The sequence below is a fragment of the Ranitomeya variabilis genome, chromosome 4 (assembly GCF_051348905.1).
Source record: "Ranitomeya variabilis isolate aRanVar5 chromosome 4, aRanVar5.hap1, whole genome shotgun sequence".
Taxonomy (NCBI): Eukaryota; Metazoa; Chordata; class Amphibia; order Anura; family Dendrobatidae; genus Ranitomeya; species Ranitomeya variabilis.
Window position 1 is genome coordinate 611253655 of NC_135235.1, and position 206055 is coordinate 611459709.

General features: G+C 44.3%; 3 protein-coding genes and 1 long non-coding RNA gene across 7 annotated transcripts; 2 read left to right on the top strand and 2 right to left on the bottom strand.

Moving 5' to 3' along the window:
- Positions 1-18934: 18934 nt before the first annotated feature.
- Positions 18935-34411, bottom strand: GPRC5C (G protein-coupled receptor class C group 5 member C). The gene is made up of 5 exons (XM_077253391.1): positions 34140-34411; positions 25449-26475; positions 23483-23577; positions 22763-22894; positions 18935-21757 (listed from the first exon to the last, which is right to left on the bottom strand). Exons 2-5 carry the CDS (start codon positions 26470-26472, stop codon positions 21728-21730), a joined length of 1281 nt encoding a protein of 426 aa, XP_077109506.1. The 5' UTR covers positions 26473-26475; positions 34140-34411; the 3' UTR covers positions 18935-21727.
- On the top strand, positions 34253-139854 carry LOC143766044 (uncharacterized). The gene is made up of 3 exons (XR_013213503.1): positions 34253-34384; positions 125620-125664; positions 139685-139854. It is a non-coding gene; the product is annotated as an uncharacterized LOC143766044 (long non-coding RNA).
- LOC143767023 (uncharacterized) lies at positions 72444-94229 on the top strand. The gene is made up of 8 exons (XM_077255042.1): positions 72444-72567; positions 74282-74377; positions 76583-76634; positions 92931-92996; positions 93092-93152; positions 93241-93309; positions 93616-93841; positions 94066-94229. Exons 1-8 carry the CDS (start codon positions 72444-72446, stop codon positions 94227-94229), a joined length of 858 nt encoding a protein of 285 aa, XP_077111157.1.
- GPR142 (G protein-coupled receptor 142) lies at positions 108456-153433 on the bottom strand. Of its 4 annotated transcripts, XM_077253395.1 has the most exons (7): positions 153391-153428; positions 152187-152304; positions 135841-135869; positions 135340-135399; positions 134642-134809; positions 109187-109814; positions 108456-109072 (listed from the first exon to the last, which is right to left on the bottom strand). In XM_077253395.1, the coding sequence occupies exons 5-7, from the start codon at positions 134784-134786 to the stop codon at positions 108937-108939; spliced, it is 909 nt and encodes a 302-aa protein (XP_077109510.1). In that variant the 5' UTR covers positions 134787-134809; positions 135340-135399; positions 135841-135869; positions 152187-152304; positions 153391-153428; the 3' UTR covers positions 108456-108936. The 4 variants fall into 4 exon arrangements, with proteins under 4 accessions (XP_077109510.1, XP_077109508.1, XP_077109507.1 ...); XM_077253393.1 differs by having other exon boundaries at positions 108456-109814; positions 152187-152301; positions 153391-153433; XM_077253392.1 differs by having other exon boundaries at positions 108456-109814.
- Positions 153434-206055: the final 52622 nt, after the last annotated feature.

A 206055-nucleotide genomic window follows, 5' to 3' on the forward strand; every position in this document is an offset into this window, starting at 1 on the left:
ATAGCACAGCCCACGGAGTATATAGCACAGCCCACGGAGTATATAGCACAGCCCACGGAGTATATAGCACAGCCCACGGAGTATATAGCACAGCCACGTGGTATATTGCACAGCCACGTAGTATATTGCACAGCCACGTAGTATATTGCACAGCCACGTAGTATATTGCACAGCCCACGTAGTATATAGCACAGCCCACGTAGTATATTGCACAGCCCACGTAGTATATTGCACAGCCCACGTAGTATATTGCACAGCCCACATAGTATATTGCACAGCCCACGTAGTATACTGCACTGCCCACGTAGTATACTGCACTGCCCACGTAGTATATTGCACAGCCCACATAGTATATTGCACAGCCCACGTAGTATACTGCACTACCCACGTAGTATATTGCACAGCCCACGTAGTATATTGCACAGCCCATGTAGTATATTGCACAGCCCACGTAGTATATTGCACAGCCCACGTAGTATATAGCAATGTGGGCACCATATCCCTGTTAAAAAAAAAAAGAATTAAAATAAAAAATAGTTATATACTCACCTTCCGTTGGCCCCGGATCCAGGCGAAGCGTTTACCGATGCTCCTCGCGCACTCCGGTCCCAAGAGTGCATTGCAATCTCGCGAAATGATGACGTAGCGGTCTCACGAGATCGCAATGCATGGAGCGGTCACCGGAGCATCGCGAAGAGCAGCAAAGGCCTGTTCCTGATCCGGGGGCCGACGGACGGTGAGTATATAACTATTTTTTATTTTTTTATTATTTTTAACATTAGATCTTTTTACTATTGATGCTGCATAGGCAGCATCAATAGTAAAAAGTTGGTCACACAGGGTTAATAGCAGCGATAATGGAGTGCGTTACCCGCGGCATAACGCGGTCCGTTACCGCTGCCATTAACCCTGTGTGAGCGATGACTGGAGGCGAGTATGGAGCGGGCACTGACTGCGGGGAGTAAGGAGCGGCCATTTTGCCACCGGACTGTGCCCGTCGCTGATTGGTCGTGGCTGTTTTGCCGCGACCAATCAGCGACTTGGGATTTCCGTGACAGACAGAGGCCGCGACCAATGAATATCCGTGACAGACAGACAGAAAGACAGACAGAAAGACAGAAGTGACCCTTAGACAATTATATAGTAGACTAGATGCTGGCCCGATTCTAACGCATCGGGTATTCTAGAATATGCATGTCCACGTAGTATATTGCCCAGCCACGTAGTATATTGCACAGCCCACGTAGTATATTGCCCAGCTACGTAGTATATTGCCCAGTGACATAGTATATTGCCCAGTCACGTAGTATATTGGCCAGTCACGTAGTATATTGCCCAGTCACATAGTATATTGCCCAGTCACGTAGTATATTGGCCAGCCACGTAGTATATTGCACAGCGACGGAGTATACAGCACAGAGCCACGTAGTATACAGAGTTAAAATAAAAAATAAACATATACTCACCCTCCGAAGGCCCGCTGAAGTCCTGGCCCTGTGCGCGGTGCAGGCGTCAGCTTCAGTCCCAGGGTGTGATGACGTCGCGGTCACATGACCGTGATGTCATGGCAGCTCCTTCTCGCGCAGGACCTGTGATGACGTCGCGGTCACATGACCGTGACGACCGCAGGCGGCAGCTTCCGGTCCCAGGATGGTATGCCAGAAGGACCTTCCATGACGTCACGGTCATGTGACCGCGACGTGATCACAGGCCCTGCAAGAAGGACCTTCCATGACGTCACGGTCATGTGACAGCGACGTCATGGAAGGTCCTTCTCGCAGGGCCTGTGATCACGTCGTGGTCACATGACCATGACGTCATGGAAGGTCCTTCGGACATACCGTCCTGGGACCGGAACCTGCCGCTTGCATGGAGCGGTCACCGTAGCGTCGCTAGGAGCGCAAAAGGCGGTGGATGGTGAGTATAGCAGGTTTTTGTTTTTTGTTTTTTTTTAAATAATTTTTAACATGACATTTTTACTATTGATTCTGCATAGGCAGCGTCAATAGTAAATAGTTGGGGACACACAGGGTTAATAGCAGCGGTAATGGAGTGCGTTACACCACGGCCCGTTACCGCTGCCATTAACCCTGTGTGAGCGGTGACTGGAGGGGAAGGGGATTATGGAGTGGGCGCCGGGCAGTGACTGCAGGGGAGTAGGGGAGGGACTAATCAGACTGTGGCCGTCACTGATTGGTCGCGGCATCCATGACAGGCAGCTAGCGCGACCAATCAGCGACTTGGATTCCATGACAGACAGAGGCCGCAACCAATGAATATCCGGGACAGACAGACGGAAGTACCCCTTAGACAATTATATATATAGATACATTCTTGGACATAGGGGCAGTATTATAGTGGTTGTATTCTTGTACATAGTGGCAGTATTATAGTGGATACATTCTTGTACATAGGGGGCAATATTATAGTAGTTATATTCTAGTACATAGGGGGCATTATTATAGTAGGTATATTTTTGTACATAGGGAAAGTATCATAGTAGTTATATTCTTGTACATAGGGGCAGTATTATAGTAGCACAATTTTCTCCGCCAGAGAGGGAAAGCCAGTGTCTGAGGGCAGATATTAATAGCCTAGAGAGGAACCATGTTATTGCCCCCCCCCCCCTTCCTGGCTAAAAGCATCTGCCCCCAGCCACCCCAGAAAAGGCACATCTGTAAGCACTTAGCCTCTCTCTTCCCACTGGCCTGTAGCATTGGCATATGGGGTAATAAGGGGTTAATGTCACCTTGCTATTGTAAGGTGACATTAAGCCTAGTTAATAATGGAGAGGTGTCAATAAGACACCTATCCATTATTAATCCAATAGTCTGAAAGGGTTAAAAATACACACACATATTAAGAATAAAGTCTTTTAATGAAATAATGAAACACACAGGTTTTAACATCTTTATTGTACTCTCAATCCAAGCGAAGCCCTCGTTCTCCCGTAAAAAAATCCTAAATAAAAAAGCAATAATATCCCATACCTGTCCACCGTACAGTCAAGTAATCCATATATGGGGGCATTTACATTTTACAACCAGGAGCGCTGCTAATGCGGCGGCTCCTGGCTGTAAATGACTGGGAAATGAATGAAATGCAGGGAATGGAGCTTCGGGGAATAGCGGTGCCGTCATCGAAGAGCTGCGCCCCGCCATATATACTCTTGATTGAAAAATCAGCTGGCTGGCATGCTGCGATTTCTCTCGCATGTATAATATGGCCGAGAAAACAACGGATGATAGGAGCTGTCCCATATATTAATATTGGTCCGAGTGCTATGCGATTTTTTTTTATCGCATAGCAGTCGTCCGTATTACGGTCTAGTGTATAGACTATTATAGTAGTTATATTCTTGAACATAGGGGGCAGTATTATAGTAGTTATATTCTTGTACATAGGGGCAGTATTATAGTAGTTATATTCCTGTACATAGGGACTGTATTATAGTAGTTATATTCTTGTACATAGGGACAGTATTATAGTAGTAATATTCTTTTACATAGAGGTAGTATCATAGTAGTTATATTCTTGTACATAGGGGCAGTATTATAGTAGTTATATTCTTGTACATAGGGGACAGTATTATAGTAGTTATATTCTTGTACATAGGGAGCAGTATTATAGTAGTTATATTCTTGCATATAGCGAACACTATTATAGTAGCTATATTCTTGGACATAGGGGGCAGTAATATAGCAGTTATATTATTGTACATAGGGGACAGTATTATAGTAGTTATATTCTTGCACATAGGGAACAGTATTATAGTGGTTATATCCTTGTACATATGGGGAAGTATTATAGTAGTTATATTCTTGTTCATAGGGGGCATTATTATAGTAGTTATATTTTTGTACATGGCGAAAGTATCATAGTAGTTATATTCTTATACATAGGGGCAGTATTATAGTAGCTATATCTTGTACATAGGGGGCATTATTATTGTAGCTATATTCTTGTACATAGGGACAGTATTATTGTAGTTATATTCTTGCACAAAGGGGCAGTATTATAGTAGCTATATTCTTGTACATAGGTGGCAGTAATATAGCAGTTATATTCTTGTACATAGCGGACAGTATTATAGTAGTTATATTGTTGCACATAGGGGGCAGTATTATAGTAGTTATATTCTTGTACATAGGGACAGTATTATAGTAGTTATATTCTTGCATATAGCGGACACTATTATAGTAGCTATATTCTTGGACATATGGGGCAGTAATATAGCAGTTATATTATTGTACATAGGGGACAGTATTATAGTAGTTATATTCTTGCACATAGGGGACAGTATTACAGTAATTATATTCTAGCACATAGGGGGCAGTATTATAGTAGTTATATTCTGGTACACAGGGGTAGTATTATAGTAGTTATATTCATGTAAATTGAGGCAGTATTATAGTAGTTATATTCTTGTACATAGGAGCAGTATTATAGTAGATATATTCTTGTAAATAGAGGCAGTATTATAGTAGTTATATTCTTGTACATAGGGGTAGTGATATAATAGTTACATTCCTGTACATAGGGAGTAGTACTAAAGTAGTTATATTTTATACATTAGCTCTGGGGCCTTTGGTAAATGATTAATATTAATAATCGGATGAGAAACCTTTCCTGGGATCTATTATGAATTGAACTTTGGACAAAATTTATAATGTACAAATGTCATATTACTGTAGACTGCACGGGCATGTACAGTGTATTTCAAGGTCTACTGCTCTTTGACATATCTTCAATTGGACCTTAAAATTAAGCTCTATAATTCCAACATCAACTAACGCAGTGTCTATCGCATTTTGGACTAGTTGATATCAGCTAATAGAGAGTTCTGGATTCTATATATTGGTCAGCATGATCACACCAATGTCTATGATGCTGAGTTGTTTCTTGTTCCCATGACTAGGGAACCTACTGTGATTATGCCACAGTCATGACCAAAAATGTTAGCACCCTTGAAATTGTTCCAGAAAATTATTTTTCCCAGAAAATGATTGAAGTTGCCCGTTTTGTTATACACGTATATTTCCTTTGTGTCTTGGAAAGACACAAAAAACAGAGAAAAAAAGGCAAATTGGACATAGTTTCACACAAAACCCCAAAAATGGGCTGAACAAAATTGTTGGCACCCTTAACTTAATATTTGGTTGCACACCCTTAGGAATAAATAACTGCAATCAATCGCTTCCTATAACCATCAACAAGATTCCAACACCTGTCATTTGGAATTTTGGACCACTGTTCTTTTGCAAACTGCTCCAGCTGTCTCATAATTGAAGGGTCCTTCTCCCAACAGCAATTGTAAGATCTCTCCACAGGTGTTCAATGGGATTTAGATCCGGACTCATTGGGGGCCACTTCAGAACTCTCCAGTGCTTTGTTTCCATCCATTTCTGGGTGTTTCTTGAAGTATGTTTGGGGTCATTGTCCTGCTGGAGGACCCAAGACCTAGGACGCAAATCCAGCTTTCTGACACTAGGCACTAAATTGCTGACCCAAAATCCTTTGGTAATATTCAGATTTTATGATGCCTGGCACACAGTCAAGGCAACCAGTGCCAAAGGCAGCAAGACCATGCCAAAACATATTTGAACCTCCACCATATTTGACTGTAGGTACTTTGTTCCTTTGTTTTTAAACCTCATTCCATTTTTGGTAAACAGTACAGTGATGTGCTTTACCAAAAAGCTCTATCTTTGTCTCATTGTCGACAAGACACTTTCCTAAAAGGATTTTTGCTTACTCTCGTACATTTTTGCAAACTGCAGTCTAGCTTTTTTATATCTCTGTGTCAGCAGTGGGTTCTCCTGCCATTGCGTTTAATTGCGTTTAATTTCATTCTAATGTCAACGGATAGTTTGTGCTGACACTGTTGCACCCTGAGTCTTCAGGACAGCTTGAATTTATTTGGACCTTGATTGGGGCTTCTTAGCCACCATCTCTATTATCCTGCATTGCAACCTTTCATCAAATTTCTCTGTTGTCCAGGGAGATTAGCTACCATGTGCCATGCCATGTAGTGCCATGGGTTGAAATCTTCTTGATTATGTTGCACACCGTGGACAAAGGAACATCAAGATCTCTGGAGATGGACTTGTATCCTTGAGATTGTTGATATTGTCCGACAATTTTGGTTCTCAAGTTCTCAGACAGTTCTCTTCACCTCTTTCCGTTCTCCATGCATAGTGTGGCTAACACAAACATACAATGCAAATACTGAGACAACTTCTCTCTTTTTTATCTGGTTTCAAATGTGATTTTCATGTTGCCCATGACTATTACTTGCCACAAGCGAATTGGAATAAGCAGCACATGCTTGGAACAGAGTTGTTTACCCACAATTTCGGAACGGTGCTAACAATTTTGTCTGGCCCATTTTGGGGGTTTTGTGCAAAATTATGTCCAGTTTGCCTTTTTTTTCTCCGTTTTTATGTACTGTTCCAATACATACAAAGAAATAAACATGTATAACACACAACAAGTGTAATTGCAATAAATTTCTGAGATACTGTAAATATTTCATTTTCTGGAACAGTTTCAAGGGTGCCAACACTTTCGGCTATTACTTTATCAGTGATGGCACCAGTTGCTCATTCCATTATCCCTCCTTATGTCTTACTTCACTTTTAAAGACTTCTTTCGTACTGCACCTATACTTAGGAATGCTTTCTTTCTTTGATACTTTGACACGCTTGATAACTAATCTTTTCTCTGAAGCTAATGTCCCATAATGGTATCACAGCTACACCCACAATTGTAAACACCGTATGTCAAGAAAAACTTTCACCTTCTACAAAGATTTGGTGTGGTCCTCTAACCACAAACTAAACCATAACAAGCTTTTGCGTCAATGCGCCCTGGCAGAATGCCAATTACATAGATTGGCTGATATTTTTCCTGCTTGTAAAGTTCCAGTAAACTCACGTTAACCAAATGTCAGTGCCTAAATGGTGGGATTCGCACTAGTTGTGCCTATACAGCTGTTCAAGAACCATAGTGTTTCCAACACAGTCTCCCAATCCAGCCCATAAAGTAAGTTTTTTTTCATCATGAGTAGTAAACCCTGCATCTCTAGCCTATAAATGCCTACCACCAAGAAATGAAATGTGCATTATACGAGGTATACCCCTCCCATTTTTGTGGGCCATGACTCCAATCCAAGACACTACATTACAAGTTGTTCAAAATTGCCCTAAAGTACATCCCAAAGAAAAGCAGACTAGACCCCATAAACACAGACCCCTAATTACAGACACATACTTTGACTCGTAAACTAATACAAACCATAGACCAGACCAGATGAGACCATTTTAACAAAACAGACTACAGATCAGACCCCCTAAGTAGAGACGCACACCATTCTCCCTATGCAAATACAGACCCACATTGGTCTGGAGCACAGGCGACCTTGCACTGATGAGTTTTGTAAAAAACTCACAGCAATAAGTCTTAGGCTACTTTCACACTTGTGTCGGTACGGGTACGTCGCTATGCGTCGGGCCGACATACCGACGCATGTTGTGAAATTTGTGCACGACGTGGGCAGCGGATGCAGTTTTTCAACGCATCCGCTGCCCATTCTGAAGTCCGGGGAGGAGGGGGCGGAGTTTCGGCCGCGACGAACAAAAAAAGTTAACGTGAACGTTTTTTCGTGCTGACCGTCCGCCAAAACACGACGCATCCAGTGCACGATGGACGCGACGTGTGGCCATCCATCGCGATCCGTCGCTAATACAAGTCTATGGGCAAAAAACGCATCCTGCAAGCACATTTGCAGGATCCATTTTTTTGCCCAAAACGACGGATTGCAACAGATTAAAAAAAACGCTAGTGTGAAAGTAGCCTAAGGCCTCTTTCACACTTCAGTCTTTTTGTTTCTGTCCAAATCCGTCGTTTTGTAAAAAAAACGGATCCAGCAAATCTTGCTTTTGGATCCGTTTTTTTCTCATAGACTTGTATTAGTGACGGATTGCCTTCCGTTTCATCCGTCGTAAATTCTGTGTCCGTCGGGCGGAGACAACGCACATAGAAACTTTTTGTGTACGTCGTAAAATAGCCCAGCGACGGATCCAGTGCAGTCCGTCGTTGGCTATAATGGAAGCCAATGGACGCAGGATCCATCGCTGACCGTCAAAAAATGGAATCCAGTGACGGATTGTGTTTTTTTAAAATTGAGCATCCATCTCTCTCGAATTCTGTTTCTTAAAATTCCGGCTGTAACTACTTCAACGGATCCGTTACAAAAAATGGATCCAGTGCATCCGTTTTTTACAATCGGCACAGGATCCGTCTTTTCAAGACTGACGGATTGTGACTGATTCTAAAAAACGGATGTGTGAAAGAGGGCTTACCGAACACAGATGTGCATTGCACTGCAGGTCTCCTCACAGTGGGAAATTCATGACGTATGGGGTACACTTGACTCATAATCGCCTTTTGAGGCCTAACACATTCCCCGAAATCCCTTCTTCTGAAACAAACCTCACCACAAGAGAAATTTAATTGTAGACACCAAAGAATGACATTAGACTAGATTTTGGATTAAATGGCCACAGCAGCCTTTTTATTAACAAACAATTACAAAAATTAACAATATCCCAACCTAGGAAGGGGTGGTCCTCGAAGCCACAAATTAAGCATTCCAATGTGCAAAGTTCTTTTCCTTTGGCCTCCAGGCTTAGTCTTACCTCCAGCCGCTAAGTACCAGCTCGGAGCTAGATAGTGACCAGCCCGGCCAAACCAACCAAATACCAATTCCCCTAATCATCCGTTCCACGGAATGATCGACCACATCCACTCAGAATCCACTCAGGGGGAGTCCAGGACAAATAGAGATCCCGCCCCCTACAATCCGCCGTCCCCATTTCCACCAACTTCGAGGACCTCCCTCCCTCGCCTTACTGCTATGACAATAATTAAACTTTCATCCCCTCCAGCGAGACATGAATTCCCGTGAACAACCCCAAAGAAAAAACAATGTCCTAACAAAGGCAGGGTGGGTGGGAGCTTCGTCCGCTCACAGACAGGTGAGTGATCGCTCTTCAGTTTACCAGAAAATTGGCGGTTTCTTGCTAACCACCCTAAACCCTACTTCCCCCCAACTCCTCCTACCCTTCCCCTTATTGTGATCCCGCCCCCCATTTCAAAAACTAACACCTCAGGTTTTAACCCTGTAAAGCCCCACTCATATTTAAGGCTCCTGCCTTCGCACGTGACCCCGTCATGTCGGCCTCCCTTGATAGCCAGGGGCCCAGTATGGCCTTTCTTCACTGCAGTATACATCACATAGGATATACTGGGACTCTGCTGTAAATACATCACAAAGGAGACGCCGAGACTGCTGTATATACATCACAGAAGACATGCGGCTGCGCTATATACATAACAGGAGACATGGGGCTGCAGGATATAGATCACAGGTCACATGGGGCTATGGCATAGACATCACAGCAGACACTTTGGAGCTGCGGTATAAACATCTCAGGAGATGCTGCCACTGTGGTCCCCAAGAATCTGCGGCCTGAGATTTCCCACCCCTGTCCAAACAAATACAGACCCCAGACCAGAGCTCTTAAATACATACAGACCTAGTGCCTTAAAGCAAATAAAGACCTCAGACCAGATACCATTAATAAAGACTCAGATCAGATCTCCAAAATACACTCAGATGAGACCCATAAACAAATAGACCCTAGACTATCCCACCTAAAAACAGACCCAGACCCCTATACAAACAGATCTTTTTAAGTAATACGGACCTCATACCAGACTCACAAAAACACATACCAGACCCTCTAAATACAGACCCAGATCCCTAAACAAATACAGATTCCAGACCAGACACACTAAATACAAACCCAGTCCTTTTCAACTAATACAGACCTCATACTAGAATCTTTAAATGAAAGCAGACCCCAGATCAGACCTCCCAAATACAGCCCCCACACCAGAACCCGTCATTTCAGACCAAGACCAAACACCTTAAGCAAATCTAGACTTCAGACCAAAACACTGCAGACTACATTGACTGAAGCATGATGGCATTGTGTGTGGCGGCACCTGAGATTTATTAGGACTACAGAAACAGGGCTTTATGGGGATCATGGTGCCTGGAAAACCTGCGAACCCCCTCCAGGAGTTTGGGAGTCTCTTTTATATTCTGAGACAGTAGCTGTTTTCTAAGCCAGAAGTGAGAATGTGCCCTTCCATCTCCAAATTGGGTCAGAATCTGAGAATGGTACCACCAGAGGTGAAGTTCCTTCCCAGATTCACTGGTGATAGAATTCCTATATGGTGTTGGAGCGCCCCCACACCGCCGCAGGGCCTAGGGGTACCCGGAGCCGGGCCTCTAGGTCTCAGTCCTGGGGTTGTCACGGTGGCTAGACCCGGTCCGTGGCCCTGTCTGTCAGTGGGGGACGTCCGGTGCAATAAGTGATGTTGTAGCGGTGCAGTTGTGGGGTGCAGGTCGCGGTAAATAACGAGGACACCAGGTTGCAGTCTCTTCACCTCTCCACTGAAGCTCTCTGGGTCCTCAGTCCGGAACACGGCTCACCAGGCTGCGCAAGTCCGGCCGGCCCAATGGCACCTCCAGAGCCCTCCCCGCAGGTGGAAATCGGCGCCCTCCCTCTAGCGCCATGTGTTGCAGTCCTTCCCTGCCGTGCCTACGGAAAGTACCCCACAACTGTTGTGTCTGTCTCTCGCGCTCCCCCACAACAACTTAATTCGCAATGATCTTCCTCGTCCCTCCAGATACTATGGTAGGAACGCACCCGTATGACGGGGAGGCTCGGAGATCTTCCGGGACTCTATCTGCGCCCCTCTCCTGTTGGTACCCCCCTTTGCCTTCCTGGGTGATGCGTGAGACAGTCCGCCTCAAGCTAACTGCCCTGCCGTAGGTCTGAGGTATGGCTTGAAACTCTTTACCTCCTCGGCGTTCCGGCCACCGGTAGTGCGCCTCAGTAAGGTGCTGCCTCTTTCAGCACAACCCTCACTGGTATCTCCTTTCGCTTGATTTCGTTTCTCACTCAGCACAATCTATCTCGCTTCTTAGTCCTTCCTTGGGCACCGCCGCTATGCTGAGCAGGCACGGTCCCTTTACGTTCTTTCCATGCCAAGCCTCTGCCAGGATCCCACCCCTGGCAGAGACCCTACAGTCTCTCCCTTCACAACACCCTCTGCCACCAGGTGTTGCTCCGTTCAATCCCGTCAGCGTTCTCTCTAACTTCCTGCCTGACCCCCAGTTTACCCACTATGGTGGGGAGTGGCCTAATGAATAGCACCCTTAGCTCCCCCCGGAGGCCCAGCTGTGAAATGTATTGGTGACTGTGATACCTGCTCAGAGAACTCCTTCCGTGCCATTGAACGCAGCATGGCCCCCCTTAGTGGCTGAACCATGCTACTGCAACGACCAGGACTCTGGGGCGCTGCACTCCCCCCTGGTTAAACACAGTACTCCGGGACTGGGAAGAAAAACAACAATACAGGTTAGCAAAAAGACATACAATTTTGTTGAGTGCAAATAACAATAAGTATACTTAAGTAGGCTTCCCTTTATGGGAGGTGAGGACACTTGTAACGTTACAAACATAATTAACCTTATAATTTACAGAGTATAAATAACTTCTGTTACCCAACCGGGTATTCTATTTAGTGCAATTTTTTTGAAATAATAACTTAACATTGCCTTTAAGAAACTCACACTCTTAGTCTATCAAAGGCCTTCCTATAATCACATTACAAGGCATTTCAACTTTACATTCTCCTTCTTGTGAACCTGCAGGACCGCCTGTCCCTACGGCACCAGACCTACTGCCTCTCCTTTCTTCTACAGGACCGCCCTGTTCAGCCAGGGCCTACTGCCTTTCGCTACTATACACAGTATAGACATAACATTCCTTTCGGTTGAAGAACTCTGAGCCAGCTCTACTCGGCCCCTTTAAGGACTCACTCTCTAACCCCTACGGGTTCACTCTCTGTCCTTAGCAATAAAGTAACTTTTCAATGGGGACGCAGGGTTTACCTTCTATCCTCACCCTCATTATTACTTCTCTTACTTTCAACTATGCAGACCTCTACTTCTACCCCTACGGGCTCTCTGCATCTTTCCTGTCTTCAAAACATTATTCAAATTTCACATTTTAACAAATTCAACACATATAACTCGGCATGTAAAACAGTTACATTTTCTTTTTAAGGCATCATTACCACATTACTGTTCTGTAACAGTATCGCTTTCAAGTACAATTCTTCACATCCCCTTTAAGAGGGGACCAGGTCTCTCTGAGGTAGCTCGTCTTCTCAGCCTACCAGTCTCATGCAAAGTTCCGGTCCGGTATCTTCACAAAGTGTCTTTAACTAGGACCAGTAGGAACGGTTTCTTCGCAAAGTGTCTTTTGACTAAAACCAGTAGGGAGCACCTTTAAGAAAGTGCAAACTATTTACAAGGGAAAGTTTGAATCATGCGCAGTTCATGATTTCTGCAGTTCTCTTTTTTAAAACTGTATAAACTTCAGGAAAACAACAGTGACCCCGGGTCAACAAAGGGGTCACCTTTAACCCTAGACGGGTTTAGCAAACAGGAACAGTTAAAGGAATGAACAGTTAACTATTTACATTTTCATGGTATCGAGGTTTATTCTCCTTCCGGTGGCTTTGGTTCCTGGACCCCGGTCACTACAGCGCCAGTGTCCTCGGTTCGAACATGCAGATGGACTCGACTGGCCAACTCCGGGGCTGCCACTAGGCGTACCGTCGCGATAGTGACAAGTTCAGGCGCTCCCGGGACCAGATCTGGGGCTGCAGGTGCCGCAGGCCCAGACATACACCGCCGAACATTTCGTGCATACCACCCGAGTGGGTTCAAGTGGCGGCTGTAGGTCACTGGATCCCCCTTTTGTAACGGTTCTCCACTTCGGCCACAACAGGGAGCCCTCACGTTACAGTGCGCAACGAAAACATCAGTATCCAGTCCCGGCTCGTGTATGAGGCCCCACCCCCTTTTTACATGGTAGGCCAACACAGTGCCCCGCCTTACCGCGTCTCTGTCATCCCATGCCGGGGGGGGTTGTTGTACTTTCGTTGGGCCCATCGACTCAGCTCCTTTCCGTCCTTTCCACTGCAGAATCAAGCACTGTCTATATTGTTCCCATGTAAGCACCGCAAGAGTGGACCCGTTCTCCCGGGATCCATCTGCTCTAAACCAGGGGGTGTCCCACCGAAGAACTACTCCATCTAAGCTCACATCCACAGGCTCCCCCACTCCAGTCGACAGCGGTGGCACCATCCTCCCCAGGTCATCGGGGGATAGCACCATTAGCCCTGCCGAGATAAGTCGCTCCCTACTGCGATAGAGGTGGGTCATGGAAGTGGGCTCGCGGAGGGGAGCAGGGACGTCGGCCATACCTGCGCCTAATATGGTTCCATCGGTGTCGCTCCGGTCCGTTAACGAGGACGCTGGAATTTGCTGCAGCCCGAACCGGGGCTCCTCCAATGGGATGCTCGGATTCGGCCCCGCTGGCCGTGGTTCCCCCTCCTCTAACTCCGAGGTCGGGATTGGTGGACGTAACTCCGCTGTCGGGTCCGCAGGCTTCCGGTCCATCTCCGGTGAAGAAGGGCAGGCCGGAACTGCTTCTTCCTCGCTCAGGCACTCGCCGTTCATCATCGCTGCCTGATAGTCGGTGGCAGTGCATGCACCTAGCTCCGCCATTTCTCCGAGGTCGGGCTTCTCCGTCACCCGCTTCCCGCCGTTGCATATCAAGGGGTGTTTCTCTTCTGCTTTGGGGCAGGTCATTCCTCTGCAGCCAGAAGTGCAGGGGGCGGTAGCCATTTCTCGCGCCACACTGGGAGTCTCCGCCCATAACACACCCTCCTTCTCCTGGGGTGTAGCAATGGCGGCGCCTTTTGGCGGGAACTTCTGGCGGCCAATGGCGCAGCACAATCTTGCAATAAAGTACAGTAAATCACAGTCTCTAGGCACACATGACCTGATTCTTCAGGCTTAAGTAGATCCTGTTCGTGACGCCAAGTTGGAGCGCCCCCACACCGCCGCAGGGCCTAGGGGTACCCGGAGCCGGGCCTCTAGGTCTCAGTCCTGGGGTTGTCACGGTGGCTAGACCCGGTCCGTGGCCCTGTCTGTCAGCGGGGGACGTCCGGTGCAATAAGTGATGTTGTAGCGGTGCAGTTGTGGGGTGCAGGTCGCGGTAAATAACGAGGACACCAGGTTGCAGTCTCTTCACCTCTCCACTGAAGCTCTCTGGGTCCTCAGTCCGGAACACGGCTCACCAGGCTGCGCAAGTCCGGCCGGCCCAATGGCACCTCCAGAGCCCTCCCCGCAGGTGGAAATCGGCGCCCTCCCTCTAGCGCCATGTGTTGCAGTCCTTCCCTGCCGTGCCTACGGAAAGTACCCCACAACTGTTGTGTCTGTCTCTCGCGCTCCCCCACAACAACTTAATTCGCAATGATCTTCCTCGTCCCTCCAGATACTATGGTAGGAACGCACCCGTATGACGGGGAGGCTCGGAGATCTTCCGGGACTCTATCTGCGCCCCTCTCCTGTTGGTACCCCCCTTTGCCTTCCTGGGTGATGCGTGAGACAGTCCGCCTCAAGCTAACTGCCCTGCCGTAGGTCTGAGGTATGGCTTGAAACTCTTTACCTCCTCGGCGTTCCGGCCACCGGTAGTGCGCCTCAGTAAGGTGCTGCCTCTTTCAGCACAACCCTCACTGGTATCTCCTTTCGCTTGATTTCGTTTCTCACTCAGCACAATCTATCTCGCTTCTTAGTCCTTCCTTGGGCACCGCCGCTATGCTGAGCAGGCACGGTCCCTTTACGTTCTTTCCATGCCAAGCCTCTGCCAGGATCCCACCCCTGGCAGAGACCCTACAGTCTCTCCCTTCACAACACCCTCTGCCACCAGGTGTTGCTCCGTTCAATCCCGTCAGCGTTCTCTCTAACTTCCTGCCTGACCCCCAGTTTACCCACTATGGTGGGGAGTGGCCTAATGAATAGCACCCTTAGCTCCCCCAGAGGCCCAGCTGTGAAATGTATTGGTGACTGTGATACCTGCTCAGAGAACTCCTTCCGTGCCATTGAACGCAGCATGGCCCCCCTTAGTGGCTGAACCATGCTACTGCAACGACCAGGACTCTGGGGCGCTGCAGTGTCATATATGGCATCACATGAAGTCACTGGAGATAACATGTAGGGACTGTCAGTGTCATGTTTGCAGAGAGACCCACAATACATGTTCTTCAAGTTTTAAAAACAAATTCTCCGTTGTACAGGCTGCCAAGTAGCGGCCTCCCTGGGGCAGTGCGCTTCCTCCATCGTAAACGCTGTTTGTACAACTGTAGGCTTTTAATAACCCATAAAGCTAAATTACTCACTGAAACGCAACTGTTTCCTTTGAAGTGCGGCCTCCTGGGCAATTCCTCCTCCTTGTGTAGACAGGTTTCTTCCATCATCCGGTTGCATTACTTTAATTCTTAGGTATTTAATAAGGTGAACTCTGGTTGGGAGCCAATTAATGTATTAGGGACTTGCATCTCAAGCAGTTTACCAAATGGATGTTTTATGGGTTATTATACCTCCTTCCTAGGAAGAAGTGATTCCAAATTTAACCTAAAGTTTTATAAAGAAGATCGATCTCGCCAATGATTGTACAATGGTTGCCGGCAGCAGTTCACGGGGTCAGTGTGTATGGCCTATTGATGGGTTTAGGTGGGGGTGCATTATATAAAGGAATTACTCCCGATACAATTCTCTACTTGCCAAAATTCTCAGAAAAGCTGGCAAACCTCCCAAGTACCACCTCTCTAAATTCCTGTAGTCCTTTTCACTCCTGGGTAAAGCTGCTAAAAATGTCCTGGTGCCAGGGGCAGTGCCCAGGAGTGGAGAGGATTACAAACTGTAGCAGCAATCTGAAGTGAGTGAATCCGGAGCTAGATCTGGAGTCTGTATACGTTTAGGGGGTCTGGTCTGCGGTCTGTATTAGTTTACGACATCTTGTTTTCAGTCTGTATTAGTTTAGAGTCTAGTCTGGAGACCAAATTAGTTTAGTGTTTCTGGTTTTGGTTCTGCATTTGTTTAGAGGGCCCGGTCTGGGGTCTGTAGAAGTTTATATGGTTTGGCCTAGGGGCTGCATTAGTTTATTGGGTCTGGTATGGGGTCTGTAGAAGTTTATATGGTCTGGCCTGGGGTAGGTAACATTTTAGGGGAGCTGATGGGGAGTGTATATTTCTTTAGAGGGTCTGTGGTCTTTATCTGTTTTGGGGTCTAGTCCATACTTACCAACTCTCCCAACACGCCCAGACGGGAGACATCCTGGACTTCCGGAACAGTCAGACCATGCCAAACCTTCCTGAAACTTGTGATTCTTTTCTGAGGCAGAAAACCACACATCTATAGATGGTGAGCGAGGCTAGGTTATGTGGCTTGGAGAGTTGCACTATAGAGCCATAATAGGGCACTTGGATGGTCTGTAAACACCGATGTACCATCTAGAAGCTTCATATCCTACTCACATAGGGGCATTGCTCTTTACAAGAGATGGCTGATACACGGCAACAAATATTTACTGCCATCAATCAGAGATCAAAAAAATGGTCCTATAAAAACAGTGACCCCAAAATATACCAATCTGAAAAATAATCACCAGCATGGAATCTGATGACTTCATCACTCTCTAAATGATGACCGATTGCGGGCCAGTGTCCCATTACTTGGAGGGTTGAAAAATTTATGACGGAGGCTAGGGAAGAACAAATAATTTGCTTCAATGAAAAAACACACAGAAGCGTATTTGCAAAATGGAAAATTGCCCCATGTCGTCCCAATCTGACGTCTGAACGGAAAATTCCTCTTCTCATGTTTGTCAAGCATTGTTTTTAATCAAATAAAGTAATAAATTTGGCCAAGTAAAAACATGTCTGCTTTCCTACAAAAAAAGCGATATCCCTATCCACAGGTTGTGTTTGGGATTTCAGCTAGGCTCTAGTGAAGTGAATGGGGCTGAGTTGCAGTACCAGGCGTAACCTGTGCACAGGGGGTAGCGCTGTTTTTCTAATTGTAACACAACCCTCTTTAAGGCTTTTAGGAAGTCGTTGATTTCTAGTGTTGCAACCCTATTGATCATTTACCATTCCATCTCAATAATCAATATAAGGGTGCTGTTACCCCTCTAAGCTTTGGGGCCCATGATAATGACTCACCCCATAGCTACATTACTGCTACATGTGATGTGACTAAACTCCTAGCATTGTACTCCAATGACATGTCCTGGAAGGAGATTAGGAGAATAAAAGGAATAATAGAAGTTTACAGAATAGCAAATTCTGCGGCTTATGTCTAACAATAACGTATTCCCTCTGCTGACCAATATAATATTGCACAAGGGCTATAAACCCCCCATATTGAATAACCTTAGGTCACAATTATTACCTATTGTATTGTGCAAGTGCCATAAAGATCTAGGAGGACTGGATTTATAGAAGGTTGGAGTCCACAATGGCTATATATTATGTTGAAACAAGATACTACATTGTGTCTCTTAAAGAAAACCTGTCACTTGCCATAAATATATTTTTTACATGGTGTAAATGCCGCTGTTCTCCTGAATCCGGCATTGGGTTTTTTTTTCTTTTCCTGTCCTCTCCAGTCCTGAGATATGGTCCTATCTTCTCTTTATTTAAACCAAGCCTTTTAAGTTACACCCTCTTGTCTAACAAGAATAGATTATTTTAAAAAGGTATAGAGGACTATATCTCAGGAACAGAGACGCATGGGAACAAAAGAAAAACCATCACTGGATTCAGTAGGACAGCGGCGTTTCCACGAGGTAACAGAAAAGTACATATTTATAGTAAGTGACATAAGTGAAATTTTTTAAAAAGCCATTTTATGTTCTTTTCTTAGAAAGAAATACCATTTTTGAAATTTTATTACAGTCCCAAAGTATGAAGCTGAATAAGATGCCGTGATGACAATCCGCCATCAATGTTCACACATATTCAAGTCATTTAGGATGTAGATATTGACAGACACTTAACTTTCAGAGATTTGCACCATGCCCCCTTAACCTACCATGTGCCTTCTATAGTAATGGCAGAGGGAAGGGCCGGTGTGACTGCTCCCAGCTCTGCACCCCTTCCAACCATAATTGCAACTGTCACAGGACATTCAGAAAAAGAGGACACCTCTCAAAGGAGATGGCATATATCCTGGGGAGTTGCAAAAATGTATTGTGCATGACATGGGGACCACTCCTAAAAGTGGGCATTGTAGGGTGGACCAGGGCATTCCTGGCAGGGGCTGATGTTCCCAGAATGGGGATTGCAACAGGACTTAAAATATCCCCAGAAATGTTGGCAAATTTGCATTCAGCGAGCAGGAAAAAGGGCATAGATAGGTAAGGCCTACATAAAAGGGGCCTGACTATTGGATAGCCTCCTCCAGGTAGGCTATTGTATGGCCTCCTCCTGATAGACCATCTTTCAAAGTTGGCGAACGTGCTCATCACAACACCTCTGGATCATTTTTACTAACATTTACAACCCAACATCTAGGACAATAAAGACTGGTGCCAAGGGCCATCTGGAAACTACACAACATATGCCCACTTTGGGTGTGGTTTTTATAAGCCCCAAACCCCTTTTAGGGGACGATCCCAGCAAAATAGGGACCATTAGAAGTATGTAGGTATACCCCCACCAACATGACGATACCATATCTGACAAACCGCAAGGGCTCGTTTTCAGAATCTCAGTGGTGCAGTCTTAGGCTTTAGGCCAGTAACATCAGAAAATAAAAAAAAAAAAAAACAGTATTAAAAACATAGTTTTCATTGTACAATAAACGATATAATGAAACCCCCAAGATAACAAACATCTAAAAAAAAAAAAAAAAAAAAAAAAAAATTCAACCACAAAATATTTTTAGTTAAATTTATTCACAAATAATTACAATATAACAAAATTAATTTAAATATTCACTTTGTTTTCATTTTTAATTAATCGGAAACATAACCTCGGCTATGAAGCCAAGAGAAGTCAGAGGTTTTTTTTCTTGGGCGATTTTAGTATAACAACATTGAAGGAAATGCGGTGACTGAAGATCACGTGATTGCCCCCATAGCGAAAACACTCACACCAACATCCATTCACTTATCACTTTCATACGCAAAAAAAAGTGTAAAAATAACACTCTATACAGAACGTCAGGTAAGTAAAATATACATAAAAAGATTTTTTTTTAAACTTTTCTTTCCCGTATCTACTCCAGAAATACGCAGTGAAATAAACGGACTTTCAGTTGTTTTCAAGGCACCGGTATATATTCAGTAGCAGTACGGCAGCAGACATTATTGCCACAGGGCTGAGAAGAGTACTAGGCCTCATGAACCAAAAGAACCGAAGAGGAAAAAGTCTTCTTGTTGTCTATAGCAACCAATCAATGACCCAATGACCGCCATTTTCCAGTGCAGTTTAGAAAATGAAAGTTAACTCTGGTTGCTATGAGCAACAAGACCTCTAGCAGTCCTGATATATGGGGCCTGTTGAAATGGTGGTCTCCAACCTAGGCCCTATAGTTGTTGCGAGGCTACAACTCTCAGCAGAGGCTTAACAATGGGGTCTCCAGCGCAGGTTTCTATCTACAGGGTCCTCTTAATCTCTGGGTGGCACCACACAAACGGTACCGAAGCCGACCAGCAGCAGCCAGACTTGAAGACCACCTGGGAGTCAGAAGCGGTAAGGGTGTGTGGACATTGTGGGGACAACATACTGTGTGTGGGGCTGTGGGGGCATCATACTGTATGTGGGGGCATCATACTATTCTGGGACCTTGATAGGAGAATATTTCTGTGTGGCCATACATAAAGGAATGGGTATGTATAGTATGTGTCCTTAGTTAATAACTTTCAAATTTGGAAAGTAAGGAACACCTACAGTAATACGTGTATGTTTTTCGCTACCACTATGTAATAAAATGCATTTGATATAAATGAAACTTTTTTTATGGGGAATTTTCTTTCTTGTTTTGCAGATGTTTTATACATGTTTATTTTTTATAGAACTGGTCTCCAAATAGACCATAAAAGATCTCTGGGGAACATTTTATTTCTTTTATTGTTGATGGTTTCCCACTGTAACTGGGGCATCCATAGGAGCCCCAGTTACAGGGATAATCTGCCCTCTGCCATGTCAGGTGTCACTGGTAGCACGGATCTGGGTGTGCTAGGATCATGGACCTCCAGGTCCTAGAGATGCATCAGAAATGTCAATGCTTCTGTTCACTACATAGCGCTCGCTGGGAGAAATGTAACTGGGGACAGAACATGCTCCCGCTAGATTGCAGGAGCTAAAACCTTGCAACATAAATCACTATAAATTTACAGCACTTGGTTGCTATGTAGTTAATTTCGAGGCCTGGGTTCTGGATTCCTTTGAGGGCATTGTCTGCACATTGTATTCCTAGAAGCATTTGTGATGACACTGTAAATCCCTGGGAACATTAGTGACCTCACTGTTAATCTCTAGGGGCACAAGTGGCAGCACCCTATATCTCTGTGGGCACGTGGCTGCAGCCTATATCTCTATGGGCTCATGTGGCAGTACCCTATATCTCTGTGGGCACATGTGGCAGTACCCTATATCTCTGTGGGCACGTGTGGCAGCACCCTATATCTCTATGGGCACATGTGGCAGCACCCTATATTTCTGGGCACACATGTGGCAGTACCCTATATCTCTGTGGGCACGTGTGGCGGCACCCTATATCTCTGTGTCGGCACGTGTGGCTGCAGCCTATATCTTTGGGCACACATGTGGCAGTACCCTATATCTCTGTGGGCACATGTGGCTGCAGCCTATATCAATGTGGGCACATGTGGCAGTAGCCTATATCTCTAGATGCACATGTAGCAGCACCTTATATCTATATGGGTACAGTGGTGGCACCCTATATATCTGTGGGCACATGTGGTGGCACCCTATATCTCTGGGTGCACATGTGGTGGCACCCTATATCTCTGGGTGCACATGGAGCGGCATCCTATATCTCTGTGGGCACATGTGGTGACAACCTATATCTCTGGGTGCACATGTGGTGGCACCCTATATCTCTGGGTACATTTGTGGAGGCACCCTATATCTCTGGGTGCACATGGAGCAGCATCCTATATCTCTGGGTACACATGTGGCAGCACCCTATAAATCTGTGGGCACATTTGGTGGCAAGGTATGTCTCTCGGGCACAGAAGTCTGATGATGCTCAATTGCAGACCATGCTGGGAATTGTAGTTTTACAACAACTGGAGAGCCACAAGATGGAGAGCACTGCATTATACGATCCACTTAGAGTACCTGTAGAAGCAGCCATTTTGCCAGCATGAGAACTGAGTCTATCAATACACTAGGAGACTAGTGACATCATTGTGACCTGAGCACAAAATGGCCGCCTCCATGATGAACCTTCCGTAGGACTGTGCAAACAAAGCATTGAACTGCACGTGGTTATCTTATGTAACACCACGTTCACCTGTAATTGATGAGTTTGACCTTTCAATGAACTTTAACCCCCTTTCCCATACATTAATTTCCAAAATTATGCTTTCCACCCACGATAGTGTCAGTGGTGTGACAAGTCTCCTCTTTAGTCACTATACTGGATGGTACATGAAGGCGGGGATGGGATTCCAGCTCGGGAGGCTGCAGAAATTGCACTTCACCACTGACTGTAGGGGGAAGAATTTGCCTAAAATAGAAGTAAAAAAAAATTACAATCAGTCTTAAGTGAGAATTGCAAGACATTTTAAACTCCATCCCCTTCTACTTGAGAATGCCCCTCCTCCAAACATTCTAGAGACTCAAAGTTCACACAGTGACCCCACCAGCAGAATAGTGAGTGCAGCTCTGGAATATAATACAGGATGTAACTCAGGATCAGTACAGGATAAGTAATGTAATGTATGTACACAGTGACTGCACCAGCAGAATAGTGAGTGCAGCTCTGGAGTATAATACAGGATGTAACTCAAGATCAGTACAGGATAAGTAATGTAATGTATGTACACAGTGACTGCACCAGCAGAATAGGGAGTGCAGCTCTGGAGTATAATACAGGATGTAACTCAAGATCAGTACAGGATAAGTAATGTAATGTATGTACACAGTGACTGCACCAGCAGAATAGTGAGTGCAGCTCTGGAGTATAATACAGGATGTAACTCAGGATCAGTACAGGATAAGTAATGTATGTACACAGTGACTGCACCAGCAGAATAGTGAGTGCAGCTCTGGAGTATAATACAGGATGTAACTCAGGATCAGTACAGGATAAGTAATGTATGTACACAGTGACTGCACCAGCAGAATAGTGAGTGCAGCTCTGGAATATAATACAGGATGTAACTCAGGATCAGTACAGGATAAGTAATGTAATGTATGTACACAGTGACTGCACCAGCAGAATAGTGAGTGCTGCTCTGGGGTATAATACAGGATGTAACTCAGGATCAGTACAGGATAAGTAATGTAATGTATGTACACAGTGACTGCACCAGCAGAATAGTGAGTGCAGCTCTGGAATATAATACAGGAGGTAACTCAGGATCAGTACAGGATCAGTAATGTAATGTACGTACACAGTGACTGCACCAGCAGAATAGTGAGTGCAGCTCTGGAGTATAACACAGGATGTAACTTAGGATTGTTAGGACATAAGTAACGCATGTAGAAGGTCACTGGAATGGGTAGTTACCTGTCCATTATTTGCAGTGTGCCGGTTCTGTGCAGCATATGCATCTTCGGCCCTCAGTGTGGAGTTTCCGCTGGCAGCAGGATGAGTGTTGGCAGTAGCTCTGGGAATGATTACATCATATGGAAGTTCTGTCTGTGGCAGAAAGAAAGAAGTAAAGCATGAGTCGTGTGATGGAGGCTTATCAGTTAATTACCTGAAAAATGGAAATTAAATGGCGCCATAAGATAGGGCCAGGAGGTGCACTGGCTCTCTATTATCCTACTTGGCTTGCAATATTTGCGAGATTCAGATAAATTTGAGTTGAATATTCATATTCTAACATGAACTTTAGGAAATACTTTCAGCTGTAAAAAAAGCGGGAGCCATTGCAAGAATTTCTTACTATGCTACTCTTTTTTTTTTTTTTTTTAAAGGTGCCAATTTCCCCCTTTACTTGGAGCATATAAGCAAAGCAATACATGCTTGGAGAGGTCTGCAGTGGGCAGGGTATACATGATGAAGGCAGCGCACACAACCGCTGCTTATGTACCACTTTCTTGGAAACCAGCCAACGAGAAGTCCAGAACGACTCGGGTTACAGCCCCTTTAATTGCGTGGTATGACTTTAAGAATCAGTGTCTGTTTTGGATGAGTACCCGGGATACTATGAATAGCTCCAGTGTAGCTGCTATCTGGGTGAAGGAGCTCCTGGGCAGCCGCAGGCTCACACTTGGCACTTACCGGATTTTTATTCATTAGTGCCATCTCCGTGGGCTGGTATACGCTGCTCCTGATCTGTCCATTGTACCCGCTGTATGGAGACACGGGCCGCTTGGCTGGCAACAGAAAAACACAGATAGGAGTTCAGCCTTGGTTAAAAAAAAAAAAAACTGAGCATATTCCAGTTATATACTAAGACTTATAAGGAAAAATATACGATTTTCTACATTTGCTAGTCTACGTGTGCCCCTATGACAACACTGTACTGTTGCAGTTCTACATTTTCATGACAGGATTACATCCTGATTCAGCCTTCTTTTTTTTTTTTTTAAGTACTGGTGAACTAAAGAAAAAAAAAATAATTTGGTTGCCAAGAGGGGACGGTGTCCCTCTGGCAACAATGAGATACCAGGATGCTAGGGAAATAAAATGAAGTTTTATACAGATTTTAGTAATGTATTGTTTTACTAGTGCTCTAAAATGTGGAATTCTTATACATGGTCCATGGATTAAGTAATCTGACTGGTAGGTAAGATGGGCAGGATAATCAATATATTCCTAATATTGCCCTAGATTACTGGCAGTTTTGTGTTGTAAGTGTTGTCATGGTGACGCAAGCATAAATATTTATCAAAAATACAATTTTTGACATCGCTTCTGTTAGAGACAGGTGCCAGATGTATAGCACAGCCGTCACCCACCATGTATGGAATGGTCTCAGCTCACTCCATATATAAGCACCCGATGTTTCGTCACATGTCAGGAAGGGTTTGACCTGACTTTATACGGGATAGTTGGTAACTTGTTGATCTCTGAGGATCCTACAACTGAGACCCCCCTAGAGATCTCTGAGGGTCCTACAACGGAGGCCCCCAGTGAATGGGACTCCGAAGTGCCCTCTCTGAATGGAGAGATGACCACTCAAGTGAGCCACCGGCTCCATTCATTGTATATGTGACTGCAGGAGATAGCTTATCATTGTGCTTAGCTAGCTAATCATTGTACTTCGTTATCTCCAGAAGTCTCAGACTATTAATGGAGGTCATAGCTCCTTTAAAACAGGCCCTTGAGTGTCCCCTTGTTGAAGTAGATGGGGGTTCCAGTAGTACTTTTGCACATACAGGATGACTGGACACACTGGTCCCCACAGTGGTGGAGGCTCCTTAGGAAGTTAGGTCCACAAGGTGGTAGAAGAATTTTAGGACCACAAAGTCGTGGAGGCCCTTTAGGCCCTTTAGATCCAACACGGTGGTGGAGGCACTTAAAAAGGGTTGTCCGGTGGAAATAAGGCAACACATGGCTGGAGGATAGATGATAACTTACTGATTGGCGGGGCTTTGACCACTGGGACCCATACGAACCTCTGCTCCATTCAGTCGCAGCATTTGGTAGCCCCATAGGGAATAGAGTGGCGGTCGTAAATACGCACTGCCACTCCATTCTAATGGGGATAAAAGTTGCCCGCACTGCAGATCATTATGGGTCCCAGCAGTCTGGCCCCCACTTTCAACATGTTGTCACCTATCCTGTGGATAGGTGATAACTTGTTTTCACCAGACAACACCTTTAAGGTCCATAAGGTGAAGAGGATCCTTTACACCTACAAAGTGTTAAAGGTCATTTAAGTCCACAAGATGGTGTAGGCCTTTTACAACCATACGGTGGTAGAAGTATTTAAGCTCCACGAGTTGAGGAATCGGGTAAAGGTCCTTTAGGCCCACAAGATAGTGGAGACTTTCTAGGCCCACATGTTGGAGTAGGTAATTTAGGTTCACTACAGGGTAGAGGCTGGTTCCCTACTATTCCCTCTGGGTGCCCAGTAAAAAAAATGTTATGGGATGCAAATGGAGCATATGAGAAGATATGGAGAACAGTTTAGCTCCCTCACAGACCTAGGAGGAGTGGTGCAACTAATCCTCTCTACCTCACATGACCTCTGAGGTGTAGATGAAATGTATACTATGGGAAATCAACCATTGGTGCTTACCGGACTGTGGTTCGTCCATAGAGAATGCTTTATTTTCCACATACATGCTCTGGGAAGTTTGCTCCTTAAGGATAGTTTCGTAACCAACCCCTCTTGACGGGTAAACTTCTTCTTCAAAGGTCTGCTCTAAACTTGGCTTGGTCAACTGTGAGATCTCAGGGATGATATAGAGGAACACAAAGGCCCATGCGTTTGATACCAGAGCAATGGCCAAGGTTGGGTCATCCCAATAGACCGGGTTTCCGACGATAGCATTTCCGTAGACGTACATAACAATCCACACAATCCAAATGCAAGCAGATAGGAAAAGCGTGAGTATAATGAAGACCGCGTGCTTCTTCCAGTGACCATATCGTCCACACAAGGCTGGCCAGGCGGTTGCAAATCCAGCAACAATGAGGAACATGACATATATCAATGCCATGACAAAGTCCTGGTTTTCAATAGCGCATGGTTGTCCCACAGTACTGCTGGTCCGTACGATGGTGATAATCAGCCACTCCGTGTTGATAATCACCTCTACCAGTGATAGAGCAACAGCTATGCCAAAAATCCACCAACCATTTGGCCCAGTGTTTTTCCTGACTAAGTAGTTGAGATTCCCTGCATGAACCCACAAGCAGGAGAAGCAGATAGCAAAGAAGAGACCAAAGAGGAACCTTCGAGATGCACAAGTGGAAAAGTCTTTCTTGACCACCATGTCGAACACAAGACAAAAAAGTCCAATTGTGCCAAGAAGGAAAAACACTTGAGTTCCCACCATGCTCTTCTTCCTCTTGTCCTGAATAAATGGGGTGCTAGCTACTAAGACAACGCTAAGGATGAAGGAAGACACAATGCCCGCACTTGTTATGGCTTGTAGAACAATACCCCATGCTACTGACAGGTCACATAAGTTATAGTAGAGCGAGTTCAATCCTTCTCCACAACCCGTAGGTACGGTTGTTTGAGCCTTGGCCATATTCAAGAAGGACAAAAGCCATGTAGATGCCAAGATGGTCCAGAAACCGAAGAGGAAGGCCATTTTCTAAAAAGAAACAAAAAGTTAAAAGAAGAAATAAATCTCAAAATACCATCTATACATATTTGGTTAGAAAATGTTCCAAAAACAGTGCCACACCTGACTACAGGTTGTGACTGGTATTGCAGTTTACCACTATTTATTTCAATGTAGATGAAGTGCAATACTAGATAGAACCTGTAGTCAGATGTGGCGCTGTTTTGGAAATAAAGTAGTCATATCTTTTCAATTATTGACAACCCATTTGATTATTTAGACTGGAGTTTCACCTTCAAAGACTATTTCTAGGAAATGTCGAAAATAGCGATTCTGAAAAACGATGGTGTAATCAGGACCGCTCCCTCTATCTAAATGGGAACCTGATGGTTTATGGGTCATGCCCTGGTTGTGGGGACTCCAAGGGACACTTTTTGTATTGCCCGCCTCGATCCTTAAAGAAACGCTCACTTTGGGGAACAATAACAAAAGCTACTACTGGCAGCTATAACATTTTATGGGGTGACTTATTGCATCACTAACACCTGTAGACCCTAGTGCATCTTAGAACAGAATGCTGAGCATAGTAGTCCCGCACGAGACAGCAATCACAAAATTCAGTGGAGCTGACGGTAACAGATGACTTATGTTTCCATCAAGATAACAAACTGTTCACACAACAACCACCATATCACAAGCTGATGATTGCAAACATATTGTTCCCCATCTGGCAGTCACGTTTCGCTCATGTAAGAAAAGTAACCCTTTAAGTCCTTAGAGCTTTTCAATGGTTGTCTGCAGGGTACAACAAGACATATCTGTGGCCGAGGCAGCCTGCAACACATGACTGCACATTACTGAGGTTGGTCAACAAATCTGTAACTAAGAACATACACAGTAACCAGCAAGTTAGTAAAGAACTACACATAAAGCGTGGATATCAATGGGTTCAATTGAGCCAACAGCTCCTGCAGAATGGAGTCCAGGTGCTTTGCCTGATAAGAGAGCCTGATAAACAAATCTTTTTAAAAATTTCCTTAAGGTGGACAGTTCCTTTAAGTCATGCTAGTAATATAGGTGGAGCAGTGACACCATTTGGATGGTTTGATTTGCTATTTGAATTTTCCACCCTTTAGATTAAAACTACCCAAAGCCCGTGGTACATAAATAAGCACCCAAACCTTTAGAGATGTGAAACCCACTTATTAAGGAGGGTGATGTTTTGCATGTTCACTATCACAAGGGTTTCTCAGGGTGTCCTCTGGGGGTCTATGGGGCAAGTTTTTTCTCCATTAAGTTCCTTGCACTCCTGCAACATGTCAAAATCTATAAGTCTGAGTGCTGGGGGATTCTTTGGCATCAGACTATAGGGTTCTCTGCCTGAAAGGTTTGGAGAAATAGTCATCCTGGAGGTCATCAGAGGTCTTCCAAAATTCGAAACATCATCATTGCACATTTAATCCCCACATAGGACCGACCAGGAAATGTCCACTTTATTTTGGGACTTGTTTATAGAAACTATACCCTCTTTCGAGCTTTGGACTGGTCAACCCAAAATTCGGCAAGTGCCAGCCACTTGTTTCTGACTCACCGATGCTCCTTCTTCTTCTTCCCTGGTACTAAATTCCATCTACATTTGAGTATTTTCTAAGTAGAGCTTCCCTTTTAGACTCCTATACAATCACCAAAACAATAATTATGGGAATTTTGTGGAGAGAGTTGCTGAGTGTTTTCCAGCGTATTTCAGGAAGCAGCAATAGGGGTCATGTAATGCAAGCGGTCGTCTGCGGAATGTGCAAGGACGCACCATTCCGGAGAAAGGGAAAAGAGAAGACGTAACAGCTTCCCGGAATAAAGGAGCATGGGAAATGCAAGGCATTGTCACCTCCAACAAATTCTGTGCGAGGAACTGTGAGCCATACACAAACTTTATTCTGTGCCAGATATAAACACACACCCACGATGACATCACACACCACCCACAATTATGTCATATGGGTGGTCACTATTGTGTTTGGGCATCTGCATATCTAGCTTTGAGCTTACAGGCCCCATTTATTACAGAATTCAATTACTTTGCTACTACTTTCTGGCTACATTTTTTTTGTGGCATTCCCCTTTAAGCCCCGCCCCAATTTTCTATTTTTTTATTTTTATTTAAGCTATTTACAAACACCTAATCATTTTTTATATAATGTTGTTACATTACAAATAGAATGAAAGCACATAAATAAAAATATTAGCACAAATCAGCCAGATGCCTCCTGGAAGAGTATGACATCAGGGCAATATTTAAAGGAAAAGTGGCCCCCGAGAGCCCATTATGTATCACGTGTTCAGGTAGCGGCAGCTAGGCAAACGTCTAATGATCAGGCATTTGTCAAAGTCGTGTTTACTGCAACCTGTTACCTAGGAGGCAGATTTTAACACAGGTGATACTTTTAGATGATCACAACTCCACCCATCTTCTATTTGCACCTGCCTCAATTGTCTAATGCCCCATAGAACTGTGCTGCCAGTGGCATAGCTGCCATTCTGGCCTTGCCCAGTGCTCTAACCATCGATTGCAAAGATTCAGAATGAGACAAAATACTAAGCAATAAGGTTTTATTTCCTTTTTAAGTCTACATACAGTGTATTGTTTGATAGGACCTGTCACTTCTCATAAAAATTTCAATTTTGTATACGGTGTAAATGTCTCTGTTCTCCTGAATCCGGCGATGTTTTTCTTTTGTCCCTACTCCTCTCAGGTCCTGAGATATGAACTCCTATAATCTAGTGGGTTTTTTTTTTTTATAGCCAAGTGGGTATGGTGATCAACTGTTTATGGGCGTCGTCTTGAGGACCACGCCCAGTTGGCTTCAACCCCTACCTAGATTTATATACAAGGAAGAAAGGGTCATATCTCAGGAATGCAGAGGAGCAGGAACAAACCAAAAACATCCCGTGATTCAGTAGAGCAAGGGCATTTATGACAGGTTAAAAAAAAACAACATTTATGGCAAGTGACAGGTTCCCCTTAAAGGGGAAATGCAGCTTTAAAAAAGGGTAGGGCAACTTTACAGTCTTGGCCATAGAGTCTAATTTTTCATACATATATTCCAAACTATGCCCCAGAGTCAGTGAACACTTCTTCACCAACATTCACACGGTACGGTTCATCTGATTCATTTGTTTTTATGAAGAGACCATGAATTAAACCTTTGTGATCATTGAATTTGTTCTGATGGGGTATGAGACTGACATTGGCACATGGAAAGTACATTAGAAGGTGATGTCCTGTGGACACAGTGATAAAGTCCTAGCGCTTGTACCCAGTAGATATCAGCTGCAATCTCACCAGTCACATCAAAAACTTTAGCTAGCACTTAGTGGTCACCTATTGCTTACTGCCAGTCTTGGCCCAGAGACTACATGTATGTAACCAGGTTCTGAGATTACTGTGAGGCTGCACTACTGAGAGATGTTGCCTTCTGGCTTCACACATTTGCAGTGTGGTTATAGAGACTGGATGCATCCAAATCCTCATCTACATGCATGTTCACCCATATTTGATAACAATTCTAACACCCAGCTTTTGTAAATATCACTCGATTAAAACCAGGTTAGATGTACATATTGATGTATATGGTGACTCCATGAAGAAGTCATGGAGTCACCATATACATCTATAACTACATCTAATCTGTATGTTTGGTGCGCTGTTCACAAAAGATGTAGATATTGATGGATGTGGTTGGTGACTCAATGAGTCTAGAAAACTGGGATAACATCTTCTAAATAAGTTTTAATGGCAGCTAATATGGTGGTCACCAAGGCTTTCTTGGAAACATATCAATCCTCATACATGTTAGTTGCACTATTCAAGACACGTTAGCTATTGATAGAGATGGGGACTATGAGAAATCTAGAAAACTGGGGTAACAACCTTGGCAAGAGTTATAATGGCAGCCATTCTAATGGCCACCCAAGCTTTTCAAGAGTATAAATGTTTGTGGCTTCATTCAAGTCTGGCAGGATGTAACTATTGATGGAGTTGGTGAATACTTGAGAAGTGTAGACTTTCCTGGTGACAACGACTACATGAGTTTTATTGACAGCTGTACTTATTGTCTTCCAGCTTCCCTAGAAATAGATCAATATTCCCACATATACTCAAATGTGGCAATATTCAAGCCAGGTAGGATGTAGATATTGACGGTAATGGTGAATCTTTAAGAAGTCAAAGAAAAAAATGAATTATCAACCTTCACAAAAGTTGTAAAGGCTGCTACACTGATTGACACCAACTTTACCATCAATGTTCATGTGTATACGACAATACTTAAGACAGGGAGAATGTACCGTAGATATTGATGTAGATGGTGAATCCTTGAGAAGTCTGGATAATTGGGGGATCAACCACTACAAGTGTTGTAATATCAACTTTACTAATTTGCAGATTTCACAGAAATAGAACAATGTTTTATAAATAAAAAAATAAATGTATATAGGACTATGGAAGACCGGGATGATGTAGATAGTGAATCATTGAGTCTAGATAAATGGGGGAACAACCACAAAAGTTGCAATAGTAATTTTACCAATTTGCATCCAGATTTTACAGAAACAGATAAATATGTTTTACATATAAAAAAAATATATAGTACTGTTGATACCGTATGGAGTTGTTTGTTTTCATGTAACTAAACAATTCTCTATTTCAGGAGTTACTATGCCATATGGTGTGTTCGTTTGAACCTGTTGATATGTTTGTTTTAATTGTGTATTGTAATATAAAACAATACAAATTTTGAATAAGAAAAAAAAAATGTATATAGGACTATGAAAGACAGGGAAAATGTAGATATTCAGGGAGATGGTGATTCCTACTCTAGATAAATCTGCATAAATACCACTACAAGTGGCTGCTATGCAGAAAGTTCACAAACTTTCCTAAAATTGAAGTCGGACAGGTTGTAAACAGTGACCTTTAAAAGGAAGCCACAAAAGATCAGCTGGAACCAGCCATAACTGAGGTGCTTCCATTAGGTGGGAAAAGCAAACAGGTTTAACTTGCTGACAGCCAGTAATTAGTATTGGTGCAAACCATAGAAACCAGGAAGGATGTGACGGTAAAAGTAAAGTCCCTGCGCGCCATTGTTTATCTATATAATTAGTGCACAAAGGAAGATTTACATACAATTGTGAGGATGATACTGCTCTGATCATCACCTTTTATCCATATTATATCCCCCAGGGGACCAATTTACACCAATTAGTAGCCTCTTGTTCTATTCCACATCCCCTGCAATGAAGAGAAGAGTCCCCAGATACATCAGATCATCTAAAGATCCAACAACATCAATCAATGGCTTCCACCATCTAAGGGCCTTCACCACCCTCCTCAAGATGTGTCGCAGCAGCTACAAGTGTCTGAAAAAAAAACAGAGAGAATACAGGATTCACAGGTATCAGACTACAGAGGTTTTGTTTTTGTAGTCTGTAACCATGGAAACACATAAGTCTACACAGGAGCTGTATCACAAAAATGGCAGTTGATTTTTTAAGTGATTTTTTTTTGTTTGGGAATCATTGGAACAATAAAAATAACATTGGCACAGATGGAAAAATAATGTTCTTTTCATCTGCCATCTGATAACATTTTATTTTTAGGATCGAATAAACTTTGTAAAGGCCATCTGATCATCCAGAATGTTGATAGACTAGCAAGGTCTCACAGCGCTGGATAACACCCACATATGAAGTCACCCAAGCACAAACCAACTTGCATATGTACAGCTGGTGCCTGGGGCCCATGTTCAGACTAGTAGGACGCGCACAGGGGTGGGGACTGTTGACTATAAACAACATAACCACAAACATAACCAAGGATCAAGTGAATTTAGAGGTTGCTGGGGTTTTTTACCCTAGAAAGTCAAATATGGATTAAAAGAAATTTTTTTTTTTTTTTTTTTTGCGGAAAGTAAATATAATCTGAATAGAAAAAAAATGACCACATTTGGTATTGCTGCGTGCACCACTGTCCAAACTAATGAAATATCATTGTATTTATTCCATACAGTGGATGTCAACACCGAATAAAGGACATTACATGGCAGAATCACTGGTTTATGGTCAGTTCACCTCCCAAAAAGAGATCAGTCCGGATTCTGTAATAATGATGATAAAAGCTACAGCAAAAAAACACGCATCGGAAAATGAAAAAAAAAAAAAAAGTTATAGGTCTTGGAAGACGAGGAGGATAAATCAAAAGCAAAGTGGGTCTCACTGGGACTTTGTCATCCCAGGGTCCGTATAGACCAGGAGCCGTAATACACATGTATCAGTGGGCACATGCAGGAATTAGAGTGGGCTCCTCCGCCCGCCCTCCTCCTAGGTGTAGGTCCTGCCTTATTCTTGCTCCACATTCGGGCTAAATACGTATCCCACCTCTGTGGAAAATTCTCCACTGGTAGCGGACCTCGCGTGCTTGTATAGGGGTCTGCTGGGAATATGGGATGTGCACCAAACACTATAGCTCTGTGCTTCCCAAGACATTATATTTACCTACTAAACCTACCTACTTAACCCCTTCCCAGCCACACATCCAACTATACTGCCTTCTTATCCCATTTATTAATGCGGTATATTACCTGCTTAACCCCTTCCCCTCCACACATCCGACTATATTGCCTGCTTATCCCCATATATGAATATACGGCCTGCTTAACTCCTTCCCCGCCACACAATACTGCCTGCCCAAATGATTCCCTCTAAAGTGCACCTCTGCCGCCTGCTTTACCCTCTTACCCTCTCATTACTGAAAATAATACATTTTTTTACCCGTCGCCCCTTAAACAAAAAAATAAAAAACGTATATTCAACTCTGAGTCAAACACAATGTTTAGGGTGAAGGGGCAAAAGGAAAAAAAAATAAAAGAGTAGTATAATTAAAAAACTTTCTAATCCACCATCTGCTACACTCTGGCATCATGTGCAAGACCTCCGCTGGCTGTCAGTGAATGGGAGCACTCTTGTTTACATCCAGCGACATCACATGAGGGAGATTAGCATACAGAAAAGAGGATTGCGGAGGCCGGAGACACTAGAAAAGGTGCCTGTTTTCAACAATTTTCTAACACGCCGTCAGCAAGCAGAAGTTTTGAAAGAAACGAGCAATTGTATAAAGCAGCAGAACTTCTTATTACAGATCCAGCAAACTCTACCTAAATCTGCGTACACAAATTGCAGGCGGGGGAGGTTTTTATTTTTTTGCAGCATTTGAGGCAAAAAAAACAAAACACACGTAATTTTTAAAATGATTTCTGCCATTGTTGAAGGTGAAGCCCACGTCCACCATTACTTTGGGGGGAGACAGGCAAAAATAATTAACCCTTTCCTGAACAATTACAAATGCATACATAACCCTTTCTTTTCCAATGCATACCCCGTAATGCATGCTTTGCCCTCCTTTATAAGGGTCCTGCATGCTGGCAAAAACAGGTATGATTAACCTATTGCTTCCTGCTGGATGAGACTTGCATAATATGTAGGTATAGTCATTGATTTTGCAATAATGCTTGCCTAGCCTATTCTTCATAATGGTCCAGCAAGCAGAGTTACAATGCACCACAGGCAAAAAAAAATGCTCATTTCCCTCAGTCCATAGTAATCCATAGGAGAGGGGTAATGATAGCAGACATTGCTCTTACCTGTCACTTGTGGGGGAGATCTCCTGCAGGTGTGGAGCAGAGCACAAGGAGGACTTTCTTCCAGAGTCAGGAGGGAGCAGAGCAGTCCTCTGCTGGGCACACACAGGGCTTCTGCTGCCTGCAGCTGCAGGACTGCTGTCTAATCTGCCAGTTCCTCTCACTTCTCCACTCCTCCTTCTCCTGAGGTTGCACAAGCTTCCTGACATCAGAGTGACATCATGATGACTCCCCTCAGGACCTTCCAGGTACACAGCCACTCCTTCCTCCCTACCATTAACCCCACATAGTGGAAGGCCAGCAGCACACACCCATGACAAGTTTCAGAAGGTTTTAACCCTTTGTTCTAACTTTTCTTCTATTAGGCTATGTGCACATGCTGTGGATTTTGCTGCGGATCCGCAGCAGTTTCCCATGAGTTTACAGTACAATGTAAACCTATGGGAAACAAAATCCTCAGTGCACATGCTGTGGAAAAATCCGCAGCATGTCAATTCTTTCTGCGGAATCCGCTGCGGGTTTACACCTGCTCCAATAGGAATCTGCAGGTGAAAACCCGCAGAGGAAACCGCAGAAGAAACCACGATAAATCCGCAGTAAAAACCGCAGCGGTTGGAATCCGCAGCGTGTGCACATGGCCTAAAGGTTACAAAGATAGTATTTGTTAGCTGTTTTCTTATTAGAACATTTTAACAATTTTGGGGGCTTAGAGACCCTGAATAAGTATTTGAATATGAAAACATTTATTATACATTATAGGCAACCCCTTTAAATACCTTTAAGACATAGAAGTAGGCTATATCATAACTTAAGTATAACCTCTGGGACCCCACTAATTCCTATAATGAAGGGGACCAAGAGCTATTGTAGTAGCCACTACTGACTGTGGCCCCTCTCTTCTAGGGATTGATCGGGTCCCAGATTTGCAATATATTACTAAGATGTCAACCTACACTGGTATCAACTTTTTCCCCCATGACAAACATGCAAGGCATGACACTAGAAACTTAAATTCTCCAGAAAGAATCCCAGGAGTCCACTCCTCACCAGAGGGCTCCTGGCTCCATTTTAGGGCTAGTTGGGGATCATTGACGTTTTGTTGTCTCTTTCTACTGATGGGTTGGGGTCCTATCAGTCAAGACACCACATGGTCCATGACCTCATTCTAATCACAGCTGGTGTCTCAAGCTGTTGGGTCACCAGTTGGTCTGCAGCCCCTTTCTAGCAATGGGTTGGTATCCTAGCAGTCAGGACATCACATGGTCCATGACCCCAATTTAGTCAGAGGTGGCGGTCCCACCAGTCGGGACACTAGATGATCTGCAGTCCCTCTCTAGTGACGGGTTGAAGTCCCAGCAGTCAGGACATTAGATGATTCATGACTCCATTCTAGCCAGAGATGGTGGTATCAGCTGTCAGGACAAGAGAGGATCTGTGCTATCTTTCTAGGGATAGTTGGGAGTCCCAGAAGTTAGGACACTAGAGGAAATGTAGCCCATTTTTTGGCATAGTTGGGAGTTCCAGTAGTTGAGACATTAGAGGATCCATGACAATTATTTAATTGTCCTAGCTGTCAGGCCACCAGATGGTCTAGTCAGAGCTGGGCATACCAACAGTTGTGATACCAGAAGGTCTTTAGCTCCTTTCTAATGATGGGTTGGGATCACAGTAGTAAGAACAACATATTCTTGATGCCTCCCTAAGGATAGGTGGGAGTCACGGCAGTCAAGACCACAGAAGAATCATGTCCCTATTCTAGAGCTAGATTAAGGTTGCAGCTGTTTGTGCATCAGGATTCGTCACCTCATTCTAGTGATAGTTGGGTGTCCTAGCAGTTGGGCCACAGGAGAATCTGTTGCCTTATTCTAGAGATCGGTGAGCGTCCCAGCAGACCACGCATCAGAGACTCTGCGACCCTATTTTATGGATGGATGGGGGTCCTAGCAGTCAGTATATCAGAGATTCAATGGTCCTAAGGATAGATGTTGGTCCTGCAGTCCAGACACCAGAGGGTTCCTTGACTAATTTTAGCAATAACCTAGGGTTCCAGCAGTTGGGACAGTAGACCGTGGCTTCATTCTAAAGAAGGTAGGGGGTCCCTATAGTCAGATCCCACACCACACGGTCAGTGGCCTTAATCTAGTTATAGGTGGGGACCCCAGCTGTTGGGGCTCATGTCCTCATTCTATGCATTCTTTTACTTCTTTGGTCAAAGCTAAATTCTGGACTTGAGGGTGCGGTGACAACCTGTCTGAGGAATTCTGAAGGTTGTGTATCTGTTTCATGGAGGCAGGCAGTGGTAATACAATACATAGTAAATAGCGGGAAGGTCCAGGAACCAAATTTTCCATTGCAAATTTTTTTATGACAACTTCTATGATAAGACACATAATACGGGGTTAATCACAGATGCTGAGGCAAAGCAGTGGAAGCCAGACTTTGCATTTGGTTTTGTTGTTATAATAGCACCTGTTCATGATTTGGTTATAATGTTTATTGTACCAAGTCCGACCTCATAGATCTGATATAATTGTATACATAGGGATATATAACGAGGAAGCGCTGCGCAGAAGATCATCAGCGCCACATAACCGCTGCTCAGCTATCCCCTCTGGTGGTCACTCTGCAACCAATACGTTAGGGAGTGTTACTGGACACTGAGGACTCAATTCATCATTGTGTTTCTCCATTTTTCTGGAGTAATTTGCTCCCTTTAATGGCTTTAGTGCTCGTGCGTTATTCTGTATATGTTTTACTCCACTTTACAAGTTGTCTTTCTTTTTTTTCATTTTTTTTCTTCATTTTTCCTTGACAACTGTACGCATTGATATTCCTGACAAATTCATGAAATGCTACTTTTACCAAATGTCACATTTTTTTTTGTTTAGCGCATCCCACTTCAGTCCCTGCCTGGAATAAGGTTTCAGCAGGAGTTTTTGAATTTAGCTCAGCCTTTTTTAAAGAATTTTCGGATAATGGTGCTAAAAAGTCGCAAAAAACTGGTTAAAGATAAAATAAGAGCCTTTTTTATCTTGTGCCAAATTCATGTCTTGCGTGAGCCATTTTTAAGAATTTGGCGCACAAACAACGTCAGCACATACAACAAGACAAATAAAGAAAAGTGACTTCAATAAATGATGTTGAATCGAGCCCTAAGTGTGAGATCAGAGGTGAAAGTTGTGTGACAGGGCAATGTCTGTTACTGTGCTCCTTCCTAGTAATAATTAAAAGTGTTTCAGTCCAAAATGAAATTTTTCTCAAGCTCGAGAAAGATTCCATGACGTGGGACTGAAGCATCAAGTTGTAACAAGGGTAAATAAAATACCCAAAAATTTAAAAAGTGTATATTCAGCTCACCACTCCTGTGTTAGAAGTACAGTACAGAGCAAAAGTTTAGACACACCTTCTCATTTAAAGATTTTTCTGTATTTTCATGACTATGAAAATTGTACATTCACAATGAAGGCATCAAAACTATGAATTAACACATGTGGAATTACTGTATATACTTAACAAAAAAGTGTGAAACAACTGAAAATATGTCTTATATTCTAGGTTCTTCAAAGTAGCCACCTTTTGCTTTGATGACTGCTTTGCACACTCTTGTTAGCCCTTTTGCCTTCACTCTGCGGTCCAGCTCACCCCAAACCTTCTCGATTGGGTTCAGGTCTGGTGCACTGTGGAGGCCAGGTCATCTGGCGTAGCACCCCATCACTCTCCTTCTTGGTCAAATAGCCCTTACACAGCCTGGAGGTGTGTTTGGGGTCATTGTCCTGTGGAAAAATAAATGATGGTCCAACTAAGGGCAAACCGGATGGAATAGCATGCCACTGCAAGATGCTGTGGTAGCCATGCTGGTTCAGTATACCTTCAATTTTGAATAAATCCCCAACAGTGTCACCAGCAAAGCACCCCCACACCATCACACCTCCTCCTCCATTCTTCACGGTGGGAACCAGGCATGTAGAGTCCATCCGTTCACCTTTTCTGCGTCGCACAAAGACACTGTGGTTGGAACCAAAGATCTCAAGACTTCTGCACAACACAACTGATGGTCCCAACCCCATTTATAAGGCAAGAAATCCCACTTATTAAACCTGACAGGGCACACCTGTGAAGTGAAAACCATTTCCAGTGACTACCTCTTGAAGTTCATCAAGAGAATGCCAAGAGTGTGCAAAGCAGTCATCAAAGCAAAAGGTGGCTACTTTGAAGAACCTAGAATATAAGACATATTTTCAGTTGTTTCACACTTTTTTGTTAAGTATATAATTCCACATGTGTTAATTCATAGTTTTGATGCCTTCCGTGTGAATTTACAATTTCCATAGTCATGAAAATACAGGAATTTTTTTAAATGAGAAGGTGTGTCCAAACTTTTGCTCTGTACTGTAAGTATCCCAGGAACCTTCCAGGGTAGACAGTCTGTGGTCTGGATGTGGAGTACGGAGTATGCACTGGTCTAGCTTCCAAGTCAAATAGCTTTCAATGGTCCAAAAGTGAATAATAATACTTACGCGTTTTGGGTTAACATCAGTAAAAAAAAATATTTCATAGTAATTAAACTTCTATGATAATATAATAAGTAGAAATAGAGTGAAAGGTAAGACTTGGGCCTATTCCTGCGTATTAGATTATTATGGAAGTTTAATTACTATGAAATATTTTTTTCCTGTTTTCTTCTGGCTAGGCCTGGGTGCGTCAGTGGGCTCATGCGTTTTGTAGTCTGAAAGATTCGGTATATATAATTATGGAACAAATGTTTACAGGTGTGGATACATTTGCCTTGTCAATCCCACTCACAACATTTACTACTTAAGGAAGTACCCAACACCAAGCTGTCAGGTATAGTTAAGTGGTTACTGCAAAAACATGAAAGCATTATGTTTTCTTTTAATATTTGCACATTCTGCCAATTTTGTGATCTAATCATATAGTATATGATTAAAGGCTAAGTTATAACTACTTTCTATCAGTGCTGGAGAACATCCCCTTTTGGACCATTGATTGCTAAATAAAATACCCCTTCCACTTTAGTTTTCAAGATTCCCACATCTTTGTTACAGTACTATTTATTATTTCCTGGATTGGATAGATAGATAAATAGTTAGATAGAGCGCATTGAAAAATTATTCATTCCCGGTGAATGTTTCCAGATTGTTTCACGTTACACCAACAAACAAATATACAGGTGCTTCTCACAAAATGAGACTATCATCAAAAAGTTAATCTATTTCAGTTCTTCAATACAAAAAGTGAAACTCATTATATAGAGTCCTTACAGAGTGATCTATTTCAAGTGTTTATCTCTTTTAATATTGATGATTATGGCTTACAGCCAATGAAAACCCAAAAGTAATTATCTCAGTAAATTAGAATAATTAACAAAACATACCTGCAAATACTTCCTAAGCATTTAAAAAGGTTCCTTAGTCTGTTTCAGCAGCTCCACAATCATGGGGAAGACTGCTGACTTGACATATGTCCAGAAGGCAGTCATTGACACACTCCACAAGGAGGGTAAGCCACAACAGGTCATTGGTAGAGAAGCTGGCTGCTCACAGAGTGCTATATCCAAGCATATTAATGGAAAGTTGAGTGGAAGGAAAAAGTGTGGTAGAAAAAGGTGCACAAGCAACCGGGATAACCGTAGTCTTGAAAGGATTATTAAGAAAAGGCCATTCAAAAATGAACGGGATATTCACAAGGAGTGGACTGCTGCTGGAGTCATTGCTTCAAGAGCCACCACACACACACACGCATCCAGGACATGGGCTACAAGTGTCGCATTCTTCGTGTCAAGCCACTCATGACCAATAGACAATGCCAGTAGCGTCTTACCGGGGCCAAGGAGAAAAAGAACTGGACTGTTGCTCAATGGTCCAAGGTGTTGTTTTCAGACTGGAGGAAGAGTGGAGAGGCACACAATCCAAGCTGCTTGAGGTCTAGTGTGAGGTTTCCACAATCAGTGATGGTTTGGGGAGCCATGTCAAGAGAAAGATGAGAGACACCAGACCCAACGATGCAGATGTGCTGAAGGCTGCTCTCAAAGCAACCTGGGCTTCCATAACACCTCATCAGTGCCACAGGCTGATCGCCTCCATGCCACACCGCAGTGATGCAGTAATTGATGCAAAAGGAGCCTCGACCAAGTATTGAGTGCATTTACTGAACATACATTTCAGTTGGTCAACATTTCGGATTTTAAAATCATTTTTCAAGCTGATGTTATAAAGTATTCTAATTTACTGAGATAATGACTTTTGGGTTTTCATTGGCTGTAAGCTATAATCATCAACATTAACAGAAATAAATACTTGAAATAGATCACTCTGTTTGTCATGACTCTATATAATATATGAGTTTCACTTTTTGTATTGAAGAACTGAAATAAATTCACGTTTTGATGATATTCTAGTTTTGTGAGAAACACCTATATTTTATGTGAATTACCAACACAAAGTAGCGTTTGTGAAATGTAAAGGAAATTATTTTATAAATATTTAAAAAATGTAAATCTGAAAACTATGACATGCGTTTGTATTTAGCCCCTGAGTCAGTGCTTTGTAGGACCACCTTTCGCTGCAATTACTGCAGCAAGTCTTTTGGAGTCTGTCTCTACCAGCTTTGGTGACATTTTTGCCCATTCTTCTTTGCACTCTCGCTCTCGCTCAGTTGGATTGGATGGAGGCATCTGTGAACAGCAATTTTCTAGTTTTGCCACAAATTCCCAAAGGGATACAGAACTGGACTGTGACTGGGCCATTCACAGACATGATTATTCTGTGATCGAAACTATACATTGTAGCTCTGGCAGCATGTTTAGGGTCATTGTCCTGCTGGAAGGTGAACCTACATCCCAGTCTCAATTTTTTTACAGCCTCTTTTTTTATTGTTATTATTATTATTATTTATTTATATAGCACTATTGATTCCATGGGTAACATACAAATAAAGGCCCCGTCTCACATAGCGAGATCGCTAGCGAGATCGCTGCTGAGTCACAAGTTTTGTGACGCAACAGCGACCTCAGTAGCGATCTCGCTATGTGTGACACGTACCAGCGATCAGGCCCCTGCTGCGAGATCGCTGGTCGTGTCGGAATGGCCTGGACCGTTTTTTGGTCGTTGAGGTCCCGCTGACATCGCTGAATCGGTGTGTGTGACACCGATCCAGCGATGTCTTCACTGGTAACCAGGGTAAACATCGGGTTACTAAGCGCAGGGCCGCGCTTAGTAACCCGATGTTTACCCTGGTTACCAGCGTAAATGAAAAAACAAACAAACAGTACATACTCACCATCTGATGTCTGTCAGGTCCCTTGCCGTCTGCTTCCTGCTCTGAGTGCTGCCGTACAGTGAGAGCACAGCAGTGACGTCACCGCTGCGCTCTGCTCTCACTGTACGGCCGGCACTGTCAGAGCAGGAAGCAGACGGCAAGGGACCTGACGGACATCAGATGGTGAGTATGTACTGTTTGTTTTTTTTGGTAACCAGGGTAAACATCGGGTTACTAAGCGCGGCCCTGCGCTTAGTAACCCGATGTTTACCCTGGTTACCCGGGTGCTGCAGGGGGACTTCGGCATCGTTGAAGACAGTTTCAACGATGCCGAAGTCGTTCCCCTGATCGTTGGTCGCTGGAGAGAGCTGTCTGTGTGACAGCTCCCTTACAGATATCACTTACAATAAGTAAAATAAAGGTACCTTCACACTGACCAACTTTCCAACGATAACGATAGCGATCCGTGACGTTGCAGCGTCCTGGATAGCGATATCGTTGTGTTTGACACGCAGCAGCAATCTGGATCCTGCTGTGATATCGCTGGTCGGAGCTAGAAGTCCAGAACTTTATTTCGTCGTCAGATCGGCGTGTATCGTTGTGTTTGACAGCAAAAGCAACGATGCCAGCAATGTTTTACAATGGTAACCAGGGTAAATATCGGGTTACTAAGCGCAGGGCCGCGCTTAGTAACCCGATATTTACCCTGGTTACCATTGTAAAAGTAAAAAAATAAACACTACATACTCACCTTCTGATGTCTGTCATGCCCCCCGGCATCCGCGCTGCTGCTCAGAGCTTCCTGCACTGAATGTATCAGTGCCGGCCGTAAAGCAAAGCACAGCGGTGACGTCACCGATGTGCTTTAGGGCCGGCGCTTACACAGTGCAGGGAAGCGGACGCCGGGGGACGCGACAGGCACCGAAATGTAAGTATGTACTGTTTGGTTTTTTTTACATTTACACTGGTAACCAGAGTAAACATCGGGTTACTAAGCGCGGCCCTGTGCTTAGTAACCCGATGTTTACCCTGGTTACCCGGGGACTTCGGCATCGTTGGTCGCTGGAGAGCTGTCTGTGTGACAGCTCTCCAGCGACCACACGATGAAACAGCGACGCTGCAGCGATCGGCATCGTTGTCTATATCGCTGCAGCGTCGCTTAATGTGACGGTACCTTAACAATGACAGACTGATACAGAGGGGAGAGGACCCTGACCTTGCGGGCTTATATTCTACAGGATGGTGGGGAAGGAGACAGTAGGTTGGGGGGTTGCAGCAGCTCCGGTGATGGTGAGGCGGTAGCTCCGGTAGTGGTGAGGAGGCAGCGGGGTCATTGCAGGCTGTAAGCTTTCTTGAAGAGGTGAGTTTCAGGTACTGTCTGAAGGATCCGAATGTGGTTGATAGTTAGGCGTGTTGGGGCACAGAATTCCAAAGGATGGGGTATATTCAGGAGAAGTCTTGGAAGCAATTAGGTGAGGAGCGAATAAGTGTGGAGGAGAAGGAGGACTTGGGAGGACCGGAGATTACATGAGGGAAGATATCGGGAGATTTGTTCAGAGATATATGGAGGAGGCAGGTTATGGATGGCTTTGTAGGTCAGTATTAGTAATTTGAACTGGATACGCTGAGGGAATGAGAGCCATTGAAGAGATTTGCAGAGGGGAGAAGCAGAGGAGTAGCGAGGAGAGAGATGAATTAGTCGGGCAGCAGAGTTAAGGATGGACTGGAGAGGTGCAAGGGTGTTAGCAGGGAAGCAGAAGAGGATGTTGCAGTAGTTGAGGCGGGAGATGATGAGGGCATGCACAAGAATTTTAGTAGATTGAAGGTTGAGGAAAGGACAGATTCTGGAAATATTTTTGAGCCAGAGGCGACAGGAGGTGGAAAGAGATTGGATGTGCGGTTTGAAGGACAGGGCAGAGTCAAGGGTTACTCCAAGGCAGCGAACTTCCAGTACGGGGAAAATGTAATGTCATTTATTGTGATAGATAAATCAGGTAAGGAAGATCTTTGAAATGGAGGAAAGATGATGAGTTCAGATTTGTCCACATTGAGTTTGAGTAAGCGAGAGGAGAAGAAGGAGGATATGGCCGATAGACACTCCAGGATTCTGGGTCAGAGAGGTAGATCTGAGTGTCATCAGCATAAAGGTGGTACTGGAATCCATGGGATTTTATGAGTTGTCCCAGGCCAAGTGTATATATTGAGAAGAGTAGGGGTCCTAGAACAGAACCTTGGGGGACTCCAGTAGAGACAGGATGGGATGAGGAGGTAGTGTGGGAGACACTGAATGTGCGGTTGGAAAGGTATGAGGAGATCCAGGATAAGGCGAGGTCTTTGATGCCAAACGAAGAGGGGATCTGTAGTAAGAGGCAGTGGTCAACTGTGTCGAAGGCAGAGGACAGGTCTAGAAGGAGGAGTATAGAGTATTGTCCGTTAGCTTTGCCTGTAAGTAGGTCTTTAGTAATTTTGGTTTTCTCCAGGATTGCCCTGTATTTAGCTCCATCCATCTTTCCATAAACTCCCTGTCTGCTGAAGAAAAGTATCCCCACAGCATGATGCTGACACCACCATGTGTGAGAGTGGGGATGGCGTTTTCGGGGTGATGTCCAATGTTATTTTCCACCACTCATAGCATTTTGTATTTAGCCCAAAATGACTAGATTGCTTTCTTCCACATGCTCGCCGTGTCCACTACGTGGTTTATGCAAAATGGAAATGAGACTTCTTCTGGTTTGCTTTTAAAAATTACTTTCTTATTTCCACTCTTTCATAAAGGCCAGATTTGTGGAGTACACAAATAATAGTTGGGCATCACGGTAGCTCAGTGGTTAGGACTGTTGTTTTGCAGCGCTGGGTTCCCATCAAGGACAACATCTGTAAGGAGTTTGTATGTTCTCCCCGTGTTTGCATGGGTTTCCTCCGGGTTCTCTGGTTTCCTTACACACTCCAAGACATACTGATAGGGAATTTAGATTGAGCCCCATTGGGGACAGCAGTAATAATGTATATAAAGCACTGTGAAATATAATAGTGCTATATAAGCAATGCATAATAAATAAATAATAATAATAAGATAATAGTTGTCCTGTGAACATATTCTCCCACCTGAGCTGTGGATTTCTGCAGCTCCTCCAGAGTGACCATGGGTTTCTTGGCTGCTTTTCTAATTAGTGTTTTCCTTGCTTGGAATGTCAGTTTAGGTGGACAGCCATGTCGTGGAAGGTTTTAAATTGTGCCATACTTCTTCCATTTTTGAATGCTGAATTGAACAGTGCTCCATGAGATGTTCAGAGCTTGGGCTATTTTTTGTAACCCAACCCTGCTTTATTCTTCTCCTCAATGTTATCCCTGACCTGTCTGGTGTGTTCCTTGGTTTTCATGATGCTGTTTGCTCCGTAATGTTCTTACACAAACCTCTGATGCCTTCACAGAACAGATGTAGTTATGCTGAGAATAAATTACGCACAGGTTGACTCATTTTACTAATTATGACTTCTGGAGGAATGGTTACTCAAGATTTTATTTAGGGGCATCAGACTACAGGGGGCTGAATACAAATGTACATCACAATTTTCAGATTTATATTTAAAAAAATGGAGTAAACCATGTATAGTTTGGAGCGCCTGCTAGGACCGTGGGGTACTCAGTACCGGGCCGGTTCTTAAAGGGGACGTGTCACTGCAGCAGTGACCCAGTCCGTGGCCCTGGGCGTCCAATAAAAGAAGAATAAAGTTTATGGGATTAAATGTTTGTGACGCCACCAGTGGTATTCGGCAAATGTGAGATGTTAGAAGACACTGCTTGAAGAGACCACTGGGGCTGATGGTGATGCAGCAGAGTTGGTACAGCTCTCCACAGGCAGAGCTTTAGTCCCAGGGCACTTAGGTTGTAAATGATGGTGATGCTGATGGTGGATGTGGTGCAGGATGGATGGCGCAGTAAATAAATGTGAGGATACAGCGTGGTGCAGTTTCCAATGCTTTACTCACAGTTCTTAGTTGCCCCAGCCAGGGTGCTGTGTCCTCCAGGTTTGTGGCCCAGCCAGCTCTCAAGCAATTTGGGTGCACTTTCCAGAACCCTCTTTCATATGTCCTTTCCTGGCCATCTCTCTGTGCTGGCTTTGACTCTCCTGCCCTGCGCCTGCCACACAGTGTCCCAAGCCAGCAGCCACGGATCTTGTCGGGCGGTGTGCACTGAATCCCCCTGGATCTTATATGGCTGCCTTTTCAGCGAATGTGTGCAGATGTGGCTGTGGCATATACAGATACCACAACCTCCAGTTAGCTAGCTGAGTCCTTAGTTTCTCCCATAGAATGGGGCTGGTCCCCTAACTGCGACCTGGTCCCTCCACCGACCACGCCGGTGGATATGGGCCCCAGGGCTGCCACTAGAAATTTCGGGACCCCATACTGGCAAAATTTTCGGGGCCCCCTTGAGACTCCGCCCAGGCTCCACCCCAGCCCCGCCTCCACCCCTTGAACTGTCCACAGTCAAAAGATTTTTAAAGCCACCACCATGACAGGGTTGGGCTCTACCCTACTCTAACCTATTAAACATTTGTTAAAGTATCCAATACAATTTAGGTATATTTTTATTTATTTTTCAATTTTTAAAATGACCAATACCACATACAGGGGACAAATACCACCGCCCGCACCATGACCAGACCACATATTACCACCACATATTACCACCACATAGTGACCAAATAATAGCACATTGTAATAATTATAGGGGATAACTCAGGAGACTCTTTGCATGGAACAAGACAACTACAGGACACAGTTTTATAAGTGGTAAAGTCTATATTATCACACGGTGATTCAAACAGGTGCAGAGAGAAACTCAAGTCCACAACACTTGGTGTAAATATTAAACGCAGCTTAGCAGTCTATAGGGAACTTCAGAAGAAAATGCAATCACGCAGAAAGTCTATGAAGCACAGTTATTTTTGAGGATACTTGACACGAATAAGTCCTTGTTTTAGTCCAAACACAGATAGATATGCTTATAAGGCAGTTCAAGCAATGTCTTATCTCAACCAGGAAGGCCTAGGTGATAATTTCAGGTTTAAGCAGAGCAGCAACAGCTTACATGTCCAGCAAATGCAGAGGGAAGTAAACACGAGCAGCAGATGAAGGATGATTACTGGAAACTGGTGTATGCAGCGGGAACTCAGAGCAGAGTAGCAGGATCACCCCACAGGTCCACAGGAGCAGGTATATAGCCTGGGAGTCACCAGAGTCAGGAGCTGGATGCAAGGCAGAATACTCTAGCACAGACTGAAGGCTGGGTTGGAGTTTTATAGCAGGAAGACACAGTGCACATGAGACCAAAGACGCCATCTCGGAAAAGGGCAGTAATGCACAAAAAGTAAGAAAAATATTCAGAGTCCTGACATTACTCCCTCCTTAGAAGCGGCCTCAGGACGATCCTGGACCTGGTTTCTCAGGGAATCTCTGATGAAAACAAGAAATCTTCTGTTGGGTATTGATGTTTTCCACGGGTTCCCAAGAGTCTTCCTCAGGGAATTATCCCTGCCATCTTATCATTTATTGGAGCCGATTCCTGCGAATCCTGGAATCAATAATTCCCTCCACCATAAATTGTTCTTGCCCATCAATCACCACAGGCTGCGGAGGTGGCACAACACGTCCCTGGAAGGTATTAGGAGATACAGGCTTTAGTAAAGATACATGAAAAACTGGGTGTACCTTCATAGTTCTAGGCAGCTTCAGCCGGCAGGCCACAGAGCTCACAATACCGTTGATCTTGAAAGGGCCAATGAATTTCTGTCCAAGTTTTTGTGAAGGAACGTTTAACTTCAGATTCTTAGTTGCTAACCACACGGAATATCCTACCTTGAACATGAGTGCAGGTTTACGGAATCTATCAGCCGATCTCTTATAACGTTCTTGAGCTGTGGTCAGGGATTCTTTCAGAACCTCCAGATTTTGCCTCATCGCAGTCAGCCTTTCCTCCACTGCCGGAACCGGAGAATTAATTGGAGACCTAGGTAAGATACACGTGTGATAACCCAGATTGGCAAAGAAAGGTGTAAATTTAGTGGAGGCGCTCTGAGAATTGTTATATGAAAATTCGGATAATGGCAGCAACTCCAACCAATCATCCTGGAGATGGCTGACATAGCATCTTAGATATTGTTCCAGCGTCTGGTTGGTACGCTCAGTCTGACCATTTGTCTGGGGATGGTAAGCGGAAGAGAGACAGACATTAATATTGAGTGCAAAGCAAAACCCCATCCAGAATCTTGAAGTGAACTGTACTCCACGGTCAGAGATAATCTCATCCGGGACCCCATGCAACCAAAAGACATTCTGTATAACCAAGTTCACTCTATCTTTAGCTGAGGAGAGGCCGGTGCACGGAACAAAATGAGCAGCATTAGTCAGGCAATCAACTACCACCGTGATTGTATTCATGCCCCCCGATGTAGGCAGCTCCACAATAAAGTCCATTGATATAGACCCCCAAGGGCGGGACGGAACAGGTAATGGTTGTAGAAGACCCGTAGGTGCCACATGAGGAGTCTTGTAATGAGCACATACCTCACAAGAGAGAACATAGTCCTTGGTATCCTTCAGGCAAGTTGGCCACCAGAAGAATGGGCTCAGGAACTCTTGTGTCTTCTGTACCCCCCTGTGACCAGCCAACTTGGAGTCATGTACCAACTTAAGGATCTGCAGACGGACAACCTCAGGGACGTAGATACGTCGATCTCTGAACCACATGCCACCCTTAAAGACAAGATTAACATCCACAGGTGGGTTGGCCAGAAATACATCACCGTCATAAGCCTCCCTGCAATCCTTCCACAAGTCCTGATCGTGGATAACTCCGATGAAATTGGCATCAGATAGAATGGTCTTGGACGGGGCTCCAGGTACGGAATCCGCAGCATGGATTCGGGATAAAGCATCAGCCTTCCCATTACGAGAACCTGGACTTTACGAGATAACAAAGTTAAATTGATTTATAAATAAGTTACAACGAGCCTGACGAGGAGAAAGACATCTAGCGGATCTAAGGAACTCTAAATTGCGATGGTCAGTTAGCACTATGATCTGTTGTGCAGCTCCTTGCAGATGATGCCTCCATTCTTTGAAAGCCACAATAATAGCCAGCAATTCCTTATCTCCCACATCGTAATTATTCTCTGCTGAGGTTAGTCTACGGGAAAAGAAAGCACAAGGATGTAGCAGACCCTTCTCTCCAGTTCTTTGGGAGAGAATAGCCCCCAAAGCATTATCAGAAGCGTCCACCTCCACAATGAAAGAAAGTGTTGGATCTGGGTGTATCAACAGCGGTGCTGATGTGAAACAGATCTTAAGCCGATCAAAAGCTTCTTGAGCCTGTGATGACCACTTAAAGGGCTTTTCCTTCTTTGTTAAGGAAGTAATGGGACGGACAATATCAGAAAAATTTCGAATGAAGCGTCTGTAAAAATTTGCAAAACCAATAAAACGTTGGACCTCTTTAAAGTTCTTGGGTACCGGCCAGTCAAGGATAGCCTGAATCTTACCAGATTCCATGTTCAGCCCCTGGGGAGAGATGATATAACCTAAGAACTGTATCTCAGAACGATGGAACTCGCATTTCTCCGGCTTAATATACAGATGGTTCTCTTTCAGACATCTTAAAACAGTTTTGACATGTTCTTCATGTTCCTGTAGAGAGTCAGAAAAGATTAGTATATCGTCCAAATAGATCACCACAAACTGGTCCAACAAATCTCTGAAAATGTCATTAGCAAGGTGTTGAAATGTTGCAGGGGCGTTACAAAGCCCAAAGGGCATCACAAGATATTCAAAGTGTCCATACCGGCATCTGAATGCTGTCTTCCACTCATCCCCTGGACGAATATGCACCAAATTATAAGCCCCACGAAGATCCAGTTTAGAGAACACCTTAGCATGGCGGACTCTTTCCAGTAATTCGGGAATCAGAGGCAAAGGGTAACGGTTTCGTATGCTAACCTTATTAAGTTCCCGATAGTCAACACAGGGTCTCAGGGTCCCATCCTTCTTTTTTACAAAAAATATAGTTGCCCCTGCTGGTGAGGAAGAAGGACGTATGAAGCCTTTGGCCAGATTTTCATCAATATACTCCTTTAAGGCTTGAAGCTCAGGTGCCGCCAAAGGGTATAAGTTACCAAAAGGAATAGCTGCTCCAGGAAGCAGCTCAATGGGACAGTCATAATGCCTGTGTGGAGGAAGCTGATCTGCATTCTTCTTGTCACAGATGTCAGAGAACTCTTTATATGCTGAAGGTAAAGTAAATACCTGTACATGTGGTTCCGTAGCCGTGGACTCAGGGACAGCTTCTGTTAACGCTGAGTTGCTCCTTGTTGGAAAGATAATCTCCTTGGTCTCCCAGTTGATAATTGGGTTCTGAGAACGCAACCAAGGAATGCCTAAAATCACAGGAAAATGAGGAGAAGAAATTAGCAAGAAAGAAAGTTGCTCCTGATGATTAGGTTCCAACAAAATTTCAAGGGGTACGGTCTCCTGATCCACAGGCCCAGAGATTAAAGGTGACCCATCCACTGTTTGCATGGTAATTGGAGAAGCTCTTTGCTGAATTTCAATACCATGTTTCATGGCAAATGCGATATCCATGAAATTGCCACCTGCACCAGAGTCAATCATAGCTGCACTGGAAATCCACTGTCCTGAACACAGGATCTTAATAGGGAGAGAACAGTGAGAGTTCTTCTCCTTCAGCTCCTTGGGGGGTGAAGTCATAGAAAGTGAATGGAATACAGCATTTAAAGGCGGGCTACATTCAGAGATGTCAGATTCATCATCACAGTTGTCATATTCTCCTGTTGTGAATTTACTTTTTGGCTCCCTCTAGTGGCTACTAGGGATTTGACTCTGGGTATGTCTGTCATTCCTTTTATGCTCACCTGGGTCGTTAGGTCAGGGGTGTTGCTATATAAGCTCCCTGGACCTTCAGTTCTATGCCTGGCAACGTTGATATCAGAGCTAATCTGTAGTGCTCTTGTCCACTGATCCTGGTTCCTGCTTCATTAAGCTAAGTCTTTTTTTTTGCTTTTTGCAATTTGTTTTTGTTTGCTATTTTTGTCCAGCTTGTATATAATCTGTATCCTGACCTTGCTGGAAGCTCTAGGGCGGCTGGTGTTCTCCCCCCGGGCCGTTAGATGGTTCGGGGGTTCTTGAATCTCCAGCGTGGATTTTTTGATAGGGTTTTTGTTGACCATATAAGTTATCTTACTATATTCTGCTATTAGTAAGTGGGCCTCTCTGTGCTAAACCTAGTTCATCTCTGTGTTTGTCATTTCCTCTTACCTCACCGTTATTATTTGTGGGGGGCTCGTATCCTACTTTTGGGGTCCTTTCTCTGGAGGCAAGAGAGGTCTTTGTTTTCCTCTTCTAGGGGTAGTTAGCTCTCCGGCTGGCGCGAGACATCTAGCGACCAACGTAGGCATGTTCCCCGGCTACTTCTAGGGTTGGCGTTAGGAGTAGATATATGGTCAACCCAGTTACCACTGCCCTATGAGCTGGATTTTTGTACTTCGCAGACTTGCTGATATCTCTGAGACCCTCGCCATTGGGGTCATAACAGTTTGCCAGGCCAGTATTAAATGTTAAATGCATTGCAGAAGTGGGATTATAAGAAAGAAAGCTCTGAGTTTTTTTTTCCTCTCTCTCATTTTTTTTTCTTTTCCCCTTTACCTCTGAGTGGCTTGTGATTGCTGCAGACATGAATGTCCAGACCTTGATTACAAGTGTGGACCAGCTTGCTGCTCGTGTGCAGGGCATACAAGATTATGTTACCAGAAATCCTATGTTAGAACCTAAGATACCGATTCCTGAACTGTTTTCCGGAGATCGATTTAAGTTTAGAAATTTCAGGAATAATTGTAAATTGTTTTTGTCCCTGAGACCCTGTTCCTCTGGAGATTCCGCTCAGCAAGTGAAAATTGTTATTTCTTTTTTACGGGGCGACCCTCAGGATTGGGCTTTCTCGCTGGCACCAGGAGATCCGGCATTGGCTGATATTGATGCGTTTTTTCTGGCGCTCGGTTTGCTTTATGAGGAGCCCAATCTTGAGATTCAGGCAGAAAAGGCCTTGCTGGCTATGTCTCAGGGCCAGGACGAGGCTGAGGTGTATTGCCAAAAATTTCGGAAATGGTCCGTGCTGACCCAGTGGAACGAGTGTGCATTGGCTGCAAATTTTAGAAATGGCCTTTCTGAAGCCATTAAGAATGTGATGGTGGGTTTTCCCATTCCCACAGGTCTGAATGATTCCATGGCCCTGGCAATTCAAATTGACCGGCGGTTGCGGGAGCGCAAAACCGCAAATTCCCTCATGGTGTTATCTGAACAGGCACCTGATTTAATGCAATGTGATAGAATCCTGACTAGAAATGAGCGGAAAATTCATAGACGCCAGAATGGCTTGTGTTACTACTGTGGTGATTCTGCACATGTTATCTCAGCATGCTCTAAGCGTCTTACTAAGGTTGTTAGTCCTGTCGCTATTGGTAATTTGCAACCTAAGTTCATTCTATCTGTAACTTTGATTTGCTCACTGTCATCGTATCCTGTCATGGCGTTTGTGGATTCAGGTGCTGCCCTGAGTCTTATGGATCTGTCATTTGCCAAGCGCTGTGGTTTTTTCTTGAGCCATTAGAAAATCCTATCCCTCTTAGGGGTATTGACGCTACGCCATTGGCAGAAAATAAACCGCAGTTTTGGACACAGGTTACCATGTGCATGACTCCTGAACATCGGGAGGTGATACGTTTTCTTGTTCTGCATAAAATGCATGATTTGGTTGTTTTGGGGTTGCCATGGTTACAGACCCATAATCCAGTCTTGGACTGGAAGGCAATGTCAGTGTCAAGTTGGGGCTGTCATGGAATTCATGGAGATTCCCTGCCCGTGTCTATTGCTACTTCTACGCCTTCGGAAGTTCCGGCGTATTTGTCTGATTATCAGGATGTCTTCAGCGAGTCTAGGTCAAGTGCATTGCCTCCTCATAGGGAATGTGACTGTGCAATAGATTTGATTCCAGGCAGTAAGTTTCCTAAGGGAAGACTGTTTAATCTGTCGGTACCTGAACATACCGCGATGCGTTCATATATCAAGGAGTCTCTGGAGAAGGGGCATATCCGTCCTTCTTCTTCCCCTCTTGGTGCGGGATTCTTTTTTGTGGCTAAAAAAGACGGATCTTTGAGGCCTTGTATTGACTATCGGCTTTTAAATAAGATCACTGTCAAATTTCAGTATCCTTTGCCGTTGTTGTCAGACTTGTTTGCCCGGATTAAAGGTGCCAAGTGGTTCACCAAGATAGACCTTCGCGGTGCGTACAACCTTGTGCGCATTAAGCAAGGAGATGAATGGAAAACCGCATTCAATACGCCCGAAGGTCATTTTGAGTACTTGGTGATGCCATTTGGGCTCTCTAATGCACCTTCAGTTTTTCAGTCCTTTATGCATGACATTTTCCGGAAGTATCTGGATAAATTTTTGATCGTTTATCTGGATGATATTCTGTTTTTTTCTGATGATTGGGACTCGCATGTGGAGCAGGTCAGGATGGTTTTCAAGATTTTGCGTGAAAATTCTTTGTTTGTTAAAGGCTCAAAGTGTCTCTTTGGTGTACAGAAGGTTCCCTTTTTAGGGTTCATTTTTTCCCCTTCTGCTGTGGAGATGGACCCAGTCAAGGTCCGAGCTATTCATGATTGGACTCAACCCTCGTCAGTTAAGAGTCTTCAGAAGTTCTTGGGTTTTGCTAACTTCTACCGTCGTTTTATCGCTAGTTTTTCTAGCGTTGTTAAACCGTTGACGGATATGACCAAGAAAGGCTCTGATGTGGCTAACTGGGCTCCTGCTGCCGTGGAGGCTTTCCAGGAGTTGAAGCGCCGGTTTACTTCAGCGCCTGTTTTGTGCCAGCCTGATGTCTCACTTCCCTTTCAGGTTGAAGTGGATGCTTCGGAGATTGGGGCAGGGGCCGTTTTGTCGCAGAGAAGCCCTGGTTGTGCTACTATGAGACCTTGTGCCTTTTTCTCTAGGAAGTTTTCGCCGGCTGAGCGAAATTATGATGTGGGCAATCGGGAGTTGTTGGCCATGAAGTGGGCATTTGAGGAGTGGCGTCATTGGCTCGAGGGTGCTAAGCATCGTGTGGTGGTCTTGACTGATCACAAAAATCTGATGTACCTCGAGTCTGCTAAACTCCTGAATCCTAGACAGGCCCGCTGGTCATTGTTTTTCTCCCGTTTTGACTTTGTGGTTTCATATTTACCAGGTTCTAAGAATGTGAAGGCCGATGCTCTGTCTAGGAGCTTTGTGCCTGATGCTCCTGGAGTCGCTGAACCTGTGGGTATTCTTAAGGAAGGAGTTATCCTGTCAGCTATTTCTCCAGATCTGCGACGTGTGTTGCAGAGATTTCAGGCTGGTAGGCCTGACTCTTGTCCACCTGACAGATTGTTTGTGCCTGCTAAATGGACCAGCAGAGTCATTTCTGAGGTTCATTCCTCTGTGTTGGCAGGGCACCCGGGAATTTTTGGCACTAGAGATCTGGTGGCCAGGTCCTTTTGGTGGCCTTCCTTGTCAAGAGATGTGCGGTCATTTGTGCAGTCCTGTGGTACTTGTGCTCGAGCTAAGCCTTGCTGTTCTCGTGCCAGCGGGTTGCTCTTGCCCTTGCCTGTCCCGAAGAGACCTTGGACACACATCTCTATGGATTTCATTTCGGATCTTCCGGTGTCTCAGGGCATGTCTGTCATCTGGGTGATATGTGATCGTTTCTCCAAGATGGTCCATCTGGTTCCTTTGCCCAAACTGCCTTCCTCTTCTGATCTGGTTCCTGTGTTCTTCCAGAACGTGGTTCGTTTGCACGGCATTCCTGAGAATATTGTGTCGGACAGAGGATCCCAGTTTGTTTCCAGGTTCTGGCGATCCTTTTGTGGTAGGATGGGCATAGATTTGTCGTTTTCGTCCGCTTTTCATCCACAGACTAACGGTCAAACGGAACGAACTAATCAGACTCTGGAGGCGTATTTGAGGTGTTTTGTCTCTTCTGATCAGGATGATTGGGTGACCTTCTTGCCGTTGGCTGAATTTGCCCTTAATAATCGGGCTAGTTCTGCCACCTTGGTTTCGCCATTTTTCTGCAACTCTGGTTTCCACCCTCGTTTTTCCTTGGGACATGTGGAGCCTTCTGACTGTCCTGGGGTGGATTCTGTGGTGGATAGGTTGCAGCGGATCTGGAATCATGTGGTTGACAACTTGAAGTTGTCACAGGAGAAGGCTCAGCGTTTTGCCAACCGCCGCCACGGTGTGGGTCCCCGACTTCGCGTTGGGGATTTGGTATGGCTGTCTTCTCGATTTGTTCCTATGAAGGTCTCCTCTCCCAAATTTAAGCCTCGATTTATTGGTCCTTACAAGATATTGGAGATCCTTAATCCTGTATCTTTTCGCCTGGATCTTCCGGTGTCGTTTGCCATTCACAACGTATTTCATAGGTCCTTGTTGCGGCGGTACGTTGTGCCTGTGGTTCCTTCTGCTGAGCCTCCTGCTCCGGTGTTGGTTGAGGGCGAGTTGGAGTACGTGGTGGAGAAGATCTTGCACTCTCGTCTCTCCAGGCGGAGGCTTCAGTACCTGGTCAAGTGGAAGGGCTATGGTCAGGAGGATAATTCCTGGGTGGTCGCCTCTGATGTGCATGCGGCCGATTTAGTTCGTGCCTTTCACGCCGCTCATCCTGATCGCCCTGGTGGTCTTGGTGAGGGTTCGGTGACCCCTCACTAAGGGGGGGGGTACTGTTGTGAATTTACTTTTTGGCTCCCTCTAGTGGCTACTAGGGATTTGACTCTGGGTATGTCTGTCATTCCTTTTATGCTCACCTGGGTCGTTAGGTCAGGGGTGTTGCTATATAAGCTCCCTGGACCTTCAGTTCTATGCCTGGCAACGTTGATATCAGAGCTAATCTGTAGTGCTCTTGTCCACTGATCCTGGTTCCTGCTTCATTAAGCTAAGTCTTTTTTTTTGCTTTTTGCAATTTGTTTTTGTTTGCTATTTTTGTCCAGCTTGTATATAATCTGTATCCTGACCTTGCTGGAAGCTCTAGGGCGGCTGGTGTTCTCCCCCCGGGCCGTTAGATGGTTCGGGGGTTCTTGAATCTCCAGCGTGGATTTTTTGATAGGGTTTTTGTTGACCATATAAGTTATCTTACTATATTCTGCTATTAGTAAGTGGGCCTCTCTGTGCTAAACCTAGTTCATCTCTGTGTTTGTCATTTCCTCTTACCTCACCGTTATTATTTGTGGGGGGCTCGTATCCTACTTTTGGGGTCCTTTCTCTGGAGGCAAGAGAGGTCTTTGTTTTCCTCTTCTAGGGGTAGTTAGCTCTCCGGCTGCCGCGAGACATCTAGCGACCAACGTAGGCATGTTCCCCGGCTACTTCTAGGGTTGGCGTTAGGAGTAGATATATGGTCAACCCAGTTACCACTGCCCTATGAGCTGGATTTTTGTACTTCGCAGACTTGCTGATATCTCTGAGACCCTCGCCATTGGGGTCATAACATTCTCCTACCGCTGCTAGCACCTTGTTAGGCCGCTTGGGGCACTTGGGACAGTTGATTAAAAAGTGGTCTGACTGACCACAGTAGAAACATAGACTTTCACGAAGGCGATGCTCCCGGCGCTCATTAATTTCGCGCCTCTGAACGGAAACAATTTGCATGGGCACCTCCTCCACCTCCCGAGAGGTTTTACCTGCAGGCTCTTTGGAAGGAAGAGAAAAGTTAGAAATACGGTTATATGCAGCAAACTTCTCCTGCCTACGCTCAGTAAGGCGAATGTCTATGTGCACACAATGCTGTATAAATGTCTCTAGCTCTTTGCGGTGACTCAGAGCGAGCAAGTTCATCTTTTACAATACTAGACAGACCCCTTTTAAAAATAGGCAATTGTGCATAACTGTCCCAATTGGTATCTACCGCTAATCTCCTGAATTCAGTGGCATACTCAATAACAACGTTTAGCGTGGTGTAAAGACAATAAAGCAGATTCAGCGGTTGCACGGCGATTAGGATCATCAAACATTAATGCCATAGCGGCCAAGAAATCTTCCAAGATATTTAACCGTGGGTCACGAGACTAAATCATCGGATTCGCCCAGGCGAGCGCTCGTGAGGTCAGCAGCATTTTTACACACAATACTTTGGATCTATCAGTAGGAAAACGGTCAGCATGCACATCAAAATATAGCATACATTGATTCACAAAGCCACGAAATTTGTCGCGATCACCATTAAATCTGAATGGGGGCAACTTAGGTGGGCTAGCTGGTGGCGGTTGCCCAGAGGGTAAAGTCGCTTGTGCAGCTATTTGCGTGCTTATGTCCTGAAAAGCCCGTCCATACTGGGACTCTATGCCAGCAAGTTTGTATGCCAGCAAGTTTGTTTTCCTGGGCTGCCATGCGGGTGCTCAAGTCCTGCAAAGTTTGTCCAAACACTTGTTGATTGTGTTCAATGCTTCCAAACTTCTTTTGCAGACCTTCCACATCTTTCTGCAGTGATCTAATTATGGAAAACACCTGCTCTAATCTGCTCTCTGCCGTCATTGTTCCAGCAGTCTCCTCTTTTCTGGTTAGAGTATCCTGTAATAATTATAGGGGATAACTCAGGAGACTCTTTGCGTGGAACAAGACAACTACAGGACACAGTTTTATAAGTGGTAAAGTCTATATTATCACACGATGATTCAAACAGGTGCAGAGAGAAACTCAAGTCCACAACACTTGGTGTAAATATTAAACGCAGCTTAGCAGTCTATAGGGAACTTCAGAGGAAAATGCAATCACGCAGAAAGTCTATGAAGCACAGTTATTTTTGAGGATACTTGACACGAATAAGTCCTTGTTTTAGTCCAAACACAGATAGATATGCTTACAAGGCAGTTCAAGCAATGTCTTATCTCAACCAGGAAGACCTGGGTGATAATCTCATGTTTAAGCAGAGCAGCAACAGCTTACATGTCCAGCAAATGCAGATGGAAGTAAACATGAGCAGCAGATGAAGGAGGATTACTGGAAACTGGTGTATGCAGCGGGAACTCAGAGCAGAGTAGCAGGATCACCACACAGGTTCACAGGAGCAGGTATATAGCCAGGGAGTCACCAGAGTCAGGAGCTGGATGCAAGGCAGAATACTCTAGCACAGACTGAAGGCTGGGTTGGAGTTTTATAGCAGGAAGACAGTGCACATGAGACCAAAGACGCCATCTTGGAAAAGGGCAGTAATGCACAAAAGGTAATAAAAATGTTCAGAGTCCTGACACACATGTAAGGAACAAATACCGCCACACCATGGCCGGACAACATATTACCACCACGTAGTGACTGAATACTACAATACTGATCAGTAATTAAAAAAAAAGCACAATAGTAATATCACCATAAGTGCCAGTATTCACAGGAGATCTGTACTTAGTATGCAGTGTCTGTGTACAGGTAATACAGTGATCACCGGTGACATTATACACTGGTGCTCTGTATATAGTGTATAATGTAAAGGTAATTCAGTGATCACTGGTGACATTATACACAGGACCACTGTATATAGTATTCAGTGTATAGCATCAGTGTACAGGTAACACACTGACTCACCAGTGACGTCTCTAGGTGAAGTCCTTCATCTTTGCTTTTAATCTTCATCCAGCACAGACCGCTGTCACTTCATCCAGCCAGGGCTTGTCTCTAGAGCTCCGATTGCAGAACACATTACTTATTTTTTCCCCAAATTCTAAACTACAACAGATGAAGAAAAAAAGCGACAGTGTTGGTCTGCACAGTAACAGGACCGCCCCACCCCCATTTAAAACAGTATCCTCAAAAAATAAAATAAATACATTACTGCAGTAATAATATCCCTTAATTAGCCTTTATGGTAACAATATTCCCCATCCTGGCCCCCGTGTATCTCATTTCTGGCTCCAGCCATATGTTCTCCTATCCTGCCCCCATGTGTTGTCCCATCCTGCCCCATATGATCTCCCCATCCCGCCCCATGTTCCTGCCCCATCTGTCCCATTATCCTGCCCCATCTGTCCCATGATCCTTTTCCATCTGTCTCCATCCTACACCATCTGTCTCCATCCTGCCCAATCTGTCCCATGATCCTGCCCCATCTGTCTCCATCCTGCCCCATGATCCTGATGATTTTGCCCCGTGTCTCCATTCTGCCCCAGTGTCTCCATTCTGCCCCCTGTGTCTCCATTCTGCCCACTGTCTCCATTCTGCCCCGTGTCTCCATTCTGCCCCCGTGTCTCCATTCTGCCCTAGTGTCTCCATTCTGCCCTAGTGTCTCCATTCTGCCCCAGTGTCTCCATTCTGCCTGTGTCTCCATTCTGCCCCACAGTCTCCATTCTGCCCCACAGTCTCCATTCTGCCCCACAGTCTCCATTCTTCCCCGTGTTTCCATTCTGCCCCAGTGTCTCCATTCTGCTCCCTTGTCTCCATTCTGCCTCCATGTCTGCATTTTGCCCCCGTGTCTCCAATCCTGCTCCAGTCCTTGTGTCTCCATCCTGAAACATTGCCGCTTTCAATTAAAATAACAAAAAAATAAAAAAAAACGTTCTTCTTACCTTGCCGCGCTCCTGCAGCGAAGAGAAGATCCCTCCCGACATTTCAGTGCGCACTCGCCGGCGAATGACAATGACGTCATATGCCGGTAATGCGCGCTGACGTCAGCTGCCAGCCTCCGATTGGCTGGCATCTTTAACCATTGCCTTGCGGGCACGCACGGGCCCGGAAGGCAAACTGAACCTGCATCACGGACGCAGGTTCACAATAGAAGCCGCCTGTCGCTGGGGCCCGGGCCCGGTGAGCAGAAGAGACGGGGCCTGATGCGGGCCCCCTCTGCCCACCGGGCCCCATACGCCAGTCAGGGCAGTAATGCCCTGATGGCTGCCCTGACGGGCCCAACGGATGGATCTCTCACTATCCGTGTGCAGCGCCCCAGAGTTCTGGTCGTTGCAGTGCTGTGGCTTCGCCGCTAAGGGGAGCCATGGTACGTTCGATGGCACCGAAGGAGTTCCTCCAATCAGGTATCACAGACACCAATATGTTTCACAGCTGGGCCTCTGGGGGGAGCTAAGGGTGCTATTCATTAGGCCACTCCCCACCATAGTGGGTAAACTGGGGGTCAGGCAGGAAGTTAGTAGAGAACGCTGACGGGATTGAACGGAGCAACACCCTGTGGCAGGGGGTGTTGTGAAGGGAGAGACTGTAGGGTCTCTGCCAGGGGTGGGATCCTGGCAGAGGCTTGGCATTGAAAGAACGTAACGGGTCCGCGCAGGCTCCTGGAAGCGGCGGGACTCAAGAAAGGACTAGAAGCGAGATAGATTGTGCTGAGTGAGAAACGAGATCAAGCAGAAGGAGAATACCAGCAGGGGTTTTGTTGAAAGAGGCAGCACCCTGCTGAGGCGCAATACCGGTGGCCGGAACGCCGAGGGAGTGGATTAGAATACAGCTTCAAGCCATACTCCAAACAGCGGCAGGACAGTCGGTCTCAGGCGGGCTGTCTACCACATATCACCTATGAAGTCTTGGGGGGCAATTGCGGGAGAGGGGCGTCTCTAGGGTCCCGGAAGAACTCCAGGCCTACCTGACAAACGGGTGCCATTCCAACCTGAATACAGGGAAGGGGTGGATTACAGAGGAACATCAAATCGAGTTGTGAGGGAACTTAAGAAACAGACACAACCGTTGTGGGGTTACTTTCCGTAAGCACAGCAGGGAAGGACTACAACACATAGCGCTAGAAGGAAGGCACAGATTTCCACCTGAGAGGAGAACTCTGGAGGTGCCATTGGACTGGCCGGACTTGCGTAGCCTGGTGAACCGTGTTCCGGACTGAGGACTCAGAGATCTCCAGTAAAGAGGTAAAGAGACTGCAACTTGGTGTCCTCGTTATTTACCGCGACTTACACCCCACAACCGCTCCATCGCTACCATTACTACCACCTATTACACCGGACGTCCCCCACTGACGGACAGGGCCACGGACCGGGTCTAGCCACCGTGACAACCCCGAGACTGAGACCCAGAGGCCCGGCTCCGGGTACCCCTCGGCCCTGCGGCGGTGTGGGGGCGCGCCGCAGACTTGGAGTCACGAACAGGATCTACTTAAGCCTGAAGAATCAGGTCATGTGTGCCTAGAGACTGTGATTTACTGTGCTTGGACTGTACTTTATTGCAAGACTGTGTGCTGCGTCATTTGCCGCCAAAATCCGCCGCCATTGCAGCGCTGAGGAGAGCGCAGGAAGAGAAGAGGGGCGTGGAGTGGGCGTAGACGAGCTGGAGAGCGCGAAGAATAATGGCCGCCCAGTCTAAATATTTCTGTGCAGTGAGGACGTGTCCGTCAGCAGCAGAGATCCGCCTCCTGATCCTTAATGGGGGGCGGAGGCAGAGAAAACGAAACTGCTCACGCAGGAGAGAGCGGGAAAAAGACCAGGAAGCGACCCACGTGGAGGACGCTATGGCCAGCAGCTCCGAACCCGACAGCGGGGTTGAAGTGGAAGTCTCCCCTGACTACCCGGATGAGCCCAGCAGCCTGTCCTCTGTGGATAACACCAAATTCCTGAGAGCCGAGATGGAGGATTTATATCACCGGCTCCTCCAACTGAATGTGAGAGTCCAGGCCCCGCATCAGGCGGTGCCGGCAGCGGGTTCTCGGATTTCGGAGGAACCAGCGGGACCTGTTGCGGAAGGTGGATTCGTACCAGTGGGTGAGTCCGCCGATCCTGCCCCACCAGCCGAGGGTGTGTTAGTGGGTCCCGTAGCAGCACCACCTCTCCCGGGGACCCATAGACTTCAGCGCCTGTTACCATGGGAGGAAGCCACGGGCATGGAACACCGTATGCGAGCCCCTATCACCCCTACTCCCTTGCCGTGTGAGGCCAGCGCGGAGCGCACGGTGTGCCGCTGGGTGAACCCTGGATCCAATCTCATGGGGTTCCCCGGGGTGGAGACCCAGAAGGGAGAAATGGTACAGGCCCTAAGCTGGGAAGAATATCAGACCCAGCTGGAACAGCGGTGGCGAGAGGAAGAGAAAGCACATCAGGCTAAACGGGAGGCCTACCATCAAAAAGATTTGGCGGTCAAGGACCGGGCCCGTAAGGACCCCACCACTCACCAGGCCCCGCGCAGGCAGGGCATCGTCACTGTCTTTAAACTCCAAGGAGGCTGGGGCTTCATTAAAGAACCGGGGCTATACGCGGAGGTCTTTGTTAACCGACGGGATGTCGAGTCACACCTTAGAGAGGGTCACCCCGATCGAGACCTCTACCCGGGAGACAGTGTTACTTACACTCGGCATTTTGGGGAAAAAGGGTGGTTCGCCCTGAACGTCTACAAGAAAGAGAAACCAGCCCCTGTAGCCAAAGTGCCACCGTGTGACCGACCTGTAACCACCCTGGTCGCCTCCACCTGCCCAACCACAGAACTTGCGATCTGCCGCCCGATCGCCGCAACCACCGTAGTGGCTAAATAAGTTCCTCTTCGGGGGATCAATGTCCCTGATGTACCAGCACAAAGAGAAGTGGGGACACAGACCTTTATCGCCGCGCACGACCTGGTCGTGCAACAGACCCGAACCCATGGGGTGTATCTGGCAGCGGGAGTGGACCTGAAACCTGAATTGCAGGGGTCCGCCCGCCAGGTGGCGCCTCATGGAAATTTCTGAAAGAAGAGTAAGATTTTAAGATACTCTGAAAAATGTAAATAGTTACTGTTTGTCTTTTATTCCTTTGAGTTGCTGCTAAACCCGCCCAGGGTTAATGGATCCCTCTGTTAACCCGGGATCCTCTTTGTTTGTTTTCCTTTCTGAAGTTGTTGCACAAAAGTTACACGAACTGCAGAAATCATGGACTGTGCATGATTCAAACTTTCTTTTGTAAATAGTTTGCACCTTCTTAAAGGTGCTCCCTACTGGTTTTAGCCAAAGACACTTTGCGAAGATATTTGCCCTATTGGTTTGAGCCAGAGACACTTTGTGAAGATACCTTTCCTACCGGTTCTAGTTAAAGACACTTTGCGAAGATACCATGCCGGAACCTTTGCATGGGCTGGTAGGCTGAGAAGACGAGCTACCTTAGAAAGACTTGGTCTCCTCTTAAAGGGGATGTGAGAAACTGAACTTGAGAGAGATACTGTTGCAGAACAGTAATGCCATAATGATGCCTTGAAAAGAAATGTAACTGTTTTACATGCTAAGTTATATGTGTTGAATTTGTTGAAATGTGAAATCTAAATAATGTTTTGCAGAAAGAAAAGATGCAGAGAGCCCGTAGGGGTAGATGTAGAGGTCTGCATAGTTGAAAGTAAGCGAAGTAATAATGAAGGTGAGGATAGAAGGTAAACCCCGCGTCCCCATTGAAAGTTACTTTGTTACTAAGGACAGAGAGTGAACCCGTAGGGGTTAGAGAGTGAGTCCTTAAAGGAGCCGAGTAGAGCTGGCTCAGAGTTCTTTAAACGAAAGGAATGTTATGTCTATACCATGTATAGTAGAGAAAGGCAGTAGGCCCTGGCTGAACGGGGCGGTCCTGTAAAAGAAAGGAGAGGCAGTAGGTCTGGTGCCATAGGGACAGGCGGTCCTGCAGGTTCAAAGTAGGAGAATGTGAAGTTACCTTACCCTGTAATGTGATTATAGGAAGGCCTTTGGTAAACTAAGAGTGTATGTTTCTTAAAGGCAATGTTAATTTATTGTTCCAGAATTTGCACTAAGTAGAATACCCGGTTGGGTAACAGGAGTTATGCATAGCCTGTAATTTATAATGTTGACCATGTTTGTAACGTTAAAAGTGTCCTCACCTCCCATAAAGGGAAGCCTGTTCAAGTATACTTATTGTTTTGCACTCAACAAAATTGTATGTCTTTTTGCTAATCTGTATTGTTGTTTTTCTTCCCAGTCCCGGAGTACTGTGTTTAACCAGGGGGGAGTGCAGCGCCCCAGAGTTCTGGTCGTTGCAGTGCTGTGGCTTCGCCGCTAAGGGGAGCCATGGTACGTTCGATGGCACCGAAGGAGTTCCTCCAATCAGGTATCACAGACACCAATATGTTTCACAGCTGGGCCTCCGGGGGGAGCTAAGGGTGCTATTCATTAGGCCACTCCCCACCATAGTGGGTAAACTGGGGGTCAGGCAGGAAGTTAGTAGAGAACGCTGACGGGATTGAACGGAGCAACACCCTGTGGCAGGGGGTGTTGTGAAGGGAGAGACTGTAGGGTCTCTGCCAGGGGTGGGATCCTGGCAGAGGCTTGGCATTGAAAGAACGTAACGGGTCCGCGCAGGCTCCTGGAAGCGGCGGGACTCAAGAAAGGACTAGAAGCGAGATAGATTGTGCTGAGTGAGAAACGAGATCAAGCAGAAGGAGAATACCAGCAGGGGTTTTGTTGAAAGAGGCAGCACCCTGCTGAGGCGCAATACCGGTGGCCGGAACGCCGAGGGAGTGGATTAGAATACAGCTTCAAGCCATACTCCAAACAGCGGCAGGACAGTCGGTCTCAGGCGGGCTGTCTACCACATATCACCTATGAAGTCTTGGGGGGCAATTGCGGGAGAGGGGCGTCTCTAGGGTCCCGGAAGAACTCCAGGCCTACCTGACAAACGGGTGCCATTCCAACCTGAATACAGGGAAGGGGTGGATTACAGAGGAACATCAAATCGAGTTGTGAGGGAACTTAAGAAACAGACACAACCGTTGTGGGGTTACTTTCCGTAAGCACAGCAGGGAAGGACTACAACACATAGCGCTAGAAGGAAGGCACAGATTTCCACCTGAGAGGAGAACTCTGGAGGTGCCATTGGACCGGCCGGACTTGCGTAGCCTGGTGAACCGTGTTCCGGACTGAGGACTCAGAGATCTCCAGTAAAGAGGTAAAGAGACTGCAACTTGGTGTCCTCGTTATTTACCGCGACTTACACCCCACAACCGCTCCATCGCTACCATTACTACCACCTATTACACCGGACGTCCCCCACTGACGGACAGGGCCACGGACCGGGTCTAGCCACCGTGACAACCCCGAGACTGAGACCCAGAGGCCCGGCTCCGGGTACCCCTCGGCCCTGCGGCGGTGTGGGGGCGCGCCGCACGTGCCTCTAGGACCCCTTCGTCCTTCTGGGAGCTTCTTTCTTTAGCTTCACTTTCCTTCAGCTCCCTCTCTCTGGGAGTGCCTTTCTGTCTGACAGGAGCTGCAGACCCTCACCTCTGCTCAGCTCCACTTCTCTCACAATCTGCCTGCACTAATCTTCCTAACAAGCTCCTCCTCTACTCTATCTACTCCACCCACTCATCCAACACCCTTTCCTATCCAGCCTGAGATGAGACCTTCCTCCCTTAGGGTACGTCCAGGTGCCCTGACTGAATTGTCTGGTGTTGGATGCAGGTGTAAGGTTCTGTGGGTGCCCCTCCTTACCTGAGAGTGGAATACTACACCTCTGGATGAGGTGCAGTACTCTGTGGCGACTGGACCCTCAGGGGTGCAACATATTTTCTTTACACTTCACAATTACTTGCTACTTTGTGTTGGTATATCCCATAGAATCCCAATAAAAATACATTTAAGTTTGTGGGTGTAACGTGAAAAGAAAGTGTAAAACTTCATGGGGTATGAATAGTTTTTTAAGGTACTGTAGATAGAAATGAGGCTTTTTGTTTTCAGAATTGAAATCCAATGGCTACTAAAATCCACTTTTTCTTTTGAAATTATCGTTGGAGTGCTGTCTAATTCCGAGAGTATGGATAAATTGTGAGCTGCTCTGCCTTATAAATATTGGGGGTGCCACATATTCTTTTCTGTTCTATCTTTTACACTTTGCATGAGTCTTTTTCTCCTCACCTTTTTACGGATCTCTTCTTTTCTGGAGACGCTTTCTATATGTGTTCAGATTTTTACTAGTTTCCTCTGAGGTGAGGAGGGCAGTTTATGAGGTGGATTAGGGAGTGGGGGCTGTGCCTTGGGGGCTTCTGAGTAACCGTAGAGCGTGCATCTTCCTTGGGAAAATATTTCTGTTTGACTGTAACGTAAAGTGTATGGATTGTGTGGAATGCTCCTTTCTTCATGCCCCCAGGTCCTCTCTACAGGTGGTGGCTGGTCAGAAGGGGCGTTGAATAACCGTCAAGCTCCTCTCCGAGGGCTCATGTCATAACCCAGTTTTACCGCAGCCTACAATTTCTGCTCTGATTATATACAGGAATATGAGATGATCCCTACATATTAATTGAAGACTAATATTCTGACTGTCTATCAAGATTGTAGTCCCTGAAACATAAAAGATGGTTCCTGCACCCTGGTGCACCTTGCCCATCTATGTATGACATGGTCAGTCTAGACCTGTGATGGGCACTTAATTTTCCCGTGGGGCCACATGAGAGACTCTGTCTGTTGTGGAGGGCCAAACAAATAGTCTGAAATTAATTCTGCTCATTATTAATTATAATTACTTATAATTATTTACATTAATATTAATTGTATCACTTATTATTTAGCAGAATTAAGTATGCTGACATCCCCCTATATTTATGAGCCTGAACACAGCTCCCTAAATACTGTATGAGCCCACACACAGACCCCTACATATAACATGAGCCCCACATTGCCCCCACATATAATATTTTTTCTATAGCACCAACAGAGACTTTTATATACAGCATGAGCCCCCACATAGCCTCTTATATCCAGTGTTAGCCCCCACATTATTATTATTATTATACATCTTTATAGCGCCATTTATTCCATGGCGCTTCACATGTGAAAAAGGGGGCAGATATTGACAAATACATTAAACATGAGCAAAAAACAAGGCACACAGGTACATAAAGAGGGAGGACCCTGCCCGCGAGGGCTCACAGTCTGCAGATAGCTTCCTATATACAGTATGAGCCCTCACATAGACTCCTATATACAGCATGAGCCCCACATAGCCCCCTTTATTCAGCCTGAGACCCCACATAGCTTCTGTTATGATAGTATAGCAACTCACTCTGGAAAATAGGTAACACACTAAAAACTAAAAACTGCAACTGACCCTGTCGTTTCCTATACAGGCTAGAGATCCTGACCCAGCAGTCACTATTGGTTCCTATGTAAGCGGAGATAGCCTTAACCACAGACTACATCATGACAACTTGGACCTGTGCTGCCTGAAAGGCTGTCGAGTGCTTCACGTTCCTTCTAAAGAACTGGAGGGAAGAGCAGAGTGTAAAATACCTACAGAAGGAAAATTGTGCTGAAATAGAAAGATATTCCAGAGAGAGTAAAATAAACCACAAAATACACAATAAAGGATTAAATACATACTGTTAGAGAATATGCTGCCTACTCCTAAAAAGAAACAGAAGATAGGTGCAGGGTAAAGGAACATAAACAGCACAGAGATAAACCCTAGCCGGTCTTTCACTGACTGGCTTAAACTACAGTATTATGGCTAGACATCCAAATGAGACGATCACCAGCAGGAAATACCAGCGGGGGAAGTATATAAAGCCGCACCAAAAAGGGAAGACAAATGAGAAAATGAAAACACCTGTTGTCCTAAAGAGACGGAAGCAAGGATAACAGAAACTAAGCACCCGGAGAAAAATTGTGTCTGCTGTGGCTCAGTGGACAGAGAAGCCAACCACAAAGCACAGGCTCAAGGGTTCAAACCCAGACGCATGACAGACTCCCTACAAACAGCGTAAGCCCCCACATAGCCTTTGATATATAACATGTGCCCCATATAGCCTCACTATATACAGTGTTAGCCTCCTACATTCAGGGTGAGCCTCACTATATGCAGTGTGAGCCCCACGTAGCCTCTGATATACAGCATGTGCACCAGATAGCCTCGCTATATACAGTGTGAGCTGCACCTAGCCTGACTATATACAGTGTGAACCCGCCACATACATTCGTATATTCAGTATGTGCCCTACATAGCCTCCAATATACAGTATGAGTGCCCCACATAGCCTCCTTTATACAGTATGAGCCCCCACATAGAATCCTATATACTGTATGAAGCCCCACATAGCTTCCTATATACATAGAAATATCTCATACAGATAAAAAAAAGCAACAACACATACTCACCTTACTTCCGTTTCCCCGGCGCTCTGTTCATGTCACCTGTGCACTGATTCTTAGCATCAGCGCAATTAAAATACATCATTGCCAATGGAATACTATCAATGGATGCTGATACAGTTGAAAACAATGATGGGAGAGCTCGCAGTGCAGTGGGTCAAGGGGAACAGGGAAAGGTGCATATTTGATTATTTAATTTTTATGTATACTGAATGGAGCAATGTATGACGTCCATTATACTGAATGGAGCAATATATGGGGCCTATTATACTGTATGGAGCAATATATTTAAATTGTGAGCCCCAGTGGGGACAGTGATGATCATATCTGTAAAGCGCTGTGAAAATTATTGGCGCTATATAAGTAAGCATAATAAATATATGGGGCCCATTAGACTGTATGGAGCAATATATGGGGCCTATTATACTGTATGGAGGACTATGTGGTGCCCATAATATTGTATAGAGGACTATGTGGTACCTATAATACTGTATGAAGGGCTGTGTGGTGCATAGAACTTCTGCTATTAGGTCCCATTATTTCTACGTACTCCCCTGGTCATCACAACTGCTGTCTCCCACCTGATTGGTGTAAGATGGAGCCTGCGGCTCCATCTTCCACCAATATATTCACCGCTGTCTGTATCCTGAGGCTTTTAAGCACTGTTTTGAAGCTGACAAGAATTGCTGGAGCACACTGTTACCTCCTAATCCCGGCCAGCTTCAGCACAGTGCTTACAAGCTAGACAGCATCGGTGGTCGGTTTCCTAGGCAATGAGTTGGGAACAAAAGAAAAGTGTTAGGGTATGTGCACACGTTGCGGATTTGCTGCGGATCCGCAGCGTTTTTTGAGGTGCAGAAACGCTGCAGATCCGCAATTGATTTACAGTACAATGTATATCAATGAGAAAAAAAAAATGCTGTGCACACTTTGCGGAAAATCCGCTGCGGAAACGCTGCGGTTTTAAAGAAGTAGCATGTCACTTCTTTTTTGTGAATCTGCAGCGTTTTTGTACCCACTCCATTACAGAAAACCGCAGGGGTAAAAAACGCAGCAAATCCGCAAGAAAGCCGCAGCAAAAACGCACAAAAAAACGCTGCGGAAACGCATAAAAAAACGCAGGTGCGTTTTCTGCCAGGAGAGGCAGAATCCGCACCAGAAATTCCTAAAGCCTAATCCGCAACGTGTGCACATAGCCTTAATATGTCAGGAATGGCTGCAACTTTTATTTGCAGTAAATTACAAAAGTTCTTGTTTTTACAAACACTATCCAACAATATCCTTCTATGAAGATGGCAGTAACCCTGGATGCAAATGAGGATGTTCTTTGTCTTGAAACATGGGGAGGCTGATAGTGAAGAATTGGGCTATACTTGTGATTGCCTCAAGTGGAAAAATTATTTGTGGAGCAAACTTTTTCTTGTCTTTTTCATCCTCAAAGTCAAATAATCCAGATCTCCAGGGCACTGAGCCGCTTCTTGGAGCAGCACGCAACGGCAATTAAAAGAACAAAATTAGCAATATAATGTAGTCAGCTGTGTCATCTCCTATGCAGAGCCTAGCAGCTGATTACAACCTTATCTCAGTTACTGCTTTCTGCATAGGCAGCAACAGTATTGAATCATGTGCACTACATTGGGCTCTTCCACAGCTCTTCTTCTCTCCTTTCACTTATAATTTTGTAAAATAAAAAACAGAGAATTGCCCCTGTAAAAAACAAAGAAACTAACATTATAAAAAAATCTTACCTTTCTACATACTTTTTCTAACCCTAACTATGGCTATGCTACGGTTCGTGTTAGATTTCGATCTAGGGTTAGAAATAGTGCTAGGCTAATAAATTATTTACACTGAAAAATGTAATAAAATATTAAAGTAGAAATAAAATGTAATGTATAACTTTTTATTTTTAAAATTTTTGCTGAATTTCAGCAAAAGCAGAATAAACTAGAGATTTAAATGACAAACTCCGATTACATCAGTATTTACTTAAAATACAATGCATGTGCTTGGGAGGATAAGAGGTTCAATAGTGGACTGGTGGAAGGGACAAAGGGAGTGCTAAGGACCTGGAGTCCAAACTGTTTAGGTTGCAACAAACTGTGTAGAGTGTAGCAAACCCTCAGCTGTGAGACATAGTAGGTCTTAAACAGCCCTAGTTGCATTGATCTACTATTAAATTTGGTGCTTATTTTTTGTTTAATTTTTCTTTGCCATATTTTTGTTTTGCCACAAACTTTTTTTTTTTAAGTTGCACTCATTTTCAAGCCTATTTTCTACTTTTTCGCTTCTTTTTTTAAAAATTTTTGTTATCCAGATGTTTGCAGAGGATCAATTACGACCTTTAAAAAAATTACAAAATTTTGGCACAAATATATGTCGGTTACCCCTTGCAGAAAATTTTTCCTTCCTCAGAAATTTTCTGCACACATCTTAGTGGTACGTGCAATATTTTAAAGGACCATGCAACTTTTTACTCTGCAAAAAAAAAAAACAAAGTAAAAGACAAAAAAAGAGCATCTTTGATTTTTTGCAAAATTCATCAAACCGCGTGCGCTATTTTCAAGACCATCAATGAATACTAAAAGAGTAAAAAGAATCACACAAAAAAGAAACACAAATGATGATTTGGGGACAAAATATATAGGAAAGTAGCTGAACTTTAGGAATTCTAGATCTGAAGTCAGAAAAGTCCTGTGGCTGTAATACAAGAATATCCGACAATCTCTGAAAATAGCTACATTCTTCTTGTAGACTTGAAATTTTGACAGCAGGTCGGGCATTAAATTGGCATTTCTATTCGGTGTACCCTCCTGCATGTTATCCATTAACTAGTTAATAACTCCAGAGTGAGTGTGGTTAATTAAAGTAGTGCCCCAGGGCAGGATAAAATATTTATAGAACAGCCTGGTAACCACTCCAGAGCCGCACCTCACCCCACGACTCTCGCTCACTCTCCCTCTTTAAATATTGACCTATCGTTCCTTACCTGACTGATTTGTTTACAACAGTCTGATTCATAGAGAATGGAACCGCCATAGTGGAACGGAAACTTCCTGGAACGGAGCTCTCCAGCCCCACCTTGATGCCACAACTTCTGGGGGTAAACTTAAAGGCCACATAGCAAAGGTTATAACACAAAAGGGATAATGTGTTACGTAGTTCTATGTGACTAAGGGGTATGGGTCCTGGGACAAAAATATCTAGAAAAAAAATAGCAAAACAAAAACCAGCTAAAAGGGGTTGTCCACTACTAGGACAACCCCTTATTAAACTAAATGTTTGGCCCAGATAAAATAATGAAGCCTATACTCAGAGGCGTAGCTAGGTTTTTGGGGGGCGAAGCTTCTGAGTGGGCCCCCAACCAGGTAACCTTGATTACAACTGGGTGACACACCCTAATAGTGGAGGAGAACCTCAGCAGATGACCGCGCTGTTACTGAAGATAATCTCCATATCAAGACCAACATGGATATTACCGCCATATGGTCAGTGGTAGACACCAGTCCTACAGAACATACAATTGATCACAGCACAGTTACAGATAATGACTTACCGCTGATGTTCTTTCTGATGGAATCGTTCACTTTTCCTATCTTTTCCATCTGGCCCAGACCGACACAACTTCTTCCAGCCAGGAATCGTCTGCAGATAATACAACAAAGACATATTTCACTTCTCCCTTTCCAGCCATCACCATCTATTCCCAACCTGCACAAACTCCTCATCCTGCTGATACCCAAAAACTGAGCTGCTGCCATATGTGACCCTACTACTGCACCTGCTGTGTGGTTCTCTGTGCCCTCTAAATTCTAAAGCACCCCTCTATAATATAGTAATGCCGGTGCAAGTGCCCTATAAAACAGTGGCCACATTTTGCCCCCTAGGAAGTAATAATGTCCTGTGTGTCCCTTTAATAGTCACATTAACCGGAGTTCGCCTATAACAATAAGTGCCCACTTTACATGTAATAATGTCCCGAGTATCCCCCCTGTACAGCTCCCCTATACACAGTATGATTCTCTCTTATACACAGTATAATGCCCCCTCGCTGTATAGTACCACCCACACCGTATACTGACCTCTTAGTATCCCACAAACTGTTTGAAGGCTCCAACACTGTATGATGGCCCCTTCACTGTAATCCACACACTGTACGATGGCCCCCTCACTGTAATCTCCACACTGTTTGATGCCCTCCTAGATAGCTTCCATATAGTATAATACACCAGATCATCCTAAATGTAGTGTAATGCACTCCCTATAAGCCTCCTTATAGTATAATGCACTCCCCATAAGCCTCCATATAGAATAATGCACTCTTATAGGCCTACTCTATATTGTATAATGCACCCCCATAGGCAGACTCTACAGCACAAGGCAGCCCCCATAGGCAGACTCTATATTGTATAATGCACCCCCATAGGCAGACTCTATAGCACAAGGCAGCCCCATAGGCAAACTCTATATTGTATAATGCACCCCCCATAGGCAGACTCTATAGCACAAGGCAGCACCCATAGGCAGACTCTGTAGTATAAAGCAGCACCCCATAGGCAGACCCTGCAGTATAAAGCAGCACCCCTATAGGCAGACCCTGTGGTATAAGGCAGCACCCCTATAGGCAGACCCTGTAATATAAGGCAGCACCCCATAGGCAGACCCTGTAGTATAAGGCAGCACCCATAGGCAGACTCTATAGCACAAGGCAGCACCCATAGTCAGACTGCGCAATCTGATACAGTTGCGGTAGCGTAGCTCCGAGTGGGCCCCCTCAAAGCGTGGGGCCCTGGGCGACCACCCCCTCTGCTCCCCCAGTAGCTATTCTATTGCTCACCTCCCATACTGGGTCCATTCCAGCGGTGTTGGCTCTTGCGGCCCCGGGGCTGTGATACGGTGGAATGACACGTGATGCCTGGCGCCCAATCATCACTGGCTTTACGGTCTCCAGCTTTGGATTATCTGAACATGAAGAGGAAGTCTGAGATGAGCTGCATCCTGGACTTCATGTACAGTTTGTCCAAAGGTGGAGACAGTGACACCAGCGCCACGTGTCACAACACCGCATCACAGCCCCGGGAAGAGCAAGTGCCGACACCATGGGAACGGCACTGGCACAGGAAATAAGTATTGGCTTTATTTTAAGGGGGTGTAAAATTAGGTCCTAGTAGTGGACAACCCCTTAAAAAAACTCTCAAGTTGTATGGGCTAAAATGTAACAACATATGGGTAATTAATGTCCTTGTCTGTCTATTTATCTATCTGTCTATCTATCTATTATTATTATTATTATTTATTTATATAGCACCATTAATTCCATGGTGCTGTACATGAGAAAGGGGTTACGTAAAGAGTTATTGATATCCTTTTACAGTAAACAAGTTTACAATGACAGACTGGTAGAGAGGGGAGTGGACCCTGTCCTTGCGAACTTACATTCTACGGGATAATGGGGAAGAGACAGAAGGTCAGGGGTGCGGCAGCTCTGGTGGGAGTGAGGCAGCAGCTCTGGTGGTGGTGAGGCGGCAGCTCGGGTGGTGGAGAGGCGACAGCTCGGGTGGTGGTTAGGCGGCAGCTCGGGTGGTGGTGAGGCGACAACTCGGGTGGTGGTGAGGCGGCAGCTCGGGTGGTGGTGAGGCGACAGCTCTGGTGGTGGTGAGGCGGCAGCTCGGGTACTCTATTTACAGTACTGTGCAAAAGGCAGGTGTGGAAAAATTGCTCTAATGTAAGATTATTTGTTTTAAAAAATAGATGTGTTAATAGTTAATTTTTATTAATTAACAAATTGAATGAAAGAAAAATAGAAATCAAATCAATCTTTTGTCTGAGCACCCTTTACCTTCTAAACAGGATCAATTTTTTAAATAGATTGCTGAAAAATACAGGCATATATAGAAATTACAGGCCCCATAGCAAAAGTCCTAATTGGCCATCCCTCTACATGCCCCCACTAATAAAATAAAAATGGCACCTTACAACTTTTATATTAAGGGAGAGGGACACATATTTTGATTGCCTCTCATCCCACAAAAAATGCAATACAAAGCAATTAAAACTTCATATAGATAAAAATGTCAGTTCAACACACAACACATAAAAAAGTTACAGGTCTTGTACAATGGCGACATAGACTATTTTTTTTGACTATTTTTTTTTTAAACAGTTATGACTTTTTTAAGCCGCTGAAATTGTAGGAACCAAATACAAGTTTGGTATCAATGCAATCGTACTGACCTGAAGAATCAGCACTTATTATTATTATTATATTTTTTTACCATACAACAAACAATGTAAAATTGTAAAATAGGATTAAGAGAAAATACCCTTTAGGCAATATGTTGAATGCTATTCTGTCCATGATGAAGGTGCAGGAAGGCGTCTGTGATTCTTTTGTCCCATTTATGTCCTTTCAGGTTGTCCAGATAAGATATTAGTCAGCTGCTGTGACACATGAACGATCCCTTTATGGTGGGTGGAGGGGGCCAAGGGTGCTACAGGGAACAGCCTGCTCAGTGAGATAATGGAGGACATGGCTGACATACCTGTCCTGAATACAGATATAAATCCTGAGAAAAATATTTACATAGAGACCATATATTTACCCCATATACCATGGTGGGAACACTGCCATTTTACATGATAAATATGATAAATCGGTCATTGGATATTAAAAATACGACCTTCTTGCTATAACACCTCGCCCTTATTCTTTCTATGCAGTTACCCATAATAATTTGTTTGCCATCTAGAGCCTGATGAAAGATATTTAGTTTCGAGGAACATCATTGAGCACTTTTTTATGCCAAGGAGCCTTGGAATCAAGATCCCACTCAATAACCCTGAAGGTGTGTTCAGACAGGGCAGATTTTACTTGAAATCTTTGGTGATTTCACTGCAAAACTAGGGTTTGACATGTGATTTAAGGAAGAGTCAGACGTCTGTATAACTCGGTCGAAGATCACAACGCAATGCTCAAACTGGCCGCGGCTGTCCCAAGCCGAGCGAGACAGCTGCATAGAAAAAAATCATGCTGTCACGCTCAGGTCGGGAGAGCCGCCCGGCCCGTCCTTGCATAGCGTTATGATCCTCGCCCGAGTTATACGGATGTATGACTCTTCTCTTATGCTGAGGATTTAACCCCTATACATTGAAGATGTGAAATCTGTGGTTTTAAAATTGCAGCACACTAATTTTTGCAAAATTTCCAGTTCACAAAAAAGCCCACCTATGTGCATTCTTTGCGGAACCAGGTGCTGATATACCAACAGTGAAATGTGCAGAGGCCCAGGGGGCTCAAGAGTTAGAGGGGGCCATTGGAATTGTGCACTATGATGAGCTATTGGACTATAAAAGGGCCGATGTACTGTTCTTGCACTTGGGCCCTCCCCTGTCTGTGTCCGCCGTTGTGTGGAATCACTGCAACGGAACTTACTTTAACCTTAAGGATGCCCCAAAATATGTAATCACTTCCTAATCGGGGTGGGGTTTTACTACTTGAAACGGAATTGATCCTCAAAATGAATGGGCAGCAATTTCTACTCTGGTTTTTACTGCACAATGACACATGGATGCATGTAGAGCCACAGCACAGCCCCATCTACATGAATGGACTTTCGCTTCACAGTATAATGGTTGGCCAGAGAAATATTGTAGGAACATCTGTACCTTCATTTTGTATATGATAGCCCCCTGGTCAGATCCCACAAATAATAATGGAATATTCCATTTGAATCCCTATTTTTGGGTACACTTACTTAAGCCCTTAACTCTTTGGACGGTTGGAGCAGAGGAGGAGAAATTACTAATTGGCATTTATTTCTTTTGAGAAGAAAGGATCTGCCCTTCCCAGTTATTTGATGGAGGGGGAAAGTCAGGACACCTCCATGCACTTTAGATGTTTGCCTTGCCTAGTCCTTCAGAAATCGGTTGATTAGGCCAACATTCATCTACTGTGTACAGTGGCCTTAAAATATTAAAATGTAAAAAAGGTAAAAAAGGAGAGGAGGGAGATGCAGCTGCAGTTTCTCACTTTCATTCTTTCAGTGAAAAAACATTGGAGAGAAGGAAGGATGATCAGCTTGGGGAGCATACAATAGGCTCAAAGCATGCTGCAGTGCAGCTTTGGCATCTTACTATGGAAAGCCCATCTTTTAATGGAAACCATCAAAAGATACGTAAAAACCCAAATCTGTTGTTTTTTTTTCTTAGGTCAGTTTCATGAGTCTATGACACACAGATCATGCTTGGATCATAATATTCCGCCTTACTGCCAGATCTTCTGACCTTAACTAACTGCATTATAGGCGAGATCCGTCAGTTGGGCCTGGTTAGGCGATCCGAACATGGTCCATATTATACGGACACATAAAACTGCCTAAATAATAGGCACACTATAAAGAGACTATTAGGGCATCTTTTTGCTGCTAGAACACCCTTATTCCTAAAGCCAAGTGTGCATCATTGGACTTATCTACGATTATATAAACCTTTATTGGCCTCCTGGCTTTGCAGGATTATAGACCGCTACTAAAGTTTATGTAAAATTATCGATATATTGCATGTTAGGGAATTGTAAATTGTTCAACAAAAATGGCAATTTTTTTTTCAATAATCTACTGTATCTGGTTTCTAATGACTGTAGCAGTTTGGGGTTAATTTCCATATTTTGCATTAATTTTGTCGGATTTCAAAATTAATTACAATTTCAGATCAGTGCCCCTTATTTCTACTAAATGGAGTCCATGATAATTCAGTGTTATATGTTTTACATAGCCCTTGGTATATTTTTTACCCAGTCCAAGGGGTAAAAAAATCAAATCAAGTCAATATGGGTGGAAGTGCAGTACCTGGCTGTGGTCACAATCAGTAGATGGAGCAGCTTCGTAACTGAGCACTTCCAACTGCCTATGGCATCGAGAACAGCTGATCAGCGGGGGGTGCCAGGTGTCATACCCCTACCAATCAGATATTGATGACCTATCCTAACGATAGGTCATAAATGTTAAAGTTGTGGACAACCTCTTTAATTGTCCTTCATTATGTCTTTGAAGCATGTGAAGAAACTGGAGAACCTGGAGGAAACCCACCTGTCCTTGGTGGAAAGTAAATGCAGGACCCAAGCGTGCTAACCATTGATCCACTGTGCTGCCCCAGTATTAATCCAACCCTGACTTTTTTGTGATATGATCATTTCCTTTCCCATATCTTCTTGGTTGAGTTACTACTGGAGACATCTTGGCCAGATTTCGCCTGTCTTGGGGCATTGTATCCTGGGTTATGAGTCATTCTCATTATAATGGAATAATAAATGTGTATACTTTGGCTACTCCCTACATATAAAGGCTATACTGATGGCACTTATTGTGTATTGCACTTATATATCACTTCCTCAGTCAATGCTGGTGGTTTTTAGGCTATAGCCTCATCACCTATTTTTAGAGTAAGATTGGCACACGTGGACACCTTTGTGATGCTTTCACCACTGTGTAAGTACAAGGTGTGTCTTATTGTGTAAACTTACTGAGGTCATTACCTCTCTATACGAGGCACTCGGAATCAGGTAGCGAGAGGCAGGGAGCGGCTGGCATTATTCATCTAGCATACTTTATGGCTGCCAAATCTTTAGTAGGTAGAAAGTTTCTTCTGGAAAACAATATATTACAATATGTCTGATTTGGCTATGATGTAAATGCCTGCTCGCCATTGTTTTGCCAGAACTGTAGACAAACAGTAGATGACAAGAGCGGGGCTATGACCTCTCTTTGGCATTGCCACAAATTTTCTATAATGAGATCTAATTATTTAGTTGTAGTTGCCTCATCCTGTTTAAGAGAGCATCTATAGGGCGTAATGAAAAAAAAGTTATTTGCAGTTGTCCATAAAGATCAGATATTTGCTAGTAGTCCATAGACATGATATATACAGTAGTGGAAGTGGCGTAACTAGAGTCCGATGCAAGTTTTCGATCGCTCCCCCACCATCAAGAGTGAGGACACCCCTCACATTTTTGTAAATATTTTATTATATCTTTTCATGGGACAACACTGAAGATATGACACTGTGATATAATGTAAAGTAGTCAGTGTACAGCTTGTATAACAGTGTACATGTGGTGTGCCCTCTAAATAACTCAACACATAGCCATTAATGTCTAAACTCCTAAGTTGAAAGGCCAAATTGTGCCCAATTACCCATTTTCCCTCCCCAGTGTCATGTGACTTATTAGCGTTACAAGGTCTCAGATTTGAATGGGGGGGCAGGTGTGGTAAATTTGGTGTTATCGCTCTTACACTCTCATACTGGTCACTGGAAGTTCATCACGGCCCCTCATGGTAAAGAACTCTCTGAGGATCTGAAAAAAAAATTGCTGCTCCTCATAAAGATGGCCTAGGCTATAAGAAGATTGCCAACACACAGAAACTGAGCTGCAGCATGGTGGCCAAGACCATACAGCGGTTTAACAAGACAGGTTCCACTCAGAACTGGCCTCGCCAGGGACGACCAAAGAAGTTTAGTGTAAGTGCTCACTGTCATATCCAGAGGTTGTCTTTTCAAAATAGACGTATGACTGCTGTCATGCACAAGAAAACTTACAAACACTTTGCTGAAGACAAGCAGACTAATTACATGGATTATTGGAACCATATTTGGTGGTCTAATGAGACCAAGATAAACTCATTTGGTTCAGATGGTATTAAGTGTGTGTGGCGGCAACCAGGTGAGGAGTACAAAGACAAGTGTGTCTTGGCTACAGTCAAGCGTGGTGGGAGTTTCATGATTTGGGGCTGCATGAGTGCTACAGGCTGTAGGGGACTACAGTTCATTGTGGGAACCATGAATGCCAACATGTCATTTGACATACTGAAGCAGAGCATGATCCCCTCCCTTTGGAAACTGGGCTACAGGGCAGTACCCCAACATGATAGCGACCCCAAACACACCTCCAAGATGGCCACTGTCTTGCTAAAGAAACTGAGGGTAAAGGTGCTGGACTGGCCAAGCATGTCTCCAGACGTAAACCTTACTAAGCAATTGTGATGCATTCTCAAACGGAAAGTGAAGGAGCTCAAGGTCTCTTACATTCACCAGCTCTGTGATGTCGTCATGGAGAAGTGAAAGAGGATTACAGTGGCAACCTGTTAACTCTGTTGGGCATGGAGTTCAATAGAGTTTAAGGTAGTGCTTGAAAATAATGGTGACCACATAAAATATTGGATTGGGCACATTTTGGGCACAATTTGGCCATTTTCACTTAGGGGTGTACTCACTTTTATTGCCAGCAGTTTAAACATTATTGGCTGTGTGTTGAGTTATTTATAGGGCACACCAAATTTACACTGTTGTACAAGCTGTACACTGACTACTTTACATTATCAAAATGTCATATCTTTAGTGGTGTCTCATGAAAAGATATAATAAAATATTTACGAAAATGTTAAAGGTGATATACTGTATGTCACCCATCCTGTCCCCATCATGGTAAATATATATGCCCTCAATCCTGGAATATATGTCCCTCATCCGAGCCCCATCTCATTATTTATATATGCCCTCCATGCTGGCATACATGTCCCTCACCTGGCCCCATCCTGATATGTGTATGTATATATATATCTTTATATATATATATATATATATATATATATATAAGTCACCTGCATCGGACGTCTAGTGAGTGCGTTCCTTTTCTGCGTTCACTGACATATATATATATATATATATATATATATATATATATATATATATATATATATAGGTCCTCCATCCATTCTGGTATATATGTTCTTCTTCCTGGCCCCATCGTGGTATAAATATACATATATATCATGCGGGTATATATGTCCCTTATCTTGGGTACCATCTTGGTATATGTATCCCCCATCCTGGTGTACAGTTGTGTGAAAAAGTGTTTGGCCCTTCGTGATATCCTATTCTTGTGCATGTTTGTTAAACTTAAATGTTTCAGATCACCAAACAAATTGAAATATTAGATAAAGATAACACAAGTAAACACAAAATGCAGTTTTTAAATGAAGGTCACAGGTGCCCTGTGTGAAAAAGTGATTGCCCCCCAAACTTAATAATTGGTTGGCCCATCCCTAGCAGCAAGAACTGTAATGAAGCTTTTACAATAACTGACAATAAGTCTTTTACAATGCTCTAGAGGAATTTTGTCAGCCTCATCTTTGTAGAATTGTTGTAATTCAGCCACATTGGAATGTTTACGAGCATTCAGAACCTTTTTAAGGTTATGCTACAGCATCTCAATCGGATTTTTACTAGGCCACTCCAAAGTCTTAATTTTGTTTTTCTTAAGTCATTCAAAGATGGACTTGCTGGTGTATTTTGGATCCTTGTCCTGCTGCATAATCCAAGTGTGCTTCAGATTGAGGTCACAAACAGATAGCCCAACATTCTCCTTCAGGATTTTTTGGTAGACAGCAGAATTCATGGTTATATATCCCGCGTCACATCTTTCAGGTCCTGAAGCAGAAAAACAGCCCCAGACCATCACACTACCACCTTCATGTTTTACTGTTTCTATGATGCTCCGTTTCTCAAATGCTGTGTTACTTCTACGCCAGGTCTAATGCAAAATACAGCTTGCAAAAAATTCAACTTTTGTCTCCTCATCCACAGAGTCTTCTCCCAAAGGTCTTGGGGATCATCAAGATGATTTCTAGCTAGTGATGAGCGAGTATACTCGTTGCTCGGGTTTTCCCGAGCATGCGCTGGTGGTCTCTGAGTATTTGTTATTGCTCGGAGATTTAGTTTTTGTCGACGCAGCTGCATGATTTACGGCTGCTAGACAGGCTGAATACATGTGGGGATTCCCTAGCAACCAGGCAACCCCCACATATACTCAGGCTGGCAAGCAGCCGTAAATCATGCAGCTGCTTTGACAAAAACGTAATCTCCGAGCACTAACAAATACTCGGATACCACCCGAGTGTGCTTGGGAAAACCCGAGCAATAGTATACTCGCTCATCACTATTTCTAGCATGACAAGCCTTTATGTTCTTATTGCTCAGCAGTGGTTTTTGTTTTGGAACTCTGCCATGCAGGCCATTTTTGCCCGGTCTCTTTTTTAAGGTGGAGTCATGAACACTGACCTTAACTGAGGCAAGTGAGCTCTGCAGTTCTTTGCATGTTGTTGTTGGGTCTTGTTTGACTTATTGGATGAGTTGTCGCTGCACTCTTGGGGTAATTTTGGTTGGCCAGCCACTCCTGGGAAGGTTCACCACTGTTCCAGGTTTTCGCCATTTGTTGATAATGGCTTTCACTGTGGTTGGCTGGACTTACAAAGCATAAGAAATGGCTTGGGAACCTTTTCCAGAATGATAGATTTCCATTACTTTGTTTCTCATTTGTTCCAGAATTTCTTTGGATTGCAGCATGATGTCTAGCTTTTGATGATCTTTTGGTCTACTTCACTTTGTCAGGCAGGTCTTATATAAGTGATTTCTTGACTGAGAACCGGTGTGGCAGTAATGAGGCCTGCGTGTGGCTAGGGAATTTGAACTCAGCTTCCCAAAGATGTGGTAAACCACAGTTAATTTATGTTTGGGGGGGCAATCACTTTTTCACACAGGGCCCTGTAGGCTTGGATTTTATGCTTACTTGTGTTATCTTTGTCTAATATTTGAATGTGTTTGGTGATCTGAAACATTTAAGTGTGACAAACATGTGAAAGAATAGGAAATCATGAAGGGGGAAAAAATGTTTCATATAACTGTATATGTTCCTTATCCTGGGCCCCATCATGGTATATGTCTACTGTTCTGCCGCTGTTAATGCATAGAAATAAAATAAACAATTATATTTACTGCTCATCCGCTCCCCTACCACTCTTCTGAAGCCGGCAGCTGACTTCAGTGTGCAAGCTATGGAAACACATAATGTCATTGCCATGCACCCCAAATCACGTGCATGCTGACGTCAGCTGCTAGCATCTGATTGGCTGGCAGCGTGTATTGACGCACACGGACCCGACGGGCCACTGCGCCGCAATACACTTCAGTTGAATGTACGTCCAAGGATGCACATCCTTTTGAAGTTTGCGCTGGCGTAGGCGGGACCTCCACCCACACGTGCCTGGTCTCAACCTCTGTGACCGCAGTTGTTACACCCCTGGGCAGTAGTCCATAGATATCACATGTTCTGTAGTAGTCCATAGACATCACATGTTTGTTAGTAGTCCTTACACATTAGATTTTTGGTAGTAGTCAATAGACATAAGATGTTCTATTGTAGTTCATAGATATCAGATGTTTGGTAGTAGTCCGTAGACATCTTGTTTGGTAGTAGTCAGTAAACATCACATGTTTGGGACTAGAATCATAGAATGTTAGAGTTTGAAGAGACATCCAGGGTCAATGTAGGATTCACTAAGCCATCTCAGACAGATGTCTGTCCAGCCTCTGTTTGAAGACTTCTACTGAAGGAGAACTCGCCACCTCTCATAGCAGCCTGTTCCACTCATTGAAAACCCTCACTCTCAAAAAGTTTTTTCCAATATCTAATCTGTTTCTTCTCCATTTTGGTTTAATTCCATTGCTTCTTGTGATTACATGTGCAAATGAGAAAAAGGATGATCCCTCTACACTGTTTCATCCCTTCAGATATTTGTAGACAGCTATTAAGTCTCCTCTTAGCCTTCTTTTTTTCCAAGCTAAACATTCCCAGATCCTTTAACCGTTCTGCAGCGCCCCAGAGTCCTGGTCGTTGCAGTACTGATGCTCAGCCGCTAAGGGGGGCTATGGTACGTCTGATGGCACTGAAGGAGTTCACCTGACCAGGTATCACAGACACCAATACACTTCACAGTCTGGCCTCCAGGGGGAGCTAAGGGCGCTATGTATTAGGCCACTCCTCACAGTCTGGTAAAACTGGGGGTTGGATAGGAAGTTAGAGAGAAAGCTGACTGGGTTGGAACCAGGCAACATCCTGTGGCAGAGGGTGTTGCAGGGGAAGATTCAGGGGGGTCCCTGTCAGGGGTGGGATCCTGACAGAGGCCTAGCGAACAGAGAGAACGTTACGGGACCGCGCCTGCACCTGATCGCGGTGGTACCCTAAGAAAGGACAAGAAGCGAGGTTTATTGTGCTGAGTGAGAAACGAGATCAACGCAACAAGGAGAAACACCAGTAGGAGTCGTGCTGTAAGACGAGGCAACATCCTACTGAGGCGCGCAGCCGGTGGCCGGAACGCCGAGGAAGTATAGAGCTCCAGGCCTAACTTCAAACCTACGGCAGGACAGTCAGTTATAGGCGGGCTGTCTCACCCAAATCACCTAAGAAGACATAGGGGGCAACAACAGGAGAGGGGCGACACTAGGGTCCAGGAAGAGCTCCGAGCCTACCCGTCATACGGATGCGTCCTAGCCATATCATCTGGGGGACGAAGAAGAACATCATAATCGAGTTGTGAGGGAACTTCAGAAACAGACACAACAGTTGTGGGGACTATCCCATAAGCACAGCAGGGGAGGACCACAACACACAAGCGCTAGAAGGTAGGCACAGATTTCCACCTGCAAAGGGAACTCTGGAGGTGCCATTGGACCGGCCGGACTTGCGCAGCCTGGTTAACCGTATTCCGGACTGAGGATCCTGAAGCCTTCAGTAAAGAGGTAAATATACTGAAACCTGGTGTCCTCGTTATTTACTGCGACCTGCACCGCACCATAACATCATCACCACCCACACCTTTCATTGGGCTCCCCTCAGCACGGTCACGGACCGGGTCTAGCCACCGTGACAACCCCAGGACAGAGACTCAGAGGCCCGGTACCGGGTACCCCTCGGCCCTGCGGCAGTGGGGGCGCTACAGTTCTTCCTGGGGCATAGTTTTAAGTCCACTCACTTAAGGTACCGTTACATTTAGCGACGCTGCAGCGATCTAGACAACGATGCCGATCGCTGCAGCGTCGTTGTGTGGTCGCTGGAGAGCTGTCACACAGACAGCTCTACAGCGACCAACGATGCCGAAGTCCCCGGGTAACCAGGGTAAACATCGGGTTACTAAGCGCAGGGCTGCGCTTAGTAACCCGATGTTTACCCTGGTTACCAGTTAATGTAAAAAAAAACAAACACTACATACTTACATTCCGGTGTCTGTCGGGTTCCCCGGCGTCCGCTTCCCTGCACTGTGTAAGCGCCGGCCCTAAAGCAGAGCGGTGATGTCACCGCTGTGCTTTGCTTTACGGCCGGCACTGACACATTCAGTGCAGGAAGCTCTGAGCAGCAGCGCGGACGCCGGGGGACGTGACAGACATCAGAAGGTGAGTATGTAGTGTTTTTTTTTTTACTTTTACAATGGTAACCAGGGTAAATATCGGGTTACTAAGCGCGGCCCTGCGCTTAGTAACCCGATATTTACCCTGGTTACCATTGTAAAACATTGCTGGCATCGTTGCTTTTGCTGTCAAACACAACGATACACGCCGATCTGACGACCAAATAAAGTGCTGGACTTCTAGCTCCGACCAACGATATCACAGCAGGATCCAGATCGCTGCTGCGTGTCAAACACAATGATATCGCTATCCAGGACGCTGCAACGTCACGGATCGCTATCGTTGGAAAGTTGGTAAGTGTGAAGGTACCTTAACGTGATAGCTCTTCTCTGAACTTGCTCCAGTTTTTCGATGTCTTTTTTAAAATGTGGTGCCGAGAACTTGATACAGTATTCCAGATGAGGCCTGACCAAGGAGTAGTAGAGGGGGATAATTACTTCATGTGATCTAGACTCTATGCTTCTCTTAATACATCCCAGAACTGTGTTTGCCTTTTTTGCTGCTGCATCACACTGTTGACTCATGTGCAGTCTATGATCTATTAATATACCCAAGTCTTTTTCACATGTGACGTTGCTTAGTTCTATTCCTCCCATTCTGTATATGTCATTTTTGTTTTTCTTGCCCAGTATTAGTAGGCAGTAGTCCGTAGATTTCACATGTTTGGTTCTAGTTCGTACACATCACATGCTCAGTAGTAGTCCTTAGGCATCATATGTTTGGTGGTAGTCTGTAGACATCAGATGTTTGGTAGTAGTCTGTAACCATTATATGTTCGGTCATAGTCTGTAGACATCAAATGTTCTGTAGTAGTCTGTAGACATCACATGTTCAGAAGTAGCCCATAGACATCACATGTTCGGTAGTAGTCTGTAGACATCACATGTTCAGAAGTAGCCCATAGACCTCACATGTTCTGAAGTGGTCCATAGACATCACATGTTCTGTAGTAGTCTGTAGACATAACATGTCCTGTAGTAGTCTGTATTCTGTATTAGTCTGTAGACATCACATGTTCTGAAGTAGCCGTAGAATCACATGTTCAGTAGTATTCTGTAGGCATCTGACATTCTGTAGTAGTCTGTAGACAGGGGCTGTGTGGCATATTTTAGCCTGGGGGCACAGACAAAGCACAGAGCCCCTGACAGGCTGCCCATCCTTAGATTGATGTGCAGCGCCCCAGAGGCCAACCTCTGCTGGTAGGCAGGCAACAGAATAGGTAACTGTATAGGGTGCTGGTAGCAAGTCCCTACATTTGCATTTTTATCGTAATAATTTATATATTATCCTTATTGTATGTATGTCTGTTTCTTGGATGTTTTTCATTCTTTTTACACTAGAACTACCGCAGGTTTCATAATACCTATAACTACCATTAGGGGTCATTTTGACCCCCATTCAAAAGTATTGACTCTGGAGTAAAAATAACTTTTTGTTGCCAACAAATTAACCCCTTAGTGACAGAGCCAATTTGGTACTTAATGACCGAGCCAATTTTTACAATTCTGACCACTGTCACTTTATGAGGTTATAACTCTGGAACGCTTTAACGGATCCTGCTGATTCTGAGATTGTTTTTTCGGGACATGTTGTACTTCATGCTAGTGGTAACATTTCTTCGATATTACTTGCGATTATTTATGAAAAAAATGGAAATATGGTGAAAATTTTTAATATTTTGCAATTTTCAAATTTTGTATTTTTATGCCCTTAAATCAGAGAGATATGTCACACAAAATAGTTAATAAATAACATTTCCGACATGTCTACTTTACATCAGCACAATTTTGGAAACAAATTTTTTTTTTGTTAGGGAGTTATAAGGGTTAAAATTTGACCAGCAATTTCTCATTTTTACAACACCATTTTTTTTTAGGGACCACATCACATTTGAAGTCATTTTGAGGGGTCTATATGATAGAAAATAACGAAGTGTGACACCATTCTAAAAACTGCACCCCTCAAGGTACTTAAAACCACATTCAAGAAGTTTATTAACCCTTTACGTGCTTCACAGGAACTCAAACAATGTGGAAGGAAAAAATTAACATTTAACTTTTTTTGCAAACACTTTAATTCAGAACCATATTTTTTTATTTTCACAAGTGTAAAAACAGAAATTTAACCATACATTTTGTTGTGCAATTTCTCCTGAATACGTTGATACCCCATATGTGGGGGTAAACCACTGTTTGGGCTCACTGCAGAGCTTGGAAGAGAAGGAGCGCCATTTTACTTTTTCAATGTAGAATTAGCTGGAATTGAGATCGGATGCCATGTCGCGTTTGGAGAGCCACTGATGTGCCTAAACAGTTTAAACCCCCCACAAATGACACCATTTTGGAAACTAGACCCCTTAAGGAACTTATCTAGATGTGTGGTGAGCACTTTAAACCCCCAGGTGCTTCCCGGAAGTTTATAACGTAGAGCCGTGAAAATAAAAAAGTCGCATTTTTTCTTCAAAAATTATCTTTTTGCCCCCAAATTTTTATTTTCACAAGGGTAACAGGAGAAATTAGACAACAAATGTTATTGTGCAACCTCTCCTGAGTACGTCGATACCCCATATGTGGGGGTAAACCACTGTTTGGGCGCACTGCAGAGCTTGGAAGAGAAGGAGTGCCGTTTTACTTTTTCAATGTAGAATTGGCTGGAATTGAGATCGGATGCCATGTCGCGTTTGGAGAGCCCCTGATGTGCCTAAATAGTGGAAACCCCCCACAAATGACACCATTTTGGAAACTAGACCCCTTAAGGAACTTATCTAGATGTGTGGTGAGCACTTTAAACCCCCAAGTGCTTCACGGAAGTTTATAACGTAGAGCCGTGAAAATAAAAAATCCTTTTTTTTTACTCAAAAATGATTTTTTAGCCTGCAATTTTTTATTTTATCAAGGGTAACAGGAGACATTGGACCACAAAATCTGTTGAACAGTTTGTCCTGAGTACGCTGATACCCCATATGTGGGGGGAGGGCACTGTTTGGGCACCCATCAGGGCTCGGAAGGGAAGGAGCGCCGCTTGGAATGCAGACTTTGATGTTATGGTCTGCAGGTGTCATGTTGCATTTGCAGAGATCCTGATGTACCTAAACAGTAGAAACCCCCCACAAGTGACTCCATTTTGGAAACTAGACCCCCCAAAGAGCTTATCTAGATGTGTGGTGAGCACTAGGAACCCCCAACTGCTTCACAGAAGTTTATAATGTAGAGCCATGAAAATAAAAAAAATCATATTTTTTCCTCAAAAATGATCTTTTCACCCCCAAATTTTTACTTTCACAAGGGTAACAGGAGAAATTGGACCCCAAAATTTATTGTGCAATTTATGCTGAGTAGGCTGATACCCCATATGTGGGGGATAAACCACTGTTTGGGCGCATGGCAGAGCTTGGAAGGGAAGGAGCGCCGTTTTGGAATGCAGACTTTGATAGAATGGTCTGCAGGCATTATGTTGCGTTTGCAGAGCCCCCGATGTACCTAAACAGTAGAAACCCCCCACAAGTGACCTCATTTTGGAAACTAGACCCCCCAAGGAACTTATCTAGATGTGTGGTGAGAACTTTGAATGCCCAAGTGCTTCACAGAAGTTTATAATGCAGAGTCATGAAAATAAAAAATATTTTTTTTTTCCACAAAAAAAGATTTTTACGCCCCCAAGTTTTTATTTTCACAAGGGTATCAGGAGAAATTGGACCCCAAAAGTTTTTGTCCAATTTATCCCGAGTACGCTGATGCCCCATATGTGGGGGTAAACCACTGTTTGGGCGCACGGCAGAGCTCAGAAGGTAGGGAGCACCATTTTACTTTTTGAGCACAAAATTGGCTGTGGCGTTTAGAGACCCCCTGATGTACCTAAACAGTGGAAACCCCCCAATTCTAACTCCAACCCTTTCCCCAACACACCCCTAACCCTAATCCCAACCCGATCCATAATCCTAATCACAACCCTAACCCCCAAAACACCCCTAACCCTAATCCCAAAGCTAACCATAACCCTAATCAAAACCCTAAACCCAACACCCCCCTAATCCTAATCTCAACCCTAACCTCAAAACCTAACCCTAATCCCAATACACCCCTATCCTTAATCCCAACCCTAGCCTTAACCCTAATCCCAAACCTAACCCTAATCCCAAATGTAACCCTAATGCCAACCCTAATCCAAATCCTAATCCCAACTCTAACCCTAACTTTAGCCCCAACCCTAGCCCTAACCCTAACTTTAGCCCAAACCCTAACTTTAGCCCTAAACCTAGCCCCAACCCTAACCCTAACTTTAGCCCCAACCCTAGCCCTAACCCTAGCTCTAACCCTAATCCTAGCTCTAACCCTAACCCAAGCCCTAACCCTAACCCTAAGGCTATGTGTACATGTTGTGGATTTTGCTGCAGATCCGCAGCGTTTCCGCAGCGTTTCCGCAGCTGTGGGTCCGCAGCAGTTTCCCATGAGTTTACAGTACAATGTAAACCTATGGGAAACATAAAACGCTGTGCCCATGCTGCGGAAAAAACCAACGCAGCGGTTTACATTCCGCAGCATGTCAATTCTTTCTGCTGATTCCGCAGCGGTTTTACACCTGCTCCATAATAGAAAACCGCAGGTGTAAAACCGCAGTGGAATCCGCACAAAAACCGCGGTACATCCGCGATAAATCCGCAGGAATAACGCAGCGTTTTGGTCCTGCGGATTTATCAAATCCGCTGCGGAAAAATCCGCAGAGAACCATTCTATGTGTGCACATATCCCAACCCTACCCCTAACCCTACCCCTAACCCTACCCCTAACCCTAACCCTACCCCTAACCCTAACCCTATTTGGAAAATAGAAATTCATACATTTTTTTTATTTTATTATTTTTTTCTTACTAAGGGGGTGATAAAGGGGGGGGGGGTTATTTACTTTTTTTTTTATTTTGATCACTGTGATAGGATCTCACAGTGACCAAAATAAAAAAAGAGGAAGAATTTTCTTCTGCCGGCGGGCAGATCATGGCGGGCGCACTGCGCATGCGCCCGCCATTTTCTTACCGGAGCAAGAAGCCGGCGGCCAGCAGAAGAAGCAGGAGGACCCAGGGACACCGGTAAGGCTAGGTTCACATTGCGCTAGGTGAGTCCGTCTAACGGACACGTTTTTAAGTAGTGAAAACGCAATATAACGCACATACTAACGCGCCCATAGACTTGCATTGTCTGACGCCTCGTGACGCATGCCAAATTTGGCATGCGTTAGTCACATAACGTTTTTTTCTAAGGGACCTTGGAACGCGGCTTGCAGCGTTTTCGGGTCCGGCCAAGCTAACGCAATACTAACGGAAGCGTTAATTCTGCCATTGATGTCTATGGCAAACGCAGCCAGACGCAAATCTTGATAAATTTCCAAAAAGAACCATACGTTTTAATAGCATTTGAGGGAGATCCATGTGGTCATGTGACAGGAAACAGGATTTCGGCCATTACTGTCCCCAGCGCACATCCTGAGGCCTGCTGCACACCAGAGAAAAAGTGTCTTGCAAAACATCACAGGAAATGTAAGTACATTTGTATATATATATATATATATACTAGCTGTACTACCCGGCTTCGCCCGGGTTAATGACTGCTGTTAGCAAAATAGAATGTGTTAACAAAAATTTATTCTGCACACAAAAACCACAAAATAAATAGATAGAAATGTAATTATTAAAAGGCAAAAACTAAGCTAATAGAAGAATTTCACAACATATATTAGCTTTGTTATACTGAGAATGTCTTTGTTGCCTATATTAACCAATCAGAGCTCAGGTTAATTAACTGTAGCAAAATAGAAGCTGAGCTGTGATTGGTTGCTATTGGCAGCCTGATAAATCCCCAGCCAACAGGAAGCCCTCCCCCCTGGCAGTATATATTAGCTCACACATACACATAATAGGCAGGTCATGTGACTGACAGCTGCCGTATTTCCTATATGGTACATTTGTTGCTCTTGTAGTTTGTCTGCTTATTAATCAGATTTTTATTTTTGAAGGACAATACCAGACTTGTGTGTGTTTTAGGGCGAGTTTCGTGTGTCAAGTTGTGTGTGTTGAGTTGCGTGTGGCGACATGCATGTAGCGACTTTTGTGAGATGAGTTTTGTGTGGCGACATGCGTGTAGCAACATTTTGTGTCGAGTTGCATGTGACAGGTTAGTGTAGCAAGTTGTGTGCAGCAAGATTTGTGCATGGCTAGTTTTGCGCGTGGCGAGTTTTATGTGTGGTGCGTTTTGAGTATGTGCAAGTTTTGTGTGAGGCAACTTTTGTACATGTGGCAATTTTTCTGTGTGTGCAAGTTTTGCATGAGGTGAGTTTTCCATGAGGTGAGTTTTGCACGTGTGGCGAGTTTTGCGTGAGCCTAGTTTTGCATATGGCGAGTTTTGCATGTAGCAAGTTTTGCGCGTTGCGAGTTTTGAGTGGTGACTTTTGTGTTTCGACTTTTATGTGGCGAGGTTGGTGTGTGTGTGTGGTGAAATGTGTGCTGAGGGTCGTATGTGTTCAAGCACGTGGTAGTGTGTGGCGCATTTTGTGTTTGTGTTCATATCCCCGTGTGTGGTGAGTATCCCATGTCGGGGCCCCACCTTAGCAACTGTACGGTATATACTCTTTGGCGCCATCGCTCTCATTCTTTAAGTCCTCATTGTTCACATCTGGCAGCTGTCAATTTTCCTCCAACACTTTTCCCTTCACTTTTTCCCCATTATGTAGATAGGGGCAAAATTGTTTGGTGAATTGGAACGCGCGGGGTTAAAATTTCACCTCACAACATAGCCTATGACGCTCTCGGGGTCCAGACGTGTGACTGTGCAAAATTTTGTGGCTGTAGCTGCGACGGTGCAGATGCCAATCCCGGACATACACACATACATACATACATTCAGCTTTATATATTAGATATACCTGTATGTAATCTCCTGTATATAGTATATACCTGTGTGTCATCTCACCTATATATAGTATATATCTGTGTGTCATCTCCTGTATATAGTATATACCTGTATGTCATCTCCTCCTATACATAGCATATACCTGTATGTCATCTCCTCCTGTATATACTATATACCTGTGTGTCATCTCCTCCTGTATATAGTATATACCTGTATGTCATCTCCTCCTGTATGTAGTATGTAGCTGTATGTCATCTCCTCCTCTATATAGTATATACCTGTGTGTCATCTCTCCTGTATATAGTATATATCTGTGTGTCATCTCCTCCTGTATATAGTATATACCTGTGTCATCTCCCCTGTAAATAGTATATACCTGTGTGTCATCTCCTCCTGTATATAGTATATATCTGTATGTCATCTCCTCCTGTATTAGCCCTCGTTCACGTTATTTGGTCAGTATTTTTACCTCAGTATTTGTAAGCTAAAATGGCAGCCTGATAAATACCCAGCCAACAGTAAGCCCACCCCCTGGCAGTATATATTAGCTCACACATACACATAATAGACAGGTCATGTGACTGACAGCTGCCGGATTCCTATATGGTACATTTGTTGCTCTTGTAGTTTGTATGCTTATTAATCAGATTTTTATTTTTGAAGGATAATACCAGAATTGTGTGTGTTTTAGGGCGAGTTTCGTGTGTCAAGTTGTGTGTGTTGAGTTGCGTGTGTCGACATGCATGTAGGGACTTTTGTGAGATGAGTTTTGTGTGGTGACATGCGTGTAGCAACTTTTTGTGTGTCGAGTTGCATGTGACAGGTTAGTGTAGCAAGTTGTGTGCAGCAAGTTTTGCGCATGGCGAGTTTTGCGCGTGGCGAGTTTTATTTGTGGTGCCTTTTGAGTATGTGCAAGTTTTGTGTGAGGCAACTTTTGCATGTGTTGCAACTTTTGTGCATGTGGCAATTTTTCTGCGTGTGCAAGTTTTGCGTGTGGCGAGTTTTCCATGAGGTGAGTTTTGCACGTGTGGCGAGTTTTGCATGTGGAGAGTTTTGCGCGTGGCGAGTTTTGAGCGGCGACTTTTGTGTTTCGACTTTTATGTGGAGAGGTTGGTGTATGTGTGGTGAAATGTGCGCTGAGGGTGGTATATGTGTTCGAGCACGTGGTAGTGTGTGGCGCATTTTGTGTGTGTGTTCATATCCCCGTGGTGGTGTGGTGATTATCCCATGTTGGGGCCCCACCTTAGCAACTGTACAGTATATACTCTTTGGCGCCATCACTCTCATTCTTTAAGTTCCCCTTGTTCACATCTGGCAGCTGTTAATTTGCCTCCAACACTTTTCCTTTCATTTTTTCCCCATTATGTAGATAGGGGCAAAATTGTTTGGTGAATTGGAAAGCGCGGGGTTAAAATTTCACCTCACAACATAGCTTTGACGCTCTCAGGGTCCAGACGTGTGACTGTGCAAAATTTTGTGCCTGTAGCTGCGACGCCTCCAACACTTTTCCTTTCACTTTTTCTCCATTATGTAGATAGGGGCAAAATTGTTTGGTGAATTGGAAAGCGCGGGGTTAAAATTTCACCTCACAACATAGCCTATGACGCTCTCGGGGTCCAGACGTGTGACTGTGCAAAATTTTGTGGCTGTAGCTGCGACTGTTCAGATGCCAATCCCGGACATACATACATACATACATACACACATACACACATTCAGCTTTATATATTAGATATACTAGATGGTGGCCCGATAACGCATCGTGTATTCTAGAATATGCATGTCCACGTAGTATATTGCCCAGCCATGTAGTATGTAGTATATTGCCCAGCGACGTAGTATACATCACAGAGCCACGTAGTGTATTGCACAGTGAAGTAGTATACAGAACCCAGTCACGTAGTATATTGCACAGCGACGTTTGTCACAGTACCCTGTGTGAGCGGTGAGCTGAGGGGTGTAAGGGGGCGCCGGGCAGTGAGTGAGGGGTGGCCCTTTTTTTTCTGACTGTGCGCGTCGCTGATTGGTCGCGGCAGCCATGACAGGCAGCTGCCGAGACCAATCAGCGAATTAATACCGTGACAGAAGGACAGAAAGACGGAAGTTCCCTAGACAATTATATAGTAGATATCCCTGTATACATCATGGGAGTCTGTATTGTACGACGGATGTGTGTGTACTAAAAATGTATTGCTTTGTTGCAGATGTCGGATAGTGAGGGAAGCAGCAGCAGCAGCAGCAGCGTGTCTGCGGTTTTTTCTTCTCAGTCGGTAGGCTTGCACTTTAAAAAACCACTAAAATTTGTGTGAAAATTCAGTGTATTAAGCTATATATATATGTATAATCATGTTTCTATTGCAAATAGGAGTCTTCGGAGCCCGTGGCTGCTAGGCCCCCCCCCAAAAAAACAGGCAAAACCAACAAAGGTACATAGCAGACATTTTTAAGTTTTGCAAACATAAATTTATTGATCAAAGAAATGTAATTTTTTTTTTCCATTTACATACACAATAGGTTGTGGCACACGGAGGACACAAGAGGAAGAAGGTTCCTCGCCGTCTGTCGTCTCCACAACTGCCAGTGGTAAATATAAAACTAGAAATTTATCTACAATCTATCTATTCACTTTCTATCTGCTATATCTATAAACTATCTATCCACTATCTCTCTCTCTCTCTCTCTCTCTCTCTCTCTCTCTCTCTATCTTTCGCTGTATCTATCTATGTATCTATCTATCTATGTATCTATCTATCTATGTATCTATCTATCTATGTATCTATCTATCTATCTATCTATCTATCTATGTATCTATCTATCTCTGTATCTATCTATTAGTCTACCAATAAACTGAATTTGAACCTTTCAACATAACGTTTTGTGTTTACATAGTCCAAGTCAGCGAGCCAAAAAAAAAAAAGGATTGTGGTTGACGAAGAGCCGTTGACCATTCACAATGAGACACTGATCAACCTTGTGGAAGCCAACCCCTCAATATGGGACCAAAGCGACAGCTCCCACCATGACATAGTAAAGAACCGCAAGTTGTGGGATCAAATTATCTCTCACTTCGATCCCCGATACATGGAGAAGTCGTCAACCTCAAAGAAAAAAATTGGTAAATATTGGTGATGTTAAATTGTCTACTATCTATCTCTAAACTATCAACTACCTATACACTAAACTATTTCTCTATCATCTATAATAATTACTATCTATCAACTATCTATCTACTAGCTATATATCAACTATCTTAACTAACTATACACAATTTTTAAACTATCAATATAAGAACTGTCTACTAATATATATAATTTTTTAACCTTTTTTTAAAAATTACAGCGGATGCGGTCCATACTCGCTGGAAATCAATAAGGGACCGCTTTGTCCGTGACTACCGGAATAGTCAAAATGTACCAAGCGGAGCAGGTGCAAAACGGGTGACCCCGTATGTGCACTACGAGAAATTGCTCTTTCTTCAAAAAACATTGTCTCAGCGTTCGTAAGTACAAATTGGTCTGTGTGCGAGAAATTTTTTTTAAAAAATTACAGCAAAATATATATATATTTTTTTGGTTACAGCACGATCTGCAGTACCGCCGCGCCTAGACAGGCAGAAGAACTGGAGCCATCTCCACTGGAACCAAGTCAGCAGACGGGCACTGAAGACGTCTCTGTCATCAGCGAGCCACGATCTGGGGAGAGAAGCACTGTGGCTTCAGGTGTGAGTGCCCGGTTGCAATCAGTGCGTGGACGCAAGCGAGCTTCACAAAAAGATGAAGCTGATGCCATTATTGTCGATGGACTTCAGCGGGTTGAGGACATGTTTCGGAGTGAACTGAAAGACCTGAGGCGGGAAATTACCGACTTACAATCTCGCGAGTCTGTATATTCTGCAAATGAATGGAAGCTACTTTTTTTGTCCTATGTTCCCGTAGCACAAAATATCCCGGCACACAGAAACCTTTTGTTTCGGCAAAGACTGAATGACCTTCTTGAGGAATTTGTGGGACCCCAGGAGCCAGCTCCATCGAGAACCAGAAGCATAGACATGCCGGCCTACAACCCTCAATATAGAGCCCGGTGTGAACCGAGCATTGAACATCAGAGACAAAGTAGCAGTCCATCATACACCTGGGCAGACAATACACCCGTGCAATACCAGAGTCTATAGTACAGCTCAGTGTCCCCAGCCAGGTGCAAACTGTGTTTCACGTTTTTTGGTATTGTTTTTTTACCACCCAATTTCGTGTGTGTTTTTTTACATCCCTATGGGATATCATATGTAACAAGTTCACAACTGTTCTTTCATAAAAATTCGGAAACTTAAGTAAACTGTTTAAAATCTGATTCTTGTATGACTGTGAACACAACATAACAGTAATGTAACATTTTACAAGACATATTTTACAAGACATATGGGAAATAAAAAAAAACAAAAAAACACATCAGGACACAGCTTCAGACTTGAAATAAATTTTACACGTGTCTGTCTTGCCATGGAACATGCCCCTCATGTATAAAGTACTGTGCAAATTGGTCACGAATCCTCATTATTTGTGCTGTAGACCGAACAGCAGTAGATTCAATGCTCATGAGGTTCGACTCACATTCATCGGGGTCAACCACCTGGGGTTCATGTCTGGCCACAAAATTATGCAGACAGATGCATGCCTTCACAACACGGTCCACATTTTCTGGTTGCAGTTGCATGCACGTTAGTAGAATTCGCCATTTTAATGTCAAAATCCCAAAGGCGCACTCCACATAACGTCTTGCCCGGCTCAAGCGATAATTAAAAATGCGCTTGGTGGAGTTCAGACTGCGGCTTGAGTACGGTTTGAGGAGATTTTGCCCAAGTTGGAACGCCTCATCACCAACTAAAACAAAGGGCAAACTTGGGTCTTCGGTCCCCGGCAGAGGTCGTGATGAGGGTAAGTTAAAATTGTTGCTATACAAACATCTCCCCATGTTGGAGTCTCTGAAGACTCTTGAATCGTTAGTACGGCCGTACGCACCAATATCCACAGCTACAAACCGGTATCTTGCATCCCCAATAGCCATCAAGATTATCGAGAAGTATTTTTTATAATTATAGTACAGGGACCCACTATGCGCTGGTTTCTGAATCCGTATGTGCTTGCCGTCCACGGCACCAATACAATTGGGGAAATTAGCCACATCCTCGAACTGTTGGGAAATCGCTAGCCACATTTCTGATGTTGGGGTTGGTAGCACAAGTGGTTGCAAGTTGTTCCAAATGGCATCACAAGTTCCCCGAACCAGTTGGCAAATTGTTGACTTCCCCAGTCTAAATTGGTAATGCAGTGACGCAAAAGATTCTCCGGTAGCCAGATATCTGTCGGCATTGAAAAATAAAAAAAATAAAAATGTTAGGATTTTAAAGGACAACTAAAAGGCTACATAAATAGAATATACAATTGCTAAATGAGCATTATGCCCCACGATGCCTAGATCTAGTCTTTGTCAATAGAATGAGAAAAATTTTTATAATTACCTCACAGTCACTACTAATCGTTCCTCCGCACAGATGCTTTCACGGAAAGTGCTGCGATGATGATGTATCTCATCCTTCACATGTGAAAGCAGAACATCAAAGGTCTCAATGGACATCCGTAGATAGCGTTGGAATTTTGAAGGGTGATCCCGAAGCTGAAGATACAGGGTGTGAAAGGCACCATAAGTACTCCGCAAGAAATTCACTTCATGGATCCAATATCTCCTTTGCGAACTACGCTTTCTCTGCCGAAGTCGCAACCGCATCAAGCGAAATCGAACCAGCTCAGACACAAACATCTTGCTAGCAGAAGTTCACTCAATGCTTTCAAAATGGAGAATGAGTCTGCACCCACACCCCGACGAGGACAAAAGGAGAAAAAAAAAAAAAACTTTATTGACAGTGACAAACGCAGACAAATGGATACATCGCGAACGGACATCAAAATGAGAAAAACGCTGTCAAAAGCGTTAACGCAAGCGTTAACGTGAAGCCGATTTTTCTACAAATTTGATCCTTTTCTGTACATGCGTTTAACGGATCCGTTTAACGCCATGTACTTGACGCAATGTGAACCTAGCCTAAGTATAACAGGGTCCCTGAATCCCCCTATTTCTCTGTCCTCTGATGTGCGATCACATCAGAGGACAGAGAATGACATCGCTTTTTTTTTTTTTTTTTTTGCGGTCGCCGGTAAACAGTTAATTACCGGCGATCGCAAAACAGGGGTCGGTAAAAACCGACCCCGATCATGTTCTTTGGGGTCTCGGCTACCCCCGGCAGCCGAGACCCCAAAGAACATCCGGGTGCCGGGCGGCGGCCGTACTGCGCATGCGCCCGCCATTATTTCCCTGGAAAAAGATGGCGGTGCCCATCAGGAGCCACGAGGAGCACCGGGGGAGGTAGGTGAGTATTGGGGGGCTATCGGGGACCACATTTCTCTGTCCTCCGATGTGCGATCACATCGGAGGGCAGAGAAATTAAATGGCAAATTGCGTTTTTTTTTTTTTGTTGCGACCGCCGGTAAACGGTTAATTACCGGCGATCGCAACTCGGGGGTCGGTAAAAACCCCCCGAATCATGTTCTCTGGGGTCTCGGCTACCCTCGGCAACCGAGACCCCAGAGAAAATCCGACTCTGGGGGGCGCTATTCACTTTTTCCACAGCGCCGTTAATTAACGGCCCTGTGGTTTAAGTACCCTTAGCGGCCGCCGTTAAAAGGCGTATCGGCGGTCGTTAAGGGGTTAAAGAACATTTATTTTAACTTAGTAGGAACAGTGTTAAGATCAAGTACAGCATGCATTTTCCTTTTACATGGTCTCATATGTATTTGTTATTAGGAGACTTGCCTACTACTACTTTTATGTATGGGGTCAAATTGACCCCTTCAGTACTTATAGGTATGAATTGTAAAATCCGGGCCCCTGAAAAAGTTTCAATTCATTTTTGTGTCCTAAAATATACACTACCATGAATAAATAAAAGTCACAAAAACTCAGAACTCATTTGTTAAAATTTTAGAAATGATAGGAAAACGAAATAGCAAAAGGGTCAAAATGACCCCTCCGGTAGTTCTAGTGTTAATGCATATCTAATAAATATAGTTTTTATGTCTTCTTTTTAATTTGCTATCTTTTATATAGTGGAAATAGATATTTGAGGAATGATAAAAGTGAGAATAAAAAAAGGATTGAAGAACCTTGGAAAAAACAAAGAAATGAACAGATGTATTGTGCCCAGTGTCTAGAGTGGTAGTAAACATAATGTGGGTAGGTTATAGAATGATTGATAGCACTGCTCTTAGTCCACATTCCATGATATCTCACAACCCTAAGTTGAAGAAAACAGAGTTCTTCTTGCAGTTAGTGTTGGAACTAGAGTTCCTTGGGCCCACCAGGAGAAATGATTGGAGGATCTAAAAGGTTGATTGGAAATCGTTAACTATAAAGTAAGTTCCAAATGGAGTTGTCATTTACTAAACCTCTGTGGCCTATTATTATGTCGGAGCCTGGGTATACCTAAGGATATTCTGATATTCTCAAGGGTCTGACCATTACATAGTGCTGAAAATGGAGTGATAGCACACCATTCATTGTCTATAGAAATGCTAGAGGTACAGACAGTGCACAGTTATCAACAGTAGTCCTGTAGACAATGAATGGAGCATTGGTGCACATGAGTGGCCCCCCTTAATTTCAGGATTGCTGGGCCCAGCGCCAACGAGCTAGTTATCACTTATTCCCCATAGAGGTCACAACTTGCTAAATTGTCTTGAATAGTTTATTACCAAAAAGTATGTCGGTACTGAGTCTAGCACTTTTTCCACTCCTCTACCCACACATAACTAATAGGTCCACCATTAATCATAACTGTAGCCATGTATGAGTTCGTTGATAGTGGTTTTACTTATTTTAGGACAAGTTTCTCCCCATTAGGGCGTGGTGTGGGGAAATGACGATTGAAAGAAACCTACGTGTCAGGGAAATGTTTGTGTACAGTCATGCAGGCTGTTATGGGAACAGGACACTGCTCTTTGTTGGTACAATCCTCTAAGATCTTCATCAAACATCACCTTCACGGACAGCAAGTCACAACATGTGAAGGATGGCAGGGAACCGTCAGATACTCTCAGAAAATGATAATCATTGTATAACTGTTCCTGGAAATAAGACAATAAGTCAGAATAAGATGAAACTTTATATAGCATCATAGACAGATGACACACCATCATATGACTCCAACAAAATTCTTTGGAACAGATGAGGAACATGCGTATGTATTGGCTACCTTAAAGACGACCTGCCACTTGCTAAAAAAAAATAGGTTAAATACTTTGTGAAAACCTCTGAGCTCCCCTGATTCTGTTGCTCTTTTTTCTTTTACACTGAATCACTCCATTGCAGAGATATCACGTTTATTTGTGCTGGAGCGCACTATGTGAAATATCTACTTGCAGACCAACTGTGGGATTCTTCAGTCTTCTATGTGGGAGTGCGCTTTCACCCCTCCCTCCCAGTCACTTTCAATCACAGCTCAGCAATGTCTGAGACTGCTACATCACCTGATTAGCTGTGATTGGTAGTGTCTGAGGGGGAGGGGTGAAAGTGAACGCCCACAGAGAAGACTCTGAAGAAACGCTTAACTGGATCGCAAAGCAGAGATTTCAAATAGTGCACTTCAGCAGAAAGAAATGTGAGTATCTCTATAATGTAGTAGTGCAGCGTAAAACAAAAACGAGTGGCAGAGTCTTAGGAGTTCAGGGATTTTTACAAGGTATATAACTAATTTTTTTTTTATCAAGTTACAGGTTAGATCAAATCACTATGAAAATTAAATGTTCTTTCCTCATTGTATCATGCCTTTTTGTTAGCACAGTCCCCTGATAAAAACACAATCAGTTGGAATCTGTTGGGGAATCCAGCTTTCACTTAACCTGCAGCTTCTCCACAATCTGTTGGGGAATCCAGCTTTCACTTAACTTGCAGCTCCTCCACAGGAAACTTGAAGTATTACATGGTACCCCAATTTATCAATATACGGTAATATATGGACATGCTGTGTCCTCCAGAGGAAGAGGAGCTCACTGTAAGCATTCTTTACTCTAGCTAATGGATTGCCCTAATAGGTAATGCATAATAGATGTTATTACTCTAAGGCCAGTATTACATGTTCGAAATTCACCGTCTGAGTATGAACCATGGTTTCCAGTTCATCCATCGTTCTCCTGACCCAATTTCAACAGCCTTATAGGACCACATTATGGACTGTGCTTGGATCGATAACATCAGATGTGTGAAACTGACCTAAATGTGGACACAAATTTAAAGGAATTGTCACATGAAGAGAACCCATTCTGGAGGATTTAAGTCATCCTTCTATTATATTGATAACTATTTATGTAATTGGGTTCATGTAATACCAAATGTGACACATGGTTGACTGCAGCCTTGCTCTCCAAGATCAGCCAGGATTGACAATCTTGGTGATTATCTGATTACACCACAGACTGCATTTCGAAAGGGGATAAAATCAGAAAATATGGGGGCAATGTGCAAAAAAACAAGTTGGTATAGAAAATAATGTTATCCTTGATGTAATGTCTAAATATGAAAAATGGGCCTTAAAGGGGCGAGGGAAAGTTACTCTGAAGTGGGTGTTCCGAATCCTTAGCTAATAAAGCGATGCTTAAAATGTCCTGAAAATGTCGAGTGAATGTTTTAGGGGGTATACCTTGATTGAGTGTTGATGTGAAAGAAGAATGATGTGAGTCACCAAGTGGTGTGGTGGTTTTCGCAAGGATGTTTTCAGGATACATGTTACATACATTCCACAGAATGTAACATAGGTTACATCTGAACACTTCCTGGATTAGATAATGTAAATGCTAAAGCAGCTCCTCTGTCCACCTGGGCCAATACTGTCCAGCAGTCACACCTGACTTATTCCAATGTTGTGTCATGTGCAGAAAATAGCATCCATTACATAACCAGAAGAACCAGGTATGAATACAACTGAGGTTTTAAAATGTAGCTTTGCTTGCCTGGAGCCTACAGGGCCTGCGACGACTGTGACCGAAGAGAATTTTCTACTTTTAGCTTTTTACCTACGGGCATTTAGCATCTCGCATCTTGACATGCCCAATACCAGTGAGTAGATACATGAGAGGGTTCAATCACACCTGTTCCACCAAGAGGGTGCGGTCCTAAGTAAAATTTTAGTATTGACCCTCAAGCCTGCAGACTCCATAATGAGTGTAGATTTGGATAACCACTTGATTAGTACCCAAGAACCCCCCAGAGTGGGACGTCACAGTGGCAGACCAAAAGGATATATGCAGGCTATTACGTTCTCTTCACCGTGGAGGACACACGGGCAGTTGCATTTTATATGTATTGTGTATGTGTTATATCTGGATCGCCCCCACGTTAAGGGCAATGGGGTACTCGGTACCGGGTCCTTCAGTACTCGATAGGGATTGTCATGGTGGCCCGACCCGGCCCATGGCCCTAGGAGGGGCGTCCAATAAAAGGGTGGTGACAGTTTATATGAAGAATGTTTGTGACGCCACCTGTGGTACTCGGTCAGGTGACCGTCGCTGCTTAGGGGTCCGCTGGGGTGATGGAATGGCAGCTAGATGGTATACCTTCCCACAGGTGAAGTGTACCCCCAGGGCTTGCCAGAAGTGTAGGTGGTGATGGTGGACGATGTAAGGCGCAGTGAATAACGAGGACACAAAGGTTGCAGTCTCTTTACCTTTTACTGAAGACTTCAGCATCCACAGTCCAGAGTACAGATTACAGGGCAGGCAGAGTCCGGCCGGTCCGAAGGCAAAATCCAGAGTTCTCTTATCCAGGTGGAAATCAGTAGCCTTCCTACTAGCGCCTGGGTGTTGTAGTACCTCCCTGCTGAGCACCACGGGATAGTCCTCACAACCTTTGTAGATGTTCCAGATGTTATTTCTTCCTCTCTGTCCCCCAGATGGTATGTATAGGACATACCCGTATGACTGATGGCCTGAGGCTTGTTTATAGGGACCCTAGAGACGCCCCGACCCCCACAATTTGCCACTGTGTCTTCTTAGGTTTTAAGGTCGGGCAGCCAACTTGGAATTGACTGTCCTGCTGGTCTTTGAAGTAAAGCGTGGAGTCAATTACTCCCTCGGTGTTCCGGCCACCGGCTACGCGCCTCAGAAGGAGGCAGCCTCTTACAAGACAGAACTCCTTCTGGTGTTGTCTCCTTGTGCTGTGACTTCATTTCTCACTCCCTGCAACACAATTCCTTTCTTGTCCTTCCTTAGGATGCTGCCGCACGTGGGGCAGGCGCAGCTCCGTATCTTTCTGTCTCGTGCTAGGCCTCTGTCAGGATCCCACCCCTGACAAGGGCCCTCTGTCTGCAGCTCCGATGTTCCTCCTTTCCCCCTGTCTGCCTGACAGGTCCTCTCTGGGTCAAACCCAGGCAGCTTCTGACTCACTTTCTATCCAGCCCACCAGTTTTACCCTAATGTGAGGGGAGTCCTAATAGATAGAAACAAGGCTCCCCCTGGTGGACTGGAGTGTGAAGTGTGGTGTCTGTTTTGTGATACCTGGAAAGATGAACTCCTTTAGTACCATCAGACGTAATATCACTCCCCCTGGTGGAAGAGCGACATTACTGCAACGACCAGGACTCTGGGGCGCTGCATATCCATACCTCCCAGCCGTCCTGCATTTAAAGAACTGTCCTATTGTCCCAGGAGGTCTGCATTATGTCCTCAATATGTGCCCTGAAAACACAGATACAGTTGAATATAATGGTGGAGCAATGAGCTGTCTAGGTAGAGCTTGGCCTGGGAATTTCACTTGATTTGTATGCATGTATGTATCAAAACAGGCAACAGAAACCAGATCAGTACCACAGGAGCAGAGCAGGGATTATAGTGTGTATAGGGGGCTGTAGGGTCTTCATACTCTGTGTGTGAGGGAGGGGCATTATACTCTGTGAGGGAGGTTGATTGGGTATCTAACTATCATACTGTGTATGAGGGGTGGGGTAGTGGGTGTATTGCATTGTGTATGTGGGACTGCAGAGGAATCACAGCATGTGGGGATTTGTGGGGATATGTATTCTTTGAGTGGGGGACTGCACTGGCAGAGGGTATGATACTGTGTTGCGAGAACTGTGGGGCCATCATATTGTGTGTGGGCCTTTGAGGGCATCAAATTGATTGAGGGGGACTGTTGGTGAACATACTTTGTGGGAGAACTATGAAGCTATCATACTGTGTATGGGGGAATGTGGGGGCAATGTATTGTGTGAGGATTTGTGAGGCATTACATTAAACTGTGTGGGTGGCTATGACGGCTCTATATTGTGTGCACAGGAAAGTATTGTCGGGCATCTTTATGTGTGGTGGATTGTGGGAGCATCATACAGTGTGTGAGAGAATGTGCTATGTGGGGTCATCATACTTTGGAGTGGAACTGTGGGGGCATCATACTATGTGTGAGTGGTAGTGAGGGCATCAAACTGTGTATGGTGGCATGTACTGTGGAAGACTATGGGGAATTATACTGTGAGAGGGAGTGATGGGTAGTCTAACTCTTTTTGGTGATCTGGGTCACTTGGTTTTGCACACCAAAAAGAGCGGGCTCTTTTGGATCCCAAACGAAACTCTATTAAATACAGTATGTGTTCACTGCTGCTGAAACCCTGTCCACCCACAGAAGAAATCTCTGCCCATCTCCAGCCAACCAATGAAGCACTGGTTATTTGGGGTGGGGTTTCGGCTGCCGAACACCATCATTTTACCTTAGTGAAAGACATTCAGAGACTGTGAGTCTCACTGGGGTGTCAGCTCCCATTTTTCGCTGAAGAGAGCTGGCTCTTTATACCAGATTATTCACAAACGCAGCATCACTAGTGTGAGCGGGACTGTGGTGAAATCATGCTGTGTGTGGGAATGTACTGTGTGCGGCATCACACTGTGTGAGTGGGAATGGCTGTAGGGCCCGGGGCATCATCCTGTCGGTGGGGGCATCATACTGTGTAAGGAAAATGTACTGTGAGGGCATCATACTGTTTAAGGGGACTGTGTTGGCCAGGAAAGTGGTACTGTATGAGCACATTAATGGGCTTCACTAGGAGCAGTAGTTCTGTGTGGGCACATGCAAAGGACTTTGCAAGTTTAAGGAAGTGGCTTAACCTAAAATCAAAACTGCCACAATATTCCACAGTATGTGTTCCTTTTTCCTGTCTTTAAAGGTTGGCAGGTATGAGTGACTTGGAGGAGTGGAGTATGCCAGGTGACCCTATCACAATATATAATAGAGGGACAGGAGAGAGATCTTGAAAATTTTGACAGGTCTAAACCCAAAATATTTCAGAAAATGACATAATTTTTTATGACAATGACATTTATTTGCTTGCCTTTACCAACAGCCTCCTGGCATAGGACAGAAGCACACTAAAAGCCACATATGACCCATCAGTTGGTATCCAGTTTAGACCACTGGAAAAGCACTATTTGGCTATATGCGTTTATCCCCTAATACGTCAATGATAAAATGGCCAAACCCTTTCATCCAGATATGTTCATTCGTGTCATAGTCGTAATAAGCATTTCCTTTGCTTGGTGCAAAAATCCATTCAATCATCTTAGCCCTGTATCTAAATCCTGTATTTTTTTTTGGTTTGCTGGCATCTCTCTTGATACAGTGGCCATCAGCCCCCTTAGGCTTAACCCAGACAGGTGCCCTTCAGTTTATTTAAAGAAACAATTACTAAAAATATAAAAGAACTTTCACAAACAATAAATGCTTTTTGAGCTGCAGTCACCCAGCTTTTCCAAACGTCTGATCAACACACCATGGTTCCACTAGCTAGGAAAATTTGCAGTCGGAAAGCCGAGTGCTATAATGCGATTGCGTATAAAATACAAGGTCGCATCAAGGTCTTGAATGATTCCTTGGAGGAAAAGCTTTATTAATCTGCAAACGTATCCCTGCTATAATCAGTCCAAGGAAATCTGTGTTTAGTGCGCCCCCTGGTGGGGATATTATATTAGACATGCAGCGATCCTGTTACAGTTGAGGCCAAAAGTTTTGAGACTACAAATTTCGTTTTTCACACTTAGCTACTTCAGTATTTTCAGATCTTTTCATTGGATGTTTTAATGGTTACTGCAGTACAATTATCAACATTTCATTAGTTTTTAAAACTGTTATTAACAAATACATCAAGTTTATGTAAAGAGTCAATTTTACAGTGTTGTCCCTTATTTTTGAAGACTTCTGCCTTTCGCCCTGGCAGCTGAATATCAGCTTTTGGGTCAAATCCTGGATGATTCTTGTCTAATCAGTGGTTGGAGTTTATCACAATTTCATTGTTCTTATTTTTCAGGATTGGCCACAGGTTCATAATGAGATTGACATCTGGGGATCCAAACATTAAAAAAAAAAAAATTAACTTAGTTATTACAGTTGCCTTATGGCAAGGTCTCCATCATGCTGGAAATAGAATTGTTCATTACCAAATTGCTCCTGGATCATTGGGAGAAGTTGCTTTTGGATGAGGTTTAGATCTTATTCTTTATTCATGGCCATGTTGGTCAAAGTTATGAATGAGCACCTCTATGGATGAAAAGCCCCCACATATGAAAGGTCTCAGGATGCTTTACGGTTGGCAGACACAGGACTCATGGTAGCACTCACTTTTTCTTCTCCGGGCAATCATTCTTCCAGATGTCCCAAACAATGTGAAGAGGCTTCATCAGAGAAAGTAACTTTTACTCAAGTACAGGGACTTATTTCCTTTGATGAAGTCCCTTCAGACTGTTTAGGACATCTAGAAAAATGACTTTGCAGAGAAGAAAAGGTGAGCGCTACCATGGGTCCTGTGTCTGTAAATAAAGCATCCTGAGAGTGTGGGGGCTTTCCATCCATGGAGGGGTCTCACTCATAATTTTGGCTAATAACAGGGCCATAAATAAAGAATGAGATCTATCCATCCTCCAAGAACAACTTCTCCCAACCATCCAGCTGCAATTTGATGATGACAATGCTTTTTCCAGCATGATGGAGACCATGTCACAAGGCAAAAGTGATAACTAAGAGGCCCAGGGAACAAAACATTGAAATTTTGGGTCCACGCCAGGAAACTCCCCAGACCTGAGTTCCATTGGGAACTGTAGTCAATCTTCAAAAAGTGGGAGGACAAACAAAACCACAAATTGTGATAAACTCTGAGCACTGATTAGACAAGAACGGGCGGTCATTAGTCATAATTTGGCCCAGAAGCCGAAATCCAGCTGCCAGGGGAAAAAGCAGAAGTCGTGAAAAATAAGGACTCGCATTGTATATTTTGAATCTTTGTAGAAACTTGATGTATTGGTCAATAGCAATGTAAAGAGTATGAAATATTGATAATTGTACTCCAGTAAAAGTAGAAACATCCGACTAAAAGATCTAAAAACACTGAAGCAGCAAACGTGAAAACCAAAACTTGAGTCAGTCTAAAAATTTTGACCACGACTGTAGATTAAAATATATTGGGGAACTATTAAGAAAATGGATTTTTGCACAAGTGGATCTCTTTACCTTTCAGGCTCATGGCGGGCTGCTACTTCGGCAGTTTTATCTTCCCTGACTCCCCCACTAACACATACATTCTGTGACCATTGCACTATTCAAAGGATCCACTAACAGACCCCAATGTCTGCAAGTGGGTAAATGTAGACATTCAGCCTCCATTTAAAGGGACAATAACCCTCAGGGCCATTTTCTGTGCAATCAATTGTTCTCTGGTATCAGCTAAGGGAATAACTTTAATCTTTTTGCATTTTGCCACGCCTGACCATCTTTTGCAGAGGCAGTGAGATGATAATGGGACTATAGGCCCATATGATACCGCAATGCATTGCCCTATTGCTATAAGGTACCAATATAATAAAGACTTACTGGGCTCAAATAATAATGGAGATTTTTTTGTTACGGCATTGACAGTATGAGATAATTATTATGATATTTTATTAGTTTTATGCAAGCAGCGCTAAGCAATACCAAACATGTAAATATTTGTTTTTACATTTTACTTACATTTCTGAAAAAGGGCAGTGATATAATCTTTTATAGATTTTTTTTTTTTTTCGATTTTTCTTTTTTTCCCTTTCCTGCATTTTTTTATTGGTCTCTCTAGGGGACTTGAACCTGTGATCACTTGTACAGTGAATTGCAATACTGCAATATTACAGGATAGTGTCAAATTTCTAATCTTCTTCATAGCTATACAAACATGGTAAACACAGGGGCCTTTAGCCACCAAGACAATGCTGACGGCACCCTGCCTTTATGCTGCAAGGGTGAGGTGGTGGTGGGGTGATGAGTGTTTTGAGGGAACAACAAGAGGAAATTGCAGATAGTCGAGCTTCAAGTATGAAGATATCAATGGTTAAAATCCTTGACTTATTGGTTGTGATATAAATGTGGTCATAGGCAACGCGTTTCGAGCTTTATCACATTTGAAATGCGTTGTTTTTTTCTTGTGCACTATAACACAATACTATCCGTAATTTTCTTTTGTTCAAAATTCACCTGGTGGTGGTGTGGTTCCGTCTTTTAGAGCTTGCCTCCTCTTTTATGTTTGAAGGGACACCTTCCTTCATTTCAAACATCTTAAATGCCACCATCACTAGTGACAGCGGAGTCTAAGGTGTTAAGCTGCAGCAATCAGAGCACTTACATTTGGGTTCCGGCTCCATAACACAGCCGGCACCCACTCTGTATGAAGCTGTCTCAGCTTCTGTTTCGCTCAGTACATGCCGTTTGAACTTCCACATGTACGGTGGATGTTGCAAATTAAAACAAGACAAAGTGGGCCCCTCAGATTCTGTGAGCCCCAGCACCCTTTGGCACCGGCCCTGTGTATAGGGGATGCTAATGAGCACTTTTGACTACAAATTTGATTAAAAAAAACCTCCCTTCCTTTTCTCATAGAGAAGGGAAGAATCAACATCCTGCAAAACAACCAGTGCTAAAGGTCCAGTAGGGGTTATATTGACCGGGCCAATGTCACACAGTCAGTGTTGGCCATCCACCTATGTGTATTTAGATACCTTTGATAAGCGGAAAAGGATCTTTCCCAGAGGTCCTTGGATCAGATAGGATTTTACCTGTGTCCCTTCTCATTCACCTTTCTCTTAATGGCCTAATTACTGAGTATTTCCATTATCAGTAGGACTCCCCCTCTGTATGGACAACACAGTATTTAATAAAGTAGATCAAATTGTGTTATTATCTTATGTAATGCCAGGAGTGGGCCCCATTTTAATTGCTGATCTGAGGTTCCTTACCCTGACTGTCAACTAGTAGCCATCAAGGCTTATCTTTGCTGAGAACAAAAGGATCTGGTTTTTAACATCTGACATTCAAACTACCTGATCCTTATGCCCATTATGCACTTTCGATGGTTTGGCTGAGAGCCATTCTGGCTGGCTCTCCTATCTCTGCCAAGAGCTCATCTGTTCTCTATGAGAGAGCCACTTGCAGACACGGTGGCTTATCTCCGGGAGAAAAAGAAGAGCATCAGCAGTCCAAAATCAGACATGCTGGTTTCTTATCTCACCCGACAATTAATAGTCCGGGGTCCACATACACATGTTGGCTGGACTGTTGGTCAATAAGGGCGTATTTGGCAGCCATTAGTCTACTGTCTACGGGGGCTTTATTTACCTGGCCGGAGGCCCCCAAACACATTGGATGATTGGTATCTCCGAAATTGCATGCTTTGGTCAAACTTAATATGTATGGGAGCCTTAAGACATAGTATTCATAGGGTGTCTATGGCTGGTAGTCTGCTAACTTGCCGGCTGCCAGGTTGAGTGGGGCGAAAAAGACAGTTTGTTCATTGCCATCGACTCATTAGACTTCACCGTACCCTCAAAACATTTCACTTGTGTCTGATAGTTTCCTTTATTTGTTCGTACATTCACATAAATTATCTGTGGTCACCTCTCCTCTTTCCTCCTTCCTGAAGCACATACATACACATTTGGCATTGTATATGTGTTAAACATAGGAGACATATGGAGATCCTACAGTCTTATATTGCAATGATCTTAAAGAATCTTCCATCATGCATGTTTTTATATTTAGACTGACATGCAATCATAATGGACAAATGTTAAATTGGAAAACTGGTCATTCATCTGTTGTAGCTTCACTTTATATTGTTGTTGCCTGCGGAACCTCCAGAGGCTTCAAAGAGTCGGAAAAGTTGTCACTTGGGTTTTTTTTTCCCTCAGCTGTGCGACAGGGTCGTTGCATTCCAAGAATCTCCTTCACCATATCTCGAAAACTCCTACTCACGAAGCAATACAAGAAGAAATTGACAGCGGTGTTGAGTAAAGCTAACATATTTCCAATGTCCATAGCCAAGTGGACCCTCCAGTCCTTGTGGACAGAAGATACATACATGTGAATGATTATGACTATGGTCCGAGGAGCCCATAGCACAGCAAATACAGTTGTGATGCTCATGAGTATGGCTGTGGTCTTGCCTATTCGAAGTTTGTACCTTTTGGTCTCAGATTTCCTTCTGAGCCTAAGGATGATGATGGTATTGATGAGAAAAAAGAAAGTGCAAGGAATGAAGTAAATTATGAAACAATGGACCCATTTGAGGACACGGTCTAGCACACCTGGTGCTCGAGGATCTCTCCATACATCACTCCACCAGTAGAAAGGGATGCCGGTCACAAATGAGGCTAGAAAAACACTTACAATAATCTTACGTGTACGTTCTGGGTAGGAGAGAGAGCGATATTGTAAGGGAAGACACAAAGCAACATATCGATCCATGGTTAAAATGACAGTGATCCAGATGGAGGCATGGTTGGAGGAGAACTCAAGTACACTGACCATATGAATGAACGCGTTGGGCACCTTGCGATGGAGGATGGCGGTCTGAAGAATGAAGCCAACAAAAACAATAAAAATCTGAGTCAAGATGTCGGAGGTGGTGAGGGCCAGAAGGTAGAAGTAGGAAGATTTCTTGGTCCTGGACGCCAGCTTTGAGAGGGCGAAAGCTGTTAGGATGTTTACTGTTGGAAGAAAAGAACATGGAAATTTAAAAAAATCCAGAGTCCTACATATATTGCCTGACATATAGTGTCTGGATAAATTTCTAGTTGTTTCTAAAATTCTATGTATTGTTGGGCAACTCTTAGAAATAGCTATACCTAATGAACATCCCACGTGCCTGAAGGAACTGAAATAAAGGTTGGCCACACTTGACTAGGTTGTGTGTGGTATTGCAACACGGCCCCACTTTCTTCAAAGGAGCCATACTGCAATTCTAGACAAAACCTATTAACATGTGTTTTGCTGTTTTAAGGAAAAAGCAGCCATGTTTTTCTCATTGTGGACATATATGGATATATATTTTACTCTGTGAAGAATTCAGCCTTTTTTATTTAATGTACCCTATGGGAATCTAAGTTAGATGTAATAGAAAACTATGGTATTCTTTATTTAGTCCAGTGGAATCTTATGGTGACATAAGTTTGGATTACTGAGATTTAATGAAGCCCTAAGTTCAGCTTAGTAGAACCCTATGTTGATTTATCCTCTGATCATTGGATCCCTATGGTAATTGTTACGCTTCTTGATATTTGGAAAGAACTGAAAATGGTTTTACTATGGCTATGCTGGAGTTCAAAGTCTGAGGGACACCTTATTTTGTTCCCTCATAGTAGTCACCTATTTGCAGCAATATTGCTATACAGGAACAAAACCAGACATGGAAAATGGAAGAAGCCTATGGAGCTAGTTCAGGAACTTGGAGCATGGGACAAGAGGATGAGTCCAGGAAGAGGCTAAAAGCTGAAAGCAACAACATGGAGAGCAGAATAGGATCTGTGATGAGAAACACGGCGTGTAAAAATTGACTAGGAATTGAAGCTAAATGATGATCCAGAGACTTTTTCAGAGTGAGAACCAGTAACTATCTAGGAGCAGCAAAAGGTGGAACAAGGAAATATCAGAGGCAATGTCCAAGAGTAGACCAGGGTTGAAACTAAGGCTTCTTTCACACTTCCGTCGGTACGGGCCCGTCACAATGCGTCGGGCTGACGTACTGACGGACGCTGTGAAATAACCGCAAGACGCGGGCAGCGGATGCAGTTTTACAACGCATCCGCTGCCCATTCTGCAGTCCGGGGAGGAGGGGGCAGAGTTTCGGCCGCGACACACAAAAAAAGTTACATGGAACTTTTTTTGTGCCGACGGTCCGCCAAAACACAACGCATCTTGTCAGGAGGCATGGCATAATGTAAAAGTGGGTACTTTAAATAGCGTGTTAGAATTGCAATATAAGTACACACTGCTGTGTGCTTGATCCCCCATAATGATGTGGCCACAGCAGCGACATACATTTTAAAATATGACCAATTATCAGAGATTCCTACTCTGTCCCACTTCTCTAAGTAGCATAAATGGGCAGTGCCATAAAGGAAAAGAAAGATTTGATCATTATCAAAACCTGTACAGACCCATCTTAGATAGGAGCTGATAAGATAATACGGTGCAGAAGAGACTATATAATCTATCCCCTCTGATGGCGCAGACCACTCATGTGGCCAGGTAATAAATTGCACCATCTAACAGAGGGGATCGTGCCTGCAATAGCCAGTGGCAGCAAGTTGGTGCCCCTCCGATTGTGGTGTTCCACCCACAGGGGCACTGCACAAGATTGGAGGAGGAACGTGTCCTCATCCCCACCATCACCACGGCAACCATCCACCGCACGCAATGTATTAGGAAAAGTATCTAAGCTATAACAAAATAAAATAGACATTCTACCGAGTGCTCCTAAACAATAAGAAAAAAATATGATTAGGGAATATACTGTCATGATCTCCATGGCCAGAGAACTAGCATAAGCCTCAATAGGAACAAGCTCTTGGAAGATGTAACTGTACTGACCATGAACTAAACCTACCGCATCATCTAGAAGTAGCCAGGTAGCATGTCCTACTTTTTATCCCTATATGCCCAGCGCCGGCCGGAGAACTAAATAATGCTAGCAGAGGGAAATATAAGACCTGACTCACCTCTAGAGAAATGCCCAAAAAGGAGACAGAAGCCCCCCACATATATTGGCGGTGATATGAGATGAAACAACAAACGCAGCAGGAAAATAGTTTTAGCAAATTTGAGGTCCGCTTTCTAGATAGCAGAAGACAGAAAGCATACTTTCATGGTCAGTAGAAAACCCTAACAAAACACATCCAGAAATTACTTTAGGACTCTGGCATTAACTCATAATACCAGAGTGGCAATTCCTGATCAACAAGAGCTTTCCAGACACAGTAACGAAACTGCAGCTGTGAACTGGAACCAAAATACAAAAACAAAACATGGACGAATGTCCAACTTATCTAGTAGATGTCTGGGAGCAGGAACAAGCACAGAGAGGCTTCTGATAACATTGTTGACCGGCAAGCATCTAACAGAGAAGCCAGGTTATATAGCGACACCCAGATCTAATCAGAACAGGTGAACAGGGAAGATGATGTCACAAGTTCAATTCCACCAGTAGCCACCGGGGGAGCCCAGAATCCAAATTCACAACAGTACCCCCCCCTCAAGGAGGGGGCACCGAACCCTCACCAGAACCACCAGGGCGATCAGGATGGGCCCTATGAAAGGCACGAACCAGATCAGAGGCATGAACATCAGATGCAGTGACCCAAGAATTATCCTCCTGGCCGTATCCCTTCCACTTGACCAGATACTGGAGTCTCCGTCTGGAAACACGGGAGTCTAGGATTTTTTCCACAACGTACTCCAACTCACCCTCAACCAACACCGGAGCAGGAGGCTCAACGGAAGGCACAACCGGTGCCTCATACCTGCGCAATAACGACCGATGAAAAACGTTATGAATAGAAAAGGATGCAGGGAGGTCCAAACGGAAGGAAACAGGGTTAAGAATCTCCAATATTTTATACGGACCGATGAACCGAGGCTTAAACTTAGGAGATGAGACCCTCATAGGGACAAAACGAGAAGACAACCACACCAAATCTCCAACACAAAGCCGAGGACCAACACGACGGTGACGGTTGGCAAAAAGCTGAGTCTTCTCCTGGGACAACTTTAAATTGTCCATCACCTGCCCCCAGATATGATGCAATCTCTCCACCACCGCATCCACTCCAGGACAATCCGAGGATTCCATCTGACCGGAGGAAAATCGAGGGTGGAACCCCGAATTACAGAAAAACGGGGACACCAAAGTGGCAGAGCTGGCCCGATTATTGAGGGCGAACTCCGCCAATGGCAAAAAAGCAACCCAATCATCCTGGTCAGCAGACACAAAACACCTCAGATATGTCTCCAGGGTCTGATTAGTCCGCTCGGTCTGGCCATTAGTCTGAGGGTGAAAAGCAGACGAAAAAGACAAGTCTATGCCCATCCTAGCACAGAATGCCCGCCAAAATCTAGACACAAATTGGGTTCCTCTGTCAGAAACGATATTCTCAGGAATACCATGCAAACGAACAACATTTTGAAAAAACAGGGGCACCAACTCGGAAGAAGAAGGCAATTTGGGCAGGGGAACCAAATGGACCATCTTAGAAAAACGGTCACACACCACCCAGATGACAGACATCTTCTGAGAAACAGGCAGATCTGAAATAAAATCCATCGAGATGTGTGTCCAAGGCCTCTTAGGAATAGGCAAGGGCAACAATAATCCACTAGCCCGAGAACAACAAGGCTTGGCCCGAGCACAAACGTCACAAGACTGCACAAAGCCTCGCACATCTCGTGACAGGGAAGGCCACCAGAAGGATCTTGCCACCAAATCCCTGGTACCAAAAATTCCAGGATGACCTGCCAATGCAGAAGAATGTACCTCAGAGATGACTCTACTGGTCCAATCATCAGGAACAAACAACCTATCAGGCGGACAACGATCCGGTCTATCCGCCTGAAACTCCTGCAAGGCCCGCCGCAGGTCTGGAGAAACGGCTGACAAGATAACTCCCTCCTTAAGAATACCTGTGGGGTCAGAGTTGCCGGGTGAATCAGGCTCAAAACTCCTAGAAAGGGCATCCGCCTTAACATTCTTAGAACCCGGTAGGTACGATACCACAAAATTAAACCGAGAGAAAAATAATGACCAGCGCGCCTGTCTAGGATTCAGGCGCCTGGCGGTCTCAAGATAGATCAAATTTTTGTGGTCAGTCAATACCACCACCTGATGTCTGGCCCCCTCGAGCCAATGGCGCCACTCCTCAAACGCCCACTTCATGGCCAAAAGCTCCCGATTCCCAACATCATAATTCCGCTCAGCGGGCGAAAATTTACGGGAAAAGAAGGCACAAGGCCTCATCACGGCGCAGTCAGAACTTTTCTGCGACAACACTGCCCCAGCCCCGATCTCAGAAGCGTCGACCTCAACCTGAAAAGGAAGAGTCACATCAGGCTGACGCAACACAGGGGCAGAAGAAAAACGGCGCTTAAGCTCCTGAAAGGCCTCCACAGCATCAGGGGACCAATTAGCAACATCAGCACCCTGTCTAGTCAAATCGGTCAATGGCTTAACGACATCCGAAAAACCAGAAATAAATCGACGATAAAAGTTGGCAAAGCCCAAAAATTTCTGAAGACTTTTAAGAGAAGAGGGCTGCGTCCAATCACAAATAGCTTGAACCTTGACAGGATCCATCTCAATGGAAGAGGGAGAAAAAATATATCCCAAAAAGGAAATTCTCTGAACCCCAAAAACGCACTTAGAACCCTTGACACACAGAGAATTAGACCGCAAAACCTGAAAAACCCTCTTAACTTGCCGGACATGAGAGTCCCAATCATCCGAAAAAATCAGAATATCATCCAGATACACTATCATAAATTTATCCAAAAAATCGCGGAAAATATCATGCATAAAGGACTGGAAGACTGAAGGGGCATTAGAAAGACCAAAAGGCATCACCAAATACTCAAAGTGGCCCTCGGGCGTATTAAATGCGGTTTTCCACTCATCCCCCTGCCTGATCCGCACCAAATTATACGCCCCACGGAGATCAATCTTAGAGAACCACTTGGCCCCCTTTATGCGAGCAAACAAATCAGTCAGCAACGGCAATGGGTATTGATATTTAACCGTGATTTTATTCAAAAGCCGATAATCAATACATGGTCTCAAAGAGCCGTCTTTTTTTGACACAAAGAAAAAACCGGCTCCTAAGGGAGATGACGATGGACGAATATGTCCCTTTTCCAAGGACTCCTTTATATATTCTCGCATAGCAGTATGTTCAGGCACAGACAGATTAAATAAACGACCCTTTGGGTATTTACTACCCGGAATTAAATCTATAGCACAATCGCACTCACGGTGCGGAGGTAGCGAACCCAGCTTGGGTTCTTCAAAGACGTCACGATAATCAGACAGGAACTCAGGGATTTCAGAGGGAATAGATGATGAAATGGACACCAAAGGTACGTCCCCATGAGTCCCCTTACATCCCCAGCTCAACACAGACATAGCTCTCCAGTCAAGGACTGGGTTGTGAGATTGCAGCCAAGGCAATCCTAGCACCAAATCATCATGTAGATTATACAGCACCAGAAAACGAATAGTCTCCTGGTGATCCGGATTAATACACATAGTCACTTGTGTCCAGAATTGTGGTTTATTATTAGCCAATGGGGTGGAGTCAATCCCCTTCAGAGGAATAAGAGTCTCCAAAGGCTCTAAATCATACCCACAACGATTGGCAAAGGACCAATCCATAAGACTCAAAGCGGCGCCAGAGTCGATATAGGCGTCCGTAGTAATAGATGACAAAGAGCAAATCAGGGTCACAGACAAAATAAATTTAGACTGTAAAGTGCCAATGGGAACGGATTTATCAAGCTTTTTAGTACGCTTAGAGCATGCTGATATAACATGAGTAGAATCCCCACAATAGAAACACAACCCATTTTTCCGTCTAAAATTCTGCCGCTCGCTTCTGGACAGAATTCTATCACACTGCATGTTTTCTGGCGTCTTCTCAGTGGACACCGCCAGATGGTGCACTGGTTTGCGCTCCCGCAGACGCCTATCGATCTGAATGGCCATTGTCATGGACTCATTCAGACTTGCAGGCACAGGGAACCCCACCATAACATCCTTAATGGCATCAGAAAGACCCTCTCTGAAAGTAGCCGCCAAGGCACACTCATTCCACTGAGTAAGCACAGACCATTTACGGAATCTTTGGCAGTAAATTTCAGCTTCATCTTGCCCCTGCGATAGGGACATCAAAGTTTTTTCTGCCTGAAGTTCCAAATGAGGTTCCTCATAAAGCAAGCCCAAGGCCAGAAAAAACGCATCCACATTGCGCAACGCAGGATCCCCTGGTGCCAATGCAAAAGCCCAATCTTGAGGGTCGCCGCGGAGCAAGGAAATCACAATCCCAACCTGCTGTGCAGGGTCTCCAGCAGAACGAGATTTCAGGGACAAAAATAACTTACAATTATTTCTAAAATTCTGAAAGCTAGATCTATTCCCTGAGAAGAATTCCGGCAAAGGAATTCTCGGCTCTGATACCGGAGCATGAACCACAAAATCTTGCAAACTTTGTACTTTCGTGGCGAGATTATTCAAACCTGCAGTTACACTCTGTAGATCCATTATAGACAGGTGAACATAGAGCCATTCAAAGATTAGAAGGAGAGAGAAAAAAAAAGAAAGACTGCAGCATAGACAGACTGGCAAGTGATCCAATTAAGAGCACACTAACTACTAGAGAAAAAAAAAAAAAAAAAAAAAATTTTCAGCAGACTTCTTATTTCTCTCCTTTCTCAGCCAAGGATTTTAACCCTTTTCCGTCCGGTCAAACTGTCATGATCTCCATGGCCAGAGAACTAGCATAAGCCTCAATAGGAACAAGCTCTTGGAAGATGTAACTGTACTGACCATGAACTAAACCTACCGCATCATCTAGAAGTAGCCAGGTAGCATGTCCTACTTTTTATCCCTATATGCCCAGCGCCGGCCGGAGAACTAAATAATGCTAGCAGAGGGAAATATAAGACCTGACTCACCTCTAGAGAAATGCCCAAAAAGGAGACAGAAGCCCCCCACATATATTGGCGGTGATATGAGATGAAACAACAAACGCAGCAGGAAAATAGTTTTAGCAAATTTGAGGTCCGCTTTCTAGATAGCAGAAGACAGAAAGCATACTTTCATGGTCAGTAGAAAACCCTAACAAAACACATCCAGAAATTACTTTAGGACTCTGGCATTAACTCATAATACCAGAGTGGCAATTCCTGATCAACAAGAGCTTTCCAGACACAGTAACGAAACTGCAGCTGTGAACTGGAACCAAAATACAAAAACAAAACATGGACGAATGTCCAACTTATCTAGTAGATGTCTGGGAGCAGGAACAAGCACAGAGAGGCTTCTGATAACATTGTTGACCGGCAAGCATCTAACAGAGAAGCCAGGTTATATAGCGACACCCAGATCTAATCAGAACAGGTGAACAGGGAAGATGATGTCACAAGTTCAATTCCACCAGTAGCCACCGGGGGAGCCCAGAATCCAAATTCACAACAATATACATAGTATACAGTGGGGAAAACAAGTATTTGATACACTGCCGATTTTGCTAGTTTTCCCACCTACAAAGAATAGACAGGTCTGTAATTTTTATCGTATGTACACTTCACCTATGAGAGACGTAATCTAAAAAATAAAATCAGAAAAACACATTGTATGATTTTTAAATACCGGTAATTAATTTGCTTTTTATTTCATGAAATAAGTATTTGGTACAATAGAAAAGCAGAACTTAATATTTGGTACAGAAACCTTTGTTTGCAATTATAGAGGTCAGACATTTCATGTAGTTCTTGACCAAGTTTGCACACACCAGCAGGGATTTTGGCCCACTCCTCCACACAGATCTTCACCAGATCTTTCAGGTTTCGGGTTTGTTGTTGGGCAATATTGAGTTTCAACTCCCTCCAAAGATTTGGGTTCAGGTCTGAAGACTGGCTAGGCCACTCCAGGACCTTGAAATGCTTCTTATAGCCACTCCTAGTTGCCATGGCTGTGTGTTTCAGGTTATTGTTATGCTAGAAGACTCAGCCATGACCCATCTTCAATGCTCTTACTGAGGGAAGGAGGTTGTTGGGCAAAATCTTGCCATACATGACCCCATCCATTCTCTCATCAATATGGTGCTGTCATCCTGTCCCCTTTGCAAAAAAGCACCTCCAAAGTATGATGTTTCCCCCTCCATGCTTCACGGTTGGGACGGTGACAGTTCTATTATTTCATCTGACCACATGACCTTCTCCCATGTCTCCTCTAGATCATCCACTAGGTCATTGGCGAACTTCAAATAGACCTGGACATGTACTGGGGTGAGCAGAGGACCTTGAGGGCTCTGTAGGATTTTAATCCATGACAGCGTAGTGTGTTACTAACTGTAATGTTTGAGACTGTGGTCCCATCTTTCTTCAGGTCATTGACCAGGTTCTCCCATATAGTTCTGGGCTTATTCCTGACCTTTCTCAGAATCATCCTTACCCTACGAGGCGAGATCTGCATGGAGCCCCAGACCGATGAAGAGTCATCTTGTGTTTCTTCCATTTTCCAATAATTGTGCCAACAGTTGTTGCCTTCTCACCAAGCTGCTTTCCCATTGTCCTGCAGCCCATCACAGCCTTGTGCAGGTTTACTATTTTGTATCTAGTGTCCTTCGGACAGTTCTTTGGTCTTGGTCATGGTGGAGTGGTTGGAGTGTGATTAATTGAGTGTGTGGACAGGTGTTTTTTATACAGGTAATGAGTTCAAACAGGTGCAATTAATACAAGTAATGAGTGCAGAGTAGGAGGCTTCTTAAAGAAAAACTAACAGCCCTGTGAGCGCTAGAACTCTTGCTGATTGGTAGATGATCAAATACTTTTTTCATGCAATAAAATGCAATTTAATTATTTAAAAATCATACAAGATGATTGTCTGGTGTTTATTTTTAGATCAAATACTTATTATATATATACAGTACAGACCAAAAGTTTAGACACACCTTCTCATTTAAAGATTTTTCTGTATTTTTTTGAATATGAAAATTGCACATTACACTAACCTAGAATATAAGACATAATTTCAGTTGTTTCACACTTTTTTGTTAAGTATATAATTCCACATGTGTTAATTCATAGTTTTGATGCCTTCAGTGTGAATGTACAATTTCCATAGTCATGAAAATACAGAAAAATCTTTAAATGGGAAGGTGTGTCCAAACATTTGGTCTGTACTGTATATGTGTGTATATATATTATACCTATAGTAAGTTACAGCGATATAGCTTGTATCTTGTATATAAATAAGAGAATTATAATTGACAACCAAAAGAGCAGATAAAATAAAGAAGAAATAGAGAAGGAAAGAGAGGTCTAATGAAAAGTAAAAAAAATATAATAGTAGTAGTAAAAATGAGATGAATAAAGTATAACAAAGTACCATTAGTGATATATAATGTGTAATCATATAATATAGTCATTACATCTAAGAGTCTTAGTTTGGTCTGGTAGAACCAAACATGATCCAGTCTTGCTGGTGTAAAAAACTGACTAAGACTCATGCCCTAAAACTATAAAGTAAGAGCACATGTGCGTAGTGGGTCACCACATTTTTTAATTGTTTCTCTGAGAAAGGGTGGACAGCTAAATCTCATGTGCCAAAAAATAGTGGAATCTTTTTTTCACAGTAGCTCAATACTATCCTTTCCTTACTGTCTAATGTAAGATCCTGTAGAGGGGATTAGAACCTGAATGGAAGGACTTCTTCCATGATGGATGTGAATAGGCTGGAGCTCACTGCCAACTCTTTTTGGACACAAAGCATTCCTCCTATTGAACCCCAAGATCTGACTAAGTAGGGTCAGTCATAGAATATAGCCTTATGTTGTACAATAAGAGCTATTATGTATTTAGGGACAATAGTATAACGTTGGTATAGTCTCCTAGTCAAGTGACGTGTAAATTACTGTAAGATAAGTGTGTGCCCAAGCATTAACATCCATAATCATCCATTTCCACCATTGTGACATTGGTACACTAAGGTAACACAGAGCATCTGTCGACACTGTGATTGCTGTCACGTCAGCACTATTCACTATGGAGATACAGCTATGGGCCAGTCTGGACATTTTGTAAAGTAAATACGCATAGTGATAACCAATGTCCAAGACTTGTGTGCCCATGTAAAGATGGCAAATAGCTAGAGGACATTTGTGCACACTTGGCTTGATCTATGCTCATTGAGGCCATTTTTGAAGGACAAGACTACTTACCACCTCTCGATGGAAAATTACATTTAGGAGACGCTTGGCTACAGTAGCGGAAATCATGAAGAATAATGAATGCTGAGGAAAACCAGTGGTGCAGCTTATGGCAGATGATTATTTTCATATTTTTAACATTGACTAGCAAAATTAGAGCTGGCACGGGCGATGTTGCCATTCTTACTGGAGCTAGTACTGTGCTATGATTTGTCATTGATCGAAGGGGTTAAAGTAACTAGAAGACGCCCCTTTAACTTTGTGCTTGAATGGCACCACTTCTGATCAAAGTCTTACTAAAGGGAACTACAGTGGGGCAAAAAAGTATTTAGTCATTCAGCAATAGTGCAAGTTCCACCACTTAAAAAGATGAGAGGCGTCTGTAATTTACATCATAGGTAGACCTCAACTATGGGAGACAAACTGAGAAAAAAAAATCCAGAAAATCACATTGTCTGTTTTTTTATCATTTTATTTGCATATTATTGTGGAAAATAAGTATTTGGTCAGAAACAAACAATCAAGATTTCTGGCTCTCACAGACCTGTAACTTCTTCTTTAAGAGTCTCCTCTTTCCTCCACTCATTACCTGTATTAATGGCACCTGTTTAAACTTGTTATCAGTATAAAAAGACAGCTGTGCACACCCTCAAACAGTCTGACTCCAAACTCCACTATGGTGAAGACCAAAGAGCTGTCAAAGGACACCAGAAACAAAATTGTAGCCCTGCACCAGGCTGGGAAGACTGAATCTGCAATAGCCAACCAGCTTGGAGTGAAGAAATCAACAGTGGGAGCAATAATTAGAAAATGGAAGACATTCAAGACCACTGATAATCTCCCTCGATCTGGGGCTCCACGCAAAATCCCACCCCGTGGGGTCAGAATGATCACAAGAACGGTGAGCAAAAATCCCAGAACCACGCGGGGGGACCTAGTGAATGAACTGCAGAGAGCTGGGACCAATGTAACAAGGCCTACCATAAGTAACACACTACGCCACCATGGACTCAGATCCTGCAGTGCCAGACGTGTCCCACTGCTTAAGCCAGTACATGTCCAGGCCCCTCTGAAGTTTGCTAGACAGCATTTGGATGATCCAGAGGAGTTTTGGGAGAATGTCCTATGGTCTGATGAAACCAAACTGGAACTGTTTGGTAGAAACACAACTTGTCGTGTTTGGAGGAAAAAGAGTACTGAGTTGCATCCATCAAACACCATACCTACTGTAAAGCATGGTGGTGGAAACATCATGCTTTGGGGCTGTTTCTCTGCAAAGGGGCCAGGACGACTGATCCGGGTACATGAAAGAATGAATGGGGCCATGTATCGTGAGATTTTGAGTGCAAACCTCCTTTCATCAGCAAGAGCATTGAAGATGAAACGTGGCTGGGTCTTTCAACATGACAATGATCCAAAGCACACCGCCAGGGCAACGAAGGAGTGGCTTCGTAAGAAGCATTTCAAGGTCCTGGAGTGGCCTAGCCAGTCTCCAGATCTCAACCCTATAGAAAACCTTTGGAGGGAGTTGAAAGTCCGTGTTGCCAAGCGAAAAGCCAAAAACATCACTGCTCTAGAGGAGATCTGCATGGAGCAGTAGCGTAGCTACCAGGGGGGCAGAGGGGGCGGTCGCCCTGGGCCCTGTGCTCTGAGGGGGCCCACCCGGAGCTACGCTACTGTCAGGGCCGGCGTTAGGGGCCCCTGCCTCCGGGCAATGTTTATCTTTAATTTCCCCTGCGTTTGTACTGTGTATGTAGCTAAAGTAACATGCACGGTACAAACGCTCACAGGAGGTCAGCAGAGAGAAGGAAGAGAAGGCCTCCAATCAGAGTGCAGGGAGTGAGTCATGTGATCGCTCTTCTGCAGTCTGTGGAGGAGAGGGGGAAGGGAGGCCACTCACCCAATCCCGGCTGAGCGCGCTGTGCTTCAAAGCTCCTGTGCTGCAGAGAAGTGATCAGCTCCAGCAGCAGCAGCCGGGGACACAGGGGGTCTCTGCCTCTGACTGCGAGCTGAGCTCACTGCCTGCACATGATGTCTGCAGCATCTGACTTGGAGGAGCCTGAGGAGCAGCCCCCAGGACCAGAGGACACTCTCCACACAGCATGATGAGTATCTTGGCACATGTCATTTGCTATTTGATAGGTCTGATCTGTTGCCTTGAATACATACATACAGGCACAGTATATAAAGCAATGAAGGTTCTTAAAGGGAACCTGTCACCCCGTTTTTTAAAGATGAGATAAAAATAGCGTTAAATAGGGGCAGAGCTGTGCTTTACATTAGTGTCTTTTTTGTGCCTTTATTCCCCAGCTATGCTGTCGAAATACCTTTGTAAAGTCGCCGTTTTGGGCTGTCACTCATGCTGATCTGGTCAAATGGGCGTGGTGACATCACTGTTTCTTCCCCCAGATCTTGCTTATCTGTCCATTCATGGCGTAGTGGTTTGCGCATGTCCAGCTGCCGAATCCACTGCGCAGGTGAAGGAAAAGAGCGCAATCTGCGCTGTTCCCCTGGTGATCGGTGGGGGCGGCCATCTTCCTGAGGCCGCACGTGCGCAGATGGAGTGCTTTGCTGCACGGGGCTTCAGGAAAATGGCCGCGGGATGCCGCGCGTGCGCAGATGGAGATCGCGGCGGCCATTTTCCTGAAGCCCCGGGAAGCCGAGCACTCCATCTGCGCATGCGCGGCCTCAGGAAGATGGCCGCCCCCACCGATCACCAGGGGAATAGCGCAGATCGTGCTCTTTTCCCTCCCTGCGCAGTGGATTCGGCAGCTGGACATGCGCACACCACTACGCCACCAACGGACAGATAAGCAAGATCTGGGGGAAGAAACAGCGCTGACACCACGCCCATTTGACCAGACCAGCGTGAGTGACAGCCCAAAATGGCGACTTTACAAAGGTATTTCAGCAGCATAGCTGGGGAATAAAGGCACAAAAAATACACTAATGTAAAGCACAGCTCGGCCCCTATTTAACGCTATTTTTATTTCATCTATAAAAAACGGGGTGACAGGTTCCCTTTAAACTTGTATGTCTTGTTTATCCTGCAATCTGGACAGACACTGAACATTGACATGTGATCGATAAGTGTCTTCGCACATAATTTATTTACTGCTGATTAGCTTATGAGAAGGAGAATGGTTATTTTCTTAAGTTTGCGAGCGGCTGGAATTTTGCAGGACGGCTTTTACATGTGGGAGCCTGTCACCATATAAGGTCCGGCCAGCATCTGTACGCCCTCACATAGTGTTCTAGAATGCTCTCTATGTCCCCAATCCTCTATGCAAGGCACAAAAAAGAGCTTTTATTATAATCACGGATGGCGTGGTCTGGGCGTCACAGTCTTGATCCGGCGCCGTCCCTCTTCCTGTGATCGCTGTCCCTCTTCGTGTGGAAGATGCATCCTACATCCTGCATTCAGTGTCCTCTATCGCACTCCCATGCAGGTGCACTTCTCTTTGCCCTGCTGAAGTCAGAGCACAGTATTGTAGTGCGCATGCGCCAGCTTTATTTCCAGGTAATCAGCTCTTTGGCCTTTCCCAGCGCACATGCACTACAGTACTTGGCTCTGCTTTCAGCAGCCTAGAGAGAAGTGTGCCTGCACAGGAGCGCAATGGGTGACACTGTGTGGATGACGTAGGATGTGTCATACAGATGAAGCAGTAATGGAGAATGGCGATCTTAAGTCAAGACCAGCGATGCCTTGGTGAGAGCCATTGGTGAGTATAATGAGAGGTCATTTTTATGCCTTGCGGAGGGGATTGGGGACACATTTACAGCCTTCCTTATAGAGGCTGCCTATGGGAGCTGCATTATTCTATAAAGTCTTCCTATGTGAAGGGCATTATACTATAGGGTCTGCCTATGGGGAGTGCATGATACTATATGGAGGCCTATGGGGAATGTATTATACCATATTGAGGACTATCTGGTGTATTATGCTATATGGAGGCTATCTAGAGGGCCATCATTCAGTGTGGAGATTACAGCGATGGGGCCATCATACAGTGTTGGAGCCAGTTTGGGGGATATTAACGGGTCAGTATATACAGTGAGGCGGCATCATACTGTGTATAGGGGAGCTGTACAGTGGGGGAGACTCGGGACTTTATTAAATGTAAAGTGGGCACTAATTCTGACAGGGGAACTCAGGTTACTGTGACTATCAAAGGGTCACACACAGAAGGCATGATTACTTTCTAGGGGACAAAATGTGGGCACTGTTTTCTAGGGCACTTGCACCTGGCATTACTATATTATAGAGGGGTGCTTTAGAATTTAGAGGGCACAGAGAACCACACAGCAGGTGCAGTAATAGGGACACATACGGCAGCAGCGGCTCAGTATTGGGGTATCAGGGTCAGTAATAGGGACACATACGGCAGCAGTGGCTCAGTATTGGGGTATCAGCAGGATGAGGAGGTTGTGCAGGTTGGGAATAGATGGTGATGGTGCTGGAATGTGAGAAGTGAAACGTGTCTTTGTTGTATTCTCTGCAGATGAGTTGTAGCTGGAAGAAGTTGTCATGTCGGTCTGGGCCAGATGGAAAAGACGGGAAAAATGAACAATTCTATCAGAAAGAACGTCAGAGGTAAGTCATTATCTGTAACTGTGCAGTGATCTGTTATATGTTCTGTAGGACTGGTATCTACCACTGACCATATGGCGGTAATATCAGTGTTGGTCTTTATATAGAGATTATCTTCAGTAACAGCGCGGTCATCTGCTGAGGTTCTCCTCCACTATTAGGCCGGAGACACACTGGTGCGAGATATGGCCGAGTCTCGCTGGTTAAAAGCAAGCTAAGGCACCTGCACTCCGGAGCGGAGCGTGCGGCTCCATGTATTGCTATGCACCTGCACACTCCGCTCCGGAGTGCAGGTGCCACAGCTTGCTTTAAACCAGCGAGACTCGGCCGTATCTCGCACCAGTGTGTCTCCGGCCTTAGGGCGCATCACTGAATTGTAATGAAGGTTACCTGGTTAGGGGCCCACTCAGAAGCTTCGCCCCCCCTGGACCAAAACCCTAGCTACGCCTCTGGCATGGAGGAATGGGCCAACATACCAACAACAGTGTGTGGCAACCTTGTGAAGACTTACAGAAAACGTTTGACCTCTGTCATTGCCAACAAAGGATATATTACAAAGTATTGAGATGAAATTTTGTTTCTGACCAAATACTTATTTTCCACCATAATATGCAAATAAAATGTTAAAAAAACAGACAATGTGATTTTCTGGATTTTTTTTTCTCAGTTTGTCTCCCATAGTTGAGGTCTACCTATGATGTAAATTACAGACGCCTCTCATCTTTTTAAGTGGTGGAACTTGCACTATTGCTGACTGACTAAATACTTTTTTGCCCCACTGTATATAGACATTAAACTGTGCTGTTCGTATTCATGTAAAGTGGCATTGATCAAACAATACATAGCACTGTTCATCGGGGCAATGTGTAGTGTTATTTGTACTCTCCATAATATCACCTATATGACCAAATGTCTGTCAATATTTTCCATAATATATATTTTGCATTCTAGGTACCTTCTTTGGGAAACCACCCCTTTACAAGATCAATTTTCAAGGTAACACTCAATGGTCATTTCCAAAAAGTTCACTGTATGAGTAGGCTCACAGTTGTGTTGGAGGTTCTTACTTTTGTTACAGATTCCTTAAAATAACCTGAAGTAGTAATACCACATGCTGCACTTTTTTTCCTTAAAAATGAAGGACAAATGATGGGAAGCTAATGTGTCCCACATAGTCAATAGGGTCAGCTAACACAGTACAGCAGAGCTAAGACAGTACAGCAGAAGTGAAGTTTGTCTCACTACAAAAAAATTTGCCACTGCAGGTGCCCTCTCATTATGCATAAGCTTCCATCTCACAGAAAGCCAGTGGGGAGAGGGTTCATGAAGCTCAGCAAAAGTTGATAGCTCTGTGAGTAGACAGTTGTAAATGTACTATATTGTGTTTTGTAATAGGACAAGGTTCCACTCTGCTGCATAGTGATAGTTATTATCAGGTGCATACTATGAGAAGACTAGCGTAAATGTGAACATAGCCTATGACTCTTGGAATTGTTTACCTGAGCACTGTAATATATTGTTGCGTATTGCCCAGGAAGATGCCATCTATATGTGCATGTAGGTCATAGGAAGTTTAATAAAATGATACCTTGATATTTGAGATCAGATTAAAGAGAAATCCACATTTTTCTTACATGCATGGAATGATTCCACCCCTCAGTGCTGAGCTATCTGTGCAGTGATTGACAGCTCAATTATCCAGTCTGGTGCAGGGGCATGCTGAGCTGTCTGTGCAGTGATTGACAGCTCAGTTACCCAGTCTGGTGCAGAGGCATGATGAGTTGTCTGTGTTTTTAGTGACAGCTCGGCCATCCAATCTGAGATTGTGAAGTGCTGAGCTCTCATCAGGTGCTCTCGGTTCTTTTGATTATTCAGCTAAATAACTAATCTGGCTGTCCCAGATAGGTTTCAGTCATAGCTTCAGCTAAGAGTTGTTGATTACTCTGTGCCATGTATTTTTGCTTGTTGATATATCGCTGCCTGACCTTGGACCTTGTTCTGACCATACGTCTGTTTAACCACTTTGCTCTGGTCCGCTATCCTCCTGGTATTTTGACCTCGGACCATTATCTGACTATGATTTTGTCTCTTCTCTGTGTTTATGAAGTACCCTTTTGGCTCTTGCCCCGGATTCCTCCAATATCCTGACTCACAGCTTGTCCGTGAGAAATGGTTCGCTGAGAATCTACCTACAGAGCTTGTTTTAAATGAAAGGTGGAGTTACCAGTGTGAACCAAGTAATGACTGACAGTCTGCTCTTATAATCACACACAGCGCTGCAGTGAGATGGGAGCTAACACAGCACAGCAGATCTAACACAGTACAGCAGAGCTAACATAGTACATGAAGTAAATGAAGTAAATTATAAAACATATGCTTCCGCTTCCATCTCACAGGCAGCCAATGTGTGTGTGTGTGGGGGGGAACAGGTGGAAGTACAGCAAAGTGGACAGCTCTGTCAGTAGACAACTACAAATTTGCTTATTGTTTGTAATGAGAAAAGGTTCCACTCTGCTGTACTGTGTTAGTTATAATCAGGCACAGGTCTACAGCAGAGCTGCCAGCACTATGAGAAGACAAGTGCTGTGGCAAATGTTTGTAATGACACAAACTTCACTTTTGTTGTACTGAGTTAGGCCTCTTTCACACTAGCGTCGTGCACTGAACGTCGCTATGCGATGTTGCGGCGCACCGACGCTAGCTGTGAAAGCGCCGCACAATGGGGGCAGCGGATGCAGTTTTCCAACGCCCCATTGTGATGTGCGGGGAGGCGGGGGCGGAGTTCCGGCCGCGCATGCACGGTCGGAAAAGACGCTCACGACGCACCAAAAAACGTTACATGTAACGTTTTTTGGTGGCGACGGTCCAACGCAACACGACGCAACTGTCGCACGACGGTTGCGACATGTGGCAATGCGTCGCACTGCGTCGCTAATACAAGTCTATGGAGAAAAAACGCATCCTGAAAGCACTTTTGCAGGATGCGTTTTTTCTACAAAACGACGCATAGCGACGTGCAGTGCACGACGCTAGTGTGAAAGTAGCCTTAGCTGTGCAGTACTGTTAGTTCTGCTGTACTGTGTTAGCTCTGATCTCATTGCAGAGCTTTGTGTGATTATTAGAGCAAAGTGTCAGTCATTGCAAGTCTCACACTGGAAACTCCCCCTTTCATTTAAAATAATCTCTAGAGGCAGATTTTCGGGAAGATCTATGACTATCTATGTCTAGATCTTAACAGCTCTGTTACATATAAGAAAAATGTGACTTTCTCTGGGATAAAACACCTGATTGCAGATATCAAGTTATCATTTTATTCAACTCTCTCGGACTTACATGCCCATGTAGATGGTTTAGGAAGGTTGATCCTCCTAGCAGATTCCCTTTTAGACCAAGAGAATGTGAATGTTAATGACAGACAGAACATATTTAAGAGCTGCGTTCCTTCCTGGACATTGTCAGTTACAGAGGGTTTGGGTCTAAAGCAAGAGCCAGGCTAATGCATAGTGGCTAGCAGATAAGTAGTGAAATATTGAGCTGTATGCTGCACCTGGTTACATGGGGGAGAATACCTCTGCAAGTGTATGCGACTGCATGCAAAGGAGAGAGGAAGGGACCAGCACTTATAGTAAATGCCCCCCATCAAAAGAGATAGGAAAGGAGGGTGAATCCTTGCTGTCTAAAGTAGCTTAATGAACCAAATGAAAGGGTGAGCAAAGCTGAGAAAGCAAGCTACAAAAAGTAGATACCATAGCCAAAGCTAGGCAAGTGCAACCAGTAGGCAACAGGGTGCATCTGAAGTAGCCAGTGGGCCAAGGACAGGTTTAAGAGCCTAGTGATCCAGGAGTGTACTGTTCTGTTGTACTGTGAGGATTAAATTTTAGAGTATGGAGAGTAGTCACAGATACCAGAGTGAGGAGTGAGCCTCACAAAAAGAACCTGGAAGTGGTCCTAAGACTATGACTGAGCCTGAAGTGTGAGATGACTATATGGTTGCAAGTCCAGAGGTGTTAAAGCGGCAAAAGACAAGCTCTAGTTCATGGGGAAATGTGGAGAGATCAGAAGGTTGAATTTTTTTAACGATGAACAACAGCAGAACTTTTCAAAATATATATTCAAGTGCCGACATATTGGAAAGCTTTAAATTATGCCATATTGAACTTTCCCTATAGTTTGGTTTCTTGTCGGAGAACCAGTATATACTAGGTGCAAACTACAGATGGTGTAGTGACTTCTGGTCTGCCACCACTCTTCTAATCTGCATTTTTTTATGGAAATAGGTAAAGGAAATTACAACTATAATGGGCAACATAAAGTTGTCTTTGGTAATCAGGTGACCTAACCGCGTACATGAATATACACCCATATATGTTAGATTGAAGATGTAGGAACTTGCCAATTTCAGCAGGATCAGTGAATGCAGGCTTTAAATATACTTGGGTGCAATTGGGTGACCAGGTGACCAAAAACAACTTTCCATTGCTTCATGAATGGATAACTATGGTTGCTACTTCCTGTTGGAGGAGATAAAGCAACTTGAACCCAAATGGGAGATTAGTCAACATCTTGCTATGTTCCCTATATGGAGAACAATAAACACTTTGCGTGGGGTTCATGTGCATGGATATCTGGAAAGATATTTGTTGTCTGGCATTTATCTAAGGATTATGGACTCTTTTCCTCTTCTGCTCCTCTCACAGCTTTCAACTATGTGCATCTTTCTCATACAGTCACTTGCATTAACATATATGGCATGACACCTAAGGTAAGGAAATAGCAACCACCTGATAGCCCACATCGATCTTTACCAACCATAAAGAGTTTTCGAATCGGTTTTCTTATAGCCTGGTCTTTTGACACTTAGACTGTAATTGTATTCATATGCAGAATGACACAATCACATAAAATGAGGAAATGCATATTCTATTTATAGATTTATAAATATATTCACCCTACGTGTCATGGCCAATGTATGCAATATAAAGGACAGCTGTCAGTGCTGCATCATGTAACTGCATTACAGGAGTAAAGTGAATCAGCAAGAATCAGCAGTACAGGTTATACATCGTAAATAGACAATAAAGCCTTGTCTTCGATTACACCGCCTTAGGCTTGTGCTGTTCTCATCCTTAAGTAGATTTGTGTTTCTGAGAACAGACGTATCAGACTAGCTGCATGATCAGCAGTAAATATAGGTATATGGTGCAGCAATGATGGTGCCTTTCAAGATGTGTAAGCTGCCTGTGCCATAAGCACCAATGCCACCCCATACCATCAGAGGTGCAGAACTGGGCTCTGATATCAAGCTGGATGGTCCTCCCCTCTTGAGTCCGCAGGACACGACGTCCATGGTTTTCATCAAGAATTTCACATTTTGATTAATCTGACCACAGAACAGTTTTTTATTTTGCCTCAGTCCATTTTAAATGAGTTTTGGCCTAGAGAAGACGGCAGCGTTTCTGAATTGTGTTGGTATAAGGCTTCTTCTTTGCATGATTGAGCACGGCAAACTGTGTTCACAGACAATAATTTCTGGAAATGTTCCTCAGCCCTTCATGGAAGTATTCCTGAGACCAAATATTGCATGTTTTTAAATCAGTGCCCTCTATGGGCCCATAGATCACAAGCTTCCAATATTGAACGTTTGGCCTTGTCCCTTGTGAACAGTGATTTATCCACAATCTCTGAATCTCTTGATGATATTATGTTCTGTAGATGGTGAGATATTTCAAATCTTTGCATTTTAAGTTGAGGAACTTTTTTTTCTGAAAATTTTCCACAATTTTTAGACGCAGTTTGGTGCTTCTTTGACCTTCTTTGCTTCTGAGAGACTCTGCCTTTCTAACATTTTCTTTTTACACACAGTCATGTGACTTAGTTGAAAATTGACCCTTTAGCTGTTTTTCGTTATTACCACTTACCGTATTTTCCGGCGTATAAGACGACTTTTTAACCCCCGAAAATCTTCTTAAAAGTCGGGGGTCGTCTTATACGCCGGGAATTGTCTTGTACGCCGGTGTATATGGTGGGTGGGGAGGGGGAGTGATCCTGATGACGAGGGGGCGTCTCACAGGAAAGTGAGTAATCCCCATTACCTTATCCTAGCGGTGCAGCGTGGGGGTGTCAGTGCTGCTGGGAGCGGCGGCGGCTGCTGTGTTCTGGTGCGGCGGCTCCTCTTCTGTGTGGGGCCTCTGTGCTGTGGGGTGGCGGCGGCAGCGGCGTATCTTTATCCAGTTGGGGCTCCTCCGGCATCTCCTTAGCCCTGGAGGCCCCGCCGCAACTCCATCGGTGCAATGTGGTGGCCTCCAGGAAAATGGCCGCTGCTCAGATTCAGATCTCGTGTCCCGAGATTTCGGGACGAGATCTGAATCTGAGCAGCGGCCATTTTCCCGGAGGCCACCGCATCGCACCTATTGAGCTGCCTCCGGGAAAATGGCCGCTGCATTGCACCGATGGAGTTGCGGCGGGGCCTCCAGGGCTAAGGAGATGCCGGAGGAGCCCCAACTGGATAAAGATATGCCGCCGCCACCCCACAGCACAGAGGCCCCACACAGAAGAGGAGCCGCCGCACCAGAGCACAGCAGCCGCCGCACCAGAGCACAGCAGCCGCCGCACCAGAGCACAGCAGCCGCCGCACCAGAGCACAGCAGCCGCCGCCGCCACTCCCAGCACTGAGACCCCCACGCTGCACCGCTACGATAAGGTAATGGGGGATACTCACTTTCCTGTGAGACGCCCCCTCGTCATCAGGATCACTCCCCCCCCCCCCCCCAAAAGGCACATATTCACCGGCCCTATAAGACGACATAGGGTGTATAAGAAGACCCCTGACTTTTAAGAAGATTTTATATTTTAACTGGTAAAGTTGGGGGGTCGTCTTATACGCCCAGTCGTCTTATACGCCGGAAAATACGGTACTTTTCCACCATTTTCTTAACCTTCCCCCAACGTTTTTGAGACGTGTTGCTACCATCAATTTCTAAACAAGTTATTTTTTTCTCAAATGAAATGGAAAGATGTCTAACTTTCACCTTCTGATCTGTTCTATGTTCTGAGTATAATATGGCTATAAGAGATGTCCAGATCATTGCATTTTTCTTTGCTTTCCATTTTACACAGTGTCCCAACCTTTTTGAAATTGGGATTTTAGTTAAACTATACAGTATATGTCACAAAACAGTCCAGCATAGCTCTTGGCAGAAACACTATATCTCTTCAATAAATTAAGAATATGTACAGACTCTGATCTAGTAGCGGTTGCAGGGAGATGTAAGCTCAGAGCTATGAATGAGAATTGAACTTTAAGGAGACAGTAGTTATAATGTATATGCTGAATAGTGCCTGACGTACATACTACATTTGTGAAATCAACAAAGCACCATATTTTCAGACACTGAAACATCAGGGGCTGCAGAAAAATGTGAATTCAAAGCTATGGATGACAACTGAACAAAAAATTGGGAACCAAAAGTAGTTATATGTGTAGCACAATGCTTATCATAAAAAATGTCAAATAAACAAAGCACCATACCATGTGTACAGATACTGAACAATAAGGGGCTGCAGAAAAATGAAAGTTCAAAGATACAGATGAGAATTGAGCTTAAATTAGGAGACATAGTAGTTATGTGGGCAGTAAAGTTCCTGGCATAACCAATATATCTGTCAAATCAACAAAGCACCATCAATACAGACACTGAAACACCAGGGGCTGCAGAGAGGTGTTAGCTCAAAGTGTAATGACAAGATTCCTTCTAAAATGCATGGATTTTCCTTGCTCTGCTTTCTGGGATCTAATTGTGGCTGTCTTTTATCGAATCCGGTAGACATTCTTTTCCAGCAGATTTGTGAAGTTAGTCTCCTGTTATCATTTGCATGAAACATATGGCATATCTGCCCTTTATACACCTAATGTGTTGGGCATGTACAAGGCGTCATTGTATGAACCTTACACTCATTATGTACCCAGATTAAGAGGTTAATTGCTCCTCATTGCAACTCTTAAAGGGGTTAACAAGGCTGCAGCAATTGATCCATGTATCCTGTAAAAATTCATAAATAATGTGTCACCTATATTCTGTCCCTCTCCCTGAAACATTTTACAGGGATTTAATATAAGAATTATGAATAATGTGCTAATCATTGGGTGTTCTCACGTAATCAGCTACATGTTACCAGGGCAATGTAGCTGAACGTAATTAATGACCAATTATACAAATCTTGCCACGTAGACAGGAAGAGAAAAACATGTGGTTTCGGCATCGCACAAACTTATGTGAGTAGTGATATAAAATTATATGGTATATTTACAATGTAAAAAAAAAAAAAACAGAACGAGAGATAAGAAGAAAATGAAGAACAAGAAAAAAATAAAGGGAGAAAGTAAATAAAAGAAAATAAAGAAGAGAATGTAAGAGAAATAAAGTAAGTAGATTTAAAAAGAAAAAGGAAGAAGAAAAGTTAAGAACAAGTGAAAAGAAGAAAGTAAAGTAAAAAAAGAAAAATAAGAATTCTAAAAGAGGAATAAACTAAAGAAGATCAATGAAGACATAAAGGAGAAGAACATGAAAAAAGGAAGTAGAAGAGCAAAAGAAAAATAAAGAAGTTGAAAAAGAAGGAAAGCGAAGAAGAAAGGAGGAACAAATAAACAGGAAAGTAGAAGAAATAGGAAGAAAAAAGAAACAGAAAAAGAATAAAAGAGAAGCAAAATAAAACACTAAAAAGAAAGAATAATATAAAGAAGAATCAGAATGAACAAGAAAAAAGAAGAAAGTTGAAAAAGAAAGAAGGAAAGAGAAGAAGAAAGGAAGAACAATTAAACAGGAAAGTAGAAGAAATAGGAAGAAAAAAGAAACAGAAAAAAGAAGAAAAGAGAAGCAAAGAAGGAGAAAATAAATAATGAAAAGAGAAGAAAAAAGAAAGTGAATATCACAAAAAGGAAAAAGACGAGGTAGAAAAAAGAGGACGGAGTAAAGACAAAAATAAGTATGGGAAATGGAGAAAAAGTATGAAAAAAATGAAAAAAAATTATAATAAAAAGCGAAAAAGTAAGAAAACAGAAATTAAAAAAAAGAAGTAAAAGGAAGAAAGAAGAAAATCTATGAAGAAGAAAGGAACCATAGGAGAAAACAAAAGAAAAAATATATCGCAGAACAGGAGGAAGAAAATTAAAAGAATTCGAAAATGGAAAGTAAAAAGATACCAAAGAACAATAAAGAAATAATTAGGTAGATTTTAGGATTTACATGCTGTTTTCTTAATTTCTATATGTCAAGTATGCTCAGGCTAAGTCCACTAGATTGGACCAGTGGCCAAAGTGATGGCACAACATGTGAATTGGAAAACCAATGGCTTCAATAGCGTGAAGACATCTCATGTTAAGTGTTGGAAACAATTGATTTTGATGGCGCGATGGCTGTACTGGTGGTGATCGTATGACAATCTGAGCTGTGACAACCTTCAACAATAAACTATTGCTACTAGTAGATTGATTATCCTGAGAGACCATCTTTGGCTCTTAGTAGGTTTTAAAGGGAACCTGTCACCTGAATTTGGCAGGACCAGTTTTGGGTCATATGGGCGGGGTTTTCAGGTGTTTGATTCACCCTTTCCTTACCCGCTGGCTGCATGCTGGCCGCAATATTGGATTGAAGTTCATTCTCTGTCCTCCGGAGTACATGCCTGCGCAAGGCAAGATTGCCTTGCGCTGGCGTGTACTCCGGAGGACAGAGAATGAACTTCAATCCAATATTGCGGCCAGCATGCAGCCAGCGGGTAAGGAAAGGGTGAATCAAACACCCAAAAACCCCGCCCATATGACCCAAAACTAGTCCCGCCAAATTCAGGTGACAGGTTCCCTTTAACAAAGGGTAGCTTAGGTGGCTTTTCAAATGCTGTCACAAAACATTTGTACAAATATATTGAAGTTCATTGGGAAAAACATCCTAAGGCATGGGTAACAAGCTTCTACACTCACCTGGTAAACCAAGACCAAGCAGTACACTATAATATATAACTGGTATATAGCCAAGCACACAAGGGGAAGGGTCTGTTTTTTGTCCTTCCTCTTCCACTGCCAACATGGATGTTTTATTTTCACTGGTATTTTGTAAAGGGATCATCTTTAGAAGTCATAAGTGCAGTTCTGGGGAGAGAAAGATGGAGATGTTGACTTCATTATCCACAAAATGTATAACTACTACAATGTCTTAGCCTCAAAATGACACTTTCAGTAAAATGTTCAAGGCTATGTTTCTGGTTGGGTATTACATTTTTGCAGTGCAGAAATATCTGAATCCTCAAAAACAACCATCTTTAGGGAAGTATTATGGTGGTCTTCATGAAAATCTTAGTAAAAGACTTAGGTTCCACCTGAGAAGGTTATAAGTCAAGACCATCATCTTTTCATGAAACACTTGAGAAGAAGTGATGGATAATGAACTCTTCAAATTTGATCCAGTTTCTTTTATAGGAGCACAGTAACCCCCCAAAAATGGCCAAGATAGTACAGGACTATAATGACGAAACACTGTATGGTGTAGCCTCCTCAGAGTTCATGTTGTATAAGGTCCTAATAGAGAAGCAAATGAGTTTGCCAAAATCTGCAGACGAACTTGGAAATGTTCTCCAAGATCCTTGGAACAAACTACTTGCTAACTTAACTAACTTTCTTACCATATGAACTAGAGTTTTGAGGATCTGCAGTCACATCTTGAAGTAGATTTGTCCCCAGTGCTATAATTGCAAAATAAAAAGTTTAGTTGGTTATGCAAAGCAAATCAGTCATGGACAGTAGGACAATAACTCAACAGGATGAAATGTCTGATATGTGGAAGATCCAACTCTGGTACCCTTGATTGGGGATTTTGAGCTCTATGTTGGGAAAATGTTTTAAAGACATAATTAATTAGTTTTTAAGTCAACTCACATTCTCTTCAATGGAGAGTGACCACTCCTGAATTACTCCCCCCCTACATAGATTGGAAGATCAGGAAACAGGTTCTCCCTACCTCTATTCCCATATCACTGAAAAATCCCTCTGCTCTGACAAGCATTTTATAAGGCTCATGAAGTGCAGACTCCAGTTTGCCTCTCTAAAGTGTTTGCACTTTATCCACCACCCTTCTGTTTCAAGGTGTCTGCACACTACAGGATGTAATGATATAATTGGCTTACCTCCATTCATTCCTGATGTTACACGTGAGCTAAATATAAAAAAAGCAATTGATGAGAAAATCTAGTACTAGAGATAGTGCCATGAATATTGCCGCCACTTTACTCTAAATTACATCTATGCATACACAGATATGGGCAACCTAAAGGCAATACTGAGCTGGTATGAGAGCTGCATGGAGTTCCTTAACAAGCATCGACTAACATACAATCAGCCAAGAAAAGTGCCGATATAACAGTCCCAGGCACACAGTAACAACCATGAAAGTCAGCCACACAGTGCCCACTACAACTGGCTATCAAAATTTGTCCACCAAGTAGTGCTAACCACATATTATCCACCGCATGCCAGTACCAGCCACACAGTGCCTCCCAATAGTAAGATCGACACATTACCTCCTTTATAGTGGTAGCTACACTTTGCTCTTCTCCCAGTAGTGCCTGTCACACACCCTATTAGTGCTAACCACAAAGTACCACTACAGAGGTCCTAGCCACATAGCTCCTGCACAGAAATGCCAGCCACACATTGCGCCACAGCATTGCTAGCTACTTGTGGCATCCCAATTACTTCCATACAGAGCCTCCATGATAGTGTTAGCCATACATCACCCTCTCCTAATAGTGCCAATTAACCCCATATTTGTGATAGCCACAGAGTGCCCCTATAAAAGTCATAGCTACATATTCCCTCTACAGAAGTGCCAGCCATACAGTGCACCCAATAGTAACATCAACCACAACGTCCCCATAGAAGTGCCAACTCCCGACCAGTGTCATTCACACAGAGACCATACTAGTTCCATTCACATGGTGTCCTATTATAACAGTGGTTATCACTCATTGCTCCAATAGTGCCAGCCACAAATAACAGTAGTGCCAACCACACAGTGTCATAACTATTACCCTTTATAAGTGTGAACCACACATTGCTCACTAACTTGCCATCTATAGTGTTATGCCATACAGTACCAATTATAGTGCTAACCAAATTTCAATTACAATGCCAGGCAAACTGTGGCCAACCATTATTGTGGTTCCTATAAAACGTGATCCTCAAAAGAAGAAGTTAACCGCACCTCCTATTGTGGTTCCCATTACTGATAGTCAAATATACCATTAGCCCCTTTACCCACTTCTAAACAGCCAAAAGATGGCACTATCTGTGACCAGTACAGTGCACAGACAGTCTACTGTCTAATGGTGGCACTTCCTTCTATGATTGGAGGAAGAAGAGTGTTTTTAACTTTTTAAGAATGCTGAGCTTTCTGTGCAGTGATTGACAGCTCAGTTTTCCCCTCTAGTGCAGGGCCATGCTGAGCTTTCTGCATTTTTATTAACAGCTCGGCCGTCCAATCTGAGACTGGGAGGTGCTTAACTCTTGTTAGGTGCTCCCGGTTCCCTTGATTGCTCAGCTATTTAACTGAACAGGCAGTTCTAGATAGCTGTCAGCCGTAGCTTCAGCTAAGTGGGGTTGGTTTACTCTATGCCTTCTATTTTACTTGATGATATATCGCTGCCTGACCCATGAACCTCTTTCTGACCATCAGTTTGTTTAACCCCGTTGCTCTGATCCGCTATCCTCCTAGTATTTTGACCTCTGACTGTTACCTGACTATGACTTTGTCTCTTCCTTCTGTTTATGGCATAGCTTCCTGGCTCTTGAACTTGGACCATCGACTATACAGCCTAACACTTGTCCATGGGAAGTGACTCAGCGTCAAAATAATTACGAACCTTTAAAAGCTATTAGGCCTTGACGCACACCAGCCCATTTCGTTCTGTTATATTTGCATTTCAATGTAGGAGGGCACCTTGTGTACTAATTCACGAGATGCCCCACAGCAAAATTATGGTGGCAACATACATGAGATTGACAGAAAGAGGAGAATAAGAGAGCAGGAAGTGTGTATGACCAAAGACCGATGATTTGGCTACATATCTCGAAAATGGATGATGATAGTTAGCACTCACTGTTCCATTTTAAAATTAAAAGAGTAGCTCTGGAGCATATTTCTCTGCAGAAAGGACCTTTCTCAGGATTTTTTTGTTCTAAAATGAGTATCTCCTCCAATTTTGGCTGCTCCACTGATTTTGGAAACTTTTTCTTCTGTACTTCTTTGTTCCAAAGTAACGTCCCAGGGTATTAATAATGTAAATTTGCCCTTGATCCAACTGGACGTATACCAAAGAACTTCTTTGTAGGAGGGGTCATGTTTGGATTACTCAACTTCAGAGGAGAAAAAAACAAACGTCCACTGAGAAGTTTTGTGGTATATACCCAGTTGGTTGAAGGGAACAACTGCACCATTATTACCGGAGAAAGTAACTTTGGAGCTGAGGGGCACAGAAGAGAAAGAAAAACTGTTCCAGGATCAGAAGAGCAGCAGCAATTGGAGGATGCACTCCTTATAGAGCGAAAAATCATGCAAAAGTTCCTCTTTAAGGACCAAGGCTCGACCTGCTTAATACCACATTGGACAGACCAGCTATGCTACTCTACTTACACGCCAGAACAAACTTTTAAGAAGTTCTGGAAGATTTTTCTATTTAGGGACCCTCCATTATACTTCCAAAGTACCCCTCAGATGTTTTGAATTCCTTTCCTCCATGTAAGAATTACTCATTATATGAACAAGCAGATAGTAGTAAAAGCCTTAAGATGATCGTTAATTTCCTTCGACCTAATTAGGCCTAATTTTTCTATAGTTCTATGTTATGGTCTCGGGTGGTAGATCCTACAATAAGACTCCACAGGGAGTGAAGAGCGAAAGCTTATTATCCTCATTATAATGATTTTCACATGACTAACCAGATAGCATGACTCTGCTATAACAAACTTAGGGAGATCAGATCTGAAAAAATGAGTATGGATATGAGGAATGGCAGAAAAAATATGGATGTGTCCTACTGCATGAAGAAGATAACAAGAAAACTCTGCATCGTGAGTGGTCTATAGTTAAAAATACCTCAAGTTCCTCTTAAAGGGGTCTTGTCATGCTAAAAATATTGCCCTATCTGATTTTGCCATCATGTAGAGCAGAATGAGCTGAGCAGAGTAATATATCATTTTGTGGGAAAAGATTCAGTAGTTCTTGTAATTCATTGATAAAAACCTAGCTTAGCCAAAGTATGGAAGGCGGTTCTAAATAAATAAATGTAATTTTCCCTCTTAAGGGGGACTCCGCCCTCTGGACTTATGGGCAGAGATTTAAATGAAGAAATTACTAAGTGATACTGAATATTTTCCCTATAAAATTATATATTAACCCAATCAGCAGCTCTTGCTCTATGACATGGTTGGATAATAAACTTACTGTGAAAGATCCTTCTTAAATGGTTGCTCCAAATTAGACGTTTATGACATGTGAACTAGGATCAGTGTTAGATCTCAAGCTAGGACCTCCATGGTTTCATGTCAACATCAAAGGCCTTTGTGGTACAGATAGCTACCTCCTCCTGTGATGATTTCTGGCACAATATGACTTGAATTTTATGGGCAACATACTACGCCTGGAACTAAACAGGAGCTCACTGAGTGACATCAGAACAAGTGGCATACTACAGCTGACACTGTATAGCGGTTACTGTAGAACTGGAACTCCATAAAAAGGGGGACATTGAAACTGGACCTATATGAGGTCACATTATATACTGTAGAGGGAAACACTGTATAGGTAGTCAAAGTCGCTGGCATTGAATGAATAGGAAAATTACATTACAACTGACATTGTATGGGAGGCAAACTTTGCATGGTAGTGTATTGGGACATATTATGATCAAAATTATTTAAGTCACATTGCAAATTTGGTTTATTAACAAAATTTTCATATCTTCTGTTTTGCAGGGGGTCAAAAACGTTTGAGTGACTGCAATATTTGGTGGCTGCTGGTGCAGTGGTTTCGGTTTGCAGAGCAAAGGTCATTCTAAATGGTGAAGGTCTCCATATCTGAACGCCAAAATGTCATATCCACTGACCCATCTTCACTGACCCAAAATTACAATAAAAGTGGCCCCGAAATGCCCATTTAAATAATTCACATTTAAGGTTCTGCTCTGTACAGCAATGAAATTAAGCTGGAAGGCTTTTTGATCAGTATGTCTGGAGGAGAATGAGTGAAGCATATGATGAAAAGAACACCCTGAGTACAGTGAAGCATGGTGGCTTTGTAATGCCTATAGTAAAAGATAGTGGTAGCTCGGTGATACCTATAGTAAACGAGGGTGGTGACTCCGTGATGCTCTGGGGCTGCCTTGCTTCCGGCAGGACAAAGATCCAGAAATACCTCACAGTCCACCAGGGCAAGAAACCCTGGAAGATTCTGGAGTGGCTGTGTTAGCCACCTGACATGTACACCATAGAAAATCTTTAGGGGGATTTGAACAAGGTAGTAGCAACGCACCCAAGAATATTAGTGAACTGGAGGACATTGCCCATAAAGAATGGGCTTAGATTCTTTAGGAACGCTGTCAGAAACTGATGTTTAGATATGCATTATGTTTTCAGCAGGTCATAATAGTCAGAGGGGCTCTACTAAGTACTAAAGATGCTTGCAATGGAGGGGTTGTCACACTATAACTAACACTGTGTAGAGGGCACTCTGTACAAAGCACTGACATAGTATGGCTGATAATGTATGGATGCACACAGAAGATGACAATAGATGGGGGACACATTATACCTTGTACTGTATGAAAGAGCTCACTTCTATTGTGTGAGGACGTGTACACTATGCCTGTCACTGTATGGGAGCACTATGTTAGGCACAGTATCGAAGGGCACATTATGGTGCAGAATATTTGGAGAATGGAGCTGGTTTGCACAAAGTCACTGCTGTAACGTGATGAATCCTTTTCTGAGTAAGTTCTGCCCCTAACTCACTCAGGTACTCATTTAATTTGTGGCTGATGGAAATCCCCACATCATGCTTAGCAGAGGCAAACCGTAATATCCCAACTTCTGGGAAACAAGAGGTTAACTCCGGCACACAGTGCTTCACTCGACTGATTTCATTAAAGCCAAAATACAAATTATTATCGACCGCTCTGAGTAAATAAAGACATTAGGGATAATTGATGTTGTTAATATGTGTGTTCTCCGCTCCAGTAGCAGCCCACCGGGAGGGGATAGTCAATACATTTCATGTTTAGTATGTGTTATCAGGATTTTAGGGAGCCGGCTAACCCTTTCCATTCAAAACGCACTTTGGAAGCTGAGATATGGGGTGACATTTTTGCTCAAATAATGTAGCCATATATCACCTAAATATTACTACCATATAGTTCCCAAATAATATGCTGCATCTGAACAACACTACAATATAGTTCCCATCAAATAGCACTAAGTACTACTAGGTATAAGTTTACTCTCATCCTGCTCTATCTACTTGCCTAGTTTGCCACCCATTACAACTGCCCCTTTCTAGGTTGCCCCTGCCCAGTGGAGTAACTAGAGTCTGAAGGGCCCAGATGCAAGATTTGGACCGGTGATCTCCAATCCTGATTAAAATATATATACACAGCATATGTGTGTCCCTGATTTTGGCCCCATCCTGGTTTATGTCACCCGTTCTGCCGCTGATTTTTAATGTATAGAAAAAAATAAACCATTATTCTCCCCCTTCGGTGTACATAGAAGTCATCGGGCCCCACAGCAGAAGTCTAATGCACCCCCATAGTCCTTCATATAGTATTATGCATCCCATGGTGCTCCATATCTATGTAATTTAATGCATTCCCCACAGTCCTCCATATAATATAATACACAGCCCATAACCTTCATATAATATAATGCACAGACCATAGTCCTCCACAAAGTATAATGCACAGCTCATAGTCCACCATAACGTATAGTGCACTCCCTAGTCATGCATAAAGTACAAGCACCCCCCCATAGTCATCAATAAAGTATAATGCACTTCCATAGTCCTCCATACAGTATAATGCACCCGCATAGTCATCAATAAAGTATAATACACTCCCCATATTCATCCATAAAGTATACTGCACCGCCATAGTCATCCATAAAGCCCCCCATAGTCATCAATAAAGTATAATGCACTCCCCATAGTCATTCATAAAGTACAAAGCACCTCCATAGTTATCAATAAAGTATAATGCACCTCCATAGTCCTCTATATAATATAATGCACTCGCATAGTCATCAATAAAGTATAATACACTCCCCATATTCATCTATAAAGTATACTGCACCCCCATAGGCATCCATAAATCACCCCATAGTCATCAATAAAGTATAATGCACTCCCCGTTGTCATCCATAAAGTATAATGCACAACCAATAGTCATCCATAAAGTAAAATGCACCCCCATAGTCTTCCACAAAGTATAATACACCCCCATAGTCATCCATAAAGTATAATGCACCCCATAGTCCTCCATATAGTGTAATGCACCCCCATAGTCATCCATAAAGTATAATGCACAACCCATAGGCATCCATAAAGTATAATACACCCCCATAGTCCTCAATACAGTATAATGCACCGCATGGTCATCCATCAAGTATAATGCACCCATAGCCATCCATAAAGTATTATGCACAGCCCATAGTCATCCATAAAGTATAATGCACCCCCATAGTCATCAATAAAATATAATGCACAGCCCATAGTCATCCATAACGTATAATGCACCCATAGTCATTCATAAAGTATAATGCACCTCATTGTCATCAATAAAGTATAACGCACTCCCCATATTCATTCATAAAGTATACTGCACCCCCATGGGCATCCATAAAGTATAATGCACCTGATAGTCATAAATAAAGTATAATGCACTCCTCATAGTCATCCATAAAGTGTAATGCACCCCATAGTTCTCCATATAGTATAATGCACCCTGTTATGGACTGGTAATTTAGGAGCGACATGCGACTAGCTCTGAGCAGGTGGTAACTATACAGACCGCAGTTCCTGATCTTAACACAACACTAGCAGTAGCCGTGGGATGTTCCTGTCACTCCCTGGACACCTTGTCACAGCCAGAGAACTAGCTACCCCTAAAGGTAGAAACAGGAAAGCTATCTTGCCTCAGAGAAAATCCCCAAAGGATATGACAGCCCCCCACAAATATTGACTGCGAGAGGAGAAGGAAATGACATACGCAGTATGAAACAAGATTCAGCAAAGGAGGCCACTTCTAGCTAAATAGAAAGTAAGGAAAGAACACTGTGCGGTCAGTAATAAAAACTACAAAAAGTCCACCGCAGAGATATGCAAAAATCTCCACACCTGACTAAAAGCCCAGAGCTTCCAGCTTAGCTGAATAGATCCATACTGATAAGCTGGACAAATGAGCAAAACATAGAATGTGCTGAACAATCAAGTCCACAACAAGTGGACTGCAAAAGGACAAGCAAGGACTTATCTTTGCTGAACTAGACAGAGTGTCAGGGAAATCCAAAAGAGCAGTGGCTCCAAGCAGGAACAATTGACAACTGGCATTGATTGAGGAATAAGGCCAGACTAAAATAGCCGAGCCAGAAAGACGATCAGTGGAAGCAGCTGCTCAAGCTAAATCCAAGAAGCAGCTATACCACTCAAAACCACAGGAGGGAGCCCAAGAGCAGAATTCACAAAAGTGCCACTTACAACCACCGGAGGGAGCCCAAGAGCGGAATTCACAACAGCACCCCCATAGTCATCCATAAAGTATAATGCACCCCATAGTCCTCCATATAGTGTAATGCACCCCCATAGTCATCCATAAAGTATAATGCACAACCCATAGGTATCCATAAAGTATAATGCACCCCATAGTCATCCATAAAGTATAATGCACCCCCATAGTCCTCAATATAGTATAATGCACCGCATAGTCATCCATCAAGTATAATGCACCCATAGTCATCCATAAAGTATTATGCACAGCCCATAGTCATGCATAAAGTATAATGCACCCATAGTCATCCATAAAGTATAATGCACCCCCATAGTCATCCATAAAGTATAATGCACCCCCATAGTTATCCATACAGTATAATGTACCCCATAGTCCTCCATATAGTATAGTACACCAGCATAGTCATCCATAAAGTATAATGTACCCCACAGTCATCCATAAATTATAATGCAACCCCATAGTGATCCATGTAGTATAATGCAAAGCCCATTCATAAAGTACAGTGCACCCCCATAGCCATCCGGGAGCGTGTGATGTCGCTGAAATGCGCCGTCATGTGCACGCCGACATCAGCTGCTGGCCTCTGATTGTCCGGCAGTGTATATTGTGTATAGATGTTTCTGTCCTCTTAATATATTGCAATTATCATATTATATAGCACTGCATTTATCATTCCCCTCTTCATCTCCTGACTCAGCTGCTCCCTCCTACCCTCTGCCAGGGACTTTTGCAGTGACTGTTGACTCATACACAGAAAAGAGACTTCATGTTTTTACATAGAGCTCAGAAGACTTCAGCTAATCAGTTTTTAATCATGTGATATCATAGACCTAATGGAAAAAATAATAATTATCTGGGTAGAAAGGAAAAATTAGCAATTGTAAGTACACAGTGTTGTATAATATGATAATTGAAATATGTTAAGAGGATGGGAGGAGTAGTGCTTCTTTAAGCTACGTATAGCATTCTTAGTAACATGACAGGTGCTATTGGGATTAATGTGCAAGACACTAAGTACTATATGGCAGTATTGTATAGGCATTGTAGGCAATATTGAATGTGGTATTAAGTGGGCATTCTCTGGCACCATTATTGAAGAAGTATATTCTATAAGCTTTCCTCCGAAAAAAAAGGTAGTGGACCTATCACAAACTTGCCCAAAGCTGGGTGGCAATATATCTAGTCACGGGGCACATATGGTTTGAGCACAGGACACCAGGCTGCATGCTGTAAAGAATGAAACAATGTCATGCTCTTGTATGGCTGAATATCTGAGGAGAGATCAATCATTTGGGTAAACTGGGAGACAAGACCTATCTTATATTGCCATTGCAATCAATCAGAGCTCAGCCTTAATTTCTTCATACATACCCCCTTATATAAAAGAGTGCGTATGTATTTAAGAATGTTTTGATTTACTTTTTTATGCTGTGTCATACCCCGTTTGTTTGTATGTATTCCAATGTATGTGTGCTTATACTGTAATATTAACTACTGACAAATGAACAAGAGATGAATGATTCCTATTCTGTCCCTACACTCAGCAACAGCTGCAGCACCAAAGTCCATGACTCTCAGCAAGCTCACCAGAGCCAAAGTCTCTGGTGGGGCACAGTCCTTGTGCCCTGTTCCACTACCTGGCAGTCCTTGGCAGCTTCAAGTCCCCAGCTGAGGATTCCTTCTGTCCCAGACAGGGATCCACATATACCCCTCACTGTCCTCACTGTTCCAGACGGGAACACACTTATGCCCCAGACGGGGACGCACATTTGCCCCAGACGGGGGCTCCTTTTGTTCCAAGCGGGGACACACAGTGTGCCCCAGACGGGGACACACACCCTGCCTCAGGCAGCCATGCCTGGGCTCTGACTAGGAAGCAAAAGCTTCCTGCTCCCTTGAGGCTGCAAGTCCAGCCCCCTAAATAAACCCTTTCTGTCCCTGCCTCTAGCATGTGCATAACAAACACAGCACAACAACCATACATGGCAGACACTGCACATTTCACAGTATATTTGACATTTCAGTGTATAACATTAAGGCATAAGTGGTACATAGCATTACACATTTTTGAACAACAGCGAAACATTAACATGTTAACATCCAGGTACACCATCCGGGTACCACATAAAGTGCACGGGACCAGCATGAAGGAGAGAAGGAGCACCAAGGGTATCCGCCACCTCATTACACCCTTCCCTCCTAAAATATGGTCATCCCCGACCATAACGGCTCCTGAAATACAAGGTGACATAGTCCATGAAACATAAAAATACAACACAGTCCATAAGAACATTCTTAATCTCTTAAAGGGGTCCGGCTGACCCTGATCCCTTTGCTTCAGGGGCCTATGAAACAGATACCTTGGCCCGATGGCTACTTAACACAGTTCTCACAGTCTTGACCCGGCTCACTCCTTGGGTCCTCCTGATCGAGCTCTCCCCATCCCTCCTTTTAGTAGACCATGGGATTTTGACGGCAGTGGGCTGCACATAACATGGGGCCAGTCCAGGGGTAACACAATCCAGTTCTGAAGCAGCCACCCACATAGTCCACCGTAACCAACCCCAGGGGTTTCAGCCCTGTGATCCAACAAGGGGTGCGCCAATGGGCGCAAACAAACTGGGAGGAAGGAAAAAAACAATACACAGTCCTTTACTCCGTGACCGTGATGGCCACTCCTGACACCTCAGTCCTGGTGTCGCACTGGGCTCTTTGCCCTTAAGAGACGCGGAACAGTCTCTTCACATTTTCTTCAGGTGAAACCGGTACAACATACATTTTTACTCCTATTTCCTTTGGTAACGGCTGATTCAGCAAACTTGGAGCCTCCCACTCCTGTGACCCGCCTGTGGTCACTGTTTCCTTTAAGGGCCCCTCTGCCCTCTGTCTCACTGCAGTAGCTGCGGTCGTTGCAAGCGATCGCCGGACACACTGCGCCTCCTGCGTCTGCCTCTCCTCGATGTCGAAGACCACTGTGGCCGCCACAGCATCCGATCCTCCGGTCAAAACGGGTGCGGGGACTGGGGTGAGGGTAAGCATCACACTCACTGTGACTGTATCTGGCTGTGATGGTCCTCTGCATCCACAGCGCTCCGGCTCCCTATGATCCTCCTTACGGCTGCTGCACACGGACCAGTAACTCACTCATCAATGGCGTCTCTATTCCTGTCATGCCATCTTGCTCTTCTGGGCACCACCCGTTCATGGGTGGAGTCGCTTCCAACTGCTCCACCCATTTCCTTGGGTTCTGCTGTATGGGTGAGAACTTCTTCACCCGCACCCATTTAGAGTGGGCCTTCTTCACAAGGGGGCACAACCCCCTGCCTTTTGGCACCAAATCTCCATGATGCCCACAAAAAGCGGCAACATTTCTCACTTTCGCGCCAACGGCCACCAGCTTCTCGGTAGTGGTCGGCACCATCTTTAAATCTTCAACAACCGCCATCATTGACAATATCTTCACATCACTGTCAGACGCCATCTTCAATTCTTTCACGGCGGACAACAAATCTCAAGCTCAGAGTCACTGTCAGTCTCTCATCTGGTTCCAATGGGGAAATGTGCCGGGAACCCCATCTCAGCCGCTCCCGCCCTGGTCGTAGACCCCGGATCCTTCTCTGACAGACAGTCTTAGGGTTTCAGGGCTGCTGTGTTGCGAACTACGACAAAATGTAACAAGGTGGCACGGGGTGGTAGTCATAGCCGAGTCCACTAAGTCACCATCAGTGAGCACCCCGGCCCCTTGCACATGAAATCACAGTTCTAGTCCCAGCCCCAGGCCACAGTGGATTACCTCAGTCCTGCAGCTGTTATCCACAATGGGATGACGTCCTCCGGATGAACCACGCTTCACACTGTATAGGGCCCAACAGTGGCAACTTTTATTTTAATAATAAAGGTGTAAAAATGAACAAGAGATGAATGATTCCTATTTTGTCCCTAAACACAGCAACGGCTGCAGCAGCAAAGTCCATGATGCTCAGCAAGCTCTCTGGAGCCAAAGTCTCTGGTGGGGCACCAACACAGTCCTTGTGCCTTGTTCCACTTCCTGGCAGTCCTTGGCAGCTTGAAGTCCCCAGCCGGGGATTCTTTCTGTCCCAGACGGGGATCCACATATACCCCAGACGGGGGTCTCCTCTGTCCCAGACGGGGACGCACATATGCCCCAGATGGGGGCTCTTTCTGTCCCAAGCAGGGACACACCTGTGCCCCAGGCGGGGACACACACCCTGCCTCAGGCAGCCATGCCTGGGCTCTGACTAGGAAGCAGAAGCTTCCTGTTCCCTTGAGGCTGCAAGTCCAGCCCCTAAATTATCCCCTTCTGTCCCTGCCTCTAGCATGTGCATAACAAACACAGCACAACAATCATACATGGCAGACACAGCACATTTGATAGTGTATAACATTAAAGCATAAGTGGTATACAGTATAGCATTACACATTATTGAACAACAGAGAAACATTAGCATATTAACATCCAGGTACACCATCAAGGAACCATATAAGGTGCACGGGACCAGCATGAAGGAGAGGGGGAGCACCTCCTTACATAGGCAACAGTTACCTGAGGTCTATCCAGAGTTAACAATGACCTCTGGAAGGAGGGTTTTAACAGTTGTAATTTAGTAGCTGTTCAAGTTAAGATCTGGAATGTTCATCTGTACAGCGCCACCCACTGGTGGACACAGTAAGGAGAAGGCCTCTCTACAAGACCAATACCAGGTGGGCCATTTATATGGATACACCTGGGTGGGCCATTTATCAAATTGCATCCAAAATGGCCATCTTCAAAATGGCCTCTGTGGTCACCACCCATCTTGAAAAGTTTTCCCCTATCATATATTAATGTGCCACAAACAGGAAGTTGATATCACCAACCATTCCCATTTTATTTAGGTGTATCCATATACATGGCCCACCCAGGTGTATCCATATAAATGGGCCAACCTGTATATAGGCCCTTTGTAGACCAAATTGCTCATGATAATGCTCAATTCCACCTGCATTGGAGGTGGAAATGGGCCCCCTTAACTCTTGGTTTCCTGTTCGACTGCACGGGTTTCCCCAATGGTATGTCCGCCCCTGTCACCACCTACAGTAAACTGCAACCAATAAGCATACTGTGCTTTATGAAAGGAACTATGACTGACAAGGTTGTGGCACTGCAGTGTGACAAGAAAAGTGTGTGTAGTGTGAAAAGTGCATTTGCACCAAAATCCTAATATTATGGCTATTTTTTTCCAACTGTAGTCCCGCCATACTGTCCCGTTATTCCCATCCGCACAGCACAGCCAAGGTTTAATGAGTAGGAAGATGCAACTAGATATATCTCCAGTGACAGCTGCGCTCAGATAGGCTCTTGTGAAATGCAGAGTGTGTAGGAATAGACTCCGGTCACATATCTCTGAGAGTTGATGTTCCATGAAATTTTATATATCTGTGTGAAAACTTCACCACCAAAACCCTCACCACTCATCTCCAACAAGAACCCCCAGCAATCAATAACATTGATCTCACTGCAACTGTACGGAAGCATGGAAATACATAGCGCACCATACACTGGGTGTTACGCTACATGGAGAGACCTGGGCTATACTATGCCTTTTATTGAGAAGCATAATTGGCCCCTACTTACAATACAGTTGATGCAAAAGTATAATTATACTGGATAAATGTGTATTATTGTATAATGCAAATATGATGTGCACTGAGCCGCACAGTACCTAAACTCTACCGCACTTGAATAATAATATCTAAATGATACTGCCATACAGTGCTCAAGCTAAAAGATCAGTACATAAAAACACTTCCAAAAAGTGAGCAAGAATTGGTGCCTAATCAATTCTGCTCCAGTAAGAATGTCATAAAAAATACCGTTGTATCGTGCTTAAGCAAGATTATCCAATTACTACTGCCATTAAGTGCTCTAGTTACAGTACTTTAATAATACCACCGTACAGTGGTTGAGTATAAGTGCCTGGAAGTACTGTCATATCAAATATATCAAAATATCAAATAAAAATCCAGCACTGCAGTCCTGAATTAACAGGTCCTTAGCAATACTGTGCTCAAGTAACAATGCCCAGTTAATACTGCTATTGGGTGCTCTAGTAACAGTGCTAAAAAGGGTTATTCCCATCCCATGACCTCCATCTTGTGGCTGTTGTGAATGGAGAGTTGGAGGCGCATGCACCTCTATCTTTATTCACTTCAATAGGAATTCATAAAGTAGCCAAACTCAGCTATTTTCAACTCCCATTGGAATAATCCTAGAGAAACGCCCATGTGCAGCCATCTTTCAATTTATATAGAGTACTGTAATAACTCTTCCTAAATAATACTGCTATAGAGTGCTTTAATTACTGTTCATAAATAATAATACCATAGAGTGTTGTAATAGCGGTTCCTAGATAATACTGCCTTAAAGTGCTTTGGTAACTGGCCAGAGTGCTGTAGTAACTGTTTCTAAATAATACTGCCATAGAGTACTCTAATAACTGCACCAAGCCAATGCCAATACTGCCATAGAGTGATTTAATAGCTATTCCTAAATAATACTTCCATAAAGTGCTATAATAACTATTCCTAAATAATATTGCTATAGACTGCTGTTATAACTGTTCCAAAATAATACTGCCATAGACTGTTGTAATAATTATTCCTAAATAATACTGCAATAGAATGCTATAATACCTATTCCTAAATAATATTGCTATATAGTGCTATAATAACTATTATTAAATAATATTGCCATAAAGTACTGGTATAACTGCTCCCAAATAATACTGCTCTAGAGCACTGTAATAACTATTCCTAAATAATATTGCCATAGAGCACTGCAGTAACTATTCCTAAGTAATACTGCCATAGAATACTCTAATACTTATTCCTAAATAATACTGCCATGGAGCATTGTAATAACCATCCCTGAATAATACTGGCATAAAGTGCTATAATAACTATTCCTATATAACACTACAATAGAGCGCTGTAATAACTATTACTAAATAATATTGCAATAAAGTGCTTGTATAACTGTTCCTAAATAATACTGCCATAGGCCCATAACATGTTCAAGTAACATTGTGTAAATTGTACATTGTTAACCTTTGGTGGTGCACCAATCGGACTAAATATCATGTCTACAGGGAGCAAGCACATTGTCTTCATGCTAGGCTTACATATACAGCTCTGGCAAAAAAATAAACTGCAAAATGTTCAGTTTGTCTGATTTTTCTCTTTATAGGTATATTTTTGAGTAAAATGTAAATTGTTCTTTTAGTCTATAAACTTCTGACAACATGTCTCTGTATTTCCAAGCAATACATTTTGTATTTTTTTTCTGAAAAAGAGAAATGGTCAAAATAAAAAAAATAAAAATGTTTGCTCCAGGAGCAGTGTGAAAGACTGGTGGAAAGCATGTCAAGATGCATGAAAGCTGTGATTAAAAATCATGGTTATTCCACATAATATTGATTTCTGAACTCTTCCTGAGTTAAAACATTAGTATTGTTGTTTCTAAATGATTATGAACTTGTTTTCGTTGCATTATTTGAGGTCTGAAAGCACTGGGGTTTTTGTAATTTTGACCATTTCTCCTTTTCAGAAAAATAATACAAAGTGTATTGCTTGGAAATTCGGAGACATGTTGTCAGAAGTTTATAGAATAAGTGAACAATTTACCGTACATTTTACTCAAAAATGTATCTATGAAGAGAAAAATCAGACAAACTGAACATTTTGCAGTGGTCTATTAATTATTGCCAGAGCTGTAGATAGATATGGGATAGATAGATAGATAGATAGATAGATAGATAGATAGATAGATAGATAGATAGATAGATAGATATGGGATAGATAGATAGATAGATAGATATGGGATAGATAGATATGGGATAGATAGATAGATAGATAGATAGATAGATAGATAGATAGATAGATAGATAGATATGGGATAGATAGATAGATATGGGATAGATAGATAGATAGATAGATAGATAGATAGATAGATAGATAGATAGATAGATAGATAGATATGGGATAGATAGATAGATATGGGATAGATAGATATGGGATAGATAGATAGATAGATAGATAGATAGATAGATAGATAGATAGATATGGGATAGATAGATAGATAGATAGATAGATAGATAGATAGATAGATATGGGATAGATAGATAGATAGATAGATAGATAGATAGATAGATATGGGATAGATAGATAGATATGGGATAGATAGATAGATAGATAGATAGATAGATAGATAGATAGATAGATAGATAGATAGATATGGGACAGATAGATAGATAGATAGATAGATATGGGATAGATAGATAGATAGATAGATAGATATGGGATAGATAGATAGATAGATAGATAGATAGATAGATATGGGATAGATAGATAGATAGATAGATAGATAGATAGATATTAGATAGATAAATGTTAAAATGATAGATGTGAAATTTATAGATAGATGGATAATTTTGAAATTAATAGATTGCTAACTAGCTATATAGTTATATATAGAAAAGGATAAATATGAGATAGATAGACCTATAGAAAAATAAATATATTCTTTAATGGATAGATATAACGGTATTGGAAAAGATAGATAGATAGATAGACTGAAAAGGGCAGGTATGACTGTATATATGAATAGATATGTAATGGACATATGATGTTGTGAATCCTCTTACCTTGCTGCTGGTCTCACTCCATCCCTGCTGTTACCTGGGCTTGTGTGAGACTGAAGGTTATCAGAGGAGCACATTATTTCCAGGCATGGTGAGAACAGAGAGGCTGCAGGATGTGCTGCTGGGGTAATGACAGGAGAGCTGTGTGACACTGAGGAGGTGTGTTCCTCTATACATATATATGATATACTGGATAAACTACTCTGGGTCATATAGAACTTTCTACCTTTGTGTGGCTGGCATTGTTATGGGTTTTACTGTGTGGCTGGTATTGTCATGAGGTCACTGCGTGGCTTGCACTATTATGGGGGTGCACTGTGTGGCTGACACTTATGAAATCGCAGTCTGGCCATAAGGAGGCAATGAGCTGTTGGCACTGTTATGGACATCATTGACTGGCTGGAACTGTTATGGGCATCGCTGGCTGACACTGTTATGGGCATTGCTGACTGGCTGACACTGTTATGGGCATCGGTGGCTGACGCTGTAATGGGCATCGCTGGCTGGCACTGTTATGGGCATCGCTGGCTGGCACTGTTATGGACATCATTGACTGGCTGGAACTGTTATGGGCATCGCTGGCTGACGCTGTAATGGGCATCGCTGGCTGACACTGTTATGGGCATCATTGTGGCTGGAACTGGGGTCACTGTGTAGCTGTAACTTATAGAGATCACTGTGTGGCAGGCACTGTTATTGGTTCACTGTGTAGCTTGTGTTATTATGGAGCGACACTGGCATTATCAAGGGGCACTGTGTGGCTGCCAACATTCTGCGATTTGCAGCTTGGCCAGCACTGTTATTTGTGGGCTTGCCTTGTGTCTACTGACCAACTACTGAGAAGAGAAACCCAAGATACAAGATATTCTGAAGGTATAAAGAGGCATGAAAAACTTTTGTTTCCTGCGTAATACCCTTCATGTTTGGAATTCCAAATAGTGCATAAAACTTACTTCATGACCCTTTAAATTAAAATGTCCTACCTAAATAAATACAGACCCTTTAATAAATGGAGACCCTAGGCCAGACAAGAAATAAATAGAGACCCTCCAAAATCCCTAAACTAATACAGACGCCAGATCATACTCCCCTAAATAAAAGCCCCAGACCAGACTACCCTTTAATAATGCTGTATTTTGCCCCTGGTTTTTTAGATATCCCGCAGATACCCCTAGTCTCCTCCGCACACTCATCATTCAGGCCTTACCGCTGATGACATCCCCAGCAGCCAGTAGCCTCGCCCCCAGACTATAGCATTATGGCGCCGAGTGACATCACAGTGCCGTGCCCAGCGTTCTATGTGTTGGGGAGCTCTGGAGTCATTTGGTGGTGCCAAGGATGTTTTTGGATCTTTATCTTTGGCTGAGAAAGTCAAAGAGACAAAGGCAGTCGATGAATATGGTGTATACACCTGGACTATGCATCTGTTCAACAATCGGATTTCCCAGTCTAGTTATACAGTCAGGACCATTAAGAGCTGATAAGGCTCAGGTAGACTGATAGGCACGGCGATGGCAGATGTTTGGCCCCTTATCTGCCGCCATCTGTACAAAAAACATTTAGGTCATATTATTGCAAGGCTTAAGAGCATTTTTCACAATATTTTCTGTTAAAGACCTTTTACCTTAAAACTCCCTGACTGCCCCATTAATATCCCTGTTTCTAGCTGACAACCAGTAGGGCTTGGTTACAGCTCCTATGGGGTTGTCACCGGGTTTTCCCAGACTTTAGAATGCCCCTAGTTACTGTATATACTTAATCAGTGGAGTGGGTAATGGCACAACTAGGCAGGAGAATTGGGTGACAACTCATGTGGTGGTCACATGAGTTGTCAACCAGATTTCTAAGAAACAGATTTATTTCTTGCCAAAAATTTGTAAAACAAATTACACACAAGGTAGGGTGTATCAAAACAGCATGAAAATGCAATGTATGTAACAGGGTTGTGCATTCCTTATACTGTACCATTGAGGACAGCGGAGCTTTCATGTCATTCAAAGTCATGATCAGTGGAGGAGTCGCTACATTCTGGGGTGTTTTTGCCATTCTGGAGCTGTATAAAGCTGAGTGACAGGTCCTATATATTTAATATTTATTTACATCCACTGTGGTCAAGCAAAAATTAATCAAGTTATTATAAACTCCTTTCAGACAATATTCACTTAAAAGGGACTTATCACTTGTAATTAATGTGTAATTTTTTTCGATGTGTAAATGCCGCTGTTCTCCTGAATGCAGCGATATTTTTCTTTTGTTTCTGCACCTCCCCGCTTCTGAGATATGGCCCTGTCTTCCCTGTATATAAATCTTGTGATTTTAGTCAGCTGGGCGTGGCTTCAAGAAGACTCCCATATATGAATTGAAGACCACGCCCACATAGAAAAAAAAGACTAAATTCGCAAACAGAATAGGAGGCCATATCTCTGAAAAGGAGAGGCACAGGAGCAAAATGAAAAGAGCACCACATTTAGGAGAACAGCGGCATTTACATCTGGTTAAAAAATTACATATTAATGTCGAGTGATAGGTCCCCTTTAAGTAAATATTTTACTGAATGGAATTTTTAACAAATTGAGCAAGGAGACTTTTGCTTTGTAAATATGAAGGCACAAATTACTACCAAAGTGGAGGTGCCCCTTAAATTAATACTAAGTAGATAAGACCTGACACTCAGCTTTTTACAGCTCCAAAATGATGAAAATACCCCAGAATGCAGTGATTCCTCCACTGCTCAAGACTTTGGTTGTCATTAAAGCCCCCGCTGTCCTCATTTGCTCAGTATAATGAATGCACAGCCCCATTACCTAATTAGTATTTTCATGCTGTTTTGATACCCCCTCCCCCCACCCGCCCACTGGATCATATTCTACATCTGTGTGTTGACATTGGGTTGATAATTGCCTTGATGACCGTGTGCTTAACACAGAATCATCTGTAATTACTTTTCTTCTAGCAATAGATCCCAGATGAAGTGCTCATCTCCTGAATTCACATATTAGTAAACTGGAAAATGAATCAACTTTGCAAATAGTTTTAATATGTCTTCTGTTTTGTATCCATCACTTCCGTGCAGATCTAGATGTCTCCCTTGTTACGGGCTACACACAAAGCTTTTGTAGTCTGATACCAAATATATGTAAGTAAGCAACTTTGCATACTTTAATAAAGCATTCCCAGCTTATTTTGTCTTCTAACATAGTGGAGTACCCGCTAGATCCATGGGGTACTCGGGCCGGGTCCGACAGGTCTTAAGGGGGTGGTCACGGCAGCAGTGACCCGGTCCGTGGTCCTGGGCATCCAATAAGTCAATTAAAGTGGAAATAAAGTTTATAGGGGATTTGTTCATGACGCCACCCGTGGTGTTCGGCAATAAGGGAATGGCCGACGCTGCAATTCAGGTCCACTGGGGCAGTTGGTGACGCAGCAAAGATGTTACAGCTCTGCACGGGTAGAGCTAGGCCCCAGGGCAGTTAAAGTGTTAATGTCGATGATGGTGAATGTTGTAGTGCAGGGCAGGGGATGCAGTAAATAATTCTGAGGACTCAGCAGGGTGCAGTTTCCACACTTTACTCACAGTTCTTAGATGCAGTCCCTTGCCGGGTGCTGTGTCCTCCGGGACTGTGGTCCAGCCAGCTCTCAGGTAAATTAGGGTTCACTTTCCCAAGACTCCCTTTCTCATGTGCCTTTCCTGGCCGTCTGTCTGCGCTGGCTTTGCCCTCCTGCCCTGCACCTCACACACAGTGTCCCAAGCCAGCAGCCTCGGGTCCTGTTGGGCAACATCCTCCTGGTCCCCTTGATCCTATGCGGCTGCCTTTTCGGCTAATATGTGTGGTTGTGGCTGTGGCACATACAGTTACCACAGCCTCCAGCTTGCTAGGTGAGCCTTGTAGTTCTCCGCTAGTCTGGGGGCCTGTTCCCCCACTGCGACCTGGTCCTTCCATCCAACGATGGTCAGCGTGGATTCGGGCACCCAGCGTGGATTCTTCACTTCCCTGGCCCCTTGGACCCCTTCCTTCCTTCTCTCCGCGTCTGCTCTCATCCACTTCTCACCAACTCCTCAACTGACTAACTCCTCCCTCTTGTTTCCATGACAACTCCTCACATCTGACCCTTTTTCAAGTCAAAGGACACTACGGTGCCCTGCGTCAGCAGACCCCAGTCAGCATGTCTAGCCTTGTGGGCCCGGGGCTTGGCCTTCATTTTCCACTCCTCCATTGTCCTCTGCTGGGCCCTGCGCTCCTGCTCCTCTGCCTCCCTTCTGGGCACTTGCTGCCGGCAGTAGTTCTCCCAACTGCGGGCTTCTACCCGGTTTTCTCCTGCTTGGGCCTCCCCCGGGAACACCATCAAGACTGTCCCTTGGTGCTCCCACCGGATGATCGCCCTCTCAATATGCACCCCACAGGACATAAGTTCTGGCTGCAACGAGCCGCCAGTCCATCTCCGATGTCTGCCGTCCGGTCCCAGGCTACGTTTTTACACACCTGACCGGGTTTTAGGGCTGACAGGAGTTTCAGTGGGCCTACAAGGGTCTCCTCAGTCACCGGGGCAGGGTTGGTCACAGTACATGCACCTATTGTTTCTCCACTGCCGGCCTCCTACTCCTTCTCCGCTAGGGTCGGGGATTCTGGTCGCGAGGCCGCCCTCCTTTCAGACACTTTTTTCAGCAGGGCCTCCTTACACTTTGCGACCGCAGTAAGCTGTGTCTCCAGGAGCTGGTGACTCAACTCCTGCACCTCCACTCCAAGGAACTCCGGGTCCACTGCAGGCAGCTGGTTCGAGCCCTCCTGTTGGCTGGGGAGTCCACCGCTTCCATCCCACGCTCTGGAGGTCTCCATGCACCGCTAGTCTTGGTGCTCACCGGGTAAGTTGGTGCCTCTCCCGCAGCACACTTTCTCGCGCATCCACACATGCTCCTTCCATTCTCCACCCTTCATGGGCAGATCCTTCTTCTTTTCCCACCAGCCATACCAGCAGGTGAATCCCTCTTCCTGATGGACAAGACATTTTTGCATTGAAGTCTTTACAGTGGGCAGGTACGGCTTTTCGCGCCGTTTGGCAACCCAGCCCATGATAGGCACACTTGACTCGGTTTACCTGGTCGGTCAATCCTGTTCATGATGCCAAAATGGAGTCCTCGCTAGAGCCGTTGGGTACTCGGACCGGGTCCAACGGTTCTTAAGGGGGTGGTCACGGCAGCAGTGATCTGGTCCGGGCCTTGGGCATCCAATAAAAGTAAATTAAAGTGGAAATAAAGTTTATAGGGGATTTGATGATGCCACCCATGGTGTTTGGCAATAAGAGAATGGCCAGCGCTGCAATTCAGGTCCACTGGGGCAGTTCGCCGATAGCTGCTACTGTGCAGGCGCCAGCAGCGCCATCTTGTAGAAGGATTTTTTTTCTCTTCAAAGATGGTGCACAGGCACCTCTGCAGTATCAGCTATCGGATCACCTCTATATACACCGATAACTGCTACTGCCCAGGTGCGGCCTGTGCCATTTTCAGATTTTTTTTTTATGAATTTCAAGATAGCCTCAAACAAATGAATTACATATACATTACATATGTGATCAGGCTGCAGCGCAGGTGCCACCGCCGGCACCTGTCTACAGAGGGGATTTTTTTTCCCAAGATACATTAGTATGAATAGCTAAGCAGAGCACCACATGAAGACTCCCCACAGGCCGCCCCGGGGCACGGGCATATCATTAACTCAAAACTGAAAATAAAGATTAAACAACAACCACCAGACGGATTTCAGCAACCAAGGTATCATTTTATTCAGTATAACGGCACCGACCTGACACTATCTGTAGGTTTCTGTGCACAATCCTAATTGTCTATCACATTCTGCACTTCCTTTATATATATACAGTACTTTCCTTGCAATTCCACTTCCAGTTTTCTTACCTTCATCCTCTATCTTGAGTCTTAGAACTCTTTCACGCTTCCATTTTTACAATCTGCACAGGATCCGTCAAAATGTTGAAAAGATGGATCCCGTGCAGATTGTAAAAAACGGGTGCACATTGTGCACGACGGATGAAACGGAAGGCCATCGCTAATACACGTCTATGGGAAAAAATAGGATCCAGCAGAAAAATTTGCTGGATCCTGTTTTTTAAAAAATCTACGGATTTCGACGGGAGCTCAAAGACGTAAGTGTGAAAGAGGCCTTAGTTTTCATCCGACACTTTATTCCTCTATGTACAGTAGTGTTCAAAATAATAGCAGCGTGTTCAAAAACATGAGTCAATCGCAAAATCTTTTACTAGTTTTTATTTCCAGCATTGGGAACATTGCACACTGTTTTCGAATTCAAAACATGAAGAGAGATGTATATAATTTTTAACTATTTTACAGAAAATAACAAAAAATTAACATTGAGCTGTTCTAAAAAATAGCAGTTTCTGCATTTGTCTTTAGAAACTCAATATGTACTATTTTTTTGTGGATTTAGCATTCCTATGAATTACTATCCTAATATTTAGTTGTAGCCCCACAGTTTTTTAGAACTGCTTCACATCTATGTCGCATAGAGTCAACCAACTTCTGGCACCTGCCACCTGTTATTCCAGCCCAGAATGCTTGGACTACGTCCCAAATTTTTTTGGCATTTGTTGGCTTTGCCTCAGAAACTGCATTTTTAATGTCACCATATCTTCAGTGTAAGGCAGCATGACCTCTTCAAGTATTTTAATATATGCAAACTGGTCCATGATCCCTGGTATCCGGTAAAAAGGTGCGGCACCATAGTAAGAGAAACATGCCCATATCATGATGCTTGCACCACCATGCTTCACTGTCTTCAGAGTGTACTGTGGCTTGAATGCAGAGTTTGGGGAGTCGACTGACGAACTATGTTTTGCCCTTGGACCCCCCAAAAAATAATTTTACTTTTATCAGTCCACAAAATGTTTCTCCATTTCTCTTTAGGCCAGTTGATGTGTTCTTTGGCAAATTGTATCCGCTTCGGTACATGTCTTTTTTTTTATAACAGTGGGACTTTGCGGGGACTTCTTGCTAAGAGATTAGCTTCACACAGGCATCTTCTAAATGTCACAGTATTCACAGGTAACTTGAGACTGTCTTTGATTATCCTGGAGCTGATCATTAGCTGAGCCTGGCTATTCTTCTATCCATTCGAATGGTAGTCTTCTGTTTTCTTCCACGTTTCTCTGGCTTGGCTTTCCATTCTAAAGCATTGGAGATCATTTTAGCTATTATCCTAAGTCATGTGACAAGGCTTGTTAAAGGGTTGACATTGGCTTGTAGGATTGCTACCTTCAAATAGGTGGCACTAGAATTCTAGTTCTCTTCCTCTCTGAAGAGACAATTTGCATAATTAGCATATTTCCCAGAGGAGCATTGCGGCTTTAAGTCTCCTCATCTTGGCATGCTTAGCATGTTCATCTCAGCAAGGAGAAACGATACTTCTTGGATACCCTCTCCAATCAACTTTTTAATCAAAGTACGCTGTTCTTCTGAAAAATGTATTGAATGCCCCTTATTTCTCAGGCTTTCAAGGAGAAATTCATGTACAACATGTCATAGCTTCACCCTGAAATAAGGGCTAACTGATTCACACCTGTTTCTTCACAGAATGATTGAACTCACTAACTGAACTCCACTCTGCTATTATTATGAACACCCTCCTTTCAATTAATTATTCTAATACAGATACTCAAAAACATGCAGATCATGAATGCTGAGACTGTTGGTTTTCTTAGAATCTACTGCACCAACTGGTAAATTGTTTGACAATTGGTAATATAATTTATACCAAAAACAGTGATTAATCTGGTTAGTCATATTGGACTGCTATTATTTTGAACACTACTGTAACAGTCCTGCAGAATATATAAGAGATTAAGACAGTTATTGATGGTGACTTACAGCTGACATTCTGGTGGAGTCATTCACTTTTCCCGATTTTTCCATCTGGCCCAGACTGACATGACAACTTCTCCAGCCAGAAATCGGTTGCAGAGATTACAGCAAAAACACATCTGACTTCTCACATTTCAGGCACCGTGCCTATCAATTTCCAACCTGCACAAACTTCTTACTGTGATGCAACTGCAAGGCAGTTGCACGCAACCTCCCCCAGGGGGCGCAGGTAAGGGGGACAAGGTAGCACTCACCGCATAGTGGAGCGCCCGCCAGGGCCGTGGGGATACTTGGTACCGGGCTGGTTCTTAAAGGGATGTGTCACGGCAGCAGTGACCCGGTCCGTGGCCCTAGGCGTCCAAAAAAAGGCAATTAAAGGGGAATGGAATAAAGTTTCTGGGGAGATTGTTCGTGACACCACCCATGGTGTTCAGCAATGGATGGCCGATGCTGCGGTTCAGGTCCACTGGGGCAGTTGGTGACTCAGCAGAGTTGGTACAGCTCTCCACGGGTAGAGCTGGGCCCCAGGGTAGTAATGGTGTTAAATGTGATGGTGGTGGTTGTAGTGCAGGGCAGGTGGCACAGCAATAATTCAGAGGACACAGCAGGGTGCAGTTTCCACACTTTACTCACAGTTCTTATGTGCAGTCCCCAGCCGGAGTGCTGTGTCCTCCGGGTCTGTGGTCCAGTCAGCTCTCAGGTAATTTGGAGTACACTTTGCCAGAACCCTCTTCTTATATTCCTTTCCTGGCTGTCTCACTGTGCTGGCTCCTACCTCCCCTGCCCTGCACATTCACACACAGTGTCCCAAGCCAGCAGATCTTGTCGGGTGACGTCCTCTTGGTCCTCTTGACCCTATGTGGCTGCCTTTTCAGCGAGTGTGTGGTTGTGGCTGTGGTACATACAGATACCACAGCCTTCGGCTGGCTAGCTGAGCCTTGTAGTTCTCCATTAGTCTGGGGGCCGGTTCCCCCACTGCGACCTGGTCCCTCCACCTGACTACGGTCAGCATAGATACGGGCCCCACGGGTGGATTGCTCACTACCTGTGCCCCTAGGACCCCTTCTCTCTCTCTCTTTTCTGTCAGGAGCTTCTCTCTCCTCTCTCTGCTCTCTGGTGCTAAGACAAGCTCCTCGATGCTCAAGTCCCCAGCTCTTACTGTCTCTCACGTCTCCTCTGCTCCACTCCTTCTCACTGACTGCCTTTCCAGAATCTTCCTGACTCCTCCCTCCTGTTTCCATGACGACTGTACTCTCTTCACCCAGACCCTCTACCTAGTTCCTCCCTGGCCTTGAGAGGTCTGGTGTTGGATGTATGTGTGTGGGTTCTGGACTATGCCCCCTCCTTACCCGAGAGCAGAGCACCACACCTCGTCTGAGGAGCTGTACCTCTGTGGCGACTGGACCTCAGGGGCACCACACATAGCACCACAGTGCAAGGTGCGGAGCGCCACTAGGAGGCGGCAGAGTAGTCAGACAGGCCGGTCTGCAACAAACTGGAGACGAGGTACCAGAAGTGACAGCAGAGTGCATAGTCAGAGACAAGCCAGAAGTCAGAGCCAAACGGGAGTGCGGAATCCAAAAGGTGAGACGTAAGACGAAGTCGGGGTACAAGCCAGAGAGTCAAAAGCCGGTAGGGGAATGTGGTACAGAAATGGAAAACAAGAGGCGGGGTCAGAGATCACCCTGAGTCATACACTGTAGGGAATGGGTCTGATACAAATAAGGGAAGTCAGAGGCAGAAGGAAAACCAGGGTATACGGGTCAGCTTCTCTAGCCAGGAAGCATAAACTATCACTGATGCCGGCCAGCAGACTACAGAGGACTTAAAAAGCCCAGCTAGCTCCAAAGCGAGGCCGAGGGGATTAACTGCCGCATAACCAGTCCAGAGAGGGAACAGCAGAAAACAAACTCCGAACTGTGTCATGACACTTATCCTGCTGACACCCCAATGCTGTTATGGTTCTGGTGGTAAGAACACATGAACTGACCTGATAGGTAAACCAAAACATAGGACAAGCTCTGGGGATGTGGGAACTTTACTGACTGCAATCCTGATCCTATCAACACACACTATAGGCAGCCGTGGAGCGTTCCTAACTAGGCCCAGACGCCTCTGCACAGCCTGAGAAACCAGCTACCCCTAGAGAGAAACAAAGCCTCACTTGCCTCAGAGAAATTTTCCCCAAAGTGAGAGCAGCCCCCACAAATAATGACGGTGAGTTAAGAGGAGAACACAAACATAGAAATGAAAATAGGTTTTAGCAAATGAGGCCCGCTAATAACTAAATAGTCAGAGGATAGCAAGGAATCTGTGCGGTCAGTATAAAATACTACAAAAATGATCCATGCAGAGAATACAAAAAGACCCCCACACCGACTCACGATGTGAGGGGCGCAACTCCGCACCCCAGAGCTTCCAGCTAGCAATCAAATAGCATATAAGCAAGCTGGACTGAACTCATAATATACTGAGAAACATTTTCAAATAGCAATGAGCAAAAATAGACTAGCATGAACTTAGCTTCTCCACGAGGAGACAGGTCACAAGGGAAGTCCCAGAGAGATCTGAACCAGTACTGAATACAACGACAGCAGGCAACAAGTAAAGGTCCAGGTGGAGTTAAATAGGCAGCAAGCCTAGCAGGAAACGAGGCAGCTGGAGTCCAGCTACAGACCAGCCGTAACACTAAAAGCCACCAGAGGGAGCCCAAGAACAGAACTCACAAAGTACCACTCATGACCACAGGAGGGAGCCCGAGAACGGAATTCACAACAGTACCCCCCCTTGAGGAGGGGTCACCGAACCCTCACCAGAGCCCCCAGGCCGATCAGGACGAGCCAAATGAAAGGCACGAACCAAATCGGCAGCATGGACATCAGAGGCAACAACCCAGGAATTATCCTCCTGACCATAGCCCTTCCATTTAACCAAGTGCTGAAGCTTCCGTCTCGAAATACGAGAATCCAAGATCTTCTCCACCACATACTCCAATACTCCCTCGATCAACACCGGAGCAGGAGGATCAACAGAAGGAACCACAGGCACCACATACCTCCGCAACAATGACCTATGGAACACATTATGAATGGCAAAAGATGCTGGGAGGTCCAAACGGAATGACACAGGAATGAGGATTTCTGAAATTTTATAAGGACCGATGAAACGAGGTTTAAACTTAGGAGAGGAAACCTTCATAGGAACGTAACGAGATGAGAACCATACCAAATCCCCCACACGAAGTCGGGGACCCACACAGCGACGGCGATTAGCAAAGCGCTGAGCCTTCTCCTGTGACAACGTCAAATTGTCCACTACGTGGTTCCAAATCTGCTGCAACCTATCCACCACAGAATCCACCCCAGGACAGTCAGAAGGCTCAACCTGACCTGAGGAAAAACGAGGATGAAAACCAGAATTACAAAAAAAAGGCGAAACCAAAGTAGCAGAACTAGCCCGATTATTGAGGGCGAACTCAGCCAATGGCAAAAAAGTCACCCAATCATCCTGATCAGCCGAAACAAAACATCTCAGATAAGCTTCCAAGGTCTGATTAGTTCGTTCAGTTTGGCCATTTGTCTGAGGATGGAAGGCCGAAGAAAAAGACAAATCAATGCCCATCTTAGCACAACAGGACCGCCAAAATCTGGACACAAACTGGGATCCTCTGTCAGACACAATGTTCTCCGGAATACCATGCAAACGAACCACATTCTGAAAAAACAGCGGAACCAAATCAGAGGAGGAGGGCAACTTAGGCAAGGGCACCAAATGGACCATTTTAGAAAAACGATCACAAACCACCCAGATGACAGACATCCTCTGAGAGACTGGAAGATCCGAAATGAAATCCATGGAAATATGCGTCCAAGGCCTCTTCGGGACAGGCACAGGCAAAAGCAATCCACTGGCACGAGAACAGCAAGGCTTGGCCCGAGCACAAATCCCACAGGACTGCACAAAGGAACGCACATCCCGCGACAAGGAAGGCCACCAAAAGGACCTGGCCACCAGATCCCTGGTACCAAAAATCCCAGGATGACCCGCCAACACCGAAGAATGAACCTCGGAAATAACTCTACTGGTCCATCTATCCGGGACAAACAGTCTCTCCGGTGGACAACGGTCAGGTCTATCGGCCTGAAATTCCTGCAGCACCCGCCGCAAATCAGGGGAGATGGCAGACAAAATCACCCCCTCTCTGAGGATACCAGCCGGCTCAGAAACTCCCGGAGAGTCAGGCACAAAACTCCTAGAAAGGGCATCAGCCTTCACATTCTTTGAGCCCGGAAGGTACGAAACCACAAAATCAAAACGGGAGAAAAACAGCGACCAACGAGCTTGTCTAGGATTTAACCGCTTGGCAGACTCGAGATAAATCAAATTCTTGTGATCCGTCAAGACCACCATGCGATACTTGGCTCCCTCAAGCCAATGTCGCCACTCCTCGAATGCCCACTTCATTGCCAACAACTCCCGATTACCAACATCATAATTCCGCTCGGCAGGTGAAAACTTTCTAGAAAAGAAAGCACATGGTCTCATCACCGAGCCATCAGAGCTTCTCTGTGACAAGACAGCCCCTGCTCCAATCTTAGAAGCATCAACCTCGACCTGAAAGGGAAGAGAGACATCAGGCTGACGCAAGACAGGAGCCGAAGAAAACCGACGTTTCAGCTCCTGAAAGGCCTCAACGGCCGCAGAAGACCAATTCGTCACATCAGCACCCTTTCTAGTCAAATCCGTCAAAGGTTTAAACACACTAGAAAAATTAGTGATGAAGCGACGGTAAAAATTAGCAAAGCCCAAGAACTTCTGAAGACTTCACCGATGTAGGTTGAGTCCAGTCATAGATGGCCTGGACTTTAACTGGATCCATCTCGATATTAGAAGGGGAAAAAATAAAGCCCAAAAAGGAAACCTTCTGGACTCCAAAGAGACATTTAGAGCACTTCACAAACAAGGCATTGGCACGCAGGATCTGAAACACCATCCTGACCTGCTTCACATGAGACTCCCAATCATCAGAAAAGACCAAAATATCATCCAGGTACACAATCATAAATCTATCCAGATACTCTCGGAAGATGTCGTGTATGAAGGACTGAAACACGGAAGGGGCATTAGAAAGCCCAAAAGGCATCACCAAGTACTCAAAATGACCTTCGGGTGTATTAAATGCTGTTTTCCATTCATCGCCCTGCTTTATACGCACAAGATTATAAGCTCCTCGAAGATCTATCTTGGTGAACCAACTAGCCCCCCTAATCCGAGCAAACAGATCGGACAGCAGAGGCAAAGGGTACTGAAATTTGACCGTGATTTTATTTAGAAGGTGATAATCTATACAGGGTCTCAGAGAACCATCCTTCTTGGCCACAAAAAAGAACCCTGCACCCAAAGGTGACGAGGACGGACGAATATGCCCTTTCTCCAAAGACTCCTTTATATAAGTCCGCATAGCGGTATGTTCTGGTACAGATAAATTAAAAAGTCGACCCTTAGGGAACTTACTACCAGGAATCAAATTTATAGCACAATCACAATCCCTATGAGGAGGTAGGGCACTGGATTTGGGCTCATCAAATACATCCTGGTAATCCGACAAAAATTCAGGGACTTCAGAAGGAGTAGAAGAAGCAATTGACACCAAAGCAACATCGCCATGTACCCCTTGACAACCCCAACTTGGCACAGACATTGCTTTCCAATCCAGGACTGGATTATGAACCTGCAGCCATGGCAGACCCAACACGACAACATCATGCAAATTATGTAACACCAGAAAGCGAATAACCTCCTGATGTGCAGGAGTCATGCACATAGTCACTTGAGTCCAGTACTGAGGCTTATTCTTGGCCAATGGCGTAGCATCAATTCCCTTTAGTGGAATAGGGAATTGCAATGGCTCCAAGATAAAACCACAGCGCCTGGCAAATGACAAATCCATCAAATTCAGGGCAGCGCCTGAATCCACAAAAGCCATAACAGAGTAGGATGACAGAGAGCAAATCAAAGTAACAGACAAAATGAATTTAGGCTGTACAGTACCAATGGTGACAGACTTAGCGAACCTTTTTGTGCGCTTAGAAGAGTCAGAGATAACATGAGTGGAGTCACCACAGTAAAAGCACAACCCATTCTGACGTCTGTGATTTTGCCATTCAATTCTGGTCAGAATCCTGTCACATTGCATAGACTCAGGCTTCTGTTCAGAAAAAACCGCCAGATGGTGCACAGGTTTGCGCTCCCGCAAACGCCGATCAATCTGAATGGCCAAAGACATTGACTCATTCAGACCCGCAGGTGTGGGGAACCCCACCATAACATCCTTAAGGGCTTCAGAAAGATGCTTTCTGAAAATCGGTGCCAGGGCACACTCATTCCACTGAGTGAGCACAGACCACTTCCTAAACTTCTGACAGTAAACCTCTGCTTCATCCTGACCCTGAGAGAGAGCCAGCAAAATCTTTTCTGCCTGGTCCACTAGATTAGGTTCCTCATAAAGCAATCCAAGCGCCAGAAAAAACGCATCCACATTTAGCAATGCAGGATCTCCTGGCGCCAGGGAGAATGCCCAATCTTGAGGGTCACCACGTAACAAAGAAATAATAATTTTAACTTGCTGAGCAGGGTCACCAGAGGAACGAGGTCTCAAAGAAAGAAACAATTTGCAATTATTTTTGAAATTCAAAAACCTAGACCTATCTCCAGAGAACAGCTCAGGTATTGGTATTTTAGGTTCTGACATAGGACTGTGAATTACATAATCCTGAATGCTTTGTATCCTTGTAGCGAGCTGATCCACACAAGAGGACAGACCTTGAATGTCCATATCTGCAGCTGAGTCCTGAACCACCCAGAGATTAAGGGGAGGAGAGAGGCTAAACACACTGTAGAGGAAAAAAAAAACCCTCGGAGCTTCTCTTATCCCTCTTTTGCGAAGCATTAACACTTTATTGGCCTGCTGTACTGTTATGGTTCTGGTGGTAAGAACACATGAACTGACCTGATAGGTAAACCAAAACATAGGACAAGCTCTGGGGATGTGGGAACTTTACTGACCGCAATCCTGATCCTATCAACACACACTATAGGCAGCCGTGGAGCGTTCCTAACTAGGCCCAGACGCCTCTGCACAGCCTGAGAAACCAGCTACCCCTAGAGAGAAACAAAGCCTCACTTGCCTCAGAGAAATTTTCCCCAAAGTGAGAGCAGCCCCCACAAATAATGACGGTGAGTTAAGAGGAAAACACAAACATAGAAATGAAAATAGGTTTTAGCAAATGAGGCCCGCTAATAACTAAATAGTCAGAGGATAGCAAGGAATCTGTGCGGTCAGTATAAAATACTACAAAAATAATCCACGCAGAGAATACAAAAAGACCCCCACACCGACTCACGATGTGAGGGGCGCAACTCCGCACCCCAGAGCTTCCAGCTAGCAATCAAATAGCATATAAGCAAGCTGGACTGAACTCATAATATACTGAGAAACATTTTCAAATAGCAATGAGCAAAAATAGACTAGCATGAACTTAGCTTCTCCACGAGGAGACAGGTCACAAGGGAAGTCCCAGAGAGATATGAACCAGTACTGAATACAACGACAGCAGGCAACAAGTAAAGGTCCAGGTGGAGTTAAATAGGCAGCAAGCCTAGCAGGAAACGAGGCAGCTGGAGTCCAGCTACAGACCAGCCGTAACACTAAAAGCCACCAGTGGGAGCCCAAGAACAGAACTCACAAAGTACCACTCATGACCACAGGAGGGAGCCCGAGAACGGAATTCACAACAAATGCTGAGACGCTGCTGCCATATGTGTCCCTATTACTGCACCTGCTGTGTGGTATTGTGTGCCCTCTAATTTTTCTCTTAGTTGAGGCCTAGATCCCCTTTCAAAGTATGGTGTCAACAAAAGTGTGCCACAATCACTGTAAGATACCCCCACAGTAAATTCCTCCACAGTAGCCTCCACATGCACAATACCCCACCCCTCAACTCCCCGGAAAAGTTTGGTGACCCCAACACCATTTGATCCCCCAACTGTGAGCCCCACACAGCCCTCCATACAGTATAATGCACCCCATGGTGCTTTGTATAGATTAATGCATCCCATAGTCCATACAGTATCATGTACCCGTAGTCCATACAGTAAAATGCACCCTATAGTCCTCTGTATATTACAATGCACCTCATAGTTCTCTTTATAGTATAATGCACCCCATAGACCAGACATTAAAATGCACCCCATAGTCCATACAGCATGCAGCATAATGCACCTCATAATCTACAGTATAATGCGCTCCATAGTCCTCTGTATAGTATAATGCAACGCATAGTCCTCCATAAAGTATAATGCACCCCATAATCCATACAGTATGATGCACCCCATAGTCCTCTGTATATTATAATGCACCTCATAGTCTATATAGTATAATACACCCCATAGTCCATAGAGCATAATTCACCCCATAGTCTATACAGTATAATGCATCCCATAGCCCTCCATGCAGTATAATGCACTCCATAGTCCTTTGTATAATATAATGCACCGCATAGTCCTCTGTATAGTATAATGCACCCCTTAGTGCTCGGTATAGTATAATGCACCAAGTAGTCCTCTGTATAGTATAATGCACCCCATAGCCCATATAGGATAATGCACCCCATAGTCCTCTGTATAGTATAATGCACCATATAGTCCATACAGCATAATGCACCGCATAGTTCATATAGTATAATGCATACCATAATCTTCTATATACAGTTCTATAATGCACCCCATAGTCCTCCATATTGTATTCTAGCCACATAATGTCCCCCCAAAAAAACAATAATACAATACTCACCTCTCCTCCTCATTACCTCGCGGCTTCGGTGTTTACAGCCATGTAGTGGCGTCATTGCGCCTTCTTCACTGTGACGTCAGACGCGGAGGATGAATGATGAGGAGGGAATTGTCGGCTGACTCTTCCTCATTCATCATTACAGTTAAAATCAGCGTAGCTCATCTTCTGGTCCACACAGTCTCTTTGCTATATAATCTTTTTCATAAGGGTCACACCCCAACACATGATTTCCCAATATTCTTCTCAAAGTGAGAAAATGACCTGGGGATATCCCTATCTCAAGAGGAGAGAAATAAGATTCTTCTTTTCACATTTAGGGCAACGTTGTGCTCGGTGTCACAGGAGAGGAGCTATAAGATTTTATCGAGGTGGTATAGATGTCCCTCCATGGTGCACACCATGTTTCCGGTGATCCCGGATACATGCTGGAGATGCTTAAAAGAAAAAGGCACATATGTTCATATCTGGTGGGACTGCCCATCCATAAAGAAATTGTGGCTATCAATTTTTGATCTCTATAATAAATTATCTATCAGTAAGGTTCAACCCACAGTGGAATTAGCCCTTTTGTCCTTATGTGATATGTCGATATCCAAGTTTAAGAAAAGCCTTCTCAGGCACTTCCTCCAGCTACTAGGAACTTGATCCCTCGGTTTTGGAAGCAAGAGAAATTACCTTCACGCTCTGAATTTGTTGCGGAACTTAACGATATTTATAGAATGGAGCGATTGATAAGTCAAGCTACGGGGGAGTCTGATAAAACCTACAGTACCTGGGCTCCCTGGATAGTATTTAGGTAAACTCCAGAACTAAATCTCTGGTTGTCTGGATCTTAACCCACACTTATATCGTAATCAGATGTCTTTTAATTTGGATACTATACATTTAGTTTGTCCTGTCTTTAAAATTTAGAACTGATTTACTAGCTTATCATTCCCCCCACACTGTTTATTGGGGGGCGTTGACCTGCTCAAGGGGGGAGCCTGGATTTTTAATTTCTTATTTCACACAGCCTTCTTCTCCCCTCCTCATTCCCCCCACCCTGCTTCCTCTCTTTTCCTCTTTCTTCCTTTTCATCTTTTCCTTTCTATCTAAAATCTTATTCTTCATACTTCAATTTGTATTAACATGTGTAATATAGCTGCTGTTATGACTATAAGAATCTCTTATTGATTGTAATGGTATTAATCTCTAATGTTATCGAGCAGAAGAAGGTATGATCTTTGGTACTAAACCTAAAACTACAGAAAATGATATGTTACCTACCTTAAGTTCATGTTTTAGTCATGCTCTTGTTATAAAGAAATGATTGTATTTCTTTGTTGCTTATTCAATTTAATAAACATGATTTACACAAAAGCAACGTAGCTCCGGATGGGCCAATCAGAGCGCAGTATCCAGACTGCCTGCACCCTCTACCTCCAAGTAACTATAATACTGGTTACTCATATACCTGTCTAAAATCCTACAAACTCCGTGGTCACCACAAGTATTGATTTGATTTATATTTCACTTTTGTTCTATCACTTTGCCTTTTGTTAACCGATAAATATAAACTATTAACACTTCTATTTTTTAAAACATTCTTACTTTACAGCATTTTATCCATTCCTAACTAAAACTTTTCCATAGTACTGTTCTTCATGATTTACAGGATGGAAAGGGCAACTAAATGTAGTAATACTAGCTGAATTATACAATAGCATGTAAAAGTTTGGGCACCCCTAGTCAAAATTAGTGTTATTGTGAACAGTTAAGCAGGCTGAAGATGAAATGATCTCTAAAAGGCCTCAAGTTGAAGATGACACATTCCCTTTGTATTTTAGGCAAAAAAAAATATAGTGTCATTTTTTACATTTTAAAAATTACAAAAAGTAAAATGGGCCTATGCAAAAGTTTGGACACCCTTGGAGACTTGTGTGCTCAGATGACTTTGACCAAGGTTTCAGACTTTAATTAGCCTGTTAGGGTTATGGCTTGTTCCCTCTCATTGTTAGGAAAGACCAGGTGATGCAAATTTCCCAGCTTTATAAAAACCTAGCCTCCTCTAACCTTGTGCCAAAAACCAGCAGCCATGGGTTCTTCTAAGCAGCTGCCTAGCCCTCTGAGAATGAAGGAGGCCCACAAAGCAGGAGAAGGCTACAAGAATATAGCGAAGCATTTTCAAGTTGCCCTTTCCTCAGTTTAAAATTAGTGATGAGCGAATGAATATACTCGTTACTCGAAATTTCCCGAGCACGCTCGGGTGTCCTCCAAGTATTTTTTAGCGCTTGGAGATTTAGTTTTCTTCGCCACAGCTGGATGATTTACAGCTACTAGCCTGCTTGATTACATGTGGGGATTCCCTAGCAACCAGGCAACCCCCACATGTACTTAGCCTGGCTAATAGCTGTAAATCATTCAGCTGAGGCGATGAAAATGAAATCTCCGAGTACTAAAAAATACTCGGAGGACACCCGAGCGTGCTCTGGAAATCTCGAGTAACGAGTATATTCGCTCATCACTATTTAAAATGTATTTAAGAAATGACAGTTAACTGGAACAGTGGAGGTCAAGATAAAGTTTGGAAAACCAAGCAAAATATCAGTGAGAGCTGCTCGTAGAATTGCTAGAGAGGCAACTCAGAACCCGCACTTGACTGCAAAAGACCTTCCGAAAGATTTTGCAGACTCTGGAGTTGTGGTACATTGTTCTAGTGTTCAGAGACACCTGCACAAATATGTCCTTCAAGAAGAGTCGTCAGGAGAAAACCTCTACTCCATCCTCGCCATAAAATTTAGCATCAGAAGTATGCAAAAGAACATCTAAACAAGCCTGATGCATTTTGGAAACAAGTTCTGTGGGCCGATGAGGATAAAATAGAACTTTTTGGCCACAATGATCAAAGGTATATGTGGAGAAAAAAGGGCACAGAATTTTAGGAAACTAACATCTTGGCAACCATTAAGCATGGGGGTGGATCAATCATGATTTGGGGTTGTGTTGCAGCAAATGGCATCGGGAACATGTCACGGGTAGAGGGAAGAATGGATTGAATGAAATTTTAACAAATTCTTGATGCAAACATAACGCCATCTGTAAAAAATCTGACATTGAAAAGAGGATGGCTTCTACAAATGGATAATGATCTTAAACACACGTCAAAATCCACAATAGACAACCTCAAAATGCACAAGCTGAAGGTTTTACAATGGCCCTCACAGTCCCCTGATCTGAACATCATTGAAAATCTGTAGCTAGACCTCAAAGTAGCAATGCAAGCAAGACGACCCAGGAATCTCACAGAGCTGGAAGAATTTTCCAAGGAGGAATGGATGAAAATCCCTCAAACAAGAACTGAAAGACACTCATCTGGCTACAAAAAGCATTTACAAGCTGTGATACTTTCAAGAGGGGTGTAGGATATCTGCGGAGACACCATCACGTGTTTCTCAACGCAAGCAGTGAGTATATTATTGTACGAAACGTTACCCCTTAGACCCCAGTCCAGAGCCTCTCACCTAGCCAAATCAGTTCTCATGCTTCGCACTGACGAGGGCCAACAGCCCGAAACACCGTGTCTGTGAATTGAGATCAGGGCCGGACTGGGACTAAAATTCAGCCCTGGCATTTGAAGTTACACAGGCCCACTTGTCACATGGTGACTGTATAATATCTTTGTACACTTGTAGGCAGGGCCGGTTTTAGGCAAAGTGGGGCCCTAGGCAAAGTTTAAAATGGGTCCCCAAATGCTAACATATTGCACATCACACAGAAGCCTTTCTGTTGTATTTACGTGCGCTGAGTTCAGGCCGCTAAACGAGTTTGATCGACAATACTGAAGTTGTTCAACGCTTGTTTCCCGGCCTCTTTCCACCAGCTGAGGAATAATGATGAGACAGAACGATCACTAATAGATCACTAACAGATCACCATACAGTATCATGTTATCAGCAGCACATCTACAGTTTACACCGGCGATGTGCTGCTGAGAACAAGGATTTTTGTTCCAGCAAAAACAATCTGAATATGCAGCATTTTACTTGTTTAGTAAAATACACCCCATAGTCCTCCATATATTATAATGTGCTCCATAGTCCTCCATATAGTATAATACACTCCCTATAGTCCTCCATATATTAAAATACACTGCTCAGTCCTCCACATAGTATAATACACTCCTCATAGTCCTCCATATAGCATAATACAATCCTCATAGTCCTCCATACAGCATAATACAATCCTCATAGTGCTCCATATAGTATAATGCACCGCCACAGTCATCCATGTAGTACAATTCACTTCCCATAGTATAATGCACCCCATAGTTCTTCATATAGTATAACGTATTCCCCATAGTCCTCGATACAGTATAATGCAGCCCACATATAGTATAATGCAGCCACCCCAGAGTATAATGCAGCCACCCCAGAGTATAATGCAGCCACCCCAGAGTATAATGCAGCCACCCCAGAGTATAATGCAGCCACCCCACAGAGTATAATGCAGCCACCCCAGAGTATGTAACCCCCATAGAATATAATACAGCCCACCTCCCCATAATATATAATGTAGCCCCCCATAGAATATAATGCAGCCCCCCATAGTATATAACGCAGCCTCCCCCATAGAATATAATATACCCCCACAATAGTATATAACACAGCCACATAGTACATAACATGGCCTCCCCCATAGAATATAATATACTCCCCATAGTATATAGCAAAGCCCGCATATTATATAGCACAAACCGCATAGTATACAGCACAGCCTGCATACTATAGCACAGCTCGCATAGTAGATAACACAGCCCACACAGCAGTATTCAGCACAGACCACACAGTAGTATACAGCACAGACCACACAGTAGTATACAGCACAGCCCACGTAGAAGTATACAGCACAGTCCACACAGTAGTATACAGCACAGCCCACAAAGTAATATATACAGCACAGCCCACAGAGAACTATATACAGCACAGCCCACAGAGAACTATATACAGCACAGCCCACAGAGAACTATATAAAGCACAGCCCAGAGTACTATATACAGCACAGCCCAGAGTACTATATAAAGCACAGCCCAGAGAGTACTATATACAGCACAGCCCAGAGAGTACTATATAAAGCACAGACCAGAGAGTACTATATACAGCACAGCCCACAGAGTACTATATACAGCACAGCCCACAGAGTACTATACACAGCACAGCCCACAGAGTACTATATACAGCACAGCCCACAGAGTACTATATACAGCACAGCCCACAGAGTACTATATACAGCACAGCCCACAGAGAACTATATACAGCACACAGTAGTATACAGCACAGACCACAGCCCACAGAGAACTATATACAGCCCACAGTAGTATACAGCACAGAGCACAGCCCACAGAGAACTATATACAGCACAGAGCACAGCCCACAGAGAACTATATACAGCCCACAGTAGCATACAGCACAGAGCACAGCCCACAGATAACTATATACAGCCCACAGTAGTATACAGCACAGAGCACAGCCCACAGAGAGCTATATACAGCCCACAGTAGTATACAGCACAGAGCACAGCCCACAGAGAACTATATACAGCCCACAGCAGTATACAGCACAGAGCACAGCCCACAGAGAACTATATACAGCCCACAGCAGTATACAGCACAGAGCACAGCCCACAGAGAACTATATATAGCACAGAGCACACAGTAGTATACAGCACAGAGCACAGCCCACAGAGAGCTATATACAGCCCACAGCAGTATACAGCACAGAGCACAGCCCACAGAGAACTATATATAGCACAGAGCACACAGTAGTATACAGCACAGAGCACAGCCCACAGAGAGCTATATACAGCCCACAGCAGTATACAGCACAGAGCACAGCCCACAGAGTACTATATACAGCCCACAGTAGTATACAGCACAGAGCACAGCCCACAGAGAACTATATATAGCACAGAGCACACAGTAGTATACAGCACAGAGCACAGCCCACAGAGTACTATATACAGCCCACAGTAGTATACAGCACAGAGCACAGCCCACAGAGAACTATATACAGCCCACAGTAGTATACAGCACAGAGCACAGCCCACAGAGAACTATATATAGCCCACAGCAGTATACAGCACAGAGCACAGCCCACAGAGAACTATATACAGCCCACAGCAGTATACAGCACAGAGCACAGCCCACAGAGAACTATATACAGCCCACAGCAGTATACAGCACAGAGCACAGCCCACAGAGAACTATATACAGCCCACAGTATACAGCACAGAGCACAGCCCACAGAGAACTATATACAGCCCACAGTATACAGCACAGAGCACAGCCCACAGAGAACTATATACAGCCCACAGTAGTATACAGCACAGAGCACAGCCCACAGAGAACTATATACAGCCCACAGCAGTATACAGCACAGAGCACAGCCCACAGAGAACTATATACAGCACAGAGCACAGCCCACAGAGAACTATATACAGCCCACATCTCTTCTCTTCCTCCCCTCACCTCCTCCGAGAATGGCCCCACAGTCCAGAAAAAAAACAAACTCTCCTCACCTCTCCTCGTGCCCAGCGTTGCTTCCTGGTTCCTGCTCCTGTCTCAGCAGCTGCAGTCTGCCCGGGACACAGCAGGTGCGCGATGATATGACATCATCGCGCACCCGCAGTGTCAGAGGCAGAGCGGGGAATGATGGGAGAGGAGCGTCTGTAGACGCTCTCTCCTCCATCATTGCATTCAACTGTACCGGCGTCTATACGCCGGTATAGTTGAATGCGACGGCGGGGGCGGCGGATTGAGCGGCCCACCACTGGCACCAGCCCTTCTGGCATTTGCCAGAAGTGCCCTATGGCCAGTCCGGCCCTGATTGAGATACTGATTTGGCATTAATCCTAAGTCATAGTGCACAATTCGTTAAAGGGTTGATTGTGACTTGTAGGATCGCTACTTCCAAGAGGTGGCACTATAGAGTTTAAGTCCTCTTTTTCTCTGAAGAGGCAATTTGCATATAAAGATGAATATATATATATATATATATATATATATATATATATATATATATATATATATATATATAATTTTTTGCCTAAAATATGAAGGAAATGTGTCATCTTCAACTTTAGGCCTTTTAGAAATCATTTTAACTTCAAGTTGCTTAACTTTTCACAATAACAATAATTTTGACCAGGGGTGGCCAAACTTTTGCATGCCACTGTATATAGTGGAGGTCTGGTGATGGGAGTGCACTTTTTATTCAGTTTCAAGCATAATTAGGGTCACACTCAGATATATACATCATGCCTCTATTTATCTGGGTGCTGCATGGAACTATTAATCTGGATAATGTTTAATTTTAATTATGCAGACTATTTATGATTTTATGATTTTGTTCTTTATCTGGATGTTGCACCCACTATCTGCCTGGATTCTTTTTAAGCTATTTATCCAACTACACATGGATATCTCTACACAATGTTCCAAATTATTATGCAAATGATATTTTTCTCCGATTTTCCTAAATGGTTGGTGCAAATGACAGTCTAATAAAAGTCATCACCCGTTAGAGTATACATCGAATTTTATTGAAGAAACCTCCTAATGATAACAGTATAATCTCCAAAATTATTAAAAATTCAGAATGCACTGTTCCAAATTATTAGGCACAGTAGAGTTTCTAAACATTTGATATGTTTTAAAGAACTGAAAATGCTCATTTGTGGAATTTGCAGCATTAGGAGGTCACATTCACTGAACAAAAAAGCTATTTAACTCCAAAACACCCTAACCGGCCAAGTTACATGTTAACATAGGACCCTTCTTTGATATCACCTTCACAATTCTTGCATCCATTGAACTTGTGAGTTTTTGGAGAGTTTCTGCTTGTATTTCTTTGCATGAAGTCAGAATAGCCTCCCAGAGCTGCTGTTTTGATGTGAACTGCCTCCCACCCTCATAGATATTTTGCTTGATGATACTCCAGAGGTTCTTTATAGGGTTGGGGTCAGGGGAAGATGGTGGCCACACCATGAGTTTATCTCCTTTTATGCCCATAGCAGCCAATGACTCAGAGGTATTCTTTGCAGCATGAGATGGTGCATTGTCATGCATGAAGATGATTTTGCTCCTGAAGGCACGTTTCTGCTTTTAATACCATGGAAGAAAGTTGTCAGTCAGAAACTCTATATACTTTGCAGAGGTCATTTTCACACCTTCAGGAACCTTAAAGGGCCCTACCAGCTGTTTCCCCATGATTCCGGCCCAAAACATGACTCCTCCACCTCCTTGCTTACGTCGGAGCCTTGTTGGGACATCCACCAACCATCCACTACTCCATCCATCTGGACCATCAAGGGTTGCTCGACACTCATCTTTAAACAAGACTGTTTGAAAATTAGTCTTCATGTATGTCTGGGCCCACTGCAACCGTTTCTGCTTGTGAACACTGTTTTGAGGTGGCCGAATAGTAGGTTTATGAACCAAAGCAAGCCTTTGAAGGATCCTACACCTTGAGGTTCGAGGGACTCCAGAGGCACCAGCAGCTACAAATATCTGTTTGCTGGTTTGTAATGGCTTTTTAGCAGCTGCTCTCTTAATCCGATGAACTTGCCTGGCAGAAACCTTCCTCATTCTGCCTTTATCAGCACGAACACGTCTGTGCTCAGATTCAGCCACAAATCTCTTAACAGTACTATGATCACGCTTAAGTTTTCGGGAAATATCTAATGTTTTCGTCCCTTGACCAAGGCATTGCACTATTTGATGCTTTTCGGCAGCAGAGAGATCCTTTTTCTTTCCCATGTTACATGAAAACTGTGGCCTGCTTAATAATGTGGAACATCATTTTAAGTAGTTTTTCTTTAATTAGGATCACCTGGAAAACTAATTATCACATGTGTTTAAGATTGATTTCAGTGATCCATTGAGCCCTGAGACACAATACCATCCATGAGTTTATTTGAAAAGCAAAACAATTAAATCTTTATCACACTTAAATCCAATTTGCATAATAACTTGGAACACAGTGTATGTATTATTTATCTGGTCAATGTGCTGTGTGCACTATTTATCTGGGTATGAGCTATGTATCTGATCTTTGTATATACTACCGTAATTTATCTAGATGCCTGAATGTTCTGTTGACTTTACTTCTGTATGTGCTGCTTTTCCCTAGCTGATTTATGTATTTATCTGGATACTGTTTGTGCATTTTATCTGATCACTGTATTATCTGAACTTGTGTCTACTATTTATCTGATCTTAACAAGATGTTGCATAATGCGATTCATCTGGATGTGATAGGAGCTGTGTCACGAACACCACCCACTCGCTGCACACGTGACTCGGATGCGACTCTAAGGCCGGGGTCACACTTGCGAGTGTGATGCGAGAAACTTGCGTGAGTCTCTCGCATCAACGCTCCGGTCCCGAGTGCCGGTGGCAGTGCCGGGTATTAATGCAAGAGACAGGACTAACACAACCAGTCTATACTTTCCCTCTTTGAGCTTGTGGGTACGTTTAAAGCAGCAGGGAGCAAACTTATACAGTTTTAGATTTAATACACATGCACAAATTGCACAGTGCTTACAGAGTTACAAAAAGATGAAATAACAAAAGCAGGATAAAATAGGCATGGAATTATTGAATTTCTTCTTTGTGCCATGTCATGTCCCTGGTATGGACTGGAGACTCCCAGTCTACCTATTGGCAATATCTTTCCCTGCATATATTAGTACCTCTTTGCTAGTGAAGAAACACTCAGAGATCCTGTGGTCTCCCTGTATACTGACTGACTCCTTGCTAATTTAATTTTCTACTCACAAAGGAGGTGCTGCCAGGTGTTAAGTGTTGAATTTCTATTTATGTGACCCGTAAAACAATCCATAACAAGCTATTTATATTATCCCAATATATAATAATTATCTGGTGTTTACACTATTTATGTGTTTACTGTATACACTTTTGCGCTAGGTGCAGTGTAATTAAATTTATCTGAGTGCGGTATGATAGATTTATATGGCCACTTCACAACCCATAAACTTCTCTGGACTATAAATACAAAATATCTGTGCATATAAAATACGTATCTGTACAGTGAATGCAGACTCCTATATATTCTGCATAGTACCGCATAATTCGATTTGTGGCACTGTATAACACTATATTTTACTATATAGGATTTTAAGCAATTTGAATGGAATTTTACATTTGACTTATTATTCATGTTTAAAGAAGTTGTCACACAAAGCAATATTATTAGTGTTAGACGAGGACCAACAGCCCAAAACACACTGGTATGTCGCTCTCCACAAGGAGAAACGTTACCCCTTAGACCCCAGTCCAGAGCCTCTCACCTAGCCAAATCAGTTCTCATGCTTCGCACTGACGAGGGCCAACAGCCCGAAACACCGTGTCTGCGAATTGAGATACTGATTTGGCTTTTATCCTAAGTCATATTGCACGACTCGTTAAAGGGTTGATTGTGACTTGTAGGATCGCTACTTCCAATAGGTGGCGCTGTAGAGTTCAAGTCCTCTTTTTCTCAGAAGAGGCAATTTGCATATTAGCGTTAGAATCATTTATAAAAAAATATATGTCCCTGTGTCTAGATATTGCAGTTATACGATTGTTATGGCTCCCCCTGCTGTTTATTTGATTTCCACTTTGGTCTCTGTACTTACATGTCTGTCCAGAAATGTGAACACTGCAGCCAATCAGTATTATGTTGTTCACCGCTGCAGCCAGTGATTGCCTGGAGTGGTCACATGAAGTGCATTTCTGACAACATTTGAAGGTTAGGGCGTTTGTTAGGTATTAATTATTTTATTACTTTAAAACCCCTTAATATGGATGCTCTTAGAGGAAATGGAAAGATCAGGAGGGAAAGCCAATACAGTATGTATCAACATCACAGGAAAATTGGTTTAATTATTCTCATATAAAAAAATTGTGTGTGATCTACTCAATAAGAATAATGTTTTTAATGGGACAACCACTTTACCATTTTTCAGTGCTGTGGACTGCACATAGGATAATGACTTAACTAGTCACATTTCTGATTAGATGTTAGGATACAATGATACAGCCATTCAGCGCTCAAATAATACTAACATACATTGCCTAAATAGTGCCTCAATACAGTTTCCATATATTACCATATAGTTCCATATAATACTGCTATATGTTGCCAACATTATAATGTCTTTTAGTTCTCTAATAAAACAATGCCATGCAAAACTCCCATATAATGTCTACATAATACTGCATACATACCCCACATAATATCACCAGTTAATTCCAAAATAATACTTCCAGACCATATCATTCCATGATATTGTTAAAATATAATATGCAGCATCCAAAAATATAACCATATCATTCTCACAAAATACTATAATTGGAATCCTAAATGATACCGCCATACAATGCAATTGAATTAATAAATAATACTGCCATTCAAAATCTAAATATGTCTACATACTAGTACAAGTATATATGATATTGCTATTTAAACTCAAAATATTACTACCATATGCATGACACTCACATAATAACTTAATAACAATATATTATGCAGCATCCAAATACAGGGTCCATAAAGTTTCCACATAGTGCTGCAATTAAAAACCTAAATAAATAATACCACCATACAATACAATTGAATTCTTAAATAATACTGCCATACAATATCTAAATAATATCCCAGTACGGTTTCTACATGATAGTATATAATATCGCCATTTATAGTCAATATAATGCTACCATATACATAATACCTCCTGGAACAATATGATATGCAGCATCCAAATATTAGGGCCATATTGTTCCCACGTAATAAAACAAATGAAATCCTAAATAATACCACCATACAATAAAATCATACTCACACATAATACACATAGGCATAGCCTAAATAGTCAAAATAATTGTGCCACCATATTGTAACAAAATAATAAAATAATCTAATATAATGAATAATGTAGTAATAAAATACAAATAATACTGCCATACAGTTCCACATAGTAACAATTTATTTCCCACCCTGGACCATGTGACCTGTGATTTTCCAATTACAGATTATAAAAGATCTTTACTCAAGTTAAACACAAGATCATGTTCTTCTCCCGAAGATTTAATAACTTATCATGGATACGGCGCGTCATCAGCGGAAAAGTCTCCAAAATGATGGAAGCAATATTTACTCGCCATTGTGTTAATTCCGAACCTCCATTCTGGTCACATATTAGGGTCGTCAGGTCTGTACGAAGCTCTGTTGTATCTAAGCCTCACATACAGCCTCCAGCATATATTAGTAATTCACGTCTGGCTCTGCTGTCCCCAAATCTGGCATCTCTGGGCATGGGGCGCATATGTGACATCATGGAGGTATGATTAGCAGCTGTGCCCGGCATCAGCTAAAAGCTTCTGGCAGTTCATTTACATTGCATTCCCTTTAGGCAAAATATTATTGCTCAGCACAACAATGCTGAATATGGAGAGTTTTACTGGAAATTAATGCAATGATACAAATAATGATATTACTACCATATAATACTATATAATAATACTATATAATATAAGGTTCCCCCTCACACACCCTGGTGGTTCTGGTACTAGAAAAACCAGTACTGGTGAGATCCGTGGTCCGTGTCCATGTGTACATATGTGACGTCTGTGTGACATCCGTGTGCTGTCAGCGTGCTCTCAGTGTGACACGTATGGAATGAAATTAAAGAGTGTTATGTATTAAAGATGTTCAAAGATAGAGATAGTGATGAGGAACTTGATAGATAGAAATATGTCAGTGTGATATATAATCAGTGTTTTTTCATATGTAGTTTTCTGTACTTGTGTTGAATAAATAAATAAATTTAAAAAAATGGCGTGACGTCCCCCTTATTTTTATTAACCAGCTGAGGGAAAGCAGATAGCTGGGGGCTGGTGTCATTATTCTGGGAAGGGGGCAATAAACATGGAGCTTTCCAGGCTATTAATATAAGCTCACAGCTGTCTGGGTAGCCTTTACTGGTTATTAAAAAGGAGGGACCCCACAAAAAATGACGTTGGGTCACCCCTCTTTTTAATAACCAGCAGAGGCTAAACAGACAGCTGCAGTTTGATCTTAATAGGCTGGGAAGGGGTCATGGATATTGGCTCTCTCCCAGACTATTAACACCAGCCCTCACCCACCCCAGAAAATGGTGTATCCATTAGATGAGCCAATTCTGGCGCTTAGTCTCGGCTCTTCCCACTTGCCAGAGCAAGAGCGTTGGCAAGTGGGGTCATGGTTTTTGGGTTCATGTCAGCTGTGTAATGTCCACTGATATCAAGCCCAGGGCTTAGTACTGGAGAGGCGTATGTCAGGCTCCCCCATTACTAACCCCGTAGTCAAAAGTGATGAGTACACACAGAGAAAAGTCTTTTAATTGTAAAAATCACTCCACAATTACCCTCATTTACCCATTTAATACCATAAAAATAAAAGTAAATCCATCCGGAGGCAGTGATGAGCGGTGACATCAGGGATATAACCACTTAGTACGGCCATCAGAATGCAATAAGAGTAGCGTATGAATCTGGCTGCTGTGATGAGCGCCGACGTCAGTAAGGTTATCACAGTTTACAGGCCGGCTCACACAGAGGTTACAGCGAACTGCCACCTGTGACCTGCGGTAACCTTAATTATGTCACTGCAGCCGCGTTCTTACGCTACTCTGTGTGTTCTGGCTGCCGTGGCGAGCAGTCACGTTACTGATGTCACTGCTCACGGCGCCATACAAATGTAGCGATTTGGGGATCTCTGTGGGACATCCAGATTATGGATTTACGGTGGACCCCTGTGGATTACTTTTATTTTTACGGTATTAAGTGGGTAAATGAGGGCAATTATCAGAGATTGGATTTTACATTTAAAGGACTGTTCTGTGTGTATGTGTGTGTTTCTTACTTTTGACTACAGGGCTAATAATGGGGGTGTCTGAAAGAAAACTCTCCATTACTAACCCCTGGGCTTGATGTCAGTGGACATTACACAGCTGACATCAACCACAAAACTATTACATTGCCTGCTATGCACCAGTGCAATTGGGAAGAGCTGAGGTTAAGCTCCAGAATTGGCGCATTTAACGGATGTGCCATTTCTTGGGCGGCTGAGGACTGGTGTTATTAGTCTGGGAGTAGAAAAATATCCATGGCCCCTTCCCAGCCTATTAAGATCAATCTGCAGATGGATTACATCGTGGGACGTGACGGTTCAGCTGAGGGTATGTATCTTGTGCGTTTATTATTTTGCCAAGCGAGGGCCTGGAAATGGATTGAGAGAGCAATAAATTATTACAACAACCGCTGTGTTTATTTCATTAAAATACTTTTAAATCATGTGTGTGTGTGTGTTTTAACCCTTTCAAACAATTGGATTAATAATGGATAGGTGTCATAATTGACGCCTCTCCATTATTAATCTGGCTTAATGTCACCTTACAATAGCAAGGTGGCATTAACCCTTCATTACCCCATATCCCACCGCTACACGGGAGTGGGAAGAGAGTGGCCAAGTGCCAGAATAGGCGCATCTTCCAGATGTGCCTTTTCTGGGGTGGCTGGGGGCAGATGTTTTTAGCCACGGGGGGGCCAATAACCATGGACCCTCTCCTGGCTATTAATATCTGCCCTCAGTCACTGGCTTTACCATTCTGGCGGAGAAAATTGCGCAGGAGCCCACCAATTTTTTCCGCCATTTAACCCTTTATTTTAGCAGCTACAGCGCTGAAATTTTGCACATACACACTACTAACATTAGTAGTGTGGAATATGCAAAACAAATGGGGATATGAGATGGTTTACTGTATGTAAACCATGTCTCCTATCCTGTCGGGTTTGTGCAGGAGAAATGAAAAGCCGGCAATTGAATTACCGACTTTTCACTAACACCGCTGCGTATTTCTCGCAGGTCACACTGTTGGTCCGTGTGTAATCCGTATTTTTCTTGCCCCCATAGACTTTCATTGGCGATTTTTTTGCGCAATACGCTGACAAACGCAGCATGCTGCGATTTTGTACGGCCGTAGAAAGCCGTATAATACTGAACCGTAATATACGGCTAATAGGAGCAGCCCCATTGAGAATAATTGTGCCGTATTTAATGCGAGTTTTACCGATGTAGTTTCTGCGCTCTTACGTCCGTAAAACACGCATGTGTGACCCCGGCCTTATTCTTTACAGATTTGCTACCATTTTTCCCTCTTGTCGTTGCTAGAGTTAGCTGCAGCATTAAAAAAAAAGTGCTATTATGACACAAATTTATATAGAATCAATTTTAGGTAATACAGCGGTCGTATTGTTTAGATATTATAGTTTTATGATCCTTCACCTTTAAGTTTGTGCTGCAACTAGGCTGAATGATTTTTTTTTTTCCAAGCAGTTACTGCCATCTAGTGGTCTCATGTATATTAACTACTGTAATTTTTAGATCATGAAGTGTTGTATTTAAATGGGTTGTCCGGTGAAAACAAGATATCACTTATCCAGTGGCATAACTAGATTTTAATGGTCCCCAGTGCAAAATTTGGACCTTGTTGCATTCTAAATCCTAAAAAGACACGCATGCTCCCCCTCCCCCACTTCATTATGTAGTAATGTCCCATATCCTGGGACACTCAGGTACCTATGTCCGTCCATCCTTGGCCCCTTGCAGTTATCTATGACACCTATTCTGGGCCCCTTCCTGACACATATGTCCCCCATGCTGGGCCCCTTCATGGTATATATGTCCCCCTTTTGGTATATACAGTGGTTACAGAAAGTATTCAGACCCCTTTAAATTTTCCATTCTTTGTTTCATTGCAGCCATTTGGTAAATTCAAAAAAAGTTCTTTATTTTTCACATTAATGTACACTCTGCACCCGATCTTGACTGAAAAAAACAGAAATGTAGAAATTTTTGCAAATTTATTAAAAAAGAAAAACTGAAATATCACATGGTCATAAGTATTCAGACCTTTTGCTCAGTATTGAGTAGAAGCACCCTTTGAGCTAGTACAGCCATGAGTCTTCTTAGGAATGATGCAGCAAGTATTTCACACCTGGATTTGGGGATCCTCTGCCATTCTTCCTCCTCCTTCCTCTCCAGTTCCGTCAGGTTGGATGGTGAACGTTGGTGGACAGCCATTTTCAGGTCTCTCCAGAGATGCTCAATTGGGTTTAGGTCAGGGCTCTGGCTGGGCCAGTCAAGAATGGTCACAGAGTTGTTCTGAAGCCACTTCTTTGTTATTTTAGCTGTGTGCTTAGGGTCATTGTCTTGTTGGAAGGTGAACTTTCTGCCAAGTCTGAGGTCCAGAGCACTCTGGAAGAGGTTTTCATCCAGATTATCTCTGTACTTGGCCGCATTCATGTTTCCTTCAATGACAACCAGTCGTCCTGTCCCTGCAGCTGAAAAACACCCCCAAAGCATGATGCTGCCACCACCATGTTTCACTGTTGGGATTGTATTGGGCAGGTGATGAACAGTGTCTGGTTTTCTCCACACATACCGCTTAGAATTATCACCAAAAAGGTCTATCTTCATGTCCTCAGGCCAGAGAATCTTGTTTTTCATAGTCTGGGAGTCCTTCATGTTTTTTTTATTAAACTCTATGCGGGCTTTCATATGTCTTGCACTGAGGAGAGTCTTCCGTTGGGACACTCTGCCATAAAGGCCCGACTGGTGGGAGGGCTGCAGTGATAGTTGACTTTGTAGAACTTTCTCCCATCTCCCTACTGCATCTCTGGAGCTCAGCCACAGTGATCTTGGGGTTCTTCTTTACCTCTCTCACCAAGGCTCTTCTCCAACGACTGCTCAATTTGGCTGGACGGCCAGGTCTAGGAAGACTTCTGGTGGTCCCAAACTTCTTCCATTTAAGGATTATGGAGGCCACTGTGCTCTTAGGAACCTTGAGTACTCAGGGCCGTATTTGACACTAGGCACGTGAGGGCACGTCCCTAGGGCGGCAGGATGTGGGGGGCGGCACCTGAGCAAGGTTTTTTTTTAATTTATTTATTAACCGGCACCCGCTCGTCCACCCACCATCCCCCCTCACTCGCTCCCCACTCCCCCGCTCCTCGAAGACGACATACTCACTCTCCTCCAGCGGTGCCTGCAGCTCCGTTGTCCTCAGCGCCAGCAGCTCGTCCTGTGCTCACAGAGGTCATGTGGTACCGCTTATTAAGGTGATGAATATGGATGCATATTCATGACCTTAATATGCGGTACCATGTGACCGCTCACACAGGAAGAAGCTTCGGCGCCGGGAGTCGGGACAGACGTGCAGAACAGGGAGTCCATTCAGCGCGCTGGGGGAAGAAGAAGGAGGATGAAGGAGGACGGGGGAGGACGAAGGAGGACCGGGGAGCCACGCATGCAAGATGGGAGAGGGGGTAGCGGAGCCACACATACAAGATGGGAGGGGGGAGTGGAGCCACGTATACAAGGATGGGAGGAGGGGGGAAGCAGAGCCATGCATACAAGGATGGGAGGAGGGGGGAAGCGGAGCCACGCATACAAGGATGGGAGGAAGGGGGAAGCGGAGCCACGCATACAAGGATGGGAGGAGGAGGGAAGTGGAGCCACGCATACAAGGATGGGAGGAGGGGGGAAGTGGAGCCACGCATACAAGGATAGGAGGAGGGGGGAAGTGGAGCCATGCATTAAAGGATGGGAGGAGGGGGGAAGTGGAGCCACACATACAAGGATGGGAGGGGGGGAAGTGGAGCCACGCATTAAAGGATGGGAGGAGGGGGGAAGTGGAGCCACGCATATGAGGAGGGGAGGGGGGAGCAGAGCCATGCATACGAGGATGGGAGGAGGGGGGAAGCAGAGCCACACATACGAGGATGGGAGGAGGGGGGGAGTGGAGCCACACATACGAGGATGGGAGGAGTGGGGGAACGGAGTCACGCATACATGATGGGAGGGGGGAGCGGAGCCACGCTTACAAGGATGGGAGGAGAGGGGAAGCGGAGCCACACATACAAGGATGGGAGGAGGGAGGAAGTGGAGCCACGCATGCAAGGATGGGAGGAGGAAGGAAGTGGAGCCACACATACGAGGAGGGGAGAAGCGGAGCCACGCATACTAGGGGGAGCGGAGCCACGCATACGAGGATGGGAGGAGGGGGGAGCGGAGCCACGCATGCGAGGATGGGAGGAGGGGGGAGCAGAGCCACGCATACAAGGATGGGAGGAGGGGAGCGGAGCCACGCATACAAGATGGAAGGGGGAGCGGAGCCACACTTACAAGGACAGGAGGAGGGGGGAAGCGGAGCCACGTGTACAAGGATGTGAGGAGGGGGGAGCGGAGCCACGCCTACAAGGATGGGAGGAGGGGGGAGCAGAGCCACGCATAGAAGGATGGGAGGAGGGGGGAAGCGGTGCCACGCATACAAGGATGGGAGGAAGGGGAGAGCGGAGCCACGCATACAAGGATGGGAGGAGGGGGGAGCGGAGCCACGCATACAAGGATGGGAGGAGGGAGCGGAGCCACGCATACAAGGATGGGAGGAGGGGGGAAGCGGAGCCACGCATACAAGATGGTAGGGGGGAGCGGAGCCACGCATACAAGGATGGGAGGAGGGGGGAAGCGGAGCCACGCATGCAAGATGGTAGGGGGGAGCGGAGCCATGCTTACAAGGATGGGAGGAGGGGGAAGCAGAGCCACGCATACAAGAATGGGAGGAGGAGGGAAGCGGAGCCACGCATACAATGATGGGAGGAGGGAGGAAGTGGAGCCATGCATACGAGGAGGGCGGAAGCGGAGCCATGCATACTAGGGGGGAGCGGAGCCACGCATACGAGGATGGGAGGAGGGGGGAGCGGAGCCACGCATGCGAGGATGGGAGGAGGGGGAAGCGGAGCCACGCATACGAGGATGGAAGGAGGGGGGAGCAGAGCCACGCATACAAGGATGGGAGGGGTGAGCGGAGCCACGCATACAAGGAGGGGGGAAGCGGAGCCATGCGTACAAGGTTGTGCCATGCATACAACAGGGGAGCTACACAGAGCAGGACAGGACGGAACGGGGGGGAACCACACATACCAGGATAGGAATGAGGGGGCAATACATACCCGGCTTATACTTGAGTCAATAAGCTTACCCAGTTTCCGTGGCAAAATTAGGTGCCTCGGCTTTTACTTGGGTCGGCTTCTACGGCATGTAATATATACACGTGTGTGTGGCTGTGTGTATATATATATATATATATATATATATATATATATATATATATATATATATATATATATATATGTAGCTTTGTTGCCATAAAAGGAGGGGGCCTAGACACAATTCTTGCACAGGGCCTCAAGGTACCTTCACACGAAACGACATCGCTAGCGATCCGTGACGTTGCAGCGTCCTGGCTAGCGATATCGTTTCGTTTGACACGCAGCAGCGATCAGGATCCTGCTGTGATGTCGCTGGTCGCTGAATAAAGTCCAGAACTTTATTTGGTCGTCCGATCGCTGTGTATCGTTGTGTTTGAAAGCAAAAGCAACGATACCAGCGATGTTTTACACTGGTAACCAGGGTAAACATCGGGTTACTAAGCGCAGGGCCGCGCTTAGTAACCCGATGTTTACCCTGGTTACCAGCGTAAAAGTAAAAAAAACAAACAGCACATACTTACATGCGTCCCCCAGCGTCTGCTTCCTGACACTTAAGGTACCGTCACACTAGGCGAGGTTGCAGCGATATCGCCAGCTATCCGTGACGTTGCAGCGTCCTGCATGGCGATATCGCTATGTTTGGCACGCAGCAGCGATCTGGATCCTGCTGGGATATCGCTGGTTGCAGGGAGAGTGGACGAACTTTCTTTCGTCGCAACTCTCCCGCTGACACCGCTGGATCGCCGTGTGTGACGCCGATCCAGCGATGTCTTCACTGGTATCCATGGTAAACATCGGGTTACTAAGCGCAGGGCCGCGCTTAGTAACCCGATATTTACCATGGATACCATGGTAAAAGTAAAAAAAAAAACACTACATACTCACCGTCTGTTGTCCGTCACGTCCCCTGGAGCTTGCCGTACTGACTGTCTCAGCGCCGTCCGGCCGTAAAGCAGAGCCCAGCGGTGAACCTGCAGTAACAGCGGTTCACCGCTGGGCACCGCTGTTACGGCCGGCCGGCGCTGAGACACAGTCAGTGCGGCAAGCGCCGAGGGACATGAAGGCCGACAGAAGGTGCGTATGTAGTGTTTTGTTTTTTTTTACATGGGGACTTCGGTATCGCTGAAGACAGTTTCAGCGATGCCGAAGTCGCTTGGTCGCTGGAGAGAGCTGTCTGTGTGACAGCTCCCCAGCGACCACACAGCAACTTACCAGCGATCACGTCGCTGGTCGCGATCGCTGGTAAGTTGCTTAGTGTAACGGCACCTTTACTGAGCGCCGGCCCTAAAAGTGAAAGTGAAAGCACAGCGGTGACGTCACCGCTGTGCTGTTAGGGCCGGAGCTCAGTCAGTGTCAGGAAGCAGACGCTGGGGGACGCATGTAAGTATGTGCTGTTTGTTTTTTTTACTTTTACGCTGGTAACCAGGATAAACATCGGGTTACTAAGCGCGGCCCTGCGCTTAGCAACCCGATGTTTACCCTGGTTACCCGGGGACCTCGGCATCGTTGGTCGCTGGAGAGCGGTCTGTGTGACAGCTCTCCAGCGATCAAACAGCGACGCTGCAGCGATCGGCATCGTTGTCGCTATCGCTGCAGCGTCGCTTCGTGTGAAGGTACCTTTAAGCTGTCAGTGTCCGCCCCTGCCCAGGGATCAATTGTACTCGTATCTTACAGAAGTGAGTACAATTGAGGCTCTGACTGCCAGTCAGAGCGTGAGCAGCGCGATCAGATCATGTGATCACGCTGCTGACGTCGTTCACTCACACTGCAGAGGCGAACACTGGTGGTAAGTGCTCCAGTGGAGCAGAAGACACCGAAGATTAAGTGCATGGGGGGGGGGACAATTTCAGTGGGGATGGGAGGATTTATTATGTGTGGAGAATTTGAGTGGGGATGGGGGTTTTTAATGTGTGGGGTGAGATTTAGAGTGGAGATGGGGGGATTTAATGTGTGTGAGGAGATTTGAGGACACAAAATGAAGAGCAAAGGGGGAGATGGGGAAACAGTACGGGGGAATAGGGGGCATGTATGCGGTAACAGAACTGGGGAATGGGGCATGTATGCGTAAACAGTACTGGGGAATGGGGGGCATATATGAGGAAACAGTACGGGGGAATGAGGGGCATGTATGAGGAAACAGTACAGGGGAATGGGGGGCATGTATGCGGAAACAGTACAGGGGAATGGGGGGCATGTATGCGGAAACAGTACTGGGGAATGGGGGGCATGTATGAGGAAACAGTACTGGGAAATGGGGGCATATATGAGGAAACAGTATGGGGGGATGGGTGCAGACAGTATGGGGAGCGAAGGGTGAATGTATGTGGACACAGTATGAGTAGCGATGTGAAAAATGTATGTGGACAGAGCACGGGGAGTGAGGGTGATGGGATGTGTGGAGACAGTATGAGGAGTCAGGTAAGCAGGCAGTATAGAATGTGAGGGGGTAAATATATGAGGAGACAGTATGGTAAACAGGAGGGATGTGAGAGGAGACAGTATAACGAGGGAGGGGAATAGTGGGAGGAGACAGTATGGGTGACAAAAGTGAGTGGGCACAGAATAGAAACTGAGTAGTGGTTTCATAGCATGAGGGGAGTGTAAGGGCACAGCCAGGAGGGGACAGTATACCAAGGAGGGGGAGTGTGATGAGAGAGTACAGTATAAATACTGGGCCCTATAGGGGGGACACAGTGTGAGAGGACAGTGTGAAGAGGGGGCCGGTATGGAAAGGAGAGGTCAGTGTGAAGAGCATGTACCATAAGAGGGACAGTGTGGGGGTCATATTTTGTGCAGACAATATAGTGAGGGGCATTTTTTTATTCAGGAGCATTATAATGACACTTGTATCTTTAAGGGCATCAGGTGGAGATTTTCTGCAAAAGAGCGGAGAAGATGGAAGTCTGCAGAGACGGCTGTGGATGAGAAAACTCATCATGGGGTCTGGACAAGATGAAGAAAAGAAGGAGAACGACTCCAGAGATTGTCATCTATAAGGTACCTGGATGTAAATGTTATTTGTGATACTGAATAACTCTCATGTTTTTATTTATGTTAGGAGCATTAAAGGGAATGCCCAGGTTTGTAATGAGTCTGCAGTCATTCTATGTTACTGCAGACTTCTGAATTCTCACAGTGCGCCCTGCACGCTGTCAGGATTCTCTTGTGCTGGGGATTACATGCATACATGCATTTGCATATTTCCCATAAGGGATGGGGGCAGTGTTCTGGATCACTGCGTTGAGAAACACGTGATGGTGTCTCCGCGGTGTTGGATGTTTTGGTCTCCCCGAGGCCAATCATCTGTTCCTTCACAGCCTTTTACTAGGCACTGCTCCTAATAGCCAGATTCCTACTCCACACTGATGAGGGGCAAACACCCCAAAACAGCTGTCTGTGGATGGATACCATGCTTGGCATAGGTGGTTTTCCTGTATTGGATGTTTTCCTTTATAGGATGCTGCCCTTCCCGTGGTTGTTCCTTCCCGGGGAAAGGTCTGGCTATTCACTGCTTGCGTTGAGAAACACGTGATGGTGTCTCCACAGCTATCCTACATGCATTTGCATATTTCCCATAAGGGATGGGGGCAGTGTTCTGGATCACTGCGTTGAGAAACACGTGATGGTGTCTCCGTGGTGTTGGATGTTTTGGTCTCCCCGAGGCCAATCATCTGTGCCTTTACAGCCTTTTACTAGGCACTGCTCCTAATAGCCAGATTCCTACTCCACACTGATGAGGGGCAAACACCCCGAAACAGCTGTCTGTGGATGGATACCATGCTTGGCATAGGTGGTTTTCCTGTATTGGATGTTTTCCTTTATAGGATGCTGCCCTTCCCGTTGTTGTTCCTTCCCGGGGAAAGGTCTGGCTATTCACTGCTTGCGTTGAGAAACACGTGATGGTGTCTCCGCAGCTATCCTACATGCATTTGCATATTTCCCATAAGAGATGGGGGCAGTGTTCTGGATCACTGCGTTGAGAAACACGTGATGGTGTCTCCGCGGTGTTGGATGTTTTAGTCTCCCCGAGGCCAATCATCTGTGCCTTTACGGGGATTTACATACTGACGTGCTGACTAGACATGTGTGGCCTCACTCAATGAAAATGAACTGAGCGAGGCTGGGCACGTCTAGTCGGAATGTGGTCAGAAGTATACAAGTCACATGCTTGTGCTGACATGACTGTCCACCGGCAAGAGAGAATTCTAAAAGTGTGCAGTGCATTAGTTGTGATAATTCAAAAGCCTGCGATGTTAGGATTCAGCTCTGCGGGTTCCATTAGTCGTCACATGGACACTTCACTCATATGTGATTTTCATACTTATGGTCCTGTGACAACGAGCTTCTCTTCCTGCTTCTCAGTTTTTCACTGAACATTGAGAGCATTAGGGAGAGGAGCTCGTCGGTACATGACTAAGTGTGCAAATCACATATGTCCTTGGCGGGAGGGTAGGCCAAAATGAATTCTTGCCCCTGGTGCCAGAAACCCTAGATACACCTCTGCCGATATGCTACTGCGAGCGGCGATTACCGGGTCCGGTGGACGGATGTCTGTGCACAGTGCAGTGAAGCAGGGACTGAGAGAGGATGGAGACCCGGAGACTGCCCGTCCCAGTCTACGCCGTAGCCTGGAGCCTCATTATCATAGGAATATGTCAGTTAATAAATTGTTTTTCTAAAGCTTTATAGTGTAGTTTTAGGTCAGAGAGGGATGGTTAGGAATGAGCTAGCAAAGTGCAGGGACAGGTAGTGATGTCTATTTGCGGACACGTGCGGCACTAGTGGATTTGCACTTGCGGTGAGACGAAAAAACACTGCTAGCAGCGTTTTTTTCCATTGCTGTAAGCACCGCATTTGCCGGATCGCTGCAAAACCGCAAGTGCCGCACATGTCTGCAAGTCCCATAAGGAATGAATGAGGCCGAACGCATTGTTGCCGTAAGTGATCCGTTACGCTGCAGATGCGGGAAAACTGCCAGATCTGCTGCAAAAGGCTACTTTCACATCAGCGATTTATGGCAAAGTCACTGCCGATAGTGTCATACTCACCAATGGGGGAGGCAGCACTAAAAGTGCCTAGGGCAGCAGAAACTATAAATACGGCCCTGTGAGTACTGCAGAAATTCTGTTGTAACCTTGGCCAGATCTGTGCCTTGCCACAATTCTGTCTCTGAGCTCCTTGGCCAGTTCTTTTGACCTCATGATTCTCATTTGGTCTGACATGCACTGTGAGCATTGAGGTCTTCTATAGACAGGTGTGTGCCTTTCCAAATCAAGTCCTATCAGTTTAATTAAACACAGCTGGACTCCAATGAAGGAGTAGAACCATCATAAGGAAATGGATAGAATGTGACTTAAATATGGGTGTCTGAGCAAAGGGTCTGAATACTTATGACCATGTGATATTTCAGTTTTTCTTTTTTATTAAATTTGCTAAAATTTCAACATTTCTGTTTTTTTTCAGACAAGATGGGGTACAGAGTGTACATTAATGTGAAAAATAAACTTACCAAATGGCTGCAATGAAGCAAAGAGTGAAAAATTTAAAGGGGTCTGAATACTTTCCGTACCTACTGTATGTCTTCCTATCCTGGTATATATGTCCCCCTTCTTGGTATATATATCCCCCTTCTTTGTATACATGTTGCCCATCCTGGTATATATGTCCCCCTTCTTGGTATATATGTTCCCCCATCCTGGTATATATGTCCCCATTCCTGGGCTCCTTCCTGGTATACATGTCCATCGCCCTGATATATATGTCCACCATCCTGGTATACATGTCCCCCATCCTGGTATATATGTCCCCCAACCTGGTATATTTGTCCCCCATCCTGGTGCATATGTCCCCCATCCTGGTATACATGTCCCCCATCGTGGTGTATATGTCCCCCATCCTGGTATACATGTCCCCCATCCTGGTGTATATGTCCCCCATCCTGGTATATATATGTCCCCCATCCTGGTATATACTGTATGTCCCCATTCCTGTGCACTGACGTGCCTGTTATGGTGACGCATCATGTCACTGCCATGCGATGTCAATGCCTGGCATGCCTACGTCAGCTGCTGGCTTCTGATTGGGCAGTGACATATATCGCAGTGCAGGGACCCGGCAGTTCTCTGTGCGGCAATACGTTAAAGCTGAATGTGCGTCCTTGGGTGCACATCCAGCTGTAATAGGCTCTGGGGTCGGCGGGCCCCCCTCTTGCACGGGCCCTCATTACACCCCTGCACCTATCCACATAATAGGTGAAAACTTGTTGATCAGTGGGGAGTGGGGGTCTGACCGCTGGGACCTCAGCGATTGACAGAACAGGGAACTTGTATTCCCGTTAGAATGGATTGACAGTGCACATGTTCTGCATGTGCTCCATCCATTCTCTATGGGGCTGCTGAGATTTTTCCTCGAGCCTTATAGAGTATGTACACTCCCAAAATGTCTAGTAATTACGTATTTAAAGACAAAGTAAAATTCTCCACATTCAATTACTGGAACATTTCACTGGACAGTCCTGTGAAAATTGGGATTCTGGACAGGTATATTATGCTGTTTCTGCATGAGTTGTGGGGGCTCGAATACACCCAGCTGCCAAAGTTATTAGCACCCAAGAGGTGGATAGTTTTAGCCACAACAATTCCCTCTTTTCAGGGTAAGGACCACAATCCCTTTGTGTTACTGTTCCCAACTCCAAAAAATACAGGGGCACAGTAGATTTTCCGACTTTTTCAGGAGTCTGGTAGGTCTCCCTTTTTTTTGAGCCACCTGGATGTTCGAAGAGAATTTGGTATCTATCACAATACTTAAAGGGGTGAAAAGCCCCTCTACCACATAAAGTGACACAAGATTACGATATGGGCCAGCCGACTTTGATCTGTTTTAGGTAAATGGCTGTCAATGTCATACATGGGCTCCTTTAAGGGAGATCGGTCACTTGTCATAAATATCTTTTTATATATATATATATATATATATATATATATATATATATATATATATACTGTATATATACAGTTATATGAAAAAGTTTGGGCACCCCTATTAATCTTAAGCTTAATGTTTTATAAAAATTGGTTTTTTTGCAACAGATATTTCAGTTTCATATATCTAATAACTGTTGGACACAGTAATGTTTCTGCCTTAAAATTAGGTTTATTGTACTAACAGAAAATGTGCAATCTGCATTCAAACAAAATTTGACAGGTGCATAAGTATGGGCACCCTTATCACTTTCTTGTTTTAAATACTCCTACCTACTTTTTACTGATTATATATATATATATATATATATATATATATATATATATACTAGATGGTGGCCCGATTCTAACGCATCGGGTATTCTAGAATATGTATGAGTAGTGTAAAGCACAGCCCACGTAGTATATTGCGCAGCCCATGCAGTACATTGTGCAGCCCACACAGTACATTGCGCAGCCCACGTAGTACATTGCGCAGCCCACGTAGTATATCGCGCAGCCCACGTAGTATATTGCGCAGCTCACGTTGTATATCGCGAAGCCCACGTAGTAGTATATCGCGTAGCCCACGTAGTATGTCACGCAGCCCACGTAGTATATTGCGCAGCCCACGTTGTATATTGCGCAGCCCACGTTGTATATCACACAGCCCACGTTGTATATCGCACAGCCCACGTAGTATATTGCACAGCCCACGTAGTATATTGCACAGCCCACGTAGTATATTGCGCAGCCCACGTACTACATTGCGCAACCAACGTTGTATATTGCGCAGCCCAAGCAGTACATTGCGCAGCCCACGTAGTATATTGCGCAGCCCACGTAGTATATTGCGCAGCCCACATAGTATATTGCACAGCCCATGTAGTATATTGCGCAGCCCACGTAGTATATTGCGCAGGCCACGTTGTATATTGCGCAGCCCACGTTGTATATTGCCCAGCCCACGTAGTATATTGCGCAGCCCACGTTGTATATTGCGCAGCCCACGTAGTATATTGCGCAGCCCACGTAGTATATTGCACAGCCCATGTAGTATATAGCAATGTGGGCATGATATCCCTGTTACAACAAAAAAAAAAATTAAAATAAAAAATAGTTATATACTCACCTTCCGTTGGCGCCTGGATCCAGGAAGCGGTTACCGACACTTGGGATCCACCGAATTCCGCCGAGCCGCCTTTCCCAGGATGCATTGCGAAATTACCCAGATGACTTAGCAAGACCGCTAAGTCTTCTGGGTAATTTCGCAATACATCGCCGGGAACAGAAGATGGCGGCTGGCGCGAGCGGCTCGGCAAACTACAGAGGGTGAGTATAGCAGTTTTTTTGTTTTTTTATTATTTTTAACATTACATTTTTTTACTATTGATGCCGCATAGGCTGCATCAATAGTAAAAAATTGGGGACACACAGGGTTAATAGCAGCGGTTACGGAGTGCGTTACCCGCAGCATAACGCGGTCCGTTACCGCCGGCATTAACCCTGTGTGAGTGGTGACCGGACAGCGTATGCGGGCACCGGGCACTGAGTGCTGGGAGTAAGGAGCGGCCATTTTCTTCCGGACTGTGCCCGTCGCTGATTGGTCGTGGCAATGGTCGTGGGCATTTTGCCACGACCAATCAGCGACTTGGATTCCATGACAGACAGAGGCTGCGACCAATGAATATCCGCGACAGAAAGAAAGACAGACAGAAGGACAGACAGACAGAAGTGACCCTTAGACAGTTATATAGCATATATATATATATATATGTATATATATATATATATATATATATATATATATAAATAAATGCCACAGTTCTCCTGAATCCGGTGATGTTTTTCTTTTCTTCCTGCGCCTCTTCTCCATTCCTGAGATATGGCCTCCTCTTCATAGTACATAAATCTAGTCATTTTTTTACAACAGGGTGTGGTCCTGAAAACACTCCCACAGAGAGGAGTTGAGGACCACATCCACTTGGCTTAACCCCTTAGTGACAGAGCCAATTTGGTACTTAATGACTGAGCCAATTTTTACAATTCTGACCACTGTCACTTTATGAGGTTATAACTCTGGAACGCTTTAATGGATCCCGCTGATTCTGAGATTGTTTTTTCGTGACATATCGTACTTCATGTTAGTGGTAACATTTCTTCTATATGACTTGCGATTATTTATGAAAAAAACGGAAATTTTTTAAATTTTGCAATTTTCATGCCCTTAAATCAGAGAGAAATGTCACACAAAATAGTTAATAAATAACATTTCCCACATGTCTACTTTACATCAGCACAATTTTGGAAAAAAAAATTTTTTTGTTAGGAAGTTATAAGGGTTAAAAGTTGACCAGCGATTTCTCATTTTTACAACAAAATTTACAAAACCATTTTTTTTAGGGACCACCTCACATTTAAAGTCACTTTGAGGGGTGTACATGACAGAAAATACCCAAACTTGACACCATTCTAAAAACTACACCCCTCAAGGTGCTCAACCACAACCACATTCAAGAAGTTTATTAACCCTTTACGTGTTTCACAGGAAAAAATGAACATTTAACTTTTTTTTGCAAACATTTTACTTCAGAACCATTTTTATTATTTTCACAAGTGTAAAAAGAGAAAATCAACAGCAAAATGTGTTGTGCAATTTCTCCTGAATACGCTGATACCCCATATGTGGGGGTAAACCACTGTTTGGGCGCACGGCAGGGCTTGGAAGAGAAGGAGCACTGTTTGACTTTTTCAATGCAGAACTGGCTGGAATTGAGATCGGACGCCATGTCGCATTTGGAGAGCCCCTGATGTGCCTAAACAGTGGAAACCCCCCACAAGTGACACCATTTTGGAAACTAGACCCCTTAAGGAACTTATCTAGATGTGTGGTGAGCACTTTGAACCCCAAAGTGCTTCACAGAAGTTTATAACGTAGAGCCGTAAAAATAAAAAAATCTAATTTTTTTTACACAAAAATGATCTATTCGCCCACAAATTCTTATTTTCACAAGGGTAACAGGAGAAATTAGACCACGAAAGTTGTGCAATTTCAACTGAGTCCGTCGATACCCCATATGTGGGGGTAAACCGCTGTTTGGACGCACGGCAGAGCTTGGAAGACATGGAGTTCCGTTTTACTTTTTCAATGCAGAATTGGCAGGAATTGCCAAATTTTTACCTGCACAAGGGTAACAGCAGAAATTGGACCCCAAAATTGAGATTGGACGCCATGTCGCGTTTGGAGAGCTCCTGATGTACCTAAACAGTAGAAATCCCCCACAAGTGACCCCATTTTGGAAACTAGACCCCCCCAAGAGCTTATCTAGATGTGTGGTGAGCACTATGAAACCCGAACTGCTTCACAGAAGTTTATAATGTAGAGCCATGAAAATAAAAAATCATATTTTTCCACAAAAATGATCTTTCCACCCCAAAATTTTTACCTGCACAAGGGTAACAGGAGAAATTGGACCCCAAAATTTATTATGCAATTTATGCTGAGTAGGCTGATACCCCATATGTGGGGGGACCACTTTTTGGGCGCATGGCAGAGCTCGGAAGGGAAGGAGCGCCGTTTTGGAATGCAGACTTTGATAGAATGGTCTGCGAGCATTATCTTGCGTTTGCAGAGCCCCTGATGTGCCTAAACAGTAGAAACCTCCCACAAGTGACCCCATTTTGGAAACTAGACCCCCCAAGGAACTTATCTAGATATGTGGTGAGCATTTTTCTGTTTTTCTAGCATTTTGAACGCCCAAGTGCTTCACAGAAGTTTTACGCAGAACCGTGAAAATAAACATAATCTCAACCCTAACCTCAAATCTAACCCTAATCCCAACCCTAATCCCAATACATCCCTAACCCTAATACCAACCCTAACCTTAACCCTAATCCCAAACCTAACCCTAATCCCAAACGCAACTCTAATGCCAACCCTAACCCTAATGCCAACCTTAACCCAATCCAAACCCTAATCCCAACCCTAACCCTAATCCCAACTCTAACCTTAACTTTAGCCCCAACCCTAACCCTAACTTTAGCCCCAACCTTAACTTTAGCTCCAACCCTAACCCTAGCCATAACCCTAGCCCTAACCCTAACTTTACCACCAACCCTAACACTAACCCTAGCCCTGACCCTAACTCTAACTTTAGCACCAACCCTAACCCTAACTTTAGCACCAACCCTAACCCTAGCCCTAACCCTAACTTTAGCACCAACTCTAACCCTAGCCCTAAGGGGGTGATAAAGGGGGGTTATTTATTATTTTTTCTATTTTGATCACTGTGATAGGATCTCACAGTGACCAAAATAAAACAAGAGGAAGAATCTTCCTCTGCCGGCTGGCAGATCACGGCGGGTGCACTAGGCATGCGCCCGCCATTTTCTTACCCGAGGAAGAAGCCGGTGGCCAGGAGGGGACACAGGAGGACCCAGGAACACCGGAAAGCATAACAGGGTCCCCGATTCCCCTATTCCTCTGTCCCCTGATGTGCGATCATATCAGAGGACAGAGAATGACAGACATCGCTTTTTTTTGCGGTCCCCGGTAAATTGTTAATTACGGCCGATCGCAAAACAGGGGTCAGTAAAAACCAACCCCGATCTTGTTCTTTGGGGTCTACCCCCGGCAGCCGAGACCCCAAAGATCTGCCGGGTGCCAGTCGGTGGGAGCACTGCGCATGCGCCCGCCATGTTTTTCCCGGAAGAAGATGGCGGCACCCATCAGGAGCCACGATGAGCACCGGGGGACACGGGGGGCGATCGGGGACCCCATTTCTCTGTCCTCTGGTGTGCGATCACATCGGAGGACAGAGAAATTAAATGGAAAATCGTGTTTTTGCGGTTTTTTTGCGGCCGCCGGTAGACGGTTAATTAACAGCGATTGCAACCCAGGGGTTGGTAAAAACCGACCCGAATCATGTTCTCTGGGGTCTCGGCTACCCCAGGCAACCGAGACCCCAGAGAAAATCCGACTCTGGGGGGCGCTATACACTTTTTCCACAGCGCCGTACCCTTAACTGCTGCCGTTAAAAGGCGTATCGGCGGTCGTTAAGGGGTTAAAAGACAAGATTTATATACAGTGAAGAAGGGGCCATATCTCAGGAACGGAGAGGTGCAGGAAGAAAAGAAAAACAATGCCAGAATCAAGAGAACAGTGGCTTTTACACCGGGGGGAAAAAAGAACATATTTGTCATGAGTGATAAATCGTTTTTAATCCAGCTCTTCATTGCGAGTGGAAAAAAAGGCCCCTCATATCTTAGCTTCATTGATCTCTGTGAGTATATTGGTGTATGAGGTGGGTCCCACAGGCCAGAAGCATTACCTTGTCTCTCCCTATCTGACACTGTGCAGGATACCCGGCTCGCCAGCTGGCATCTAGTATAGCACTTACATATAGGCACAGAGAGCAGCTGTCTGCTGTGGGCTGCGCTGCTGCTGGCATAGCAAACACTGCCCACAGGACAGCCACATCTGACAGCGCCTGATCAATGGAAAGCCGGGTGCTGAGATTTTGAGGGCAACAGAGGACACAGCCGTTAATATTTTCATGCAAGAGAGGAACTGTGGGGTTATATATGAAACAAGGTCTTCACTTTCTTCTTCGAGTCATTTTTAAAATTGATTGAGGGATATTTTTTCCCTAAATGGCACAATTCTTGTAAACTGACAGCTCTAGTGTATAATACAGGATGTAATTCAGGATCAGTACAGGATAAGTAATGTAATGTGTGTACACAGTGACTGCACCAGCAGAATAGTGAGTGCAGCTCTGGAGTATAATACAGGATGTAACTCAGGACAAGTAATGTAATGTATGTACACAGTGACTGCACCAGCAGAATAGTGAGTGCAGCTCTGGTGTATAATACGGGATGTAACTCCGGATCAGTACAGGATAAGTAATGTAATGTATGTACACAGTGACTCCACCAGCAGAATAGTGAGAGCAGCTCTGGAGTATAATACAGAATGTAACTCAGAATCAGTACAGAATAAGTATTGTAGTGTGTGTACACAGTGACTACACCAGCAGAATAGTGAGTGCAGCTCTGTTCAGCTGTTGCTCATCGCGGTAATTGTGTGGGTGTGGTCGCCACTGATCCTGCTGTCTGCTCCTGAGCTCCAGAGAACCACCACCTCTCCGCTCGGGGACCTGCTCTCTCTCTTACCCAGGGAAGGAGTGGGTTTCTGTTATGATCCGGTGACCTTGGAGCCGCATGAAAGACTTTCTCAGGAGTAGGTGGTACCTGTACTGACCGCAAACCCTAAACTAACACCACAAGCAGAAGTAGCCGTGGGATGTACCTAACACGTCCTAGACACCTCGACACAGCCGGAGGACTAAATACCCCTATAGATGGAAATGGGAATTCTATCTTGCCTCAGAGCAGAACCCCAAAGGATAGGCAGCCCCCCACAAATATTGACTGTGAGTATAAGAGGAAAGACACACGCAGGCAGAAAAACAGGATTTAGCAAAAGAGGCACTTCTAGTTAAATAGAAAAGGATAGGACAGAATTCTAAGCGGTCAGTATAAAAACCCTAAAAATATCCACAGCAGATAATACAAATATTCTACATCTAACTAAAGACATAGAAAGTATATCGGCATCTCCTGAGAATCCAGCATGACTGAAAAATCCAAACAAAGTCTAAGCTGGACAAAAACACAATGAATTGCACTGAATTGCAAAGCACACTGCATGTGTGCACAGAGACAAAAAAACAGACACTTATCTTAGCTGAATTTGGCAGCAGGGCATGAGGAACCAGAGAGAGATGCAATCCCTCCAAGTACAATGGACAACTGGCACGGACTCATGGATCCTGCACACCTAAATACCTAATAGAGCTGCAATCAGCAGAAACACCTGCCCTGGATTACAACCCCAAGACAACTGCACTACCACCAACAACCACCGGAGGGAGCCCAAGAGCAGAATTCACAACAGGTTTCCTCGGATGAGTGAAGGAGTTCCAGGCTTCTGCTTCCCAGACCAGGCTGGCGGGAGCAAAAGAAACCAGCAACCGGCCTGCACATCAGCAGACTCTGAGGTGAGATGCTCCACCAGGAGTCGCAGCAATGTCCCCCCAGGTCTGCAGAGACCCAAAGAAGCCACAAGGCTTCCAACATGGAGGAGAAGCTTGCTAGCGTGCAAGATGGCGGCCCTTCCGGAGGAAAGCTGAGTGCTCATGGAGGTGAGGCCGACCTCACTGAGGAAGGTTGGGGGCTGCAGAGACCCCGGGAATCTGTGTCCACTTATGGCTCCCGGGTCTTGAGCCACCTCTGTGAGTATGAAGATGCATGCAAGACCCGCAGGAGGCTTCAGGAGGAGCAGCGCTGCACAAGCGCCAAAGCTGCAGGTTCCTCCAAACCGAGGAAGAATCAGTTCCAGGCAGAGGTAAAGAGGATAAGGCTTGAAATTAATGAGCTGGAGGTGAGGAAAGCCTTCATCAGAGAAAAAAGTGGACCATTTAAAGAAAAACTGCAGAATAAAGACCGATTCAGAGAAATGGCTGATAACAGAGAGCAAAGGCAGATGGGGCTGCAGCCTGAGAGCCAGGTAGATGATGATGATGAGGAGGAGAATGATGACTAGCAGAAAGCCCCACCTGGTGGCCTGCAAAGTCACCCGCAGGCCACATGCAGCGAGCTCCCTGCAGGACAGGCGGCACTGACATCTGGGCGCAGTTCTGCTGGCTCTGGGGAGGATAGTGACAACAGTGGCCAGAGAGGGGCACTAATGGCAGAGATAAAGCTCCTGGTGTCCCCATTGTGCCTTCAAAACGTCCATCTTGGTCACGATTTACCGGAGGAGGCACCTGGGGGCCAGAAGAAAAAGGCAAAGAAGACCACCAAGCCAAAGCTGCAAGAAGCAGTAAGCTATGTATATGCCCCTCTCCCTGTACCCCCTGAAATAGCTGCAGGGTCAGCTCACTGTACAAGCACCTTTGCCCAACCCAGCCCGGGTTCTGCTGTGGATCCGGTGCAAAGGCACAGGGAGATTACAAAGCAATGTAGTACGGCGTAGAGCTCCGTCTCTGCTTGTAGTAGCGTGGATGTAGCAGCAGGTGCATCAGCCGAGAGGCTGGACAGTGAGGGCGGCCCGGCGGTGGGCATACGGTCAGGTCATGATACTGTGGTGTGCTCCTCAGTGGGAGGGGGGAGCGATGCAGTGTCAGGGGCAGCTCTAATAGCCTCGGCGCCCCTGAATGCTGTTGCCGCTGATCACTTAGTTGAGAAGTGGCGGCAGTGTAATGGGGTTGCCGGGGCTGGGAATTCCAGTCCTCCCACCAAAGTCCTATTCTGTGTTGGCGACACTGGTCAACAAGATGCTGATATAAAGGATCAGCAGCGCATCACAGCGGCGAAAGATCAGCGGCATCTGGTATCAACAGCGAAGCAATGGAAATTACCAACTGATGATGTGGAGGACACACGCAAGACCAGGGGTGATGTCGCCTCCAGTTCTGTAGAGGAGACTGAGCCCCTTGGCCTGATGATGCGTAGGTCAAAACATCAAGCCCTGTTGTCACTGGTCCAGCAGGAGTGATTGTGATGGGGGGTGTGGATGAGGAAAATTCTTTCTCTAGTGGTGTGGTTGCTGGCTTGGTGGAGAGTGAGGGATTTATGGAGGTGGGTAATAGTAATACTGTTGGTGTTGATCTGGTCACTGATCCGGTTGCCCCCACCCTGTGGTGGCAGCACCTGTCAGTAGTTATGCCGCTGTCACTTCCAGGGAAAATAGAGCATGCTCCTCGTCTCCGGGCTCTGGTGACGGCATGTTGCAGTGGCGTCTCCTGGAGGCTCTAAAGAAGGTGTGAGATCACTAATGTTAGAGGGTAGAGAGGTTGATCTATCCTTCTAGATAGAGAGGCATGGCCTCGGGGCCAAAATGGGGGGGATACAGTGTGGTCCCTCCCAACAGCCGGTCCGGGTAGTGTGCGTAGGAATTTGGTCCGTCGTCGGTGGAGAGGCAGTGATGCGTGTCCGCCAAGGTCTTAGGTTGTGGAGCTCCTGCTGAGGATGGACTTAAAGGCAATTGACATCTACACCTTGATACATCCCTATTCCATGCCTGAGTTTGATGTCAGCTTTGTTTGGCCAGAAGGGCTTGAGCTCTTCTGGTCGAATTATGAATTGGCAAAAAATGAGGCCGGCTGGCGAGACTTTGCCATTCAGGCGGAGTCTCGCCAAAACCAAGTCAAGAAAGTGACCGTGAAGACTTGTAACGAGTCACTTTCTTGTTTAAACAATCAGGAAGAAAAAGTAGCATGCCAGAAACTGGGATCACCAAATATCAAAAAGAAAATACTTTACTAAACAGACAACACAACAACACTGCAAAAGTTAATTAAAAACATTTAAAATTTGCATAATGCAGAACTACACAATGACCCACAATAGAGTCAAGCCCCTGTCAACCCCAGAAATGCACTCCTTATTAGGTACATGATATTTGTTCAGATAATACAAAAGCATCAAGAATACACAATAAAAGGACCCGTGGTCTCATAACATGCAGCTTAAATAGTGAAGCTAGCGCTATTCAAGGATAAAGAGGAATGGGTAGATAGAAAGAGTAAGAATAAATATAATGTGAGCACCACAATCCACTGTTAGGTAGAGTGGTTTACAAAAACATTCCTCTTTAGAGGCCAAGGTGAGCTTCTTATCAAAACCATGGAGTAAGGGTACCGTCACACAGTGCCATTTTCATCGCTATGACGGCACGATCCGTGACGTCGCAGCGTCGTATGATTATCGCTCCAGCGTCGTAGACTGCGGTCCCACTTTGCAATCACAGCGCTGGAGCGATGCCGAAGTCCCCGGGTAACCAGGGTAAACATCGGGTTACTAAGCGCAGGGCCGCGCTTAGTAACCCGATGTTTACCCTGGTTACCAGCGTAAACGTAAAAAAAACAAACAGTACATACTTACATTCCGGTGTCTGTCCCCCGGCGTTCTGCTTCTCTGCACTGTGTAAGCACAGCGGCCGGAAAGCAGAGCGGTGACGTCACCGCTGTGCTCGCTTTCCGGCCGGCAGGCGCTCACAGTGCAGAGAAGCTGAGACGCCGGGGGACAGACACAGGAATGTGAGTATGTACTGTTTGTTTTTTTTATGTTTACGCTGGTAACCAGGGTAAACATCGGGTTACTAAGCGCGGCCCTGCGCTTAGTTACCCGATGTTTACCCTGGTTACAAGCGAACACATCGCTGGATCGGTGTCACACACAACGATCCAGCGATGTCAGCGGGTGATCAAGCGACGAAAGAAAGTTCCAAACGATCTGCTACGACGTACGATTCTCAGCGTGATGTATGATCGCAGTAGCGTGTCAGACACAGTGATATCGTAACGATATCGCTAGAACGTCACGAATCGTGCCGTCGTAGCGATGAAAATTTCACTGTGTGACGGTACCCTAATCCCCTGAATGGGGAGATCAAATAAACTCATACAACCTGAGCCCAGTGCAGGTAAAACCCACATAAAACCATATCTGCATGGGGCGCCGGTAAAGTATTGGATAAAGAGGAGTGGAGGAGGCAAGTGCACAGGTATGTCGGAGTCGCTTTCTTGTTATGACATCATGACGTGGTTTGGTTGATATGGAGATGTGGTGGAGATGCCAAAGAAAAACCGTGACGAGTTTGGTATCTGGTCAGGGGACTGGACGTTTATGGTAAAACTTAAGCGTTCAGGTGGTATGGTTGCCCACATTCCATCATCTGCCTTCCTGGGTAGGGATCGTATCCTGGTCTTCTACCAGGGGCAACTGAAGCTCTGTCACAGGTGCGGCGACCCCACACACTTCAGTGCAAACTGCACTGAGCAGAAATGTGCATTGTGTGGTGATTTCAGCCATCTTGCCCCATCTTGTGTGGAGATTAGGTGCCACCTGTGTGGTGAGTTAGGTCACCCATTCAGCCGTTGTCCTAATGCAGTCATGACCCTGGTGGGAGAAAGATGTGAGGCTGATTCTGCTGGAGAAGGGACTAGCAGGGGTGAGGGAGCTGAGGAGCCAAGGAGGAA

Coding starts and splice junctions, on each gene's coding strand:
- GPRC5C (XM_077253391.1), bottom strand. CDS start 26,472: ATGGCCTTCCTCTTCGGTTTCTGGACCATCTTGGCATCTACATGGCTT. Junction 23,578..25,448: donor TATGGACGAACCACAGTCCG/GTAAGCACCAAT, acceptor TTCTGTTGCCAG/CCAAGCGGCCCGTGTCTCCA. Junction 21,758..22,762: donor ACACTGCAAATAATGGACAG/GTAACTACCCAT, acceptor CTTCTATTTTAG/GCAAATTCTTCCCCCTACAG.
- GPR142 (XM_077253393.1), bottom strand. CDS start 134,786: ATGATCCCTTTACAAAATACCAGTGAAAATAAAACATCCATGTTGGCA. Junction 109,815..134,641: donor GCTTGGTCTTGGTTTACCAG/GTGAGTGTAGAA, acceptor TTCTTCCAACAG/TAAACATCCTAACAGCTTTC.
- LOC143767023 (XM_077255042.1), top strand. CDS start 72,444: ATGCCTGGCGCCCAATCATCACTGGCTTTACGGTCTCCAGCTTTGGAT. Junction 76,635..92,930: donor CCACCTGTCCTTGGTGGAAA/GTAAATGCAGGA, acceptor GCTTTGTTGCAG/ATGTCGGATAGTGAGGGAAG. Junction 93,310..93,615: donor CGTCTCCACAACTGCCAGTG/GTAAATATAAAA, acceptor GTGTTTACATAG/TCCAAGTCAGCGAGCCAAAA.